The 275,188-nt window shown below is 45.0% G+C and overlaps 9 protein-coding genes and 1 long non-coding RNA gene across 21 annotated transcripts; 4 read left to right on the forward strand and 6 right to left on the reverse strand.

The window, feature by feature from the left end:
• Window positions 1-200: 200 nt before the first annotated feature.
• PPME1 (protein phosphatase methylesterase 1) lies at window positions 201-46,285 on the reverse strand. 2 transcript variants are annotated; one of them, XM_048839169.2, is made up of 14 exons: window positions 46,123-46,285; window positions 26,201-26,295; window positions 22,627-22,718; window positions 19,326-19,383; window positions 18,613-18,664; window positions 13,521-13,675; window positions 12,729-12,819; window positions 12,202-12,267; window positions 11,277-11,412; window positions 10,263-10,392; window positions 9,539-9,583; window positions 8,267-8,331; window positions 7,144-7,211; window positions 201-5,533 (listed from the first exon to the last, which is right to left on the reverse strand). In XM_048839169.2, the coding sequence occupies exons 1-14, from the start codon at window positions 46,218-46,220 to the stop codon at window positions 5,515-5,517; spliced, it is 1,170 nt and encodes a 389-aa protein (XP_048695126.1). In that variant the 5' UTR covers window positions 46,221-46,285; the 3' UTR covers window positions 201-5,514. The 2 variants fall into 2 exon arrangements, with proteins under 2 accessions (XP_048695126.1, XP_048695134.1); XM_048839177.2 differs by lacking the exon at window positions 12,202-12,267.
• Window positions 46,286-46,461: 176 nt separating this feature from the next.
• Window positions 46,462-138,866, forward strand: C2CD3 (C2 domain containing 3 centriole elongation regulator). 7 transcript variants are annotated; one of them, XM_048839255.2, is made up of 33 exons: window positions 46,462-46,673; window positions 52,493-52,762; window positions 55,419-55,576; window positions 55,933-56,147; window positions 56,880-57,115; window positions 58,753-58,885; window positions 59,718-59,846; window positions 61,948-62,092; window positions 62,481-62,659; window positions 63,230-63,454; window positions 69,674-69,786; window positions 70,433-70,551; window positions 71,615-71,737; window positions 73,157-73,624; window positions 74,691-74,842; window positions 76,542-76,785; window positions 79,757-79,940; window positions 81,138-81,321; window positions 83,438-83,610; window positions 88,221-88,344; window positions 89,640-89,908; window positions 91,207-91,296; window positions 92,417-93,037; window positions 94,375-94,701; window positions 100,988-101,126; window positions 102,773-102,837; window positions 106,972-107,177; window positions 107,925-108,055; window positions 109,128-109,292; window positions 109,900-110,117; window positions 112,115-113,180; window positions 115,415-115,523; window positions 137,735-138,866. In XM_048839255.2, exons 1-33 carry the CDS (start codon window positions 46,610-46,612, stop codon window positions 137,876-137,878), a joined length of 7,188 nt encoding a protein of 2,395 aa, XP_048695212.2. In that variant the 5' UTR covers window positions 46,462-46,609; the 3' UTR covers window positions 137,879-138,866. The 7 variants fall into 7 exon arrangements, with proteins under 7 accessions (XP_048695212.2, XP_074982071.1, XP_074982072.1 ...); XM_075125970.1 differs by having other exon boundaries at window positions 109,131-109,292; XM_075125971.1 differs by having other exon boundaries at window positions 109,137-109,292.
• Window positions 138,867-149,862: 10,996 nt separating this feature from the next.
• On the forward strand, window positions 149,863-158,296 carry LOC125631943 (putative mitochondrial transporter UCP3). The gene is made up of 6 exons (XM_048839450.2): window positions 149,863-149,988; window positions 151,423-151,633; window positions 152,592-152,789; window positions 154,189-154,290; window positions 155,190-155,370; window positions 157,206-158,296. The coding sequence occupies exons 1-6, from the start codon at window positions 149,863-149,865 to the stop codon at window positions 157,318-157,320; spliced, it is 933 nt and encodes a 310-aa protein (XP_048695407.1). The 3' UTR covers window positions 157,321-158,296.
• On the reverse strand, window positions 149,984-157,211 carry LOC125631951 (uncharacterized). Of its 3 annotated transcripts, none has more exons than XR_007355111.2 (4): window positions 156,632-157,211; window positions 153,633-156,533; window positions 152,608-152,742; window positions 149,984-151,441 (listed from the first exon to the last, which is right to left on the reverse strand). It is a non-coding gene; the product is annotated as an uncharacterized LOC125631951 (long non-coding RNA). The 3 variants fall into 3 exon arrangements; XR_012667277.1 differs by having other exon boundaries at window positions 149,984-150,497; window positions 151,331-152,742; XR_012667276.1 differs by having other exon boundaries at window positions 149,984-152,742.
• Window positions 158,297-159,067: 771 nt separating the features above from the next.
• DNAJB13 (DnaJ heat shock protein family (Hsp40) member B13) lies at window positions 159,068-191,660 on the reverse strand. Of its 3 annotated transcripts, none has more exons than XM_048839373.2 (8): window positions 191,120-191,535; window positions 190,744-190,847; window positions 187,799-187,960; window positions 185,087-185,244; window positions 183,792-183,905; window positions 182,223-182,336; window positions 179,236-179,312; window positions 159,068-160,750 (listed from the first exon to the last, which is right to left on the reverse strand). In XM_048839373.2, the coding sequence occupies exons 1-8, from the start codon at window positions 191,251-191,253 to the stop codon at window positions 160,744-160,746; spliced, it is 870 nt and encodes a 289-aa protein (XP_048695330.1). In that variant the 5' UTR covers window positions 191,254-191,535; the 3' UTR covers window positions 159,068-160,743. The 3 variants fall into 3 exon arrangements, with proteins under 3 accessions (XP_048695330.1, XP_048695321.1, XP_048695312.1); XM_048839364.2 differs by lacking the exons at window positions 159,068-160,750; window positions 191,120-191,535 and adding exons at window positions 177,935-178,264; window positions 191,542-191,660; XM_048839355.2 differs by lacking the exon at window positions 159,068-160,750 and adding an exon at window positions 177,935-178,264.
• LOC142070974 (uncharacterized) lies at window positions 162,229-167,965 on the reverse strand. The gene is made up of 3 exons (XM_075125065.1): window positions 167,686-167,965; window positions 164,019-165,007; window positions 162,229-162,245 (listed from the first exon to the last, which is right to left on the reverse strand). The coding sequence occupies exons 1-3, from the start codon at window positions 167,805-167,807 to the stop codon at window positions 162,229-162,231; spliced, it is 1,128 nt and encodes a 375-aa protein (XP_074981166.1). The 5' UTR covers window positions 167,808-167,965.
• Window positions 167,064-176,377, forward strand: LOC125631919 (dicarboxylate carrier UCP2). The gene is made up of 8 exons (XM_048839401.2): window positions 167,064-167,173; window positions 168,061-168,215; window positions 170,210-170,446; window positions 171,547-171,754; window positions 172,598-172,792; window positions 173,109-173,210; window positions 174,008-174,188; window positions 175,231-176,377. The coding sequence occupies exons 3-8, from the start codon at window positions 170,321-170,323 to the stop codon at window positions 175,343-175,345; spliced, it is 927 nt and encodes a 308-aa protein (XP_048695358.2). The 5' UTR covers window positions 167,064-167,173; window positions 168,061-168,215; window positions 170,210-170,320; the 3' UTR covers window positions 175,346-176,377.
• A 1,607-nt stretch (window positions 191,661-193,267) lies between the features above and the next one.
• On the reverse strand, window positions 193,268-220,276 carry PAAF1 (proteasomal ATPase associated factor 1). Its single transcript, XM_048839436.2, has 12 exons — window positions 220,179-220,276; window positions 219,850-219,890; window positions 216,979-217,082; window positions 215,544-215,633; window positions 209,283-209,381; window positions 208,111-208,261; window positions 206,227-206,421; window positions 203,325-203,416; window positions 200,602-200,717; window positions 198,280-198,362; window positions 196,974-197,056; window positions 193,268-193,786 (listed from the first exon to the last, which is right to left on the reverse strand). Exons 1-12 carry the CDS (start codon window positions 220,223-220,225, stop codon window positions 193,709-193,711), a joined length of 1,179 nt encoding a protein of 392 aa, XP_048695393.2. The 5' UTR covers window positions 220,226-220,276; the 3' UTR covers window positions 193,268-193,708.
• A 25-nt stretch (window positions 220,277-220,301) lies between these two features.
• Window positions 220,302-223,345, forward strand: COA4 (cytochrome c oxidase assembly factor 4 homolog). Its single transcript, XM_048839424.2, has 2 exons — window positions 220,302-220,384; window positions 222,804-223,345. The coding sequence occupies exon 2, from the start codon at window positions 222,814-222,816 to the stop codon at window positions 223,066-223,068; it is 255 nt and encodes an 84-aa protein (XP_048695381.1). The 5' UTR covers window positions 220,302-220,384; window positions 222,804-222,813; the 3' UTR covers window positions 223,069-223,345.
• Window positions 223,346-232,061: 8,716 nt separating this feature from the next.
• MRPL48 (mitochondrial ribosomal protein L48) lies at window positions 232,062-249,454 on the reverse strand. The gene is made up of 8 exons (XM_048839411.1): window positions 249,370-249,454; window positions 246,668-246,720; window positions 245,407-245,444; window positions 241,872-241,957; window positions 240,941-241,113; window positions 236,830-236,932; window positions 235,674-235,763; window positions 232,062-232,329 (listed from the first exon to the last, which is right to left on the reverse strand). The coding sequence occupies exons 1-8, from the start codon at window positions 249,388-249,390 to the stop codon at window positions 232,255-232,257; spliced, it is 639 nt and encodes a 212-aa protein (XP_048695368.1). The 5' UTR covers window positions 249,391-249,454; the 3' UTR covers window positions 232,062-232,254.
• Window positions 249,455-275,188: the final 25,734 nt, after the last annotated feature.

The following is a 275,188-nucleotide window of genomic DNA, read 5'->3' on the forward strand; positions in this document are numbered from 1 at the left end:
CCCAGTTCTTCCACAGACTCATTCAGGGACCACATGTGAGTCGCTCAACTTCTGTGCCTCCCTTTCCCCTTCCTGTAAAATGGGGTTAACTCTTCCCAACCTGAACTCAGTACTGTCTATAATGTTCTCAAGACCCTCAGAGAGACGGCGCAATGCAAGTGCATAGGGTGTTGAGAGAGACACAAGCCAACACACCACAGTACAGGTAACTTAACAGCCAGAGAGCCACATTTATTACTTTCAGATGTTTCTATACAGATGGGGATAACCAATCAGGGGAGTGGAAGAAAAGCACAAATTATGTGGAGAATTATTTCTCCGTTGATACATCCCTGTCACATTGGATCATGGATAGAGAAGGAAACTCAGAACATTTACAAACACAAGAGACTTCCATGAGTTACTAGAAAATAACTAAGTCTGACAAGTAATGAGAGTGATTTGAAGGCAGACAAGACACACATCCATCCTCTTTAGGCAGTTAAAGAAAAGAAGCAAACATACCACAAGTGAATGGAAACAAGGGAGGTTTTTAAATGGAGGCTTTTCACAATGCTTTATTGTTTGTACACAAGAGTAATGGGACACTGAACAGGATACAAACAGAATGAAGCTCATACAAACTATAGGACACAGAGGACATTCAGGAACTTCTCAGGAAGTTAGCAGATAGACACTGCCATTTTTTAAAAGGAAAAAGGTAAACGATAAGAGGTCACAAAGCTCTCCCCCCTCGCCCCCCCCAGCTAGAACTGAATGTAGCTTTATTAGCTCCCAAGTCTGAGCTCCAATGGCTATACACCCAATAAGGCTTGTTCCAAATAGTCAAAAGGCCAAGCACCTACCACCCTCCTGCAGGCTCATACAGGCTTGCAGGCCTGGGTGCTAGACGTGCAGTGTAAACCATCCGGAGGAACAATGAACAAACCAGACCAGGGCAGACCATACAGCCAGGAGAAAGAGGCAGACGTGTGCACAGTCGAGGGACAACGGGCAGCACAAACTGGCAATTGCTGCTCATCAGCAGGGCACCAGGCTTTGGGACTATACCAGGGCCAAAAAAATCATTTAAAGGGGCAGTACCGTACCTAACGCACTCATGGTAGGTTTGTGAAGTGAGATTTATTTCGGCCTTATGTGAGGATCTACGGCCAGATTTTCAGGGGCTCAGTTCCCACTGAGAACAGTGTTTGCAGCTGGATGCTGAACATTCGTGAAAATCTGGCCTCTGGAGCTTTACACTATTTTTAAGTGAACCTAAAAGTGGCAATGGAGCAGAGCGAAGCTCTCTGTGCTGGATGGCCCCACTAGTCAGCGCAAACACTTGTTACTTCCTTTTCCACCATGCACCTGCTCTGTGAAATCCACACAGAACTTCCCTGGTTCAGTGACGATAGCCCTGAACGTGAGATCACAAACACCACTGTCCCACTGCAACTCATCCAAGCCACAGCCGTTGTGATGTCACAGGATGATGCATTCCCAGAACGTCTTCATTGAACCAGAAAGTACCAAGTCACAACGTAGGTTTGTACTGAATTTCTGCCGAGCACAGCACAATCATCTGGCTGGCCTGGAGACGGAAGCTATCTAGTCCCCGAATGGATATGGCATATGGAGTAATGCAAGCGCAAGTCTCCCCCCTGCCCTTGAGCGATCTTTAGGAGGCAAGAGGGTAGGTCATTCTGCAATGCCCCAGTTCAAGTCTTAGCCCAGTACTGACACATTATCAACAAGGGAGCCAACTTGCTATGTGATTCAGAGAAGTTTTTTAAGAACAGGTGCAAGACCACAAACGTTTCACAGCCAGCAGACAGGAACTTTGTCACCACTACTATTGGCTCCATTGGGCAATTGAGTAGGGTCTGTGCTCCCACCACTGAGCTATCCACTTATTCCCCTGTTTTTTACCCAGCTGGTGTATTCCGATAAACACGACTAGCTTCAGGGATTCTACTCCTCAATTCTAATGACAGGTCACAACGTTAATGTAATGCTGTAGGGTTTGGGATTTTTACTGGAGGGGTCTTATTATTCAGAACAGTTGCTTCCATTTAGGGTGGACAAAATATTTAGTTGGCTTTGGTCTAATCTCCAGCCCACTGCGGTTTTGAAAGTGTGTGAGACAAGGCCAGGTTGAGAGGAAAAGGAAAAAAGACAAGCCTTAAAAGAAAATCCAGCTCCAGACAACAGCCCAAGTCAGCAAGCGTGTTAATGTAAAGAGACAGCCCTTTGATTTTCAGCTGCACACTCCTCCAGACTACAGTGTTCCCTAACACCAGACTAGTGTAACTTCCATTAAGATAGAAGTATGTGTAAATGAGCAGCATGCAGCTCTATTCCCAGGAACAAAGCAGGGCTGCACATTCCTGGAATACCAGAGAGGTTTGGGTTTTTAACAAACAAACCTTCTGTGGTCCTCAAGGCTCCTATATTTGGTTCAGATAACCCTGGGCTTTTAGCAAGACTACTCCTGCATTAAGTCCGATTTAAAAAACCCCCAACCTTAAATAAACCAGACTCTCAAATAAACAAATTGTGTCTTGTGTTAGTTAAGACAAGATTTTTTCCATGGTTAAAGGCTCCACTGATCCTTAATCTAATGCAACCTGAACAGAGGCAAGAGAGATCTCTAAATAGTTAAGGATGCAATATAGAAATGGTACCCCTTTTCATTAATGTCCCCTTCCTCCCCTGTAATGTTTTCCTTTTACACAGGGGCATTAAAAATGTCACTAAGAAAATGCTGCAGGTGTGTTAGACTCACAAAGGTTGATGTAGTTCAACCAAAGTAGTCACCCCTGCACACAATTTTCTCCCCTGCCCTTTGAATCTGCTTTCCACAAACCTAAAGCTAGTTGGATCCTTGCAAAGAACATCCATTCTCTGCTACAAGCCAGGACTTGGAGAGCTTGGCGTAAAACATAGCCACACCAGAAGAGGTTGTGAAATATTTATTTTTCATAAAACAAGGTCATAGTTGCCAAGGTGTAACAACCAAAAAACATTTCCAGGGAGCCAATGGCACAGTGCATGGAAATGTAGCCCCTCACCCCCCTTGTGGTGTGATAGCAAAGGCTGAAATAGAAGGTATTTTACTCTTTGTGGGGCCATCTGATAAACCAGTTCCCTTCTCTAGAAAGGGAGAGGACAGCAGAAGAGGTGAACATGGGGCGTTATCTAATGTAGTAACCCACAAGAGATTTAAGCACATGACAGAATTTGACTAAGTAGACTATTCACATGCTTGAAATTAAACGAGGGCCTTGGTTAACGCTGCATTACCACTGCTTTGGTTCCCGCCCCTACAAACAGTTTGACAACCAGAGTAATCTGAAAAGGGTCAAGAACCTTGCAAGACTGCCAAGATATGCAGTGGGGGAAGTGGAGTTTTTTGTTGGGTTTTCCAATTATAAACTGACTTTTCAATTATCGGAAGCCATGAAACTAATCAGCAGACAAACTGGAATGGACTTAGTCCAGGGTCCGTATTGGTCAATGAGCAGAATCACATGGTGAAGCAATGCCAGGTTGTGACTGATAGGGAGGGCTATACAAGGAGCCAAAAGTCGCTTGTTTAGTACCTCAGCATCAGTTGCCTAAGTGTCGCATTGGACACAGAACTCACCTGGAATTGCAAATTCTCATTTCTAATCCAGCGGTTTCAGACTCTGGTGGTGGTGGGGGTGAAATATGCAGCCAGGCCACAGCTGAAAAGTCCACCACTGAGGGCTTGTCTACACAACCGCGCGGGGTCGATCTAAGATACACAACTTCAGCTACGGGAATAATGTCACTGAAGTCGACGTACTTAAATCTACTTCCTGCGGTGTCTTCACTGCGGTAAGTCGATGGCTGACGCTCTCCCATCAACTCCGCTTGCACTTTTCGTTCTGGTAGAGTACCAGAGTCAACGGGAGAGTGCTCAGCCGTCGATTTATCACGTCTAGACTAGATGCGATAAATCGACCCTCGCTGGATCGATCGCAGTCCGCCAATCCGGTGGGTAGTGTAGACAAGCCCTTAGTGTGTGTGTGAATCAGATAGAAGAGAACAATAGTTCTCCCTCATGGTAAACATTATGCTTGATAGGACTTTACCTGCTATTTGTGCCATTTCCCCCTCATCCCTACCAGCACAGCACAAACGTAAAGGATTTACTAGGACTGTCATAGGATACACCCGCCACCATTACATCTCCAAGACCAGGCGAGTAAGAGAGCTAGGCTTCAACTAGCAGAGTCACATCATCACTTGGCATGAAACGGTCAAAGAATAAAGCCTCATTTTTATTAGTTCAAGAACATCAGGATATTGTTGCAAATAGCTCCAAGTGCAACTGTTCTATTGCTCCCGTGGGGGATTTCATAGGAGGTGAAAAGGATCTAACAAATTATCCCGGGCTGGCCTGTGCCCTGAAGAAACTCTCTCTCATAGTAACTGCATTAATAAAAGACCTGAACATGATCAGTGCTAAACATCGAATACAGAACAGTGACTTTCCCACAATACACTGAGCAGGGCCTCACATGGCAAGCATGGCAAGCAACTGCTTAGGCCAGGGTCAGACTGCTGGTGGGATTTCCCCCCAAGTCCCTATCTCTACCTACTGCTGGCTAGCTCAGCATTCCATCCACTGCCCGGTCTGTCTACTTGCCTCCTAAAAACTGCCTGAGGTGCCAATCTCCACTCACTTGTGTGCGGTGACAAGAGGTGCAGAACCAGGTAGGCAGAAACTCCACAAGCAGAGAATGGCCACTGGCCTGTTTCTGACAGATCATGATGTTACTGGTGATATTGTGGTTTCCCCTTTAAATGTAGAGCCCCAGGCCACTGAGTGCCTGCCATAGAGTGAAGTGCTGAGGCCGGAGACCCAGGAGTGAACTTGTCAAGGAAGCAGCAGGACCCCGCACAGGAGCTCATGGTCCCATTTTCCCAGTCCTGCCCTAAGTGGAACTGGAAGGGAAGGTAATTCATAGTGCAGTCGGTTCTCTCCCCCACAATTTACAGGCCCTAAAAATCATGCAGCCGGCCCTGGGGAGACGAAAAACTCAAAAGAAGCCGGTTCCTCAGGCTTAAAAAAAAAAAAAAAAAAGCAAAAGCTCTTGTGGGGCCTTTCCCATATAGTTCCACGAAGAAATCCTGACGCCTTCAGATTTGCTGCAATGCCCCTTGGGGAATCCGATCTGCCTGAAGTCCCTTAGTGATTGTGTCCAACAAAGCCTGAGGATTCGCAGAGATAAGAGAGATGTTCTACTACTCGGGGTTTCAGGTTGTCTTTCCTTGCGGCAGCGGAGAGGAGCCCATGTCCAAGAGACCGACGAGCTTCACAAGGACTCCGATACGAGCTGTCTGCCGGCAAGGAAATTCCTAGAAACCAGCTCTACAGGACTGATCTCCTGCCAATTTCTTGTCATTGCTGAACTGGATAGATGAGAAGGATATGGATACATCACAGTGGCCTCTGGTGCAGTTTATTTACAATGGAAATCAGTGCTGGAGAACATCAGGATATTAACAAGCAGGAAACACACTGGCAGGGGAGAGAAGAATATCACCGTACATTAAATCTCAATGATCCTCCGTAAAATTCAAATCCACACCACCCAAGGTAACTCGCTAATGCTAATGAAGCTGAAACTTAAAGGATCTAAAATGTAGGTTAAGTCTTCATGGGCAATATCCCCGTTAGGTGCATGCAGGTAGAATAGCAATTATAGATACACAGCTCTCACTATTACTAGTTTTATCCTGCTCTCTATGGCTTAAAGCAGCAGCCTGCAGTAGGTATAACAAACTGCCCATCCCTCAGATGCACCTCTCTTGAAGCTGCTGTCAAGTACAACCAGGATAGCAGCATCAGCAAGCTAATGCCTTATAATCCTCAGCAATAACTTGCCAAAGCCTGCTACAGGCTTAGACGCAGCCTAATGTTGCCCTGGCAACTTCTCCCGCTTCCACTGCTTTAAAACATACCCAACACCCTGTACCCTTTCCTCAGGCTTCCGATTCATATTGTTAATCGTTCTACACTCCTCCCGCCTTTCACCCTGAAGAGCATGGGATGGGTTCACCCGCTCATCGATACCACTTCCCCTAAAAACACAGTCACTTCAGGGATGGAACATGATAACTTTTGTGGCCTCGTAACTCTGAACCAAAGTTTTTCTTCATTAAATCTTCAGGAGGAATTTTGGGACAGAGGAATTATTGCCCATGGCATGTGGGTTAACCTGCCTTTTCTTACAGATCTGTAATGACAGGTGGCCAGAACAACACTGTTTCCCACCTCGTCTGAATGTTGTCCCTTCCGCAGCTCAATGCCCCCTCCCAACAGGTCAGTATTGCCGGTTGTAAATATGATTAGGAGATACTGGGAGTCAACATGCAGCAGCCTGCAGAGTTCATTCACCTTCAGTGTTTCTTCTACGCTATCTCGGCTCATCAACCGCACTGCCAGGAGAGGAGCTTTGGCTCCTGAAGTTCATTATGATGGGAGACTACTTTAGATATTGTGGGTGACACAGCCGTGAGATTTGAGAAGCAAAGTATGCAGCTTTAAGCTTTAAATGTATGTTCTTGCTAATGTTTCTTAGCAGGAGGAAACATGCTGGAAATTGCATTTTTCCATGACAGAGATCCAGATTACAAGAACAGCCATAGTGATTCTTAGAAATTGGAAGATCTTCTCCACCACATTATGCAGGTCATTCTTGGGTCCTAAACTATTTACAGTGACTGGGTCTGTTTAACAAAATTCAATGCAATTGCTAGTTTTGCCCCATCAGGGATAAGGATTTCCACCACAAAGAAATAAATCAGCCAGGTCAGGCCCACATCTTCTCCTCCCTCCAAGTCTGAGTGTTTTATTATCACAATTAGTAAGTTCAAATATGAGACGTTTAGAGACGGTGACAGCTTTACATACTGAACATGAAACACAATACTGCCTGTGATCTAGGCTGCATACTGACATGCTGCTTTTAATGTTACATTAAAGCTCCAAGTTGATCCTTACTTCCCTTTCCACCCAACCACTTGTTATACTCATCTCTCCCCACCCTGGATGCACACAAGGAATGCAAGGCTTCCCGCAGGGGTCAGGAAGAGAATCATGCAGCCCGAGGACTCAGAGATCCTTACCACTGAAATCCACCAATTGGTTCTGTAAACCGGTGACGGATCAAGAAAGTTGCAACAGCTTCAGCAACCTGAAGGGAGGTAGGGGGGAAGGAATCAGAGTTTAAAGGGACACAGTCAACTTGAAGCCTGGTCAGTTTCAAAATTTAAAGTAGTTCAAAGTACTACATCTTCCTCCCATTATTTTAAACTGTTCCCCCACCCTCCCACCTCTGTATGAAACATCTCACAAAGGGGATAAATGTCTATATACTACCAAGGACCCAGTGAAACCAACCATGCATCAAGTGCACAACTGAAAAAAAAAATGTTTTTTTCACCATCTTCTTCAATTACAGTAATTTAGGCATGTACTATAGTAGGTAAAAAAAGACAATTGTGATTTAAGTTGGTGTCCCTTTAAGGATTAGCTCAGAGCAGCAAATTACTTGTATCACGCTTTACAAATAACTTTTCTTCCAAACATCTCATGAAGATAGGTAAAAATATCCCCATTTTACAAGGGTGAGGCACAGAGTGGTTAAGTGACTCAAAGCCACACAAACAGTCAATAGTAGAGCCGAGATAAGAACTCCGACGTTCATTTCCAGACGTGCTCCACCATTCTATTTACTGGCACACTAGCGTGAGTGAAATACTAAAGTGTCACTGTTTGTCAGTACATAAACTGCTTCAATAATGTTTATACGACGTTTTCTAAATTTTAAACTACTTAGTTTTAATAAGACATTATCCCTCTACGAAAGCAGCCACCTGCACTGAAGACTGGAGGGGGAAGGGAAAAGCTGAGGTAACCCAAGAGAAGTTAAGGATGGAAAATCCCATGCTGCATTTTAAGTACTGTATCATTGAGTCAGTTATACACCACCATTGGCCCTCGACACAGGTAAAGCTGTAACGCAGGTGGGACCTGTCTCCCCACAAGCAGACTAAAGTCTTGGCCAGTCAGGCTCTCAAGGCAGCTTCACGGATATGATTTAGTCCCATCTGCTCCATCAGTAACCAGGTCTCCTTATAGGTGTGGTGCACGTAAGGCCTATGAGGTTTGCCCTCGGTTTTGTATTAGCGATGGACCCATTTTGCATGTAACTCGTAAACGGACTGCTACCAAAGCTTTGCGGCTCACCTTGTCTGGAGCATCTTCGTGGACTGCATGGCCACACTGAGGGAGGACTTGCATCTGGAACTTTCCTGCAGACCAAACAGTCATTGCAGCTACTTTTAGAGTGAACGTATCCCTCCCTGGCAATGACTCAGGCATGTGTTACATGCAACCGCAGAAGCCAACCCCTATAAAGGCTAAAGGCAGGGACCGAACTTAAGGTGCAAAAATATTCTGCGCTTTTATGGGCATTTCTACTAGAGATCTCAAACTCTTTACAAGTTAGCCCCACTGTCGTATCTAGCAGATGAGGACTCAAGAAGCTATGTTTGACTCCAGATGTCAAACAGCAGCATATGGAGAACACAAAGCTTCTGCAGGAGGCAAGAACTTGCCTTCTTACTTGTGCAGGAGCTCTGAATTAACTACAACCATGTTCACTCATTATCTTCTTAATCCTTAATCCCCAAGAGCTTTGTATTAAATGCTATCCCATCTTTGTGACATGAATGTAGCTGTCAAACCTACCACACCAGGACCTTTAGCCAATCATCCATTTTCCCTTCCAATATCCAATTTCCAAAGAAAACAGTGATGGGGATTGGACGGGGAAAGATGCTAATGTAACTGTCAAGCATTATTAGAGGTGGTTGTTGTCCTGGGACCAGCACGGCTACATTACACAGACAAGGGGTGAGGGAATATTGTTTATTGGACCAACTTCTGTTGGAGAGAGACAAGCTTTCGTGCTTATACAGAACTCTTCTTCAGGTCATAAGCTCGGAAGCTGGTCCAGTAAAAGATATTACCTCCCCTGCCATGTCTCTCAAGCATTAGTAGAAGTCTGCCAGCACCAGAAAGAGAGATTGTTTCAGGTGGCACCAGGTGGTGCAATTAGGCACAATGGGATGGAATTAAAAGAAAACAGACTGAAAATCAGGAAAAGCTTCCTAATGGCAAAACTGAAAATCACAGAATGATCCCCACAAGACATGACAAAGCCCCATCACTTGAATATTTAATACCAGACTGAACAAAAGCAATATCACAGCACTGCATCAGCACCAGGGTGATTGGCAAGATCTAATAACTCCTCTAGCTTCCATTAGAGAGAATCATAGACAAGGGATCACACTGTTACTCTGGGGATTAACTACATTCTTTAATGCTGGTTTGTCTCAATACAGATTGCCCTGGCCAGGACCATTTCAGCCTTCTTCTCCAGCTCTCTTTCACTCTCTGCAACATAAACTATCCCCTGAAAGAGCATTATAGCTAGCAGTATTAAATATTTACCTTGCATCTGTCCAATTGTTAGATCTTTATCCAGCCTGTCAACACCTGGAATAAAGCAAACGGATGTGTTGGGGAGAAGCCAGGGAGAGAGCATCTAGTCAGGTCCTGCTAAGACTTTGCAAAAGATGTTTGGTGTGAAAAAATGGAATAGAAACAGCATCTCGACACTCACTAGACTGTTTCCCTGCTGCACATTAGGAGCATACAGCGACAGGAGAGGATCTGTCAAAAACTTGAAGGAACATTCATCCATCCATCTTCCCAGACATCTTTAAATGGCACTCAACTATGGGACACTCAGTGTTCCCTATCACAGGGGACTGGAGGGTGATAGGGATTGGTTTTGGAATACTGATCCTTTCACCTTCAGGTCACGAGTTCAAATCCAGCCCAGGACTGCAGTAATTAAGTGATTACTCCCGTGGGTTGGCTTGGGTCTCAATCCTGTTCCTAGCAGAACATTAGCTCAATTCTACAACTGCAACACCTGCCAGACAGCTGAGGCATAGTATCACAATACGCATATCTAATCCCACAATTCCCATGTGCATGTTGCAGAGAGACTAAAATGACTTGCCCAGTCTCTCAAAGTACATAGAAGGGCCAGGATAGAATCCAGACCAGTATCTTAGCCACAGTTTTTCCCTTCCCTCCTCTAAAACACAGGCTGAATGTAATCAAAGTGAATGACAGCTCGAACTAAGGAGAAAAAGGAAACACCTACCCGCTAAAAGCAGCAGCTTTGGAGTAGAACAACTGAGGAAGAGGTTCGATAAGCCCCTGAACCACCCCTCCCAGTACTTTTCGGTTTTCGACAGTTCGATTCGCCATGTATACAGATGTTCTTTCTTCGTCTACAGGGGAGACAAAGAGCTCAGCATTAGTATTCAACTGAAACGAGCGTAGAATGAACCTCAGCAAAGCGCCACTTGGAAGACAAAGTAAAAGCACAGAGTCAAATGCGGATGCGACTAACGTCAGTTTGCCCCCCATGTGTTGCCCTAACTAGGCAACCTTGCTCACAAAGACCGGATCACCCTCTTAACCCTGAACGTGCTCGCTCCATGTCACAGTAAGTTAACGGGGCTGCACATGCTGTACCTGGGGCGTTGAGCAAGAGAGGCCTTCCATTTCCAGACTGTCAATCTGCCCTCTTTCACCGGAACTAAAAATTCACGCAGAAAGACACCTGGACCTTTTCTTCCATGAAGCCTGGGCAAGACACAGTTTTGCAGCACCATGCACGAATAGCTTTACATGTGGGAATAAGACTGTTAGGTCACGTGGTCTACACCACGCAGCAGAAACCGATGAGCCTTTATATGATGAAATAGAGTCAGGACCCAGCACATAGTGACTTACTGGACAAGAAAGTAGTTCCTTTCTAGACCATGTACAATGGCCACATTCATGAACATGAACAAAAACACTTTCAAGTGGTAACTCACAATGTAGCCAGCAGTCCGAGACCAAGGCCCAAACTCAGACCTGGAGCAAGCAATGAGGTCGCAGGAGTTACTCCTGTTTACACTGAGGCCCTGAATGAGAGCTGAACAATTGCTCACTGCTCCTTCTTTGGAGAACTTTTACATGTCCCATAGGCACCTAGCTCCATGGAAGCATCTCCTTTGCTGGCTGCATGGTTGCCTTCTTGCTCCCTATAGATCGCCAGATACCCTAGAGAGGAAGAGGCTAGTGAAGACATTAGTTCCAGCAGAACACAGTGAAAACTCCCCACCTCTGTATCATCTTCCTTCTTCCTTTTGTTAACAGATCCTCTTCCTTCATAGTCTTCTTCCTCTTCCTCCTCCTCCTCCTCAATAATCCCTTCTACTATAGCTTTAGGGACCTCAGGACTAGCAGCATCTTCACACCTGGTAAAATAGGACTGGAAATTGATTCCTTTTCCATTGTGAAAAGCAACATCTTAACGATTCTAGGAGAGACCACCTGCACCTAAAGGATAGAATTGGCTTTCTCAGAGAGACTGGCTGATCTGAGGCTCTAGCACATCAAGGAGAAAGAAAGGAAGTGTCCAGGTCAAATGAGCAAAATTAGTTTTTTTTATGACAATACTGGAATATAAACAATAGAAACACCTGATGCTGCTGGCAAGCATCATGTGTTGTATAGGATTACAGTGCAATACACAGATTACTTTCATCACCACTCAACTCCACCACCTTTGGAGTGTAATGGACAGCTATTTAACAATGCACAGCAGCAGGAGGACAGCAAGTGAAAAATACCATATTCAGTTGAATTGTCAGGAGGAATTTAGGGGCCAAATTTCTGAAGGCACATCCAGCTAGTCTACTGGTGTGAGCAAATCTTTGCATGGGCCATTGCACACCCATTGTTTTGCACTCTATCATTTGCATGTACAAATGGCTTTTGCACAGTAAAAAAAGTATCCTTGATGGGTAATTACATTCTACCCTAGTGAAATTTTGACTGACATTCCTAACCATAGGAACGTGGATGGTTGTAAATGGTTTAGTACTACTTTCCTGACCCTCTGTGGTCAGCCTTGGCAGGTAAGTTCAAGGAGGACCGGATATCTGCTAGAAGATGGATTTGATTTTTTTTTAAAGTACACTTATGCTCTGTTACCGATTTGGGATCTTAAAACATTTAAGAGGGTTTTAGAAAACAAAACCTACTGTTTGATTTGGCCAACCATAGAAACTCTGGCTGATTCGAGATTTCTTATCTGTCCACTTTTTAAACTAGGAAAAAAAAAAGGGAAAAGGGGGAATCAAAATGGTCAAACATCAAGGGTCAATTGCATACGTTAATCTAGTATCATTCAATATTTAATAGGTCCAGTAATAATAGGAGCACTCCCAAGTTCACCCTGTGAGCACTCATCTCGAATACAGAGATGTGGCATACAAACACTGGAGTTCCCAGCATGCTATGATTATCGAGATGTTTATATGGCTCTCACATCACTGTGATCAAGCATCTCATAAACATTAATGACTATCTTCACAATGCCCTTGCAGGGCAGTGAAGTATAATGCCCACTCTGAAGATGGGAGAATTGCATTGGTAGTCAGAAACAGAACTCAGGCCTCTGGTGCGCCAATCCAATGCCTTAACCACAAGACCATCCTTCTTCCAAGATCAATTGCAGAATTAACAGTACAATGAAGATTTTTGAAGAGTATACAAACTTGCACATTACCTCCACTCAATTGCATTCTCAATTGACTTGAACGTTTTGGGACGACCCCGTAAGAAATTCTGCATGCTGTTCAACGCGTCCATGGCTGTGCCTAAAAACAAACGTTTTGACTTAAATGAACCCAACATCTGACAACATCCTTGCAACAGTTCTCAAAGGTCTTGGCATATGACAGTGTGAACTATGTGAAGGAGAGAACTGAGGCAAATTTCATGATATAAGTTAAGTTGATTAACAGAGTTATAGTCATGAACTATACACAGCTGCTCCAAACCAGCTTTCACACAGTTTTTCCAAAAAAACTGGTTTCCAGGTCTGCAACTCTAAGTTCTTTGCTTCCGGCATCCACGTTAACAGCTCTTACAGGTATTCTATCATTACAATAAATCTATCAGCAAAACCTCCGGTAGCTGTAACAGTATCAGGGCTTGTATAGTTTTGTACACTGCTGCCATTAGAGGGTGAACAGGTCTGATATTTTAGGCAGAGAGCAGTGGTGACACTATATGGTTCAGTAAGACACTCCCCAGCAATCGTGGTCCTCGTTATAAGAATGGGTGGTGCACAGCAATCATGATAAACAAAATCAAATGGAAAATTCCAAAACAAAAGGCTAAGGTGATGCTAACTATACCATACAATAGCTGGCATAAGAGAAGAGAAAGCTTCATACGGTTAACACAACTGAGAAAGACCTCCCAGGCCCAACAAAGTTAATAGGGAAGGAGAGAGGAAGACAGAACATAACAGATGATACTGTCCAAGGAGATAACAAAAACAACAACAACTTACCTTCCACGACATCAATCATGCAAAGACCCAATAAACTGGGTACCAAATTGGATGCTGCTGTGTGCACTGCAATAGCCCCACCCATACTGTGCCCAATCAGCATGATTGGAGGTGGGAGGTCCCCGTACATAGCTTCAACCACGTTTCCAACATCTCTGGCAAAGGAAGAGAGACAGAAGGTTGGCATTCTTTCCCAATGTGTTTCTGAAGCAGATTTGTAAAAACACACCAGCAGGGGAATTGAAAAATTCAATATGAAAAACTTACGCTGAACCCTCTGCTTTTATTTCCTACTCTTCCCTAATACGGAGTTTCTTTGCACATTTGCCTTTTAAGTTAGATCATCTGCCCCAATGGTAATAGATATGGAAGTCTAGTCTCTTATCAATGGCCAGGGATTCATGAAAGCCCTCAAAGCACATGCTTAACATTAAACAAGTGCTTTCCTGAATCAGGGATATAAGGATGTAATTCCCATTTCTGTTAACAGGAGATGCTGTCTAAAGTGGGAGACTAGACCACCCCGCCCCAGGTCTGTGGAGCACAAAACAAACTACAGGCGAGGTGAGGAAACTAATCAATTCTCCTGCTTTCTCAGCCCTAATCATTGAGAACCTAAACAAACACCAGCCACCAGGATTGCAAGAGGTTGGGCATATAGAACAGAAGCAAAACGTGTTCTCTCTCTCTCTGTGGAAGATAAGCTCTTTGGGGCAGGGACCCTATGAACCAGTATGAAGCCAAAGTACCAAGCATATTGTTCTTATAACACTTGTCACTGCAGTATCTGAGCACCTTTTGGAAAGAGTATAGTAAATAGTTTAAGGGACACAAATAAAAAAATGCATACAGGCTTTCTTGGCTGTAACAAAAATTTTGAAGGAGAAGGTAGTTAAGGACACTGAAGTCAATGGTAAATGGGACAAAATACAACATGGTTTTACAAAAGGTAGATCGTGCCAAACCAACCTGATCTCCTTCTTTGAGAAAGTAACAGATTTTTTAGACAAAGGAAACGCAGTGGATCTAATTTACCTAGATTTTAGTAAGGCATTTGATACCGTGCCATATGGGGAATTATTAGTTAAATTGGATAAGATGGGGATCAATAGGAAAATTGAAAGGTGGATAAGGAATTGGTTAAAGGGGAGACTACAATGGGTCCTACTGAAAGGTGAACTGTCAGGCTGGAGGGAGGTTACCAGTGGAGTTCCTCAAGGATCGGTTTTGGGACCAATCTTATTTAATCTTTTTATTACTGACCTTGGCACAAAAAGTGGGAGTGTGCTAATAAAGTCTGCGGATGATACAAAGCTGGGAGGTATTGCCAATTTAGAGAAGGACAGGGATATCCTCCTACAGGAGGATCTGGATGACCTTGTAAACTGGACTAATAGCAATAGGATGAAATTTAATAGTGAGAAGTGTAAGGTTATGCATTTAGGGATTAAGAACAAGAATTTTAGTTATAAGCTGGGGACGCATCAATTAGAAGTAACGGAGGAGGAAAAGGACCTTGGAGTATTGGTTGATCATAGGATGACTAGGAGCCGCCAATGATATGGCCGTGAAAAAAGCTAATGCGGTCTTGGGATGCATCAGGAGAGGTATTTCCAGTAGGGATAAGGAGGTTTTAGTACCGTTATACAAGGCACTGGTGAGACCTCACCCGGAATACTGTGTGCAGTTCTGGTCTCCCATGTTTAAGAAGGATGAATTCAAACTGGAACAGGTACAGAGAAGGGCTACTAGGATGATTCGAGGAATGGAAAACTTGTCTTATGAAAGGAGACTCAAAGAGCTTGGCTTGTTTAGCCTAACTAAAAGAAGGTTGAGGGGAGATATGATTGCTCTCTATAAATATATCAGAGGGATAAATACCGGAGAGGGAGAGGAATTATTTAAGCTCAGTACCAATGTGGACACAAGAACAAATGGATATAAACTGGCCACTAGGAAATTTAGACTTGAAATTAGACGAAGGTTTTTAAGCATCAGAGGAGTGAAGTTTTGGAATAGCCTTCCAAGGGAAGCAGTGGGGGCAAAAGATCTATCTGGTTTTAAGATTAAACTCGATAAGTTTATGGAGGAGATGGTATGATGGGATAACATAGTTTTGGTAATTAAATATTCATAAATAGGCCCAGTGGCCTGTGATAGGCTATTAGATGGGGTGAGATCCGAGTTACTACAGAAAATTCTTTCCTGGGTATCTGGCTGATGAATCTTGCCCATATGCTCAGGGTTTAACTGACTGCCATATTTGGGGTCGGGAAGGAATTTTCCTCCAGGGCAGATTGGAAGAGGCCCTGGAGGTTTTTCGCCTTCCTCTGTAGCATGGGGCACAGGTCACTTGCTGGAGGATTCTCTGCTCCTTGAAGTCTTTAAACTACGATTTGAGGACTTCAATAGCACAGATATAGGTGTGAGGTTTTTTTTGTAGGAGTGGTGGGTGAAATTCTGTGGCCTGCGTTGTGCAGGAGGTCAGACTAGATGATCATAATGGTCCCTTCTGACCTAAATATCTATGAATCTATGAATTCACCATATGTATTGGGAATGGGTGACAGGGGATGATAATTATCTGTTCTGTTCATTTCCTTTGGGGCACAGGGGGAAGACAGGATACTGGACTAGATGGACCTTTGGTCCGACCCAGTATGGCCATTCTTATGTTCTTATGTGTTAGGAACACAAAGAGCATTGTGCCTAGTGCATGACAGTCACAAAGCAAGTCTGACTAGCTTGTTTTCTCTGTTCAAGCCGAGAGACTAGAAAAGCAAGCACATATAGCATCAGTGATGAAGAATAATTTAAGGTATTAACAGGTAAAAAAAAATTACTTAAATATCTGATTTTTTTTTTGTTAACTATTTCCTTTGAAAATGCAGGAGGATTTAAAAATCTGAAAAGTTAGTGACAGTTTAAAACTCCAGTTTAAAGACAAATTGGAAATAGCTTTCAAATCTATCATTAGGAGGGTAGGAAGGTTTAAAATGAAAGGCTGCCTATTTGTTTGGTCCCATATTAGAGCTGCTCGAGATCTGAAAAACGATCATTGCATATGGCAGCTCCTCAGGACACCAACACGCACATCAGGAGCTGACAGGATGTGAGAAACAGCAATAAGGTACACAGTAAGTCAAAATCTATTTCACAGATGGCCTCCCTGGAACAAACCAAGCAGGTCTGTTAGTATGAAGGACTATAACCTTCAGGAGAATCTCTCTGCACTAAATGTGGGCATTATATAGTATTTCTAGTGGAAGGTAATTGCTTCTCTCACAGCTTGTCACAAAAGAAGGGTTTGCATTCAGAAGCAGGTCACCGCAATTTGATTAAGCAGCTCTCACCATGACTGAAAGTCTCATTCTGTACAGGACATGTTTTCTCGATGTAGTGGTTCCAAACTGGGCATGAGTCACACTTCACCTTCACCAAAGGGTGAAGGATAGGTATAGAAAAGGAATCTTTCAAGGGAAAGAAAGCTGACCCACATCAGGATGGATAAGAGTGTTATTTGAAATACAGGCTGAAATAAAAATGGAAAGGGGGTTTCCCTGTATTTATGCCCTGCACGGTGCACCCAGATACTACAATGAGTAGAGTAATACAAGAACCAGACCCTGAGCTGGTGTAAATCAGTGTGGCTTCAGTGGAACTACACCCATTTACACCAGCTTTCCATCTGACCCTAATCGTGTGTATTGTGACCTCTTCCAGGAACAATGAATAAAGGAGAATATGAATAACTGTCTCTTCCTGACAAAATTGGTAAAGCTATTGGGCAGAGAGGAAAGTTGAGAAGACAGGGTTGGAGGCAAAACAGAAGATCAGGAGAAGCAAGGGTGGAATGAAGGAAGTCTATATGCTTGCTGTTCTTTTCTCAGAGGCATTTAAAAGCAACAAAATGAGTCCACGGGAAGGCCAAGGCTGGGGGCTAGGGCTTAGAACAGACAATCATGGGAGTGGGAAGCACAGGCTGAAGTGCAGTGGAGAAGGTGGAGCTGGGGATGGAGACAGTCACAGGGGAGTAAGATTGGTGTGGGAGCTGCTGTGCAAGTGGAGAAATCACGCTCACTTCTGTCTTTACAAACATCAAATACTAAGAAATAGTGTAAATGCCACATTTAGGATGAAAAATTAAATTATTCCCCCCCCCAAAAAACCATGACATTCCAGAAGATCAGTGCATTCCTGCAGCGTTAAATCTCTCACAGTGCAGAACATGATAGTACAGTAACAAATAGCTCTCCATCAAAATTTGCATTTAACAGAGAAAAATGTAAAGAATACCACACTACATGTGAACAAAAGTGGCTGAGTGAACACTGCAGTAAAAACTCAAATTCAGCAGTTAGCTTTGATGTTACATTAATTTTTTTATGGAAAGAGTTGGAGAATTTTTTTAAAAGCTTAATTGCAGATGGCTTTTAACTGAGGGAGTTCTTTAAAAAAAAAAAAAAGACTAAAAAGGGGAGAAAAATTCTGATGTGGGTCCACAGCATTACAAACTTTAAATGTTCATAACTTTTAAATCACAAAGGGGAATTTCCTCACCAGATTTACCTTTCACTGAGATCTACAGAACAAATCAGGTCTGAAATATCTAGCTTCGACTGTTGGAGTTATGATTTCAACTTGCGCCTAATCTGATGTTGCTCAAACTTTCCAAACAGGAAGGAAAGTTATGATGAACTAAGGGCAGGTCTTCAGTACCTGCCAGATAGTGATCGATCAATCGCGTCTAGACGAGACACGATAAATCGATCCCCGAACACGCTCCCCGTCGACTCCGGAACTCCAGCTCGCAAGAGGCGGAAGCGGAGTTGACGGGGGAGCGGCAGCGGTCGACTCGCCGCCATCTTCACAGCCAGGTAAGTCGACCTAAGATACACCAACTTCAACTACACTGAAAAGCGGAACTCAGCTTAAGTTCTAGTGCCCCCTTACATGACTGGCATGTATGATGTCTTCATAGAAGGAAAACTGAAGGTGGGTAAAAAGTTGATAAGAATGAAAGAACAAAGAATTGAGAAGATAAGGATTTGGGAAAGTCTGAAATGGCTAAAGAGATTGTAAACTTCCATACTTTGACATAGTTTCTGCGGACAGATCTTCAGGATTCCTAACTTTTGTTTCACCTGCAAAGCAAAAAACAGGACACATCAATTCAAAAAAGACACTATTAAAGCAGATTAAAAATCTTCAGAATCCTCAGGATTTAAATAGGAGCAACTATAAGCCCAGATAATAGTTTTTCTGTATATATTTACTCGATAATCACAACTGTGTTTGCATCATCTCATCACCGTCATCTTAGATAATTAAAACTACAAAGATTCGTAAAAATGCTTGGCACTTTATTACGTTGTAGTTCAGAGGTGGGAAACTATGCCCAAATAAAGGTCATATATTGGCAATTTAAGACTGCGGATCATCCCTAGGTTCCTACGAAATGGACTACCTACACAGTCATCTTTTACATGGTCGTTGGGCTCACCAGGACTATTGATCCCAGTATGTATGGGGAATCAAGGTGGAGCATCATATGCAGGCATGTGGAATCTCTATTTCTATATAACAGCATACACTAGCTTTATTGTGGAATTACATGGGCCACATTCTTTTCATCCCTACCTTAGTTATAATGTAGCAATGCTTTGATTATTTCATAGGTAGTCTATAAACTCAGTTTTTTGATGGCGTAATTCAGTTAAATCTAATTTAAACACAAATGTAAAAAATAACTAGTAAATTGAAATATACTGGAACATGAATTTGATTGTAAGTCTAATTACTTACCATGACTTCTGAGATCTAAAGCCACAGTCCTACACTGAATCCTGTTAATGATTGCAGACTGCAAGAGGAGACAAAGATATACAGTTTGAAAACTGCCAAACCTCATTTAAGAAAGGGGATCACAATATTATATGAATCAATGCAACAGAAGCAAAAGCCAAGATGGTGTGTCAAAAAGAAACTCACTTGTCAGTGACCGTGCTGAAGCAAGATTGGACATGGGGCACAGAGTAGCCATGAAATCAAAGTTGAAGCAAGAATCTTTAGTATAAGTGATCTTTAATTACTAAATAAAAAAGCACCACCCTTTTCACCATCAGTCAACTGATTACCAAGGATATTCCCCCTACCCCCCACTACATTCCATATCTCAGACAAATGAGTATTCAAATTTCTTAGGATAAAAGTTTCAATCTCTACAACACCTCTGAAAACTGAAGTGCAGCAATACCATTATACACATGGAAGTGATACGTTCCCTTCCAAGCCCCCACATGTTCCAAAATTAGCGCTGCCTCCACAGTAGGCAAGAAGATATAGCAGCTGCTTTACAGCATAGACTCCATTCGCTCTCAAAGAACGGAATTTTACAGTAACACTGAAATATACCAAACGGAGTGTTCTTGTCCTCCTCTGGGTTACTAACAAATTATGATACTTTTTAAAGTAACACCAGGCTGCAATAAGATCACGTCTCATTATTTGTTCCTGCCATCTAAATTTACATAAGTTATTTCACGCACCATGGTGATTAAGTGGCATTCTGTGCTGAATAAAAGGCTTCAAAAATAGGATTGTGTGTTGTGAAATCAATCGCTGAAATCGTGTCCCAGTGGTAGTGGTGAAATCTGTTAAAAGGCTCTTAACAGAAGGAAGAGCAAGAGAGCACCATTCACTTGATAGGCACAGACTGACAGTTACACTGACCCGATGTTTCAGAACTTACTATATTCAAGTCCAGGGAAAATACACGGCTGGACCAAGGGACTAAAGACAGTATCTCATAACCAGTAGGGCTAGAAATGAATGCTTTATACCATTCATATATGAGAATCCCTTTCTGTCATTGATGTAGAACATTCATTTCTGACCCAGCATGTCATGAGATATTGGCCATTAAAACGGTGTCTTTCCGATTACTTTTTCCAATGGGTTTCCTTTTCCCAATTCTAAAATAATTGTGGCAGCCACAATCTAGAGAACAACTACAGCCAGAAACGATTTTAGACCATTTAAAAATCAACTTGAAACCCCGGTTTGCCAATGGTAAAAAACGAAGCATTAATTTAACGAGCAGTTTGTGAGGTCATCTGCTAAAAAATCACAATGTAAGAGAGTAATCTGAATGATGTGATAGTAAGGGAAGTTCTCTCATGACCTTGACTTACCAGAACAGAACTGCTTTGGTGAGACAAGAACAAATACATCCATGACCATTACGTTTACCAATAAGTTGTTAGACCAATGAGCAGAGAGAGAAAGATAGGTAGATTCTGCTTGTAGTAATTTTATTTAGTCTTTACCCATACAATTATTTTTAAATCCCCCCCCCCCATCATCCTAAACAGTTAACATATGAGCAAACTTTCATTAAAAAAAATATATACAGGGAACAAGTGGATACTGACAGCAGAATGGAATGGACTAACTGTCTTTGTAGTTTTCTCCAGGTACAGTTTTTGTGAGTCTAGGGCAAAGTCAAATGACATGCATACTATACACTATTTAACTGCCAAGTCCAGAAACTGCATAGATAATTGTCATACTAGAAGTTACAATGGTTTAACTCTGGAGTTTCTTCTACTGAATTTAGTGGGGTAATTCCAGATTTGCTGTGCATCATGGTGTAACAGATAGTAGTATTTAAACCGATCAGAAGTAGAATTTTAGAAAGGATGGAAGGTTTCAGAGTAGCAGCCATGTTAGTCTGTATTCACAACGGAAAAAAAAAAAAAAAAAAAGGAGTACTTGTGGCACCTTAGAGACTAACAAATTTATTTGGGCATAAGCTTTTGTGGGTAAAAAACCCCCACTTCTTCAGATGCATGGATTTCACTCCATGCACCTTAATCCACGAAAGCTTATGCCCAAATAAATCTGTTAGTCTTTAAGGTGCCACCGGACTCCTCGTTGTTTTTATAGAATTCAATGAGAAAGTGCTGATTTGAAAAAACACTTGCCCCACATTGGAGGTCAAACTTCAGTTGACAAGATGTGGGTCAACTCAGCCTATACATGCAAAAGAACTAACCTAGCCTGTCAAATCATCGTGAGGCACCTTGACCCAATACCCCACATCTCAGAATTTTAACACCCCACCTCTTAACTGATGACTATAACATGATTCATGGCGAGGTGTACAACCTCTGTTTTATTCAGTGGCGATCATCTTGGGACTCTGAAATGCTTGCAAGCTGTTCATTCCCATTAGTTGTGTGGGCCTTTATTCATAGTGTCTAGAGTGTCACTTTGTACCGGCCTAACTGCACGAGGACCAATATCACGGTGAAAACTGCATGTGACTGGCGTGTATCTGATCTGTTTAAGGTTTTTATAAAGTTCACAGATACTTCACTAAAAGTTGCCCTAGAAAAACCTTAGACAGACTAGATCGAGAGACGGAGAGAGACCCACCTACCGGACCCAAGGTCTACAATTAGAGTGGCTGGGTTAAAGGTCAGGGTCCCAAGTACAGCCACACACGCTGCTACTGGTTGGGTTTATAACCTGTAGGCTTTATATATATAAAAAATTTGTTGGAAGGGAAAGAGTTAAGCCATGAAACTTGCTCGCACTGACACAACATCAGGTTGGGTTTCAGTGATTCTCAAGCATTAAGGCTTTCTGAATTAGCATTCAACCTGGTCATAATGTGGCTTCATCATTGCCACACCAGTACTGTCAAGGTAAAAAGTAAGATAGCTTAAAACTTATTCCTCTCCATTAAAGGTTGTCAATATCATCTTCCGGTTATCTGTGGGAAGTCAATCTGGGGAAAAAAGGTTGGTTTAATTGTGACGAGCAAGATCCTGGCATCTCAGATTAAAACAGGTCAGAGGCATGGAGACTGCTGTTGCTTTGATGAAGCTCCACATCCTAATTGTTGGCAGATGCTCGGCCTTTGATGCGTTTTGTTCATAAAATATATTTACTGCTTGTGATAAAGAGTCCAAATGCATTAGTTAGACAGGCAGATTAAAAGGACCTTTCTGAATTATCTATCCCATGCTTAGCAGGGCTTCATATTTTCATGTCATTCATAGATGGAAGACGCAACATTTGTGTATATCAATTTACTTACATTGAACACAGCCCAGGAAAGAGCAGAATGGCCTCCGCCATGCAACAGAAGTAAGACAGGGCCCTCCGATCCACTTTTATAAATTCGAAAAGTGTATGAACAGTTAAGGACAATGTTTCTTAATTACCTGAAACAAACTACCGAGTTAGACCATTAACAGCACATACAAGGTTGCCACCACTTTATTATTACTCACGGACATAAGAAAGCCCCAATTCTGCCCTCGGTTCAACTTCAATAGGTTTGTACAGAATGATGGCCACTGATGAGGAGGAGGAAGGTGATGGTGATGAGGAAGATAATTGCTAACATTTCAGGTTCAACAAGGGATGGTGTGAGTATATGGATGTTCAGATGTACATTCTGTGTTATCGTCATCTACCTGGCTGGGTTAGAATGTTTGCTAAATGTATTAATAAACTACTGTAAATACAGAAGGGTTCCTACAGTGCGAGTGTTGCAACTGTGCACGTCAGGGTTCACAACTGAACAGTAATTTTAATACTGGGCCTGATCTTGGGACAAGAACCTGTCACATCTCAGAGTGATAACTGAGAATTCTTAAGTAACCAGATTAATACATAATCTATAGCTCAAGCTACAAGTAGGGGCAAAGTTTAGCCCATGCTATCCACCTACCTTCACTGCCTACCTCCCTATCATCCCATACTCTATTATATTCCTTACCTCCTCATCACACCCCCTCTTCTCCATGAAAATAGTAACTGTACGTAATGTGTATCAAAGAAAGCAAATCAACAGGAAAAAATGAAGTTAAAAGCTTGGAATGCTCAGGATACTGTTGGGGACCACAAACTGGCATTTTGTCTACTACACTCTCCCATCACTTGTCAGAGGAAACAGACAAACCTATACATGTCACTCTGGGCAATAAAACTACCCTTGTGAATCCATGAGTTAGTATAGTGTCTTCGTTAAGGTAGCTGATGTCTCCCTACAGCCTATCTGCATATGCTGGAAAGCCAGCTAAAAAGGCAGCAATCACGAGAGCAGCGGTTTTCAACCTGTGGTCTGCGGACCCCAGGGGGTCCCACAGACTACTTCTAAGAATTTCCAAAGGGATCCACACCTCCATTCAAAATTGTGTAGGGGTCTGCAAATGGAAAAAAAAAAAAAAAAGGTTAAAACCCACCGATCTCGAGGTAGTGTGCGCCAGGGATAGGACACTGGACTGGGAGTCAGGAGCTCTGGGCTCTAATACCCAGCTCTGCCCCAGATTGATTGGACAAGTCACTTCACTAGAGCTGGCTAAAATACAAAGTTTCTGTTTCAAGAGAAATCCTGACATTTTGAAAAAGTTTTTTGGGGGCGATTGGAACAAAAAGTAGAAATAAAAAATGAAATGGAGCAGCCAGCAGCACCTGACTCCCAGGGACCTTCCAGAGAGTAGGGAGCTAGAATCTGACAGCCCTGGCTCCTGGCTGCATGGCAGGGAGCCTGACAACCATGAGAGCTCCAGTTTGAGAGGCTCCCAGACTCCCGGCTGCTGAGGAGTTGGGGAGATTACCACTGGAATGTTCCAATTTCAATGAATTGGCATATTCTGTCAAAAAATTTCCAGCCAGCTCTACATTTCACCTCTGCTCTTTTCCCTTCTACCCTTTGAATGTCTCATCTATTTAGAACGCCACCTGCAGGCCAGGGACTGCGTTTACTATGTTTTTGTGCTCTGCCTAGTGTAACAGGGCTCCAATTTTGGTTAGGGGCTGTAGGTGCTACTGTAATACAAATAAGTCAGTAGGAACTCTGAAACCTGGGAGAGCTGCCTAATCTATGCAGAACATGATTCAAGAGAAAACAATGGACAGTAGTGACAAATGAAGTAAGTAAGGAATATTACTCAGGTTGCTTCCATAGTGACTTTAATCACCCTGGATTTGTGCTGGAAATGGCCCACACATTGTAAGGAGAGTGATCACTTTAGATAAGCTATTACCAGCAGGAGAGTGGGGTGAGGGGAAAGAAAACCTTTTGAAGTGATAAACACCCATTTTTTCACGGTCTGTGTGTATAAAAACATCATCACTGCATTTTCCACTTTTATGCATCCGATGAAGTGAGCTGTAGCTCACAAAAGCTTATGCTCAAATAAATTGGTTAGTCTCTAAGGTGCCACAAGTACTCCTTTTCTTTTAATCATCTAATGCACCACACACACTTCCGGACCTATAGAAATAATGGCTCTTGGCTTTGGATTGTAATTTGGCTTCCTATCAGCCTGGAAAGGATTTACTTTTCCTGTCTCACTTCGCAGTTGAGACCTGTTTAAGTTATACTAATTTGTACAAAGTCTAACCTATAGAAATGCTACTTTGCAGGTCTCCAGCACGTCTTATTCAAGGATCTCAAAGCACTTTATGAACAATAAGTAAGGTTCACAAGAGTCCTGACCGGCAGGTGTTGTTCCCATTTTATAAATGGGGAACCTGGGGTAGAGAGAGAAATAGCTTGGCTAAGGTCATTCAGCGCATCTGTGGCAGAGCCAGGTAAAGAACTCAGAGCTCCTTATTCCTGTGCATTAGCCTTCTTTTTGTTCCCCTTGCTCCTGAAAGTGAATGGTCCAAGGGATTTCCTTGGCAGTTGGACAGAGTCATCACTTGGCTCCCAATGGACAACCAGAGTGGGCAGAGTAAGAGAAGGCACTCAGGAAATGTACTGTTTCAGAGCAGCTCTCAGGCAGTCTCTACTGGCAAGGTTTTTCAGAATCCTGGGCAGAATTTAAAGGTGTCTTCGTTCCAGGAGAAGAATGAGGTAGCACCAGAGAAGCTCTCAACCTAGCTACGGATCTCCTCTCTATGGAAAGTAAGTTCCTCCCCCATTCCCAATTAGCATGCAGCCAGTGGTACATTGCTAAAGGGCATCACTCATCCACAGGCTGAATGAACATGGTGAAGCATAAGAGGAGTTAAGCATCTTTTATGGAAGAGAGAGGTTTTCCCCTGGTGAATTTGGTGCTAGTGAAACAGTGTCTCCAGATGCCTGGCTCGCTCTCATCCCAGTACAGATACATAGTGTAAACCTCTCCCACACAGCTGTGCCAATGCACCTCAATCCTGACCTGCACCTCATCGTGTCATCCTTGTCCTTGGACTCAACAGAATGATGATTGTACTAAAAACTGCAAGGTTCTTGTGCGATGTTGACAAACCCGCACTAGAAGAGTGGCCATCCCAGGAACTTGAACTAACCCGACAGTCAACTCACTGTGTGTGCGTGTATTAGAATTTGATCTCACATCTTCAGAGGAGAAAGGCTAGAGCATTAACACTATTACTTAGGTCCCATGGACACTGTTTTGAATGACCAAACATTAACTGAGGCGAGAAAGCAATACCAAGAAGCCAACTTTTCTAGATATTTTCCTTCTGCAACCTAATTGTTGGCACACAGATGTTGCCTGGGGCAGTAGCATTGATTAGCACAAAGGAAAAGATGGGTAATAGAGGGAACAATTAAAAAATGTAAAAGAATCCCTGATAACCTCCAAGATACACAACCCCACCAGTCACTCGAGATCAGGAAGAATTCAGTCTGGGAATAAAATAAAAGGATATATCCTTGCCATTTTCGTTTTCAACCACAACATCTTCCATAGATTCAAAGTACTGGCTCCAAGGGACTGGGGAAAAGTCTCGTTTCCTTCCAGGACTGCAAAACAAAATGTTTGCAAGAGTATAAGTATTTTATAATGCTTCACTTCGAAATTGCCATAAGCTGATGAAACTGCATGTTTTAACAATATACATGTCACAGCAACACTAGACAGAGGGTTAGGATAGAAAGTGAAGGATACTTTGCCTGTAGTTCCCTCATACAGTATTAACAGTTTTATAGTTATTAGCCAATCACATTTACCTCCCATTAGGTTTCTTTGAGGCAAATCAGAGAGAAACAAAGGACAGAAACAGGGGAAGCTGTGAAGGTGAGAATGCTTTCCCACTAAGTGATACTGAACAAGACTTCTTAGGATAATGAAAAGGTTACTACAGAGAGGTCAGAGTCTATCCTTGATCTTTGTGCAAAGTTCCACTAACATCAGGAGTTCCACTTTGATCGAGAGTAGCATACAGTCCTAATTTTATGCTTCAGGCCAAGGACCATAATTAAAAATGGAATTTGGCCATCTACAAAAACCATCTTGATGCTTTTGGCTTGAACAGTAAAGAGTCAGCCACTTAGCAAGGGTGGTCTTTAATCTAGCATGGCATCTAAATCAGCGGTTCTCAAACTTTTGTATTGGTGACCCCCTTCAAATAAGCCTCTGAGTGCAACCCCCACCCCCTTATAAATTAAAAAAAAACACTTTTTAATATATTTAACACCATTATAAATGCTGGATGCAAAGCAGGGTTTGGGGTGGTGGCTGACAGCTCGTGACCCCCCCCCATGTAATAACCTCTCACCCCCCTGAGGGGTCCCAACCCCCAGCTTGAGAACCCCGATCTAAATAAAAATATTCTACATCTGATAAATCAGCGTTTGTGAGGATATCAGAATTGTGCCAACAACAGTCTCCTCTTGTTATACAGTGTAGTTAGTACCAATGAAGATAATCTAGAAAGAGGATGCAAATTTCACTGTGGCTGACAAGATAGTGCAGAAACTATGGAATGAAAAGTTAAATATAGTGAGGTATATGGGGATTTACCGATTTAATGCCTATTAACATTAATGGGAATAGAACAGCTAAATCCCAGGCTGGAAGTTTACACAAGACATAGGCGCTGGAGCACCCACAGGGAAAAATTTGTGGGTGCTCTGCATCCACTGGCAGCCAAGCTCCTCTTACCCCCCGCTTGGCAGCATTAGCATGTTCCGGGGGGAGGCGGGGTGGAGTTGGGGCTGGGGGGAGGGGGGCCGAGCACTTACTGGAAAAAGAGGGAAAGTCAGGGCCTATGACACAAGAGAGAGTTTTAATAAAAAAAAATTCTCTGGAATCTATTATAAATCACATAAAACAAACATGTACGTACACAGGTCGAATATCTAAATGCTGTATGTACTGCAGCATTACCAAAAGTTATACTGAAGTAAAATATGATTAACTCCACAAGAGCCAGCAAATTCAGAGTCTATGTTTCCACTTATATATTGTCCTGCTGAGCGTTTGGACTGTGAGAATTTGATCAGCGTGTTAGTAAGTGCTCTCCCAACTGCTTCTTTGCCTGTTATTGGAGTGTTATCACAGGAGCAGCATGGATGAAACTAATAGTGAGATAAAAATCAAGCTGTCAACATCTTGCCTAGATTGTTTAGGCAAAGAGATATTACAGGGGCACTCTGTACTAATGGAAAATACCAAAACTTTATTTTTCAAATAATTGGTTTCCCCTGGTTGACAAATAGAACATTCCATAATACAACATACCATTAGGAAGGATATTACTCTAAAAGTGTTCCTCAACCTTTTCAGATTATTCGAAGTAAAAAAAAAAAAAAATCTTCATGACTCACATAAAAGAATAAAAAAAATATACGGAAGAGTATCAATGCTAAGCCAATATAATTAGTGTGTGTTTCGAGAGGCTGAAAGAATATTTGACGTTGAAGGGCAAGGGAATGTCGAAGCAAGTTTTTGTTTTAGATTTTAATAGAGTTTTAAATGTCTTGCAAGCCCCTGGATTACCTTTTGTGAATCCCCTGGAGGTCAAGACCCACTGCTTGAGAAACTCAGTTCTAGCTTCACCAAAAAATTGAACGGCCAACTGAGTGATCCAGTTGGCTGAATATTCCTAGATATTTAATAGCACACATGGGAGAAATATAGCCCAGAAAACAGATGGTTTCACAATTAGATATCTGCAATCATTGCGAAAGTACTCCATGAAAGAGCATTGTACTGTGTAACCGGCACTACGTATACCTGAGGGGAGCGGTCATCGGTACAGGGAACAAGAAAGGGTCTCTTCATGCTAACACTATTGGCTTAGAAAGCTATTCTCTAACAGTGGACTAAGAACAGAAGGCCAGACATCAATGGCTGGATTGAACAGATTCAGATGATGTATACAGGAAATCGGCTGTTCCATCAGGTCCATAGAGACCTTACGTATTATTAAAGTGCCAGTCAACTTTGTAAGTAACTGACTCCTTTGGTGGTTTTCTCTATGGCGAGGGAGATAAGGCATGTTAGCAAGGCACTGTGTACTGCTGATGCCTCTGTGGAATCCTCTCTGTCGCTAGAAAAGACTTGATCACTTGGGCTATTCAGCATTATATTCACACCAAAACATTAAATACGAAATGCTGCCATCTCTCTGGAGCATTCAGCACATAGCACTCAAGAGGCAAAGGTGCTGGGAGGCACTACAGCTCCCTTCTAATGTATGCATTTTCGCTCCTGTCCACCATGCACAGTCATAGAATCCTAGAATATCAGGGTTGGAAGGGACCCCAGAAGGTCATCTAGTCCAACCCCCTGCTCGAAGCAGGACCAATTCCCAGTTAAATCATCCCAGCCAGGGCTTTGTCAAGCCTGACCTTAAAAACCTCTAAAGGAGGAGATTCTACCACCTCCCTAGGTAACGCATTCCAGTGTTTCACCACCCTCTTAGTGAAAAAGTTTTTCCTAATATCCAACCTAAACCTCCCCCACTGCAGCTTGAGACCATTACTCCTCGTTCTGTCATCTGCTACCATTGAGAACAGTCTAGAGCCATCCTCTTTGGAACCCCCTTTCAGGTAGTTGAAAGCAGCTATCAAATCCCCCCTCATTCTTCTCTTCTGCAGGCTAAACAATCCCAGCTCCCTCAGCCTCTCCTCATAACTCATGTGTTCCAGTCCCCTAATCATTTTTGTTGCCCTTCGCTGGACTCTCTCCCATTTATCCACATCCTTCTTGAAGTGTGGGGCCCAAAACTGGACACAGTACTCCAGATGAGGCCTCACCAATGTCGAATAGAGGGGAACGATCACATCCCTCGATCTGCTCACTATGCCCCTACTTATACATCCCAAAATGCCATTGGCCTTCTTGGCAACAAGGGCACACTGCTGACTCATATCCAGCTTCTCATCCACTGTCACCCCTAGGTCCTTTTCCGCAGAACTGCTGCCTAGCCATTCGGTCCCTAGTCTGTAGCTGTGCATTGGGTTCTTCCGTCCTAAGTGCAGGACCCTGCACTTATCCTTATTGAACCTCATCAGATTTCTTTTGGCCCAATCCTCCAATTTGTCTAGGTCCTTCTGTATCCTATCCCTCCCCTCCAGCGTATCTACCACTCCTCCCAGTTTAGTATCATCCACAAATTTGCTGAGAGTGCAATCCACACCATCCTCCAGATCATTTATGAAGATATTGAACAAAACCGGCCCCAGGACCGACCCTTGGGGCACTCCACTTGATACCGGCTGCCAACTAGATATGGAGCCATTGATCACTACCCGTTGAGCCCGACAATCTAGCCAGCTTTCTACCCACCTTATAGTGCATTCTTCCAGCCCATACTTCCTTAACTTGCTGACAAGAATACTGTGGGAGACAGTGTCAAAAGCTTTGCTAAAGTCAAGAAACAATACATCCACTGCTTTCCCTTCATCCACAGAACCAGTAATCTCATCATAAAAGGCGATTAGATTAGTCAGGCATGACCTTCCCTTGGTGAATCCATGCTGGCTGTTCCTGATCACTTTCCTCTCATGCAAGTGCTTCAGGATTGATTCTTTGAGGACCTGCTCCATGATTTTTCCAGGGACTGAGGTGAGGCTGACTGGCCTGTAGTTCCCAGGATCCTCCTTCTTCCCTTTTTTAAAGATTGGCACTACATTAGCCTTTTTCCAGTCATCTGGGACTTCCCCCGTTTGCCACGAGTTTTCAAAGATAATGGCCAATGGCTCTGCAATCACAGCCGCCAATTCCTTCAGCACTCTCGGATGCAACTCGTCCGGCCCCATGGACTTGTGCACGTCCAGCTTTTCTAAATAGTCCCTAACCACCTCTATCTCCACAGAGTCCCTTTTGCTGCCCACTCAATAATGGCTCTCAGTTGGTGCAACTTTATGTGGCCAGTTGGTGACTTCCTACTCAGCACTGAACAGCCCCGGAGACTGAAGCCTGAACACAGGCAATAAAGCAAAGCTTGCTCTTTTGCAATACTGCACTTTTTCAAAATGTGAATATTGTCCTTTATTCCCTAGAGGGAATAACACAATATTAGAGCAAGCAGACTTACTTCCCCCCCTTATAACAAGGATCTAGCCTCCAGCCCTGCTTATTGACAGGTATATCACTAGGAATAGCAAGCAGCAAGAACTAGCAATTGCACTGAGTAAGAACTACACTTTGTGACCTGAAATTGGTAACAATACACTCTGAGGTGCCGAGCTGCTACTCAAAATGCAGCCTATTCTGAGTATCCGCAAAAAGAAAAGGAGTACTTGTGGCACCTTAGAGACTAACCAATTTATTTGAGCATGAGCTTTCGTGAGCTACAGCTCACTTCATCAGATGTATACCGCTGTAAAAGAGACACTGCGGGAACGTTACACAGCACAGTAATGCCCAGTTTACAAATCTGAAGAGGATTCCCCCCCCCTCCAACTGCCATAACAGAAAACTCAACCACGAAACTAGAAATCCAGCTGAGCTCAAGGCCTTCCTCGGTCTCTCTCACCCTTACATCACCACTACGAATAAGAGAACCTAGAAAGGAAATTTTGCTGACAATTCTGTTGATTATGCATAAGACAAAAATCTCTCTCTCAGCGTTAAACTCATTCAACAGGACCAACAAGGCTTTGCTTTCGCAAAGACAAAAGCAGCAGAGAGGAGGAGTACCAGACGACCATTTTTAACTGTCTTTTTTCCCCCGCTTCTATTCTGGGAAGGGTAATCAGCAGAGAACATTAACAACAGGGCTTGAAACATCCACTTCCCACATTTAGAAGGAAATCTTCCCTGGTGAATGTGGGACATTTCTACACAATTTTAACTTTTTTTTTGGTTTTGTTTTTTAAATGAAAAAGACCTGGAGAGGCAACTTGAGGTTTTGTAAAAATAAAATCTATTTTTCATTCTATTTCTAGATGTATTTCTCTGGGTTTCCAGGCTTCAGTATTATTTGCTGTCAAGCGTCAATCAAGAGAGGATACAATCACACACCTATTTTTACGATAATGAGAAATCCTGTTATCTCAGCTTCCTCTCATTTTCTGAATGTGGAAAACGAGATTTGAATGCTGATGTTGAGGATCCAGCTGGCTGAATGAAGCAGAGAGGCGCACACCACACATCTGTGGATAACTGCTCAGCCCAACCTGTAAAAAAGTCAGGTGAGCCCATAAAGATCTCCATTCATCCAAGGAAGAAAGACTATCCTTTTTGGGGACTCTACACCAAGGGCATGTCTAAACGATGAGTTAGTGCACGGCAAGGTAGGGTGCAAATCTACAGTTCATAGCATGCAGGAGTGCTAGCTAACTCAGTCTAGGTGTACCCTGCTGCTATGTGCTAAAAGTTCCCTGGTGCTTTGAAAGAAAATTCTGCAAAAGCAATAAGCAGACAAGGACCCGCTGGTCTCAGTGCATATCAGCACTAATGACATTGCTTTATGGGATACTTGACAGATTATAGATGACTTTAGGGAACTCTGAAGGAGAAGAATGGCTAAGTGATCATCACAGAAACCCTTCTTGTCTCACAAGCGAAAGATAACAGAAGGCAGAAGATTTTGGAAGTGAATTGCTGCCTAGGTAAGTGGCATAAGGTGGTTTGGATTTTGTGGAACATTGGTCTACTTTCTGTACAGTTTGTCTGGCTTCCATCTCAGTGGAAGGGGAACCAATCTTCTAGAGGGTTTAAAGCTCTGACTGGTCTAGCCAAGAACAAAAGAGGGTGAAAAGAGGGAACAAATGAGCATTCATTTAGCACAAAATCATTATGATGTGAACAAAAGCAATAAGATACAAAAGGATGTGATGAAAATTAATTATTTACTTGCTTATACACCAATAATAGGAGCCTGGCTAACAAACAGAAGGAATTGGAAGTTCATAGTAATGAGTATAAATCAAAAGCTAGGAACTGTAGAAAACTGATAAGGAAAGCAAAAAAGGACAAGGAGAAATCTATGGTCACCAAGATTAAGCAGAATAAGAGTTTTTTAAAGTACATTAGGAACAAAAGGAATCCTACAATGATATTGGTCTGTTACTAGATGGAAATTACACCATTGTCAATAATGCAAAAAAGACAGAAGCGTTCAATAAAAGTGTCTGTTCTATATTTGGAAAAAAGTCCAATGATGTATTCATATCGTATGATTAGGAGGATGGAAAAACATTCAATTTCAACAGTAACTAAGAAAGATGTCAAACAGCAGCTACTAAAGCTAGACATTTTTAAACCAGGAAGTCTGGATAACTTGCATTCAAGAGTTTTAAAAGAAATGGCCACGGAGCTCTCTGGACCATTAATGTTGATTTTCTATAAGTCTTGGAACACTTGGGAAGTTCCAGAAGACTGGAAGAAAGGTAATGTTATGCCAATACTTCAAAAGGATAAACAAGGTGAGGTGGGTAATATAAGTCTGCCAGCCAGCCATCAATCCAGGGCAAAATAATGGAACAGCCGTCATGGAACTCTTAAAGAATTACAGGAGGATAGTATAATGAATGTCAATCAACATGGGTTTATGGAAAATAAAGTTAGCTTGACAAGATCTGATATCAAAGGGATGGTTAAGGGGTGATAGTCTATAAGTATCTACACAACATCAATTTGATAATAGAGAGTTCGGCTCGTCAATCTAGCAGACAATGGCATAAGAAGATTCAGCGACTGGAAATGGAAGCTAGATGAATTCAGTCTAGAAACCTGGGGGTTTGTGAAATGTTACAGGGGGTTCTCAGGGAAAAATTCCCTAATGGTGGACAGAGCTGTCCCTAGGGTCCCCAGGCAGCACGGGGCCAGCAGCCCAGAGCCCCTGGACTTCCAAGAGCTACGCAGATCAAAGCAAGCATATCTACCACACTGGGGAGATTTAAACTTCAAGACTTCTCATAAGAGACGGAAAGGGAGGTGGATATTTTTTGCTGCTTTTAAAATTAAATAGGCAGCTAGTTTTGTTTTTAAAATTATTACGAAGAACAAGTTTAAGCTTTGTTGTAACATGCATGGTTTGCCTGGACTGTTCAAGACCTGAATGCTGGCGTAGGAGGAACTCTTGGAGTTGGCTTCTTAAATACCTATATGCTGTTTCACATCTGATACTCCTTGATGAAACATAAGAGCCTTGTCTTATAACAGGCTTATTCAAAGTGATACAAGCTACGAATGTGAGATCTTGGAAGAGCATTGCTGTTTTCATAATGTAATAAAAATACTGTAATGATCAAATTAGTAATAAATAGTATGTAATAAGCATGTCATAAAAACAAATTTTATATTTCCAAGATCACTGCTTTTATAATTTATACTCAGGTAAAGGAGAAACGTCCCCGGAAATATTTATTTTTAGGAGGGGGTTTGCAAGACTTGACATTTTAGTGAAAGGGGTTCACAGGTTGTTAAAGTTTGGGAACCATTGGTCTAGCATTAAGGCACAAATGTTTAACAGTTCAGATAATTAACCACTGGAATAATTTTACCAAAGGTTGTGGTGGATTCTCCATGACTGGAAATTTTAAACATCGGGACTGAATGTTTTTTCTAAAAGATCTGCTCTCGTTCAAATTAATTCAGAGAAGTCCTCTGGTGTGCATTATACTGCAGATCAGACTAGATGATCAGAATAGTCCCTTTTGGCCTTATATCTACAAATACATATTCCGGATAAATCATTGATTCTTGACTAGTAAGACGATTTTATGAAGTTGACTTTATATTTGTGGGAGTTTTTTACATGCCAAGAACTCCTAAATGGTTTTTGATAAATCTTAGCTAAAAAATGGTTGGTGGTTTTTTTTTTGCCGTCTCTATGGCATTTTCTACTGTGCACTTTCTTTGGCTGGATTGGATATTTTTGGTCAATAGAGAATCCTGTGTGTGACTGCTGCTATCAGTCCTTTTAAATAATATTTATAACTGTAGGATTTAATAAAAATTTTAAAAAGAGACATCTCTAACAATTATGGTAGCAAAGAAAACCCTTCTGGAGTGACCTGATGCAGTCCCATCTCCTGGAATCTGCAGACAAAAAGCACCACCCTCTGTCCAGCTACTATGAGCTTTCTCAAGCAGGGCCAGGTTGCAATTTACAAAAAACTCGAGTCAGTTTCATGCCTGCTATTTACAACCTATAAATAACACTGAAACAGCCCAATTTTCACAGTGTCTGCTTGGGAAAACTGGTGGTGGTGTCTCTAGCCTCTTCGCCAGAAGCTGAGAATGGGCGACAAGGGATGGATCACTTGATGATTACCCTGTTCTGTTCATTTCCTCTGAATCACCTGGCATTGGCCACTGTTGGAAGACAGGATACTGCGCTAGATGGATCTTTGGTCTGACCCGATATGGCTGCTCTTATATTCTGAACTATGAGCAGGGAGAACTGGAGCTTTTCATGAGGAAAAGAGGATCAAAGAAACCAAGGTCAGGAGGAAGGGATAGCGATACTTCCTTCCCAACCCCAAACCTGCTGCAGGCAGCAATCAGAAGACAGTGCAATTTAAGCTAGCAAAAGAGAAAGTTCCTTCTTCCTTCCTTCCTTCTAACAATCAAGGGAGGTGGGCCTTCAGATTTTTCCAGATGCCTATTAACCAGAGGCTAATATGAAAGACTGAACATCTGAGCAGGACCCAGGGATAACAGTATGTTAGGAAACCTATTACTTTGACTTTAGGACTGGGCTCTTCGCCAGGAAGTTGCCCTGCATCTCACTGGAGGGGGTCACCTCATCTTTTGCAACTGCCTCTGACTAGGTGAGCTTTTTAAAATGTTAACTTTAGATAGAGAGTTTTCCAAGGGAAGTAGTGGAAGCCCCACCGTTTGAGACATTTAAAATGTGATGGGACAACATATTCTAGCAATCGTATATTAGCAGGGGGAATGGGACAGAAAAGAGTAGATGTCCTAGGAGTTAATAGGTCCTTCCATCTCTAACGAAGATATATATCTGCAGCTTACTTACTTTTATTAAAAAAAAAGATTTGTTAAAACAATATTATAGCAGGATTAAGATCTGACACTGGGCTCTCTTACTAGGAGTGAGAAGAAGTATGAAATTTTTCACAAGATGGCTGGGGCCTGCAGAAGGCTGAAAAATATCTTATTTCAAGCGAACACTTGTGTATTACACAGGAGGAAGATGTATCGGCGAGATGGAGCAAACAAGCAAATATTTTACAAAATGGACTGCACAAAAGCAATGGAGAACATGCAGCAGAGAATTAATCTCCACTGGTCTCTGAAGGATTATACTAGATAGAATCCAATACGTCTTTTCCTTCTCTATTTTCCTTAGTGACATATCAAGCAGGCATCCAAAAATCAGATGCAAGCCCAACAACAGCTGTGATTTTGCACCTTTTCATGTTGAAACAGAATTTTTCTGGCCAAATAGTTAAACTGTGATGGAGAATAACTAATTACTGCTTTTTAACATGCCCAACAAACTAAAACAGTAAATAAAAATGGATCCAATGTAATAACATCTGTAGATTGATCTGAGAACTTAAACAATAAACGAAGCCAACTAACACACGCTATGAATTAAATCAGAATCAAAGAACTAGTTCTGGGCACTTTCGACAGCTAATTTTAACCTACTGTGTGGCTTATCCTCGCCATTGTATAATGAACATGTGCACGTACCACGAGTGAAGCAGCAGACATAACAGGAGTTACTTCTATTCCTACGCAATACTCCATTCCCCAGCAAGAAGCATCCACCTCCTTTTTGACAAATCCTAGGATACATGTTAAAAGGAACACAGTGTGCTAGTCAAATATGCACCACCTACAGTCAAATCCTGTTGTGACAAAAGATGATAAATGGTCCTGGAAATAGTTGGATTCAGTTAATAAAAAGCATGTGACAAATCCTTGTTTTCAGTATTAAACTTGCTATGAAATAACGGATCTGAGTATTCAGTGAATACTTAAAATACAAATAGTGGTGGGGAGGAGGTTAACTAGAACAAGGGGTCTGTCTCTGGAAGGAGCTAGTTAGCAGAAAGATGCAGTGCACTCTAAGATGTGAAAAAAATCAAATGTACATCTTGTAGCTGTGTTAAAGCCAGCCAGCACTATGTTGCAGCAGCCATTTTAACCTTTCAGTACTCAGGTTATTATTTAAAATACTAATACTAGCATTATTCATAAATTAAAGTACAGATCAAAGATTCATTTCATTCCTGCTACCTGGCTGTGCTCATTTGTAGTCTCACAGGGCCAAATACTGTTCTTATGACACTGCTGTAAATTTGGAGTAACTCCACCGACACCTGCTGAGTTGTTAGATTTACACTTCCGTCGCACAGCAGAATTCAGCCTCATGTGGCATCACATGTGGATACAGCACCATGGTTTTCCTTTCCCTACCACTCTGAATATCATGTGCTAGGCAACACGAGGGTGCCATCATGCTGGAACACAGCATAGCAATACAAGCAAACCTATTTCCTGACTGTTCTCTTAGTCTCCCTGAATTCAGATACACTGTAACATCACATTACACACAACCCACTGAGACGCCTCATAAAAAGGCTTTACTGTCCTCCTTGCCTAAGAAATCATCCGTACAAATGGCAGCAACAACTCCTTTCCATGTTGGATAACGTCAGAGGAAGATGTTACGAAGAAAGCACCCGACCACTATTTAAAGGGCGGCTGATTTAGAAATCTCAGTTCCCTTGTAAATCATTTTTCTATTTGCTTGGAGTGATCCAAGTCACTCCACTTCTACCTCCCATGATCTGCTCAGACTGGGTGACTAATGATAGACAAGTCAGCACTCCCTCGTCAAAGGTCTAGTGGGAGCAATCCAGAGGGGTTACTGGGAGGAAATTGGTCTGCTAACACAGGGACAGGCAAACTTTTTGGCCTGAGGGCCACATTGGGTTTCGGAAATTGTATGGAGGGCCGGTTAGGGGAGGCTGTGCCCCTGCCCCATCCAACCCCCCCGTTCCCTGACAGTCCCCCCAGGACCCCTGCCCCATCCAACCCCCCCTGTTCCCTGTCCACCCCCGACTGCCCCCACCACTCCATCCAAGCCCCCCTCCTTGCTGACTGCCACACCCCCCCCCCGGAACCCCTGCCCCTATCCAATCCCCCCCGCCCTCTGACAGCCCTGACCCCATCCACACCCCTGCCCCCTGACCACCACCCCGAATGCCCCTGCCCTCTATCCAACCCCCCCCCGCCCCCTTACTGCACAGCAGAGCACCTGTGGCTGACGGCACTACAGCCTCGCTGCCCAGAGCATTGCGCCGGTGTAGTGTAGTAAATTGTAGCACATTCCTACATGGAGCAGTTTAATACACTACACCGGCAGCATGGCGCAGAGGCTACGGGGGAGAGGGACAGCGCGGGAGGAGATGGGGGCTAGCCTCCCGGGTCGGCACTCAGGGGCCCGGCAGGAGGGTTCTGCGGGCCGGATGTGGCCCACGGGCTGTAGTTTGCCCACCTCTGTGCTAACATTTTAAGCTACTAAGTCTAATCAGATTCCATTGGGCCTATTCCCAAGTCTGAAAAAATTAAACCCAACTCTTCTCCAGGTGAACAGATGCATGAACATGATGGAAGAAGATATATCAACTTAGAATTTAAAAAAAAACAAAAAACAAAAAACAACAAAAAAAACCACATTCCTGTCTATTTTTTGTTTCAAGTAATATCTAAGATGATTATAAACAAAACATTAGAGAAAAATGTTTCTTTAGATTTACTTTGCACATCTGACAGCACTTTCTTTATGCAGTTTAGTTGTTGCCATGTCGGCCACAGGATATTAGAGAGACGAGATGGGTGAGGTAGTATAATAGAATCATAGAAATATAGGGCTGGAAGGAACCTCAAGAGGTCATCAAATCCAGCCCCTTGCACTGACGCATATTTTTATTTATAGTCAGTTTTACTATTTCCCTGTGTGGTCAGTCGTTTTCTCCTTGTTTGTGCGGGCCTTTCACACAGCAACAGGAGACAGAAAAACACAACAGCAAATTGTGACTGTGAAATCTTAAAAACTGGCAGGGGGTGTTGGTAACTCTACACATTTTACAACTTCAAAATGTTTACTGTTCCACTAGCCAGAGCATATACAGAGGAGATTTGAAAGCTCTTTGAAGATGGGAAGAAGTGCTAAGCAGTATTATTACTAAGAAGCACTCCATCTATATTATCTAACTGCAAAACTTAACCAGGAACAAACAGCAAGTATTTTCAATCCATCTGAAATTACTAGATATATTCATTGCAATTTTGATCTCTGTTAATCTGTGATGAATGAAGTGAAGCAAGAAACACTAACAAAGCCAACATGACATCAACTAGAGGATAAGAAGCGACCAGAACTTACTAGGCTTTCATTTTGTGTATTGTTCCAAGTCAAAAATTTTTAAAAAGGGTCAGTAAGTTGGGTATTTAGGAATCTGTTGTACTGATGTAAAGGATACATCACACAATGTACCAGTATTTTGCAAAAGAGCTCAAGGAAATTGTTATCAAAAGAAATTGTAGCCACTTTGGTCTGTGGGCTGAAAGGTCCCATGACATCAAGTATATATCACCCCATGTAAGAAGGAAAATGTTTCTGAATATTATGTTCATTAAAAAGAAACATTTTGGAGCCACCTGCCTTCAGGAACCACATGACAGAAGTGGACACTGACAGCACAACAGACCAACATAGGATTGCAAATTGATTTCCATCCTGCTTTTGACAGACTTAACTCCAGAAAAATATTGGTGTATAAATATTTTACTTAAATACTAAAGTAGGATAACAGCACTAACTACACACTTTTCTATGAGTATCTCAGAGCGACTACTTAACATTTGTTTATAGTGCCATAGGTGTGCACAGTGCTTTAACTGAAATAATTAAGACAGGTTCCCTGCCAAAGTGGTTACAGTACGTGGACTCAATACAAGGTCCTGTATAGGACAAGACTCCAAGTTATATTTAATGTAAATACAAGAAGAGATGATGGACAAGAAATGGGAAGGTTTACATAAAATAAGGCTGAAAGATCATTTTTGTGAAGTGTGTATGTTAGGGTGGGTTTTTTTAAAAAGCAAATTACCATAATTAATCTAAATAAAAGGTTGATGTGGGAATGGGTTTAAGTGTTATAAACATTAATTCTCAAAACATCCCTATGAAGTAGGTAAGCAGCTCTGTTTTATAGATGGGAAACTGGTGGTTAAGGGACTTGCTCAAAAGTCTTACAACTCCGTGGAATGTCCGAGCATAGAACGCAGCAATCCTGACCACGAGCTAGGAGAGACAGAGCTCTCAAAGCCAGGTGCACTCTCCAGACAGATATCCTCCTCTGATAAGTCACTCAGTTCTACTCATTTTATTAAAACCTCTTGTCAAAATGATTTCACAGCAGATACATACAAACTCTTCTCTGATAGGTGGACTGCATTTTCAGACTTTTGTTTAGTTAAGTTGTGGCAGTTTTTAATTTACTCCACAGTGCTTCTGTGCTGCAGTAGAACATTTGATACAAAGACATATTGCTCAATGGCCTAAGACCGCCGCAGTAACTAAACAAAATGTACCATAGATTTTTTTCATTATCTCATTTCTACTTCTGTGAAAAGTAGAAGGTAATTCTTAACTCTGATATTCCTTGCTTTAGGTCCAAAGCCATGTCATTAAACACTTCAACGCAATTCAGTTTTTAAAAGAATTATGAAAAAATATTAATAAGGAGTATAGCTTATTGTTTATTTGAAACTTTTAAAACAAAGTAACTAAGATCTAGAGAAAGTTTTATTGCACATCATTCATTTATATCAAATGGAATAAGTTGAAAGTTACAGAGCCATTTAGAACTATGTGAAAAGTTTCTGCAGAGGTAAAAATAAAAAACAAAAATACTAATTTTCAAGAAGTAACAAACTATCCACTTAAACATTCCCTCCACCCGCAGATGCCAAAAGAATTTGGTTAATATCACAGAGGAGCAGCTTACAAAATTAAATTTTGTAAGTTATCTGATCTCATGCTTCAGGGTAAAGCTGATTTCCTGTACTCGTCTGATAAGATATTTCATCCAATAAATGGCATTGAACCTCACAGAATCAGGCCTTGGACATTGTACCTATGCCCTCAACTCACACTGAAGTCTACGCAATTTGATGATGCTAGCACAGAGGTGGGCAAACTATGGCGCGCAGGCCACATCCGGCCAGCGGCACTCTCCTGCCCGACCCCTGAACTCCTGGCCCAGGAGGCTAGACCCCGGCACCTCCCCTGCAGCCTCAGCTCACTGTGCCGCCGTGTGCCAGCAATGCCCCTTTGCCTTGTATATTGGTCAAACTGGACAGTCTCTACGTAAAAGAATACATGGACACAAATCAGATGTCAAGAATTAGAACATTCATAAACCAGTCGGAGAACACTTCAATTTCCCTGGTCACGCGATTTCAGACATGAAAGTTGCGATATTACAACAGAAAAACTTCAGAAACAGACTCCAAAGAGAGATTGCTGAATTGGAATGAATTTACATATTGGATACAATTAACCTGGGCTTGAAAAGAGACTGGGAATGGTTGATTCATTATAAAAAGTAACCTATTTCCCCATGTTTATCCACCCCCTCTCCCCCCACTGTTCCTCAGACTTTCTTGTTAAACCCTGGATTTGTGCTGGAAATGGCCCACCTTGATTATCATACACATTGTAAGGAGAGTGATCACTTTAGATAAGCTATTACCAGCAGGAGAGTGGGGTGGGGGGAAAGAAAACCTTTTGTAGTGATAAACACCCATTTTTTCATGGTCTGTGTGTATAAAAACATCTTCTGTATTTTCCACAGTATGCATCCAATGAAGTGAGCTGTAGCTCACGAAAGCTTATGCTCAAATAAATTGGTTAGTCTTTAAGGTGCCACAAGTACTCCTGATCTCTTTCAGTGTGGCAAGTCTTACATTCCTAAAAACCAGTGGTTTTTCTCCAAATTTAACACTCTTGAGTTAGCAACAATTTTTTCCCCCCCGAGATGATACATGCCAGCTCCTGCAGAGAGGACATTTTTATAGCATAGTTTAAGCTTCTAAAAATATACAAGACTTTGGCAGAACTTTATAGGAGTGGCAATAGACCTCCTTCTAACAAGTTCCATTCAACAGTTATGCTGTTAAACTTTTTCAGACTAGTAAAAGTTGTTTCAATAGAAACAGCTAGTGCCCATCAGGGTGAAGGATCTTTCTGTTCATCTGACTAGCATATGAAAAGGGTAGAGAGTCGCACTACCTGTACTTTTGAACAGTCCATCACCACAATACCTAGGCTGCAGGATTAAGAATCACTACAAGTTACATCCAAAGTAGGATTAGATCCTTTGCACTCCCCTTGCTAACCACTATTTAACATCCTTTTAAAGAATGTAATGTTACCTTAAACATGGGACTAATAGCGAAATTCAAAAATACGGGTGCAGAAGCTGAAGTTATTGTGAGTGATCACTAAGAAATGGTTAGATCCAGGGTTGTCAGGACCTCTGTGTTATATTTATGACGGTCATTAACTCACTAGAAGACTATGGGCCTACCATTTAACTACTCTCTGCTATGGTTTCCCCATATGCAAAACTTGCGATAATGGTACTTTCCATCTGCATAAAGCATTGCCAGTTTTTTAGAGAAAAGATGGTAGAGAAGTACAAAACACTACTTCTCATACTCTGGGTTTCATTCTGTACCATCATTTTCTACCCGATTTTGTGCCATCATTTCAAATTCCAACTAAATTCATCCTTGGCCTAAGTGAAAGCAACATGCACCCTCTTTGGTTTGGAGGTGAATCTGAGCCAGTAATGTGCACACCCAAACATGTTACCTTTCCATAAGCCCTCTACTTTTCCATTAGTCTGTCACTGTTACCAGCACTGTCCTCCCCCGCGCCCAAACCTTGTCTCTGGCCCTTCATATCTGGGTCTTCACCAAATTCTGCTGCTTTACTTTACAACATCTCCACATACAGCCTGCGCAGTGGTGTGATTACTGCTAACCTCCCCTTCTCCAAATCTGCACAGCTATAATCTCTCCCCTCCAGGTCATCCAGAACCCCGCTGCCAAGACCACGTTCCTCTGTGACCGCTATAATCATCTCCTTACCTTGGACACCTCCTTTTCTACCATATAAAAATTCAAGCTGCTTCTCCTCACCTTCAAAACTGTCCTTAACTCCAGCCCATCGCCTCCCCCTCTGTCACTATGCTCCTGCCAAGCTGCTTTCCTGGCCATTTCCTTTCTTTCATCCCTCCTCCTACACCTGGAACAGCCTCACAATTAACATTGGCCAATCTTTCTCTCTCTCTCAGGGCACATCTACACTACAGCAGTACAGCTGCATCTCCATAGTGTAGACACTTCTTGTGTCGATGGAAGGTTTTTCCATTGATGTAGGTAAACCACCTCCTTAAGGAGCAGCAGCTAAGTTGACAGAAGAATTCTTCTGTCAACCTAACTGTATCTACCCTGGGAATTAGGTCAGCTTAGCCATAGGGCTCAGGGGGTGAATTTTTCACTCAGGACTGAGGTAGCCAGGATGCTCTAAATGTTAAGTGTTGACCAGGCCTTCGCTCTCAAATGATACACTTAGACTGGTTTATAAAGCTCACTACCTGTTTGCTCTGTGTTCTGCCATCCCAGACGGTACATTATCACTTCCCAGGAGCAAGGACTTACTCGCCTGGCTGAGTTCACCTACTGCTCAGTGTAGTAAGAGGAGGGCCTGAAACAAAAATTCTTGTATCAGAGGACCCGTCCAAGGCCTGAAGCCTGAACCAAAGTAAATCCTGAACCAAAGTACTTCCAGGTAGCGATAAGAAAAGCTGGGCTGTGAGCCAGAGGCAGGTCCCACTCACAGAAGTTGGCAAGAAAAGGTTGTTATAGGCAAGTGCACACACACATAAGTGCTAATGAGAGGAAATTGTGCCGAGACAGCGGCAAGACACTCCATCGACATAACAAGGAACAGGCAGGTGCATCTTAAAGACAGGGTCAAAAGGACAACATGATGGATAGATTCGTTTGAACTATGATGAATTATCTGTCCTGCAACGGTATAAAAGTAGGTCCCGGAGCGCATATCTTTAACCAGCCTAGGGGGCAGTGGAGTGTCCCGCCACTGACTGAGCTGTGTCCATTGCCAGGGAGCACAAATTCGTAGTATGCCCTGTCGAGTCTATAGGGAACTATTACTGTGCTTCGTTTGACAATAAACGTACCTTACTAGAGTCTGTGGTTTTTGGGGGTTCTCTCGGGGTCTGCTGAGTTAGCTACCTGCGCAGAGCTGGGGCAGCAAGCAGAGGGAACACGCACGCAGCCGACTGTTATCATCGAACAAGAGCGGAGCACCACACTGGTAGCTACCGACAACACCCAGCTTCACGTAGACTCCTGCTGTGTAATAATATTTAAGCTAAACTTGCACAGAGTTTGCACCGGTTAAAAGAGCATTTCTTCATTCACAAATACACACAGCTTCAGAGAAGAATCATAGTTGAAAACGAAGAGATGCCCTGAAATATTTATCTTCACCAGGCTCTGTTCATGAGAGAAGGATGTTGAGAGATCTTAATAATAAAGTGTATTCAATTAGACCAGTGAGTTAAAGGAAAAGGCAGCAGGTAGGCACCAGTTTCAAACTATGACTATTTCAAGTCATCATTGTCAGTTGGTTAGAAGGAACACTAGCTCCCACTTAGACAATGTGCATTAATTAATAGAATCTCTTTGAGTAGGAGTCAAATCAGCCATATGTCTATGTCTTGTCTATGCCAAGCTAAGGAGATGCTCTTTACCATACATAGGTGTTCATCTGTCTAGTTCTCTTCATATAGACAGACAGATGGTCTGACAAGTTAGGTCCAGACACATCTCATAAGCATTTGTGAACGCCCTGATTCAAAACTGAATTTGCAACAAAAACACACAAGAAACACCAAAATTATTAGCGTAAAGTAACCCTCCAGAGAAACTATTCAATCTGCTGAAATACATCTCAAATTAACATGTTAGAATTCCCATCCCATGCCTGAGGCCAATGTCCCAGATGTCCTCTCGCCCACAACCAGCACCCTTGCCTCTCCTGCCAATCCCCACCCACCCTGCAATGGGCACCTTCACCTCCTCTGCCAATCCCTACCACCACCACACAACCAGCACCCACGCCTCCTCTGCCAATCCCCCCACAGGATAAGTATAAAATTAAAGAATTAAAGTTAGCTTCAGTTTGGTTAAGTGTTTGTGTGTTGTAAAGAAGGCCCCAGCCAGCAAATTAAAGAAGGCTGTCAGAATAATAAGTAGGATTACTTGTAGTGCAGGAAGGATGTATGGTTTCAAACTTAACTAATAAAATAAAGAGCTACAGTAAGAAGACAAAGAAAAACTGTCTTAAAAGAAACAAGCTCAAAACTTCCCTCTGTTCTGCTGGGGAGGGGAGGGGAGGGATGGGATGGTGGGGAAAGGAGAAGATAACAAAGGCCTTAGGGAGGAGGCTGTAAATCTTAACTGGATTAAGATTGGAAATAAGGATGAATTGTCTTAAATTGGTTTTTAGCTGAAGTCAGTAATTGGTGATGACATCACTTGTTTGTTAAAGGGTATAAAAGTCAAGCCTTAAAAGGGTTCATTGGTCAGACAGGTTTTAGCACTTTGGAGCCGATCAATAGGTGTCTCAGCACCCCAGGGTTTAGCCCACTTGTAAATATCTCGATCAAATGCTTACAAATGTTTTGTTACTTACTTATTAGTTAGGCTTTTTAGGCATGTTTAGAGCAATGGTATAAATATCATTTGGCCCTTGGATTTAATAAAGGAATTTATGGTTAATTAGTGTTTCGTGGTTTCCCATATCAATATTAATAATTTCAATTACTATTGCCACCACCAACACCCCCGCCCCGCCCCGCCCCGGGCGCCCTCGCCTCCCCCGTCGATCCCCCCCACGCCTCGCAACGGGCGCCCTCGCCTCCCCCGTCCATCCCGCCCCGCCCCCCGCCCCGCAACGGGCGCCCTCGCCTCCCCCGTCGATCCCCCCCCCGCCCCGCAACGGGCGCCCTGGCCTCCCCCGTCGATCCCCCCCCCCGCCCCGCAACGGGCGCCCTCGCCTCCCCCGTCGATCCCCCCCCCCGCCCCGCCCCGCAACGGGCGCCCTCGCCTCCCCCGTCGATCCCCCCCCCCCCCGCCCCGCAACGGGCGCCCTCGCCTCCCCCGTCGATCCCCCCCCCGCCCCGCAACGGGCGCCCTCGCCTCCCCCGTCGATCCCCGCCCCGCCCCGCAACGGGCGCCCTGGCCCCCTCGGCCGATCCCCAACGTCCCCGCGGTAAAATGCCCGGCTCCCCTCCCCCACCTACCCCATGCGCATCTTGGAGCCGGACTGGCCGCCCCCGCCGGGCACGGCGGGCCTGGGGGGCAGGCGGCCCAGGTGCAGGTGCTTCTCCAGGGTCGACATGACGGGCAGAGGCCCAGACAGAACAGCAGGTACCGCCCCCGCCCAGCCAGCAGCACTGCACCCACCCCCCGCCGGAAGTACCCCCTGCCGCGCCACGCCGCGCTGCACCACGGGAAACAGAGTCCACCCCCACTCCTACTCACGGGCGGGGGAGCGCCTCCTCTGCCGGAAGCGTCTGCCCTCGCGCAGCCTCCCCTCGCCGGAAGCGGGGCCGCAGCGCCCCCTGGGAACTGTAGTTCATCTCGGCGGGCTGTGCGGGGCTCTCCCGGGGCTGGCTGACTCTCCCGCCGTGTCCCAGGGGGCCCCGCGGCGAGCTGAGGCGGCGGCGGCGGTTGCCGGGCAGCGGCGGTGGCTGAGAGCCGGGCCTGGCGCGGGGGAGCGGCGGAGGGATGAAGCAGAAGAGGCCGAAGGGCCCCGCTCCCAGGATGGGCGGCGGCGCCCGCAAGAGGCGAGGTGAGAGCCCCGGGGAGCGCCCAGCGGTACCCCGGGGGACAGGGCAGATACCCTGGCTGCGGGGGGGGGGTACCCGGGGGACAGGGCAGATACCCTGGCTGCGGGGGGGGGAGTACCCGGGGGACAGGGCAGATACCCTGGCTGCGGGCCGGGGGTGGCGGGAGTACCCGGGGGACAGGGCAGATACCCTGGCTGCGGGGGGGAGCGGGGCTTGGTACCCTGTAGATACCTGGGGCAGGGATCCGGTAGCAGTTGGTGGCAGTAGGGGCCCATAAGAGGCAGCAGGTCCTGTGATGGGCATCTGAAGGGGTGGGGTGGTAGCACCCTCCATAGCATGATTCGCACCCTAAGCACTGTGTGGGATTGGGGTCATGGGGTGGCAGTACCTTGGGCACCCTGTCGGGAGGTGGTAGTTGCCTGTGTTGGTGCTGTAAGTGTATGGTGCCTTTGGGGATTATAACGTGGTGTGTCGTGCCCTTGAGGTGCAACAGAGGGCTGGGAGCCCCGTATGGGTCTTGGTGATTACTTAAAGACACTTAGGGTATGTCTACACTACGATATTAGGTCGAATTTATAGAAGTCGGTTTTTTAGAAATCGTTTTTATATATTCGAGTGTGTGTCCCCCCACAGAAAATGCTCTAAGTGCATTAAGTGCATTAACTCGGCGGAGTGCTTCCACAGTACCGAGGCAAGCGTCGGCTTCCGGAGCGTTGCACTGTGGGAAGCTATCCCACAGTTCCCGCAGTCTCTGCCGCCCATTGGAATTCTGGGTTGAGGTCCCAATGCCTGATGGGGCTAAAACATTGTCGCGGGTGGTTCTGGGTATGTATCATCAGGCCCCTGTTCCCTCCCTCCCTCCGTGAAAGCAGCAGCAGACAATCGTTTCGTGCCTTTTTTCTTGAGTTACCTGTGCAGACGCCATACCACGGCAAGCATGGAGCCCGCTCAGGTAACCGTCACCGTATGTCTCCTGGGTGCTGGCAGACGTGGTACTGCATTGCTACACAGCAGTAGCAACCCCTTGCCTTGTGGCAGCAGACAGTACAATAGGACTGGCAGCTGTCATCGTCATGTCCGAGGTGCTCCTGGCCGCGTTGGCCAGGAGTGCCTGGCAGACATGGGTGCAGGGACTACATTAGAAGTGACTTGACCAGGTCATTCTCTTTAGTCCTGCAGTCAGTCCTATTGAACCATCTTATGGTGAGCAGGCAGGCAATACGGATTGCTAGTAGTCCTATTGTACCATCTTCTGCCGAGCAGCCATGAGATGTGGATGGCTTGCAGTCCTTCTGCACCATCTGGTGCCAGCCAAAGATGTAAAAGATAGAAGAAGTGGATCAAAACAAGAAATAGACCAGATTTGTTTTGTACTCATTTGCTTCCCCCCCTCCCCCCAGTCTAGGGGTCTCATTCCTCTAGGTCACACTGCAGTCACTCACAGAGAAGGTGCAGCGAGGTAAATCTAGCCATGTATCAATCAGAGGCCAGACCAACCTGCTTGTTCCGATAAGAACAATTACTTAGGTGCACCATTTCTTATTGGAACCCTCCATGAAGTCCTGCCTGAAATACTCCTTGATGTAATGCCACCCCCTTTGTTGATTTTAATTCCCTGTAAGCCATGTTGTCAGTCGCCCCTCCCTCCGTCAGAGCAACGGTAGACAATCGTTCCGCGCCTTTTTTCTGTGCAGACGCCATACCAAGGCAAGCATGGAGGCCGCTCAGCTCACTTTGGCAATTAGGAGCACATTAAACACCACACGCATTATCCAGCAGTATATCCAGCACCAGAAACTGGCAGAGCGATACCAGGCGAGGAGGCAACGTCAGCATGGTCACGTGAGTGATCAGGACATGAACACAGATTTCTCTGAAAACATGGGCCCTGCTAATGCATGCATCATGGTGCTAATGGGGCAGGTTCATGCGGTGGAACGCCGATTCTGGGCTCGGGAAACAAGCACAGACTGGTGGGACCACATAGTGTTGCAGGTCTGGGATGATTCCCAATGGCTGCGAAACTTTCGCATGTGTAAGGGCACTTTCATGGAACTTTGTGACTTGCTTTCCCCTGCCCTGAAGCGCATGAATACCAAGATGAGAGCAGCCTTCACAGTTGAGAAGCAAGTGGCGATAGCCCTGTGGAAGCTTGCAACGCCAGACAGCTACCGGTCAGTTGGGAATCAATTTGGAGTGGGCAAATCTACTGTGGGGGCTGCTGTGATGCAAGTAGCCCACGCAATCAAAGATCTGCTGATATCAAGGGTAGTGACCCTGGGAAATGTGCAGGTCATAGTGGATGGCTTTGCTGCAATGGGATTCCCTAACTGTGGTGGGGTCATAGATGGAACCCATATCCCTGTCTTGGCACCGGAGCACCGAGCCGGCAAGTACATAAACCGCAAGGGGTACTTTTCAATAGTGCTGCAAGCTCTGGTGGATCACAAGGGACTTTTCACCAACATCAACATGGGATGGCCGGGAAAGGTACATGACGCTCGCATCTTCAGGAATTCTGCTCTGTTTCAAAAGCTGCAGGAAGGGACTTTATTCCCAGACCAGAAAATAACTGTTGGGGATGTTGAAATGCGTATAGTTATCCTTGGGGACCCAGCCTACCCCTTAATGCCCTGGCTCATGAAGCTGTACACAGACAGCCTGGACAGTAGTCAGGAGCTCTTCAACTACAGGCTGAGCAAGTGCAGAATGGTGGTAGAATATGCATTTGGATGTTTAAAGGCGCGCTGGCGCAGTTTACTGACTCGCTTAGACCTCAGCGAAACCAATATTCCCACTGTTATTACTGCTTGCTGCGCGCTCCACAATATCTGTGAGAGTAAGGGGGAGATGTTTATGGCTCGGTGGGAGGTTGAGGCAAATCGCCTGGCTGCTGGTTACACGCAGCCAGACACCAGGGCAATTAGAAGAGCACAGGAGGCACAATACACATCAGAGAAGCTTTGAAAACCAGTTTCATGACTGGACAGGCTACGGTGTGAAAGTTCTGTTTGTTTCTCCTTGATGAAACCCCCCACCCCTTGGTTCACTCTACTTCCCTGTAAGCTAACCACCCGCCCCTCTTCCCTTCGATCACCGCGTGCAGAGGCAATAAAGTCATTGTTGCTTCACATTCATGCATTCTTTATTTATTCATCACACAAATAGGGGGATGACTACCAAGGTAGCCCAGGAGGGGTGGTGGAGGAGGGAAGGAAAATGCCACACAGCACTTTAAAAGTTTACAACTTTAAAATTTATTGAATGCCAGCCTTCTGTTTTTTGGGCAATCCTCCGTGGTGGAGTGGCTGGTTGGCCGAAGGCCCCCCTACTGCGTTCTTGGGCGTCTGGGTGAGGAGGCTATGGAACTTGGGGAGGAGGGTGGTTGGTTACACAGGGGCTGTAGCGGCAGTCTGTGCTCCAGCTGTCTTTACTGCAGCTCAACCATACACTGGAGCATATTGGTTTGATCCTCCAGCAGCCTGAGCATTGAATCCTGCCTCCTCTCATCACGCTGCTGCCACATTTGAGCTTCAGCCCTGTCTTCAGCCCGCCACTTACTCTCTTCAGCCCGACACCTCTCCTCCAGGTCATTTTGTGCTTTCCTGCACTCTGACATTATTTGCTTCCACGCATTCATCTGTGCTCTGTCAGTGTGGGAGGACAGCATGAACTCAGAGAACATTTCATCACGAGTGCGTTTTTTTTTTTCTTTCTAATCTTCACTGGCCTCTGCGAAGGAGAAGATCCTATGATCATTGAAACACATGCAGCTGGTGGAGAAAAAAAAGAGACAGCGGTATTTAAAAAGACACATTTTATAAAACAATGGTTACACTCTTTCAGGGTAAACCTTGCTCTTAACATTACATACACAGCACATGTGCTTTCGTTCCAAGGTCGCATTTTGCCTCCCCCCACCGCGTGGCTATCCCCTCAGCTCTCCCCGTGGCTAACAGCGGGGAACATTTCTGTTCAGCCACAGGCAAACAGCCCAGCAGGAACGGGCACCTCTGAGTGTCCCCTGAAGAAAAGCACCCTATTTCAACCAGGTGACCATGAATGATATCTCACTCTCCTGAGGATAACACAGAGAGATAAAGAACGGATGTTGTTTGAACGCCAGCAAACATACACTGCAATGCTTTGTTGTACAATGATTCCCGAGTACGTGCTACTGGCCTGGAGTGGTAAAATGTCCTACCATGGAGGATGCAATAAGGCTGCCCTCCCCAGAAACCTTTTGCAAAGGCTTTGGGAGTACATCCAGGAGAGCCGCAAATGCCAGGGCAAATGAATCCTTTCACATGCTTGCTTTTAAACCATGTATAGTATTTTAAAAGGTACACTCACCGGAGCTCCCTTCTCCGCCTGTCGGGTCCAGGAGGCAGCCTTGGGTGGGTTCGGGGGGTACTGGCTCCAGGTCCAGGGTGAGAAACAGTTCCTGGCTGTCGGGAAAACCGGTTTCTCCGCTTGCGTGCTGTGAGCTATCTACAACCTCATCATCATCATCATCTTCTTCGTCCCTAAAACCTGTTTCCATGTTGCCTCCATCTCCATTGAAGGAGTCAAACAACACGGCTGGGGTAGTGGTGGCTGAACCCCCTAAAATGGCATGCAGCTCATCATAGAAGCGGCACGTTTGGGGCTCTGACCTGGAGCGGTCGTTCGCCTCTCTGGTTTTCTGATAGGCTTGCCTCAGCTCCTTAAGTTTCATGCGGCACTGCTTCAGGTCCCTGTTATGGCCTCTGTCCTTCATGCCCTGGGAGATTTTGACAAAGGTTTTGGCATTTCGAAAACTGGAACAGAGTTCTGATAGCACGGATTCCTCTCCCCATACAGCGATCAGATCCCGTACCTCCCGTTCGGTCCATGCTGGAGCTCTTTTGCGATTCTGGGACTCCATCATGGTCACCTCTGCTGATGAGCTCTGCACGGTCACCTGCAGCTTGCCACGCTGGCCAAACAGGAAATGAGATTCAAAAGTTCGCGGTTCTTTTCCTGTCTACCTGGCCAGTGCATCTTAGTTGAGAGTGCTGTCCAGAGCGGTCACAATGGAGCACTCTGGGATAGCTCCCGAAGGCCAATGCCGTTGAATTGTGTCCACAGTACCCCAAATTCGACCCGGCAAGGCCGATTTAAGAGCTAATCCACTTGTCGGGGTGGAGTAAGGAAATCGATTTTAAGAGCCCTTTAAGTCGAAAAAAAGGGCTTCATCGTGTGGACGGGTGCAGGTTTACATCGATTTAATGCTGCTAAATTCGACCTAAAGTCCTAGTGTAGACCAGGGCTTAGGTAATAGGGAGTACCTTTATTGGAGCAACAGGTACCCTAAGGGCACGCTTGGGTCAAGACAGTCTCCATGCATACGGTGGGCACCCTGGTGATGCAGAAGGGATCTGGAGGATGTCATTCTATCATCCAGGGAGGTCATTCACTGAAGGATGGTGGGGGGCATTGCAGGGCAGTATTGAACAGACCAGTTGCAACAGCAGCACTTTCCGGCTTCATTGGCACTAATGGATGGCTTTGCACGGAACAATCGTAGTCTCAGTGGTGGTGTGAATGTTAATTGTTGCAACAAATTTTGTATGTGAACACCAGGTGTGTTACAGTCATGCCAAGAATCTGCAATGCACAAATGTTGTAGGCCATAATGTTCTAAATATCTATAGGGTAACCCTAAGTATAGCATAGAATGATAGACATATCTGCAGAATAAACACCAAGTATTTTTTTAACTCTGTAAAGTGATCTGCATCTCAAATATACTACTTACATTTATATTTTCGAGAAATAATACTGTGTTATATCTCCACAGGTGTCAGTGATATCTCCCCTTCTACAAGTTTACCACCTCTTGTTGAAGGCCAGTTGCGTTGTTTTCTCAAGTTAACAGTCAGTAAAATCTTATGGATGGTCTCTAAACCGCCTACTTCTGTTCTCATCCGGGTGAGGTGGTGGGGGGAGACATCAGATGGTACGCTGTTTAATCCCAGGAATACTTCACAGACTGAGCAAAAAGCAGTGAAAACCACCACCCGCTATGCAATTCGCTGTGGGCCAAAACAGTTTGCCTCATACCTGACAGGTACAACAGCTGTATCCTCTGTATTAATTTTGCAGTTGAAATTGTTTGTATATGGCAACTATTCAGTAGACTTTAGCAGGAATTGGGAAGTGCATTAATAAGTAATAAAACATAACTTAATTTTATTTTTACTGAATCTAAAAGATGGTTTTATGTAGTGTCTTATGTTTGATATTTCAAAGGGCATTGCATGTTTATAACCCTCAGGAGAATCATCAAAATAAAAAGCTATTCCATACTACTAGATGTTCTTAAATATACTTGTAGATTGATCATGGCAAAAGTATTCAAGAGACAGAGTGACAGCTCTGTGTCTCTGGCCAAAGAATTGTCACAATAAGCATCCTGTGTTTCTGCAGCTGAAATGTCATGAAGACAAAACGATCCCATCAAGTGCCTTTTAAAAAAACCAAAAACTTTAAGGCCCCAATCCTCCAGCAAGCTCTGTATCACCTTACACTTGTATGAACCTTTATTGGAGGATTGGGGTCTTAAGTAGTTTAAGTGCTTCTGTGCGATATTATTACTTGTAAGTATGTAACCCATATTTATAGTAATTTCTTAGCAGTATAACATTTCTCTACCTGTTACATGTCTTAGTAATAATACTCTTTATCTAGTGCTTTTCATCCCTAGAGCTCAGTGCTTTACAAAGGAGGCAAAGTATCATCTCTATTTTACAGATGGGGAAACTGATGCATACAGGGGAAAGTGACTTGCCTGTTGTCACCCATCAAACCAGAGCCAAGGATTAAACCCAGGTCCCCGGAATCCCTATCAAGTGCTCCATCCACTAGACCTCATTGTCTCGCATATAGTCCCCCTCTCCCTATTTTAATTATGCTTTTTTGTTTTGTTTTTTCGCATTTCATTCTGGTTTTTAATTTTGAAGTTTTAATTATATTTTAACTAGGGCTATCAAGTAATTAAAACATTCACAATTGTGTGATTAAATAAATGAATTGCCATTAATCATGTGATTAATCGTGCAGTTAATAATAGAATACCATTTATTTAAATATATTTGGATGCTTTCTACATTTTCACATATATTTAAATTATAACATAGAATACAGAGTGTACAGTGATCACTTTATATTTATTTTTTATTACAAATATTTTCACGGTAAAAAACAAAAGAAATAGTATTTTTCAGTTCACCTCAGACGCATACTGTAGTGCAATCTCTTTATCATGAAAGTTGAACTTACAAATGCAGAATTATGTACAAAAAAAACCTGCATTCAAAAATAAAACAATATAAAACTTTAGAACCTGCAAGTCCACTCAGTCCTACATGTTCAGCCAATCACTCAGACAAACAAGTTTGTTTACATTTGCAGAAGATAATGCTGATTACAAGGTCATCTGAAAGTGAGAGCAGGCATTCACAATATACTGTTGTAGCTGGTGTCGCAAGATATTTACGTGCTAGATGCACTAAAGATTCATATGTGCTTTCATGATTCCACAGGACATGCATGCACGCTGATGATGGTTCTGCTCGATAATGATCCAAAGCAGTGCAGACTAATTTGTGTTCATTTTCATCATCTGAGACAAATGCCACCAGCAGACAGTTGATTTTCTTTTTTGATGGTTCAGGTTCTATAGTTTCTGCATCGGAGTGTTGCTCTTTTAAGACTTCTGAAAGCATGCTCTGCCCCTTGTCCCTCTCTGATTTTGGAAGGCACTTCAGATTCTTAAACCTTGGGTCGAGTGCTGTAACTATCTTTAGAAATCTCACATTGGTACCTTCTTTGCGTTTTGTCAGATCTGCAGTGAAAGTGTTCTTAAAACGAACAACATGTGCTTGGTCATCATCCGAGACTGCTACAACGTGAAATATATGGCAGAATGCATGCAAAACAGAGTAGGAGACATACAATTGTCCCCTAAAGAATTCAGTCACAAATTTAATTAACGCATTATTTTTTTAACAAGCGTCATCAGCATGGAAGCATGTCCTCTGGAATAGTGGCCAAAGCATGAAGGGGCACACAAATATTTAGCATATCTGGCACATAAATACCTTGCAATGCCAGGTACAAAAGTGCCATGGGAATGCCTGTTCTCGCTTTCAGGTGACGTAAATAAGAAGCAGGCAGCATTATCTCCCGTAAATGTAAACAAACTTGTTTGTCTGAGCGATTGGCTGAACAAGAAGTAGGACTGAGTGAACTTGTAGACTCTAAAGTTTTATATTGTTTTGTTTTTGAGTGCAGTTATGTAACAAAAAATCTATATTTGTAAATTGCACTTTCATGATAAAGAGATTGCACTACTACGCTACTTGTAAAATACTATTTTTGTTTATCATTTTTACAGTGCAAATATTTGTAATCAAAGTAATAATATAAAGTGAGCACTGTACACTTTGTATTCTGTGTTGTAATTTAAATCAATATATTTGAAAATGTAGAAAAGCATCCAAAAATATTTAATAAATTTCAATTGGTATTCTGTTGTTTAGCCTTGCGATTAAAACTGCAATTAATTTTTTTAATCACGATTAATTTTTTTGAGTTAATCTCATGAGGTAAATGCGATTAATTGACAGCCCTAATTTTAACTGCAATATTGTTGTTGTTCACAAAGGGTTTTTTAATATGTTGTCTTATGCCAGATCTAAGTTAGCTGTTCCTGTCTCCTGTAGATATGGGTGTTCTTTTGTTGGAGGTAATGACCAAACCTGACCATCTTCCAATTGGTAGAGCTCAAATCAATGGACTATCACAACTATCTCCAAGCCACCCAATCAGTGGATTTTTCACTGTTATTTCACCAACATCTGAGAAATTAGGAGAACTGCAGGTAGTACTGAAATCTCTTTCTCCACAACTCACCTGAGCCAGCCAAGATTTTAAAAAATTGGTGCCTAGAATTAGACTTGTAAACCTATATTTAACCTTAAGTATTTGTTTTTGAAAGTCCTGCTTCTGGGCTATATTCCCTTGAAGAAACTGATTCCTTTGATTGAAAATGTGTAATGTGAACTAACTGCTTGTAAATATTCCAGAGATTAAGCTAGTATCTAACATAACTGTATCGAATACATAGCCTCTTGTACGGGAAATGCAGCATGCTATGTAATACGGAAAGAAAAACAACTGTAGAATGTTTGGCACATTTAATTAAAAAGCACATTCTTCTTACATTGTGTCTTTCAGGTATCTCTAGTCTTAGAGCCCTTGTCTGAAACCTATGACAGTAGCAGCTCCATCCCAACCACAGATGTGAGTTTAGACATTGCTGCTTCTGCTCAGGGAACCAGAGGAATGACTGAATCCAGCAAGACTCCGTTTCTTGCTCCTGCACAACTGCATGGACCACCTGGTATGGCTGGAAGAGAGTCTGTTAACAGTAGCAGGGCCGCTACTCCAAGGTAACTTTTTTTTTCCAGATAAAATAAAGGAATGTCTTTTCATTTCAAATGTTTTATTAAGCATCAGCAATGTGTTTATGACTAAGGCTGTAAGAAAATCATGGGCCGCAATTTTGTTGTGGAAATAGCAACTTTATAAAGCTTCCACAAATTCGAGTGGTGGTGTGCCCCATGCTCCAGGTCACACCGCCGCTCACTCAGATTTGGACCAACTGACCCTCCATCACACTTACCTTCAAGAGCAGAGCGGGAACACACGGCGTGTCTTTTGTACTGACCACCCCACAACCACAACTCTAACAAACCAGCTGCTATTTTTGAACCAAACAATCAAAACTTTTTTACAGCCTTATATATGACTCATGGATTAAGAAGTACATCCATGTGTAGTCTAAATCATGTTGTAATTAGGCATGTAAGAAAAGAATAAAGGGCCAGATCCTCACCTGATATAAATCTGCAAAGCCCCATTGACTTCATTGGAGCTATGTGGTTTACATAAGCTGAAGATGTGGCCCATAATGTTTTAATTATAATTTAAGTCAGCATATTTCATAGTTCGAATGTAAGAACGGAAGTCAGGATTTCCTCTATGCAGCCAAATACAAATATGTCATGTTTTTCTTTGAGGTGGGGGATACAGTACTCTGATTAAGGAATGTGCATAAGAGTTTGAGGAGCACTATATTTACAAATCAACTTTGGGTTTTACTAAACTTTCTTTTTAAATAGAGGAATAGACCACCTGCTCTTTCAAGAGAATTCTGAGAACATAAAGAACAGTTTCTCTGGGTCTCAGCATCGTCTGATTTTACCAGATGAAAATTTAAAAGTGAATCCTCCAAAGAAACAGGCATCATTTCCCAACAGTTCTGATCTTGAATTGCAAGCAGGAACACCTGTGGGGAGCCACAGTAATGCACATGTGCTGTCTTTGCACAACCCAACTACAAAAGACCTCCTTTCAGGTTTGTAAATATTTGCCATCAGGGTTTAGGTTTCATTTGAAACTGTACTCATTAAGCTCATTAATATTTCAGCTAGCTGACATGTGATACAAGTTGGTGCTCTTGTAAAACTGAAGGCTTCAGGATAAGTGTTTCTTATAATGTTCTAGAGACAGTATTTGGAACTTAAACTGACAGTCAAAACACTTTTTGTATTTAATATATAAAGATTTAATTTAGTGCTGGTCCTATTGGGATCCAGGAAGTGGGCGGGCGAAAGCCCACCCACTGCTAAAGGACCCCCCTCAGCCTAAGGGGAGGATCCACAGGACCTGGAAGCCAAGTGATTCTGGGGGACAACTAATGAAATAACAGGGACAGGAGTGTGGTCAAAGGGTAAAACGAAGGGAACCTGACGGGGACATCGAGCAGAGATCCCCAGACAGCGCCCACTGCTCCTTGAAGGCGTCAAGGGAGCCAGTGGACGCCGCCCAGAGGAACTCTGCCCAGATATGTGAACGGACAGAGGGTCGGAAATAGGCCCCACAGTCACAGGAGGCCCCGTTGGCCAACTTCCTCTCCCTGGTTTTATAGATGGCCACTTTAGCCAAGGCCAGGAGGAGGTTGACCAGATGGTCCCTTGACTGTGGGGCCATGGATAGGGAGTGCGTAGATAAGGAGGTGAGGGGAAAAGTGCAGCCAGAAACGTAACAGGATATCTGTGAGGAGCTGGAATAGAGGCTGCAGCCTGGCGCACTCCAGGTAAACATGCGCCAGGGTCTCCCTTGCGCTGCAGAAAGGGGCAGGTGTCTGGGACGGGGTAAACCGTGCCAAGTACACACCCATGCTCCTGGCCCTGTGAAGGAGCAGCCAACTGATATCCCCGGCGGGCTTCGGGACTGGTGGCAGGTGGCCTGATTATCCATAGAACAGGTATAGTATGGGCAGCAGCTGTACAAACTACCTCATCCTGTCCTACCTCATACTGCCTCATCTCTGACCTGGAGGAACAAGAAGGGAATATCAGTCTCCTAGCCTATTTAATCCTTGATTTTATCTGCTGAGATGGCTATTAAGAGTGCAAACTGTTAGTGGGATTTTTTCTATGCGATCAGCACTTGTTTGATAAGAATTGGACTTAGATCACTAACTTAGTTGCTACAGGCCACCAAATTAGCTGTCAGGCTTTAGTATTATTAGCTCACTGTCATCCTGAGCTGGATTTAGATGAGTAAATTAGCAATGGAAGCTTCCCATATCCTATTGCCAATTTTCTGAGCTGTCCATTGTATTTACTGAGAAATCTTGAAATTGGACTGCTAGTGAGGAACCTTTGGATGTCAAGCCAACCTTCCATGGGTTAATCTGGCTACCATACCTACCGTACCCTCTCTCCACCATCTGGTTCAGACTATCTAGCACAAGTGAGTTGTGCCTCATACTGCCCTGTGCTCAAGACTGAAGTAGGCTCCCTCTAACTCCCCGTTGTGTTATATGTTTTATGGTATATAGCAAGTTTAATCTCCAATATGTCAAGGGCTCTTTATAATGACAGACATTGATATAAAATTTACATCTGGCATATTTACTTTGTGTGCACATGGCTTTTCTGTTTTAAATTACATTTTAATTTTGAGTTTTTATTCTTTATTTTCCAGCTCTTCTGGATCAAGGCAATAAACTCCGCAATGCCATGGCTGTTTCTGCATTGAAATCCAGCCCAGATACTGACGTTGAGTTGAATGAAGTGCATCCTTCTGTAAAGAGAGACACTTTCAAAGCAACAGCAAAGTGAGCTTGAAGGAGGGAGTGTGTTTTACTTCCAAGCCATAAATTTCAAGGCATTATCATATTTTCCTATAATGATGTGATTTGTCTCACATCTTTCAGAATTCTTATTCAAACAGTTGTAAATAAGTGCCTGTATTTCACCTCACCAGTTGCAGTCCATATTGGTAATGACTTAACGTCAGTGCCATCTGAAGGTCATTCAGTGATCTGTCTGATATGAGTGAGTAGGTCTCTTCGTGATGTACAGGTATCTACAATTGGCAACCTTGCTGGTAGTTTAAGCAGAGTCAAAAGGTTACCTGAGTTTAGAGGCTGAGATACCCAGTCAGACCTAAAAGAGATACCACAGTTTGAAGCATGTTTGGTAGGGAGACAGTTTCCGCGCTGCTGCCTATGCTATATTTGATTTGTAAATAAGTAGAGGATTTCAGTCTCCCCAGGAATGTTGATCAGGCACCTTTCATGAGCACTTCAAAAAAATAAAAAGAGAAAGAATGAGAAAAAGCATAGAGAGCCTGCAGCTGCTATGTTTATATTGCAGGATTGGGCTGCACTTTTGGCACATTATAAACTTATACTTACAATTTTTGATCCAAAGTTGTAACTTTAAGTCAAATCTACCTAGTGTTGTACAACAGAATTTGTCCTTTTTGTACTTAGGGAGTTAAAATGCAAATAGAAACACACTGTATATAGGTTTTTATTTGTGCTAAATGAGAGAAAATCTGTTTATTTGATAGCTAAAATGAATAAAATCTGGAACAAACCAGAAACACTTATTATCCTTATTCCTCCTCCTGATCCCTCTTCACTGGAATAACTGGTCATCCAGGAGCCTTAAAACCTTGGACCCTGATGTTACATCCACTGCTGAAGATCCACTTCTCCTAGCATCTGAATACACAGTTCAAGAATTTGACTCCCATGCTGAAAAAAGAGCAATACAACTACTACTGGGCAGGTGAGTGCCATGGCAGGCATTGAGATGTTGTCGTAAACATTCCCAAAATGACCCAGTTATCTATTTCTTGTATTATATGGGATACTGGTTAAGTCAGTGCATCCTCTCCATCATTGCTGGAAATATTTTGGAGTACGGGGTTATCGGGTGGTGGTAAGAGAAAATATTTTACACTTGGAGTTTGTGCCCACTTTTGTGAGGGTTTTTTGTTCAAGCAATATAACTGATGTTGTTGGAAGACTAAGCACTGTTTCTAGTGCAAATTGATTTGTAGTTACTTATGTTTTGCCTGCAGAGATACTAGGCAAATGTTAGGCAAAAAATATACAATCTAGACTTTAAGCAAAATAGAGAATGGCACTAGTTATATTTACCCTTTGCCCAATTATTAATTTGCCTCTTCTCCACTCTTAATCCAAAGAGTTGCTTACGTTTTTATGTGGCTTTTAAGTGGCTTTTCAAGATAGTGTATATACACATGTACACAATATATATATATTTTTAAAACACCATCCTTAACTGTTGTTGAAACCTAAATTAACTTTTTTTTTTTAATTACTTTTCCCCATTTATAATTGCTTCCTTTTTGCATTTCATTCAGTTAAATAGTGAAGCCAAGTTAGGCCCTCATCCTGCAAAGATTTATATATTTTAGTACATTTAATAACTTAGAAGTTAAATTAAGTAAAAACTTAATAGACATGAGTGGTGCCATTGACTTCACTGGAGCTACTTGCACACACAAAGTTAAGAATGTGCTTAAATCTTTGCAGATTCAGAATCCTAATCAGTTTCCCTTTCTGGTTTTCTTGCCATTGTGTTCTTGTATTTTCCCACTTTGAGGGAAAGTTAAATTTTTTTTTTCATTTTTTTTTTTTTTGGTGCCAGCAAAATCAGTGAAAATCTGTCTTTTCACTTTTTTTGTAAACTCCCCTTCTTTTTATTTAACAGTCTAACGTATTGGAGGAATATCCAGATTTTAGATTGACGCTTGTGAATGGTACCATATTGACAGCCTTGGAAAATGCAGTTGTTGCTCTGTTCCAAAGCTAGGAGCACAAGAAGTGTTCCACTAATGTACCTTTACCCTGTTCCCAATGAACAATGTGAGAGTTGGCTCTCCATGCCCATGCAAATCTGGGTGTCTGAGTGCTATCCTGACGTTCAAATGTGGTGGTGAAGTTGTGTGCTGAAATTGAGAACTTCCTAATGGGAATTGGACTGACATTCACCAGCTCATCTCAGAAAAGGGGCAGGTTTAAAATACCACTTTGTGAAAACTTTTTAAAAAGTAGGTTATTAATAATGTTTTTTGGGGAAAAGGGATGCTTTTTAATTCAGGGCATTGGTAATGGGGTATGAAGCCTTTCACTTCTACAGTAAGTCACTAGCAGATATCCAGCCAGGTTGGTAGTAACTGAAAGTTGTTGTTATCTGGTAGCTATTCAGTGACTTATTCAACTTGCCACTCCTAAGTCCTGCCCCCTTTTGACAGTTTTAGAAGCAAGGCCAAAGACTCAAGGGCCAATGGAAAGCAGGCTACCCATTAATCCCTTTAGGACAGTGATACTCAGACCTCAATGGATCAAATTAGCGATCAACATTACCCAAAAGAGCCACAGTAGTGTCGATTCATTCTTTCATTTACAATTATTATATCTCACAGCAAAATTACTGACCAACTATTCTGTAATTGTTTAATAACATAGCAAATGCATCCTGATTAGTTAATAAGTTAGATTAGTTAATAATTAAATCATACAGTGTTTTAATATCATGAGCTGCAAAAAGCTGCAGGAGACACATTAAAGAGACGCTTGTGGCTCCCAAGCCTCAGCCTGCTTTAGGAGGCTTTAGGAGTTCTATTCAGATCAGGTTTGAGACACATTGTGAGGGAAGCTTGTTTTGTTTCTGCCTGTGCCATATCTCTTACCTGGACTCTTCATTACTGTCAAGCACTATCTTCACTGTTGCTAGTTTGAACATCACAACTAAGTTCAAATCTGGATATAAAGGTGGCTGTTCTATAAACAATGCCATTAGAATTTATATGAAACTGCTATATTAAGAGGGATATTTTTTCCTCCTCTTGTGTCCACAGTGCTGATTTATCCCCTGTGCATATCTGGGATGGGACAGGTTCCCCTCCAGAATCTCTCTCTGCAGGAAGTGAGGTGTATGACAGTGAGCTGAATGATCCTCACTATGATCAGAGTCTCCTGGAGAATTTGTTTTACACAGCTCATGTAAGTGGGGGACGAGGGGAAGATGCTTAGGCCACAGTGCTATAGTAAAAGAAAATCAAGACATCCGATGAGAAGGAAGATAGATGTCTTAGTATCTATAAGGCATTTTTGTAATGTAGCCTATAGAAGTTTGCCAATATATTAAAAATTACATTAAAAACTGATAAAAGAACATTATTAAGATGACAGTCAAGCACTCACATCGGGAAATGCCAGAACAAAGAATGCCCATGCAACGTTAATTCTGTCCCCTTGTGAGTATGCTTTTTGATAGTCTGATTACATTATCACATGCTATTTTTCCCACCCTCATTTATTGTGGCTGTTGTGTACCTTTTGTTGGCGTTGATAATAATAAATTTTTATTTTTTCTGATATCTCTTTTTAGAAGTCTGATACCAGTTTAAGTGACTTCCTCAGTGATGATGAGGATGTTATATCATCTAAAAAAATAATCAGGACAAAAAAGCTTGTGAAAGGTGACCACGAAAACCATCAGAGGTCACAAAAAACTTTGGATTCTAGCATCTGTGATCAGAAAGAAAAGGCAACAGAAATGAAACCCAGGTGAACAGTTCAGTTACAGACTCCTTTGTGCAGTAGCCGCCAATCATAAGTTGCCATTAGCAATAGTCATGCAGTGGTTCTCAATCCACGGCTTGTAGCAGAGCTCAGTTGGGAGGGTATCCTGTCTTATGCAGTTAGAATTGCATGGAAAGAAAACGTCTGCACTTTTCCTTCTTTACTGTAAGTAAATAACACATTTTAATTTAGAAGCCACCTTCATTATCTGCAACTTACATACTTTGACTGTAAAGGGTGAGTAAAAAACTTTTGTGATGAAAAGTGCAGTACAGTGAAAAAACAAATGTGCGTATTCACGTATTGTGAACCATGCATCCGATGAAGTGAGCTGTAGCTCACGAAAGCTTATGCTCAAATAAATTGGTTAGTCTCTAAGGTGCCAGAAGTACTCCTTTTCTTTTTGCAAATACAGACTAACACAGCTGTTACTCTGAAACCTGTCATTTAAAAAAAATAAAACAACCACCCTCTTGCCAGCCTACAGTTTTCCCTTAGGATTTTGCTGCAATGAATGTTTGTCTAAACTGGATTCTCTGCTTTAACCCTTTTCAGCTGTTCTCCTGCTAGACCGCTACCACTTTCTGAAGCTCCCACAGAATACACAGAGGAAGGTCAAGCCATAACCTTAAATGTGGATAGGCTGGCTTTGCTGGGTCGAATACACTTAGCCAGAGTCATAATTGAAAGCTTGAGAATTCCTCCTGAAAGCACCCAGACTACACCAGGCAAGAAAAGCTTTACAGGGAAACCACCAAGACCAGCATTAGCTAAAAAGCGGTAAGAAATTATTTTTAGGATTTTTTTTTCCGGAGTAGCAGCCGTGTTAGTCTGTATCAGCAAAAAGAACAGGAGTACTTGTGGCACCTTAGAGGCTAACAAATTTATTAGAGCATAAGCTTTCGTGAGCTACAGCTCACTTCATCGGATCCATAGAATGGAACGTATAGTAAGAGATAGATAGATAGATACAGATAAGTTAGAAGTTACCATACAAACTGTGAGAGGCTAATTAGTTAAGATGAGCTATTATCAGCAGGAAAAAAGACTTTTGTAGTGATGATGAAGATGGCCCATTTAGACAGTTGACAAGAAGGTGTGAGGACACTTAACTTAAGGAAATAGATTCAATATGTCACATCTAGATGTCAAGATGGCCCATCTAAACAGACTCCAATGAGAAACTGCTGAGCTTGAATTAATATGCAAACTAGATACCATTAACTTGGGTTTGAATAGAGATTGGGAGTGGCTGGGTCATTACACATATTAAATCTATTTCCTTAAGTTAAGTATCCTCGCACCTTTTTGTCAACTGTCTAAATGGCAGGTTTCAGAGCAGCAGCCTTGTTAGTCTGTATTCGCAAAAAGAAAAGGAGTACTTGTGGCACCTTAGAGACTAACAAATTTATTTGAGCATAAGCTTTTGTGAGCTACAGCTCACTTCATCGGATGCCATCTTGATTATCACTACAAAAGTTTTTTTTTTTCTTCTGCTAATAATAGCTCATCTTAACTAATTAGCCTCTCACAGTTTGTATGGTAACTTCTAACTTATCTCTGTGTGTGTGTGTACATAGTCTGATTATGTGTGTGTGTGTGTATATATATATATGTATATAATCACACTATATGTTCCATTCTATGCATCCAATGAAGTGAGCTGTAGCTCATGAAAGCTTATGTTCTAAGAAATTTGTTAATCTCTAAGGTGCCACAAGTACTCCTGTAATTTTTTTTTTGTATGCCTTTGTTTGATTTTGGAACCAGGGTTCTCTGAATGCTGGTGCTTTGTTCAATTGACCTTATCTCAACAGGGTCCTGAGGTTCTTTCCTCCTCCTCTCCTTGTCTTAAAAAGTAACACATCATAGACTTCTAAACAAAATACAGTGATAAAATACGCAGAGTGGTAGCCGTGTTGGTCCCAGGATATTAGAGAGACAAGGTGGTTGAGGAGTGCTGGGTACGATCAAAATAGCGCGTCACTCACCAATAGAAGTTGGTCAAATAAAAGGTATTACTGTGACGGGATCCCCCCAGGTTGTAGCCTGAGACTGTGGGACCGCTGTGCCCCCTTAACTCTCTCCAGCCTGGGCTGTCTCTCACAATGCCTTGCTAGTGACCAGCAGCAAGCCCCTCCAGGCGCTGTGATCACTCAGCACAACAGCATGTGGAGCCCCACACCCGGCTATATTGCATGAATGCTCCCAGAGCCACTCAGGAATCACACAGAAAGGCACCAGCCCAACCCCTCCTAGCTCCCGGCGCTGTACTTCAGGAATGTACCGTCTAATTTATTAATTGGTTTACCACTTCAACAACAGAAAGGGGATATACACCAGCCTTTGTCAAACCTGAGCAGATTTGCCATCACACTTCATACCAACTCACTGGTAAAGATAAACAGTTAAATGAATTTATGGACTATAAAAGATAGATTTTAAGTGATAGGCAAAAAGTCAGAGTTAGTTACCAAAAGAAATAAAATCTAAGCACGCAGTCTAAACTCTCCACCCTATTAGACTGGGCAGCAACTAGAAGCAGTTTTTCTCACCCCACTGGATATTGCAGTCAATAGTATACAGATTTCACCTTTGAAATCTGGTCCAGTCCCCCCAGTTGGAGTTTCAAGTCTTCAGCATCCTTGTTGCTTGCAGTGTAGGTGGGTGAAGGAGAAAGGCCGAGAATGTGTCCATTCTGTCTGTTATATACCCTCAGTTCATGTGCTTGGAAAACACAAGTCCAGGCATGTCTGGGGGTATTGCTGAGTCTCTCCAAGCAAGGTTGAGCAATTCCCCTGGTGTGGCCTCATGCAGATGAGTCATTGAATTGTAGCCCCCTTGCTGGACAATACACTGTTGATGGGTTGTTTCACACCCCGCCCGGGCATTGGTTACTTTCCTAGCTGTTGCCTCTGGGAAGCTAATAGCTGGCTGATACCCAAAAACATGCTGTAAGTTGGGGAATGTCTACACTGGCAGAGTTACAGTACTGGCAGTTACAGTGCCACTCAGAGAGCGCTGAAGGGAAACCGCTGTTGTGTGTTCACACTGTCAGCTGTCCTTGCAATAGCATGTTCACACTTGCGACACTTGCAGCGGTATTTGGAGCAAAGCACTTTGGACAGCTGTCCCACAGAGCATCTATTCCTCTTCTGCCGCTAAGAGTTGTGGGAAGGTGGAGGGGGTCACAGGGCATCCTGAGTCCTGTCTCAATGCCCCATGATGCATTTGTTCGCATCCCAGCAATCCCTGTGCTTCCGTCTGCATTTGGCGCCATCTTTCAACGGTTTGTGTGCTGCATGCTCTGCCCCTTCCATCTGCAGGGATAGATCTTGCACTGTTGATCATTATGCTGCTTGCTCTCCCTAACACGGGGTAGTGGAGTTATTCCTTAAACTACAAAGGCAAGAGGAGTGCGGCATAGATCTCGCCATGTGTACTAGCTACTACACAAGATTGCTTGTGGCATTCACGGAGGTGCTGACCGCAGTGGAATACCACTTTTGGGCTCGGGAAACAAGCACTGAGTGGTGGGATCACATCCTCGTGCATGTCTGGGATGTCAAGGAGTGGCTGCAGAACTTTCGGGTGAGGAAAGCCACATTCATGGAACTGTGTGAGGAGCTCACCCCAGCCATGCGGTGCAAGGACACAAGAATGAGAGCTGCCCTGTTGTTGCAGAAGCTTGTGGCTATTGCACTGTGGAAGCTGGCTACTCCAGACTGCTACCAATCGGTTGCTAACCAGTTCGGAGTGGGAAAGTCGACCGTTGGACTCATGTTGACAGAAGTGTGCAGGGCCATTAATTGCATCCTGCTCTGAAAGACCGTGACTCTGGGCAACGTGCGTGACAGTTTAGATGGCTTTGCACAAATGGTCTTCCCTAACTGCCGAGGGGCGATAGATGGCATGCATATTCCAATTCTGGCACCAGACAATCTAGCCACAGAGTACATTAATCGGAAGGGGTATTTCTCAATGGTTCTCCAGGAGCTTATGGATCACCGTAAGTGTTTCATGGACATTAACGCAAGCTGGTTCGGAAAGGTGCATGACGCATGCATCTGTCAGAACACTGACCTGTTCAGGAAGCTGCAAGCAGGGACTTTCTTCCCGGATCAAAAGATCACCGTAGGGGAAGTCAAAATGCTCATTGTGTATTGAGTGCAGTGGGTACTGGGAGTCTGCAGGGCTGGATTGTGACAGGGCAGGAGTGGAATGCCGCGGGTACAGACTGGAGTCAGGAGGTTGATAAGAGTGTGGTGGTGGTGTCTGGGGAGTGCATGGGAAAGAGTTTTGTGATAGCGGCTGCAGGGGAGGGCAGGCATGGAGCTGCTCGGTTTGCAGCGTTAGTAGCGCCTGGACCATCTCCGCTTGGCGCTCCATAAGATTTAAGAGCCGCTCTGTGGCTTCGTTCTGGTGTGCCGCGTTCTCCTTTCAGTCCTTCTTCTCACTGTCCCCTCACTCCCTCAATTCTTGTTTTTCAGCTGCGGAGTGCATAATGGCATCACGCAGAAAGTCCTCTAATTCTTTATGGCCGCTTTCTAAGTCTGTGCTGCCGTTCAGCCGGCGATAACAAAGAGGGAGGCTGGGCTCCCAAGTTCATATATGTGAAGGCAAAATGCAACATTTTACAGAAGCAGCATTGTTTGCAATACACAGACCACTGATTCAGTGATTAAAAACACAGCCACTTTTCACATACCTGTCACTAACTGGCTGATCCTAGGCAAGCACACATGAGCTAGAAGACCCCCAAAATGGTGAGTAATTGCAGTGGAGGGGAAATCAGTGTTCCAGGACCATACTGTACACTGGGCACGTGGCTCTTGGGAAGAGCCAGTGCTGTAGAGGGGGCCTTATAATCATTCCTGTCCCCACATTTTCCACAGACTGTGTTCATTATGGAAGATATTTTGCTGCTGAGGGTGAGCAGGGAATCAAGGGAGGGTCTTCTCCAAGACTGCGGCTTCTGCCCTGCGGCTTCTGCGGCTCGTCTGTGTGCAGCAATGTTGTCCTCCCCCTCCCCCCTTCCCCAGTGATGGCAGAGTGGCGTGGAGAAGTTACCCTTAATGGGGCAAGAAACAAAGCAGGTCTGCCAAAGAACCTGCGGCAGCAGATTGCCCAGTGTCTCCATGAGAGTTTCCTGGAGATCTCTAAAGCAGATTCCTGTGAAGTGAGGGAGTCAATCAACACCCTGTTCCGTTGCTCAGACTAGGCATGTGGTGTATGCACATCATACAGATACAAGTCTGGTTTCTGCAACCCTCCTGTCCCCAACAACTCGCTTCAGTGATTCCCAAAATCAAAGCCACTTACCAGGGGCCTCCTCTCCTGTTTGTGCTTCGCCAAGATCCGACAGCTGTGACTGGCTAGCCTCCTCTGTGGTAGAGAAGAGCTCCTGGCTGCATGCATCGCTGACCTCCGAGTCATCCTCTGCCTCTGCTCCCCCTCACATCCTCATCCAAGATTTCCTCCTCCTGGCTCGGTCCACTCTCGATTGGCATCGCGAGCCACCAAAGTATCTACAGTGGCTTTTGCAGTGAAGGTGGAGTCACCACCGAATATCGTGTCCGGCTCTTTGTAGAACCAGTAGCTTGTGGTCGCAGCACCGGAGCAGTGGTTTCCCTCCCGCCCCTTGTGTTAGGCGTTCCACAGCTCATTCCCTTTGACCCTGCACTGCAGCATATCCTGGTCATGGCCCCTTTCTGTCATGCATCGTGAAATCTGTCCGTAGGTATACTCATTCTTATGGCTGGAGCGCAGCTGGGAATGGACAGCCTCCTCTCCCCAAATGCTGATGAGGTCCAGCAGCTTGGCATTGCATAGAGCAGGCATGGGCACCTAGAAAGATGCACCAAGACCACTGCATGCGTCACTGAGCAAACAGGAAGGGGACTTTCAAAATTCCCAAGGAATTTAAGGGGTGGGGCTCACGGTTGCTCATCTGAGGGCAGGAAAGTAGAGTTAAAACCGATGACCAGAGAGGCGAGAACAGGCATTGTGGGACACCTCCCAGAGGCCAGTCGCAGCGCTGTAATCGACCAGGGTGTTTACACGGCCAGTGCAGAAAGCTCTACGGCTCTTGTCAGGGTGGTTGGTTGGTTGTTTTTTTTACAGCACTGCAACTGCACAGTTTCTGTGCATTAAGTGGCTTGGCAGTGTGTACACCTCGGGAGTTACAACGCAAAAACTTGCCAGCGTAGACAAGGCCTTAATAACAACCATACAACACAATTCTTATAACTTCACATACATTAACGATCTATATATATATATACAGGTAAATGACTTTCAGCAGATCATAACATTTTCCCTGATACTTTACAAGGCATGCTTTATATGTAATATCACAAATATGTACAAATGAGGAATATGGGGGGTTACAGGGTGCTCCCCCAAGGTACAAAACGTCTCAGTTACCTCACCCACCTTGTCTCATTGATAGACTTCAACAAGATCAAGATATTTTAAGGTCAGGTTGTGTATTTCTCTATGGTTTTGAGGAACTCTATGTGTGTATTGTGGGTGTTTGCGTCCTGGAAATGAAAGCAAGTTTGTGGAGAAGAAGAATCTCTGAGGGCATTTGGATAATCTGATGTTTGCAGGGTAAAGCATATGAATTGAGATTAGTCTGGGTAATAAAGTTGTCTTAATTGGTTATTTCCTTGATAGAAAATGCATTTAAGCAATCTTAACTCTAATTTAACAAATGTTGTTCTTGGATATTGTGTAAGTAACAATATTGCATTACGTTGAAGAATAAATTCTTTTTCATCTCTTTAGTTCTTTAACCGAGTCACAGTAGCAACAGCGCTCGGATAAAACGTGCAATAAAAAAAAAAGGTGGTCCCCTAATATTGAAGGACCTGTGAGCCCAATAACGTGGGCTTGTGGACACTGTGGCTGCAAAGTTTACTCCTGTTGTGTATGGCCTTATTAGGGGCACTACACCACTGTTAGCCTAGGATCTTTAATTCACTTTTTCATTTGTAGCACTTTCTTTGTTGAGTACCACTTTCCAGTGGGAGTCTCCAAAAATGGAACAGGACAGATTTCCCTAACAACAGAAGTGATTCGCATAGCTTCAAGTAAAATCACAGGTGAAGGTAAGACTTTTATTTTTTCTTAATCTTAATTGTATTGAATTCTACACTTTTTAGAAATTTATTAGCTCTTTCTGATATTTTATTATGCTTTGTGGAAGGAAGACCCAAAACATTCACTCGTGAACTTGCATAGGTTGCATCTGACCCAGGATAGGTGGTCGTGCATAGGACCACAGGGGCTTTGGAGATGAAATGCTCTCCTGCAGGGAGAAGGGATCTAAACATAATTGAGTTTAATATTAAAAATGAATGAATGAATAAATGAGATGGCAATAGCAGACTTGCCCCCAACGGAAAACTTTCTTAACGCACAGGTATGGCTGAGCATTTGTTACTCCTCCAAAAAGGTAAGGTAAGTTTCTGTTATAACAGAATTGAATAGCTAAAAACTCAAGATAGTCTATTTTAAGGTTCCAGCAAGAACCCTTGACTCTGATCCTCATACTCCATCCATCATAGCTGTCAAAAACAACAAGGAGTCTGGTGGCACCTTAAAGACTAACAGATTTATTTGGGCATAAGCTTTTGTGGGTAAAAAAAACACTTCTTCTTTAAGATGCCACCGGATTCCTTGTTGTTGTTGTGGATACAGACTAACACGGCTACCCCCTCATACTTGACTCATAGCTGTCAATCTTCCTTACAGTGGTGAAATTTCAACAGCGTTCTGTGTTCCCTATTCACTTTGGTGGAATGATGATAGAGCACTGGTGGAACTCTGATCTTGCTTTCAAAATCTACATGAGAAAAAGCACACAGAAAAAGGTACTTGCCACAAGTTAATCTGTGTAAGCAAAACTTTATGCGTTTGGGCACCCAAATACTTTGTACAATCTGATGTCCTTTGTACATTATCTACAGTGCTGTATTGGAATTGCTCTAATCTCAATCACAAGAGAAAGACAGACAAAATTGATGGCATCCAAATGGGCTGCTGCTTTAAAATATCTCAGTACTTATTACTTAAAAGGGGTTGAGGTATGTGCAGCTGCTTTTAGGGGAATAATATGGTGTTCATCTTGCTATCTCAGTTCAAGACTGAAAAGCCCAAATATGTTTCTCCTTCACCCTTCTCTAAAATCACAGTATTGCCGTTTAAGGAGTAGAGAGTGGATTTAAGCATTAACCATCAAACAGACATGAGTAATCCAGCATAACCCAGTGCTACTGCATGGAAGATGTATACATTAAGTTGAGTAGGCCTTTAAGAACACAGCAAGGTTGAAAGGGGGCATGGTTGGTTTCATTTTCCTGAAGGAGGGGCTCAGCTGCCAAAAGCTTGGAAAACACTAGAGTAACCTGTGCATTTGAAAAAAAATAAAATGTATATTCCTTTTGGATAAATGAGTACACGTAAGTAATCACATTCACGTAATCTGCTGCCTACAGAAAGTCAGGGAGTGGGTTTAACTCAGTTCAGATATTGTTATAATCGGCGATAACATTAAACATATCATTCTCCATTTGCCCTAATAATCGTTTTCTAATGGAAAATGATGAATAATTTATCTCCTTGGTAAGTGTAAAATCATATTCTATCCCTGGAATCTGGGATGCTTATCTTGCAGTGATCCAAAATTCTCACAGAAATTGAGATCTCCCCGTTACCATCATCCCGTGCTGATGCCTGGATGAGGAACTAATAGAAACCTTAGTTCTATACAAGCTGGGTTTGTATTAATATAACATTGAGACTTTGTGCTGAAAAGGAGAACAGTGGTGTGAAGGCTCCTTCAGAAGTTGTCACTTCACAATAACTCCCGGGTTTCTTCCTGATGAGAAAATCTTTCAGAAATCTTAGAAGTAATTTATTTTTTTCTGTCCTCAGCCGGTACTTATTGGCTCAGCAACTCTTACACTGCGGAAGGTTATTCAGTCTGAATTGCTCACTGTCAGCTGTGAACTACCTGTGGAGGAAGAGGGAGGTCAGATGCAGCTTGGACCTATTAAGGTAAATAAATTCCCATACAATGTTTGAGTTAAATCATCTTTTACGGTTATATTTTGGTGGCTGAATATCTTTTCTTTTCTTTTTTTTTTCTTAACTTTGATGCCACATCTTAAAGCTGGAGGTTTGTGGCTACAGTAGAGTAGAACCCTGATAAATATATTTTACAAAGGCTTTGGGGAGACACCTGTAACTGTCTTAAAATCAGGAGTTCTAATTGTCGTTCCGCTGAGTACAGTGTAGAACCATCCAGTTCAGGTGAAGGGGAGGGGGAGGAGGAGGAGGAGTAGTCTACCTGGGAATTTCAGCCCTGTAGAGTTGGGGAATCCCTGGGGAATGTAAGCAAAGGTTGGTTCAGTTACTTTTGTAGTCCACCAGAATGGCAAGTCTTTTCTATTATAACACTTGAAAAACCCACTGACCAGGGTGAGTGGGCAGATTCCTTTCTCCCAAGAGCAGGGGAAGCTATGGAGCAGAGTGGCCAGGGAACTGATCTACTTGCCACTCAGTAGCAGTGTAGAGATTGAGACCATTGTGTATGGGCTGAGTTAGTGAATGGAAGGATAAGCATGACTGTGTTGGTTACAGGGGAGAATGGAATGGGATAGTGTGAGAAAGGAGAAGAATGGAGGGTGGATGAGAAAGGAGGAATAGAATGGCGGGGGGAGGAATGCAGTGGATTGTGCAAATGACGGGAAAGAGAGGGAATGGAGCCTGAGGAGGGAGAGATTTGGAGACAAGTAAAATGAATGGGGAAATCAGTGGTGAAAGAGGAAGAGACCGAGAACAGGAGGAAAGGAAGGAGTGTAGAGGTGGCTTAAATGAAGGGGGAAAGAAATAAAGGGAAGGAAATATTACAAAACAGAAAAATTAAACTGGAATAGTCATTGAAAGATGAAGGAAAAGACAAAGAATACCGTAGCAGGAGAGGAAAAAATGAAGAGAAGAGATAGGAAGAGAGAAGGAAGTACAAATGAAAGGGAGGAATTCAATGCCAAAGTATTGTGATCAAATAATGCTATATAATGTGGACAAAAATAATATATAGACATGTCCAGAAAAAGTGCCCAATGAGAGGTAATATTTTTTCCCTTGGCTAGTTGGTATCAAGTACATTTTTCAAGCTGTATTATTGCATAAGTTTGAAATTGTACAGGTTTTCTTCATGGCTGGGCGGGGGGCGCGGGGGGCGTATTAGAGAGGCATCGTTTTATTTAGCAAATCTTTCTATAGGATTTCTTGCAGTAAGGGTTGAGATTCATGATCAACACATATCCATAAATGAGCTTTTAGGGTTCTGGAAGGAAAATTAATGCAGTTGTTAAACCAAGTATGCTATATATTTCTGACTTGATATTTCTGGGCCTGTTCTTCATAGAGGGCAGATATTCTGATTAAATATTTTCTCGTTATATAATGCAGGTATCATTGGAGCTAGCAGCTGATAACAAAGACTTTAGCATTGCCAATGCCAGGTCAGCTAGTACTGTCCAGCAAGCCCCAGTTTATGCCATCAGAAGTCCAGGGATTAAGTTACAAGAAGCTGACAGAAATGTTATACATGCAAAAAGCCCTCGACTTTTGAAAGAAAGCAACCAGGAAACCTCAAAGAGAACAGAAGTACCCAGCACAGGGGCGCTGCAGTCACCACCATCCATTCCATTGTCTGCATCCCGTAACTTGATGACAGAAATCAGTGCATCGGAAGAGGATGGATTATTATTGCATGTATTGTTAATGGTGCCCGATGGAAAGGATTTTATTGCTGGAAACTCTGGAATCCATGGTTCCTGTAATGTGTATTTAAACTGCAAACTGTTCAGCACAGAGGAGGCAACAAGATCTGCTGTCATGTGGGGCACAACACAACCTGCCTTTAGCTTTTCTCAGGCAAGTCACTCCTGTTATACTGTCTAAATTGCATATTCCTGTGAGGGCAAACTTTTTCCCAAGCCCAAGTTTTTATCTTAATACAAGCCATAAGGACTTCTCTGTCTATCTTTTTTTGATGTATTAAAGTGCTCTTATTACTACTTTGATCATACCACAAACCATGAAAAATGCAGGTCAGTGGCTCCTGGAATTGCCCGAACAAGACCTTTAAAATTCCAGAGGAAAGTAGACAGGGAAGCCCGAATATAATAAAGCAAGGCAAAGAAGGCAACTACTCTTTGCGGGAAGGGAAAGAGATGCTTAGAATGTTGTGTCCAATGCTGTATGGTTGGAGGGATGACTTTATTTCTTTATAACCTGTATTTTTTTATCTTCACATTAGTCATTAGTCAGCACACAAGCTAGTTAATGCAATGTTAAGGGGAAGAATACTCAGCCAGGAAATTCCAAAAGTTTTGACTTCTGTTGTTACACAAACTCATCCATGTTTCACATACTGTTGTATTTACATCATTTTGACTAAATTGTTATAGCAGAAATCCCTTTTTTGTTGTTGTTGTTTTTGTCTGTTGTTTTTTGTTTCGTTTTTCTTGGGGTTTTTTCTTTAAAAAATGTCAAATCTGTTTTCCCCAGTTTTATTGCAGGATTCATTGGGAGTCTTAGAGATGTGAATTGTGGGGGTCCTCAGGCCTTAATTGAAGGTGTTGTTCCACTGAAAGATGTATCAAAAACATATTTTTATCCCAAGTCACTTCACTGGTATTTATGATAAATAGGTGTTACTCCCCCCTGCCCCCCCCAATAAAAAAGTTTAAAACAATCTAAATAAAAATCTCTTGCCATCTCAATCACACTTTTTTTTGTATGGTATGTTTTCCAAATCTACCAAAACTGGGTAGACAAGCCTGAACTGAATTTTTTATTTGGGTCTCCAACTAATAGTACTCGGCAAATCTTCCTCTGTTAAAACAGAATACTCTGTATTTGACAAACAGCTTCCCCTTCTGTTTTAATACAGTTTGCTTCATTTACTAGTTGTGCAGTAAACTCTCTCCCATACTAGGTGATACCTATTTCATTGACTCCCAAACATCTGGAGAGACTCAAGAACAATGTAATGGTTATTGAAGCTTGGAACAAGATGCGAACCCCTGGATGCGACAGACTACTAGGACTGGTGAAGCTTCCTCTGCATCAGTTTTACATGTCATTCAAGTAAACAGGCTCTTGAACTTTTTGTTCTGTTTTTGACCAGAGTGTGGAGTATGTGCTGACCAGTGGCAGGGGAAAGAATGAGAATGTATGTCCTTATAGCAGCTTACAGCATGAGTCTGCTCTGCATTGCAGGATGCAAGAATTGAGGGCCAGACTCTAAAACACGTGTCCTTGGTCAGACTGGAAAGGCTTTGTCAACAGTGCAAAATGTCTGATCCAAATTATTGTTAACCTATATTCTCCATGGGAACTTTGCTAAAGTAGCATTGGCATTAAGTCCCTGATCCTGCAATCAGATCCTTGGAGGTGGATTCAGAAGTCTGTGCAGAGCCCACTTTAAAGGGGCCATACATGAGTTCAGGAGTCTGCCATAGCTGATAATTGCAAGGTCAGGCCCTAGATTTGTAACAAGAAAATCTACAAGACAAGCAACTGTGGTCCCACTGATGTTCACTAATGTGAAGTGTGTGACTTTCACTACTTTAAATCCACCATTTGCACAGCATTGTTGTGGTGCAGAAACGAGCCCATAGAAATGAAGACCGCTGCAGTGCTGTCCAACTAAACCAACTTAACTTATCTTGTTTGTAAGAAAATATATCTGTAGCAGATCAACTTGACCATTCTCAAATAGCAAGCCATGGCTTTCATGGTTATCATTAGTTACATTGGATTAGCATAGAAATTGGTATGTGCATTATAAACAGTATTCAGTGCCTTCCACTTGTTTCAATCTGTCCTTTCCCAAACTGTGACTGAAATAAGCAGGTGATCTTATCTGTAAGACTACCATGGAACTGTCAGTTTACATAGCACAGGTTAGTGCTTCTTACATAAAAATATTGTCTGAATAGCTCAACTTTTAGTTGTAATTGTCTCATTATCAGGTGGTCTTTCCTGAACGTTTCTTTTTTCCTCTTTTGTTCAGGATTTTGATTCCTTCCTTCCTTCCTTCCTTAATTTAATGGTAGCTTTTTTCAATCAATGCCTGCCTAAAGTGATTTAAAATTGATCAAAATAAAGGCCACAAAATATATTATTTTTAATTTAAGTTACTGGTTCATGACATTTCGGTCAAATTAAACAGAGGAGCAAATCCAGTTAGTGCCTCAGTTATGTGGAAGGTGCTTTATTATTCAATTCAGTGCACATTAGACACTGGGATTTATCAAGAAGTAAATACATGTTGCTATGTCTTCCGACTACTACCACTAAAGGCCTTGGTGTTTCTGTCCATTGTCACCCATCTTTTTGTTCTTTTTCAATGGTTTTTAACTAGTAAAATCATACACTCAATGGCTGTTTTTGTAGTCTAGTGGCAGTATGTTGTGCTCCCAAATGGGGATCTTTGGACAGATCCCTAGCTCTCATCGTTCATTTGCTGGGCTGGCAGTAGCTGAGAGCATTTACCTAATTTCCCAGAGACCACTACTCACTAGCTGGTGAAGGTAGTTTCTCCTATCCACCAGAAGGGGCATCAGTATGATGTGAAGTCCAAAGGTTGTGGGGGGGGGAAGCAGTGTCTCCTTATCTGTGATGGGTAATTGTAAGACCAAAGTTTTTTGATTTTTGTTGTTTGGTTTTTTTGAAGGGTAATAGATTGGCTTGTCTTGTTGCATTGAGGGCTTCAGGTGAAATGAGTTGTATAAACATGTGATACCCTAGTGGCTTGTTCTGATACCTGTTTTTTCATCTCCAGAGACCCCAAGATTTCTCGCCTGCTACTTCAAGCTCAGTATCCAGTGGTTGCAGTGGACAGCTATATGTCTGTGATGGATGTTTTTACAGGCAATAAAAACGGGAGCCTGAGGGTCATTCTAGCAATGGGTTCAGCTGATCAAATAGTGGCCCTGCAGAGACTAAAAAATGAAGAAGGAACTGTACCTCCCATCATGCTGCGGCCTCCCCACTCTCTGGATCCTCCCTCTGTGAGTCACTCAATGGTATGCTCCCATAACTGCTGTTTTAGCTTTTAGAGACTCATTACATAAGAACGGCCATACTGGGTCAGACCAAAGGTCCATCTAGCCCTGTCTTCCGACAGGGGCCAATCTCACCTTGTTCAGTTTATCTTTGATAAACTAGCGGTCCCTCATCTTTCTTTTTTGTCGGAGCCCATCTTACAGTAGATTGTCACGTTGTCACCCCTCATTCCAAACAATGGCACAATTGCTGTTATCTATACTCTACTTTTTTTTCCCTATCCTTTCCCTCCTCCCCTTTTTGTCTCCATTCCCTTTTATCCCATTCTCTTGTTTTTTTCCCTCTTTTTTTCTTTGTTTTAGTTTATTGTTACATAGATACATACATAGATATTAAGGTCAGAAGGAACCATTATGATCATCTAGTATGACCTCCTGCACAATGCAGGCCACAGAATCTCACCCACCCACTCCTGCAATAAACCTCTCACCTATGTCTGTGCTTATTGAAGTCCTCAAACCATGGTTTAAAAACTTCAAAGAGCAGAGAATCCTCCAGCTAGTGACCCATGCCCCACGCTACAGAGGAAGGTGAAAAACCTCCAGGGCCTCTTCCAATCTGCCCTGGAGGAAAATTCCTTCCCGACCCCAAATATGGCGATCAGCTGAACCTTGAGCATATGGGCAAGATTCACCAGCCAGATACCCAGGAAAGAATTCTCTGCAGTAAGTCAGATCCCACCCCATCTAACATCCCATCACAGACCATTGGGCCTATTTCCCATGAATATTTAAAGGTCAATTAATTGCCAAAATCATGTTATCCCATCATACCTTCTCCTCCATAAACTTATTGAGTTTAATCTTGAAGCCAGATAGGTCATTTGCCCCCGCTGCTTCCCTTGGAAGGCTATTCAAAAACTTCACTCCTCTGATGGTTAGAAACCTTCGTCTAATTTCAAGTCTAAACTTCCCGATTATATATTTTTATCCATTTGTTCTTGTGTCCACATTGGTACTAAGTTTAAATAATTCCTCTCCCTCTCCGGTATTTACCCCTCTGATATATTTATAGAGAGCAATCATATGACGAGATAACTGGCTCTGTGGATGAAGGGAAAGCAGTGGACGTGTTGTTCCTTGACTTTAGCAAAGCTTTTGACACGGTCTCCCACAGTATTCTTGCCAGCAAGTTAAAGAAGTATGGGCTGGATGAATGGACTATAACGTGAATAGAAAGCTGGCTAGATTGTCTGGCTCAACGGGTAGTTATCAATGGCTCCATGTCTAGCTGGCAGCCGGTATCAAGAGGAGTGCCACAGGGGTCAGTCCTGGGGCCGGTTTCATTCAATATCTTCATAAATGATCTGGAGGATGGTGTGGATTGCACTCTCAGCAAGTTTGCAGATGTCACTAAACTGGGAGGAGTGGTAGGTACACTGGAAGGTAGGGATAGGATACAGAGGGACCTAGACAAATTGGAGGATTGGGCCAAAAGAAATCTGATGAGGTTCAACAAGGACAAGTGCAGAGTCCTGCACTTAGGACAGAAGAATCCAATGCACCGCTACAGACTAGGGACTGAATGGCTAGGCAGCAGTTCTGCAGAAAAGGACCTAGGGGTTACAGTGGACGAGAAGATGGATATGAGTCAACAGTGTGCCCTTGTTTCCAAGAAGGCCAATGGCATTTTGGGATGTATAAGTAGGGGCATAGCGAGCAGATCGAGGGACGTGATCGTCCCCCTCTATTCGACATTGGTGAGGCCTCATCTGGAGTACTGTGTCCAGTTTTGAGCCCCACACTACAAGAAGGATGTGGAAAAATTGGAAAGAGTCCAGCGGAGGGCAACAAAAATGATTAGGGGTCTGGAACACATGACTTATGAGGAGAGGCTGAGGGAACTAGGGATGCTTAGCCTGCAGAAGAGAAGAATGAGGGGGGATTTGATAGCTGCTTTTAACTATCTGAAAGGGTGGATCCAAAGAGGATGGATCTAGACTATTCTCAGTGATAGCAGATGACAGGACAAGGAGTAATGGTCTCAAGTTGCAGTGGGGGAGGTTTAGGTTGGATATTAGGAAAAACTTTTTCACTAGGAGGGTGGTGAAACACTGGAATCGGTTACCTAGGGAGGTGGTGGAATCTCCTTCCATAGAAGTTTTTAAGGTCAGGCTTGACAAAGCCCTGGCTGGGATGATTTGGTCCTGCTCTGGGCAGGGGGTTGGACTAGATGGGCTCCAGAGGTCCCTTCCAACTCTGTTATTCTATGATTCTATGATCCATATCTCCCCTCAACCTTCTTTTAGTTAGGCTAAACAAGCCAAGCCCGCTCGCTACCAGAAAACCATATTTTTGTGTCCATTGGTGGTTCTCTAAGGCCTGGTCATGGACTCTTGCAGCTGAACTGTGTTCTGAGAGGAGACACATGCAACCTGGGCTGGTGAATTGCTATTTTGAGCCTGTAGCCCTCTATGTATGATGCTTTGTCCAGCTGTCTTATGGACCATGTGCCTCAGGAGCAGGGAGGGAAGGAGAACTTAAAGAAGCTGCCCATAACAGCATGAAATCAGAGCAGATCCAGGGTCATATAGCTTCCCCCCATACCAGTGCTGACCCTCTCCTACATCACCACTGCTTCCATCTAGATTAAAATTGTCTATATTGTCCATCATTTATAATGTCTAAGCCCTGATCCTCTGCACCATGTGCACCTAACACAAGTCTGGTATTCTCCCAGGGGACTCGCCCCGAGTTTGGGAAAGACTTGTATGAACAGTTAGAATTGGGAGGAAGGGGTGTTTCTCATTTTCTAAACAAAAGTTGCTGCCATGTTTTAAATGTTTATATAAATTATAGAGGAAATGACTTAATGCAATTTCAGTGTCAGGGTGATGAACCTCATCTTCTCATTCCTTTAGGAATGTAGCTCTTGTACTCTATCGCCAGAGGTGCTGCTCTTGTTCACAAAAATTCCCTTTATCTTATTTAGCAGTTGGAGAGAGAAGTGGAAGGACTGATGGAGCATGTATTTGAGATTCATGTGGAGAATGTTAAAGGGCTCACTCCCCTACAGTCCACAGTCTGGGGAGAGGCTGACTGTTATGTGCAGTACTATTTTCCAGTTCAGGAGCCTGACTCCAGTGTGTTACAAGGGACTGAATTATATGAAAACAGTAAGTTTGCTTTGGGATAGGACATTGTTTAAAGCATTGCTTTAGCTAAGTGTTGTTTATTTCTGTTCTAGCTCCCTAGGTACAGTGTCTGTATCTCTGTGCTTCCCTGATATGACTAGTGCTTTCTTTACACAGCAGAAAGCCAATGTACAGCTAGCTTTGGGTCAGTTCAACAAACTAAAAGCTGCACCCTTTGAGGTAGATGGTAAGACTCCCATTGATTTTCAATAAAAGGTATCGGGTCCTACGTCCGTTGATTTTAGCACCTTTCACCTAAAGATCCGAAAGCACTTTACAAATTTTGACCTCAATCCTGCAAAGATATAAGCATATGCTTAACTTTACACACTGTGAGTAATCCAGACTTCACGTGCATAAGACTTTGTAGGAAACAGTTCATAAGCTGACTTACTTACAGACTATATAGGTTTCAGAGTAACAGCCGTGTTAGTTTGTATTCGCAAAAAGAAAAGGAGTACTTGTGGCACCTTCGAGACTAACCAATTTATTTGAGCATAAGCTTTCGTGAGCTACAGCTCACTTCATCGGATGCATACTCATATGCATCGGATGCATACGCATCCGATGAAGTGAGCTGTAGCTCACGAAAGCTTATGCTCAAATAAATTGGTTAGTCTCGAAGGTGCCACAAGTACTCCTTTTCTTTAGACTATATAGGGCTTATTTCAGCTGCTGCAGAAGTGAAATCTGGCACTTGCTTTAACTGGAACACTATACAAAGTCTTAGGACTGAATGATATATGCAGTTGAAACTGCAGGGGAATTTTAAGTATAGATAATTCCTTAAGGGGAAATTGGGACAGGATACCTGGGTTAATCTCTCTTTTTCTTGCTAAAAGAGCCATGGGCTAATGCTTCTGGCAGTCAGAGGTTTAGGGTTATTAGTGCTTTGTACCTCTGATTTCTATCTCATCCAAAAGACAGCACTTCCTGCAGCACACTGAAGAACAATTGCTGTGGAATTAGTTCAGTGTTACTTTTGAATCACCAGCACTACATTCTGTAGCATCCAGGTGTTTCTTTTGAGAGTTCCATGGGGAGAGAGTTTGGACAATGAGCTTTTAAGCAAAGTCACATGAGGTTGTTTTCAGATTACAATCTGAGTGCTTGCCATCTCGTTCCTTGGATATATAAAGTTGGGATCAAATATTTAACTGGCTTTGTTTGACTTTGTAGGAATTAGGTTAAAGCCTTTCCGCTCAGCGACTACTTTGTGCATCCCTGATCCCATTTTTAATGATGAGCATCATCATTCCCTGTTGTTACCTGCTGATGTCCCAGTACAGAGGCTCCTGCTCAGTGCATTCTCTCCACAAGGATTAGCAGGAGGAGGAGGAATCCAGTTTGAAATCTGGTGCAGGTACAGAATAAAGATCCATTTCCTCACAGCTCAGAAAACAAACTAGAAGAGTGACAAACAGTGAAATTCTCTTGTCAAGCAGTAAGTTAGTGATGTCTCTATGGCGTATGCATTTTATTCCTCTGAAACCTGTTTACAGAGCGATTTTTTTATCTGATTTTTTTCCAGAGACACAGATCACCTGACTCTCTTTGACATCACTGGGAAATTTTACTTTTGCTTTATAACTAGTTTAATGATCTGTTCGTTGGGTTTAAATAATCCATGTGTCCATAGGTTCCATTTCTTAATAAAGTGGCAGTATGTGGTGTTTTATGCTGCTATTTTATTGTTTCTTTCCACTGTGAGCCACTGGTTTTTAGGAGAATATGGTGTTAATGTTTGCATATGGTGAGTTTTGTCTTCTGTATATCTCACAAGCTGTATGACCCTCTACTGCTCATCACAGTCTGAAGAAAATGCTTGGCTAATACATAAGCTTTGCTGCAGCAAACTTTCAGGTCTCTTGTGAGCCAACTGAATGTGTGTTAGAGCCAAGGACCCTTCACTGCAAGCATCCTGTGGCCTTTCTCCAAGTTTCGAATCTAGAAACTGTCAAGAAGAACCTATCAGCAGATCTCCACTGTTGGCGCAGTGCTCAGGCACAGAGACTGCTAGGCAGCTAGGTGCCAGACAGAATAGGTCTTTCTGTAATAAATCAGCACCTCAAGAATACATCCAGAAGCAGATGGGAAGCCAGCACAGAAGAACAGATATAATGTCCCTGTGAGAGTGTGGATTGCTAGCCACGCCAAAATTGTTATTTTCTCCCTCAGCTGAATTTTCAGTTGACAGGACCTAGCACAAGTGTAAAGGGAAGCACAAATTTTATAATAATTACCACTTCATCCAGCCTCATTCAGACACTCATACTTAGGGCCCTACCAAATTCGCGGCCATGAAAAACACATCACGGACAGTGAAGTCTGGTCTTTTGTGTGCTTTTACCCTATACTATACAGATTTCACAGGGGAGACCAGCATTTCTCAAATTGGTGGGCCTGACCCAAAAGGGAGTTGCAGGGGGATCACAAGGTTATTTTAAGGGGGTCACAGTATTGCCAACCTTACTTCTGCACTGCCTTCAGAGTTTAGGCAGCCGGAGAGCGGTGGCTCTTTGCTGGGTGCCCAGCCAGCAGCGGCGCAGAAGTAAGGGTGGCAATACCATACCATGCCATCCTTACATCTGTGCTGCGGCTGGCGGTGGCTCTGCCTTCAGAGCTGGGCTCCTGACCAGCAGCCGCCGCTCTCCAGCCGCCCAGCTCTGACAGCAGTGCCGCTGCCAGCAGCAGCGCAGAAGTAAGAGTAGCAGTACCGCAACCCCCCCCCAAAATAACCTTGCACCCCTCCTCCCCCACCCCCCCCACACCTCCTTTTTTGGTAAGGACCCCTACAATTACACCACCATGAAATTTCAGATTTAAATAGCTGAAATCCATGAAATTTATAATTTTTAAAATCCTATGACTGTGAAATTGACCGAAGTGGACCATGAATTTGGTAGGCCCTACTCATACTGAAAGCACAGTTAAGTGTGTGTATGTGGTTACCCTTCTCCTGATTTAATCATTATTCACTAAATGGAATGCATTGGCTTTAAAACTGTAATTCATAGCTGTAGAGCACAGTTAAGAACTGTCTAGTCATTATTTTCAAATCTTCTTTATTGTTGGTAAACCGGTGCTCCGAGAATAAACTTCATGGTATTGTTACTGATTTTTAAATCCTTTTTCATTGTCCTGCATCAGGCTCTCTTAGTAATTTACATACATTTTATTGTTTGGTCTATTTTGTGCTAGTCCCTTCCCTTGTTTTCTTTTAGATGCCAGTTTCTAGTTGCAGTATTGATAGGTGACCTTCTGTGCCTGTCACATCAATACAGCTGTAGAACGATCATCTCTGGAGTATTCAGACTATTCACCTTTTTGGAAAATTGCCGTTGTGTGGGTTTCTATAAATGTAGGAAAGTATCTCAAGATGTGTGAATTAAAGCTGACCAGTATTCAATCTTGAGAGCCAGTAATCACTACAGCTTGTCCAAAACGTCATGGTTGATGCATCTGTGTGTCTTCCGCAGGTACTATTATCCTAATGTTAGAGATCAGATGGTTGCAAAAGGGACCTTGCCGTTGTCTCGCCTGTGTGCCATGGTAACAATGCAACACCGCGAAGAAGTAGGGATACAGACCTTTACTCTTCCTTTAGTCCCAAGAACCGAATGCTCAGAAGAACTTCGTCCACGATCCTCAGGTAAGTGAAGACAGTCTTTTCTTTTAAAAAGTGAAGTGTGTGTATCCACTGCCAAGGAGAACAAAAGAAACTCACCTTGATTGAAGCCTAATAATAATCCAGCCTGTTGGTCCTACCAGTCCAAGATGTCAAAACTCACTGTTGGAAATCAATGATAAAACTTCCACTGACTTCAGTGGGTGTAGGGTTGGGCTTATATTGTATTTACTTACTAGAAAACTGTTTGAATGAGCCAGCCCCGGGCCTACCACGTCTCACTGCCACATGAGAGTCTCCAGTTTGGTCTCCCACTTCTCAGACCAGAAGGGAGGAGAGAATTGAAGCAACATGCTTAGCCTGTGGAGCAGGAAGGAGCCTGTCTACCCTGCAGAGGTTCTTCCAGATGATGCAAAAGTAGCACTGAAGAGACTTTTAGGGAAATCCTTTTAGGAATCTTCAGTCAGAACAAAAGTGGTTGTTGTGATGGGTTGCCCCCCCTTAGGATTCCACTTGATGTTCTGAGATACCACTGAGCCTGTCTATTATGCCAGCCTGGGTACCCTTTTTACCTGTCTTGCTGAGCCAAGCAATTCTATTACGCCTCCTCCAGCACACAGGCAGGGCCACACCAAACTGCAGAATGAAACACTGAGATAAGTTCTGTGAAGGCTCAGCTTAAGGGTCTTGCCCCCACACTCAGCTGTCCATCTCCCTTGGGGTGCAGACCCAAAGATTTATTGTGAAATCCGCCTCCTCCCTCAGTGTGGAGGAAGGTATGCACAGCCTCTTATCCCCCCCCCTTCAATTATGAATTATACACACAGGGTTATGTTATAAACAAGAAATAAGCTTATTAACTACTAAAGGTGAATTTTAAGTGAATATAAGAGATAACAGACAGAACAAAAACAACGTGGAGTCCGCTGGCACCTTAAAGGCTAACAGATTTATTTGGGCAAAAGATTTCGTGGGTAAAAAAGGGCTTTTTACCCATGAAAGCTTATGCCCAAATAAATCTGTTAGTCTTTAAGGTGCCACCAAACTCCTCATTGTTTTTGTGGATACAGACTAACACAGCTACCTGTCTGATACTAGACAGAACAAAGCAGATTACTGAGCAAATAAAACAGAATACTCAAGCTAAGCTCAATATACTTAAGAAACAGGTTACAAAATGTAATCTTGGTTTCAGAGTAACAGCCGTGTTAGTCTGTATTCGCAAAAAGAAAAGGAGGACTTGTGGCACCTTAGAGACTAACCAATTTATTTGAGCATGAGCTTTCGTGAGCTGTAGCTCACGAAATGATGAAGTGAGCTGTAGCTCACGAAAGCTCATGCTCAAATAAATTGGTTAGTCTCTAAGGTGCCACAAGTACTCCTTTTCTTTTTGCAAAATGTAATCTCTTATCCTAAATGTTATTTTAGACAAGTTGCAAAGTTTCTGTGGTTCCGAGTTCCAGTTATATTTCTCTTCAGACTGGATCCCTGTCTCAGTATGGACCCCTCGCCTTTAGCAGTCTTTCTTCTTGGGCAGACAGGCCATGGAGAAGGAGGAGTCCTGTTTGCCTTCTTCCCCACCCTTAAATAGGATTTACATAAGGCAGGAATCCTTTGTTTCCCAAACTTTTTTTTTTTTCCTCTCTCTGTCTCTCCCTCTCGCCCAGTGGGAAGTTACAAGAAGTCCCAGATAATGTTTAGTATCCGGTGACGAGACCACCTGACCTACCAGTGTCACAGTTACATCCCCGGACACTTCCCAGGAGGGAGAGAGATCTTCATGGTTTTGTTGTCCCTTCCTGATGGCTCATCAAATTTGATGGCCTGTCGTCTGGTGGGTGTCTTCCCAATACACACCCAGTTGTGATTGTTACACAGTCCGTATTCCTAGCATAGGTGTGCGCAGCACATTTCATTTAGGGTGTGCACCCAGGGAATTTTTTTTTTTAAAGGCGAACATTTATTGAATACTCAATCATAAAGGACATTATTTTTTTTCGTCAAACAAACTAAAGAAACTAAAACTTAACTAAACTTAATTTTTTTTTAAATTAACAACTAAACTTTACTTAAAAAATGAGACACAAAATACCAAATTTTTGCTGTAGTGATAACCAGGCATATACAAAGATACAGTCAATTTTCATGATCTTTATCTTTAACCAGATAATAAGCTAACCCAAATTGACCAAAACAGATTAAGGTTTCTTCATCTTCCTGTCCTAGAGAATGAGATGTCGCTCACCAGGTGTTATGGACTTAAATTCCTCAATCACATCTTGTAATTAACTGACGAAGCCAATTCTCGTTCAATGTACAAAATCATGAGTGAGTCGAGGCGCTGTTGGGACATTGTTTTTTACATATGCTAGTTTCAAAAAGGCTCTTTCACATGAACAGCTTGTCTGCTCCTTTTCTTATCTTAACAACGAACCGATCCATATTTTAAAAGGGGGTATCATACGATTGAATTAAAACGTAAAGCCACGGGCTTGTTATGCTATTTCAGTAGAGTACACGCGACAAAGATTACAAACCCTGTAGATGCTGCGCTGGGCACACCTGATGCGGTCGCTTATATAGGTCAAAGAATTTTCCAGAATAGTAGTCGGAGGGGAGAGGAGGGGAGGACCAATGGTAATGCAGTGCCGCAGTAGTGGGGATGCATGCGGCGAGCGAGCGCGGGCTTTCTATGTAGAGCGTATCATGTGATTAAATTAAAATGCAAAGCCACCTTTTTTTTTTTTTTTTTTTTTTTGAGACATTAAGGCAGGCATGGGCAAACTTTTTGGCCTGAGGGCCACATCAAGGTTCCAAAATTGTATGAAGGGCCAGGTAGGGAAGGCTGTGCTTCCCCAAACAGTTTGGCCCTGCCCCCATCTGACCCCCACCCACTTCCTGCCCCCCCGACTGCCCCCCTCAGAATCCCCGACCCATCCAGCTCCTTGTCCCCTGACCGCACCCCCCCCCAGATCCCCCCAACCACCACCCCAGGATGCCACCCCCTACCAACCCCCCCCCCGCTCCCTGTCCCATGACTGCCCCAACCCCTGTCCATCCCCGTGCCTCCTGACAGACCCCTGGAACTCCCACGATCTAACCCCCCATTCCCCGTCCCCTGACCGCCCCCCCCCGAACCTCTGCCCCATCCACCCCCGCTCCCTGTCCCCTGACTGTCTCTGGGGCTCCCTGCCCCTTATCCAAGCCCCCGTTACCATGCCGCTTACCCCCGCCTCCGCCTCTTCTGGAGCCTCGGCACGCTGCGTCCAGGAGCAGCCCTGGACAGCGCTGCAGCTGCATGGCTCCGGCAGGACCTGAGCTCCTGCCGTTTGGCCCACCAGAGCTCACAGCCCCACCCCCTTACCACACGGCTCCAGGCAGCAGGAGCTCAGGTCCCGCTGGAGCCGTGCCGCTGCAGCGCTGTCCAGGGCCACTCCTGGACGTGGCACACTGAGGCGGCGGGGGATGGGGGAAGGCGGGGCCGGGGGTGGGAGCCTACCTGGCCAGGAGCTCAGACAGGCCAGGCGGGAAGAGCTTGCCAACCCCTGCATTAGGGTGTGCCGGGGCACACCTCGTACACACGCCTATGATTCCTAGCTTTAGATACAGAAATGATACATGCATACAAATTGGATAATCACATTCAGTAAATTGTAACCTTTCCAATGATGTCTTACAAGACCCATCTTGCATAAAGTACATCTCAGTTATGTCATGTTCACATCATAAGAATATTTCCATAAAGAATATGGAGTGCAATGTCACAGTTGTGACATGGAGTCTGAGAGGAGTAAACCACAAGAATAAAGGAGAGGGATTCTTGGAGGGAGTGACCAAGGAGAAAAAAAACAGAGGGTTGCTGGTATGGCGGAGTGAGCTTCTTGCAGAACATATACTTGCATTGGCAAAAGGGAATCTGATAACTTTGAGAGTATTGTAGATGTTAAAATCTTCAGAGGATTTTATATTTCATTTTACTCCCATCCCCCTGTTTGTAAGCAACTGTCTGATATAATCACAACATCTTGGTATTATATAAGTAGTGGGGGAGGGATAGCTCAGTGGTTTGAGCATTGCCTTGCTAAACCCAGGGTTACGAGTTCAACCCTTGAGGGGACCATTTAGGGATCTGGGGCAAAAATTGGGGATTGGTACTGCTTTGAGCAGGGCTTGGACTAGATGATCTCCTGAGGTCCCTTCCAACCCTGATATTCTGTGATTCTAAGTGAGGACTGAATCATAACGAATTCACACAAAAGGGCAGAGTTAAGGTTGTGCAGCTGCAACCTTAACTTTCATTTTATAGATTCATACATTGGAAGGTCAGAAGGAGCCATTAGGATTATCTAGATGGACCTCCTGCATAACACAGGCCGTAGAATTTCATGCGGTAACTCCTGTATCAAGGCAATAACTGGTGGTTGAACTAAAGTGCATCTAGACATTCAATCCTGACTTATTTTCATTCTTAACTATGCAACAATAATGCTGCCTTTTCATAGATTTTTTGGTATGAAATTATTTACGTTAATAGAATAAATCTTGGTTAACCTTGGCTGTAATTTAAAAAAAAAAAATAGATGGATGTTTTTCTTTCTTTTCTTTTCTTTTCTTTTTTTTTTTTTTAAATCCAGGCTTGCTTGATGTGAGTGTGAGGTACAGACATTCACTAAAAACAGCAGTGGGAGTAATAGCTGCTCAAGCCATTTCTATTTCTGTACAAATACACAGAGCAGCTGGTTTGCAAGCAGCAGCCAGGTAATATCTAATTCTAAGACAAGATTTTCTCTTAACATAACTTTTGGGGGTGAGGGGGATAGCGTGCCATGGTGGTGGAACAAATTGTCACTTGTGAACCTTTCATCTGTGGAGATCTAGATTCAAATCTTGTTCAGTTCAGAAGTGAAGATAACTATGAAAAGAACATCAGTGGCTATTTTTGTCCACCAAATCACTGGAGAGTTTAGTACAGTTTGCTCAAGAGAGGCCTGGAACTGAAATAACAGGCAGTGGTGTAGTTCAAGACTTTGGTGCATTAGCAAAGCTGGGCTAGGGAGGAAGCTTGTACAATACCTGCCTATAACAGATGTGGCTCTAGCCATTCCTTTTGGCCCCTCATTTTACTGAGCAGAGCTAAATTCAGCCACGGTTTTTCCAGTATAAAAGACTTTGTATTAAAGGGAAAAGAGGTTGTGCCAATCTTTGTGCTTTGGATCCTCTTCTCGTTGATTGGGATTTTGCACGACGGCACATAAACTAAATTAATTAGTAAACTGAACATTCTTTTTTAAAGGAATGCTACTTTAAGAGAACTGAATTGCTTGAAGGTTAGTCTCAGCAGTCTTTGTGCATTATATAAGGAAGGGTTAAAACAGAGTAGTCAGCTCTTTAAGGACAAGAGTGGTTCCCAGCATTCCTGAGCAATGTCCTTTGGCCTGTTCTCTGAGCAGCACTGATGGGCTCCTCAATCAGGCCCTGATTCAAAGCCATTGGACAGACTCCCTTTGACTTCAGTGAGCTTTGGATCAGCTAATCAAAGTCTAAAAAGAGTTTTGGTCTTGCTCTTTGCTTCCTTCTGGAGCAGCTGCTCTGAGGAGTGTTCCTGCTGCCCCCTTTACAAAAGGGGATGTTCTGGTAGCGCTCGTGGACCTGATTTTAGGCACTGAGTACCCACATTCCTGCTGTAGTCACTGGTGTGAGCAATGGTAGGGGCACTAGTATAGACAGGCCACAGCAGTTTTGGCCGCCATTTCATTACTGATCATAGTAGGTTGAGATAAAAAAGAGCTGAAAATTATCAGCAGCCAGTCTACACTAGAATTCCTGCCTTTACTAGCACTGATGGAGCTGCTACAGTGCTAGATCAAGGCTGGGAGATTCCCAAAAAGTCTCTGTGTAAACAAGACCTGAGAGCACATATTGAATCCACTGTTTTGTTCTTATCGTTGTTCAGCTAGGGGTTAAAAACCCCTTCATTTTGGTGGCATACATATGTACTTCTAACTAGATTACCTGGTGCGTCTCCCTCTCTTTTTTTTCCTTATTACTTGAAGAGCTGTGGCCGAAAAGAACCCTTCACTTCAATCCAGTGCAGAAGTGGGAGTTAATGCCTATGTGTCTGTGCACCTCTCCTTCCTACCTGAGGGGGAGAAGCGTACCACCCGAGCTGTGGCTCGGACTTTCTGCCCGGAGTTTGATCACCACACTGAGTTCCCTTGTAACCTCGTCGTCCAGAGAAGCAGCGGAGAAGCATGTTGTCTGGGGGAGCTCTTGCAATCTGCACAGATAGTCTTCTGCATCTACCACCGGAGCATCAAGTCAGGTAAGCAAAACACAAATGAGTAGGAATCCTAGGTGGCTATTGGTAATGGTGTTATTGACATTAACTTCTCAGATATAGGACACACAGTGAATATTCACTGTGTAACTGAAGTTTAGGTAAATGTATTTATTCCACTTATACTTTGGCCAAGCCCTTGGGGCTACAGCTGGTTTTCAAGGGGATTTTCAGTGACCACAAGTGGTCGGGATGTCAATTTTACATCTCATCCAAAAGAAGGTAATAGAGTAGTGATGCTGCCTGCACTTACATAGCACCTTTCATATGAGGATTTCAGGACCCATTACAAAGGCACGTTAGCCTTGTTACCCGCATTTTATAGATGAGGAAACAAGAGAAGGAAATTAAGTGACTTGCTTAAAGTCCCGCAATGATATTACCCCCCCACACCTTGTCTCTCTAATATCCTGGGATCAACACAGCTACAACAACACCGCATTCCTCCTGAAACATCAGTATTATTTCCTGCAGCCCCCTGGGTTTCCCCTGGAGGTCTTCCACTGAACTAATGACATTGCCTGACCTTGCTTAGATTGAAATGTGATGAGATCACAGCCTGAAATGGTAACTTTTTGTAAAGAAGGTTACAGATTATTTCTAAAAGTGGAAGATATGTTTTGAAAGTGGTATTAAGTGTCATTGTTTACATCTTATTTAAACGGATTAATTGATTGTTTTCCTCCGGCTGCATTAAGGCACTAGTATCTCAAAAATAGCATGCAATTTTATGATGGCAACTTTTCCTGTTGTCTCCATAGACAGCGGAGACCTCTTCAAGCTTTTTATAGCATTATGTTGTAGAATATTCTAATAATACAATTTAATTAAAGATATCAGTCTTCAGTGATAGGCAAAAAAACTCAACTGTTGGCATGAGTAAGCTACTCAGTTACTCTGTGGACAGTACAATAGCTCTTTGATGCTTATTTTAGAGCACGTTGGTAGTGGAAGTACTCCTTAGACTGCTCCCAAAATGCGAGAGTGCTGGAGCACACATCCTATAAGTAGAGTGCACTACTTGTGGATTTCCAACAACTGTGGTTATTTACTCCACCGTTTTTCGCTCTGAGTTTGACCAAATGTGTGTTGTGCCTCCTTGGTGGACTTTCACATTTCTTGTTTTCATGGAGGGAAGTATATGCCAATGTTATGAACTTAGATCTCTTCTAACAAAATGATATAGCTCTCACTAGGAGATTAATGTTTTATGAATTACTTGTGCATGTTTTAAATCAACCCCAGCTTGATGTGTCTGGATATCTTTGATTTTGATTCTATAGCCACTGGTTCAATGAAAACTCAAACATCAGGAGACTACCTGCTTGGAACAGTCAGGGTGCCAACCAAAGACCTGTTGATCAAAAGATCAGGTAAAGTGGAAATGCCATATTACTGACATTATCAATATAAACAGTACTTCCGTAGTAACATACTGTATTGCTTATGTGGGTTACATGTTTTGCTTCCTATTTTCTGAAGCCAAAGTTCTCTCATAAGCATTAGGGTTTTTTTATTAGATTCCTTATTAAAATCACATTTAACTGAAGTTCATTGAAAATCATCTGCTGGGATATGCTATGATCTGCTGATCTGCTAGGAGGTAGCCCATGTGAAAATGAGATTCATTCTTGAAGTTGGGAATAGCTATTATATTAGACTATGAATATGTGTTGCACAGCTCTTTGGCTTCTTTCTCATCAGATGTGCACTATTAGCCCTTATTATCTAGAAGTATGCGCAGGACATAAGAAGAAAATGGAAAAATACACACCTACAGTGAACTGACCCAGTGAATATTAATTGTCTGAATTTTTTGGTGCAAGTGCTATGTATTAACAACTCTAGGGACTGAAAACTACACTGGCCTAAAATCTAGAACTTGCAATATTCAGTCAGGGATATGTGATATGCAACAGCTATAAACAAACGCTCATACAATGAGAAAACAACAGGTTGGATTCCCAGATTTCCATAGTGTAAAATGACCACTTCTGGCACTGACAGGTTGGAAACTATCAGGCCTTGAAATCAAGAGATTCTGATTATAATCTTGTTTATTTACACTGCAGTCTGAATATGATTTTAGCAACCACTTTCTCAAACCTTAAGAGTTTAAAAAACAATTGGTTTGTATATTCCATCTGGAAGTTAAGAATCCCAGCTTTATTGACTAGATCTTCATGAGATATTCACTTGTAAAACCATATCATTAATTAAGTGGAAAATAAAGTAAAATGGTAATCCGGATCATGTGATTTTTTTTATTTTATTGTTATTATTATTATTATTATTATTATTTTTAAGGCCGGATCATTTTTAACCTTGACAGGTGGCAAATACTTATATGAACCAAATGCTTTCAAGAGGAATAAACTTTTCCAAGTATTGGTTCTGGAACAGTGATCCGGAAGGGAAAAAATCCCTTTTTCTATTTGCATTTCTCAAAAATGAAATGATTGAGTCTGATTACTCTCTGTTGTTCTGTTGAAGGTATTACAGGATGGTACTCAGTAACCCTACCTGAGGATTTGGTGCTTTCTCATTGCACAAACATCATGGAAAACATAGTAGGAGGGCTGGAGCTTTCTATTACTTTTGCTCATCATGGTGACAGAGAACGAGTTGTGGAGGCTGCTAAGCTTTTAGGCTGGAATCATGAGGAAACCCATGAAGATAGTATGGATGATGATGACGAATGGCATCTGAGCAAAAATCCCGCCACTGTAACCATTTCTACCCCCAGAGTGTGGTTACCGGTGCATTGCATGCTACTTGCAGGCCAGACGCACATAAATAAAAGCACTTACTGCTATCTCCGATATAAATTGTACGATCAGGAAGCCATTTTGACTTTACTTCAGAGGCCAAAATTAACTGAAGATGAAAAACAAGTTACAGTGATGTTTAAGAAAACAAAAGAGATGGAACTTACAAGGAGCCAAGCACTGTTGTGGTACTTCAGAGAGGAGAAGCTAGAAATCCAAGTGTGGCGGGCTTATGGGAAAGAAAACAACGTTGAAAGACCACTTGATACAGATCGCCTTATTGGCTCTGCTTTTGTGGACCTTGCAGCACTTGGACAGAGGTCAAGGAGAACACTCACAGTCAGTGGTCAGTCTATAAAGAAAATTCTTACACTTCATTCCTCCTTTTATTCCATTTCCTTATGTACTTTTTAGCTGGTTTAACCTCATCCATATGTAGTTGTCTGAAGCAAACCAGTTGCAGCCTTGTTTTGTCCTTTCTATGTTGTTGGCTCATGTTGTTTTCTTGAAAAGATGAGCAAGGTTAAAACACTTACGTCAAAGTTCAAAGCTTAGTGAGTTATATTGGTGAAGAATTTGGTAATGATGGTCAATAAATGGGTGAAGAATTAGTGTTAGTGACTTGAGGAAGGATTCCTCATTAGAATCTGAATCACTGAACTAGTATTAATGATGATCAGGCACAATAGCACAGCAAAGGAGCCACTGGTTAGAGTTCACTCAAGAAACCTGTATTGTCTGCTAGTAGTTAAAGTAAAGGACTAGAAAATTGGAAAAACCCTTGGAGTTTTCTGTTCTATTCTGTTCTGGTTCTATATTTCATACATCACTATGATATCAATTCCAGGTCACCCACCAACTTGCAGTCTGATCTTCTAGACCAATGGTTCTCAACCAGGGGTCCAAGGCCCCCCGTGAGCAGGTTTCAGGGGGTCCTCCAAGCAGGGCCAGCGTTAGACTTGCTAGGGCCCAGGGCAGAAAGCCGAAGCCCCACTGCATGAGGCTGAAACCTGGGGCCCTGAGCCCCACCACCTGGGGCTGAAGCCAAAGCCTGAGCAACTTAGATTCGCAGGGACCCCTGTGGCATGGGCCCCAGGCAATTGCCCTGCTTGCTACCTCCTAATGTCAGCCCTGGCTTTCATATGCAGAAAACCAGTTGTTGTGGCACAGGTGGGCCGGGGAGTTTTTTTATCATGTTGCGGGGGGGGCCTCAGAAAGAAAGAGGTTGAGAACCCCTGTTCCAGACAAGTCATTTGATCCTCATTTGGCCAGGCTTGAACCTGGTGTGGTTAAAACTAGAAACTGCAGGTAAAAAACCCTCAGAATAAAAACTCTGCACAGGCTGTATCTGAATTTTGTTTCCTGGATACGGTCACAAAATCATGCCAAAGGCAGTGTTTCCAATTCACATATGAAGTTGAGAGAAAAGTGCAGTATATCTTAATTTCAGCTGTCCATGGGAAAATGAAAAATTAACTTTTCTAGAGTTGCCCATTGCTTTTTTCCTTTACAGACTGATGTTACTAACAACTCCTGGGGGATCTGTTTGTGTAGAGATGACATTACCAGATTTGAGATCCACCCCACAGATCTGAAAACAGACTTTTGTCTTCATGAAATATAACCGCTCTTTCCAAGATACTAAATTTTGTCTTTTCTTTGTTTGTAAATACCCTGTTACAGGTATCTATCCAGTGTTCAGGCGCAATGCTTCAAACCTGTCAGGAGCTGCTGTACGAGTTCACCTTACACTTGCTTCTACTCATGCTCATATTAATTCTGCTCATGGATTTGAGTGTGCTGAAGATGTCAGTAACAGTGAAGATGAAGGTACAGAGAAGGTTCCTGACACAGGCCAGCAAGTCTTGAAAAGCAACAATCACAAACTGAATTCCTCAAGCTCAGAAATCCCTGTTGTGAAACCATCTGAGGAGATTAACGCAAAGGATCTGGAAAACACATTTGCTGTCACTATCCTTGTGGAAAGAGCAATGCACTTAAGTTTAAAAGGTAAGAAATTTTCTTGTAAAATAGCTGACAGTATCTTTTAAAAGAACATATATTTTGCAGCAATTTTAAAAAAAGCAATTCCCAAGAGATTTTACAAAACTTAATATTAACAGGAATGTTTTCATTATGTTTTGAATTTCAATCAGAACAATTTTCATTTGGATTTAAATATTCCCCTGCAGAGCTGCAGCCCCATACCACTACATCATCATGTTAGTTCATGAGCATCAGAAAGTGAACCTGCCCATTCTATTTCTATTCTCCATGCACAATGGACATGGGCAAAATGTAAACGAGCAGCGTAATGTTAAAAAAATACACTTGTTGAAATGACTACTGAATTCTGGAGTCAGAGGCTCATCCGAATAGCAGCCTATTTGCCCATCCTTAATTCTAGGCAATGTTAATAGAAGACATTCTTTCAGACTAGCAATTTTCAGCTTATTCATTTCTGGAACTAAGCTAGTGACACAAAACTAGAAATCTGGGAACTGCCAGAATCTGTGGTGATAAGGGGTGATGTAAGAATCTATAAAGATTAGAATGAACTCACGGTAACCTTGAGCAAGTCATTTTGTGTCAGTTTTCCACTTTGTTAAATGAGAATGATATTTAGATGCCCAGTTACCATGATGATGAGCACCAATAATTACTTTTTAATATATCTTCCAATCTATTAATTCTGAACATATTTTAAAATATTCCATTTTAGTGAGATTATACTTAGCACTTGGTGTGCTCCTAAGGTGACACGTTTGCTGGCTTTTTAATTTTTTTTAAGCTGTCTGCTATTCCTGCCACCTGCAGTCAGTACTAAATGAAGGTCTTTTTGTTGAAAAAGAAGTGAATCAATCCCTTGAGATTTCCACATACATCCCAGTGCACCTTCACTCCTCCACATCTTGGCCCCTGTGTGTGTGCGCACATGCACACGCGCATGTGTGTGTTTAGCATTTAGCACAGTGGGCCCTTAATCCTGATTGGAGCCTTTAGGGTCTAGGCAATACCTGAATGCAAACAATAAATATTAATAATAAAAGCAATACTGCCAGGAAGGACTGTGCAGGAAGGCCCAGATTAGCTAAAGCTTTGAAGTTTTTCCTAGAAATGGTCCAGTTACAATCTACTGTGTAACAATGTAGATGAATAAATTTAAATGATTGCCCACCAGAGTTTACTGGCATGAGGTATTGCAAAAGCAAGAATAAAATGATGATTGACCAACCGTGCTTTAAGCACAAGTGCTGCTGGTACACTCGGAGTCCAACTTGTTTTTTTGAATGAACAATGATTCTATAATCTTCTGAAGGTCGTAGTCTGTGTGTGTGTTCAGGAACTTGATGCAATACTATTTGCTACTAAAAGGATTTTGGAACACAATAAACAATGTTTCTTTTGTGTGAGTTTTAAGATGGAATTGTTTGTGAATACCGAGAGAGATGCTCGCAAACGGAAAAGAGTTGGAGAAACTATTTTATGCCTGTTTCAGCAACAATATTTATCTTAATAAGGAAAAGTTCATTGTGATACTATAGATAACAAGGGTAGAATGAATGTTACTGTCTAGTACATTAAGGATGACATTTTTTTCTGGAACTTTAATGAAACATTGTCAACTTAATAGCTAGTCAGTTTCAAAAAATTAGCTAAACCTAGCTGCAGGTAGTAACCCTGTCTCTGAGCCTCCTGCCAATTTTTGTGGTTTTACAATCACATTTTCCCATTTTAATTAAAAATGGGGGAACCAGTTAAACTGACTATACATAAAGTGCTACCAAACACAAAGTAAACTGTAAAAAATAGTTTTTTTTCCTCTAACATCATTTTAGTTACAATAATATTGGCTGTCACTTGTAACAATAATAGCTCCTTGCAAGTTCAGCAGGAAAAATACATTCAACTTTTCTTCCAGTGGACTGAACTGAAACCCTTACCACAGGATTTCCAATGAAGGATCAGAAAGAGGGCTGTGTGAGAAGCATCTCATTAGGATCCACTGACTATCATGGTAACAACAAGGTAAGCAGCTACTGCACTATGCCCCTGATTTTAAATCACTTTCTTCACTTTAATAAAATCAGGGGCATAGTGCAGTAGCTGCTTACCTTGTTGTTACCATGATAGTCAGTGGATCCTAATGAGATGCTTCTCACAGAGCCTTCTTTCTGATCCTTCATTGGAAATCCTGTGGTAAGGGTTTCAGTTCAGTCCACTGGAAGAAAAGTTGAATGTATTTTTCCTGCTGAACTTGCCAGGAGCCCAAGTGCTGCATCTAATTTTTGTAAAATGCAGCAGGCTGCTTAAACCACCCTTATTTTTTTTATATGGAGTGCAGCCCACAGAGACACTCCAATAGCATACTGGAGGAAGTGATCAATAGCAACCTCTCTGGCTGATAGAGGAGTGGTATCTGGTTCCAGAGAGAGTCCTGTCCACCCCACCTCCTTGATTAAAGCCTCACCTACCAGACAATCACGTAGCTGTAATTCATCACCGGAACAGCTCCGCTGGCAATTAGACAGCACAGTGGTAAAAATACCAAAATTCTCTGTCTACTACAGCTGCTACCGCTGTTAGAACTACAGCATAGTGAATTATGGCTGCAAAGCTTTGCTAGTGTTGACACCATCTAAGAAGAAGAATTGCAAAACAGAGAGAAAATTGGGGGGTGGGAATCCTCTGTTGAAGGACCCTCCCAAAGGGCACAAATCAGGCCAGACTCATAGCTCCTCATTTTTCCAATATAATTCAGTGCAGATGGCCACAGAATATATAGCACCCAATGCTTTCTGAGGTACTTTATATTCCATGTCTTCCAGTTTTTGAAAGTGTCCAGATTCCTAGATATGACCTTGTGTTACTGTGAATGCACATTGTCTGCCAGGGGAGCCAAACTAGGTCAAGCCAATTAACTGATTACTTTATCTTTTTTCTCACAAGACTTCTCCCAGGTTTTTAGAAAACAAAAAATTGGGGGGAAGTGTTTGTGTTTCCAGTCCCGAACTATTTTTATACAAGTCATAATAATCGGCTTGTAACAAAAGCCTTGCAAAGCTTTCTCCTCTGCGTTGCAAAATGTATGGCGTCTGTGGTAGCTCAGCTTGTTATTAAGCCTCTGTCTGCACTTGTACTAAAAACAGTGTTTCCTAAAGCTTTTAGAATCCGATTTTACAACCACGGTACGGAAGGCTAGTCAGAGTCCATTATCTATGGCCTTGTGGTTAAGAAAAGGGACTGGGCCACAGGAGATCAGTTGTTCTTTGCTGTGGGGTGGACTGTTTCCTCGAGCAAATCACTTAGCTCAGGGGTTCTCAAGCTGCGGGACGTGACCCCGAGGGGTCATGGGGTTATTACATGTGGGGTCGTGAGCTGTCAGCCTCCACCCCCGAGCCTCGCTTCGCCTCCAGCATTTATAATAGTCTTAAATATAAAAAAATGTGTTTTCAATTTATGAGGGGGTCACGCTCAGAGGCTTGCTGTGTGAAAGGAGTCACCAATACAAAGGTTTGAGAGCCAGTGACTTAAGCCTTTTATGCACTACTTTTTTCCCCCTAAAATTTCCCACTGGTGCTGCTCCACCAGTGATAGGACCTGTGGGAGAACAAGTGCAGGTGAGGTGCCAGTGGCCACCAGTGCTCTAACCACCATATTCATCCCTGCTCAGAGAATGTCTAGATGACACTATGGCAAAAACCCAGAGGCTGCCAGCACCTTAGTAGGTCAAGAAGTCCCACGTATTGCTGCCATGGGAGCTGACTGGTGGTAGAAGTGGGGGGAAGGTTTCTTTTGGGGGGGCGAGTGTAGTGTAGACAGAGCTTATTTCTCTCTCTGCCTCAATTCTTTATCTATACGTGGGGTTAATACCTTACTGGGATGTTCTGAGCCTAAATCCCTGTTATGTAATGTTTGTGAGACATTACATAAAAAAACTTACTAACCCTTGGACATCTTTGGCACCTTGCATTTGTCTGTAAGTTGGTGCACATTTCCTTATTTCAAGCCTGACAGGAGATGGGTTCCTGTGTTGTAATCGTTCTAAATAGCTGTGCTTGGTACAGGAATGTATTCAGTCACCGATCAGTATGAGGGCCCTGCAGAGCCAACACAAATCTCATAGACTTCAAGGCCAGAAGAGACCATCATGATCATCTAGTCTGACCTCCCGATACACTGCAGGCCACAGAACCTCGCCCACCCACTCCTGCAATAGGCCCCCACACCTTCTGGCTGAGTTACTGAAGTCCTCAGATCTTGATTTAAAGAATCATAGAATATAAGGGTTGGAAGGGACCCCAGAAGGTCATCTAGTCCAACCCCCTGCTCGAAGCAGGACCAATTCCCAGTTAAATCATCCCAGCCAGGGCTTTGTCAAGCCTGACCTTAAAAACCTCTAAGGAAGGAGATTCTACCACCTCCCTAGGTAACGCATTCCAGTGTTTCACCACCCTCTTAGTGAAAAAGTTTTTCCTAATATCCAATCTAAACCTCCCCCACTGCAGCTTGAGACCATTACTCCTCGTTCTGTCATCTGCTACCATTGAGAACAGTCTAGAGCCATCCTCTTTGGAACCCCCTTTCAGGTAGTTGAAAGCAGCTATCAAATCCCCCCTCATTCTTCTCTTCTGCAGGCTAAACAATCCCAGCTCCCTCAGCCTCTCCTCATAACTCATGTGTTCCAGACCCCTAATCATTTTTGTTGCCCTTCGCTGGACTCTCTCCAATTTATCCACATCCTTCTTGTAGTGTGGGGCCCAAAACTGGACACAGTACTCCAGATGAGGCCTCACCAATGTCGAATAGAGGGGAACGATCACGTCCCTCGATCTGCTCGCTATGCCCCTACTTATACATCCCAAAATGCCATTGGCCTTCTTGGCAACAAGGGCACACTGCTGACTCATATCCAGCTTCTCGTCCACTGTCACCCCTAGGTCCTTTTCCGCAGAACTGCTGCCTAGCCATTCGGTCCCTAGTCTGTAGCTGTAGACTTCAAGTTACAGAGAATCCACCATTTACTCTAGTTCAAACCAGCAAGTGACCCATGCCACATGCTGCAGAGGAAGGCGAAAAAACCGCCAGGGTCTCTGCCAGTCTGACCTGGGGGAAAATTTCTTCCTGAACCCAAATATGGTGATCAACTACACCCTGAGCATGTGCAAGACCCACCAGCCAGACATCCGGGAAAGAGTTCTCTGTAGTCACAGCCCTCCCCCTCAGTCAATTGGAGATATTTGCAAACAGCAGTCATGAATGGGCCATATGCAGTTGTAGTCAATCTCATTGTGCCATCTTCTCCATAAACTTACCCAGCTCAGTCTTAAAACAAGTTAGGTTTTTTGCCCCCACTACTCCCTTGGAAGGCTGTTCCAATCTTCACTCCTCTAATGGGTAGAAAACTTTGTCTAATTTCAAGCCTAAACTTATCGATGGACAGTTTATACATTTGTTCTTCTGCCAACATTGGCCCTTAACTTAATTTAAATAACTCCTCTCCCTCTCTGGTATTTATCCCTTTGATGTATTTATAGAAAGCAATCATATCTCCTCTCAGCCTTCATTTAGTCAGGCTAAACAGACAAGCTCCTTAAGTCTCCTCTCGTACGGTAGGTTCTCCATTCTCTGATCATCCTGGCAGCCTTTCTCTGGACCTATTCCACATCTGGGAGAGTGAGTTAGGTTCTATTTTGGGTTGTGCATTATCCACAAAATTGCTGTCTAATTTCTAACTATGTGACCAGTTCTGCCCCTATTATACCTACAAAACCCTATTGATGAGAATGGTGTTGCTCAGGTGTAACTGAAAGCAAAATTTGTCAGGAGGAATTTGTAACACTGGTTACTGGTGAGATGAGCCAGAAATAACCCAGTTTGACTTTTGGATCCTGAAATACGTTTGCAAGGCAGATAATATTTATTTTAAAAAAACAAACAAACACCCTTAACTGGGCAAATTTTTATATGTAATCAACAATCACAGAACCCCAATGTCATTTTTAGAGTCACTTTCATAGTAAAGGTACACGCTAGTATTTTGCACTCCACTCATATCCTAACTGGAGCTAGTGAATGTCAGGAGCTTCCTGGGCTTGCTCTGCTACCCTAAGGAAACCACCAGCTGTCAGGCTGAGCTGGCCTTTGCCATGATGCACAGGTTTTATCTTTGTCACAAGGTGAAACCATTATTATCTGTAGCTAATAGGTTTGTTCTGTTGTAACACAATACTTAATTTTTTTATGAAATAATTAATCATCTGCCTTATTCTAACCACAATTCATTATATTTTAGGGAGTCCTCTCACTGAACGTGGAGTGACAGCACCCAGTAGCTATGTGACGTTTGCGGTTGCTGATGCAGATGCTCCAATAGCCACTGCAATAATAGAAAACGCTGAGTCACCAGTTTGGGACTTTCAGCGGCAAACAAGGTACGTAATGCCTTTCAGAGGCAGACACTTTCATAGCCATGGTGTCTGGCAGCCAGTGGCCAGACATTGAATGAATAGATGCACTTAGCAAAGTGGTCCTCCAGTAACTGGACCTGTTCTGTTATGATTCCTATGTGTTATTTTATCACCACTCACAGTTTTATGCAAGTCCCCTTGTGGTCTAGAAGCAGCAGCTTTAACCAAGTAAACAGAGAGAGGCTTTCTCCGGCCAAAGCAGTAGGAGCCTTGCTAAGCTTGTCACAGCTGAAAATCCGTGTTTGCATATCTTGCAGTAGCTCTAGTGCCTATAATGTCTGGATTGAGTTGTACGAGGGAAGGTATGGTCTGGGCTAAAACACAGGACCAGGAGTCAGACCTGTGCTGTATTTCTGGCTGTACCATAGACTTCTCAGGTGATATTAGGCAAGACATTTAACATCTCTGTGCTTCAGTTTCCTCACCTGTAAAATGGAGCTGATAACATTTTCTACCTCACAGGGCTGTCGTGAGGATTAATTCATTAATGTTAGCGAAGTTCTTTGCACTTTCATGTCTTTTTATTAAGTTTGTATGGTGTCCAGAACAATGGGGTCCTGGTCCATGGCTGGGGTTCTTGGTCCACAATACAATTAATAAATAACTTACACTAGTATGTCTGTGGTGGGGATCTCATGGTTTCTGCAAAGTTTTGCAGTCAGGTGTTTGAATTAAATCTAAAGCAGTTGCCATTAGGATTTTCTAAACTGAAAGGGACCAACCACTGTGAATCAGTAAATAAAATATCTTCCATTGTTGTATACAGTGGTGTTGTAACTGAGTTGGTCCCAAAATATTAGAGAGAGAAGGTGGGCGAGGTAATTTCTTGTATTGGACCAACTTCTGTTAGTGTGAGAGACAAGCTTTGGTGCTTACACAGAGCTCTCTGGATAAACTCATCTCTCTCTCCAACAGAAGTTGGTCCAATAAAAGACGTTATCTCTCCCACATTGTCTCTCAATAAATAAACTGTATTTAGCATGTTCGGCACTAACTTGTCAGTCATAGACTGCTTGGAAATTATACCAGTAACTGCACAGAGACAGGTTTGCTGGCTAGACAGTTGTTCTTATAATGCAGAGACCAATCATTCAGACACTGATAGCTGCAGTTACAAGTTTTATTCTCTAAGGTTGTTTGTGCTCAGAGCCAATCTTGAATACTAGAAATATGCCAAGTGACTTGAAAATGCTTTGGGGGAAGTAAAGGATTTTGTCTCATCACTATTTTGGAGAGGTGTTTTTTCAGAAATTAGGTTACAGTGTTTCAGGTGGCCATCTTAATCTTTATTAAAAGTTTGTTACTATAGTGCTTGATAGTATTTTCACTGTTATCTCTCTCTCCCTTTTTCCCTGCTGTTTTCACTACCCTAATTTAAAAATATTTTAGAATAAGAAAGGAAAAAAAAAGCAGAAAACAAACCTATGTAGTGGTAATTATGTACATTGCACTTTTAAGGACCTACACTGTTGTTTTTCCCCATTACTCAGATAATACTTTTCATAAGGTAGACAAAATGTTATTGAAATTCCAGAGACACTTTGCCTTGCTAGCTTCTGACAAATATTATTGTTCTGCATAACAGATTATGATGACTTTATTCTTAATAGGCTATCCAAAGAACTTCTGTTGGATCCACAACAAACCTTGGTGTTCAAAGTATGGCATAAAGCAGGTAAACCACCATGATGCAATGCAGAGAAGCCCCTGGTTCAGTGTATACAGTGGGTAATTTGGCTCCTTCCAACAGATGGAGATAGGAATTTCAACGACATTAGTGGCCTGTCCCTAGGAGAGGGCTATCCTAGCTAAGCAGTCCCCTTCATTTCCTGTCTTTCCAAAGTCCCTCCAACTGTGAGACGCTTTTAGCTAGTTTTAGTTAAGTTTAGGTTTAAAACCTTGCTTCTCACCAAGTTTAAATTGACAGGATTTTAGAAGTCAGATTTTCCTGGGGCGGGGAGATGGATTATTATTTCTCTTTTTCCTTCTATTTGTTCCTTCCAGAGTTAGCTGAAGAGTGTTCTGCAATGGCTTACAAACTCCAGTGTCTCTTGCGATCAGCAGAGGCAGGTATCATCCTTCTAATTTATGGCCTCAGTCCCGTTTCTCTCCAGAGCCTCATTTTTGGCTTTTTCGTGGGCCTTCCCCTAATCCTTTGGAAAGCATGTAGGGCCAGGTTCTTACAGCTCCCATATGTGCCAGGCTCATCTCATCAGCCTGAGAGCCTTTAACCCAGCAGCCCACAAATCCTTACAAGTCTAAGCAATTCTAACAGGAGATGTTTCTGTGATTCCCCTGGTTTACTTCTTACAGACATTATTTAAAATAGAATCTGATTTACAGATAAAGATTTCAGCTCTGTCAGAAGGTAAACTACTTTGATCCTCTGCCACAGCTACTCAGGGCTGGACTCCTTTGCCCATTATTACCAAAATGTAACCAAATACTTTTATAGCAGCATGAACATACTTTAAAAAATGACGTTATAGCCAATATTCGCATTTATTGGGACAGTTGGAAGCATTTGGCCGTAAGCCTTATGCCTAGCAACGTACCTATTCACACTTCCTGTTTGTTGTTACAATGGTAAAGGTACTCATTCGCCATATTACTGTTTGCTCATGTCATTGTTAAACTAGATCCTCCAATGTTTAATTGCTACAAAACAAATTTAAGTTAACAAAATATGCTGTGATGTTGGGGAGATAGCTGTATTTTATTATTTTTCTCTCCAGTGCTGATTTAAAGTACTAATTTTTAAAAATGTATTAAATTTTAGCTGGCTGATTTTTGCCAGAGAAACTTTTATTTTGAGTCTACAATAAGTGTATAAGTCTGATAGACTTTTGTCTTATTGTTAAAAAAAATCTCCATTAGCCATTGACACAATTTCTGCTAAAAGTTTTTTTCAAAATAAATAAATAAATAAATAACTTGAACTGCTGGAGTAACCCAAACAATGTTCTCTTTTGTGTTTGCTGGTAGGATTGTTTGTCTCTCTACCTGCTGACGTGCAGGAGAGAACAGACAAGTTATTGCAATCAACATAACAGTGTAACAATAATCACACACAGGCATTTTAAAAGCTTTTTGAAAAGGGAATATGAGTTGGTAAATAGAAACAAAAGAAATCCTAGAGGGAGGTCATGGAGCTACACAAATTGGTCTTAAGTTTTTTTTTTTCCCAACTCTCTCATTTTCCTTTACTCCCCTGTTTTTTTCAAAATGTGTTTACTTTTCCCTCCATCTGTTCAAGCTATCCATGTCTCTTGTATCACTAGCCTTTCTGGTGTCTCAGTTCATAAGTGTATAACCCTTCATGTAATAACAGAGGTGAAGTGAAGGCATTGTACCTGCCAAAGCGTGAGTTCGGGCCTTCAAGTTACTTTAAATTCTTACACTGATCTAAGTGCTGGTAATATCAACAACTGCAATAGCAACAGTGAGTTTTGGCAGCTAAGGAAAAGAGGGAAGAACTGGTTTTTAAATGCATTTGGGATTTTTCAAGTCTAAAAATGTCTCTAACTAATGATTAGACATCTTGAATGGCTTCTGGTACGTCTGTTTTAAAAATAATTTCAATGGGGCTCAAGTTAATGTGTATAGTTATTTGGTATTTCAAACCTATGCCTGCACCACTGCTCATTTCCTTATGTTTTTGGCTTCTGATTCCTTGGTGGCCTGCTGAAGTGTCCCACAGCATCATTCCAACTGTTCCTACCTGAAGTGAAGTAGAAATGCACAGACCTATGTCATAAATATAAAGGGAAGGGTAAACCCCTTTAAAATCCCTCCTGGCCAGAGGAAAAATCCTCTCACCTGTAAAGGGTTAAGAAGCTAAAGGTAACCTCGCTGGCACCTGACCAAAATGACCAATGAGGAGACAAGATACTTTCAAAAGCTGGGAGGAGGGAGAGAAACAAAGGGTCTGTGTCTCTGTATGCTGCTTTTGCCAGGGACAGAACAGGAATGGAGTCTTAGAACTTTTAGTAAGTAATCTAGCTAGGTATGTGTTAGATTATGATTTCTTTAAATGGCTGAGAAAAGAACTGTGCTGAATAGAATGACTATCCCTGTCTGTGTGTCTTTTTTGTAACTTAAGGATTTGCCTAGAGGGATTCTCTATGTTTTGAATCTAATTACCCTGTAAGGTATCTACCATCCTGATTTTACAGAGGTGATTCCTTTACTTCTATTAAAAGTCTTCTTGTAAGAAAACTGAATGCTTTTTCATTGTTCTAAGATCCAAGGGTTTGGGTCTGTGGTCACCTATGCAAATTGGTGAGGATTTTTACCAAACCTTTCCCAGGAAGTGGGGTGCAAGGGTTGGGAGGATTTTGGGGGGAAAGACCTGTCCAAACTACGTTTCCCAGTAAACCAAGTTAAAGTTTGGTGGTGGCAGTGGAAATTCCAAGGGCAAAGGGTAAAATTAATTTGTACCTTGGGGAAGTTTTAACCTAAGCTGGTAAAAGTCAGCTTAGGAGGTTTTCATGCAGGTCCCCACATCTGTACCCTAAAGTTCAGAGTGGGGGAGGAACCTTGACAGCCTACAACTCTCATATCACTAACCATCTATGTTACTTGCAGCCTTAATACACTTCTATGTAAACAAATCATTTATAGGTGTTTTGGAACTGTGGCATGCTGTGTGACACTGTTAGCCCACCACAGAGTGAAACCTGGGATGGAGTAGGAAAGCTGGACTTTCTTTTGGACTAAATCTGCAAGACCCTTGAGCCTCACCTAGACTTTCTGCCAGGCAGGGAAAGGGTTTGTGAGTGCGATAGCATTTATTACTTAATCCTTAGTGCATTGAGTCCTTCACTGTATCTGTTTTAATTTCTTTAACACTGCTGCTATTTTGAACAAGGGAAATATTTAATAGAATAATTAACGTGATGTTAAACTAGACAGAAGGAGAGAATTATTATAGTCTTCAGATGCCTCTCTGACTATTCCTCTTGGATGTGCCCCCTTCAACCCAAACTCAATCTCTCCAGAACTGAATCCCTGATTTTTGCCTGCCTTCTCTATCACTGTCACCAGCTCCACAGCTTTGATTTAATCTTGGCATCTCTCTTCTCCTCCCCCTTTATAACTGATTTCTTACTAGGTCCCATTACTCCTCATCACCATAGTCTGCCCTTTCCTCACTGTCCCCACCACTAAAACCACTTGTCTGGGCCTGGGTCACTTTCTTCTTGATTACTGTAACCTGCTTTATGACCACCCTGCTTATTTGCTCATTCTTGTGTTCTATCCAAAAGTCTACTTCTTTCCCTGACCACTCCAGTCACATCATTGCTTCCTCACACACCTTCCTTGTCCTTCTGTTTTTAAGAACATCATATTCAGGCTCCTTGTCCTCAACTTTAAGGCTTTATGTAATCTTACTACCACATATGTCTCTGACATTTCTCCCTCCATTCATCCCTATATTGTTGCTTTACAGCTTCCTTCTTTTCCTCCTTCACCATCTTGGTTTTATGTCAACACTCCTATTCTCTCCTACATTTGAAACCTTTTTCCTCTTCTTGTCCTGTCTCTTCCTTCAATCCCTCCTAAAAGCCCATTTCTTCCAGGTGCCATTTCTACTTTGTTCTCAGACTCCATAGTCCCCACTTCCTTTTTACCTGAACTTGTCCTTTGCCTTTTAGGTGTTCTCTACTTACTATATGCTTTTTGAGGTTTGCTCTGTAAAGCTGTGTAAAGTTTCAGGGTTGTGTAACTGATTGTTTTAAAACGTGCAAATGTTACGCTTGCACACCTTAGTTTTAACTGCATGATTTACAATCTTCTTTCCCCACAGATGTTGAACGAGTGATAGGATTTGCATCTGTAGATCTCTCGCCCCTTCTTTCTGGCTTCCAGTTAGTCTGTGGGTGGTACAATATTACAGACTTCAGTGGACAATGCAGAGGGCAGATTAAAGTAGCTATTTCCCCTCTGGAAAGTATAATTCATCTCAAAGAAGTAAGACAGGCAAGGATTCGGACCAGAGCACCAGGTTCTTCAGTATGTACTCCAGTTTCTTTCTATTCACAAGTCTGATTTAGTTCCTAATAACCAACAGTGAATTTTCTGGATTCACACAGTGAAAAGTTAACTGTACATACAGCAGATTGGCAGCATTGTGTAGTGGATTGAGCATGGCTTTACAAATGCTGGAAAGTCCTGAATTCTCAATTTTAAAAATTTATTTATATTACAATAAATTTACCTGGAGGCCAGAGCCCCATTATTGTAGGGGTTGTACAAACATATATCAGAGAAAATCCCTGCCCCACAGAGCTTGAAATTTAAGTGAAAAGACACACCTGTATGAAATTATTACATGTAACATATAAGATGACTATAAATTAAAAACATAATTTTTCTCTATTTTCAGTTTCTTTACCGGTATATTTGATAGCACTCTGCATGTAGTCAATTTACGGTTTCCCCTGCATAGTCGGTTAGTCAGTTTCTCCTATTGTTTGTGTGGAACTTTTCACACAGCAGCAGGGGAGAGAGTCATTTTTTTAACTCTGAAGGTATGATTGTAAAACCATAAAAAATGGCCGCAGGACTTGTTGGTGCTAGTACCTGTCTCACTTTTAACTAAAGTCTATAAAACAATCCAGATTTTAAGTTGGTTTGTCCCATTGGTCAGTCTTTGTAAAGTGCTTTGAAAATGTAAAGCAGTATATAAAGTTAAGTTTATGCTACTGGTTAGCTCAGTGAAGTCTCACATTTTATTTCTCCTTAATCTTGCTGTTGCAGATTCCTGCACACAGTCCTTTTTCATTCCAGGCAAGGGCCTTGTGTACTGCATTCCCCAGCTATGTTACAAGACACTCTGGACAGTTGTTTAATACTTCATCAAAGGATGTTGATTTTACTACTCAGGAGCGGTAAGAAAACTGATAAAAGAATATCTTTGGAATAAAATAATAGTAAAAGTAAATATTTATTGTTTCCAGAGTTTGAAAATTTTACCTGACACCTATCAGCCCAAATACGAAGTCTACTGACCAGGGTGAAATAGACCTGTGCCACGCCTCTTGCTCCAGATCCACGCCCCTGCAATTTAAAGGACCAAAACAGTTTTGTGCGGTACTTGCATTTAATTGTAAGACTGTCAATCAATTTTCTACGAAATATACTTTTGAGTGAATGTCCCAAGAGATGCCAATCTCCTAATGTCCTGATACCGATTCCTTACCACAACATCATGGTCTCTCCCCAAAGAGGCACCCAGCTGCTTCTTTCACTCCCTGTACCACTGCCAATACTGGCTGTTGTTTTCCTCTGCCCTACTTAGTGGGAAGTGGGGTAGGGATGTGTGTCTGTGACATCTCTGTGTATTTTGTCATACTTCTTTTCGTTGTCACCAAATAAGGGATGAAGAGGCATGCCCATATTGCACATCCCTGAGACCAGCTTTTATAGAAACCCTGCAGTAATTTCTGCTTACTCTTGCTAAAAACAGATGCTATGGGAACATCCCTTTTGTTCATAGCTGTTACTGGCAGTAACTGCAGCTCACAGTGAGTGACATGTAAGAAAGAGGATTAATTCATGGCTTGCTTGTTTAGAGTATGTGGAAGGCAATCCTTCTACATAGACCCTAGAAGCAGCCTGCCAGGCAAGGTTTTATTAGCTCTGTCTGTTGAAGTTTGCAAAGAGTACCAGCACCAGCATATAGTGGTCCATCTTCATCTGAACAACCGCTGGCACCTATGTCTGTGGGCACTTCTGTGTTAAAAAGGAGGATGCCTGCAATCTATTCTATCATGATGCAAATTAGGTGCAGTTCTCAGGCTTTTTGTGAATTACTAATGTCATTCTTGCCAAATTTTGCATGCTTTGGGCTTAATCCATTAATGTTTCTTTAATGATGCAGGGGGAGTATTTTTAACAGATGTTGGCAGATCTTTTCATAGATATGCTGGTGCATGTATATAAATATATACCCATTTTTAGCAGAATTAGTCCCACAGAAACATGGACACCTCGTCATGAAGAGCACATGCAAAATGTCCGCAGATTTCATGAGTCCTTGCAGCAGGTGGAAGGGAATGCACAAAGGGCTGGAAGATTAGATTCCCTGCCACATTCATCACGTACTTCACTTCTAACTGCTCTCAGGTAAAGCAAACCCATGGCTACCAGTGTGGTATATGGCTTTAGGTTCACAAAGTAAATCTTGAAATTTTGCAATTCTTACATCCTCTTTTCAAATAAACTAAAATTAATATAGTAATCTTATGAAACTGGGGGTTAGTGGTATAGTAGTGTAACTTAACAGCAATATTAAAACAAGACTGGAATAGTGAGGGTGGCTACAGGTTAGATTTGTCCCGCTTTGGCAGAGCTGTGAGAAGCCCCAGGACTGGATAGCAGCAGTGATTGCAAATTAAGACTGAATACTTAGCACTACCCATCTCTGTCATCCTGTAACTTAACTTACTCTATGTAACCAAAAGACCTCTCTGAGCTAAGACAGGAAAATGAACAAACCCTGTAAGCATTTTGATCTCTCACAAAATTCAAAGCATTAACTGATTTACATGAGGTTCCCTTTATTTTTTCCTGTTTGGATCAGAAAGAATCATTTCTAGGCTGGGATCTCATGGATTAAATTTTTGGCTGGATAATAGTTTTTTAGCCTAGTTCTAAACCTTAGGAAAACCAAGGTTAATTAGTCAGGTATTTATATATTATGAATCTTTATGTTCTCTTACATGGCTTACAGAAGCAACTTGACTGAGCTGGATGAGATTCAGAGATACTTCAGTCAGAAATTAACCAGCTCGTTCCCCGACAATGTCTATGGCAGCACATTAAAGAGAAATCTGGAACAGCAGGATGGGGATTGCCAAGAGTTTGGGACCAGAATGGTAGATCCTGATGGACACCATCTTCTGGAAAAATCTAGTCACTTGATCTCTCAAGTCAGCACTCTGATCAATGGTAAGAAGTTACCTTGTTTGGAATACTTTACAAAGAGCCATGGGCACTAGGTAATCCCTTGTTTTAAATCCCCTCTTTAAAGTAGCCCCAAAACTCCTGACACAGTTTTTCCCAATCTTTAATTTTAAGAAGACCAACCTCTAACAGACAACTAATTTGTGCAGGTCCCGGAGGCGATTGCTCCAGTTCTGTAGTGGTAGTGTTGGAATCTTACCTGACACGCCCATTAAGTAACATATATTTAAATATAACATTAGGAAGATGAGATTAAATAGTAGTTAGTGATTGGTTTCTGTCCTGTTAATTATATGCTTGCCTACCTAAATTTCCCTACATAATTTCACGTGCATCTGTTCTTCACTAGTAGTGCTGACAAATTTTGTGCCACATTTATCTACAGGAGCGGATATGTAGCAGTAGTGAATCAAGTGAAATATCTTTGCTTCCCATGGTGATTTTAAAGTCTCCATCTCCTCATTCCACCCTGCCCCTTAAACCACCTATCGACTTACTGCCCTTCCTTGGCACTAGCCTGTTTGCAGTTAATTTCATATTAGCCTAGTCGTCTGTGACCATTCTGATCCAGCTCCAGTACATTGTGATTAGCAAGTTGGCTGGGAATCCCAAGTGTCTGTTGTGCCTTTTTATAATAAAGTAGTGGATAGAAGAGAGACTGTCATCAGTATGAAGCAGGCTGTCTGCAGTATCTACCTCTGTCTGCCCTCTAGGATTTGTACTGTGCCACCATCTCCCATGGTACAGGACCATTCCTTCTGGTATACAGTATTAGCATCTTGATTCTGATGCCACTTATTCCTGTTCTCTAGACTTTGCCATCTTTGTCCTGCTCACCTCAGTGTACTATTTTCTTTGCTTCTCTTGCCCCCTCTCCTCCACATATCTATCTGAAACTCTCTTCTTACCCTTTTTCCCAGTGCCGCCACCCCCGCCACTTATTGCATCCTCTTTAAATCTTATTTTAAACCTGTTGTTTGTCTCCAAGAGCACTAATTTGACATTTACCTTGATGGTGAGTTCAGCTAAATGCCAATGGCCTAATTCCTGAAAGATTTTGATGAAATAAGGTACATCTGACTGGAAACTAGAAACTAAAAATAGATTTCCTTATTATTAAAATAAATCGTAAATGGCCAAGACATGGCTGTATCACAGGAGGCTATTTATATTTAGACTCCTAGGCCAATCAACCTTTCCTTTCCCCTGCTTCCTACCTTATATAGAGGACATATGCAACTCTTCATTTTTAATATTGAAATATATATATTTTGCAACTATTGCACTGTAACAAATCAGTGTTCTCTAGTGCCTTTCAGTTAGTATAAATACTTGACAATCATGTAAGTGGGTTCTCATATGATTTTTAATATAGAAATAGATAGAAGCATGCAGATTACCATCAGATATGCAAAACTAAAGAGTGTCAGTGAGAGCTATGTCCTCTAGCCCTGTTCCATAGGATTGTCGAAGCTACTGATAGAAAAAGTATCTAGTTCCCATCTCCTGTTTCTGTCCAATGTAGGATTGTTCCCTTGTTGCTGGTGGTTTTTGTCCAGACTGGTTTTAAATGTCCCAGCAATGGAGGCTGTTCAGTTTCTCTTGGGGGACTGTTCCACTAAAAGGCCTCAAAGTCAGTGAGTAAAAAAGTGTAGAAACTTTTCCTCATAGTCAACTTTTCTCTTCCTCAATTTCATCACAATACTTTTCATTATTCTGCCTTACACTACCCTAAACAAATTCCTTCCCCTTCTCAGTGTTTGCACCCTTCTGACATTTGTGAACTGTTATCAAGCACCATCCCCTTCCAGTTGTCCCCATTTTTATTTGACCCAAGCTTTACATATTTAGCTCCTTTAGTCGTTCACTGCATATGTGGTTATTCACAAGTAGTGCAGCTATAGCACTACTGTAGTTATAAAGAGTAACAGAGTTGAAGCCTTCATCTCTTGTATGTACTGATGCTGTTTACCATCAATCAGATTTGCAGACTATAACGAAAAATACCAAAGAATCTTCAAATGTGCTTCAAGACAATATCAGAAATTCAGGTACTAAACATGCCCTTCATGTTGCATCAGATCAAAAGGATGGAGCAGTGAGAACTGAAATGCACCAAGACCAATCAAGAATGGAATCGCCAAATGTCCACACAGATGCACCACCTGTATTCTCTCTTGAAAGGTCTGCATTTAGGAGAGGTATGCTCTATGAATTTCTAGACCAAGCAGTCACTGAAAATGAGCATCCTGTGTCATTGGACCACATCCAGACAGAGGGGGATACACATGTCATCCGGTCCAACAGCGATGAAGAGTATGAAGAGGATGTCATAGAACCAAGGACTCTGAATGAAATAACTACTGTAACTGACAAAACCAGTCCCTGGTCCAGCATTGTATCTGAAGGGGAGCAGGGCCCTGACAGACAGCCAATAGACTTGAGAAATGAGAACCAATACTCAGTGGCTACTGAATATTTACAAAAAGGAGAGAGTATAAGAAGTAGCTCTTTGTCCAGTATACCAGAGAACAGCCACCCAAGTATGCCCAGCACTGCTAGATCCTATGCTAGTCCCTATATTGAAGAGAATGCTGCATGTGTAATGAAAAAAGGCGTTGAAGGTCCAAATAGCGATACTGAAGCAACTGATTCAGAGAGGTTTCAGCCTGCACATTTACCCAAAATGCATCAAGCAAATGTTGGGTCATTAGAAAAAGAGAATGTCAATCACAATGGAGCAATTGAAGCCCAAGAAGCAGAACAAGACCAAGAGTTTCATGCAATATCTGGAGAACCATTGGATTTACCAGGCAGTGGAGATTTTGGTGTGGTCAAGACCATTGCTAGAGAAAGAAAGGAGGAAAGTAGTGAGTATTTAGATGCAGACTATCAAGGTGAGGAAGGAAATGAGTCTGATGAAGGGATGCATATTCAGAATTTATCTGCACAGTCAGAGTCTACAAGAAATAGCGGGAACTGCTCTGATGAGAGCCATGAGGACCTGCCTGAAGAGTCAGAAAAGTCTGTGAAATCTAGTATTGTGTTGTATCCTTTTTTGTCTTTTTCATCAAGTGCAGTTTGCATGCTAAGAAATAGTGAGTGGCTCTATTAGAACGTAATTGGTGATCACCACTATGACTGGGTTACATTTTCCTTTTAAACCTCTCTTTTTTTTTTTGCGGGGGGGGGGGGGGGGGTTGTAAAAGTATCTGCTGGTGTAAAACTTAACAGGCAAGGATTCAACCTAACCACAATTGTGTGTTTTACCAATTTTTATGTGTGAACTTTCAAGCTCTTGTTTCAGCCATTGTCTGGCAAAATGCTTCTTGTTTAAACTGTTCCATTTTTTCTGATTAATTTAAATTAATGTTAAAGCTGGATGGAAACTGATGGATCCCCGAACACTGGGATCCCATGTTGGTCTGTCACTTGTAAGCAAATTAGTGTTAGTTAACCAGAGGGTTAGTCCATTTTAATCAAAAACTTAATTTTCAATTACAGTTGGCAATTAATACATCAATTCCAATTCCACCCCTTCCTGCCCCCTTCCACCGGTATCTTCCCAAACACTACATGGAGCAAACTGGATGCAGCTTTCTTTAACTGGAAAATTGTGTCTTGAACAACTCTGTTGTGCATAGGTTTAGCAATAGTCCCCCAATTAAGGGTCATCTTACAAACTGCATGTGTTGTAATACTTGGGCACAATTGAATGGATTAGGGTCACTGTTTTAGTCCTAACTTGTATTACTTTTGGAATTGTCAAAATTATCAAATTTAGTTTTATTGAAGCCAGTACCACCTTGTGTTGTGATCCCAGGAGACTTCACAATTTGGACCTGGCCATTATTTGAATGGGAATACTTAGGGGCTGTAGGAAGTGGGGATTCAGTATGTAGCATTCTTCCCTCTTAAACCAGAATTGATGGCCCAGCAGCGTTATTAGGAAGCATTGTTCTGCTATCAGTCAAGTGATCTGTAATCGGGTTCCTGACCATTTGTGGCCATTAATTCCCATGACACTTTGTGCAGGGATTAGGCGTATTAATCACAGTGTCTCAATCGCATTTCAGTCTGGCTAATTACGTCCTGCCTACGTGCATTTTTCTGAACAGCTTGAACTGAAAGCTATTTTTCACTTCTTGCCAACAATTGTGTGATGTTGGTGTGCACTATTGCAGCTTGCCATGTTTCCTTTCTGCAGTTCTTCAGAAAAGGCAGCAGTTCTGCAGAAAAGGACCTAGGGCTTACAGTGGATGAGAAGCTGGATATGAGTCAACAGTGTGCCCTTGTTGCCAAGAAGGCTAACAACATTTTGGGCTGTATATGTAGGGGCATTGCCAGCAGATCTAGGGACGTGATCATTCCCCTCTATTTGGCATTGGTGAGGCCTCATCTGGAGTACTCTGTCCAGTTTTGGGCCCCACATTACAAAAAGGTTGTGGAAAAATTGGAAAGAGTCCAGTGGAGGGCAACAAAAATGATTAGAGGGCTGGAGCACATGACTTATGAGGAGAGACTGAGGGAACTGGGATTATTTAGTCTGCAGAAGAGAAGAATGAGGGGGGGATTTGATAGCTGTTTTCAACTACCTGAAAGGGGGTTCCAAAGAGGATGGATCTAGACTGTTCTCAGTGGTACCAGATGACAGAACGAGGAGTAATGGTCTCAAGTTGAAGTGTGGGAGGTTTAGGTTGGATATTAGGAAAAACTTTTTCATTAGGAGGATGGTGAAGCACTGGAATGGGTTACCTCGGGAGGTGGTGGAATCTCCTTCCTTAGAGGTTTTTAAGACCCGGCTTGACAAAGCCCTGGCTGGGATGATTTAATTGGGGATTGGTCCTGCTTTGAGCAGGGGGTTGGACTAGATGACCTCCTGAGGTCCCCACCAACCCTGATTGTATGATTCCATTTTAAAAGAGACTTAGATAACTTTATTGTTTTAATTAATTAAAGAGAATTGCCACATTTCTGTAATGGTCAAAGTAATACCTATATTTCACATATCACCTTTTGTAAAGCATGTTGGATTTTTCAGAATAAGGATCTACAGGAGTGTCATATTATGTTAATGTTCTGTACTCTGTGGAACTATGCAGCAGAGCTGAGTGATCTGAATTATCTAACGTTCAGAGATTAAAAATAAATAGGATTATTTAGAAAATCATGGATCCATTAAGAGCAGCTTTTGTGATGATGCTGAATCTAAATGCATAACTACAGAGTTTTCTATCATTGTAAAACACTGCAAAATGTTATTGCTTAACAGCTCTGTTCAGACCAGATCCTATTGTCCTTCCTAACTTTTTTCTTCCACCCCAACATTTGGAAGTCTCCATGAGAATGCTCAATATTTCTTCTTCTTGCCCATCTGCCACAGCTAATAAAGTAAGTATGGTGAACTCTTAATCTTTTACAGTCCTATCTAAATGACTGCCCTCCTCCCAGAGAAGATATTAAATGGAAGTTCCTTCCTCCTTCTTTGGCTTTCAGGTTTTACATAAGAGATCCCATAGCAGTTTTCAAAAAGGATAGGTGCGAACCTTGTTGTTCATGATGAACATTTCCCCTCTCAGTGAAACCAATTTCCAGTGTTCAAGGCTGTGTTAGTTATGGTATTCTAGCATATATCATAGCTGCTGTATTTGCCTATGTAGTCACTGGATCTGATTCTCCTGTCCCCTAGGGGCAAACCAGAAATAACTCCATTGAAGTTTGAGATCTGCAGGTGCTCAGCACTTCTTAAAATCAGACCATTCCTACTTATGTGTCTTAGTATGAATTTAGGTGCCTAACTTTAAATACCCAGCTCTGAAAATTGGGTGCTTTTGCTGTGTTTTCAAAATTCTATGCACAAAAACGTATTTGCTTGCGATGTTCTGCTTTGTTAGGGAATAGGGGCATTATAATTTTCAGAAATTTTTAGGGTGTCTTTTTTTTTTTTTTATGGGGACTAAATATTGTTTGCATCTCGCAGTGAACACAAGAAATCAGTGTTAGTTTCACTGGTGCAGATCTTGGTATTGCAACAGATGGGCTATTTGCTACCACTTCCAGCAGAAGTAATGTGGTCATTCCTCTCCCTTTGAAACCAATGCGGAACAGAACGTTTACGTAACAAGGAACATCTTGCTTAGCTAAACAGAACAAAAACAGGCAGAACCTAATGGCCCTGAAGTAATAAACTACCTGAAATTGGCAAACATGTTTACAGTATTGTCACTACACCTGGGATTGCTGATTTGAGTATTTATTTTTTCTGAATTTTGCTCTCCATGTATTAGCCTATTTTAGGAGTAAAATTTTCTTTACCAGTGTTACAAACATTGTTTCCCTGAAGTAATTAAAAAATCTCCTTCTCTGGAGCTTTCAGAAGTTTTTAGGGTCAGGTATCCTTTGATTTGACTTTCTATTTCTGTAATTAATGAATGACTTGAATGCAAGCTGTTTGCATTCAGCTAAGCACTCTTCTTACTCTCCAGAGTAACTCATTCCTGATCGTAATATAAATAAATATCAAAGAAGCCTCTCAGTTATAGGATGCTTCAAGGACTCAGACTTAGAGTTTGATTGTAATGAGCGGGCATGAATTTCCCCTTATTGTTTAACAAGATTACTTTTTGTGTTGTTTATGTATATTCTGGATGAAATCTGGAAGAATCTTAATGATATTCTGCTCAGAATCCATCCCCAAAACTCTCTTTCACTTAGCTTTCTGTTGCTAATCTCTGATTCAGTTTTCAGAGTAGCAGCCGTGTTAGTCTGTATCCGCAAAAAGAAAAGGAGTACTTGTGGCACCCTAGAGACTAACAAATTTATTTGAGCATAAGCTTTCATGAGCTACAGCTCACTTTATCGGATGCATTCAGTGGAAAATACAGTGGGGAGATTTATATACATAGAGAACATGAAACAATGGGTGTTACGATACACACTGTAATGAGAGTGATCCGGTAAGGTGAGCTATTACCAGCAGGAGAGTGGGGGTGGGGAACCTTTTGTAGTGATAATCAAGGTGGGCCATTTCCAGCAGTTGACAAGAACATCTGAGGAACAGTCGGGGTTGCGGGGGAGAATAAACATGGGGAAATAGTTTTACTTTGTGTAATGACCCATCCACTCCCAGTCTCTATTCAAGCCTAAGTTAATTGTATCCAATTTGCAAATTAATTCCAATTCAGCAGTCTCTCATTGGAGTCTGTTTTTGAACTTTTTTTCTTGAAGAATTGCAACTTTTAGGTCTGTAATCAAGTGACCAAAGAGATTGAAATGTTCTCTGACTGGTTTTTGAATGTTATAATTCTTGACATCTAATTTGTGTCCATTTATTCTTTTACGTAGAGACTGTCCAGTATGACCAATGTACGTGGCAGAGGGGCATTGCTGACACATATCACATTGGTAGATGTGCAGGTGAACGAGCCTCTGATAGTGTGGCTGATGTGATTAGGCCCTATGATGGTGTCCCCTGAATAGATATGTGGACACAGCTGGCAACCGGCTTTGTTGCAAGGATAGGTTCCTGGATTAGTGGTTCTGTTGTGTGGTTGCTGGTGAGTATTTGGTTCAGGTTGGGGGGCTGTCTGTAAGCAAGGACTGGCCTGTCTCCCAAGATCTGTGAGAGTGATGGGTCATCCTTCAGGATAGGTTGTAGATCTTTGATGATGCGTTGGAGAGGTTTTAGTTAGGGGCTGAAGGTAATGGCTAGTGGCGTTCTGTTATTTTCTTTGTTGGGCCTGTCCTGTAGTAGGTAACTTCTGGGTACTCTTCTGGCTCTGTCAATCTGTTTCTTCACTTCAGCAGGTGGGTATTGTAGTTGTAAGAATGCTTGATAGAGATCTTGTAAGTGTTTGTCTCTGTCTGAGGGGTTAGAGCAAATGCGGTTGTACCGAAGAGCTTGGCTGTGGACAATGGATTGTGTGGTGTGGTCTGGATGAAAGCTGGAGGCATGTAGGTAGGCATAGCGGTTGGTAGGTTTCTGGTATAGGGTGGTGTTTATGTGATTGCTTATTAGCACCGTAGTGTCCAGGAAGTGGATCTTTTCTGTGGACTGGTCCAGGCTGAGGTTGATGGTGGGATGGAAATTGAAGAACTGCTCTCTACTCAGCTGTTGCCCCTAACCCACTTCCTGTCCACATACACGATCTCACATCCCAGTTTGATGTTGCTTTAAACTCAGGCTGGCTGGTTCGGCTGGGGGTGCAGCTTTCACTCCTGTTGGTAACCCATCATTTTGCAGTAAGGACGTCGGCTAAATCATTTGAGTGCTGGTGGTTCTCTAGTGCCTTCCCACAAATCCCACGATGTGCCCAGATGGACAAACAAGTTCTCCCACAATTCACTGGGAAAGAATCAATGGTTAATGCTGAGCACCCCTGGGAAGTGCTGAATATCTGCAACACCAGTGCAAATCAGTGAGGGCTGAGGGGATTCCTGTCTTCACAGGATCAGACCCTTAGGCAGTAAATTCCTCAGGGGAACGCTCTTGGTGATTTACAAATACATAGAGAGAGATCCACAACTTTGGCTTCATAAATAATAAAATACTGTTTGAATCTCCTCTTTATCCAGCTACTAAATGAGTAGTTAAAGTTAGAACATAAAAACTCAAGCCTGAATGAGTCCTTTCAGCCACTACAGTTCTAGAAATGACTAATAATAATAAGGAAGGGTGTTAACCAAATAGTGTTGAATTAGTCATTTTTCTCACTTTAAACAAGGTTAATTCCAGGGGTATTTTATTATTAGCATTAACAGTAGTATTTCTTTATTACAGTAAGCTTGCAGGCCTCACCCGATTGTGCTATATACTATCTAAGCACTTAGTAACAGAAAGTCCCTGCCCCAGAGAGCTTACAATCTAAATGGACAAGACAGACAAAAGGGTTGCAGAAAAGAAGCATTGTACCCATTTTATAGATTGGGGATGGAGCCCAAGAGAAAGTGACTTGCAAAGGGGTCACACAGAAGGTCTGTGACGGAGCTGGGAATTGAACCCAGTTATCCTGAGTCCAGTGCCTTGACCACAAGATCATCCCTCTCCTTCCTCCACTGGAATTTAGCAAGGATGAAAACATAACTATAGGGTATGTAAACCAATGACAAAATTAGCTTCTGTAACAAGGAAGGATGTCAGTTTTACACCATAGGATATTGGTTGAAGTTTGTAAATAAAGAGGGAAAAAAAGGTTAGTATTTTTTTCAGATTTTCAAAGTTCTGACCCAGTCCTTCTCCCTAATGTTTACAAAAGCTTTGCCATTTACTACAGTGGGAGCAAATTTGGGCCCTTAAACATAAAAGGTCCTTTCAGTTAACAGTATAGGAATTACAGTGCAAGTTCAGAACCTGTGACCAGTATGGGTAAAACCAAACTTTTCTAAATGTAGATTGAATTCATATAAAGGTGAACTGCAGAGCTTGAAACAATGGGGTTTCTGCATTTTTGTGTGGTCTTGATTAGGATATTCGGAATGTCAGTTTTGAACTCTAGCTTTGTTTTAGGCTTTTTTCAGAATTCATCAAACTTCAGAGACACAAATATAAGCTGCAGGTGTGGCTTTCTACTGAATGGAGGCTGCAGCTCAGATTTCAGCCTGAAGCCTGGCATCACGGGCCAGGTGTCTGAATTTTGCTGAGCCATATAAAAAAATTAAAAAAACACTGAATTCAGATTTTCACCACATCAGGCTCCAGCTTCCAGTCTTCAAGGCCCTTCCCAAGTCTTCTCCTCCATGCTTCTCTGGTCTTCTCTTACCAGTTCATCCTCTGCCCCTCTGATCTACCAACAATGCCAGCTTTGACCCCCCATTTGTCAACTTCTGCATCTCCATGCCTTCTTCCACTCTGCCTCAACATAGTATGAACTGATCTATGTCATATGCTCTCCTTCAAATCCTTTCTCAAGACCATTTCTGATGACCTGCAAGTTGAGCAACAGCCAGTGTTGCCTGATATTTGTTTACTTTAAACATTTAACTACTTTTTAAATGACTCAGAACCATTAAGTTTTGCACATATCCAGTCTGCATAACCACACAAACATTTATTCTTGACTTCCCTTCCCTCCTTTTCTTTCTTGCATTCGCTTGCTCCATCTTCTCTTAAGTTGGATCAGAAACTCTTCCAGACAGGAATCATGCATTCCTATATGCTTTGGCAGCGTCTACCACCCTGTGGCTTTTTTGACACTGATGTGATAGAATAATAAAAAGTAAGGAGATTCCAGAATAGGATCTGAGCTATGAAATGCAAATTGAAGTTCTCTTCCTTTCATAGTTAACTGATCACCCCATCAGTATGAGGCCTTATTGAAAACATATTTTAAAAGCCGAACAGTTAAATAAGCTTTGTTATTTTTGCCTCCAAGAATGTCCCAACGGGATAGGTAATTTATACTGAAAGCAGGATTCTACCCAGAATATATCTTTTCCATTCATATTCTAAACCCATTTACCATCAAAGCAACACAGCCTCTTGTGTCTCTTGCCAAACCCTCAAGATATTATATTCCTATTCATGACAAGGATGGAACTCCTTAGCAATAATATAATCAGCCTTTCTTGCCTCTTATGATTATTCCTAGTTTAATGCTTCCATACCAATTACCACTTCCTGCCCCCAATTCTATACAACTAGGGACTTATTTTCCTATGCTCAAGATATTTAGAGAGCCTGGGCTAGGGGACTTATACTGTCAAAATTGTCATCATAGTGTATTGGAGAGAAATGTTGACATTCTTTCCCTTGTTGCCAAGGAAAGGATGCCCAGAAAGAAAGAGTAGAAAGGGTTGCTCTACAGTCCATGCAGATGATTGTAATCAATCTGAATTCAGAAGGCATAACACACACCAAGACTCATGGCTTCACGCAAACCTTCTACTGCACAGGCACCAAAAGTATGTGCAATGTCACTTTTCTGAACATGTAATTGTGCAGTCTAGAACTGTTTTCACACTTTTACTAATGCAAGAATAAAATCAGCTGCCAAACAAACTCACAGCACCAAGGTACATAATGTTTTCAAAGTTCTCTCTATTATCCAGACTTCTTTGACATTTAAACAGCCTGAGCCTCAAGATTTGAATAAAATATTCATAAGAGTGGTCACTTTACTGGTATCCCTGGCACACCGTCATTACATAATCCTGAGTTCGCCTGCAGTGTCCTGGAAAATCATGGTCATTTCTATAAAAGGAAAATCAAAGCATGATCTTTTTATACATGAGCCTCTTTCCTCTTACTGTTTTGCGGATTAAAGATGTACACTAATAAGGCTGTGCATCAGGTATTCACAGATCATGTGTGATTTTATTGGCTCAGAGACCTAGAAAGAGGAAACCAGAGCAGGTGTCAACCAACATTCAGGCCATGAACTGACCTGGCACAGGCAGTTTCTCTGGACAGGAATGGAGTAAACATAGCGTGGTTTCAAGTGCGTGCTCTGGAAACTATGCAGGAGGTTAAAATTGTTTTTATAGTGGAGTCACAATTTTTGATGTCAAAGGTGCATCATAAAAATGCCACATTGGTTCAGTATGCTTCACTAAGTTGCGTACTCGTTGCAAGGCACTAACGTATTTTAAACAGTAAATGTTTTTGTGCAGAGCTAGCTATAAAAGTAGATACCTTGTCTATATGCTTATCCCCAAAAGTACAATGAAGATTAACCACCATGCTTAACCTAATACTCAAATTTCTAGTATATTATGTGAGTTGAGAACATCTTTACTGTGCCCTTCATTTCTCAGGGTTTGAGTCAGATCTGCACATGTATAGCAACAAATATGGAACTTCCTCATCTCAGAAGATGCCATCTCTGCACCACAACTGTACCTATGGCAGGATGTGTGCCCTCCAAAAGGTGCATTAGTACAGATACATGTATCTGACACATCTCAAAAGGGGCATAGTATGACCTACCCAGCAGTAATTTACGTACATCTCTCTGATATTCACATATCAGTGGCATGTTTTACAAGCATAATATAGTCCATATACTCTCAGAAACACACAAGTTAATCACCACATAGCCCAATAGGGAATGGTCAGCCTACACATGATTTCTGTCATTCTTCAGCTCTGAGTTGTGTTCTCTTTTGGGCAATTTTCGTCTATTAATGACTTGTCCTAAATGTGACCTACGTGGCTCTGGGAAGAAGGATAAAGGAGTTTGAGGCGCAGGTGGTGTTCTCGTCCATCCTCCCTGTGGAAGAAAAAGGCCTGGGTAGGGACCGTCAAATCGTGGAAGTCAACGAATGGCTACACAGGTGGTGTCGGAGAGAAGGCTTTGGATTCTTTGACCATGGGATGGTGTTCCATGAAGAAGGAGTGCTGGGCAGAGACAGGCTCCATCTTACGAAGAGAGGGAAGAGCATCTTTGCGAGCAGGCTGGCTAACCTAGTGAGGAGGGCTTTAAACTAGGTTCACCAGGGGAAGGAGACCAAAGCCCTGAAGTAAGTGGGAAAGCGGGATACCGGGAGGAAGCACAGGCAGGAATGTCTGTGAGGGGAGAGCTCCTGCCTCATACTGAGAATGAGGGGTGATCAGCAGGTTATCTCAAGTGCTTATATACGAATGCACAAAGCCTTGGAAACAAGCAGGGAGAACTGGAGGTCCTGGTGATGTCAAGGAATTATGACCTGATTGGAATAACAGAGACTTGGTGGGATAACTCACATGACTGGAGTACTGTCATGGATGGTTATAAACTGTTCAGGAAGGACAGGCAGGGCAGAAAAGGTGGGGGAGTAGCACTGTATGTAAGGGAGCAGTATGACTGCTCAGAGCTCCGGTACGAAACTGCAGAAAAACCTGAGTGTCTCTGGATTAAGTTTAGAAGTGTGAGCAACAAGAGTGATGTAGTGGTGGGAGTCTGCTGTAGACCACCGGACCAGGGGGATGAGGTGGATGAGGCTTTCTTCCGGCAGCTCGCAGAAGCTACTAGATCGCACGCCCTGGTTCTCATGGGTGACTTTAATTTTCCTGATATCTGCTGGGAGAGCAATACAGCGGTGCACAGACAATCCAGGAAGTTTTTGGAAAGCATAGGGGACAATTTCCTGGTGCAAGTGCTAGAGGAGCCAACTAGGGGGGGAGCTTTTCTTGACCTGCTGCTCACAAACCGGGAAGAATTAGTAGGGGAAGCAAAAGTGTATGGGAATCTGGGAGGCAGTGACCATGAGTTGGTTGAGTTCAGGATCCTGACACAGGGAAGAAAGGTAAGCAGCAGGATACAGACCCTGGACTTCAGGAAAGCAGACTTCGACTCCCTCAGGGAATGGATGGGTAGGATCCCCTGGGGGACTAACATGAAGGAGAAAGGAGTCCAGGAGAGCTGGCTGTATTTCAAGGAATCCCTGTTGAGGTTACAGGGACAAACCATCCCGATGAGTCGAAAGAATAGTAAATATGGCAGGCGACCAGCTTGGCTTAACGGTGAAATCCTAGCGGATCTTAAACATAAAAAAGAAGCTTACAAGAAGTGGAAGGTTGGACATATGACCAGGGAAGAGTATAAAAATATTGCTCGGGCATGTAGGAATGAAATCAGGACGGCCAAATCGCACCTGGAGCTGCAGCTAGCGAGAGATGTCAAGAGTAACAAGAAGGGTTTCTTCAGGTATGTTGGCAACAAGAAGAAAGCCAAGGCAAGTGTGGGCCCCTTACTGAATGAGGGAGGCAACCTAGTGACAGAGGATGTGGAAAAAGCTAATGTACTCAATGCTTTTTTTGCCTCTGTCTTCACTAACAAGGTCAGCTCCCAGACCTCTGCGCTGGGCATCACAACATGGGGAATAGATGGCCAGCCCTCTGTGGAGAAAGAGATGGTTAGGGACTATTTAGAAAAGCTGGACTTGCACAAGTCCATGGGGCCGGACGAGTTGCATCCGAGAGTGCTAAAGGAATTGGCAGCTGTGATTGCAGAGCCATTGGCCATTATCTTTGAAAACTCGTGGCGAACAGGGGAAGTCCCAGATGACTGGGGAAAGGTTAATGTAGTGCCCATCTTTAAAAAAGGGAAGAAGGAGGATCCTGGGAACTACAGGCCAGTCAGCCTCACCTCAGTCCCTGGAAAAATCATGGAGCAGGTCCTCAAAGAATCAATCCTGAAGCACTTACATGAGAGGAAAGTGATCAGGAACAGTCAGCATGGATTCACCAAGGGAAGGTCATGCCTGACTAATCTAATCGCCTTCTATGATGAGATTACTGGTTCTGTGGATGAAGGGAAAGCAGTGGATGTATTGTTTCTTGACTTTAGCAAAGCTTTTGACACTGTCTCCCACAGTATTCTTATCAGCAAGTTAAAGAAGTATGGGCTGGATGAATGCACTATAAGGTGGGTAGAAAGTTGGCTAGCTTGTCGGGCTCAACGGGTAGTGATCAATGGCTCCATGTCTAGTTGGCAGCCAGTGTCAAGTGGGGGTCGGTCCTGGGGCCGGTTTTGTTCAATATCTTCATAAATGATCTGGAGGATGGTGTGGATTGCACTCTCAGCAAATTTGCGGATGATACTAAACTGGGAGGAGTGGTAGATACGCTGGAGGGCTGGGATAGGATACAGAGGGACCTAGACAAATTGGAGGATTGGGCCAAAAGAAATCTGATGAGGTTCAATAAGGATAAGTGCAGGGTCTTGCACTTAGGACGGAAGAATCCAATGCACAGCTACAGACTAGGGACCGAATGGCTAGGCAGCAGTTCTGCGGAAAAGGACCTAGGGGTGACAGAAGCTGGATATGAGTCAGCAGTGTGCCCTTGTTGCCAAGAAGGCCAATGGCATTTTGGGATGTATAAGTAGGGGCATAGCGAGCAGATCGAGGGACGTGATCGTTCCCCTCTATTCGACATTGGTGAGGCCTCATCTGGAGTACTGTGTCCAGTTTTGGGCCCCACACTACAAGAAGGATGTGGATAAATTGGAGAGAGTCCAGCGAAGGGCAACAAAAATGATTAGGGGTCTGGAACACATGACTTATGAGGAGAGGCTGAGGGAACTGGGATTGTTTAGTCTGCAGAAGAGAAGAATGAGGGGGGATTTGATAGCTGCTTTCAACTACCTGAGAGGTGTTTCCGGAGAGGATGGTTCTAGACTGTTCTCAGTGGTAGAAGAGGACAGGACAAGGAGTAATGGTCTCAAGTTGCAGTGGGGGAGGTTTAGGTTGGATATTAGGAAAAACTTTTTCACTAGGAGGTTGGTGAAACACTGGAATGCGTTGCCTAGGGAGGTGGTAGAATCTCCTTCCTTAGAAGTTTTTAAGGTCAGGCTTGACAAAGCCCTGGCTGGGATGATTTAATTGGGGATTTGTCCTGCTTTGAGCAGCGGGTTGGACTAGATGACCTCCTGAGGTCCCTTCCAACCCTGATATTCTATGATTCTATGACCAAGAATAGCAGTCTTTTGTGATGCGTAACAGCAGACCTGCCGCATCTTGTACTGTATTTTTCTGCTGAGGCAGCTTCCTCTCCTAGGTGATGACATGTCAGTTGAAACGGCTGTTTGTGACATGTCTTTCACTTCAGGACACACAGATGTTGCAAACCTAACAGTTACATGTTGGGCTACATGTTTGGATGCATGTGTCGGGCTCTCTGGAGTGATTTGTGCCCTGATACGTAACAGTCTGCCCTGAGGTTGGCACTCACATTCATGAGTGGTCTGCCAGCATAACAGGGTAACTTTTAAGGTCTATTTGCATGCAGAATAAGGTTTTTCCAGTGGTCTTTGGGTTACTTTTAAGCAAAAAAAAAAGTCTTTAAATAATTTTCTCTACACTCTAATAATTTAACAAAGAATTTAAAAAACTTGCTTCACTTTCTAAAAAGAAGTTACTTCGGGGCTAAGCTCTAACATGGAAAACTTCAGCCCCAAAGGAGAGTTTTTCAGAATGATTACAAACCTGTTTTCACATACTCAACAAAGTCCCCCTATAATTGTAACAATTGTCACTATCATAAAAGCTATAATAATGGAATGACTTTAGAATTTTGGGCACAGCTAGTGATTTCTGAGTCAGCCATTTCTGTCATGTCCAAGAAATGAACAGGTCTAAAAAGTATAAAGTCCATTGCATAATAGCAATGAAGCATTCCAGATAACGATTTCAAGATAATCATATCCTTTTATGCCTTTATAATATCACCCAAGGTTTACTATCCTGTCTTAGTGTGAGATCCTGCTCTCAGCAGAGTCAGTGGCAAAATTCCTTTTGGCTTTAGTGGGAGCAGGCTGTAGTTGTTGCTTAAGTACAAGATATGAGTTCGTATGTTTGAGATCACTAAACTGACCTGCGTCAGTTGTAATGTACTCACAAAAATGGCAAACGCAGCAGAAAGCTAAAAATCCTTTAACACCAAGTGGATGGAATTCTGTAGCCAGTCTCGATATATATTTTTTTAAGACCGAGCCTATATACCTGATGTTCTCTTTCAGCTACAGAACAGGTTCTAAAGCTGAGTAAGGGAATGCATTTCTAAAGGCCTTGCCATTTAGATCAACAGAGAATATGGACAAGAGTTAACATTTGTAGGGAGAACGATCATGAAAATCGTTGTTTTAATACAGTAATACTGTTTCATTGGAACTTGACATGGGGATGGGTTGATGGCTCACTGGGAATGCCACAGATGCTAAGAAGCAGGTTCAGCTCTGGGAGCAAATTGGAGTTAGCCTCACAGTGTCCTGCATTGGCCTCTGTTGATAAAGAGCTATTTGCCTGGAGACAAAGGTGTTAGTCTTTTGTTTTTGTTTTTTTTTAAGGATTTTGATTTTTTTAACAAGAAGCACAGATTTTAAAAAGGAAATTTTTTTTCCTTTGGGCTGCTGGAAAGCAGGTTTTCGGCTGAAAACAGTTAGGTTTTTTTTGTCTCTGCTTTGGGGCCAGAGCAGAGACAAAAGGGAATTGCATTTTGTGAGCTGGAGTTTTCTCTACCTAAAGGCAGGATAGTTAACCTCCTTCAGGGAGATTCACAAGTCTTCACAGACCTGAAGAAGTTTTTCTTTTCCTAAGAGCAACTAGAGGGGTTTTCTGTCTATTTGCCTGGAGACAAAGGTGTTAGGTTTTGTGTTGTTTTTTTTAAGGATTTTTCTGTAGGCTTACAATCACTATCACAGATCATAGGTATCCGGTTACAGCACAGCAAAATTTTACAAGCCAATTTTTTTGTTTGTTTTATTTCTAACTCTCGGTTGTAAAGTTAGTTAAAAACAGAGAGGCAAACATGACAGAAACCAAGACACAACACAAATTGGAGTTAACCAGACTGGAGGTAGCGAAAGAGGCAGAAAAAGCCCTAGAAGCTACTCACAGGAGAGCTATGGAGGCAAAGGACAAAGAAATAGAGGCAGCGAAAGAGGCAGAAAAAAATCAAGAGGCTGCCCACCTGAGAGCTATGGAGGTAGAAAAGAACCAAGAGGCTGCTCATAGGAGAGCTATGGAGGCAAGGGAAAAAGAACTGGAGGAAAAGGAAAAAGAGAGGAAGCATGCACTGGAGATGGCAAAGGCTCAGCAGAATAGCAATCCTTCTCCAGGTACCGCTTCACATCCCAGGCAATGATACCGAGGTCTTCTTAGAAAACTTCGAAAGGGCCTGCCTTGGGTACAGCATCTCTACAGACCAAGAATGGTAGAGCTGAGGCCGCAGCTCAGTGGACGCTTAGCTGAGGTGGCGGCTGAAATGCCTAAGGAACACATGAACAAGTATGAACCGTTTAAAACCAAGGAGAGAGTCAAAATGGGGCTAGCACCCGAGCATTCCCTTCGGCGGTTCAGAGCCCTAAGGTGGAAATCAGACGTGTCATTTACCCGACATGCCTACCACACTGTGAGACATTGGGATGCCTGGATATCAGGAGTGAGTGTTAAATCTCCAGAAGATTTGCCCTTTCTAATGCAAATGGAGCAGTTCTTAGAGGGTGTTCCTGAGGAAATAGAAAGATACATCCTAGATGGGAAGCCCAAAACTGTAATCGAGGCGGGGGAGATTGGAGCCAAATGGGTGGAGGTGGCAGAAAAGAAAAAAACTGGTCGCAGTTGGAGCGGATACCAGAAGGGACAACCTCAGACCACACCCTACTACCAGGGGCAGCCCAAGGCCCCAAGGAACCCTCCAGACACCTTATCGTTCCACCACACCGTTCTCCAGCAACCCACCTCGCCCCGGTGACCCGTCAGCTGGACGATGTTTTAAATGTAACGAGACGGGGCATGTGAAGGCCAACTGCCCCAAGAACCCCAACAGATTACAGTTCATTGTACCAGAATCACACCAGAGGTCCTCAGGCCCAGATACCTCCCAGATACCCTCGGAGCGAAGGGAAACTGTGAGTGTGGGCAGGAAGATGATCACTGCTTGGAGGGACACCGGAGCACAAGTGTCGGCTATCCATGCTTCCTTAGTGGACCCCAATTTAATCAACCCAGAGATCCAAGTGACTATTCAACCCTTCAAGTCAAACTCTTTCAATTTGCCTACAGCCAAGTTGCCTGTCCAGTACAAGGGCTGGTCAGGAACGTGGACTTTTGCAGTCTATGATGATTATCCCATCCCCATGCTGTTGGGGGAAGACTTGGCCAATCAGGTGAAGCTAGCAAAGAGGGTGGGAATGATCACCCGCAGCCAGGCTAAACAAGCCGTCACGCCTAGCTCTGTTCCGGAAACTTCTACCAGGACCCAGTCAGAGGTGATGGACCCGGACCCCAGGCCAATGTCTGCAACAGCAGTAGTGGATTCAGTCCCAGAGTCCCAGACAGAGCCAGTCCCAGAACCGGAGGAACAACTAGCACCAGAACCATTGCCAGCACTGAATCCAGTACTTGCAACCCCAACACCGGAGAGCCCCACCGAACCTGAACCAGCAGCAGCCGATAACCCTACACAAGAGGCTCAGCTGGAGCCTGAACCCCAACATAGTGCCCCAGCGGAGAGCGGTTCACAGTCAACGGAAACAGTCCCATCCCCTACATCGCTTCCAGAAGGACCAAGCATAGGTCCACAATCCAGTGAGGAACTGATGTCTCCAGCATCAAGGAAACAGTTTGAAACCGAACAGGAAGCAGATGAAAGCCTCCAGAGAGCTTGGACGGCGGCACAGAGCAACCCACCATCTCTCAGCTCTTCTAATTGATCCAGGTTTGTTGTCAAAAGAGGACTTTTATACAAGGAAACTCTTTCTGGTGGACACCAGAAAGACTGGCATCCTCAGAGACAGTTGGTAGTTCCAACTAAGTACCAGGTCCAGCTCTTGAGCTTAGCCCATGATCATCCTAGTCGCCATGCTGGGGTGAACAGGACCAAAGACCATTTGGGGAGGTCATTCCACTGGGAGGGAATGGGCAAGGATGTTTCTACCTATGTCCGGTCTTGTGAGGTATGCCAAAAAGTGGGAAAACCCCAAGACCAGGTCAAAGTCCCTCTTCAGCCACTCCCCATCATTGAAGTTCCACCAGTATTAACTGAGTTTTGCAGGGAGCTCAGCTGATTCCTCGTACTTGGGCACAGTGAGGTGAGGTCTTTGTGCAGGGAGGAGAAATGTTCCATTAAGTGGGGATGCAAGGACTTCTTGAACAGGCAGATTTTCACAGCCCCCTGCTGCCAGATCCCAGGTTACATGAAGGGAACATAGGATTTTTTGCCTTCTTCTACAACCTGGGGCACGAGTCACTTGCTGGGAACATCTGCATAGATCTCATTTAATCCGTTCCCTGCCACTGCAGGGTCTTCGGATATTGGTGTTCCTTGGTTCCTCCTGTTCTCTGCCTATGGCACACAATAGTTTGGTCTCTTGAGGGCTGCAATACTTGGGTATAATTCTGGTTGTCAGTTTTGGTGCAGAGATGCTGGGTGGTGTTTAGTGGCCTGTGATATGCAGGAGGTCAGACTAGATGATCTGGTAGTCCCTTCTGACATTAAACTTTATAACTCTGAGTTTCTGTACTGGATCAGAAATTCACAATTCAGCTAGTCCAGTATCTTGTCTCCAATGATGGCCAACACCAGATACTTCAGAAGAAGACTCCAGAAACCCTACAGCAGGCAAATGTGGGATAACATGTTCCCCATGAAGGTCTCTTCCTGTTCCCTAATAATTAGATTGGCTTAAGTACTGAAGCATGAGGTTTGACATCCCTTCCAAAATTTTTGTTAGCACTATTATAGCTCTGGATATTCTTGTTATTGATATAAATGTCCAGGCCTCCTTTGAATCTTGCTACATTCTTGGCCTCAACATCTAGTGGCAATGAGTTCCACAGTCTAATCACACATCATTTGAAACATCAGTTTTGAATTTGCCATCTTTCAGTTTCATTGAATGCAGTTTTTTTTCTTTTTGCTGAGAGAACAAAAGCTCCCAATCTACCTTCTCTATACTATTCATTATTCTGTAAACTCTGATCATATCCCCTCTTAATCTGGTTGCATTATTACCACCCTTTTTGCAGCTTTGGAGTTAATAAAAGGAATACATTGGGAAGCAGGCATGCTGGCTGAGGAGTTGCAGCATTTTAAGGGAGGGGAGATACCAAAGTAGAAAGGTAAATGCAATAGAAATAGAAGTTCTGTACATACCAGATCCACAGACAGCTCATGTTGAATTCATTATAAGAAGTGGAATGACAGAGTATTAAATGGGACTGTTACCATTCTGACACTTCTTAAAATAAATATAAATTAGAGACGATATAGGAACAAATGGGGTAAGATTTGAGAAGTTTTAAAGAGAAATATTCTCATGAAGCCTCTACTCAAATCTTACTTATTTGTTACCTATATCTCCGACCGCACAACATATTCAGAAATGTGGAATCATAGCCTTGGCTTGAAAATTCACTTGAAAAACCCATTGCCATTATTATAGTGTAAATCCACTTCTTCAATATTCTTACATTTAGTTCCTTTCATTCTTAAGGTTCCATAAGCACTTCAAAATGTAAAGTGATGTACAAACTATATATAAAAGATGATGGAACCCACCCCTGAAATGCAGGCACCTCTAGGTTAGAAACAGGCTAATTGTCAAACAGCCCACAGTAACATTACAATTTAGAACAGGAAGTGAACAATACTGCATCCACTTGAAGCTACAGAAGAAATTTAGGGAAGCACAGCATAGTTATCCAAGGTGGAATTTGGCCAGAACAGTAGGGTTAATACCCCAGATTGCCATGGGTTCTTTAATAATAGCTGAAGGACCTGTATGAACTGATCAAACTAATTTACATAGGAGTGGGGTAGGGTGACATCCTGACAAGCTATTTTTGAGAAAGATACTTAACACTTTTCAAATATGTAACTTTTGTGGTAAGACATTAATCTGGAGTCAGAGCAACAGCACCACTTATGCTTTCCGTTTTACGTTTTCAGGATAACTTGCTTACTAATCGTGTGCATAGGTCAAAAGAGTTAGCTCAGAGCCAGTTTGAACTGGTTACTGTTTCTCCAGCCAGTGTTAATGTTTCAGCTGTTTCACAGACACTTGGCAGGGGGAGGAGAGCGAGGCGAATAAGCTGCTGATTTGGTCTTTGAGCAACCTTGAGAGGGACATAGAGCAGACAGGAAGCTGTATATGGATGGTATTAGCAGAAATAATCTATCACCCCTTTGAATATTTGTTCTTCAGTATGTTTAAAGAGGACATCATTTGAAGGTTTTGCAGAGCTGTAGCATTATTACCTGACACTGGTCCCCTTCAGAGTAAATGTTCTGATCTGGTGCAACACAGTTGGGAAGCTGCAGTGTTATAACAAAGGCCCTGTATAAAGCACAATTTTCTTTCAGAAAATTAATGACAGTGTAAATGGCAAAGTATTGAATTTCATTGAGTTTGCATAGAATTAATTTTACAAGTAACAGTCAAAACAGAATGAAAATTCATTCTGTCCTTGAAATTGAGTAGGTATTTTCTATTAAAGACTTTGTAGACATTTTCCTTTTTTTTTTTTTTAAAGTGTTTAAAAGATCACAGTTTGGGGGCATTTTGACAATTTCCATGTCCTCCATGACATAGTGATTGGCACAAGGGTCTAGTATAACTTGGTAAATGTCTAATCTTTAAGTGCAATCATATTATAATTGAGTCTTGACACTTATCTTCAATAACACAAGAACTAAGGGGTCACCCAATGAAATTAATTGGCAGCAGGTTTAAAAGAAACATAAGGAAGTACTTCTTCAGAGAATGCACCATCAGCCTTTGGAAGTTGTTGCTAGGGGATATTGTGAAAGCCAAAAGTCTAACTGTGTCAAAAAAGAAGTAGATAAATTCCTGGAGGATAGGTCCATCAATGACTATTAGCCAAGATGGTCAGGGACACAACCCCATGTTCCGGGTGTTTCTAAAGCTTCTGCTTTCAGAAGCTGGAACTGGATGACAGAGGATGCATCACTCGATATTGCCCTGTTCTGTTAATTCCCACCGAATCATCTGGCATGAGCCACTCTTGGAAGATAGGATACTGGGCTAGATGGAGCATTGGTCTGACCCAGCATGGCCATTCTTATGTTCGCTGGTTGCAGTAAAATAATTCAGTTTGCGTTCACATAACAGCTTTTTTTTTTTTTAACCATACAACTAAAGAATGCATGAATGTGAAGCAACAATTACTTTATTGCCTCTGCAATCGGTGATTGAAGCAGGGAGGGGAGCGTGCTTAGCTTACAGGAAAATAGAATGAACTGGGCCGGGGGGAGGGGGAGGTCCATCAAGGAGAAACAAACAGAACTTTCACATCATAGCCTGGCCATTCCTGAAACTGGTTTTCAAAGCTTCTCTGATGTGCACCGCGCCCTCCTGTACTCTTCTAACAGCCCTGGTGTCTGGCGGCGCGTAATCAGCAGCCAGGCTATTTGCCTCAACCTGCCACCCCGCCATAAACGTCTCCCCCTTACTCTCACAGATATTATGGAGCGCACAGCAAGCAGGAATAACAATGGGAATATTGGTTTAGCTGAGTTTACCAAGTCAGTAAACTGCGCCAGCGCGCCTTTAAACGTCCAAATGCACATTCTACCACCATTCTGCACTTGCTCAGCCTAGTTGAACAGCCCCTGACTACTGTCCAGGGTGCCTGAGTATGGCTTCATGAGCCATGGCATTAAGGGGTAGGCTGGGTCCCCAAGGATAACTATAGGCATTTCAACATCCCCCAACGGTTATTTTCTGGTCTGGAAAGTAAGTCCCTTGCTGCAGCTGTTGAAACAGACCAGAGTTCCTGAAGATGCGAGCGTCATGTACCTTTCCCGGCCACCCCATGTGGATGTTGGTGAAACGTCCCTTGTGATCCACCAGTGCTTGCAGCACCATTGAAAGGTACCCCTTTCGGTTTATGTACTCGGCGGCTTGGTGCTCCGGTGCCAAGATAGGGATGTGGGTTCCGTCTATGGCCCCACCACAGTTAGGGAATCCCATTGCAGAAAAACCATCCACCATGATCTGCACATTTTCCAGAGTCACTACCCTTGATATCAGCAGCTCCGTGATAGCATTGCCTACTTGCATCACAGCAGCCCCCACAGTAGATTTGCCCACTCCAAATTGATTCCCAACTGACCGGTAGCTGTCTGACGTTGCAAGCTTCCACAGGGCTATTGCCACTCGCCTCTCAACTGTGAGGGCTGCTCTTATCTTGGTATTCTTGCGCTTCAGGGCAGGGGAAAGCAAGTCACAAAGTTCCATGAAAGTGCCCTTACACATGCGAAAGTTTCATAGCCGGTAGGAATTGTCCCAGACCCGCAACACTATGCAGTCCCACCACTCTGTGCTTGTTTCCCGGGCCCAGAATCGGCCTTCCACGCCATGAACCTGCCCAACTGACACCATGATGAGCACATTGAAGGGGCCTGTACTTCGTGAGAAGTCTGTGTCCATGTCCTCATCACTCTCGTCACCACGCTGCAGTCGCCGCTTCCTCACCTGGTTTCGCTTTTCTTGCAGGTTATGGTTCTGCATATCCTGCTGGATAACGCACATGGTCTTTATAATGCTCATAATTGCCACGGTGATCTGAGCGGGCTCCATGTTCCCAGTGCTATGGCGTCTGCGCTGGAAAAAGACGCAAAATGATTGTCTGCCGTTGCTCTGACAGAGGGTGTGGCGACTGACAGCATGGCTTACAGGGTTGGCTTACAGGGAATTAAAATCAACGAAGGGGGTGGCTTTGCATCAAGGAGAAGCAGAATGGCCCCCTCAAGGATAGAACTCAAAACTCGGGTTTAGCAGGCTGTTGAATTCACAGAGGGAAGGAGGAGAAAATGAACACAAAACAAATCTGGTCTATTTCTTGTTTTGGTCCACTTCATGTATCTTTATACATCTTGCTGGCAGCAGATGGTGCAGTACGACTTCTGGCCATCGTCATCTCCTGGGTGCTCATTAGAAGACAGTGCAGTAGGACTGCCGGCAGGACTGAATCGCCATGAGACGAAACTTAAAAGGGAAATGACCTGGCTGAGTCACTCCCATGTTTGCCCAGCCGCCCCTGACCGACCTCACCGAGGTCGGCTAAAAGAGCACCCTGGAGTACGGCGACGATGGCTACCAGTCATACTGCACTGTCCGCTGCCAAAAGGCAATGAGCTGCTGCTGTGTAGCAATGCAGTACCGCGTCTGCCAGCACCCAGGAGACATACAGTGAGTTGAGTGGGCTCCATGCTTGCTGTGGTATGGTGTCTGCACGGGTAACCCAGGAAAAAAGGTGCGAAACGATTGTCTGCCCTTGCTTTCATGGAGGGAGGGAGGGAAGGAAGGGAGTGCCTGACGATATGTACCCAGAACCACCTGCGACAATGTTTTTGTCCCATCAGGCATTGGGATTTCTACCCAGAATTTAAATGGGCGGTGGGAACTGTGGGATAGCTACCCACAGTGCAACGCTCTGGAAGTCGGCAGTTGCCTCGGTACTGTGGACCACTCTGCCAACTAAATGCCGACTAAATGCACTTAGAGCATTTGCGTGGAGACACACACAATCTACTGTATAAAAACGCTTTCTACAAAACCGACTTCTGTAAATTCGACTTAATTTCGTAGCGTAGACATAGCCTAAGTCTGCAAAACCTTCCTCAAGAGAAAGAGCCCAGCTATGTGGGTGAAAGGTCACAGGCTGGTCTGTGCTTAGAGTATGATAAGTCTATCTTCAACCAGAGTTAAGAGAAGTGCAGTTTATGCCAAGCTATGTGCTCCTAAAGCACTCAGTTTTACTTCCAATTCTTAATGTTCAATAGTGGACAAACTCTGATCTCTTAATATCTCTGTGGTTGCCAGAATTGGTCTAGTTCTGAACTTATTGGAGAGAGAAAGTTTCCCTAAGTCCCTCTGCTAGTGTTCAGCTTTTCGGTGTGTATAATGGGGCTGAGTGAAGGAGGAAGGCCCCAGAGGGGTCAATGTTAATCGTGTGTTTTAATGTATGCTGCTTTTTAAAATAATTTAAATGAATATGCATTTTATGTCTAAAGGGTTTCTTCAAACTTTGAGGGTCTCTGTTACTAGTCTAATTTTTGTGTGGAGAGGTCTGACTACAGGAAAGGAAGTATAGCAGGTGTGTCTAGGGATTATAATGCTAGTTTTTACAGTCTGGACCATCTGTCCTCACTCCACTGACTTCAGTAGCAGAGGGTTTGCATAGAGAGAGACCTGAACCCACAGATGTGCCATCCACAAACTTCTGAGAGTTAAAATCCATATCTGAATTTTGTAGCTCAGACTCTTATCTAGTTCTAGGCCCAAGCTTTGAGCTCCCAAAATATTTTGTTGGGGGAAATACTGCAGACCCTAAATCATTTTGGGCAGGAAGAAATAGGCTCTTCCATTGTGAAGTAATTTTCAAAAACTGGGTTAAGAAACAAATATGCCTTTGGCGGAGGGTCCTCCCTAACCCCACAGCAGTTAATTGCCAGATAGAGTTACCCTATGCTGACCTAAATGAACAGTTGCTGGTGCACAGAGATAAGCGGACATTTGGCAAGTGGAGATGCTGTATAAGCTGAAGATGTTTACAAAAAAACTATCCATTTGAGTTTTAACTATTTAAAATATGGGGGGACCATTGCTTCCCAAGTGAGAAAAGAATAAGATGGGTAAGGAGTTTTATTAGAGTGTTTCAGAGTAACAGCCGTGTTAGTCTATATTCGCAAAAAGAAAAGGAGGACTTGTGGCACCTTAGAGACTAACCAATTTATTTGAGCATAAGCTTTCGTGAGCTACAGCTCACTTCATCGGATGCATACTGTGGAAACTGCAGAAGACATTATATTTCATGGTCTCTGTGTATATAATGTCTTCTGCAGTTTCCACAGTGCTCACGAAAGCTTATGCTCAAATAAATTGGATAGTCTCTAAGGTGCCACAAGTACTCCTTTTCTTTTATTAGAATAATGGAGAGGACCAAGTGTAGCGCTTGGAGACCAACTATTGTAAGTGTAACATTCAGAGAGCAAATACTTTGAGAAGGGTTCAAGATCTGGAGAGGACACTTGTTCTTAGGATCCATGAGTGGACAGCTTGAATGCAGCTCACAGGTGGCATTAGTTCCAAAGGAGACATAGATGCTGGAACTAGGGGTGCTTCCGCATCCCTTGGCTTGAAGTGGTTTCCATTATATACAGAATTTATAGTTTGGTTCAATGGCTCTCAGCACCCCCACTATACGAATTGTTCCAGCAACCCTGAAAGGAGAACAAGTGGATTTTTGAGAATCCTAGAAATTAGAGATGGGAAAGACCTAATAAACCCCCATATAGTGGATCCTCCACCCACTTACAGGGTTGCTGTCCACCATAAAATCCTTGGTGTTTTGTTTTCTGACCAGTCGTCCACCACTACCTGGATGTGATACTAACACACACTAGAGCTAAGCCATCTTCCTAAAGAATCTAATAACTCAAGCCACTGAAGGGGGCCACTGACAGCTCACATTTGGCCCCCTATTGAGAAATCATAGAAATGTTTCCATTTCTTTTTAATCCCAATGTCTATAGCATTTTTAAAACAAATACATTCCCTTATCCACTCCTCAGATATGGTTTCCAACCCAGATAGTGCAGCACTGTGTTAATATGTGAGAACCGTAAAGTGACATTGACTAAACTGTGGAACATCGAGAAATGCAGAAAGTAAGCAAGCAACAGCAATAGAGAAAATATGACTATAATTTTAAAAAAATTTCAGATTTTGTAATCTAAGATGTTAGTAACAAAGGTTAGGAAATGTCTTTAAAATATATTTTTAACCTGGCAGTGTCCCTTTAAAGTTAATCGTTTTTGTGGGGGAGGGGAAAAGGGAGGCGTTAAAAGCTTTTTTAGAAGCTACAGGAAGATGGATAACTTGGGGGTCCTGTCCGCCATACTGAGCCATTATGCTTGTCGGTGTGTGGAATGTGAGGAAAATCATTTAAAGGAGAATGAGAGATCAATGGAAAATACAGCACGTCCAGTAGGTTTAGCCTCCATGGAAGCAAGAAGAGCAGGAAAGGTAATCTTTTTGGATTCCCAAGTATCAGCCATGCACTTCCCAGACACATTGCTGTGCTTCCTCATGATCAGTAAAGCATTTCAGTGTAAGCTCTAAGTGGTGTCTAATATTATGTCACTGTCTTTTCCTTAGACAGGAGATGGTGCCGCAGCTGGGGGAATTCCCTATCGAAGACAGAACCGTCACAAACCAAACCTGACATCAACTGATCTGCCAGAAGAAGAAACAAAAAGAATCGCCAGGATATTTTCTGCACAATTGTCCAAAAAAGAATAGCAGAAGTAACCAGAGTAGCTGTGTAGAGAGGAACTGCTTTAGTGCTCATGCTCTACATTTTGGGGAAACTATGACACTTTCAATAGGAGGGGGAGAGGAAATTACTTTAACTCTCCTGACTTCAAAAGAAAAATGTCATCCTACCCGCCCCCACCATGTTAGCACAGAACCACTCTCCTAAAAGAGAAGTAGATTCTACTCTCATTGATTTAATGTGTGTAATTGCCCCTCATTTAAATGGGAGTTAACTACCCATGTCAAACAGGGAATCTTAGATGCAGAATATCCTCTATTCCCCTGGGTCTGTTGGAAGTTGAGGGTGCTGTGCATCTTGCAAGATCAGATCACTGGAGTAAGGCACTGATAGACTTTAGTAACCTGAACAGTGTCATCTTATCTGTGGGAAATTCGTCTAATTACCCTTTTTTGCCTGCTAGTAATGGAACATCCAGTTGTTTGGGGACACTACTTTTTTCTTGACACACGGAGGGAAAGTTAGAAGCTGTTTCAGTTTTAAGAAAAATGAAATATCCATTTTTTTTTCCCTGAGAGAAACTGCATTAGAATCCTTTGCAACAAGACACACAATTGCAGTCTCCATGCAAATGTGCACAGACAATCCAGACTTGGGAAGCTACAGTCACTGTTTTGTATGCTAATGACCTTTTTAAAAAACATGTTGATTTGTAAGACAAATCTGTTGCCTTGAATACTGAAGTAAAGCTTATTTTTATACGGGTTGGGTAGATTGTAAGTAAAATGTACAGATACTGTAAAATAAATTATCTACGCAAGACTGTTTTGCTAGTAAGTATGGAATTTTGTGGACAAATTATTTTTCTTATTTTTATTAATTTATGTAGTCATTTCTAATTTTAAAAAAAATCACAAGTTTCAAGTGTCTCTGGATAACTGACCTAAACACAAACCATGCTAACTTATTTTGAATGATAAAGTTTGTTTCAATAAAATAAAACTTGTATTTTTATGCCTTTCTGCTGTTTAAGATGTTGTTTTAGAAATGTTATTGTTCACATGTTAAAAAGTTAGAGCCTGATCCTCCCAGTGGAGTCAGTGATAAAACGCCCATTGACTTCAGTGGTACAGGATTGTGCCTGTAAGCCCAGAACCTTAAAGACTCCTAAGTCCCATGGGCATTGAAATCAATGGAAGTTAGGTGCCTGAATACCTTTGAGGTTCTGGGCCTTAGTAACTTTGCTGGGAGAGGATTTTGTAAAAGTCATCTGTCTGTGGGAGCCTTTCCCTGAAAATGTTTAGCCCCAGGGTGTCTACAAGGAATGAGTCTGTGACCCTCAGAGTTCCCAGTGGACACATGTCCAGGTCTCCAAACTAATCTGAACTGCCACGAAGGACCCCCTTGTTGGCAGTCTCAGTAAGGAGGCTAAGGACTGAATGGGCCAAAAAGGCAGGAATCCCCTCTCCTCACCTCTAGCACTTTGTCTACACCAGGAAAAATCAGCTGTGTAATTCATCACTGTTTCAGGTCTCCAGGTTAGATAATAGGCCACGGCTCTATTGGGACTTAGTCCCTATTTCTGCAATCGCCAGCTAGCAACCAGTGGAACTGCACTACTGCAAACCTGCCGTGTTTTGCACTGGTGACACTTACCCATGTTACACACAGGGACGAGCTTTCCCCAGTCAAATGGTGTTTTTTCTTGTCTACAGCTGAGGTTTGCTCTGGTTTAGCCTAAGTGGTCATAGGTGCTGGAACTAGGGGCGCTGCCAAACCCCTTGGCTTAAAGTGGTTTCCGTTACATACAGGGTTTACAGTTTGGTTCAATGGCTCCCAGCACCCCCATTATAAAAATTGCTCCAGCACCCCCGTAAGTGGTCACTAGTGACCTGTGGCCTGTTTGCATTACTTCTTCCACTGGGGGATGGTTACAGGTGTAAAATGATTTTGGCCCATGCGGAGGCACCCTAGCAGGATGTGGTTTAGGCACAATGTGGAAGGGAGCTTGTAGGGAGCTGGCATTGCTGCTCCCCACATCGTACCTGTTCCCATGGAGAAATGTCAGGACATTTAATCTTCAACGCTAGCGCTTCTTATCAGCACTGAGTTCAATTCATAGAACCAGCACAGAGAGGAATTTACATGCCTATTTCACAGTGCATCAGGTTGGCCTTTCTACTCTGAGCCAACCTTGCCCTGGCCCTTTGTAAAATGAATTCCAAGTCCCAACCATTCCAATCCCCTGTCCTACACACACTTCCATTTTCCAGATTACCAGCCACAATGAATGGGTAGGAGGTCAAGAGGGAGCATAGCTGTGTAAATATCTGATACGCACAACCCTCTCCTCCTCCTCCTCCTCCATGACAGCAACAGCCATGCACCAGCTTCTTGCTCAGCTCCTGTAACACTGGGCAGCACCAGGAAAACCTGGCTACATTGTGCACAGAGATCTGAGCCTCTGCCTCCCATTCACGCAACATGCTTGGTGCAATTGTGTTTACATTTTTGGATGTCTTTGGTGCTGTTGTGGACACAGGTGAATAATCCAGATGGAGCATTGTGGAGTTCTGTAAACCAGTGACGTTCCTTACCCTGAACTAAATGTCCTGAACCTAGCAACTCAATAGCTGCTGGCTGGACAAATGTTGGCTGTGTGTGTCCTGAGAGGCTGCTAAATACCAGTTGGAACAGGAGCACCGTCACTGAGCAAAGGACCAGAGGAAGGTTGACAGTGTGTGCAAGGATGGCTGTGTTGCCGTAGCCACTGTTACAAACGTTCCTCCTCTTTATATCATCAGCTGTAACCTGTAGAGCAAGCAGTTCCTGTTGCTTGCCTGAGCTAAATGCACGGAAATACCTGCAGCAGGACCGAGCGCAGGAGGCAGCCGGTAATTGCTTGACGGCAGGTGCATGCATTACTCTTGGAGAGGCCGAGGGCTGCAGTGCGTGCAGCGTTTGTGAGGAAAAGCTCTGTGTGTGCTCATCAGGCTGAGACGGGGGCGTCAGGCACAAATGCGATCCAGTGTCTCTGCACTACAAAAGTAGACTAACCCCTATTAAATGTGAGCTGCAAAGGGGAATAAATGGGTTAATGCCCCTTGAGGGGTATAAAAAGAGCCAGAAAGTCCATTTCCCACCATACACACACAAGTGGGGGGGTTTCCCCTGCCAGTTTTTTTGGGGTGTTGAATCTTTAACAATGACGTCTTTTCTCCCTAATGCTTCTCCTGCATGTGAGAGGTAGGTGTTAACAGCATCGCTGCGTAAACGTTAAGCTGTCTGAATAAAAAGCGCTCCTCTCAATCAGGTTCCACTTGTGTGACATCTCTCTGGTTTCCTTGATGATTCTCCAGGGCTTGTCATTGTACTAAATCAGTGTGCATTGCTGAGGTGATACATGGCAGTGAGCTGTCTGCAGCAAAGCCACAGGAAGAGGCTGCTGCTCTCATTCACCTGAATGGAAGCCTGGGGCCAGCCTCCAGCGGCATGACCTTCTGTCCCAACTGGATTCTTGTTCTAACCCGCTCTGTTTGAATGGGCAGAGGGAGAGGAGTGTTGTTTTTCCTGGCCTAAATCCTCCCAGCACCAAGCCCTTGGCAGGTCAGAGACTAGCGAGGGTTCTCTTGTCCCTCCATCTTCTGCACTTGAACAGAGATTGGGCAGCGGGGACTTCTCACTGCCTGCCGCCCTTCCCCCAGCAGCGAAGAGGGCTCCCTCTCAAACCAGCTTCCTCCCCTGAGTAGTGACCAACAGAGCCCCAACCAGCAGAGCCCTTTCATTTTTCCCAAACAGAAGCTCGAGGGAGAATACACCACCAGGGCTGGAAATCTGCAGAGGAGCATGCTCTTATAGCCTGACAAACCCTCCCACCCCCCGCCCCTTCTGATTGGCACAGCTGGCCACGCATGGGGTCAGAGAGAACATTACATCATTGTGGTTCTTCCCCTGGAGTGAACCCAGGAGCTGAAATCTTCACATGCCCATGTGGGAAATAGCTCCCAAAGCAGCCTCCCATAAATAAACAGCAGGGTTAACCTAGGACTGGGACAGGTGGCCAGACTTTGACATGTGGGTTTCATGCTGCATGTCTGCATCATCACAGGCACAAGACTGCTAGTGCCCTTTCGCTGCCCTGGCCCACTGACAGTTTGGTCTTGCCATCTATTTCCTTTGCTGTCCCTGCCCCTGCTCCCCACTGGGGGGCAAAGTGGTCTGTCATGTCTGCTTTCTCTGGGGTTTGGCTCTTAGCTCCATCCTGTGATGGGTTGGGTCAGAGAAACCCCCTTGGGACTGCTACCTGATGTGCTGGGACTATTTCTGAGTCCATTTTCCTTGGCAGCTTGGGACTTCAGTACCTTACCTTGTTAAGCCAGACACACTAGCCTGCTACAAACACAGGCCCAGGTCCGAACCACATTCCCCCAAAAGCTGCAGGCTTAACTGAAAACAGCTTAAGAAGTGTTCCTGTCTCCACCACCCAGATGCCCAGCTCCTAATGGGATCCAAACCCAAATAAATCCATTTTATTCTGTATAAAGTTTATACAGGGTAAACTCATAAATTGTTCGCCTTCTATAACACTGATAGAGAGATATACACAGCTGTTTGCTCCCCCAGGAATTAATTAATTGCTCTGGGTTAATTAATAAGTAAAAAGTGATTTTATTAAATATTAAAAAGTAGGGTTTGAGTGGTTCCAAGTAATAACAGACAGAATGAAGTTACCATGCAAAATAAAATAAAATATGCAAGTCTAAGCCTAATACAGTAGGAAACTAAATGCAGGTAAATCTCACCCTCAGAGATGTTCCAATAAGCTTTACAGACTAGACTTCCTCCTAGTCTGGGTCCAGCAATCACTCATGCCCCTGTAGTTACTGTCCTTTGTTGCAGTTTCTTTCAGGCATCTCTTTGGGGTGGAGAGGTTACCTTTTGAGCCAGCTAGAGACAAAATGGAGGAATTTCCCAGGGCCTTATATAGTCTTTCTCTGGTGCAACATCACAGCCACAAGCAGGAGTCTCTAGCCACCTGGGCAAGTCACATGTCTATGAATGGTTTCAGAGTAACAGCCGTGTTAGTCTGTATTCGCAAAAAGAAAAGGAGTACTTGTGGCACCTTAGAGACTAACCAATTTATTTGAGCATAAGCTTTCGTGAGCTACAGCTCACTTCAGTTTGAATGTTCCCAGGAAAGCTCAGATGTGGATTGGAGTCTCTCAGTGTCCATTGTTAGTTAAGTACTCCCAATTACTTGAATAACCCCTTCATGCTATGTTAACCAAATTAGCCTTATGTGCTTCCTACAGCAAACACTTTTAATACAAGTATAGAGCCAATGCTCATAACTTCAAATATTAAAATGATACATGCATACAAATAGGATGAATATATTCAGTAGATCATAACCTTTGCAAAGATATGTTACATGGCATATCTAGCATAAAACATATTCCAGTTATGTCATATTTACACTCATAAGCATATTTTTATAAAGCATTATGGGGTGCAACATCACACATCCCTCAACCTCTTGCACCAATGAAAGGAGCAAACAGGTGCGTGACTGCCTGGTTAGCTGCTAACAACATCCTAAGAAATTAATTGTCACCTATGAGCTTCATCATTGTCCTTAAGCTACACCCCCAATTGGTGTGTTGCAGTGACAGCAGGGATGGGACCCAGGTCCTCCTCCTAAAGCTTAGGCCCCTACCACTTGACATAAAGGAGAATCTCCATTAGCAGTATATGGGCATTGACTCACAATTATGCAATTTTGATTCTCTCCAGTAATCACAGGTGGTGAATTTATTACCATTTCAGGAAAGAGGGAGAAATCAAATTCCACGTTATCTTCACCCTTGGATTTCCCAGTAAAATATCTGTTACTTTAGTATTTGTTATTGATCGTGCCCAGAGAGTGCTAGGTGCTGTACAGACATAAAAGAACTGTCCCTGCCCCAGAACATAGAGGCCATTTTTCTATTTAGAATACTATGTGTCTGTCTTCTGGACTGTAAGTTCTTGGGGCAGAGAGTGACTTTCCTTCTCATATTGTAGTGATGAGCAACATATAATAAATCCATCTGAGGGCAGTGGTACAGATGTACCCTAGCCCATGCGCCTAGAGCAACTTCCATCAAAGTGCTTTACAAACATCAGTGAATTTAGTCTCACACTGTGAGGTGGGCAAGTATTATTCTCCCGAATTTAAAAATGGGGAAACTGAGGCACAGATGGACAACCACAACTCACCCAACATCACATAGCAAGTCAGCAGCAGAGTCAGGATTAGAACTCAGCTCTCCTCATCCTCTCCTCTGTGCTTTAGGCACAAGACCACCTTTCCCCGTACTGTGTGCTCGCATGCCACATCAGCATCCACATGTGCTTCGGTTAATTTCACAACACGCATAGGGTAATAATAACAACACCTAGCTCTCATATAGCACTTTTCAGCAGCAGACCTCAAAGCATGTTCCCATTTTACAGATGTGGATACTGAGGCATGGGCAGCTGAGCTGCATTAGCATTACATGGAACGCTGGCTGGCCCCTGGGATGCAGTATTTATGTTCCTTTAAGTTACCTGCAGTGTTTTAGTTGGAAGCTCAAGTGTCCCCAGCTGTCCCCTCCCCAGGCCAGGAGAGCAGGTGACTGGTGTGAATGTTCACACTTATCCCTGTTGACACTTGTAGCCCTTTGCAGTTTCTCCCCCCTCCCTTGTGAGTTGGGGTCACTTGATCCATTGGATAGCACATCATCCGTAGGCTTCTTAGCTCACTTTACAGAAACAGCTTCTGCAAATAGCTGAAACAGTTGCTGGGGTGAGTCCTTGCTTAACTCCAGGCTCACTTGCTATAAAAGTATCTATTTTCATACAACTAGAGGCTACCCCAGCCCAGTCAGGCCGCTCTGGTTTCAAGCTGCAGACGGAGAGATGCAACGTAGACGTTCCAACTCAGGCTCCGAGCCAGCTGTCGTCACCAGAGAGTTAAATTCACAAGGGTTCACGTAAACCCAAACCCTCCAAGGTTTGCAAAGCCGAAACAGCTGCATTGTACGCTAGTTCCACCAGAGACTGTGTACTACCCTGCTTTACATAGGGACCTACGACTGGAAGGGGCCGCTTGGGCCACTGAGTCCAATCTCAGCTATTGCGGGCAATCCCATCATATCATCCAATTCATATACTGATCAAGTTCCATCTTAAAACTAGTTTGGTTGTTTGCCCCCTCCCTCCTGCTACTTTCGGGGGGGAATGGGGGGGCTGTTCCAGACCCTGATTCCTCTGATGGTTAGGAACCTTCTAATTGACAACCTCAATTTATTTGTGGCCAGTTTATCCCCATTTGTTCTTGTGCTAACATTATCCTTTAGCCTCAATAGCTCTTCTCCCTCCCTGGTGTTGCCCCCCCCCCCCCATGTATTTATAGAGAGCAATCAGTTCCCTGCTGAATCTTCAGGTTTGTCAGCATCAGAAGCTGTGCTGTTTGTCTACCTTGTGTGTTTCATTGACCTCAGGCAGAGAAATGAGGCAGGTCAGTTTCCCTTTGGTTGTTAGTTTCCCTTCCTGGGTTTCATGCACTACTACAAGGCTGCAATGTTTCTGCTGCAAAGATAGCAGCAGAAAGTTTAAACCAAAACAAAAATGTTTTATTGTTGTTTTTTTAATGGCATCAGATGTCTAATAATTTTAGGTTTGGCTAAAAACCTCACTTTTGGGGGCAAGAAGGGGTGGTTGGGCATTATACACAAAACCAGAATTTGTAGCCTAAAGAGTGTTGCTAACTCATGATTTTATCATGAATCTCACACTATTTAGTGTTTTCTTTAAAGCCCCAACTCCTGGAATCATGTGATTGTATGAAAACCTCAGCCATCATTTAAAAGAAAAGGCAATGTTCTAGCCCTGAGGCCTGCAGAGAGAACTTGGAAATGTGACACAAATGCATCCTAAAGGGTTGAAAACCAGAGGGAAAATAAAAACCACACCACGTTATTTTAGGTTTAAAAATCCTGAGATTTAAAACAATCTCATGATTTCTGGGGCCTCACTCGTGATTTTTGAATGCTTGAGGTTAACTGTGCTGCCGGACAGCAGGCACTTGTGACTCATTTTGGGCCCCAAATCTAGAGGTACAAAAACTAAAGTTGTGGATACGTTTTCCTGATATTTTTAAATGGCAGTGACATTGTATTCTGCTTAGCACAACGAGCTCGTGAGGTGCTCTCTGGCCAGGCAAAGACAAGGGGCCAAAGTCAGTAGTGATGCATAAGGGGGTATAAATTCGATCCATACACCCTGCCTATTCCGCTAACTCAGCTTCCCAATGGAGCTATTTACACTGAGTTGCTTGGATGTGTTCTTATATAGCCCACACCTTAGTGCCTGAGCACCTCACAGACAGTGACAAGCTTGTCTTCACAACACCGTTGCAAGGTGCGGTTACAGTAGACTGACACAGGCCGGGGAGCTGTGACTGCACCAGCCCAGGGCGAGTGCTGCTTACCCGCCCCTGAGAGCAAGGCGGAGCCATGCTTTGCTGCAAGGAAAGGGAAGTTATTATCCCCATTATACAGATAGGGGAAGTGAGGCACAGAGAGGCTAACGCCAAGAGCCACAAAGGTATTTAGGCTCCCAGTTCCCCTAATTTCAATGGAAAGAAGCCTAAATACCTTTGTGGGTCTGGACTGCAGTGACTTGCCCAAGGTCTCACACCACACACAGGCTGTGATGAAGCAGAATTGAATGCCAATTTTCTGAGGCCCAGCCCAGGATTTTCACCACAAAATCATCCTTGGGAAAGACCGTGTACGCTAGGCAGCCCACCTTAACACAACACGAGATGGCTGGGCAGCAAGTGAGTACATGAGCTTTTAAAAATATACCGTATATCTCTAATGTGCTGCTCTCTTCACTTGCTTGTGGCCCCTCCAGATCACTTTCCCCATCACGTCTCTCACTTTAGCCTTGCACTCGCACTCCAGGGCTACCACTGTTCCTGCCTCCCAGCGGTGGAGCGGCACTGTCCAGAACTAGTGTGACAGCCTGAGGCTTTCTGAAAAACACCAGGGTCTCATGACTTTTCTTCTCTGATCTATTTTAAACCTCGGGAGGGAGGCTGGTACTTGTGAACTTGCTGATGGTAAATGATCTCTGTCCTTATCCTTTGCCATTCAGCGAAGAGTGCAACCCACGAGGGATATATAAATCAGGAGCCAAGACACTCGGCTCACAGAGGATGGCAAGGAGCGGCGTGCACTCAGCCTGCTGCATCTCTAAGGTAAGGCTAAGCGTTCACAGTTGCTGTGGGTTATTATGAGTGGGTCGAACCCTGCAGGTCTTGCTCTGCGTCCTCATTCCTCACCCATTGCCACCAGGATCTATCTACCTAGGTGCGGGTGCTGCTCTCAGTCCCATTGGGGGGGAGGGATAGCTCAGTGGTTGGAGCATTGGCCTGCTAAACCCAGTGTTGTGAGTTCAATCCTTGAGGTGGGCCATTTAGGGATCTGGGGCAAAAATTGGGGATTGGTCCTGCTCTGAGCAGGGGTTGGACTAGATGACCTCCTGAGGTCCCTTCCAACCCTGATATTCTATGATTCTATGAGAGCGTTGCCTATGTGAAGGCTGACTAAATAAGTGCCCCCATTTACATCTCAGCAGCCCCACTGCAGAAAGGGCCGGCTCCAAAGCCCCCTGAAGGCAATGGAGATTTGAAGGAGCTTTTGACCAGGTCCTAAGAGTGACCGTGCAGGGCAGAGGCTGGTTTAGGGTTTGTGCTGTATGCAGCTCCCTTTCTGTCATCCCCAAACACCTCGTCCCTCCAAGCACCCAGGTGTGAGAAGCCTCATGCTGTCTGTCCCATTTGGAGTGAGTGCATCTCTGGCTTCGGCGACACCCGCATTAGTCTTCACATCTCACTGCTCCGGCCTGCCGCCGAGAGTCACCAATGCTGCATCTGCTTCCACCAGTGGGGAATCTGGAGCAGGATTTCTCTGGCTCTCCAGAGGGCTAAGAGCAAGAGTAGCTGCAGTAACCGGGTCAGATGAGGGTCTCATAGCCTGGGTGGTTATAAAAACAAGCTGGTACTGCTAGTGTGGATGGGGATCTGTTCTCACGAGCAGTCCCGTTGGCTTTGTAAGAACATAAGAGCAGCCACACGGGATCAGACCAATGGTCCACCTAGCTCAGCATCCAGTCTTCCAACTGTGGCCAATACCAGGTGCTTTAGCGGGAATGAACAGAACAGAGAAATTATTGAGTGATTCATCCTCTGCTGTCTAATCCCAGCCTCTGGCAGTCAGAGGCTTAGGGATACCCAAAGCATGGGATTACATCCCTGACCATCTTGGTTTATAGCCATTGACGGACCTATCCTCCAGGAACTTCTCTAATTCTTTTTAAAACCCCGTTGTACTTCTGGCCTTCACATCATCCCCGGGCAACAAGCGCCACAGGTTGACTGGGCATTGTGTGAAGTATTTCCTTATGTTTGTTTTAACCTGCTGCCTATTAATTTCATTGGGTAACCCCTCGTTCTTGTAATACATGAAGGGGTAAATAACACTCCTTATTTACTTTCTTCATGCCATTCTTCAATGAGCACCATAGGAAGGGAAAAGGATGGTCCAGAGCTTAGGACACTAGCTGTGGTTTGGGGAGACGTGGGTGCAATCCCCTGCTCTGCAACAGACTTCTTGTCTGATCTTGGGTATGTCACCTAGCCTCTCTGTGCCTCAGTTCCCTGTTAGCACGATGGGGTTAATAGCCCGGCCCTGCCTCGCCTCACAGGTATGTTGGGCTGTGAGGATAAATACAATCAAGATTGTGAGGTGCTCAGATACCATAGTGATGGGGGCCACAGACGTCCCTAAGCTCAATAGTATCTGGGACAGTAGTAACTTGTCCAAATCCATCCAGTGTGTAGGTAGCTGAGATAGAAAACTCCAAAGGATGCTCCCCCTATATGCAGAGTTAAGCGACGATCAGTCATTGTTGTTAAATAAATAAATGGGTGTAAAATATTTTCTCTCCTTATCCATCTATTATTATCCATTTGACTGAGATCCAGAGAGGCATTATATATATTTTGGGGCTGTAAATTAACTGCAGTTAACTCAAGCAATTAACTCAAAAGAAATTAACTTGATTAAAAAAATTAATGATGATTAAAAACATTCATCATGATTAATCAGTTTTAATCCCACTGTTAAATAATAATAGAATACCAACTTAAATTTTTGATAAATATTTTTGGTTGTTTTTCCACATTTTCAAATATATTGATTTCCGTTACAACACAGAATACAAAGGGTACAGTGCTCACTTTATATTATTTTTAATTACAAATATTTACACTGTAAAAAAGATAAACAAAAGAAATAATATTTTTCAGTTCACCTCATACCAGTACTGTAGTACAATCTCTGTATTGTGGAAGTGCAACTTACAAATGTAGGAATTTTCTTTGTTATATAACTGCACTCAAAAAAAAAAAGTCAAACTTCAGAGCCTACAAGTCCACCCAGTCCTACTTCTTGTTCAGCCAATTGCTAAGATACACAGGTTTGTTTACATTTGCAGGAGATAATGCTGCCCATGTCTTATTTACAATGTCACCTAAAAGTGAAAACAGATGTTCACATGGCACTTTTGTAGCTGGCATTGCAAAATATTTACGTGCCAGATACGCTAAACATTCGTACGCCCCTCATGCTTCGGCCACCATGCCATTCTGTACATTTTGTATTCTGCGTTGTAATTGGAATCAAGATATTTGAAAATGTAGAAAACATCCAAAAATATTTAAATAAATGGTATCCTATTATTGTTTAACAGGGCGATTAAAACTGCAATTAATCGTTTGACAGCCCTAATATATTTACAGCTTCATTCATATCTTCCAAGGAGAATATCACTGCTGGTCCATCACTTGCTGATTGAACGCTGCTTCCAGAGGAGCATCTATTTGCTGAACTGTGATTCCTGCTAACCCAGGGAAGCAATGGTCGGACTGAAGCCCACAGAAATCCCTCCAACTGCTACTGTAAAGTTCCTGGGTGCTGGGACAGCAGCATGCATAGCAGATCTCTGCACCTTCCCTCTGGACACTGCGAAAGTCAGACTGCAGGTAAACGTTCTTGTTGGTATTACTATAGTACAAGGATACTGGGACTCAGCTGTGTCAGGCACAATGTATAGATGCGTAGTGGGAGACAGTTCCTGCTCCAAAGAGACAACAGTCGAAATAGTCAAGACAAAGAGATTTGTTCTGAGTCATATAGCAGGTCAGCAGCAGAGCTGGGCACAGAATCGAGCGCTCCCAAGTCCCAATCCAAGTCCCAATCCTCTGACCCATGTGGTCTCTCAAATTGAGTGAAAGGCATTTTATATTAAATCATTGGACAAATCCAGCGCTTGCTGAGAAACAGACTAGGTCTTTTTTCCTCCCATCTGTTACCTTTAAGGGTCAATCCAATTCCCATTAAAAGTTAATGTAAAGACATCAGCGGGAGTTGGATCAGGCTCTAACATATCTGGTTTGATTTCAGATGATGTTTGTTGTGTACCCTGCAAATCTGTGGGTGCCTAGAGACGTCTCCGTAGTATTCTTCTCAGCAAGTCCAGGTTGTTTTTCTGCTGTAATGTGATTAACGGAAACCACGGATAACTTTTTTTACAGACATGACTTGACTATAGTTCTGAGTGAAATCCACCCCATGCAGAGGCCCCAGCACAAGAGCTAGGGACCACTTAAGAGAGCAGAACCTCAGCCGGGGTAGACTGTCACTTGGAAGTCAATGAGCCTGTGAGAGTTTACCCCAGCTGAGGATCTGCCCCAAGCCCTCAAAGTGGATCTGAAATGGTACCTAGGCCTTGTGTTGTCCCCCTGCACCAGGGTGAATTTCACCCTCTTTGCATTGATATTGGAGAACATTTTCTATCTGATCTCAAAGCACTTTACGAACATGAATTAATTTAGCCTCCCACCATCACTCTGGCATTCTGGCCAAATTCCATCATTGATAATTACATCTAGGCTACTTATGTGCTCCACCATTTTCAGCTGGATACGGTAGGCCTCTTCAGTTCCTGACTTGATTTGGCCTGTAACGTTGCTGTAGACTGATAAACAGCTGCCACACTCTACCCCAGAGGTGGCTGCATTTCAGTGGTGAGCAAAGAGATGACGACGGTATATCGCTTGCACAGTCCTTTTGCAAAGTGCTTTGGTATCCAGCTGGATGGAATCTGATGTGTAAATGTATGACAATTATAGCCTTGCAACTAGTTCACTGATCAAAAACGCAACTGCAGGTTGAATGCATATATAAATGACAATTTAATACCTTCCTAGCTCAGTACATGCCCCAAACTACCATGAACTGAGCTTACAGCTTATGAACTCTCCTAGCTAATGGGCCCATCTCTGCAAACCCTTACTCATGGATGACTTTACTTGAACTACTCACATGAATAAAGGTTTCAGGAGCAGGATCTAGCTGGCTGCACTAGAGGTGAATTGCCATCTGCTAATAATGATGTCTGTCTGTCCGTCTTGAAGATCCAGGGAGAGTCCAAGCCTACCAAGAGCATGAAGACCATCCACTATAAGGGTGTCTTTGGCACAATCACCACCATGGTGAAGACGGAAGGTCCCAAGAGCCTTTACAATGGCCTGGTGGCTGGGCTCCAGCGTCAGATGAGCTTTGCTTCCATTCGTATTGGGCTGTACGACTCCGTGAAACAATTCTACACCTCCACGGGATCGGAGAGTGAGTGTTGGCACCACATGCTTCCAGAGGCGGTGTTCTCAGCCTCTATTTCAGAACGTCGAGCCACATCCTCAGCTGGCGTGAATCAGCTCATGGAAGTCAATGAACTACATGAATGGAGCTACGCTGATTCACACCAGCTGAGGCTCTGGCCCATTGTCCTAGATGTTGCCACTTAAAAAAAAAAATTACAGGCAACCAGTCTTTAGAGTGAGCTGAATAACCTGAGATCCCAAATGACGAATGGGGTAAACATGCTACACGTAGGATCCCAGTCTCATCCAGGTCCTGCAGTGCCCTGAGCACAGCTAAACTAGATGTTTGAGCACTTGCTTTGGGGCATGATCAGACACCTCAATGTCTTCTTGACAGCCACTGCCCCGTCAAACAATGGCAGGCCCAAAAATCCAGGCCAGGTTTAAAGAGCGTGGTCCTTCCCATTTAAAAACTACATATTAGAACCAAATGTGTGACAAGCAGTTCCCTCCTTTTGGAGCCAGAGTCTGCAGCTGGATCAGCGTGGGGGCGGGAGGCCTAGGTCAGTGTTGTCAGAGTGCAAAGGGACGGTGTAGTGGGACAAGGTGAGCAGGGCCTTCTCTTACCCTACTCACAACCTCCTGATGGTTGCTATTTCCGGTGCTGCTCAGCACCTCTAAAAACCAGACCAGGAGAGTTTAAAGTTGGGCATCCAGAAAACTAAGGCCAACCCCCAAATTAGAGGCCACCTGAAAAGTTAGGCTAAGTGACTTCCCCAAGGCCATGCAGGGAGTCGGCCTTCGCCTATGGCCTCAGTGCTGGATAGAGGGAACGTGCTCGCGCCCAGTCCTAGCAAGGGGGATGAAAGGCACTCTGGTTTAGTGGGGAGGCTGAGAAAAACTCAGCTCTGTGCGTTGCTACTTAGCTGTCGATCCTAGAGACAAACCAGAGATTGCTACCCAGTTTATTCGCTCCCATTCAGATGCCGGTATTCTCACCCGGTTGCTGGCTGGCTGCACCACCGGAGCCATGGCAGTCACGTGTGCCCAGCCGACCGACGTGGTCAAGGTGCGATTCCAAGCCCAAGTGAGGCTGACGGAGGGAACCAAGAAATACAGCGGGACTGTGGATGCCTACAAAACCATCGCCAAGGAGGAAGGGGTCAGAGGCCTCTGGAAAGGTACAGGATTTATCTGTGTGGAGCGAGAGAGCCTCCCAGACCAATCGCCCGCTGGTGTAAAGCAGGGTGGCTCCACTGAGGTCAGTCTCTGGAAGTCAATGGAGCTGCGCCAAATTACACCAGTTAAGAATCTGGGCCCAGCGCCTCAAAAGTGTATAGGCCCCTAATTCCCATGGCCCTTAGTGAACAGAGCAAGCCCAGCTAACAGAATTCAGCTCTGGCCCCTCGGGTTCTGCAGATATCCCTGGAGGACAGGGCCAGCTGGTTTTAGAGTGGCCATGCGACAGCTCTGGCAGCAGGTCCATGTGACCAGACAGCATTCCCTTCCCTGCTTCCCAGATCTTCATTTCTGCTCCAGCACAGTGGGGAGGAGGCCTGCTCCTCTATCCTGGGGCTGGCTGCCCCTGTGCAGGTTAGGGCAGCCCTAAAAGGGCTTAAAATAGGACCTGAGTGGTACCTAACCCTCATCCTGGCTCGGCACAGGCTGGGACTTTCATGTATAATCCACTGTGTAGTATTTTTAAGGTGAGACAAGAGAGAGGGATGCATTTCCCAGACTGGCTCATCCCAGCATAAGCCACAATAAACACACTGACTATTAGACCCAAAAGGGCAGATCACAACCAATCACGGACCAGAGCAAACCAAACCAAAATGCCACCCCCCTCCCAAATGTGGGGGCTGGTTGGTCAGAAAAAGGAAATTGAGGTGCTCTATTCAGGCCCTGCTCACAACCCCCGACTCCACCCCGACCCCAGAATAGTGGGATGCTTCTGCCCAAATGATCAGAGATTAAATCATTAACAATGTTGACATAAAATCATCATTAGCGTCACCACTCACCTGCGATGGATGGGGGACACATCCCATCCAGGGCAAGGGTGAATGTCCTTTTTCCTCTTGCATCACAGAAGTAAGGTTCATGGCGAGCCCACAAACCTGCAATAAACAGGTTTGCCTCATCACTTACTCTCTCCCCATTTCCTTGTGTGCTCGAGATGGAATGGTGATCCAACTATCCGAGCCCAGCACTGAGTCAAGGGCTCTCAGGTTCCATTGCTTGCTCTGCCATTGAATTGCTGTGCAACTCTGGACTTCTCTCTCCCCAGCTGTATAATGGGGATAATGAGTCTTGGCCACTTTTGTAAAGTGCTTTGACCGCTGTGGATAAATAATGCCACGTAATGGCAAGTATTATTCTTATTATCCCTTAAAATCCTGGTATCATAGAACTCCTGTTACCTAGCAGAGCTCCTTTAGGCACAGGTGTAATAAACACGATTACTAATAATACAGTCATGGTCATCACCAGCCCTACTCTGCTTTCAGAAGAGCAGTGTGATCTCGTAGGGTCAGAGTCACTCTCTAAACCATTCATCCTTTGCGTCTTTTGCCTCAGGGACGTTACCCAACATCACCCGCAACGCCATCGTGAACTGCGGAGAGATGGTTACCTATGACCTCCTCAAGGAGATGCTGCTGAAATATCATCTAATGACAGGTGAGGAGGGGACCAAGGCCTTGAGTGAGTGAGGGTGTCCTTCCTTCTTCCTTTCCGTCTGGGGAGCCTGGTGGTTAGAGCTCTGTCTCACTGAGCCCTCTCCATTGCTTCTCCTTCCCTGATGGCCTTCCACAATGGGTCATCCTCATTCTGCAAAGAGGGCTGTAGCCAGCTACCAATGCTGCTTCAGACATCAGGTGGAGGTTTCAGCAGCATGGTGGTAAGGATGGTCTAGTACAGAGCACTAGACCTTAGAAGACATAAGACCTATTCGCAGCTCTGCCACAAACTCCCTGCATGACCTTGGGCAAGTCACTTAGGGCCAGATTTTCAAAGGGATTCAGGCACCTAGGGGTGCAGATGGGCAACTAGTTGGATTTCCAAAAACCCCCATTGGGAGTTAGGTGCCTACACGCTTTAGGCAATCCCACTACATGCCTAAATCCCTTTGGGAACCTGGCACTTAGGCCCATATTTTCAGAAGTACTCATTGATTTTACGTACTTCAGTTTGGGGGCATCCAGCTTGGGGCATCTTGGGCCTGATTTTCAGGGGTGCGGAGACCTCGCAGCTCTCATGGACTTCAGCTGGCATTACAACTGGCTCTGTAGCTTTGAAAATCAAGCCCAAAGAGTCTCAAGGTATGTGTCCCAAAGTTAGTAGCAAACCTCCCATGGCTCCGTTTCCCCCATGTGGGGAATGGAGATACTTACCACTCTCTCGGGGAGAGGATCAGTTTATTGATGTCTGTAAATTGAACTGAGGTCCTTGGGTGGCATGCACTCTAGCTGGGCATGGCACTGATGACTAATTGCAAGTGGCTCGTAAAGGCGAAATCATCCCGTTGGCAATGGAAAATTCCACTACCCCAAAACCCATTACCCATATTCCACCCCCAGACACTTTTCCTTGCCATTTCGTCGCTGCTTTCGGAGCTGGGTTCTGCGCCACTGTGGTGGCTTCTCCCGTCGACGTCGTGAAGACGAGATACATGAATTCCACCCCCGGCCAATACAGAAATGCCTTGAACTGTATGCTCACCATGGTGATCCTGGAAGGACCCACAGCATTTTACAAGGGGTAAGCGGCGCTTAAGCACTGAGACAGCTACAAATCTGTATCCAGGCCTGTACCATGCCTATAGCCTACTCAAGGAGCAGCGCAGGTGTTCCTGCAACAAGTCTACAGAGGAGACTGACAGTGACAGAGCACTGGGCTGAGAGTCAGGAGACCTGGGTTCTCGTCCTCGCTCTACTACAGCTCGTGTGACCGTGGGCAAGTCACTTTGGGCCAGTTTTTCCAAAGCAGCCTCTAATGGGTGGCTTGGTCCGTGGCCCCTCAGCCTGCGATTTTCAAAGGTGATAAGCAGCACAGGGCAGGGCAACTCCACCTCTAGTTCCCCTCAGTGATCCCGCAAGGGCCCGCTCAGAGGCTTCCGGCTCCCCTGGCTGTCCCCTCTCTTGGGTGGAGATGCATCTCTTTCCCTTCTGCCAGGCGGAGCTGTTCCCTGCCTTCACTGTGTTATTCCCAGCCTGCCCAAACAGGCCTGCTTGCTTTCTCTTCAGAGAAGCTTAACAGTGTGACGGCCCCGGTTATAGATATCCCACCGCTCTTTCTGTGCACGTCTATTTTATTCTTGAGGTAAAAGTACTACAGAGAAAACATTAAAAACAAGGGAAGAACCTGCACACATGCTAAGAAGCTCATCAGAGATCACCCCAGCCCTTGCATGGGCTCGGGCAGGAGCAGTCCTGCAACACCCCACCCATGGGGTTTCCTTGGAGTTTCAAGTTCATCACAGCTTTACCTCAGAAAAAGCGCCCAGTCGGCCCAACCCTCCCCAAAGGACTGGGGCCTCCGCTTGCTGAATCAGGAAGACGGCCCTGAGCCGGTTTGTAACAGGCTATTTATCCCCAAACCCTTCCTTTGTCTGTGGGTCCTGGGGAATCCCATCTGAACTCCACTTCCCTGGGGTAGCTCCAAACACCCAGCTGGAGGAATGACATTAGCATCCTCCTCCTCCTCGAGGAGCACCACACAGTGCCACAGACACCATTGCCTTTTTAACACAATGCCCCCAAAGGCGTTAACCCTCATCCAGTCTGCTATCCACTTATCTTCATTCCACAAGGTTGGTCCAGGACATTGTCAGTCTGTCCCATAAGCACCTGTTGGCTTCAGCTGGCTTGTGGTGGATGCTTAGTACCTTTGCAGAGCAGGCGTGAGGCTCTCACCATGGGCATCTGAAACACAAGACGCCCAGAAGCCTTTACAACATGGGAGCCTGGAGCTCTCTGCTCCTCCACTTCCCTGTGTGTAAAATGGGGAGAATTATACCTACCCAGCTCCGTAAAGTTCTTTGAGATCTGCAGCTGATGTGTGCAAGGGCCCAGATGCTCACAGGTATAGAGAGGCGCCTGACTTCCATTGACATCAGTGGGAGTTTGGTGCCTTTGCGAATCTGGGCCTAGACCAGGGCTAAGTATTACAGATTATTAGTCTGGTTTCATATTCTGCTGTGCTTGCGAAACACGGGAAAGAGTCGAGCCCACCTGACTCGGTCTCATTATTTACAGAGCACCATATGTGCGCAGAGCAACTGGTAAGGTGTCTCCAGCCAGGGGTGGGTGCCATGTCAGGTCAGGCAGGAATCAAGGCTACTGTTAAAGAATAGGAGTGGCAGGGGGAGCTGTCTGAAGGTGTGTGATGCCAAGCAGGAGAGAACAGAGGGGAACCCATGGATAGCAGGGATCATGAGGGAGCTAGTGGATGGGGGATCCACCAGCCAAGGGCAGGAAGAGATACAGCTTGTTGTTGGTTGCCAGGGGCATGGAGTACCCTGGCTGGGGATGAAGGGGAAATTCCTTAGCCTCTATGCTATTGGATCTCTTAATATCTATTGTCCCCTCCCTCAGGTTCATGCCCTCATTCCTGCGGCTGGGATCCTGGAACGTGGTGATGTTTGTGACCTACGAGCAGCTGAAACGCGCCATGATGCTGGCCCAGGAGACGTGGGCATCTCCATCCTAAGCCCCAGGGAGGTCTCTGGGATGAGACGACAGAGGACAGCATGGGGGCTCCCATGGATTCTCCTCTCCCAGGCAAAGCTTGCAGAGCTGGCTCTTGCTGCTGAACTTTGACTGGGACATACGCTCCCAGCCACTGAGGTGGGGGCATGCAGCTTTGGATGGACTGTCCGGAGACAGCTGGCTTTTCAAAACCCACTTGTCACAATTGGTGAGATGCCAACGTAAATTACGTTATTTAAACATGCCCAAGGGATGCACGATATTGAAGTGACAAAAAAGGACTCGAAAAAACAAAACCATCAATGAAGCCAAACTTTAGTAAAGCTTTCGATACGGCCTCTGAGCTCTTTGAACCATCTTGGATCCAGGTGCTGCCATGTGGACAGGAAACTGGAGCATAATCCAAGGGTGATGATAGAGGGCCAGGTACACTCTGACGGATGGGAGAGCAGTTTGATGGGGAAGCACAGGGGTCAGGATTAGGTTTAGTCTTATTAACTATCTTCAGAAGGAATAAACAGCTTTCATGAGTGATAGCAAATAGGGAGGAAATTGCCAATGTAGTTAAAGAAAGTGATCGGGGCTTAGCTTTTTACAGATTGGTGGGTTCTTTACCCAAGTGGGTTTTTCTGCTTAACTCTAGGCGCCACTTTTTCTCTGGACTTTTTATTTTCATGGCGCACGCGGCATGGTCCATGCTCTGCCCCCTGCCCAGCCTGATGACACAAACCCTGCCCCATGCTGCTCTCTAGCCCTGGCCCCCCACCAGTTGCGCTGGTTTTTAGAAAATTTTATGCTTATTTCTTTAAGTTTTCTGGCAAGCCACAAGATCAGAGCAATAACTCAAAGGAACTTAGAGACACTTGGGACATGGGAAGAAATAAATAGTCAAAAAATGTTCATCCAAACTTTTTGAAGAAATGGAAATTTTTGCAAAAAAAACAATTGTTTTTGTCAAAAAAAATTGTGGGTTTTATCAAAACAATAGTTTTTTGGGGGAAAAAACCTTAAAAATCTTCTAATGGAAATAGTCATTTCCTGACAGCTCTAGAAAGAAATACCCCAATGAGATTCAAGGTGGGTTCAATTCCTTGGTCTGCTGCGGATGCGGGGATAATTCTTCCTGAGCCTCACAGGGGTGTGGTGAGGTGCTCAGATGTTACTGTGCTGGGGGCCGGGAGCTGGATAACACCATCGAGGGGATGATTTGGTAAGGGTGGTCTGAGAGGAGTAGGTAATGGGGAGGGGATGAAATTAAACCAAGGAAAACGTAGGAGGAAAATCAGGAAAGGTTTCCTAACAGTGAGGGTCAAGATTGGCTCCCAAGTGGTGGAAGCCCCGTCCTTCAAGTTGTTTAAAGGTAGGCTTGGTCTACACGTAGAAATAGTGCTAGCCTAATTATATTGAATAGAGACAAGTTGTCAAGGTTCCTTCCCCACTCTGAACTCTAAGGTACAGATGTGAGGACCTGCATGAAAGACCCCCTCAGCTTATTCTTACTAGCTTAGGTTAAAAACTTCCCCAAGGTACAAACTTTGCCTTGTCCTTGAACAGTATGCTGCCACCACCAAGCGTTTTAAACAAAGAACAGGGGAAGAGCCCACTTGGAGACTTCTTCCCCCCAAAATATCCCCCCAAGCCCTACACCCCCTTTCCTGGGGAAGGCTTGATAATAATCCTCATCAATTGGTACAGGTGAACACAGACCCAAACCCTTGGATCTTAAGAACAATGAAAAATCAATCAGGTTCTTAAAAGATGAATTTTAATTAAAGAAAAGGTAAAAGAATCACCTCTGTAAAATCAGGATGGTAAATACCTTACAGGGTAATCAGATTCAAAACATAGAGAATCCCTCTAGGCAAAACCTAAAGTTACAAAAAGACACAAAATCAGGAATATACATTCCCTCCAGCACAGCTTATTTTACCAGCCATTAAACAAAAGGAAATCTAACGCATTTTCTAGCTAGATTACTTACTAACTTAACAGGAGTTGGCAGGCTTGCATTTCTGATCTGTTCCCGGCAAAAGCATCACACAGACAGACAGACAGACCCCCCGCTTTGAAAGTAACTTGTCTCCTCATTGGTCATTTTGGTCAGGTGCCAGCGAGGTTACCCTAGCTTCTTAACCCTTTACAGGTGAAGGGGTTTTGCCTCTGGCTAGGAGGGATTTTATAGCCCTGTGGACAGAAAGGTGGTTACCCTTCCCTTTATAGTTGTGACACAAGTCAACACCTGGAAGGCTTTACCGGCACAGGTATACCAGCGTACTAGATCAGCAAAGCGCTCTTAATGTGGAGGCAGCAAAATTATGCCTTGGCAGCGTAGCTTATTCCAGTGCCCCCAGCTCTCCTCCCAGCTAAATCACTGGCCAGCAAAAGCCCCACCGCAGATACAGTTTTACCAGCAAAAAAAGTCCTGTTGCTCGTATAGTTGATTTTCTTTGGAGAACAGGTATCAGGTGTACTGGGAAAAGAACTCTCTTGCTGGTCTACCGGCATAGCTCTACTGGCAAACCCTTTGCAATGTAGCCAAGGCCTTAGATTGGATTATTCACTGATTAATAGACTTTAGGGAACAAGCCCAGTGAAAGGACCAACCAGCTGGGACCTGCCAGGTCTTTTCCATCTCTGGTCTCTGTATGATTCAACCAGCCCAGCTGATGTGCCGGGAAGCAGAAGTGGGATAAATAATGCAAAAGAAACGCCTACCAAGACACAGGTAACTTTAGATCCTCTCTCCCTCCCACAGAGCCGACCGCCCACAGATGGATCTGCAGCAGGAAACCGGCCCGAGCTGCCTGCGGTGCATACTAGTCAGTGTTCTGGAGCTGCACTGAGAGGGAATTATTGGAGGAGTATTGCCCGCCTCACCTGGATCACTTGTGTCACAGGGGACAAGTGGCCATTAAACTGTGTCATGGTTATTGCTGCCTTGGAGCCATTGCTAATAAAAGGACTCAGACAGCCCCCAGGGGATCTCGTTGCAGGTCTTCTGTCTTTTCTTTGGCAGATTTAGTCCTTTCTCTCTTTTTCCGATCTGGCCCATGCTGAAAGGTCTGTGGTGCAAACCCAGAGGGGACAGCTGAGGGATCTAAGCATCGGGTTAGAAATACCTAGAATGATCCCAGTGCTTGAATCCGAGTGGGATCAGCTCACCCTGCATCTTTCTGAGCTGGACGAATGAGCCCCCGTGCTTCACCGAAAGCACTAATCTGAGACCAAAGCAACAGCATCGCTCTGGTCAATGAACGACAATGGCAACTACAGCAGGCAGGCCCCCACCCGAGCAGTGGAGTGGAATTTACCCCGGTCCAGGTGCAGAAACCTTGTGCTGAATTTCCCCTTCAGTGCTGAGCTCACAGGAGTGATTTGGGGAAGTCTCATCCAGCAGCACCGGCCCCTTTCCAGTTTCCTTGGTTCACATCCTAAAGGATCAACAAGGGACACACGGTCAGTCTTTTAAAAACACCCTTCACAGGTCACCTTTAACTGTCCCGGTGGAGCAGTTAATGGCATCCCAAATGATACAGGGCTTTGCAGAGCAGAATCACCAGCTTGAGCTACACCTAATAGCAACGCTAACTCAGAGCTTGCAGCCAGAGCAGGGCATCCCTGTGCAGTCAGTACAAGGTTTATGCAGCACTCATCTGGGATGGATGCACCCTCCAGGCCAAGTGGGATACATGCTGCATACCCTGCGGTGATTTGCTGCGCAGAGGTGAATTTCGCCCTCCGTGCACAGCTGCTCTGTAACCACAGCCCCATGCTCTTTGCAAGCACTGAAATTCATAACACATAAAGATTAGCCCAGCACAGCCCACTGGTGCAGACACAGCCTACCCAACGGGTGGAGTTTTTCTGTCGGTGATCTGTCGGTGCAGGAACACCACCTCCCACCATGACATTAGCTATGTCAACAGAAGCATTCTTCCATTGACATAGCTGCATCAACCCTGGGGGTTAGGTGGGCATCAGTCGGGGTGTTTTCTTCATACCCCTGACTGATGTAGCTCTGCTGATATAACTTTCAAGGGCAGACCAGGCCTTAGATCAGTGGCTCTCAACCTTTCCAGGGTACTGTACCCCTTTCAAGAGTCTGATTTGTCTTGCCTACCCTAAATTTCACCTTACTTAAAAATTACTTGCTTACACAAGCAGACATAAAAATACAGAAGTGTCACAGCCACACTGTTACTGAACGATTGCCGACTTTCGCATTTTTACCATATAATTATAAAATAAACCAATTGGAATATATTGTGCTTACATTTCAGTGTATCGTATATAAGTCATTGTATGAAATTTTACTTGGTACTGACTTCGCTAGTGCTTTTTATCTAGCATGTTCTAAAACTAGGCAAATACGTAGATGAGTTGATGTACCCCCTGGAAGACCTCTGAGTACCCCTGGTTGAGAACCACTACCTTAGATACTACAGTGACGGGCACAATAGAAAACTCTAAGACAGATACATCAACATTCAATTCTACTTCTAACTGGACTATGATTATAGCATTAAAGAATTAAGCCACACCAGAGTGTGTCTTTTATTGCTGCCCTCTTCTGCAGCGGTGGGAAGCAATATAACAGATAGCATCAAACCATTCAAAGAAGCATTGAGGAGTTAACAGATGTGATGGGATCTGGTCCCTTTTCCTTGTGGAGCAAAGTGATGCTTTTTAGAAGGTTTCTTCAAAATGTAGCAGTGGGGGGATATTTTGGCTAAAGCTAAGCAAAGCACTAGTGAGTCCCAGCTCATTTGTGGCGCTTTTCAGTGATCAGTCCCCAGATGTGAGCCTCTGGGTGTTGGAGCCAACCAGCCAATCAGAACACTAATTCTGAGGCAGAGGTTGGGTCAGAGACTTATACGTTGTCCAGCCCTTCTGGTTATAAAGGGAACCTTCAAATGCAACCACTGCCTTTTAGGGGATCAGGAAAGAGAATGAAACAGCACAAAGAAATGAGAACACTCCTTATGCAACCCAAAAGGCTGTTCATTGTCAAGCCTCAGACTTCATGAGCCCTTGTTCATCTTGACAATGCTGATCCATGGACCAGGAAACTCCAGCTCATTTTGTCCCATTATCGTGTCCTGATGGTGCAGTCGTTTGACAGGCTATTTCATAGGACTGATTGGAATATGCAAATGATTGAATATTCCTTTGAGGATTCAGGTAATTAAAACAATTGCTACTGTTCTTAACGACTGGGTGGAAAGGCCAATAGTCTCAAATTTGTGAATGCAGCTAAGGCACTCGAACTGATTAAAGAGTGTCCACACTGGCATGGATTTAACTGAATGAATGTAGAAACCAATTTAGTTAAACTGGCGCCATTTCTGGATGTAGAGCAGGGCGAGGCATCTAAAGTGAGGCACCCAAATCCATACTTAGGCATCTAAAAAAGCAACTAGGTGCTGAACGCATGCAGTTCATATTGTCTTCCACCTTTATGTCAGGGCTGATTTTGGTCCAAGCTCAATGAAAAGGTTCACAGATGTCCCAAAATCATTTTGTTTTTCAGGGATTGGTCTTAGCAGGGGTTGTTTCTGGTGATTAGAAAGATGCAGTTAGTTGAACATAAGCCTCCACTTCTTGCCTGTGTCTCATGTAACATGAGACAAATCATTTTAAATGGCTAACAGAATCTTACCTCCATTTTTCAGGCAATTCTGTAACAGCAATCCCCTGGAAACCGATCTTTCCCAGACCTCTTAAACAGGGAAAGTGCGTGAGCAAATAAATCCTCTCCACTTGGAAGATACCCGATTAGGACTGTGTTTTGACCAAGGGTTATTTGAGCCACAGAAGCTCAGCCAAAAGCACAGTCGAGAAATAAGAACAGCGTGGGTGCATTTTATAATTGAAGACACTGACGGAAAACAGAGAGATCTTATCCCATAAGGATGAATTGTATAGAAAGGAGGGTACATTTGGGAAGTCTCCATAGCATAGACTGCAAAAAGAAAAGGAGTACTTGTGGCACCTTAGAGACTAACCAATTTATTTGAGCATGAGCTTTCGTGAGCTACAGCTCACTTCATCAGATGTTTACCGTGGAAACTGCAGCAGACTTTATATACACACAGAGAATATGAAACAATACCTCCTCCCACCCCACTGTCCTGCTGGTAATAGCTTATCTAAAGTGATCAACAGGTGGGCCATTTCCAGCACAAATCCAGGTTTTCTCACCCTCCACCCCCCACACAAATTCACTCTCCTGCTGGTGCTAGCCCATCCAAAGTGACAACTCTTTACATAATCAAGTCGGGCTATTTCCTGCATAGATCAAGGTTTTCTCACATCCCCCCCACCCCCATACACACACAAACTCACTCTCCTGCTGGTAATAGCTCATCTAAACTGACCACTCTCCAGGTTTAAATCCAAGTTAAACCAGAACATCTGGGGGGGGGGGGGAGGGTAGGAAAAAACAAGAAGAAACAGGCTACCTTGCATAATGACTTAGCCACTCCCAGTCTCTATTTAAGCCTAAATTAATAGTATCCAATTTGCAAATGAATTCCAATTCAGCAGTTTCTCGCTGGAGTCTGGATTTGAAGTTTTTTTGTTTTAAGATAGCGACCTTCATGTCTGTGATTGCGTGACCAGAGAGATTGAAGTGTTCTCCGACTGGTTTATGAATGTTATAATTCTTGACATCTGATTTGTGTCCATTTATTCTTTTACGTAGAGACTGTCCAGTTTGACCAATGTACATGGCAGAGGGGCATTGCTGGCACATGATGGCATATATCACATTGGTGGATGTGCAGGTGAACGAGCCTCTGATAGTGTGGCTGATGTTATTAGGCCCTGTGATGGTGTCCCCTGAATAGATATGTGGGCACAATTGGCAACGGGCTTTGTTGCAAGGATAAGTTCCTGGGTTAGTGGTTCTGTTGTGTGGTATGTGGTTGTTGGTGAGTATTTGCTTCAGGTTGCGGGGCTGTCTGTAGGCAAGGACTGGCCTGTCTCCCAAGACTTGTGAGAGTGTTGGGTCATCCTTTAGGATAGGTTGTAGATCCTTAATAATGCGTTGGAGGGGTTTTAGTTGGGGGCTGAAGGTGACCGCTAGTGGCGTTCTGTTATTTTCTTTGTTAGGCCTGTCCTGTAGTAGGTAACTTCTGGGAACTCTTCTGGCTCTATCAATCTGTTTCTTTACTTCTGCAGGTGGGTATTGTAGTTGTAAGAAAGCTTGACAGAGATCTTGTAGGCGTTTGTCTCTGTCTGAGGGGTTGGAGCAAATGCGGTTGTATCGCAGAGCTTGGCTGTAGACGATGGATCGTGTGGTGTGGTCAGGGTGAAAGCTGGAGGCATGTAGGTAGGAATAGCGGTCAGTAGGTTTCCGGTATAGGGTGGTGTTTATGTGGCCATTGTTTATTAGCACTGTAGTGTCCAGGAAGTGGATCTCTTGTGTGGACTGGACCAGGCTGAGGTTGGTGGTGGGATGGAAATTGTTGAAATCGTGGTGGAATTCCTCAAGGGCTTCTTTTCCATGGGTCCAGATGATGAAGATGTCATCAATATAGCGCAAGTAGAGTAGACTATTAGTCATTTTTAGTCTTTTTGCCTCTGGTGCCTGTTTTACACACACAACTCTAGTTGACATTGGTTTATGGTGCCACGTTTGTATCAAGGAGACAATCCACAAGGAAACAGAAGTGTACTCTGAGGATCTGGAATAACAGTGGAAATATGAATTTAGAGGCTGCCGGCTACACAGTCCCTTATCTCCATTCTGTCCCCTCCCTTTTCATTTTGTTTGGGGTTCCAAGTGAATTCCACGTTCCTGACAAGTGCTGGGTCCCCTACTGAACAATAGACCAAGGGAAGCAGCAGTGCAAGCTTCACCTGCAGGAGCATCACCTCCCACCTCCACAGCTGACTTGGAAAGGACCATTTCCGGGTTTCAAAGGAGCATCTATCCCCCATGTCTGTTCAGCCTTTTGGTTAGTATCACCATCTGGCTGGGGCCTCCAGCTGAAGTTGTATAGTCCCGAGCACTGGAGGTTTTGAAGAATAGCTTGGACAAACACCTGTGAGGTCTAGGTTTACTTGGTCCTGTCTCATTACAAGGGACGGGACTAGCTGACCTCTCATGGTCCCTTGGGTTCTTTGTCCACTGCATAGGCCACTGAGTAGCCATCAGATGGTGGCAACTCAGTGGTGGGAGGGATAGCTCAGTGGTTTGAGCTTTGGCCTGCTAAACCCAGGGTTGTGAGTTCAATCCTTGAGGGGGCCATTTATGGATCTGGGGCAAAAATTGGGGATTGGTCCTGCTTTGAGCAGGGGGTTGGACTAGATGACCTCCTGAGGTCCCTTCCAACCCTGATAGTCTATGATTCTATGAACTTTGGGGGCCTACCAATCTACACCAAATCTGCACCAGTGCTGTAGAGCAAAAGACTTATTGTCCCACTAGCAGCCCCCTGAGCCAGCCAAGCCCCAGGGCAAAAAATTCCTGACCATTGTTTTATAGTTCTTTGCCGGATGTTTTCATTTTTGCTTGGTTGGTTGAACTCTCCCGCTGACTATGAGGAACCGAGAAAGAGAGAGAGGCCACACTCCATGTCAGGGTCAGTTAGTTTCTGACTTCAGCCGCAGCACTGGGGGGGCCAGGGGAGCAGCTGAGCAGGGCCTTTCCCTGCCAGGGACTTACTGCTTCCAGCTGGTTCACCTGTTCGCCTCAGGGACCGGTCGCCTTCTGCAACCTTTGATCGCCAACTCAGCTGTGCTGACAGATAACACTCGCCCCACCTCGCACCAGGGAGGGGCCATCAGCCTCCTAACCTTCATCAGCGCCCCTGCTGCTCCCAGCAAGGGGGGGGATCCCTTCCTAGCACTGCTCCCCCATTGGCTAGGGCAGTGGGTGGGGGTAACGCGAGGACAGGGAGTGGGGCGATCGGTGGGGTGGGGGTAACGCGAGGGCAGGGAGTGGGGCGATCGGTGGGGTGGGGGTAACGCGAGGGCAGGGAGTGGGGCGATCGGTGGGGTGGGGGTAACGCGAGGGCAGGGAGTGGGGCGATCGGTGGGGTGGGGGTAACGCGAGGGCAGGGAGTGGGGCGATCGGTGGGGTGGGGGTAACGCGAGGGCAGGGAGTGGGGCGATCGGTGGGGTGGGGGTAACGCGAGGGCAGGGAGTGGGGCGATCGGTGGGGGGGGGTAACGCGAGGGCAGGGAGTGGGGCGATCGGTGGGGGGGGGTAACGCGAGGGCAGGGAGTGGGGCGATCGGTGGGGGGGGGTAACGCGAGGGCAGGGAGTGGGGCGATCGGTGTGGGGGGGTAACGCGAGGGCAGGGAGTGGGGCGATCGGTGGGGTGGGGGTAACGCGAGGGCAGGGAGTGGGGCGATCGGTGGGGGGGGGTAACGCGAGGGCAGGGAGTGGGGCGATCGGTGGGGGGGGGTAACGCGAGGGCAGGGAGTGGGGCGATCGGTGGGGGGGGTAACGCGAGGGCAGGGAGTGGGGCGATCGGTGGGGTGGGGGTAACGCGAGGGCAGGGAGTGGGGCGATCGGTGGGGGGGGGTAACGCGAGGGCAGGGAGTGGGGCGATCGGTGGGGGGGGTAACGCGAGGGCAGGGAGTGGGGCGATCGGTGGGGGGGGGTAACGCGAGGGCAGGGAGTGGGGCGATCGGTGGGGGGGGGGTAACGCGAGGGCAGGGAGTGGGGCGATCGGTGGGGGGGGGGGGGTTTGCGCCAGCTCGGTCGGGTGCGGCCGCCGGGGCGGGGCGGGGCGGGGCGGGGCGGCTGATGCCGACTCCCGGGCGCTATAAAGCGGCAGCAACCGGCGTGTTCCTCCTTCTGCGACCGGTGCCGCTGCCCCCGTGTCTCTTCCTCGGACTCAGGTCAGTCCCCGCCCGGGGCGCCCCCCAGCCCGCCCGGGGCGCCGCAGACAGAGGCTCGGGCGCCTGGACGGAGCGGATCCCCCCTGGGAGCCGGCACCCTGGGTGGGCTCCGGCCCCTGCAGCGCTTCGCTGGCTCTGCCCGGGAGACCCGGGGGGCGGCGAGTTGCCCCGGGCCCCATTCGCTGTCGTGTCTTGCTGCGGGAGGGGCGCGGGGGGCTCCCCGCAGGGCGTTTTCTGGGGCGCAGCTGAACATCTGCAGCGCGCCGCCCCCGCCCGGAACCGGAGCGCCCCGCGGGGTTCCAGCCTCTGCCTGCGGGTAGGTGCTGGGGGGAGAGACTTCCCCGCGCGCCGAGAGGGTTTAGGAGCATCAAGACCCCTCGACCCTAAATCTCCCCGCACGCCTCCAGGGGACTAGCCCAAGTCCTGGCTCTCCAAGCAGGGCCATCTGCGGGAGACGACGCCCCCCACCCAGCGTGCCCAAGGATGGCCAGCTGTGGCTCGAAGTGACTGGCCTTGCGCTCGAAACCCCTGCTCCCACGGTAGAGACGAGCCAGGGGCTGAGCCGCAATCCCTGGTCCACACCGGGCACCAGACACGGGGCGGGCTTTCCTTGCTCTTGTCTTGGCTTTTTCATGCTGCCCGAAAAGCGCTTTCGGATCGCGGCCGGGCTCCGCTGCGTCTGACTCCGGGGGCCGCCCGAGCTGTAAACGCAGGTCGGTGTCTCCGCGCAGATCAACACGCGGCGGTTCCGCAGAGCGGCTGGACTGCGCTGCCTTTGCGCGTGGGCCGCAGTTCAGCTCCCGCTCCTGCGTCACTAGCCCATCTTGACTACGGGGAAAAACTCCGCCTGTAAAACGTACTTTGCTCCCATGTGTGCCCCCCTGCAGGCTAGGGAGTATGATTATCAGGTGTCTCGCTTCTAAACGACCGTCTATGGAAAACCAGGGGGATCAGATAGTCCTTGCAGTAAGCAAATTTGACGAGCGCGATACCTTCAGAGAACCCTGATCGAAGCGCAGTCGCCCTGAAATACTTGACTAAGGTAACGCTTCAATGTACCGGCTTCCCTAATGCTCTTCGGTTGCATCGATCAGGTTTGGCGGCGCTCTTGCCTCTGGGACTGAAGCCTGAGCATTAGTTTCATAAAACGAATTGGGCTAAGACCTAATTCTGGCTTGGTAGATCGGTGCTAGGTGCTGATCTGTTAAAGGGATCCTCTTCCAGGTGGGATTGTTAAATGGAGTCACCTGCTGAAATTAACTCCACAAAGAGCAGCCTAACCGGGTTTGAGGTTGGTGGTCTGATTGCAGTTGCTGATCACAAAATGAGGGCTGCATTACTGGTCTCTAAGTTGTTACACTGTAAATCTCTTTAATAGGTGAAGTCCATAAATCCAAAGTCTAATCTCCCGTGACTAGATGGCCGTATATGTGTCTAACTCTGAGAAATGGTCCTTCTGCAAGATCTTGGACCCCATGGTCTATCCTAGCTTGACCAGCAGCTGTGTTTCTAGAGCGACTTCAGAAGGCAGTAAAGCAGTGCCCTTCTCTCCCCCTTTTAACTGGTGGAAATATTCATTTAGGGCGGTAGTTACCCTGTTTAGGAGAGAGCTCTCCTAAGGAAACTCCTGCTGCATGGAGGGTGACTGGGTAACAGTCCTCCTTTCCTGTGGACAGGGTTACAATTGGGAACCCCACCCATGTAGGAAAATCTTAGTGAAGGCCAATGCAGATCCTGTCCACACTGGGACCAGAAATGGCCTACTCTAGCTACGACTGTGCTCAAGCGTGGTGGCTACTAGCAGGCTGTTACTGCCATGTGGCAACCACATCCTGGACAATGGCAGCTAGGTTTCTTGGCTAGTCACAGCCTAGCAACAAGTGCACCCAGTCAGATCTGAGCTCCATGCTCAGCTGATGCATGTTGTAGATACCCCCATCAGTCACTAGGACAACAGTCTTTCAGCTGACCAAAACAAGCCTTTAGAATCTAGCTGGGGATGGCGGGGTGGTGGTTAGTGACGTTACCCCCCAACTGGTGAAACACATCGCCTTCATCTCCAGCTTTCAGTGTGTGGGGGTTACCGGGCTTGACTTACACCAAATCCTGAATGGTGCCCTACCAGCACATCTGTCTCCTCTGCAGCTGGCTTTGCGCTGAGGCTGCACACCTCAGTCATGCATCCAGTGGCTTCATAAAAACCAAGTTGGAAGAACTCGCCTCCTGTTTTTTAAGGAACTAAAAATGTCATTACCGTTGAATGAAAACCTGACCAGACCGACCCAGAATGCAGGCTCGGTTAGTGATGAAATTGCCTGCTAATCCGCCTCAACTCCCTCAAACTTGTGGTGTTAAACACATGATGGTTGCCTAGTGACAACTTCCCTATTTGCAGCATTTCTAAAACTCCTGCTCCAAGTGGGGAAATGGACTGCTCAGGGCAGGTTTTGCATGGCCCAGATAATAAACACAAATGTACCAAATGCTGAGTACTACCTACTTCAGTACTGCCTAACCTCTAAGGAACAGTATTTGGTGAGGATCTGTGTGTCTCTCTCACCCCCAACCCAAGAGGTGGGAAATGCACACAGGATCGGTTAAATTTAGGTAGCCGGCTAGTCACCTATTTAAGCAGCAATGCCTTAACGCTTCTCCATGCCAGATATTTAAATGTATTTAATCCAAGTTTAGCATGGAAGCCAAATTGAGAAGGCAGTGTGGTCTAGTGGTTAGAGCAGGGAATGTATAGCCAGGTTTCCTGTGTCTCCTAGCCTCAGCTCTGCCATAGATTCTGACTCAATTTGCCCATCTGAAAAATGGGTGTTATGAATGGCAAAAGCCCCCTGCCTGCGGATAGAAGCATCTCTTCTTGGAATACATGGGCATTGCTTGTATCCCGTGATGGAGAACCAGATGCCAGGGATGGAGCGTTGCTTAATGTGTGTGGTGATCCTTGCCTGATGTAATGTAGAAAGCGGTAGGGTGTGGCCCAGATTTTAGAGCTCTGTTTATCGCTCTTGTTTCTGTCCCATCTAGACTGGGACAGAGTCCATTTGTCTTGCCCTTTGCTACATCGGAACGCAACTCGCTTCCTTTCCACTCCTCGTGCGCACTTGGCTTCTCCAGAGCAGCTCAGAAGCTTGCAAAATGGTTGGATTCAAGCCCACCGATGTCCCCCCGACAGCCATGGTGAAGTTCCTAGGGGCTGGGACAGCCGCATGCATAGCCGATCTGATCACCTTCCCCCTGGACACGGCGAAAGTCAGACTGCAGGTGAGAACTTCTGCAGGCGTGTGGACAGGGGTCTCGGGGTCCATGCTAAGCTCAGCATCCTTGTGGCTTGAGCTGCTGTTGTTGCATGATGCTGAGCAATGGCAGACGTGCCTTCGTATTTAATCTTCAATGACGTGCATTCTCCGCCAACCCCCAGCCGGTCCAGTGAGCGTGCGAGAGTGTGGGCCCAAACAATGATGCTGCCACCACTTTCCTTAGCTGGTACTTCCACAGTCGAATACACTTCAGTGTAGATCCCAGGCATCTCCTGGATTTTTCCTTTATTTCTTCCCATTGCTCCTAGTTACACCCCTTTGTACCGCACCCTCCTTGGTGTGTGTCCCTCTAACAATGGGTAGACTCACCCCGTCCACTCCCCACCCCTTAGCCATTGTATAGCTAAGCTGGGCATCTCTAGCCCTGCAGCCATGGGGCTGATCCTGCAAGGGGCTGACCACTTCTTGTGGAGCGCTGAGCGCACTCACGAACCCCGCTGCCAGGGAGTGGGGGGAGCAACACGCCTCTCCAAATGCAGCCCTTGGATTGGCAGAGGGGGAAACGGAAGCAGCTGTGATGCATCAAAAGCCTGCGCCAGCTTTCATGGACATCCGAGAGGTCCACGCAGCCCTTCCCTCGGCAGCTCTTCATGCAAACCTGGCTTGGGTCAGTGTGGCTCTGAGACTGGCTTTTACACTTGGCCCAGATTTGGGGTGATGGGGTTTTGTTCATAATTTAAGGCCAGCAATGGGGGTGTTGCTCCCCCAGACTTTTCAGAGTTCATTTAAATTTAACCCTCAGCCCCTTTGTATGGGGCACTGGAAATTGGCCCACACCCAGGGTGCTGGGACACAGCCCATTCTGGCTGTAAGCTTGTGCTACTGTCTGATGCTTTAGGCAGCTGGTGCCACCCTGACTCACAGCTCTTTGTTGTTAAAACACAAATTGGAAACAAAGGACCCGAAGGGGCGGTAAAGCCCCCAGTCTCCAGGATGGGAATCCAGATCACACTTCAACGCAGGCCACGCATGGGCTGGAGTAGTGAGTTGGGCCAGGACCCCAAATCACTGTCAAGCCTCTTCATCCCATTCTCTCCTGTACAGATCCAAGGAGAGACCAAGTCAGCAGCTAACACAAAAGCTGCTCGGTACAAAGGTGTCTTTGGCACCATTGCCACCATGGTGAAGACGGAGGGTCCCACGAGCCTGTACAATGGCCTGGTGGCTGGGCTCCAACGTCAGATGAGCTTCGCGTCTGTCCGTATCGGGCTGTACGACTCCGTGAAGCAGTTCTACACCAGGGGATCAGAGCGTGAGTGCCTGTTATGTGGGCCTTTGACCCCCTCTCGTGGCTGGAGTGGGTAAAGGTTTGCAGCTGCTATGGCTTCCAAGCTAATGGCCTGGGTCCTCTAGCTCACACAATAAAGGCTCATGCTCTTCCATCCAAAGGTCGCGGGTTCAGTCCCCGTGATGTGCCCTGGAGGGTCTCCCATGCATCCATTGCAGTGGGTTTAGCTGGGCTGAAATTAAATTTCTGTTGGGGTCAGGTGGCAGTTGGGACCTGACAAGATCCCCAAGAGAGGCCTGTGTATTTCCAGGCCCTGTGCTAGACAGCCAAAAATGGAGCCTTTTAGAGGCTCCACTGCGCACCTGGCTGCCTTTGGTGGCAGTAGCCGCCGCAACCCGAGGGTTTGGTGTGGATCTGACCTTCCCAGGGGAAGGCCAGCTTTGTGGTGCAGGCCCAGGGAAGTAGGAGGTTTGGGAGCCATTCTCTATGGCATTGGGGTGAGTCGGTTAATGGGGATAATACTCCATGCCCAAGGGGCTCCACTCCTGGGGGTAGAGCAGGCTAGCAAAGGCTGGAGAGGAAGCACTTCCCAGTGGTTAGAGGTCTAGCCTGGGCCGTGGGAGACCAGGGTTCAGTTCCTCCTTCTGCACCAGGCTCTGGTATCTACCTATGGGTAGATAACTGCCCTGCCCCACAGGGGTGCTGGGGGAGAGACACTAGATTGTGAGGGGCTCAGATACTAAAGCACTAAGTGGGGGCATGTGAGGACCCAGGACAGAGCTAAAACCCTGTAGAGTCCACAGCTCCCCTGTGTGAACCGACTTTCCTCTTTCTGGCTCTCACTCTGTTCCCTGCTCTCTTTGCTAGGTGTCAGCATCAGTAGCCGACTCCTGGCTGGATGTACCACTGGAGCGATGGCTGTGGCCATTGCCCAGCCAACGGACGTGGTGAAAGTGAGGTTCCAGGCCCAGGCCCGAGTGGAGGGTGGCAGGCGATACCAGGGGACGCTGGATGCCTATAAGACCATTGCCAAGGAGGAGGGACTCAAAGGGCTGTGGAAAGGTTGGTGCAGTTCCAGAACCCTGCATGGAGGGGCCAGGTCTAAAGCAACACTCGTTACATCTACACTGCCAAAAACCTGGGGCAGCAAGTCTCAGCCTGGGTCAACTGACAGGCTTGTGCTACAGGGCTAAAAATAACAGTGTAGACATCCTCTGGGTTTCGGCGCTTGAGCAGGAGCATTTACATGCCTGTTTTTAGCCTTGTTGCCAGAGTCAGGTGGCCTGGGCTCTGAGTCTTGCTGTCATTAGCTTCCGCTGTGTAGACATACCCAGAGCATCCATTTTGCTGACCACTTCTTTTTCTCCTTGTTCTACAGGAACTTCCCCCAACGTGGCCCGTAACGCGATTGTGACTTGCACAGAATTGGTGACCTATGACCTGATAAAGGACACGCTGCTCAAACACAGCCTCATGACCGGTGGGTGTCCGGCTTGCTAGTGCAGGATGCTGACCTTGTGTCTGATTATTGCCAGGCGCTGAGTGCTTTCAGTTCAGATGCCACAGGGCAGTGGGCAGGCTAACGGCCATCCAGGACTTGATACGTACAGACCCAATTCTGACCAAGAACATGGGCTCCTACTCCTAAAGTGAGATTGCAACAGTCCTAAGCGAGAGGTGGGAAGTCACGCCAGAGTAACCCCTGCTAACGCATTCCTGCCTGCACTGAGCAATCGCTGGAAGATCAGCTGGCTCTACTTGGGCACTGTAAATACTGCACCGATGGAATGACCCACCCATCTCCTATTGCCTTGGCCCAAAGAGGTGCCTGGCTTATTCCCCCCTGCACAGCCAGAATAGAGGGACTGCTGCTGGCTCTCAGAGGGTGGAGTGAGAAGAAATATTCCCAGGACACTAGGGGCTAGTGGAGCCAGTCCTTGGCTGTCATGCAGGGGGCAATGGCAGGTGGATCTAGGTAGCAGCAGATCCATTGGCTCTAGCCTGGCCTGTGTGACAGCCTGCTGGGAGATCCCATAGAGGTTTGCGCCTGATATGTAGGGATGCTGTCTCCTGGACAGACTCCCAGAAAGTCCTGCACCAGGAGGGAGGGGGTCAGGGTTCACACCCCCCAAGCATGGTTTGCTGCCTGGCTTGACAGTACATGTTGTCCCCTTGTGAGCACTCTGGCAACAGCGGTGCTAGATTAGCCCCTAAGCAGCTAAGAATCCGGTTACTGACCTGCATGCTCAGGGACCCATCCCCTCTCCTGTCTGGCAGATAACCTCCCGTGTCACTTCACCTCTGCCTTCGGGGCTGGCTTCTGCACCACGCTCGTTGCTTCCCCCGTTGATGTAGTGAAGACCAGATACATGAACTCTGCCCCCGGCCACTATGGAAGTGCCGTCAGCTGTGCCCTTACCATGCTGAGGAAGGAGGGGCCCACGGCTTTCTACAAGGGGTGAGTAGAGCTCCTACTGCTAGGATTCTCTACACCAGTGACCTCGCATGGTATGCCCAGCACAGTCCTAGCATCCCTGCACCTGCCACTGAAATGCAACCACCCCTGAGGTGGAGCCCCAGCAGCTGATCTGTGCATGGCAAAGCTCTGGACTGAGACAGCAAGCAAAAATACCCCAGGCGAAGGAAGCTGCAAGTGATGGGGAGGATTTTAAAACCTTGTGCTACAGAATGGCTCTGCTTGGAGGATCTGAAGCCCATGGCTTCAAGTGTGGGGCTCCCTGGCCCAGGCTAGCACATCAGGGCTGAACTGATACCCCCCAGGAGCACTGGGAGGGGGAAGGGAAGAGGATGGAGCCATCCTTGGATGGCTCCATGCCTAGCAGTGACCAGCCCTTCAGAGGTGGATCTGGACACCAGTGACTGAGTTGATGGGGCAGTTGTATTTTCAAAGGAAGGGCCCCTTCCTGATTGCAGATCTGTTCCTGTGTGGTCCAGGGGCAGCTCTGCTGATTCTGTAATGAATGAGTAAACTAGCAGTGTGAGCCCTGCAGCGCTGGCTGCCCTGTTCTCCTCACGCTTCATCAACAGAGCCCCAAGTTGGGCCACAAACACCTGGAGGCAAAGGGCTGCTACTGGTGTGACAGGGAATAACTCAGCCCTGCAGAGCCCTCCTTGCTGGTGAGGTATAAGGAGGGAAGGGTCCAGCTTGACTGATTCCAGGCTAGCTGTCAACACTGCAAACTCAGACCATCTTGCTTATAAACTGAACCTGTTTGACCTGAAAATTAAGATCTATGGAGCCCCATCCCCTGTTCTAGTCTGTTTGCTGCTGAACTGCACACATAGGTTAGACTGATCTGGCTGAATCCAGCTGTCCAGTTCCCTGCTGAAGCACTTTAACTCGCATCCACTTCACTCTCACTAGCTTATCTCCTCATGGGGCTGTCCCAGGTGCAGGGGAGTGAACCAAAGGCAAAGACATGGGGAAGTCTCAACCCACAGACCTAGCTGTGACTCTTCTCCCCTCTTGCTGGCTCTAGGTTCATGCCCTCGTTCCTGCGGCTGGGATCCTGGAACGTGGTGATGTTTGTGACCTACGAGCAGCTGAAACGCGCCATGATGGCTGCCCGCAGTTCCTGGGAGGCCCCTTTTTGAGCCTGTCATGGGTGCAGCTTACAGATGTGGCATGAGCCCTTGCTAGCACTGACTCTCCTGTCTGTGAACTGAGACTGGCTCTGGACTCTTCCAAGCTGCCTCCAGTCACTAATGTGTCAGCCTCTAGTCTCTGATCTCTGCTCCTCTTCTGGAACAAATCTGGGCCTGCAGGGAGGAGCCGTAGCTGTAGTCCCCTGGGAGTGGGAGCAGGAGCCTCTGCCCTAGTAGGGAATGTGACCCTTCAAATTGGGCTTTGTTTTTTAATGGCAAGTTTGCTTCTTCCAAATTAGAAGGGCAAATGTACATTTCCCCCCGCCCCCAGGGCCAAGACCTGATGGACCTAGGCTGATGAGACACTACAGCTCAGAGGGTAAGAGACCGGAATTGGAGTTAGCACCTGGGATGTGGCAAAGCCCTGGACCAGCAGTCTGGTAGCGGGCAGTAAAATCCCTCGATCAGGGAGTGAGATCCTTCCCTGATGGCAAGACAGGGAAACAATCTTCAGCTGGATCATTCCAAGGGCTAATCACTAGAGCCTATGTGTTCAGACTGGCAGGCCTGGCCTGAACATTAGGCTGCCTTACTCTGTATTTCATTGACTTGACTTTTCCGGCTGCAGAGCTCTGAACTCCCCTCAGCTCAGCAGAAGGGGCAGATTCTTGGTGCCTTTTGAAGACCAAGCCACTTATTTACATGCCTTAATATGGATTAGGGGACCTGACTTCTAAGCACCAACACCTTAAATGGCTGGCCTAGAGCTTTATGTAGCAGCTGTTCCAAGGTCTAGTCAAGGAGTAAGGATTCTAGTGCAGTGATGCTGGAAGTTGGAGGAGGGTGGGTCAGGCAGGTTGATGGGGATTTTTTTTTAAAGTCCTAGTAACTATTTATTTAATTTTAAGTGGAAAGAATGTTGGCCCCCAAGTTTCCTGCTGTTAACACTGTTCTGATGAGACAGCAGGTGTGTGGAGGAGCATCAATGACCTTGTGGTAGGGGTGAGTTCAGGTCTTAAAATAAAGCTGGAGTCAAACTCATAGCCTGCTCCTTGTGTGAACTTGCTTTGTGGGGGGAGATTGATCTGCTGCTTTTTGCTCATAATGCCTTGAACTGAAAGGGCCTTCACGCCTTGGCACTGGTTTGTGGCTGCAATGAGCTCTGGCTTTGGGTGCCTGATCAGAGCACTTCCTGAAATGGGGCCCCTTGAAGGTGGGCATCCATCTGGGCACCTTAACATCACCAACTGGTCTACTAAGCCCTCTTCACTACCAACCAGCCTAGCTCTCTGGGCCCAAAAGGAGGGTTACAATTTGGAAGGAGAGGATACTGGTTTTTTTTTCTTCTTGCTGACACTTCTCCTTCAGCCCTTAAGGATGATCCAATAGTGACAGGAGCTGAAGTCACGAACTAGATCCGAGCTAAGGCCCAGCTAGCTCTGTATCCTAGCTCCAACAGTGGCTAACATCAGATGGTTTAGAGGAAGGTTTAAAAACCACACGGTAGCAGATGTGCAATTCCACCCAACATCCTGCTCTCTACCAGTTAGAAACTGGCTTAAACATGAAGCACAAGGTTACATTTGGGAAGGGAGATTATGTTGCTATCATTGGTTATAGCATGTCCTGTATCAAGCAATCCAACCAAGTTCTTGGTCTCTGACTTCCTGTAGCAGTGAGTTCCACAGTTTAACTATGTCTGTGGAAACCTCATTTCTTCTGATCAGTTTTGACTTTGCCCCCTTTTGACTATCTCCTTTTGAGAGAGGCAGGAAGTTCCTGTGTCTACTGTTAGTAACCATCCCTTTAGCCCTACCCCTTTACCTGGCAGGGCCCAGGGCAAAGAAAGAGTGGGAGCTGCGTAGGGTAGGAAGGGGGGAGAGCAGTCTTTTGTTGCCACTAAGCAGAATTCCAAATGACTCAAAGGCCCCTGAGTATATGTCCCTTCCCCCTGCCCCTTCCAACTTTTGGCCTATGACCTAGCAAAACATTATTGCCTCCACTAAGCAGTATTACTTTCCCCTTCCAGCAGCAGTAACTGCTATTAAGTATCTGTGAGGAAGTGGAAACTCTCCCCTAACCATGTCTGCTTCATCTTCACCCCTATGAACAAGACCCCTAGCAGATCCCTGCTGATGGCCAAGAGCCACACAGGGGGAGGTGGGACAGAATGGAAACTAAGCAATGAGAAATCAGCCCCTTGCTTGGTGCTGGACAGAGGGAGGCAGTTGGTGAGGAGGATTTCCGGTGCTCGGGCCAGCACTAGGCACAGGGATGGGCAGTAGGGCTCCTGCCCCTTAGGTCAGAAGTCTCCCAGCCAGGGGAATGAAAGGCATTTCTTTCTCTACATGTGGCTGCATTTTGCACAAGGCTGGTCAATTACATTTTTCTAGCCTTTCATCCCCAAAGGCTTTCCCCATTGCCTCTGGCACTGCAGCCAACAGGGCAGCTCTGTGGCAGAGCACAGTGTTGCTACAAACTGCTGGAAGTGAGGAACATCAGCATCCAGCATAACTGCAGGGAGGAATGTAACAGGGCCAGGACAGCAGGGTTCCATGTTGAGCTTTAACCAGTACAGATCTCAGGTCGGTCAATAACCCCAGCTGATTCTTTTATTGCTCTTCACTGCAGTCATTACAGAGACTGTTTCAAAGACACCATGCAGTGGGGGAGCCATCTCTAACACCAATAACATACACCCAGTGACACAATCTGTACAAATAGCTAGAAAGCTTTATGCCCCTGGGTCCCATGGAGCTGAAGTCACAGCATGCTTAAGTCAGGAGTGCTTGTCTCAGGAGCTGCTTCTTGGCCGGCGTGAGCCTTTCAGGGAAGCGGATATCAAAATACATGACGAGATCCCCTTTGCGCGTGGGGTCACTAGGCAGAGGCATCCCTTCCCCAGGCACGATTTTGAAGTACTTGGGGCTGGAAGAGCAAAGGCCAGCATTATGCAGGAGGGTGCAGGGAGTAACCTTCCTAAGGCTGCAGTGAGAACACACCCAGCAGTGCCACCTGGAGTGCTCGGGAGGGATAATCTCATTAAGGAGCAAATTGTGTCTCTATGTGCAGCTCCCTCCGAGGGCAGGAGCTGGCTCTAACAAGCTTGCTGGGAGGGATGCACGGAGCTTGGAAAAACACAGGTAACAATTTCTGTAAGGTGCTGTTCTCTGAAAAATGATGCTAAAAATGGGCTTTGGGGCTCTCTCTTCCCTTTGTCTCAGTAACTCCTGATTGGATTTCCTCAGCTGTTTTTTCTAACGGCTGCCCTGGGATCTGAAAGGCCAGCTGGGTTCATTCTGGCTCAGGCATTGCAGTTGGTCAGAGAGAGTCTGCAAAGCTGAAGTCTGCCCTGAGTGACTCAGTGCAAGGGGTTTGTGCGGGTGCAGCGAGCTGCCTCCAGTGTTGGGGTCAGTGGGGGCAGAATTCAGCTCTGCAATCGGAACTGAGCTAACAGTCCTGTTCATGAGCTGGGTCTCCCTCCTGGAGCTGTGTGGGCGCCGCAGGCCTGGCAGGACTAAAAAACAGTAAGCCCCTGGGGGTGTCTGTGATGTAACTAGATCTTACTCTGCAGACACAGGAGAAGCAGAGCTGGGTAGTATGAAGAGGCCATTTTTACAGTCAGGCCAAGACTTTCAAAAGCGACTAGTGATTTGGAGTGCCCAATCTAAGACCTAAAGGGGCCTGATTCCCAGAGAGCACTGAGCCCCCACCCTCGGATGGTCTCAAGGTGCTTCCCTTTGAGCATCCCAAATCACTGTTGAAAAACTCGCCTTCCCTTGAGAGAGCAGACCCACGCTTTACTAAAAGCGCCACAAAACAGCCTTTCCAAACACTAGGCGAGCAGGGTAGTTTCCCTTGCTGATTGCATACGGGGCTATTTCTGCTTCGGCACTTACTGGACTATGTCATTGATGGGAATATTAAGCAGTCTGTCATCTAGGGTTCTCACATCCACTGTACAGCCAATCAAAGCCTGCAAAAGACAGAGCGAGGCACTGAGCGAAGATGTTCGTTGATTCTGTTATTCCAAATAACAGGCACAGGCTGAAGCAAATTGCGATCCATGGGAGCCTGGGTAAGGCTACTACAAAGGGGCCTTTACACCCTGAGCGTTCCTCCAGGCACAAGAGGATCATCCCAGCGTAGAGGGATCTTCTGAGTTCTGACTGCGCAGAGCCAGCGTACGGGCTCCTCTGCCACATGCACCCACATGTCCAACTGCCAACTAGGGGGTGTGCCCAGAGAAAAGTGGGGTGTGGCTGAGGCACTGCTGTAACCCCGGGTGGCCTCCAGCTATTTGTGCAGCCCCCAAGCTGATCTACATTACGCTGGGGGGGATCAGATCGAGCCACAACCCACCTAAAACTGAAGGGCTTAACACCACCTTTGCACACCCCGTCCCTCGAGTTGCACTGTGACGCCTCTGGGCCAGATCAGAGGATCTGGTGTGAAGAGTGGCAAAGTACCCGTGAGAGCTCATTCGTGTGAGCAATGGAGAGAGAAGCTGAAGGAATTTCGCAATCACTCGCCTTTGCTGAGGAAGGAGCTGAGAGTAGTGAGGCCATTGTCCTTAAAAGGCCTGGTGAGCAAAGAGAAATGCAATGCACGAAGGGACAAGCTTGTCCCAAAGGGTGCAGGGGCCAGAGCAAGCGTGGAACCCTTAAGAACAGAGCATTGTGACTTAACAATAATCCCTAGCTCTTCCACAGTGCTTTTCATCTGTAGCTCTCAAAGCGCTCGACAAAGGGAAGTGTTATTCTCCCCATTTTACAGACGGAAAACTGAGGCAGAGAGACGTGAAGTGACTTGCTCAAGATCACCCAACAAACCAGTGGCCGGGCTGGGAACAGAACCCAAAGCTCCTGAGTCCGGGTCCAGTGTTCTAGCCACTAGGCAACATTGCCACCCGTGTCATGAACGAACACCACGTTCAAGACTACCTAGCAGTGGATATTTGAAATAAGGAACTTTTTGGAAAAATTATAGTTAATGTCGGAGCTAACTCTAGCACCTGACACCCTGAGTGGAATTCTAGCTGCAAGGATCTGTTTCCTTATACAAACTGGATACTGGTTGGCAGTGCAGTAGAATTACAGTTGCTCCTTATGTTGTTGTTCTGGCTTGTTGCAGACTGACCAATCCATAGGCCATTGTAACTGGAGTTTTAAGAGCGCTGGGTAACATTATGACCAACACCACCACCAGTAATCATACTTTCAGCTGAGTTCAGGGTCACCCAAGACCATGCTTCAGGGACAATGGAAAGGGTCAGGAAGGAATTCTCCCTCCACCTACCACGTACGACATTGCAAAACTGGTGAGGTGCCCTGTTTCGGGTTGGTGTGGGCAGTGCCAATTCAGAAGCAAAAGGCATTAGCCATAAATAGATAATCAATTTGATGGTTAGCTCTTAGGACAGGGGTGCGCAAACTTTTTGGCCCGAGGGCCACATCGGGGTTGCAAACCTGTAGGGAAGGCTGTGCCTCTCCAAACAGCCTGGCCCCCACCCCCTATCCATGCCCTCCCAGTTCCCACCCCCTGACTGCCCCCCTCTGAACCTCCGACCCATCCAACCCCCCCGCTCCTTGTCCCCTGACCGCCCCCTCCTGGGACCCCACCCCCCCTATCCAACCCCCGACTCCCTGTCCCCTGACTGCCCCGACCCCTATCCACACCCCCACCCCCTGACAGCTCCCCTCCCGGGACTCCCACGCCTATCCAACCCCCCTGCTCCCCGTCCCCTGATCGCCCCCTACAGAATCTCCGCTCCATCCAACCGCCCCCTGCTACCTGTCCCCTGACTGCCCCCAAGACCCTGCCCCTTATACAACCCCCCACCCCTTACCATGCCGCTCAGAGCAGCAGGAGCTCGCAGCCTCGCTGACCGGCTGGAACCAGCCACACGCCGCGCTGCCTGGAAGGAGCAGCGGGCCAGAGCGCTGGGGGCGCAGCGAGTTGAGGCTGCGGGGGAAGGGGGACAACAGGGGAGGGGCCGGGGGCTAGCCTCCCCAGCCGGGAGCTCAAGGGCCGGGCAGGATGGTCCCGTGGGCCGGATATGGTTTGCCCACCTGTCTTAGGACAAGGACCAAGTCTTTGTTCTGAAAAGAGCCGAGCACACTTTGAGGCACTAAATAAATAAAAAATACTGGAGATGTTGAATTCTTGGGGCCTGGTTTTTATACAGTTGAGACGTGTGATTGCACATCTAACTGGCATGCACAGTTACCATGACGGGGTGTGTGCGTTCACACAGACACACACCAGGTAACTGTGTGCACAGAGGGATAAGTAGGTGCATTTGCAGGCATGATGGTCATATCTACAGATGCAAAATTCCATAGCTCAAACGCATGAAAATCAGGCCCACAGCTCTTCTGTTTTCAGCGGAATGAAGTCAGCCAATTCAAGAGCGGCTAATCCATAAATACTGAGGATTAAGATGATAAATAATAGGCAGCCTCCCAGCAGTCTGACTGGCTGGCCCAGACTCTGTTTGGTTCAATTATAAACTGGCAATTCCTTTCATCCCCAATGCAGTTTGTTGTCATGCTGCAAAACCTCGCTGCCTTATGGGAAGGTAAGAAAGGAGAAGACACCGTCCAACTCCACTGAAGTCAACGTGCATCTCTTCCTTTTCCTGCATGCAAGTTGGATCAGGCCCCAAGTGCACTAATCATAGAATATCAGGGTTGGTGGGGACCTCAGGAGGTCATCTAGTCCAAACCCTTGCTCAAAGCAGGACCAATCCCCAACTAAATCATCCCAGCCAGGGCTTTGCCAAGCTGGGCCTTAAAAACCTCTAAGGATGGAGGTTCCACCACCTCCCTAGGGAACCCATTTCAGTGCTTCACCACCCTCCTAGTGAAATAATCAACATCCTTACCTTCCCTAGGGGGATGGTGGCTACATAGAGCAGGTCATCATCCTCCCTTTTAAACCTTGGGTGGAGTTTCTCTCGTACAATGAAGATAATATCAGCTGGGATAATGTTCGGGCCCTAAAGTACAAGAAATAAACCAGGGAATGAGTCAGACCGCTTCAGCTATAGGAGAACTGGGCACTTCCCCGGTACTAGTTACATGAGAGATCACAAAAAGCAAAAAGCCAATTACTCGAGCCGCCAAAAGAACATTCTTGCACAGGCAACTTTAATTGTGCAATTGCCGAGCTACTGAGTGTTTAACATAAGAACGGCCATCTTGGGTCAGACCAACGGTCCATCTGGCCCAGTATCCTGTCTTCCCACAGTGGCCAATGCCAGGTGCCCCAGAGGGAATGAACAGAACAGGTAATCACCAAGTAATCCATCCCCTGTTATCCATGCCCAGCTTCTGGCAATCAGAGGCTAGGGACACTCAGAGCATGCGGTTGCATCCCTGATCATCTTGGCTAATAGCTTGATTTTGCAACCTTAAGAATGTTCTTTTAACGGAGCTTTTTGGGTGTAACTTTGGTACTGAGCACTGCTGCGTGCGCTCCCTCGGGGATAAAATTCACCCCTGTGCTGAGGGCCAGCACAAGCCACATGCTCGAGCTAAGTCCCACTTAAGCCCTCAAATAGGGTGTAAAGCAACGCCTCGGCCTGGTACTCGTCCTGTGCACAGGAGTGAATTTCACCTGACAATATTAACATTCTGCATATCTGGGGCCTGATTCTCAGTTACAGCTCTCTGATCCTGAGGGCTGATCTGCGCCAGCCCCAACCCCAGTGGGAGTGACAGCAGCCAAGAGACTGCTCTAATCTGTCCCACTGGCATGGCTCCCCTATCTCCTGTGCTGGGAGCAGGGGCCACCTCCATCAGCTGTTTGCCAGCGGTTTTAGTTCTGTGATTCTCCACTGCCAGCGGAATGCCTGGCTGGCTACGTACGATTGGATTCTGGGCCCTCGATACTGCCTGAGCAGAGCCCCGAGCTGGATCGCAGCGGAGAATCAGGCCCCTCATCTTCAAAGCACTCTACAAACATTAACTAGTTAATCCTCACAATGCCCTGCAGAGGAAGTGGAGGGTTATCATATGGGGAAACTGAGGCAGGGAAGTTATGTGATTTGCTCAATGCCATGGCAGGAGTCCCTGTCAGAGCTAAGACTTGTGCTCCTAAATCCCTTAGGCAATGTAGAAAATCTCCCCCTTAGCCTCGCTGTGCCTCATCTTAAAATATGCATCATTACTCAGGCACGTTTTGTGTGCCTTGTTGATTAGTGTCTGTCAAGCACTTTGAGATCTTCAGATGGAAGGCGCAACAGAAACACAAGATCCCATTACAGCAAACAATGAATGAGCCAGTCAGTACTGGTGAAATCTTGCCGGGCAACAGTCACTACAAGCCCAGCCTGGAGCGACTGTTCTGTCCCATGTGTGTGGTTTAAAGCACTGCCCAGCAACACTCCCATGGAGACATGGGATGGGGTGACAGGTCAGGTAAACCAAAGCCAATTGCAGGAGAAACTTACCTGGTCTCCTTCTTTTTGAAAGGTAATCCTGGTGCCCTGCTTCCACCCGGGCTGCACGTCGATTGTTAAGATCTTATCTCTGATGGTGGACGTGTGACCGTCTTCATTCATCACCTGGGGTTTGAAACGGATGAGTGGGGCAGTCGGGTTTGGTCTGTATCTAGGAGAGACACCTGGGCCTTTGATTGGCTAGGATGCCAGTGATACTGCACCAGCCTTGTGGGCAACTGCCTTTAGGAAACGAAATCAGTTCTGGCTTGAACTGCAGAGCTTTTGTGCCCAGGCAGCTCTGCAAACCATGGTTATTACAGGAGTGCCTAGGGACCAACCAAGATTGGGCCCCAAGACAAACAAAGGGTGGGGGAAAGGGGCAAAACACACAGAGGGAACAATGGGATGGAAAAATCAGGCCACCTGGAGACAAATGTGGCTCCCAGTTACCCCTGTTCTACCTCACTGGAGTCTGCCAGGGAGATTAATATTTGCATTTAATTTCCGTCTGACTTTAGTGGGATAGCCATGGGGTCACTGGCCCTATATATTTGGCTTAATGTTTGAGGATTGTATTTTCTTCATTTCAAGACAGTCTGATTGCCAGCACAGCCCACCAACCCCCTAGAGCCCTGTTGATGGCAGAGGCCACATAGCTAAGATCAAGGCAGGCAAAGAGACCCGAACCTGTTACGTTAACACTACAGAAGGCCAAGCTTTTCCTGCACCCTGCTCAATGCTGTGTAAAACAGTGTCAACTTTCAGCAGGGCCTCCTGTGCTCTGGCAGCGGGGTTGGGTCCCATGGCACCAGAGAGAGCACGGAAACTTTGGCTGTCAGGGTCCTGCCCGAACTTGTTGCTCTGTACAGCACACGTGAGCTGCTGCTGTGGCTGGCTATGAAAGAGAGGCCACCGCAGGAGCAAGAATGGATCCCTGGCTGCTCTCTGCACAGCCACAGGAGCACAGTTGCCATGGAGATGGAGTGGGGTTGGGGCCATGCACTTTCACGCCACCCTACTCTTCTCAACTGCCCTGCCCCACTGCCTGGAGCAGGTTACTCCCCACCTGTCCATTCCCCTATCGGCTGGGACTCGGGAGATGCTATCACAGAATATAGTGATCAGTCACATCTACTAATTTCAGTGAAACTTCCAGTGCCCTCCTAGTGAAACATACAACCCAGCCCAATGGGAAAGAACAGCTCTTCCACGACAGGCTCCCTTCGGGCAGCTGTCCCGCTCCAAACGCCACCGATTCAGGCTCACGTCTCACTACTCCTAATTCAGTCCCCCTCTTTCCTTACCCTGCGAGAAATCTTAATTTTCTTGGTGCATCCGTAGAACAGGTCCTCCAGTGACAGGTAGAGATCTCGCTCAATTGGCGGGTCCTGCTTCGCCACCCCTTTTCCCCGCAGCCCCCCGAATGCCATGTTCACCTCAGACCCATCTGGGGCAAAGAACTCTGTGCATATCAAAAAACAGAATCCCAGCTGTGCATATAAAATGATGGGGTCTAAATTAGCTGTTACCGCTCAAGAGAGAGCTCTAGGGGTCATCAGGCATAGCTCTTTGACAACGTCCACTCAATGTGCAGCAGCAGTCAAAAGAACGAACAGAACATTCGGATCAATTAGGAAAGGGATAGATAATAAAACAGTAAATATTGTAATGACACTATATAAATCCATGGTGCGTCCGCATCTTGACTTCTGCATGCAGTTCTGGTCGCCCCATCTCAAAAAAGATATATTCGAAAAGGAAAAGGGACAGAGAAGGGCAACAAAAATGATTAGGGGTATGGAACAGCTTTTATACAAGGACAGATTAAACAGGCTGGGACTGGTCAGCTTGGAAAAGAGATGATTAAAGGGGAATATGATAGAGGTCTATAAAATCATGACTGGTGTAGAGAAAGTGAATAAGGAAGTGTTATTTACCCCTTCTCATAACACCAGAACCATGGGTCACCCAATGAAATTAATAGGCAGCAGGTTTAAAACAAACTAAAGGAAGTATTTCTTTACGCAACGCACAGTCAACCTATAGAACTCTTTGCCAGAGGATGTTGTAAAGGCCAAGATTATAACTGGGTTCAAAAAAGAATTAGAGAAGTTCTTGGAGGATAAGTCCATCAGTGCCTATTAGCCAAGATGGTCACAGATGCAACCCCATGCTCTGGGTATCCCTAAGCCTCTGACTGCCAGAAGCTGGGACTGCATGACAGGGAATGGTGTCTTGATGATTGCCCTGTTCTGTTCATTCCCTTGGAAGCTCTGGCATTGGCCACTGTCGGACGACAGGATACTGGGCTAAATGGACCGCTGGTCTGACTCAGTATTGCCATTCTTATGTTCAATGACCCAGAAAAAGGTTAGATGCAATCACACCATCAGCTGAGAGTGGCATGAACTAGTGGCCTGAGCACAGGTCTGGGAGCCAGGCATTCCTAGTTCTAGTCCCAGCTCTGACTCTGACTCCCCTCTCTGTCCTTGGCAAGTCACTCAGGTCAGAGAAGTGTGCCAGTTTTTCAATGCCCAGCTTGAGACATGGGCCCAGTTCTTCCCCCTGCCCAGTTCTTGCTGATTTCAACTGCTGTTGTGGGTGCTCGGTGCCTCTGAAAATCAGGATCAAGATGGCTCACATCAGCCACCCAGCAAGTGAGACATTCCAAGACACTGACAGCTTTTGGCAATTTCCAAAAAGGCCTCCTTGTGCCTCAGTTTCCCCATTTGTAAAATGGGAGTGATCTCACCACTCTACCAGCTGGGATAACTTTGTGAATGTTTGCAAAATGTTCTGACCATGAAAAGCATGAATTATTATTTATTTATTACGTGTTTATTACCATGCTAAAGGAATTCCTGCTTTCCTCCAGGAATCCCTGAAGTTGTTGTCACTATCTTTGTTTGAAGGAGTTTTTTACTCCCCCTTTTTTTAACCAACATAAACGTAAAAAGTTTCCATTCTACCTCCCAAACTCTAAAATCAATAATTGGACTTTGCTCTCTTCTGGTGCCTTCCATCCAAGGACCGAAGACATTTATGAAGTAAGCCTCCCAACCCTGCTATGAGGTGGCACACTAATAATTATTAACCCCATTTTACAGACAGAGAAACTGAGCCATAAAGAAGTTAAGCAACTTGTCCAAGGCTGCCAAGTGAGTCAGTGGCAGACTAGGGAATAGAGCCTAGGTCACCTGACTGCCAGACATGTGCCGTGCCCCTAAGACCACCCTTCTTGTTTCCAACATGGTAGTTTGTTGCAAGTTCTTTGGGACCTGATCCTGTGATCTCCCCAAACAGAATGTAAATTCACTCCTGCAGACTTACAATATTAAGCCTTTAATTAGTTTGAAAACTTCACCGAGCGCCCAGATTGGGAAGAAACCTTTCAATCAGATTTTGTGAGTGTCCTGAGCTCCACTCAGAGCACAATGTGCTCCCAGATATCCAGGGACACGGGTCCAGAGTAACCTGGTGCTAGGAATGTCTCAGTGCTGATGGGTCCCAGTCTCTGGAGAAATAGACGAGGCAGGTTGTATCACTCTTCACCACCACCTAGTGGCTGACTGCAGCATGGCATAAAAATCTCAGTGAACGCTGCCTGCTCTTTGGGTCTCCAGGTTCTGGTGCAGTTGCCATTATTTGAGCCAGGGGATTTTCAAGAGGAGAAAGTGACGGGCTCAGGGGAAGACACTACAAGCCCAGCCTGGAGCGACTGTTCTGTCCCATGTGTGTGGTTTAAAGCACTGCCCAGCAACGCTCCCATGGAGACATGGGGTGGGGTGACAGGTCAGGTAAACCAAAGCCAATTGCAGGAGAAACAACCCTCAAACTGGGGTTCCAAGGGCTAATGGTGGCAAAGGCACAAAGGCAGGGTCTGGTTTTCAGGTGACTGTACAAAACTTTAATCTACTTCCTGCCAACCACAGGGCTGGTTCTGTTGAAGAGACTATGCTTGGGGCAATCACCATAAAAACAAAACAAGAAGCATCACAGGAAGGAATTATACCTACCAGCAAAGGGATTATCGCCTCCAAAGAACTCCTTGAAGACTTTATCAGCATTGCCGTGAAACACATAGCCAACAGACCAGGGATTTTCACTCCCAAATTCCAGGGGGATCCCACCTTTGAGACCCTCTTCTCCAAATTTATCATAGATGCCCCTCTTCACAGCTAAGGGAGAAAGAGGCATCAGTAGATGTGCATATGCTTTGATCATTTGTGTGTCAGATGAAAGTATATAGTTCTAAACCCAGGTCTTTGCTTGATCCTGGGATGTGTCACCCAAAGCTGTCATTAAGCATTCTCCTTGCCATAAGAAAATCTGAAGTAGCAGAAAGGATGCTACTGCATCAGTCTGGTAGCAACTATCTATAGGAGTCTCATACTTAGAAGCAATCTCAAAGGCTCACCCTTCCAGCTGGGGAGGGTTATACACTGAGTGATCCAGGGGAAGGTGGCTGATCCCCTCCTGTCCCTACCCAGCCAGTCATCCAATACACAGAATGGAAACCACAGAGAAGACTGTTACAAATCATTTTCCTAATAAGCTCATTAAGGTTTCCCACGACTCAGTTTCCACACAAGGATTCCTTTATTAGTCCCAAAAGCCACCTGGTGTTAATTACATCCAAAATACAAACTTAAGGATATATATGCCTATATTCTATATCCCAATGCCAATAGTTACAAGCACTGGTCAAAATGCTCACAACAAGATCGAGTACCTGGGAGGTACCTTGCCATCATAGCGTGACTCCAGAGGAAAAGCTCTGACAAAGAACCCCTCGAAAACTTTGCTTTTTTATACACTGTAATAAACAGGTAGTGTGGGACCTGAGCTAAGGACAGATAAAGCAGCTAGGGCTGAACAATGTCTTCTGCCCCAGTCAAGACAAGATTAATGACTGGGCCTCTTTCTTCAAGGTTTTCTTCTTATCTCATTGGGCCATATTTGTTTCTAACTACTAACAATTTTTAAATAATAAACTAAACAAACCAAATATATACAGCACCTGGTACCCAATTATCCAAGTTGTCTTTATTTCTGTGATCTCAACCCAAACTTTACATAAGAAGACACTGATATTTAAGAGTTACCACAAGTTTAACACAAATAATTTTTGTTTCTCTTCAACCCATCCTTTTACATGCTTCGGGCCTATCACTCATGCTAAAATCCAAACTCAATTTAACACCATAGTTTGCTTAGGCCTGATGTGGGCCTATATTCCCACAAAGACTACGATCTTCTCTATCTCCAGTCTTTACAGTCTAGAGAGACCCCAGAGAGATTACAAACATACAGCAACCCACAAGGAAGATGGAGGGGCGGGGTCATGGAAGGTCAGATTTAGATGTCTATAGGGGCAATCTGCCAACAAAAGCAGAGAGAAAGAGAACGACAACTTTCAGCCATTAGATTTTCTTGTGCCTGTGCATTGTGGTGGCTTCTCCTTCATTGTAAATTTTTAAATCAAGATTGGGTGTTGTTCTGAAACCTATGTCCAATTCAAACAGGAATTAATTCAAAGGAGTCCAAGGACTTGTGTTCTACAGAGGGTCTGACTAGACGATCAGAGTGGTCCCATCTGGTTTTTATAATCTAAGAATCTTATGCTATATTAAAGAGAAATATTTTCTTCACATGTAAGTACTTATAGATTAGTGGTTCTCAACCAGGGGTACACGTCCCCCTGGGGTACGCAGAGGTATTCCAAGGGGTACATCAACTCATCTAGATGTTTGCCTAGTTTTACCACAGGCTACATAAAAAGCACAGCGAAGTCAGTACAAACTAAAATTTCATATGGACAATGACATGTTTATACTGCTCTATATACTATACACTGAAATGTAAGTACAATATTTATATTCCAATTGGTTTATTTTATAATTATATGGTAAAAATGAGAAAGTCGGCAATTTTTCAGTAATAGTGTGCTGTGACACTTCTGTATTTTTATGTCTGATGTTGAGTACTATACTAAGCAAGTGGTTGTTAAGTGAGGTGAAACTTGGGGTACGCAAGACAAATCAGACTCTTGAAAGGGGTACAGTAGTCTGGAAAGGTTGAGAGACACTATTATACACCATGATCAAGTCATCTCTTAACCCTCTGATAAATCTAAACCGATTAAAATATATTTACTCTCACCGTAAGGCACATTTTTCAGACCTTGAATTGTTCTTATAGTTCTTTTCTGCACTCTCTCCAATTTTTCAACATGCTTTTTGAAGCGTGGACACCAGAACTGAAGGTGGTTTTTCAGGAATGGTCTCTCCAATGCTGTAAACAGAGGTAATATAACCTCCCTACTTCTACTTAATATTCCCCTGCTTATATATCCAAGGATCATGCTAGTTTTCTTGGCCGCAGCATTGCATTGGCTCCCTGCTCCTGCAATCTGACTGGCACAGGTCACCGTGACCCTTACACCCATGCTAGCGATGTCAGTGGGGCTCCAAACACACACAGACCTTCACCAGCCTGGATCAGACTGCATGAGCAGGGATCAGTGCTGCATGCAATAGATAAACAATTAAGTAACTGGTTTCAGAGTAGCAGCTGTGTTAGCCTGTATCCGCAAAAAGAAAAGGAGTACGTGTGGCACCTTCGAGACTAACCAATTTATTTGAGCATAAGCTTTCGTGAGCTACAGCTCACTTCATCGGATGCATCCGATGAAGTGAGCTGTAGCTCACGAATGCTTATGCTCAAATAAATTGATTAGTCTCGAAGATTCCACAAGTACTCCTTTTGTAATTAAGTAACTGATGTTAATAGCCAGACAGAGGATACACCAGCTAACCAGTATGGCAGCAAAGCAGATGATATGATGTGCCTAATGAAATCCCCCTGCAGAAAGTACACTCTGTACTTAAATATGACTTTCCAGACCTTACCCCTGAACTGCACAGTTTATCTGTGGGAAGAGAAACGTGTTCCTACTTACGATCACTTAACACTTCATAGGCTTCTGCGAGCTGCCTGAATTTATCCAGCGCCCAAGGTTCTTTATTTTTTAAAGGATGGTTCTTCAAGGCTAGTTTCCGGTAGCTGCAAAAGAGAAGCCAGGGAGGCCCAGCCCCACGGTGGGCGCAGTTAGATCCTGTTCTGACATGCAATCTGAAGCGCTTTTCAACTAAGTGCATTTGTCAGATGTTTAAGATCCCAAAACACCAGCGGAATGGATGTGTGGGATTGGGGCCCGACCCTGCCCTCCCGAGTTCCTCTCTTGCACATTGCAAGGTCTGGTTCCAAGGCTGGGTGTCTGCCCTGCTGTGGCTGAGGAAATCAGTAGCACCTAAACACAACTGGTAATGGCTCACCTTACCGGACCACTCTGGTTACAGGGTGTATGGTAACGCCCATTGTGGCATGTTCTCCGCGTATATAAATCTTCCCCACTGCATTTTCCGCTGCATGCATCCGATGAAGTGAGCTGTCGCTCAGGAAAGCTCATGCTCAGATAAATTGGTTAGTCTCCAGGGTGCCACCAGCCCTCCTGTTCCAGTTGCATGGCTCTGCGGCCTGCCCCTCAAAGCGCTGGACATTCAGAGGGCGTGGAGGGTGTGCCCGCCCTCTCGCCGCGCCACGCAAGGCACAGAGCCTACAAGGTCTGTGGGCATCTAATCCCCACGGGTTTCTAAGGGAGTTAGGCACCCCCCGAGGCCGACGGGCCCCCGGGGGAGCCGCGGCCGGGCCGGGGCACCCGTGACCCGGCGGGGCGCACCCCCCGACCCCCGCTCACGCTTGTTTGATGTCGGCGTCCGTGGCGCTGCGGCGGAGCTCCAGCACCGCGTAGTAATCCTGCCCCATGGCGCCCGGCCCGCTCGGCCCCGCTCGCCCGTTGCTATGGACGCCGCCGCGCGGGGCAGTGTGGGAGTTGTAGTTCTTTTCACCCACACACCACTTCCGGACTACACGTCCCTCCCCCCCCCCGGGGCCTGTGTTTAGGGGAGGGGGTAAGAGACACCGCCCTCACCCACAGCAGGCCTCTGCGCACCCCCACCCCCCCGAGCTCCTGGGGCAGCGGCCCAGCTGGCTCAGTATGGTTTGGGAGCCCCCCCAGAGAGACACTGCAGCCCCAGGGCCCCCATCCCCCCACCAGCTCGACCCCGCTCCTTTCCCCACCCTTTCCTCCACCCAGGGTTGCCACGGGTGGTTGGAGGGATTCCTGGAGGTTTCATCCCATGACAATTTTTAATTTAAAATGTATCTTGAATTCCTGGAGACTCCAGGCTAATCCTGGAGGGTTGGCAACCCTACCTCCGTCCTGCCCCACCTGCATGGGGCCTGCTTCTCTTGTCTCACTTCCCCTCTCCATTTCTTCTGCAGAGCCTTCACCCATGAGCCCTCCCAAACACCTGGCCTACTGAAGCGGATGTGTGAATGTCTGCGCTGTGGGGTATTCCTGGCATTAGGGAGGGCCGAGCGCACTTCCCCGTGTGCATTCATTTACCAACAATGCACAGCTCAGCACCCACTGTGCCATCATCCCCATTAGCAGTATTGGGGCATGATGGTATTTCATTTTCACAAATATCGGGAGGGAGGACAAAAGTCTTACAGGTGAACAGGGAACTGGTATGGATGGAGCCTTGCTGCATTCTGATAAGCCAGTCCTATATTCCTAAATGCTCCTTGACACCATGGCATGCACTGTGATAGTTATTTAAAAGTAAATGGTTACTTGTCTTCAGAGTACTTTACACACGTTAACTCAGCCATCACAAATTCTGCTGGGGCTGGTGGGTTTTATTAGCAGATTTTCAGGAGTAAAAGGTGGGAAAGTAGATTTTGTACATGGGCTAAATTCTTATGACAATTTTGATTGGCTAAAAGGTAGTTACGGATCACCCCCTTTTTACAGATGGGGAAACCAGGCATAGAGAGATTAAGTGATTTGCTCAAGGTCACATAGTGAGTCAGTGGCAGAGCTGAATTAGATCTCTGGAGTTCCTAAATCTTATCCCACTGTTCACTCTAATACCATGTGACAGCACAGGAATTTACAAACACACGCACACAAATTATGGGGGTAGATCAGAGTCCACAGGACTGAACCTTTGTCCCTTAGACTTAACATTTAGATGAAAATGACAGTCTGCCATTATTATTCGAATCCTATGGCAAAAAGATGCTTTTCACCATAAGAGCTATATAATTAAAATTCCACCAGTTTTTGTTAAATCAGTAATGTGGCCTTCACTACAATGGCTATAACTACAACTGGATATATTTTTAAACTGCACAAGAACATATGTATTTCATTCAAGTGGAGATCAAACTGAAATCTCAAATTTAGTCTGAGATCAAATCATGGCTGCTCACTAAATTCACAGAATAGTCACACTTTTTGTTGTAGAATAGTCACAAGAAAGATTATGAGGCATTGAATGTGACATGGACATATCAGAGTCGTTTTGCTTTTAAATTAACTGTCTTGAAAATACATAAACTTCTCTAGACAGAGGTGATCAAAAGTCAATCCCTTTATTTCAATCAATTCTGCAGTGTGGTCACCTCCCCATCTCTTGTCTCTCCAGCCCCAAGATCATAGTCTTGTTAGAAATACCAAAAATGTCCACTGCGAAATGCGAAAACAGTTCTGTAAATATATTTGCAGATACAAAGGGTCTTGCATTAACATCTTCTATAAGCGGCTTACTGGAAGAGAATGGTCTAAACTTTGGTTGTAATAAGCAGCACAAGATCAAGAATTCTATGTACAGCCTTGTTCTTAGATTTTATCACAACAATGTTCTCAAAGCTTATATATACACTTCATACATACTGTACAGTCCTAGAAAGGTAGCTTTGCTTTTATTGGGAAGTGCTACTTAGCCTAGGTTCCAAACCTAGCTAGACTTTAGCCTTGGTTCTTAGTTCATCTGTTTTCCACACACCGCAAGTGGTCAGATGTCAGAAAGCTGGTATCTCCTCACCATCCCATCTCTGCAACATGTATAGACTTGTTTCTCCCATGTCGCTACCTAGAAGAGGGAAATGAAAATATTATTTAAAAATAAAACCTCTTACATGAACATCGTCCTCATCTGCTTTTCCCACAAGTGCCTTAGTGCTTTCTCCTATGCAACCCTATATGAGTAGGGAAAAACTCCCATCCTCTTAAATCCATCCTTAAAACACACCTCTCCCAGGAGGCAGACAAATCACAATAACTGGCCACTGGCAAGGTGAAAGACCAGCCGCGCTTGACAACTCACAATAGAAACATATCCATATTAAGCTAGCTCATCTTAATTAATTAGCCTCTTACAGAGAAAATGAAAAAGTGGAGTATCTTCTTACTATATGTTCCATTCTATGCATCCGATGAAGTGGGCTGTAGCCCACAAAAGCTTATGCTCAAATAAATCTGGTATCTCTGTGTTAACAATTGGAAATCCTACTGGTACCGCCATGGATAGGGCAGTTTGCTACTGACAGAAGCTCATGTACTTCCCCAAATGCTATATTATAGTGGATTCTGAACTCAGCAAAAGCCTGAAGAGAAATGGGAACATTTGAAAATGCAGCAGTTTCCCTGAAGGAAAACTGGAGGAAAAGTGAAGAAGACACATCAGTAAATGGTGAGCGGTCCTGTTGAACAGCACTGTTGGGCATGTTTCCTGGTCCACTAGGTATGTCCATTTTTCTTCAGATTTGCAATTATAAAGATGACTTTGTAACAGCGCTTGGGGTCTACAATGTGACAGCTAAATGCTTTATAGTTATTCAGCAACGACTCTTAGAAACAAGTTTTTTTGGGGGGTTTTGAATTGTTTCAAAGATGATGGGCTTTTCTGTCAGATCTGAGAGAGAAGATGGATTTCTTTTGCTCACGGATCACCACCAGTTAAAAGTCTGCAGGCCAAACTCTGCCCTTGGGTATGCTGGCCTACGCTGCCTTCAGGGGGTATACTGTTGGAACAGATGGCAAGATATGACTTTGCAACAGGGCTGTCAATTAACTGCAGTTAACTCATGTAACTAGATCAAAAAAATTAATAGCGATTAAAAAAATTAATCGCAATTCATCGCAGTTTTAATCGCACTGTTAAACAACAGAATACCAACTGAAATTTATTAAATATTTTTGGAAGTTTTTATACATTTTCAAATATATTGATTTCAATTACAACACAGAATACAAAATGTACACTGCTTACTTTATATTATTTTTGATTATCATTTTTACAGTGCAAATATATGTAAACAAAAGAAACAATATTTTTCAATTCACCTCATACAAATACTGTAGTGCAATTTACAAATATAGATTTTCTTTGTTACATAACTGCACTCAAAAACAAAACAAAAAGCAAGACTTTAGAGTCTACAAGTCCACTCAGTCCTACTTCTCGTTCAGCCAATCATTAAGACAAACTAGTTTGTTTACATTTGCAGGCGATAACGCTCCCCTCTTCTTATTTACAATGTCACCAGAAAGTGAGAACAGGTTTTCGCATGGGACTTTTGTAGCCAGCAATGCAAGGTATTTATGTGCTACATATGCTAAACATTCATATGCCCCTTGATGCTTTGGCCGCCATTCCAGAGGACATGCTTCCATGCTGAAGACGCTCGCTAAAAAAATAATGCGTTAATTAAATTTGTGACTGAACTCCTTGCGGAAGAATTGTATGTCTCCGGCTCTATTTTACCTGCATTCTGCCATATATTTCATGTTGTAGCAGTCTCAGATGACGACTCAGCACATGTTGTTCATTTTAAGAACACTTTCGCTGCACATTTGACAAAATGCTAAGAGGGTACCAATGTGAGATTTCTAAAGATGGCTACAGCACTCAACCCAAGATTAAAGAATCTGAAGTGCCTTCCAAAATCTGAGAGGGATGAGATGTGGAGTATGCTTTCAAGAATCTTAAAAGAGCAACACTGTGATGCGGAAAATACAGAACCCAAACCACCAAAAAAGAAAATCAACCTTCTGCTGGTAGCATCTGACTCAGATGATGAAAATGAAAATGCATCCGTCTGCACTGCTTTGGATTGTTATCGAGAAGAACCCGTCATCAGCACGGACATGTCCTCTGACATGGTGGTTGAAGTATGAAGGACATATGAATCTTTAGGGCATCTGGCATGTAAATATCTTGCGACGATGGCTACAACAGTGCCATGCGAACACCTGTTCTCACTTTCAGGTGACACTCTGAACAAGAAGCAGGTAGCATTATCTCCTGAAAATGTAAACAAATTGTTTTTTCTCTGAGCGTTTGGCTGAACAAGAAAAAAGGACTGAGTGGATTTGTAGGCTCTAAAGTTTTACATTGTTTTATTTTTGAATGCAGGTTTTTTTTGTACATAATTCTACATTTGTAAGTTCAACTTTCATGATAAAGAGATTGCACTACACTATTCGTATGAGGTGAACTGAAAAATACTATTTCTTTTTTTCTTACAGTGCAAATATTTGTAGTCAAAAATAAATATAAAGTGAGCACTCTACACTTTGTATTCTGTGTTGTAATTGAAATCTACATTTTCAAATATATTGAAAAACAACCAAAATATTTAAATAAATGGTATTCTGTTATTAACACTGCGATTAATCGAGCAATTGATTTTTTTAATCGCTTGACAGCCATACTTTGCAACTGGAACCTGGTTACAAGGAGCGCTAAGCATCATCATCAACACTGTGGCTGTACGGAGCTAGATCCTAATCCAGTGCTCTCCCCCAGAGCTGTGTTGACTCAGCAGGGTTTATGGGAATAAAGAGTAGCAAAAACTTACTCTGATTTCTGAAATCAACAGATGTGATTCGGAATATGCGCAGTGGGCAGCTCAGCTGGGTAAGAACAGTGCCATTTTTACCGTCACTTTTCTAAATAGAATTGCCCTTTAAAATAAGGCTTGAATGCAGAGGCAGGAGCCCCTAAGTTCTAATCAGAGCTCTCTCTGACAATGCACAAGTTACTTAACCTCTCTGCCTCAGTTTCCCCATCTGAGAGAGGAGAAATTACGCTAGGAATTGTTTTTGTAAAGTGTTAAAACTATTCAAATAAAAAAGTAAATTTAAAAATTCACTTCTCAAAAAGGTGCCAGCTCTGCCGGTTGCCAAATCACCAGACAATGGCGGCCATGGCAGAGTGCCACCTTCATTCCCCCTCGCTGTTACTCAGGGCAATAGTGAGCAGACCTAGCCATTACCTTGTATACAGGGTCACAGTCTGCTTCTGTGAGGTCAATTACGTGATCAAGATCTTGCTGAATAATAAAGCAGGTTCCATCACCTAGAAAAAACAAAACAGGTAAGGAACACAGAACTGCTTGCAAGATAAGACAGTCTCACAACTACAAACGGACGCAGATTGGCATAATACAGGCACCATTTTGTATCAGAGCCCAATCGCTGCTTTAAATCATAAGACTGCAGAAGAACTGCACTTGTTACACAAAGCCAACAGAGTCCTTTGAATAGGGGTTGTGGGCTGCCAGTTTGGCCAGACAGACGCTCAGAAGATTGGGGTACTTCATGGAAGAGTCAGTTTTGGGAGACCACTGCGGAATGATGACAGAAGAACATGAGACGTTAGGAAGTTAATGAAACACTGATTAACACTGTTCCCATTGTGTCACTTGTCATCCATTTGCAGTGGATATGTTTTCAAAGGGTATGTCTACTCTTGAGCTGGAAGATTTAATTTCCAGCTCAAGCAGATATGTCCACGCTAGCTCTAATCGAGCTAGTGCGCTAAAAACAGAAGCCTAGCCATGGGGATGTGAACAGTGGTAGGGATTAGCCACCTGGTTATGATCCCACCGCTTGCACCCCTGCAGCTACACTCCTATTTCTAGTAAGCTAGTGCAGGTATATCTCCTCGAGCTGGAAATTACATCTCCAGCTCCTGCATAGACCAAAATGTCACTTGGACAGCCAGCTATCACCTTGCACCACAACCCAGGAATTCACAGAGAAAGCAGAGCTGCATGATCGCAGTGAGACGTTGGCTGATCATATGGAGGGATGTGAACATAACCAAGAGGAGAGATAAGAGCAACTCCAGCTAGCCCTTTGGAAGCTCCCCTCCAGCACCAGACTGGAAACAGGTCAAGAGGTTAAAAAAAAAAATAGATACGATCTAAAAGCTCTGGTCTTTGGTCAGAACATACTCATCACATCCTCTTAATTCACTGGAGGCCTGCTTCTGAACAGCCTGGTATAGTGATTTATACCTCTGCAAAGTGGGTGGGAAACGCTCCCAACTCAGAACAGTAGCATTACACACCCATTTTGCAGAACCGTAAGAGACTCCATGAAGAGCAAGGAAATGGAGAATCAGGTCCTTGTTTTATAAAGTGCCTTTCACAGTTCTTCTCCGCTTCAGAGGACCGCAAGCAGAAGCTGACGTGTCCACACACTGCAGAGCAATGTGCAGAAGCGTCTTACGAGGATGACGATTGAGGTAACCACATTGCAAAGTAAACACTGTTGCCTCAGGAACTCTTGTACTACCTTGGCTGGCAATAAATCCGTCTCTATAAGGGAGTAGACAAAGCACCGGTGCTCCCGATCTATGAATGATCTGAACTGGAGCCCTAGAAAAACCAGCAGAAACAAGGTCAAAGCATTATAATCAAAGACCACACTGTTGTACTGATTTAGATGGAATATATGGGCCAAAGGTGTTAACATAACCCAGTCACTGTTTAACATTAAATAGTGTTAAACAAGGCTTGGTATAGACCTCAGCCTTCTTAGTACCAGGGCAAACCCACCATTAAATATCCTTTTAACCTCTTATTAAAGATAAAGAAAAGGAAACACAGTCAACGCATTTGAAAGGTAAAATATTAAATAAGACTTTCATTTTAACAACATCCCTTGTTCCCCTTCTCTTTAGCTGGAGAGAGTTTGTAAAAGGAAAACTCCTTGTGTTTGACAGTCTCTTAGATTATATGAAAGATGGCAACAACTGTCCTTTGGGGAAAAGAGACGTTAGTTGAGATGGGCTAGAGGTGTTGTTGTTAAGCTCTGATCCCATTTCATCCCACGTGATGACTGCGATTCAGCTGGAGCTGATGGTGATTGTGATGTCATCTGGGTCCCTCTCTCTGCCTTGGTCTGGTCAGGACAGGACAGGACATCTCTCAAGGTTAGCATAACAAACACCCAGGGCCCCAGAAGATGGTGAGGGTGGCAGCCATGATGGTGAAGCTTGCTTCAGTACCCTGTTCTCTCATTTCCCCCAAAAAGTTTCTTTCTTCAAGGATCCAAAAAGGGAGTGGTGGGTAGAACAGACCAACCCCTCATTTTGTCTACCAATTAGGCCTAGTTTCTGACACACCAATTTTGGTTCATTAATTTGCAGACCCACATTTTCTTGTTCACAAACCCTGACTTACACAGTCCTTGAGTTATATCAGTAGGCTTTTTTGTTTGTGTGTCTGGTTTTCTTGCACCTATTTATAACATTCTTTACTAAAAATAAACTTGATCTATTTTTCACAGTTAATTCCCAAGCAGGCAAAAAGGTATAGGCCCAACTGTCAGAACAATGCCTATATGCAATATAATAAAGAACAAGGAAACAGAACAGAGCAAGAAAGTTATTTAAAGATTAAAGTCATTACAGTCACATGAATTATACAGAGTGAGATTGGAAAGCTGGTGTTAGTCACCATGGACAAAGATAGAGATGCATCCAATCTGCAAAGCTCAGTATTTTATCCTTCAGTGCATAGATCAGGGCAATGATTTCTCCAAAGGCAATTCCAGAAGATATAAAGGGATCTAAATACTAATTAGTTTGTAGGCATGCACCATGATTCCCTCCGTACAGAATTTAAAGAGATTATCCTTAATGAAATAGATGAAAGCTTGGAGATTTTCCAATAACAGAAAAGGAATTTTTCAGAAATTGAATGCTAAATTCTCGTGTCATCATCTGAAGGTACCATCTTGACAACCTCCCAAGTGGAATGTTCATTTGGCACGAATATAAACAAAGTTAATCATTGCATTGTACGTACGAGCTTGATGAAGAGCTTTCAGAAAAAGGAAACACTTGGCAGTGGGCAGATCAATTCAGAAATACTAAATTGGAACAGAGAATCATATTGCAAGCGGAATTCACCACTTATAAAGCATGTTATATCGAAGGCCTAAAGAATTAAGCTCATTGTCAGAGGCAGTGGGGGATGGGATTTCCGTCTGGTGGAAGGTGTTTTAAGCTGTACTGGTTGTAGAACAGCTGATAAAATGACGTGGTAGGAAAAAGTGCTGGTGCTTTGAACAGGTTTATATTTAACTCCTACATTATTGTGATTTTCAGTGCATGTCCAGAGCATCCAAAGCTTTGGATGGGCGCGCACACAGCATACAACCAAAATCTATACAAAGCAAGACAAATTCCATTCTTCAGCATCTCAGCAGTCTATATAAAATGAATCCATGTTGTAGTCTCAGTCCAGTTCCTAGTGGAAGAGAGTCTACAACAAAACCACCACAAACACAAGTGGCATCCTCATTGGTCATCTCTGTAGAGATGCCAAGGGCTGAATAGGCCAAAGAGACCAAGTTATTCTCTCACTTCTAGCAGGAGTCCCTTCAGATCAGGCCTGAAGCACAGAGGTAGGGCACTAAGAAAAAGACTGAACTGTAACTGACCCTGATACACCTGTTCTGTGGCTAAATTTAGGAGCCAGCATCCCAGGGATTCCTGCACTGCTGATGCTTGTGTTGTATCTGCTCTACAGTCACCATGGCTGTCAATTTAGCTCCTTTCACCAACGTTGAATTCAAGGCTTTAAACACTTCACCACACTTGCCACTCACTTTGTATTTCTCACATCCAGCTGATATATATTTCCATCCTGAGTCCCTGCTAGGAGATAGATGCTTGAGAGGAAGGTACAGCAGTTAAATGCATCAGATCCAACGAAGAGAAACACCTGGGAATGAAAGGAGAGAAGACTTTAAATATCAGTTTATTCACAGGTAGCATGAAAGACAAAACCCACCAGCTTTATTCTTAATAGGAGTCCCAGGGAAAAGGGAATGAGTGATTTATTTAGGAAGTTATGGATACGGTCACTTCCGTGAGTTATCACAGACAATTATACACGACCTGTCAGAGGCAACATGGGGCTAACAGCTCTTTGCTCCATCCCAAGACATCCAGAGGCAATAATGCAAAGAAAGCCTCCAGGAATGAGCCTGTCACACTAGCATTGGCAATATATATAGTTAACACTGCTGGGATTCCCCTGGAGAGATAAGGTAGCACATCATACAGAGACAGCAGGGACAATACTGGGCATATAATACCCTCCATGGTCTTCCTCCAGCCTTCATTGCAGGGCCTAGAAATCTCACTTCTCTCCCTGCCAATCTTGCAGCAACCTCCCTCTGTTTCAGGCACAACTGTGTTACAGTTGGTGGAAGAGTCTTCTCCAATGCAGCATTTGTCATCTCTCCATTACTTTTCCAAACTCAGATGTTCTCCCATGTCTCTACCTCTTCAGTCTCTGTCCTCTATTTAAACTCTATAAGAGGATTTAAATCTGGCCCATGTTTTGGAAGTGTGTGTACAGGAGATACTATACAAGAAAGGAACCTGTACTGTGTAAGGCAAATATCTGTCCCAATACCAGAGACTGTACTTGTATAAGATCATTGCTACCAGTCTTAACATTTGTGCAGAGGATCCACTGCCTCAATTTAGTCACTGGTGTGTAAGAGAACAAATATTTAAAGCCAAGTAAGATCATCAGACCTTATAAACCCATTCTTGATGCTTTATGGAGTACACTGGTATTTTAGCCCTTTGCTGCTTACATTAATCACTCTCTAGACAGAACTAGAGGAGTTGTCAAGGCAGCATTTGCTCTGTGGCAGCAGTACTTGGTTTATGGATATATTCTGACCACTGTTTAAACCCTTGGAAAGAAGAGTTAAATTTGGATTATAACTACTGAGTTCATTAAGGGAGATGCGGTCTGAGATTTGTTCACTCCATAGATGGAGCTATTATGAAGAAGTCTTGCACAGCTACTCCCAGTTGCTTCTCCACATGTCATTACTGGTATGTCTGGCTTTTGGCACAAGCATATTCTAGGCCCCCACCTTCTTGAGGCTCTATCATAGGCCCTGCTATGCCATTACTACACACTTCCCATTCCTATTCCAGTTTGGGCTGCTCCAAGCCTGTCTCGCAAGTGAGAGAGAATCCCAGGCTCCCAGCTGGTTAGACCAGACCACCCACAGTTGACAGGAAGGCAGAAGGTACTGGTTGGTAGACCACAGGTCTCCATCTGGTAAGATGGCACAAGTGCTCGATAAGGCAGCTCTAGTAAGGACATTTTGGGGAAGGTGGCGTTACTGTAAAAATGAGACCCACTACAAATTCGTTGTTGCTGACCAGAGAAGAAGCCATCGCTTGGAGTGATCTCATATAGATTGTATGGAGGGTGAGTCAGATCGAATACATTTTTCCAACGAATTTTTGAAAATAATGTAATCCTTTTATGAAGGATTTTTTTTTTTTATGAAATGTAAGAGATGGTTGCAAATTAACAAGATTATGCTAGGCTGATTTTACACTGGGCTTTCAAACGGAACAACAGTTTTTAGAAAGATTGTACCCATGTTTTTCTTTTTCTAGTATTACAATATAAAACCAAACATCACCATGCAGTTGAAAGGGGAGGCCTTAAAATCCAAGGGAAAATGTGTGTGGACATTAAGAATTCCAGGGTGCTTTTCGTAAAACTAGGGTTTGCCGTGGTGTCCTTGGCCAAAATTCCACCGCCGCTCCCCCCACCTCCCCTACTTATATACTGTGTCAGTGACACCCCCCCCAGAGAAGGCTGTATTTCAGTGGTGCTGTCTGCATAATTTGCAAAAAGAAAAGGAGAACTTGTGGCACCTTAGAGACTAACCAATTTATTTGAGCAATTGGTTAGTCTCTAAGGTGCCACAAGTTCTCCTTTTCTTTTTGCGAATACAGACTAACATGGCTGTTACTCTGAAACCTGTCATAATTTGCAAAGCATTTTGGGATTAGACACATGATAAAAAGACCATTTTGAACCTCTGGATTAAAATCTAGAACACAACATATGAAAGGGAGAAAATGCAAAGTTATAGCTCCTACCACACCTCTGCCCCTTTAGTGTTAAATTTATGTCTTAATTTACAGGTGTAATAGCCACATTTTCTGAATTTTGTAGTTAAAAATTGCAAACTTCTACTAGCAGTCTTTGCATTTAATTTCCTTTAGAAAAAGAAATAATTATACACTGAATGGAATTTGCTACATATCCTCATTTCAATGTGTAATCGCTGCATTGGTTTCAACGCATCACACTCCCGATATGCATGCTCCAATACTGAACTGGTGCATTGCACACCTGTATGTTATGAAGTCAGGAGAAAAAGTGTATTGCAAACAGACATTAAATGAGTTCCAGATGCTTGTTAACATTTCATCTTATAGGTCAAAAGGTGCTAAGAGGTTTTGAATGGACAGTAGTGAACACGTCTCATGAGATCCTTACCGGCTGCCTGCTCTGTAATCCCACACCTTGGAGCTTTTTGTCTTCCCGAGCCAACAGCAGGATTTTCCCTTCTGTCCCAATTTCACGTTCACCTGTTAAAATTCTAATTGTTATCATCATTGGCAGTGATGCAAGGCATCTTGGCAACAGAATTGGGGATGCTTATGCTGATGGTACCAAAATCTCTACCAGATGCTCATAGGACATACCTCTTTCTACATGGAAATCCAGCAGGTCCCTTTGAGGTTCAGACTAGGACTTGGTGTGGCAAAATGTCTGATGATTTTGGGGTGGGAAAGGGGAAGAAAACACCCTTTTAACTAGGGAGGGAAAGGCAAGGAGATTCATGTACCAACAGACAATATACTCATTTCCAGAGGCCTCAGTTATATAGAGCCTAATCTTACTCCTGCTGAAACCCACAACAAAGCTCCCTGTGGAGCAGAAGCATACCTCTAAACACCAAGAATGGCAGGGTGGACCAATAATCACACAAATCCTAGAGCCAATGGAACCTCCTGCTAATTTTAGCCAATACATACATGTTAGATGTAATATACACCACATTAAATGAGTATTATGCACTTGGTATGAATATAATACCCGTTATAGATATATAGATATTGTGACGAAGTTCCTCCTCTACCTTGGTGGGTCTTGCGCTTATTGGCGGATTTGCTCACCTTAGAGATTCACGGCAGCCCTCAGTTTGGCCGTTTTCGTGAACCCACAGTCCAGGTCAACTCCTCCTGTGTCTAACCAGGAGTTGGGAGGTTTGGGGGGAACCCGGGCCCTCCCTCTACTCTGGGTTCCAGCCCAGGGCCCTGTGGAATGCAGCTGTCTATAGAGTGCCTCCTGGAACAGCTGTGTGACAGCTACAACTCCCTGGGCTACTTCCCCATGGCCTCCTCCCAACACCTTCTTTATCCTCACCATAGGACCTTCCTCCTGGTGTCTGATAATGCTTGTACTCCTCAGTCCTCCAGCAGTACGTGTTCTCATTCTCAGCTACTAGTGCCTCTAGCTCCCAGCTCTTCACACACATGCCACAAACTGAAGTGAAGTCCTTTTTAAACTCAGGTGCCCTGATTAGCCAGCCTTAATTGATTCTAACAGCTTCTTGATTGGCTGCAGGTGTTCTAATCAGCCTGTCTGTCTTAATTGTTTTTAGAAAGTTCCTGATTGTTCTGGAACCTTCCCTGTTGCCTTACCCAGGGAAAAGGGACCTACTCAACCTGGAGCTAATATATCTGCCTTCTATCACTCTCCAGTAGCCAAGGAAACATCTATACATGCTCGTGCTCCACACCCTGCACGTCCTCACCCTTGCGTCCCGCCCTGATACAAAATGGTGGGACCTCCTGCCACTTCTGGAGGGTGAGGAGCCCCGGTGGGCCAGCCTATACTCCACCTTGGTCCCGAGGCCCATCGGGGATATCAGTTGGTGACTCCTTCATGGAGCGGTGAGCACGGGCGTATACTTGGCGCGGTTCACCCCATTCCAGACACCTACCCTTTTTGCGGCGTGAGGGAAACCCTGGCACACATATACTTGGAGTGTGCCAGGCTGCAGCCCCTATTCCAGCTCCTAACGAATATTTTGTTGCGCTTTTGGTTACACTTCTCCCCTTTTTATTTATGCGCTCCCTATCTGCGGCCCCACAAAGTCACGGGACCTCCTGGTCAACCTCCTCCTGGCCCTGGCTAAAATGGCCATCTATAAAACCAGGGTGAGGAGGTTGGCCAATGGAGTCTCCTGTGACTGTGGGGCCTATTTCCGATCCTCCATCCGTTCACGTATCCGGGCAGAGTTCTTCTGGGCGACGTCCACTGACTCCCTTGATGCCTTTGAGGAGCAGTGGGCGCTGCCCAGGGTTCTCTGCTCGGTGTCCCCATCCGGTTCCCTTCATTTGACCCTTTGACCACACTCCTGTCCCTGTTATTTCATTAGTTGTCCCCCGTAATCATTTGTGTCCAGGTCCTGTGGATCCCCCTCTTAAGCTCGGGGGGGGGGGGGGATCCTTTAGCAGTGGGCAGGTGAAGCACTTCCCGGATCCCAATAGGATCACTCTCCTGTAGCCATCTGGCTCGACCCTGTCACAATATGCACACACAAATAAATAAGTGTTGGGAAATTATGTTAACTAAATGTATTACACTCTCCCTATAGTTCCGTTCATCCATGTCAAAAATCCCACTGCACTTTGCAAAGCTGAAGTCAGCTCTGGCATTAAAAAATGGGAAACCTGTCAAAGCGAAGAGACATGAATGTTGTGTCCTAGCATAGGCTGGGATGCCACTCTACACCCAACTGATTTGGAGTGTAGTATCTAGAACAGAGATAAGAAAAGTATAGAACAAAACAACAACTGTTGTGAACTGATGGGCTGGATCTTAGTACAGACTTTTGTAACTTGTAAAATCATACTAGAAACACTACTAGCTGAAATGCCTGTCTTTGAAGCACAACTTCTGTGTAAACATAAAGGTCATACTGCGAGATAAGAATTCCTTCCCAGAAGGAGGATATGTATGTTTGCTTTTCATACTTTACTGCTTTGTCTTTAGACAATAAATTTGGCTAAGTTCAGTTATTTGGTCTCAGACATTTTTAATAATGAACTAGGAGTGTAGTCAAATAATTGGCTACACCTTTTAGTCTATATCATCCTCTGAAAAGGAACTGTATTCTTCAGCTTCTCTCAGGACTCCAGTGAGCAACCCTGATGGCCCGCTTCCCTTCCTCTTGAGAGTTTATGCTGTCAGAAGAGACCACTGAGGATGGAACTGCTGCCCTAGCGATGAAGGATTCCCCTCTATAACAGCAGTTACGTATTTTCCCTAGAGTCTGCACATGGTACATCTTTTTAAGGGAAAAAGAAAACCTCTCTATATTACTTACTAGGTGCTTTTTCAGGTGAGCCCAGATTTACTGTATTGTCAGCAACGCACAGAGCAATGCCATTCACAGGAGAACCACAATCTGCAACAACGCCTAGGCACGCAGATTTCCCACAATCCCAGAGGCGGGCAGTGCCATCTCTAGAACTGGAAATGACATTTCTTCCCCGATCCACAATGGCTGTGTCCAGGATACCTACACCAAAGCAAAGAAACTTCTCAGAAGGGTAGAAGTGAGGAAGTTACAGCAAGGTTGGAAAAAGCACCTATCTTGCTTTAAAAAGCTGGAAGGCAAACACCAGAATCTCACAGGCAGTAGGCCAGTTGGGTGAAATCCCACTGGAGTTACATCTGCTTACACCAGAACTGAATCTGGCCCCTGAGCTAGATAACCCCATCATGAATTTGGACAGGTCAGTGATACTTGTGTATTCCAGATACAGCAACATGGAAAGCATGTTTCTTACCAGCTGTTAACATTCCCTTACAATTTTATAAAAAGAAAAGGAGTACTTGTGGCACCTTAGAGACTAGCCAATTTATTTGAGCATAAGATTCCGTGAGCTACAGCTCACTTCATCGGATGCATAAAGTGGAAAATACAGTGAGGAGATTTATATACACACAGACCATGAAAAAATGGGTGTTTATCATACACATTGTAAGGAGAGTGATCACTTAAGATGAGCTATTACCAGCAGGACAGTGGGGTGGGGGGAGAGAAAACCTACTCTGAAACCTTACAATTTTATATCACTGTTGTTTCTAACATTTAAAGAGGTATATTTGAATAGTTACAAGGTTTAATTAACAGTCTGCATACAGAAGCAAAGTTCAAATGCCAGGGCGGTTTTTCAAACAAAAGTCAACTGCAACCAGACGAAACCAAATTTAATTATTCTAGCTGACTGCAGCTACTGAGACTCCTTGTGATCCAATTATGTATACAACGGATTAAGTCAATTTTGGAGACAACAGAAATCTGCTAGATTTCCTCTCATTGAAGTTCTACTACATTTCCTGTCAGATTAATTTACAACGTTGTTGCAATACATCCACAAAGCCTTTTACACATTTTAAAAATCTAAAAAAAGGTCAAGTGAAAATTACGCTAGGTTCACTGCAGAAGTCCAGAAAGATACTGCATTAATATTTTGCTCAACTATTTCGACAGATGCCACTTTGGCTATGTCTACACTACAGCTTGAGTCAGCCTAACTTAAGTCACTCGGAGGCGTGAATAAACCAGCCCTCTGAGTGACATAAGTACCAGTGTGCACAGCGCTATGTTGGAGGGAGAGCTTCTCCCACCCACATAGATACCATGGCTCACGGAGGTGGTTTTATTTTGCTATTCCTGTCCCCTGCCCTCTTGTCAGGTAATCACCCTCCCCTAAATTCAGCATGACACAACAGACTTCGTGCTCTGAGGCACAAACAGTGTCTTTACTTGTTTTATGAGGCACCTACAACATTGCTGGACATTTGAAAAATAACAGATCATCTGAAGCAACAGCGGTACAACCTTTATTATCTGAATGTCTTGATTAATGCTGAATAACCATTTATAATGGAAGGAATTTTCAGTGTAATCCATATAACCAGGGGATATCAGCCTATTCAGGACAGCAAGGAGTTCGACAGCCAACTGTACAGAGAAGGAATAAAATGCTACCCGACAGGAACAACTTCAGGTGTTTAGAATAGCAGCTGTTTTTGTCTGTGTTTTATATACAAATGCTGGGAGTCTGAAGAAGAGATTTGAAGCATCTAATGTTAACGCACAGCACGAAAATGTAATAGGCTGATGCTTGAACTTTAGCCCTCTGCTGTGATGTAATTATATAGGCAGCGAATTAAGCATTTTAAAGGCTAGTTTGTGTACCTCCTTTGTGACCTTTAAACGTTACTACACAGCTGGCATCTTCTGCTGACCAGATCTTTAGCTGGGCATCCATTCCCCCACTCAGAACCACAAGGCCCGACGGGAAAAACCTGCAACAATTCACATCATACACATGGCCTTCCAATAGTCTCTGGAAAAACAAAGAACTGCATGCTAGTTCCACTGTTATCACCCCGATGCCATCCTGTATGAAGTTATTCAGTACTAGAAAGCACACAGTGTTTTTACCTAAATCGTGGACATGGTCAAATCCCCCACGAACACAGCTAATCTTCTACAGTGGGATAAGTTCAAAAGCAGACAGTGAACAACTGCGCTGTAGCTACCATCACTTTTAACTATGCCTCCATGTTTTAATATTCGCAAAAAGAAAAGGAGTACTTGTGGCACCTTAGAGACTAACCAATTTATTTGAGCATAAGCTTTCGTGAGCTACAGCTCACTTCATCGGATGCATATCGTGGAAACTGCAGAAGACATTATATACACACAGAGACCATGAAACAATACCTCCTCCCGCCCCACTGTCCTGCTGGTAAAAGGTTATCTAAAGTGATCATCAAATTGGGCCATTTCCAGCACAAATCCAGGTTTTCTCACATGATTTTTGTCCTTAACTGTTGAGAAAACCTGGATTTGTGCTGGAAATGGCCCAACTTGATGATCACTTTAGATAACCTATTACCAGCAGGACAGTGGGGCGGGAGGAGGTATTGTTTCATGGTCTCTGTGTGTATATAATGTCTTCTGCAGTTTCCACGGTATGCATCCGATGAAGTGAGCTGTAGCTCACGAAAGCTCATGCTCAAATAAATTGGTTAGTCTCTAAGGTGCCACAAGTACTCCTTTTCTTTTTGCAAATACAGACTAACACGGCTGTTACTCTGAAACATGTTTTAATATTGGCACTCATCGCCAGAGCCTCTGAGCATCACTTCCCTTGGGAGATTATGCCACAGTCTATTAGATCTTTGACCTCAGAAGTGAAATTTACGCTAACGTCTCACTCAAAGGAGAACACCGTAACCACACTGGACCTCAGTGCACAGTCACTATTAGTTAGGAGCCAAAGCTAGGGCCGGGACACTATAATCTATGAACTTGAGACAAAGAAACGTATAAGAACCCAAAGATAGAGCCAAAGTTCTTACTCTTATTTCTCCATTAGCCGCCTGCCAGACTTTCATGGTTCCATCAGTGCTGGAAGAGACGCCAAGGCCCCCGCCACTGGAAATATCAATGCAGAGTATCTGTTTGGAAAGACAGCACCAAATAGTTTGAGCATTTTATGTGACCCTACGAACACATGCTTATTTTGCTCGCTCCCGCAAGGGAATTTTGCATTGAAGGAGACCTGCTAACCAAAGCATTCAGTAATAACACCTGTATAGAGATAGATATTGCAGATTTCACCATAGCACCTGAGCAATCATAGTCAATCACTTCACATGCATAACTGAACAATTCTGGTCTGATAATACTCTCCACATACAAAGCACCTTTCATTTGAGGACCTCAAGACCTTTTACAGACATTGGTCTCAGATGTTAGGAGGCACTCATCGAGAAATGTTAAGAATATGTTTAACAAGGTCTTGGCTTTCTCATTTAGTCTAACCAGAAAAAAGGGTTGTCTCCCTTTTGGGAGGGAAGGGGGCTTGACAGAAGGGAGTAGGTAGCTTAAATGAGTGTTTTCTGATTAAGTTGCATTATACAGACAGACATTCTGTGTCTCTCCCTCAAGGACAAGCTGCTGGTATGATCTGACCTGAACCCAGGCTTCAGACCTGTTGACTGACTGGATTATCTGACTTGATTCACCTCTATTTCTTACAATTTGGTGGCATTTACAAGCAGAGACTTTGCTAAATTTTTCCTCTGGCTCAGCTCAGAATTCTGCATGGGCAAGGAGATGGAGTGGATTTTGAAGGGCAGGTCAGCAGCATGTATAGATAGCAATAATTACATTTCAATTGGCAAGACCAAGTTTTTGGTTGCCCTGGGTTGAACAGAGGCCAGGATTTTTCTAGACTGTAGGCATAAGCCCCTTTTTGCAAATAAGAAACTGAAGTAATGAGGTTACGCAACTGGCTCAAAATAACAGTCAGTAGCAGAGCTTAGACTAGAACCCTGACCCAGACCTTTGCTCTCATTACTAGACAATATTCCCTTCCTTACACTATACGGTATCTAAGCATAGCCTCTTCTGCTTAACTCCCAGTGCCATGAAAGGGCATTGTGTTTGCGAGCATAGGAAAACAGATCCAAACCTGCAAAAGATCAGGTTTGAAATACTCAGACACCCAGCAGCCACAGCCTTAAATTCTAGTAGGGCTGACTTCATCCTCATTAAGTAGATAAACTGACTCCCACACAATTTACCACTTTTTGTGACAACAAACATTTGCCTTATATCCTTTCACAAATTTCTCTTTCCCTAAAATATTATGCATCACTGCTGTGATCTGGTAAATAGATTTCTTCTACTCTGAAGGGGGCTGCATTTTAGTTGTGGATGAAGTAATTTTGTAAGGCATTGTGTAATCATATCACTTCGCCCACTGATAAAGTACAGCTACTCCTGGGGTGGAATACGACAGCTGGGTAACAGATTGTATCAGTGAACAGTTAAGGACAAAACTGTAAGAATAGTCTTCAGCTGAAGGAAAACAGAACATAATTACTCAACCTGGAACTCTGATAGAGTAAGGCCTTCGCTCCAGCATCCCAGTAGAAAAGGATATGGGAACCCTTACTACTCACAAGTAGTCAGCACTCAGGTTTTATGTCTTATCTAAAAGAAAAGCTCATCTAGTGGCATCATACTGAGGCATCAGTTCGATACCAACTCAGAATGAAGAATGCCACCTAACGATTTGCCACCACATTTTCCCTGGTTTCCTATCCAAGCAATGACCAGCCCAAACTCTGTTTAGCTCATGAGCTCTGACAAGCAAGACCACAGCTAGGGGTGACATGGCTGCACACCAACAGTACTCCATTACCCATTTTAAAGAAAAAAGTGAATTTGTGGATTGCTTTTGTGTTTAAAACTACTTAAAACTCATAAGAGCTCTGCTGGCTGGGGCTATTCACTGAAAACACAAGTCAAATCAGACAATAATTTAGCACAATTTGATCACAGAAATGTAAGACGACAACAGAATAACTTCACAAACAATTCCAATCCTCTCAGCAGTAATACACTACCTCACAATGAAAGGATTAGAAATTGCAAAGCACTCTCAGCAGACACTAAAAGGCACAGTGTTAATGTTTGACTAATTCAGAAACTAACAAGGGATCAATAAGCAGGCTGAGGTAATGTGCGTTAACTCAGACCCAGATGCAGAGGTAGAAGTGATAACTGTAGCTTATAGTGTATCTGCTTGAAACTCACCTACCTAATAATAGACATTTACCGCAGTCTGTTTTCCAGATCCAGCAATCTGCAGCCCATCACCCTCATTCAGTAACATTCAAAGCACAGGTTTCAGAGAAACAGCCGTGTTAGTCTGTCTTCGCAAAAAGAAAAGGAGTACTTGTGGCACCTTAGAGACTAACCAATTTATTTGAGCATGAGCTTTTGTGAGCTACAGCTCACTTCATCGGATGCCTACAGACAGCCCTGCAACCTGAAGCAAATACTCACCAACAATCACATACCACACAACAGAACCACTAACCCAGGAACCTATCCTTGCAACAAAGCCCGTTGCCAACTGTGCCCACATATCTATTCAGGGGACACCATCACAGGGCCTAATAACATCAGCCACACTATCAGAGGCTCGTTCACCTGCACATCCACCAATGTGATATATGCCATCATGTGCCAGCAATGCCCCTCTGCCATTTACATTGGTCAAACTGGACAGTCTCTACGTAAAAGAATAAATGGACACAAATCAGATGTCAAGAATTATAACATTCATAAACCAGTCGGAGAACACTTCAATCTCTCTGGTCACGTAATCACAGACATGAAGGTCGCTATCTTACAACAAAAAAACTTCAAATCCAGACTCCAGCGAGAAACTGCTGAATTGGAATTCATTTGCAAATTGGATACTATTAATTTAGGCTTAAATAGAGACTGGGAGTGGCTAAGTCATTATGCGAGGTAGCCTATTTCCCCTTGTTTTTTCCTACCCCTCCCCCCCCCAGACGTTCTGGTTAAACTTGGATTTAAACTTGGAGAGTGGTCAGTTTGGATGAGCTATTGCCAGCAGGAGAGTGAGTTTGTGTGTGTTTCGGGGGGAGGGAGGGGGGGTTGTGAGAAAGCCTGGATTTGTGCTGGAAATGGCCCACCTTGATTACCATGCACATTGTAGGGAGAGTGGTCACTTTGGATAAGCTATTACCAGCAGGAGGGTGAGTTTGTGTATGTGGTTTTTGGAGGGGGGTGAGAGAACCTGGATTTGTGCAGGAAATGGCCTACCTTGATTATCATACACATTGTGAAGAGAGTGGTCACTTTGGATGGGCTATTACCAGCAGGAGAGTGAGTTTGGTTGGGGGGGGGGGCGGAGGGTGAGAAAACCTGGATTTGTGCTGGAAATGGCCCAACTTGATGATCACTTTAGATAAGCTATTACCAGCAGGACAGTGGGGTGGGAGGAGGTATTGTTTCATGATCTCTGTGTGTATATAATGTCTGCTGCAGTTTCCACTGTATGCATCCGATGAAGTGAGCTGTAGCTCACGAAAGCTCATGCTCAAATAAATTGGTTAGTCTCTAAGGTGCCACAAGTACTCCTTTTCTTTTTGCAAATACAGACTAACACGGCTGTTACTCTGAAACCTGTCTTAACACAACCTCACTTTCTTTTAATACTCCGTTGTAGAGATGTGAAAATGCTACTTTACCCAAACATACTGTGCATCAACATGTATTTTCACAAAGAGATGGAGAACATTTATTTTTCAGCTTCTACTATAGCATTTTCTATAGCACCTATTATCATAGTATCTAAGCACCTCACAAGTAAGTTAGATCTGTATAGCCAAGTCCCTCGCAGACTGTACAGGTTTCTGCTCTTCTACCTCCTGTGGCAGAACAGGTTTCATTTGGGATAGACGTTTTTTAGTTTCTTTGGGTAAGCTTTATGTAGAGTTAGAAAGTCAGCCAAATCAAAGGCTGATGTTCCCAGCCATGTGCTCCTTTCCAATGCCAAAATGAAAGTCCCAGATGAAATTCAGCTTTGCCATGTCACTTAAGAATGTGAGCAGCTCCCCAAAATAGAGACTGCAGAACAGAGAGGTGCAGGTACTATATGGGAGTAGAGGAGGGGGAGGAGCAAATTAAAAAGCAGAAATATCCCACAAAAATAAGAATTATGTTTAAATAAAGAACAAAGCTGGGGCAAGGAGATGGACTGGAAGCCCAGGAAAGTGAGGAGTCCTCTGTTTATCCACAGAGCAGACACAGTACAGGCAGCAGTAGTGTGACCTTACCCACACTGCCCTGCCCTCACGCCTCGCCCCGGAACTGGAGGGTACACTTTAAGGGGTGAAAGTAACTCATTATTCATAAACCATTCAACCCTAGCCTATCTGCTGAGTCTGCCAACAAGGGGATTAAGTACAGCTGTTACACCATGGGCACGAGAAAGGCCAAGTTCATTTTCTCTAGGACAAACAGCCACCAATTCAGCAGCTTTGCCACGACAAGCTTGGTCTGGCCTTGAATTAGAGACCTAGAGTTGAAGAGCTCCATACCATTACTAGCCCCCTAGCCCAGCCTGTCATGCTCTCTAGTGTTGTAATGATTTCTGCTGTAATTCACCCATCTTTTCCCTTTATGATGGAACCTGCTGGGGGACTGGAGTGAGCAGAGACTGGAGCTAAAGTGCAGGATAGAGGAAAACAGAGAAAACAAGAGCCAGCCAGAGGAGACTGTGGGAGAAGGGCATCCTTCCCACATTTTTGGCAGGTACTATGTCACCCTGTATGTTTGTACAGGACCTGTCACATTGGTCCCCTGTTCTCACTGGGGTCTCTGAGTGATACTAGAACATCAAATAAAGCATCTCAATCTCTCCTTTTACTGACACACAAAACAAGGCACCGAGGTGAAGTGACTTTCCCAATGGTCACACAGGAACTGTGGCCTAGTCAAAAACCAAATGCTTGTTGCCTGATTCAGTCTTGTCCTTTAACCACTAGACCATGCTGCATCCATGGGAAAGTAGGCCAAAAGTGATATTTTTGGAGCCCAGTTATTGAAGGAAGGGATATGGAGTAGCATGGTCACTGTGTAGGGTGAATGTAGTGCCATTGTTGTAGTTACTTCAGGAATCATTGCAGTAAATCCAGCGGCACTCTGCTGACCCACAGAACTGCTCCTGTCAAAGAGGTGAAGTATCCAGTTGTCAAAGAGCAATGCTTTCCTATTATTTATGATAGGTACTGTAGTTGTACTCAGAGACCGCTGTTAGGACCAGAGCCCCTTTGTGCGAAGCACTGTACAAACAAGCATACAGGAAGACATGGCCCCTGCCCTGATGACATTATTTGAGTTTTGTTGCATATTAATGTAATGTAACAATAGGGAAAGTGAAAATCTGATGGTTCTACGAAAGCGGCAAAGAGCCTTAGCACCTTATAGACTAACAGACGTATTGGAGTATAAGCTTTTCTTCAGATGCATGTAGTGGAAATTTCCAGAGGAAGGCATAAATAAATAAATATATGTATGCCTGCCTCTGGAAATTTCCACTACATGCATCTGAAGAAGTGGGTATTCACCCACGAAAGCTTATGCTCCAATATGTCTGTTAGTTTATAAGGTGCCACAGGACTCTTTGCAGCTTTCACAGATCCAGACTAACACGGCTACCCCTCTGATACTTGATGGTTCTACGTCACTGGAAAGTTCGTTTTTTCCTTCTTCATTATAACTGGCCAGTTCCTTGTAGCTGTCACAGTAGAATTGGATCTCGAGAAGGATTCCAGGGACCAAAGTTTCCAGAGATTTTTACCAAGAAAACCAAATGCCTCTCTGTATCATATGTGACTGCTTCATGTATTTTTTAGGGGTGTTGGATGGAATTTAACCACAATTAGATTAGATTTACAGGTGACCCAAAAAACAGCAAAATGCAACAGCACCCTATTCTTCCATGTAACTAAAGGGAATCTCTATTTTAAGCTGCCCAAAGGATTGCAGAATTTACTTTGGATTGTTTTCATACACCATCCCTTTAATGAACTGGAGAGACCAAGTTTAAAGCTAGAAAGTGGAAATACTAACTTAATTCCAACCTGATTAGAATAGTTTTTTGCTAAGTTTCTATGCAAAGGCATGTTTTACTCCATTTGCTTAACTGGTCTGCAACAATTACAGACAGACAAAGAATGTTATTAACATTCAGCTCTGTGTATCTCTAATCACTCAGCAAGATTACTTACGCTTTTTTGATGAATTCTGCAAAAGCTTGTGTATGGTGCCAAAAATTTTGTGGAAACATTTTCATGAGGGCAAGAAACAAGTATGCTTTTCTAAAGGAGGGGACGGAAAAAGATTACAATATTGTTAGAATTAATTGTACAGAACTATAACATTTACAGTCGTCTTACGTTCATGTACAGATGGAAAACAATCTTTACTATCCCTTTACCGCCTATCTGCTCATTTTACTGACTCAAAAACGTGCTTGTTCCCATTAGTATTGCAGAGGCAAGTCAGTTATAGGAGAACACGCCTGATGTGATCAATTTACCTCATCACTGCCTACTGCAGGGTTTCTTGCACCGTCCTCTGAAACAGCCAATACTGGCTACTGTTGGAGACAAAATATGGGGCTAGATGGACCACTGGCCCGAGCCAGTCTGACAACCACTATGACTTTTTGTTCTGCTTTATGCACCAGAAACATCAGCTGACTTCCAGTTGGAGGATTTTTGTCATCAATGACATAAAAAGCACATCTGGATTTTCAGATTCCTGGCTTAATCTGTGGAACTGGCGGACAAAAATATTTCTTGATTAGTAAAACCTAGTACATTTAGAATCTTGATCATGAAAGGTGTTGAGTATCCTCAACTAGCACCTCTCAATATTGGACATTGGATCTGGATCAGTGAAATAAGAGAAAGCCTCCAGATTTTGTTTTTATGCAGTTATGTATCTAACCAATCCATATTTACAGTAAAATTGCAGATAAAGCCATGTAGGTGGCTTTGCAAAGCAATTGCTGACATATGAAGATACAAAAGGCTCTGATTTAAGGACAGTCATGATTTGTGCATAAAGTGCAAGTGACTTCAGTCTATAGGAAAACCTGATGAATGACTCTTACTAAAGCTTGAAGTTGCATTTTCATCAAACGGTTTTCTTTCCATGCATGCTTCAAATACAGATTAATCTGACTGGAGGATAGCAGCAAGCACAGCCAGGGATCAAGATCCATCAAGCCACAGAAGATATATAATCCACAACCTGGTCACACACCACCAAACTTCAGTATATTTAGAGAGCATTCCTCATAGTAGTAGCTAAGTGCCAGTACACCTCAGTGGCCAAAGTACTTGGCCTTTCACTTTTAAGATCATATTTTAAGATTAAAGATTTTAAATGAAAAAAGTTTAATGGCCTCTTTTCATGTCTAGAAGATATTGGTCCAAAACCCACCACGTGCAACTAAATTCAAGTGGTGCAGTTACTATGTCTAATCAGGACAAATTGTTAAGCACTTTCTATGCGAAGGTTCAGATCATAAGGCAGTACATGGAACAGCACACTGTATGGCTGGCATCACAGTAGTGAATGACTGTAGCATTTTAATTTTGAGTAGCAGCTACTTGCTGACCCTTCAAACATACAAATACACTGAAATAAGAGTACCTTGGTTATTTCATTTACAACAAATCCTTCAGAGGCTGAGATCTCTGGAACCCCATCTGAGCCTACTCCCTGGCATGTCAGGCTGCCATACAAAGTAGGTTTCCCTGCAGTACAAAGACATATTAAAGATCAGAGAAAACGATGATTTAGCATTTTACACACTTCACATGTAACTATAATCCTGTATTTATTTTTGGCCTTCAGCAATTTCAGTGATACACAGGCAGCCTATTAAGATCCAAAATCTAATCTTCCTTTATGAGGTTGTTTTTTTTTTAATTAAACATTCAATCACTAAGTGAGATTCAATTTGGACAAAGGCACTGAACGTATCTGGGAGAAAATTCATGAACATGATTGATATGCCCTGTCTATCAGGCAGAGAGGAAGGTTTAGAATTCACGGATCATAACAGGCGAACAAGGAGGGTAAGAATGGGAGCTTTTGCTTAACTCAAATGGTCTGACGGGTTAGTAAAGAATAAATTTGACCAGACAAGCTTAAATGCTTTTTTGAATCACAAAGTTAGTAGATTAAAAGAATGCAGTAGATATATTTTAATTTAACTAAAGCAGTTGATAGTATGTCAGGAACACTTACTTGAAAAATTAATTCACTTTAGCTTAGATAGGAACCATGTCATATGGCCTGAAGTTTGCAGATGACATTAAACTAGAAGGAGCTGGACACAAGAGTAAACACTGACCTAACAAAAAGGGCCTGGACACAGGCAAAAAATAAAACACGATTCTGCTTGGAAAACTGGGGAAAACCCCACAAAACAGATAATGTTCAGAGATGCAAGAGTGAAGCCTGACAGCAAATAAGACAAGTGTGGCAACAAGGAGAAGGTTATGAGTTCAGGCTGCATACAAAGCAGCATCACATCATAGATTCATAGATATTTAGGCCAGAAGGGACCATTATGATCATCTAGTCTGACCTCCTGCACAATGCAGGCCACAGAATTTCACCCACCACTCCTAAAAAAGACCTCACACCTATATCTGTGCTATTGAAGTCCTCAAATTGTAGTTTGAAGACCTCAAGGAGCAGAGAATCCTCCAGCAAGTGACCCGTGCCCCATGCTACAGAGGAAGGCGAAAAACCTCCAGGGCCTTCCAATCTGCCCTGGAGGAAAATTCCTTCCCGACCCCAAATATGGCGATCAGCTAAACCCTGAGCATATGGGCAAGATTCATCAGCCAGATACTACAGAAAATTCTTTCCTGGGTAACTTGGATCTTACCCCATCTAAAAACCCATCACAGGCCATTGGGCCTATTTACCATGAACATTTAATTACCAAAACCATGTTATCCCATCATACCATCTCCTCCATAAACTTATCGAGTTTAATCTTAAAGCAAGATAGATCTTTTGCCCCCACTACTTTTCATATCACAAAAGGCAATAGCTGTTCTCTATAAAGACACAATGTGACCAAACCTGGAACACCATGATCAGTTCTGGGTATGTTCCAACTAAGATATTGACAAATTGGAGGGTGCTATGGAAGAGCAATATGAACATGGGGTGGGAGGGAGAAACATTCTTAAGGGTCCCATTCTAAAGTAAGTTCTTATATTACCCTCCTCTCACCGTCATAGCTGATCACTCTCCAGACTGCATGAAGTGAGACGTAACTAACACTTATTACATGTGATTCATTCTCTCTCACTTCCTTTCACCAGGAAAAGAAGCATGTGCAGTACAGGGCTGTGGTTTATTAGGACTTTTTACTTATAAATCATACATGCTGCTGTGTGTTTATGTTAGAGATGGCAGATCAAAGCAGCATACACGACATTTGAAATAGAAGGTGGGCAGGTTTGTAATAGTCCTTAGTTTCTGGGGGAGTTTATTCCACAATCTGAGACCAGCCCCTGGGAAAGCACAGTCCAGTACATAGATGAGCTTCACTCTTATGGTAGAAAGTTCCATTGTGTCAGAAAAGCAGAGTTGTTGACTACTCTCTTCATCCCTGAACTTTAGGCTTTTAGATATCCAAGGCCTAGACCTTGAAGATACGGACCAAGATCTTGTACTTGATCCCATATTCTATAGACAGAAAATGCAAAGAGTGGAGGACAGATGCAGTGGGCTTGCAGTTGCCCGTGTTGATGAGGAAGTGTCCTGAAGCCTTCTGTACTACCTGACGTTTTCTAAGAGTTGATGGCTTCGTGTCCAGGTATATTGCACTACTGTAGACCAGATGAGAGATGACAAAGGCATGTATAATGGAGGTCAAGTTATTGCCACTAGATAGCATTACTTGCGGATGCCGCTATGTGAGGTAAGCAATGAAGAGAAATCCAGGTACACACCTAAACTACAGGCTCAACTGACCAATTGTAAATTTGTACCTTGAATGAACCAAAAGGACTACACTATGGCTGCAAACTCTGATGTAACAGCGGTTTTCCCTCTCTAAGATTTATTCTTAAGAGCTCAGCAGAAACATGCTGTGGTTCACCCCAGCTCCAACTCCCTTGAAGGAGAGCAGGAGGGCTTCATGTGTGCATCCAGACACCCAGCTCTGAGTTTCTTGGGTCAGGACAGAACTCCAGGTGTTTATACAGTCTTCCTTTGGGGCCACTCTCCCGGAACACAAAACAAAGGGCAGGGCAAGAGGTGAAATCTGGCTGCAGAGAGCTTGGTGGGGGTGTCATTCCAGGATGGAGATCTCACCACCCACACATTCCCATTTTCCAGGTCAGGTAAAGTGCTTCACGGGGAGAAGACACACCCCTACATGGCCCCCCAGCTCCATGTATGATGCATCATGTTACGTGCAACACCCAGCTCAGAGCCAGGAAGTCTCTTCCAGTGGCAGGAGAGGGATGCTGAAGCCGGGGAGTCGCCACTCACCTGGGCTCCTGCAGCTCAGCCAGGCTTCACCTTCGTTCCTCCTGCAGAGAGGCACAAAGGGCCTGTTAGCTGCGGACAGGACCAGCAGCACCGGGGAGGGGACAGGGCAGCCAGGAGGCACATAGGGAGGATAAGGAGAGGGGGGCGGCTGTAGGGCGGCGGAACGGGGTGCCGCCCCCTGGACAGAAGGGCTCCGGCGTAGGAAGTGTCGCTGCCGGGGGTGAAGGGGGGGTCTCTGGGGCGGGGGAGAGTTGGGGGTCGCTCCCCGGGGGGGGGTCTCTGGGGAGGGTACCGCGGGAGTCATTCCGGGGGGAGGGGCCGGCTCCCACCTCAGCACCTGGTTCCAGTCACTCTGGATCCGCACGGTCGCCGCCATCTTCCCTCGGCACCGGAAACGCCGCCTCCTGACCCGGAAGCGCTGGGGGAGGCTCACCCAATAGGAACGCGTCTCCCCCCCCCGTCCCTCCCTACCGAATCCTTAAAGGGGCCGCGAGGCGGCGAAGGTGCCTGGTCCCGAGGCTGCTGCTGGGCTCAGGTCAGAGGCGGCTGCTCGCACCCCCCCCCCCCCCGCGCGTGTCCGTGACCCGGCCCGGGGGCTGCTGTGGGGGGCGCCGCTCTGGGCTGGCACAGGGGGCTCGGGCCTGTGCTGGGCGGGGCCGCCCCCGGGGGAGGGGAGCGGTGCCGGGGGGAGCCCTCAGTGCTGGCCGCGGGGGGCTGTGCTGGGGGCCCCTGGGTGCCGGGCCCGCCCCGGGGGTGTGGGGGGGAGCTGTCCTGAGGCCCCCTTGGTGGGGAGGGGGGGGAGCTGTCCTGAGGCCCCCTTGGTGGGGAGGGGGGGGAGCTGTCCTGAGGCCGCCTTGGTGGGGAGGGGGGGAGTTTTAAGCCGGGCTCTCCTGGTTCAGTTTCCACCTCGGCCAGCTGGGCTCTGGCTCCCCAAATCTCCCTCCCCTGGGATTTCAATCAGGCAGCAAATGAATCCTCCCTTTCGGCCCTAAGCTGCTGTGAGATGCCACCGTGCGCTGTTAACCAGTGGCCACGTCTCACCCCAGCCGTGGCCATGTGCGCCTCTGGGGTTCGGTGAGCCTGACTTCAGGACCGGGCAAACTGGTTGAAACTATAGTAAAGAACTAAACTGTCAGACATGCAGGGGAGCATAATTTGTTGGGGAAGAGTCAACATGGTTTTTGTAAAGGGAAATCATGTCTCACCAATCCACTCGAATTCTTTGAGGGGGTCAACAAGCATGCGGACAAAGGGGATCCAGTGGACATAGTGTACTTAGATTTTCAGAAAGCCTGTGCCAATGTTCCTCACCAAGGCTCTTAAGCAAAGTAAGCTGTGATGGGATAAGAGAGAAAGTGCTCTTGTGTGTATAAAAAGATCTTCTACACTTTCCACAGTATGCATCCGATGAAGTGAGCTGTAGCTCACAAAAGCTTATGCTCAAATAAATTGGTTAGTCTCTAAGGTGCCACAAGTACTCCTTTTCTTTTTGTGAATACAGACTAACACAACTGTTACTCTGAAACCTGGTTAAAAGATCGGAAACATAACCTCAGAGTGTAGACCAGCCCAAAGGGTAGGAATAAAGGGTCAGAATGGAGAGAGGTAAATAGTGGTGTCCCCCTGCAGGTCTGTACTGGTCCAGTCCTATTCAACATATTCATAAATGATCTGGGAAAAGGGGTAAACAGTGAAGGGGCAACATTTGCAGATGATACAAAACTACTCAAGATAGTTAGTTCCAGGCAGACTGCGAAGAGCTACAAAAGGATCTCTCAAAACTGGGTGACTGGGCAACAAAAATGGCAGATGAAATTCAAGTGTTGATAAATACAAAGTAATGCACACTGGAAAACATAATCCTAACTATACATATAAAATGATGGGGTCTAAATTATCTTTTACGGTTCAGGAAAGAGGTCTTGGAGTCATTGTGAATAGTTCTCTGAAAACATCCACACAGTGTGCAGTGGCAGTCAAAAAAGCGAACAGAATGTTGGGAATCATTAAGAAAGGGATAGATAAGACAAAATATCATACTGCCTCTATATAAATCCATGGTACGCCCACATCTTGAATACTGCATGCAGATGTGGTTGCCCCATGTCAAAAAGGATATATTGGAATTGAAAAAGGTTCAGAAAAGGGCAACAAAAATAATTAGGGGTATGGAATGGCTTCCATATGAGGAGAGATTAATAAGACTGGGACTTTTCAGCTTGAAAAAGAGATGACTAAGGGGGGGCATATTATTGAAGGTCTATAAAATCATAACTGGTGTGGAGAAAGTAAATAAGGAAGTGTTATTTACTACTTCTCAAAACACAAGAAGTAAGGGGTCACTAAATGAAATTAATAGCCACAGGTTTAAAACAAACAAAAGGAAGTATTTCTTCACACAATTCACAGTCAACCTGTGGAACTCTTTGCCGGAGGATGTTGTGAAGGCCAAGACTCTAAGAGGGTTCGAAAAAGAACTTGATAGTTCATGGAGGATAGGTCCATCAATGGATGCATCCGATGAAGTGAGCTGTAGCTCACGAAAGCTTATGCTCAAATAAATTTGTTAGTCTCTGAGGTGCCACAAGTCCTCCTTTTCTTTTTGCGGATACAGACTAACACGGCTGCTACTCTGAAATCTGTCATTAAATCTTTAATGTTTGTAAAATTCTTTGAGTTCCCTAGAAGATGCTATAGCAGGGCAAAATATTCACAAGGAGTATGGGAAGTCCCGCCAAGGTGGGGGTGGCAGTAGGTAATGCTGGGAACATGGATATGCAGAGTGAAGGCTGGGAGTACAGTATCTCCACTGGCTCTTCTCCCCTCCTACCCTATCATTTCTTGTTTGTGATTCCCCAGCAGCACAAGCCCTGTGACTGAGTTTTTGTGACAGAGTTTTCTAATGACATTTTCCTCCCCCCTCTGCTACTCTCCTCTGATCCGTTACTCCTTAGATCCAACAAGATGTCTGGTCCCAGCCCTCAAGGTCACAACTGGAGCCAGAAGTCCGAAGACGAGGAGGATCCCTTGGATCAAATGATCTTGCGCACTGGCTGTGCCACTTTCCATTATGCAGTGCAGGAGTGCATGGCCGAACACCAGGACTGGAGGCAGTGTCAGCAGCAGGTACAGGCCTTCAAGGACTGCATGAAGGAACATCAGAAGCAACGAACAGAGGAACTGCAGAAGAGGCAAAGGTTAGCCCAGGCCAAGAGCTGACAGAAAAGACTCAAGCTTGAAGCTCAAGGGATCCAAGAGTCCAACTCAGCCAGAGCATGGAGAATTTAACTCCTGAGAAATATCCTGCTGAATCAGAGGGATAAAACCTTTTCTCTCTTGGGACCTGGCACATGCATTAAGGGGACTGATCACAGTAATCAGGATGGGGGTGGCTTTGCTGATTATGTGTCACTGAATATTTTTTTACAGTGGAAATATCAGGTAAAAATTTATTTTAAATTTTCAGGTGAAAAAATAAATGGATTTATTGTTCCTACTTTGGGCAATCCTATCATTCCTGTTCTGTCTCATGTTGTTCTATAGCGCCCATCGCTGTAATACAGGAGCTGAGGATGATTTAACATTGTACCCAGGGCAGCCACTGGTACATTCTCCGTTCAATGCACTCACGCTATGTAAGAAATAAAAAAGGATTATTTGGGTGGCACTGCTTGTATAGGTTTAGTTCAACTAACCCCATGTTGACAGGCTGGGTAATTGCTGGGACATCAAATTTATACCAAATCTTTCAGGCTGACCGGTCCAAAGCATTTCACAAGCTGTATACCTACAGAAAGAAAAGGAGGACTTGTGGCGCCTTAGAGACTAATAAATTTATTTGAGCATGTTAGTCTCTTAGGTGCCACAAGTCCTCCTTTTCTTTTTGCAGATACAGACTAACACGGCTGCTACTCTGAAACCTGTATACCTACAGGACTCCCTTCACCCAGTCACCTCTAGGGTGGAGGATCAGCAAACGGACACACCCGGTGCTGCACACCCTTGCTAAGGCGGAATTTTGCCTAAGGCCTGGTCTATACTAAACAGTTAGGCTGACCCAGCTACGTTGCTCAGGAGTGCGAAAAATCCACACCCTTGAGCAATGTGGTAGAGCTGATCTAACCCCCAGTGTAGACAGTGTTGGTTGATGGAATGTTGGTTGATGGAAGAATTCTTCCATCCACCTCACTACTGCCTCTTGGTGAGGTGGATTGGGAGGGCAGGGGAGGGATAGCTCAGTGGGTTGAGCATTGGCCTGCTCAACCCAGAGTTGTTAGTTCAATCCTTGAGGGGGCCATTTAGGGATCTGGGGCAAAAATTGGGGATTGGTCCTGCTTTGAGCAGGGAGTTGGACTAGATGACCTCCTGAGGTCCCTTCCAAGCCTGATATTCTATGATTAACTACAAGAATGGGAGAACCCCTCCTGTCAGCACTGATAGCTGTGCTGCTATAGGGTTTAAAGTGTATACAAGCCCTGAGCCCATACACAATGTTCTGCTGTTGAAGATCCAATGGTACTTTCTATATCATCTGTGCAGAGCGCACACAGCTTTGGTTTGTAAACTGTCATCTGAAAAAAGAAAAGGAGTACTTGTGGCACCTTAGAGACTAAAAAATTTATTTGAGCATAAGCTTTCGTGAGCTACAGCTCACTTCATCGGATGCAAAACCTTATGCTCAAATAAATTGGTTAGTCTCTAAGGTGCCACAAATACTCCTTTTCTTTTTGCAAATACAGACTAACATGGCTGCTACTCTGAAACCAGTCATCTGAAAGGCTCTGCATAAACAAAGTGAGTTCTATGCATTTTACTGAGGATGAAGGGTAGAATCAAATGCACTGAGGTTTGAATCTGCTATTCCAAGGAGTTTGTGTACTGTGTACTACAAACATTAATTACATTTGAAGAACATGATTCAGGTTGCAAAGTCAAGCACTCAAAACGTTAGGAGACACCAGAATTAAGGTTGTCTGTGAAATCTTAATTCAGCCCCCTTGTGCATTGAATAACAGGGTGGCCTGTGCCTTGAAGGGCCTGGGGCCTGCCAACTCTGTTTCCTATTTCAGACCCAGTTGAGAAGGGGTCAGGTATCTTCTATAAAGGGCTGAGAGGGGTGAGCGAAAGGGAAACTCAGCAACTCTAGAGCCTGCAGAATGGAAGCTGGAAGGGCCTGATGACAGCAGTGGGGTCAGTGGGGAGCCGTGTGCATGCACTGGGGGGCAGGTGGAACAGAGACTAAGGCTTTAGAAAGCTCCTCTGGCTAGAAGGGGAGAGGATGGGGGGGCTGCTAGGATCAGGCACTAAACTCCTACAGCAGACTGGCCGGCCTTTGTGGACAGTGGGAAAGGAGGAAATTGAAGGGAGCAGCTGTCCCTAACCACACTCCTGCTGGAAGAGGCTGGCCAAGAGGGTTTAAATGCCTCACCCCTTTCCAGCCCAGTTGGGCTATAGGGGAGAGCTCTCCCGCTCCAGAGGAGGAATGGGGCTGGGGCATTGGGCACCTTCTCAGCCCCCTACACGAGGGGGAACTCAGGCTTCCTAATCCTCCTCTGGAGGCTCCATCCCTCACAAGGCCCAAACAGTCATGGCCAGTGAGAAGTGTGTGCACATCCGTGGTGGGAGAGCTGAAAATAAATGTCCCCTAAGATGCCTTTGCTGACGGAGAAGGGACAAAGGCACTTGTTCAGAGCGGGGTCCCTGGCAGCCTCCTCCAGGCCAGTCTTCTAATGTCATTGTACAGGGGCACACTTAGTGCTCAGGGCAGTCTGGAGCGAGCCAGGCCCCTGACAGCGCTGCAGACCCATCTGCTCTCTCTGTCAGCAGGTGCAATAGGAACAGCAGCAGCAGAAGTCTCCCCACCGGCCCCGCAACGTTCCTGCGGTGAGCCTCAGTTCAGAGTGGCCAGGGGCCTCACTCGGGCAGAGTCTGAACCGCTGATCTGGCCCCCTTTGTACCTTGAGGTGCAAACCCTGAGGCTGCAGTGTCACTGGCTGACCTACTCTTGCACCAGCGCTGCCCACTACTGTGCACTGACAGATTCAAAAGCTCCATGTCTGGGCCTGGTTTGTACTGACAATGGCGGTTGCTGTGGGGCAGGAATTGGCTTGGAGCCCTGTGGGCGGTGGGCAGCGACAGACCCTGGGAGAGGCCTGGCAGACCCAGCCACACTGGAGCTGTTGGGGGAAGTATATGCTGCAGCAGGAAGAGCCCTTACAAGGCTGCAGCGTGCCCCCTCCCACAGCCCAAGGAGGGATTCAGCCAGGAGTGCCCCATGCATTCAGCACAGTCAGCAGGGGGTGGAGGAACCATGGTGTCACTTACTTTATGTGCCCCGTTCTAGGTAACAACAGGGGAGGACTCCATGGTTATTAAACTAAATGGCTGTTTGTTACAGCAACTATTTACCAAGCTATTCCAGCCATGCGCACACAGACTGACTTCCTACAGCCTCCTAGGGTGGCCGCTCATGCATCCCCAGACTACTGGACATTGCAGTGCTCCTGGGAATGGTATGGGCCTGCAGGCATGGGCTGCCCCGCCCGGACCTGCATGACCCCACTCCTGCTGACGTGACCTGCGCTGCCCAGAGGACATCAATTTGAAAAGCAGTGAGGTCACGCCAGCGAGGGTGGAGTCTGGAGTGGCGCACTCTTCAACATGGCGTCCCCCATCCAATGCCAGACAAAATCACATCTATGACAGGGGGCACACCTTAGAAAAGCAGAACTGTCCCAGCTTAAAACTGGACGAATGGCCTGCCTAGTGCCTCCTCCAAACACCTCCGTCCTGCAACATGTGCTCTTCCTGCCACACTCCATGATGTCTGCTCCATCTTCCCAGTATTGCCAACTTCAAGAGATCACAAATCATGAGTCAGACCCCCCAAAATCATGAGATTGGCCCAAAAATCATGACTTTCTTTTTTAAAAAAAGATTAGATTGTGTTTTTTAGGTCCATCTCTTGATGTTTGAACTCTCCTTGCCAGTCCCCAGGGTGTGTGGATGTGACAATAGAGTTGCCCACTCTTCCACAGGTACTGTCTAAGGTGATTTCTGGCCCCTGCTGCAGGAGCTCTCACCCCCACATCTGCCCATCTCCTGCCCAGCGATTAATCCTATCCCCCAATCCCCCACCAGTTCTCTCCCCACCCCACTCCCCTCAGTTCAGCCCCCTACCCCATTGACCTCCGCCGGCCAGTTCACCCTCCCATCACTCACCCCATCAGCCCCCACCCTACTCACTTCAGCCTCCCTGTAGCCCTCCCAGCCTCACCTCTGTTCCTCTTAAGGTTCTTCACCCTCCCCAAGCCGGGGGGGCGGGGGGGGGCGTGCTCAGCAGTAGGCATCCATTTCCCAGGCTGAAGCCCTGGGGCAGATGACAGGATTTCTAAGTAAAATTAAGCCACACTTTTAGAATTCTCAAATGTCTGGGTTTTTTGTTTTTCCTTTTCTTTTCAGTTTATTCAACTGCTCATTTGAGGGTGGGCCCTCCCACTTCTCTCTCAGATGAAGTTTCTCTTCCCTGCTGGGTTGTAGCCACACGGTCTCTTTCCCCCACACTGGTTAGCTGGAGAGCCTTCTTTCTAATACGCAAATGAATTTTCATTGTCTTTCAAGTTTCAGAGTGCTACTTTGGAATTACCTGCCTGGTGGAGAAACCACATTCCTTTGTTTAGGGTGGGGTAATTCCTGTCTGACTGGAAACACATTTGTGCCAGGGCTGGAAAAAAATTTAAAAATCCTGACATTTGAGAGTTGAATCGCAAGATCATGAGCGAGGCTTCATTTTCCTCACAAATCGTGTCTTTCGTGATCTATTTGTGAGTTGGCATGTCTGTCTTTCCTTTAAATAAACCAGAGGTTTGGGCCAGAGGCCACTAGCACACAGAGCCTGTGCAGGAACAGGGCCTTTTCCACCAGCCCACTGCAGGCTCATAAATATGCTGGTCTTCGAACCCAGGTCCCATTGCCTCATTGTGTTCCTGCTAGGTGTATTGCTGCCTTCTTTCTGCTGGGTGGCTTCCTGGTGGTCTTCTGTATTGATGATACACCCCATAGCTTCTGACTCCCCTGCATCCAGCCGACTAATCAGCATACAGGGCCCCAGTTACAAAGGTGTGAAAAAGCAGGCTAATGAGGACAGAAGGCAGAAAGTTGGGGCCCAGATATAAACAATTATTCCATTCCCCTCCCCCATCTTTGTATAGCTCCCCCTGGTGGGGCACAGCATGGTAGCTATATGGGTGCTCTGTATAAAGCACTACTTCTTGGCCCACCTTCATTCATCCCTGAGCGCGTCACCTCCATGCTAAATCTACTGCTACGTGCCTGAACTGATTAAACCAGGGCTCGGATTTTAAAACTGAGGGGACTGACTCTCTTTATAAAGTAAGTGCTGGAGAATGGGGGTAATTTGCAACGAGACAAGATGTTTCCAGCCCCAGGTTGGCTCCAACACAGCAGAATGGTGGGGCCCAGTTGTAGACTGGTGAAAAACCAGGGTATAATCAGGAATGATGCACGATAGTCTAGCCCCAACACACACAACAGGTTATGGCACAGTTCTAAACCGTTCTGGGTGAAATCTTTGCCCTGCTAAGCCAATATGGGTTTTGCTGTTACTTTCAATGGAGCCAGAATTTCACCCTATTACTCCACTAACCCCTAAAATGCTATTGTGTGGATCCACAGGTAGGGCTTAGACTTGAAAGACATGGATGCAGGTAAGCAAACAGCACCTCTTTCCCAACCCCTCCTCACAAGAGCCATCCCTGAGAGGGTCAACTCTATCCTCTCTACTTAATCTACATCTAACATAGTGTTCGGATCCTTTCCCCCATGAAAGCAGAACTCAGATTTTAGAACTGGGACATTGGCTTTTCTCCTAATAGAACTAAAAGTGGGGTAAATTAAGCAGCAGGTGGGATGGTTCCAACTCAGAGTCAGCTCAAACTCAAAAACAAATGCTCACCTGGTAGAATATGGGGACTCAAGTCACGGAGCTGGAAAAACCAAGATAATGAGGAATAAAAAAGGACAGTCAGTGCCACTGTCAGTTCAATCCAAAATGTGTGTCAAATCACACAAGCCAAATGCTCTGCTGTTGGACCAATGCCCTCTGTATTCCTCAGGCCCAAACTAGGAACAAATCCAGCATCTGGAACTTAACAGAAATGCATTTTCCAGGCGGTGCTATCTACCTCCCTTTACTGATGTGGTTGGGGGGGAGGGAGGGAGAGAATTGGTTAAACAGAACAACAGATGAATGGAGTCTCTTGTTCTTCATCCCCTCTGCAAATACATGCATACTGGAGATACAGGGTTTCTCATAGGCCAAGGAAGAAAACATCTGTGGGAGCCCCCTGTTAAGGTACTGGCAGCTTGTCACAGCTCCTCAGTATTCCTGGGTGAGTGCAGAGCTGTGAGACTCCAACCTCCTGTCATAGCTTTTGTGTAATGCAGGCGTCAGGGCTTTTTGGACACAACTAGCTCGTTGGCTGCTGTATTACTTTAGTAAGTGAGGGCAGCAAGAGAGCGATCTGCCTGGTGCGAGGCCCGGGCAAATGCACAAAAACAAATCCCCCACTTTTCTAGTGGGTTTTAAGTCCAGATGTTCAAAAACAGGTGCCTAAATAAGGACTGAGGAACCTATATACCACGGCCTGATTTTTCAGAGAGTACGTCTCCACTGCAGCTGGAAGCGGGTTGGAGCTAGCGAGCTAAAAATAGCAGCGTGCATGCTGCGGCTCCAGCAACGGCTGGGGTAGCTGCCTGAGTCCAGGGCCGCTGGACCCCCGGGGTCTGAGCTCAGGTGGCTACCCTGCGCCTCCGTCTGTGCTGCCCGGCCACACTGCTATTTTTAGCCTGCTTGCTTGGGCGGCGGCAGCAGGAGCCCGCCTAGCCAGGCTGGGACACCGCTGCAGTGTGGACACTCTTAACCTGCCCAGCGCCCCAGCCGCTTCCGCGGCAGTTAATTGGCGCTACTGGCTGCTCAGCCCGTTTTAAAATCTGGCCACATATCAAGGGGTCTAAATAAGAGCACAGGAGCCGGACTCCAGGCATCTGATTTTGAAAATCTCAGCCTAAAAACCTGCAGATAAATCAGAAAAACAACTTGGATTTAACAAGAGCTTAACAGAACAGCACAGCAAGGGACAACGTTCTGAACTATTCCACCAGACTCACTCCCTCGTCCCCCAAACTCCTCAGCAGGCTGTCAGGAGACAACACATGCAGCCAACGAAACAGCAAGAAGCATTCTATCTGAATCAACTCTCATTGGCCGACTGTGCACTGAGGAGATTGGGAAAGCTACTTTTTCCACAGTCAACCTTTCTGTCGCTACTACACCCCATTTACAATTCAAGTCAAAAGGACAACCAGCAGGGACCTTAAAACCGGTCTTGGCAACAACTGCCATGTGAGAAAGCCCAGTTATATTTCTTATTGCTGGTTAAGAGGAGTATCAATATTTACCTCCAAGATCAACAGAGACCTGATTCTCCTCTCTTTTAACCAGTGTAAATATGGAGTAACTCCACTGTAGTAAGAGATTTACATTCTGCTAACCACTGAAACAGGAAGTCAGTGGGCCAAATTCTTTTGTCACTTACCTAGTCTGTAAGACATGTGCAGCCCCTGTGTAAAATGTTATGTGGTAAACCCAGGACAAACAGCTACAAAAAAGGGAGGGGTAGTAATTAGACCCAGGAAATTAAAAGGCCCCTCCCCCTCCACTGAGGATATAACAAGGGGGAAATAAGGTTCAGCTGGAAAAGGGGTTGCTAGGGAGCTAATTAGGTTCAGTTGGCTCCAACCCCTGGAGACCTTTTTAAACCCTCCCTGGCTGGAAGGAGAGGGGGAGGAGAGAAGCTGCCAGTAAGCTAAGGGCAGCAAGACACCGAACCCTTCAAGGAAGGGAGGCTACACTCCCCTGCCCCAGAGGGAAGGGAAAGAAAACAAACACAAGGGACTAATCAGGGAAAGGAATAACTGGACCTTGCCTAAGCTAGTGACTCCAAGGCAAAAAGGACTGAGTGGGCTGAGGAGAACAAGGTACTTTGCCACAGTTACCAATCAGAATTCTCCACTCTCACCCCTAGTTTTACACTGACTTTGCACAAGTGAAAGTGACTACAAAGCTCCAAGGCAGTGGAGAACCAGGTCCCAGCTATGTATTGTTACGTAGGTTCTGAATGTTTTTGGAAACTACAAAAAAAAAAAATCATATATGCCTGTTGTCAAGGGCAGATCCAGGGGAAAATTATTCTTCACCAGAGATGAAGAATAAGAGTCAGATACAAGCCCAGTCGAGTAATTTTCCTGTGTAATCTGATTGGTTGACAGTGGTCTAACAGTCACTGTTATTGGCCTTTGACGAGGTCATTTTCTGTTGCTGACTCATCTCGTGATTATTCAGCCACTTGTGAATCAGGATCTCTCGTTTGTGATTAGTACTTTCCACCCCTCACAGGGATGTGGAGGCTCCATCCAGGTTGGCAAAATGCTTTGAGAACCTCCCATGAAAGGGGCTATACAAGTGCAAGGAATTATTATAGCCTTCGCTGTAGGAAATTAACTAGACAACTGCGTTAAAACCAGTAGCATTTGGGGGTATATTCTGGATCAAATGTTACCGATAGTGTTTCTGGAACAGGATTAAATTGAGCATCACATCTGAAGTTTGGATGGGATTTTTCCCTACCGCCTGACAGTGACATTCACCTTTATCTGGCTCATTGAGAATAAACAGACACCTCCTCCACAGTGAGGGCAGCTGGTAACAGCCGAGGTCCATCACTGCCTCCCATCTTAGCTCTGTCTATCTTCCCTCGATCTGGGCCTGACTCAGCTCCCGCAGCAGTGTATGGAAAGAATCCTCATCACTGCCTCCCATCTTAGCTCTGTCTATCTTCCCTCGATCTGGGCCTGACTCAGCTCCCGCAGCAGTGTATGGAAAGAATCCTATTTCCCCCAGTAAGAACTAGAGCAGGACCTTTGGGCACAAGCCTGCAATTCTAGACCGCGGTGGGAATTTTGACTGAGAAAAGACTGCAGATTGGGCCCTCTATTTCTAAACCAATGTGTAGAAAAGGCACCCAAGGCAGAACAAACAAGAATGAGGGTGAAGGAATCAGACATGCGATCCAGCCTTTTCATCACCACATGGCTGCAAATCTCTCTACAAAAAAGCAGCAGTTGGTCAGATACACAATGGGTACATTTGATTTCATTAAAATAAGCTCCTGAACAGGGCAGTGGAAACATCTTCCAAGCAATAAACATATCAATAAGACCGTATTAAGAGTTGCCTTTGAAGGCTACCAGGAGCCAATTAAGGGATGCTATGGCTTCACAAAGATGGCTTTGAAATGGATTGGATAGTTTTAGCTGGACACTGGCTCAGCTCATTTGCGCCATCAGCTCTTCAAGTTCCGGTCGAGCCTTTAATCGAACCTTGAAGTCTGCCTCTGTATGCTGTGGGGAGGAGAAATGGAGGAAATAGGAATAAGTCTTGATCATGTTCCAAGGTAATAGCAAGACAATTATCTCCTGATATCGGCCGTGCCAATGTTCTGTACTATACCAAGGGCTTGGTGGTAAGTAAGTGTTCACAGTTCTACTGAGCCAAGCAGTGCTGGAACATTTTCATAGGAACGGCCATACTAGGTCAGACCAAAGGTCCATCTAGCCCAGTATTCTATCTTCCGACAGTGGCCAATGCCAGGTGCCCCAGAGGGAATCAACAGAACAAGTGATCAGTCCCCTGTCACCCATTCCCTGCTTCTGGCAAACAGAGGCTAGGGACACCATCCCTGCCCCTCCTGGCTAATAGCCATTGGTGGACCTATCCTCCATGAAAACAGAGCTTGACATGTGGCGCTATCATAACTCAGGAACTCAGTATGTTTTAATCTCTAAAATAATATTTTGAACTTGGGCTGTCAAGCGATTAAAAAAATTAATTGCACAATTAATTGTACTGTTAAAAATAATAGAATGCTATTTAAATATTTGGATGTTTTCTACATTTTCAAATAAATATATTTCAATTACAACACAGAATAAAAAGTGTACAGTGTTCACTTTATATGTTTATTACAAATATTTGCACTGTAAAAGCAAAAGAAATAGTATTTTTCAGTTCACCTCACACAAATACTGTAGTGCAATCTCTTTATCATGAAAGTGCAACTTATAAATGTAGAATTATGTACAAAAATATCTGCACTCAAAACCAAAACAAGGTAAAACTTTAGAGCCTACAAGTCCACTCAGTCCTACTTCAGCCAATTGCTCAAACAAGTTTATATTTACGGGAGATAATGCTGCCCGCTTCTTGTTTACAATGTCACCTGAAAGTGAAAACAGGCATTTGCATGGCACTGTTATAGCTGGGGTCACAAGATATTTACATGCCAGATGCGCTAAAGATTCATAAGTCCCTTCATGCGTCAACCACCATTCCAGAGGACATGCGTCCATGCTGACAACGGGTTCTGCTCAACAACGATCCAAAGCAGTGCGGACCCACAACTGAGTGGACTTGTAGGCTCTAAAGTTTTACACGGTTTTGTTTTTGTGTTGCAGTTACGTAACAAAAAATAAATCTACATTTTATAAATTGCACTTTCACGATAAAGAGTTTGCACTACAGTATTTGTATAAGGTGAATTAAAATATACTATTTCTTTTGTTTATCACTTTTACAGAGCAAATATTTGTAATCAAAACAATATAAAGTGAGCACTATACACTTTGTATTCTGTGTTGTAATTGAAATCACTATATTTGAAAATATAGAAAAACATCCAAAAATATTTAATAAATTTTAATTGGTATTCTATATTTTAGCAGTGCAATTAAAACTGATTAATCATGATTAATTTTTTTAATTGTGATTAACTTTGAGTTAATCACGTGAGTTAAGGGTGTTTAATCGACAGCTCTATTTTGAACTAATCTGTAGTATCTTTCATCCAAGGATTCCAAAGCACTTTACATCCATTCACAAATCAAGCATTACATCACTCCTCTAAGGCAGGCTCAGAATCAGTGTTTTACAGATGGGGATATGAAGTCAGAGAGAGGTTAAGAGACTCACCCAAGGACATAGTGAATCAGTGGCAGAGCCAGGAATAGAATTCAAGGGCTCTAATTCTCAGTACCTTGCCCTGAACCACACACTCTTCAGAATCCATTGCATAGTTGGGTATCAGTATTTGTTTGTGCAGCGAGTGACTCATACAGAACTGTGAGGGGAAGTCTTTCCGAGAGCCAAGAATTTATTTCTTCTACAAAATGTGTTATAAAAGGAATCTTAACAGGGACTTAACTGAAGCTGGTGACTGACTGTCTGATTCTCCACCCCCTTAAGATGGTCTAAATCAGGAGTAACTCCACTGAAGTCAATAGAGTCGCATGGGTGTAAGTGAAGACAATCAGCACACAAGTGCAGAAGTCTTGACTCAGTGAATAAGCAATACAGACACATACATAAACCCTAAATAGCACACACAGACTGGGGTAGCTTACACACTGCCCTGTGAAATGTATCCCTTCCCTAGGTTTCCACACCAACTACCTGTAGCTGTCCTGCTTGGTGAGTTACCTTCTGAGGTTTACAGATCATGAGCTAATGTGGATGCATAAATTAAGAGTAAACAAAACTGGACAAACCATTAAACATATGGAGATGGTTAAGTGCAGCTATCAATGCAAATTGTAGAAGTTCATTTTCAGAGACAGATATAGTTTATTTTATTGGAAGGAGGGGGAAATGGAAGATCTACCTATCTTAGGGCCTGATCCAAAGCTCACCAAAGCCCTTTGATTCAGTCCTTTACTTATTACTATAGTTCCCATCCTCTTAGTATCTACGCACTATTGTAGAGCTGCCATCTCTCCAGAACTTTACAAGACCATCCGGAGCTCCTCTCTTGTGGGTTACCAAAGGCTAATGTAGTCCACAGATGCAGAAAGCATCACTGACATTGCATATTTTTTGGTCCACAAAAACTACCTTGAGGAAACAGGGCCCCCCAGAGCTGATTTGCTTTTGTAATACAAGGACATACAATGTATAGAGGCTTGAGGGCTTAAATTTTCCTCACCCCACCCCGGTGCAGCAAAGTTTCTCTCTACCCAGAGCCCAGCCGAGGAGTGTGAACTCTGGCTCGCCTCAGTGCTCTGGTGAAACAGAATATAAGAATGAGCTTCTGCAGAAAGCAAACAAACCCCCTTCCCAGGAGGAAGTGTGATCTAATAGTTACAGGAGGGCACTTGGCTTCTGGGTTCCATTCCTAGTCTACCACCGACTCAACTCATTAATCTTTCATAAGTCAATTGTCAATCTGTTTCTTCACCTGTAAAAGAGGGACGGTATTTCCCTGCTCCATAAAGGACTTTGTGATCCTTGGATGAAAGGTGCAGTATAAGCACTGCGTAGTACTGAAAGGAAAGTATCCTACTCTGAACCCTGGGGATTTTCTCCAGGTGCAAAGCCATTTACAATCCACGCTCCTCATGGGTGGTAATGGGAGTTGGTTGGAAAGGTGTTGGTGGCAGGGAAGGCATGTCACAGGATACAGAAGTCCAAATGCTATCCAGGGCATTGGTCAACGAGCAGAGGAGACAGTGTCACGTAGGCCAACTGACCAAGTGGGGGTCTTAGTCTGAGGCGCGTTGGGCACCCACACATCAATGGGAGAGGCGGGTCTTCTCAGGATCAAGACCTTGTTCTGTGCTGTTGTGAGGCAGATTTCACCACATACATAGTAAACACTTTCTAAATGTGAACACGTCAGTAAACTTAAAGGTACCTCTTTCACCGACAGATGGACCCCTTCGGGCTGGTTACTCTGAATAACCTCCAAGAGTACAGGAGCAAACGTTGAACTCAAACCACTGATCTAAAAGAAGAAAGGAAATGCTGCACGAGAAAAGCCAAACACCGAGCGGACCTGTTACATTAATGGCACAGCAAAGGAGTCGATTTCAATGCAAGCCCAAGGTGGAGCCCAAACAAGACCCTTGCAGTCCAATCACTCCAGGCCAATGTACGTAACTTTAGTTTGCAGGTCATCTTCCATGCACACTGTAAACCAACATGTCCAGTTTTGACATGAACCACCCCACATTCCTGCCCACAGTATCCCCACCCTCTGTGCGAGAACCTCCACTGCAGCTGCTGCTGTCTGGAGCATGCATTTTGTATCTCTCCAGCTCACTGTTTTCCTGACTCAGTTGAAAATACATCTCCTGGCCCTTTCCTATACCACTTAACTTCTTTAACTCTGCTTCTGAGAAGCAGAAAGACTGATATACAGATGTATGCGTTGGCGTGTGCACGCACTGTAGGTACAGAGACACATTCATGCACAGCATAGTTTTTTTAATTCAGGTTAAATTGTTGCTAATGTCTGGATCCCTACCACAGAACCTGCCATGGAAAACTTGCGACATCAGTGTCAACTCTGAAAGTTCTCAGCATCAGCTCTGTGCCGTGGAAAACTTCTACCTTTTAAAGCTTCGAAAGTTTAACCCAGAAAAGGTTTAAGCACAAGTCTGAGTGTATGTAGCTATAAGATGAGGGGGAAAGCATCACTGAGGAAACAGATTCTAGTTTAAAAACTGCTAAGGGTCAATATAACCAGTGAGCTTAAAAAAATTATTACAAATCACTTCACAGTGATAGGAGCCAGTAAAGAGGCGTTTGGAAAAATATCTCGTTATGACTTTTCCATCCGTACTGTCGACCATTTAGTGTAAAAGAGATAGTACCTCTAAAAATTAGAGATGAGAGACAAGCTCTCCACTCTGCAAGCGGCTCACTGTGTGACTTTTAGTTAATTAATTTCTTCGTGCCTCAGTTTCCACATACAAGTGGTTAGAGAGTTAGTTCAGTGCTTTGAGATCTTCAGATGTAAAGTCCTATGCAAGAGCAGAGCTTCATTATAGGCAAACAAAATTTCATACCTGTACAACTCGCTGGTGGGTTGTAAGAACAGCATCTAGGTACAGCCTGGACCCTTGCTCCTGCACGACCATTACCTCCGTGGTTTTAGTGGGCATCGCATAGCTGTAGAAACAACAATTCAGCTATCAGCAATCGGGGAAATGTTGACAGCCCTTGGCAGGAATGAGTGAACTTTCAGCAGAAGAGAACATGGGATGAGATGAAGCATTCATGAGAAATTAACTATGCAAACAAGGAAGACTGCATTAGGGGCCGACACAAGCAGGGCTGTATAATCACTTGTGTGACAGGACAGAGATAAGTCTACAGCATTCCTGCTGCCCAGAAGCTCTTTTGGGCACAAATGCTAACACAAGAGGAGATAACTTTATTCAATGCCTTTGTTGCTGAAAGAGAGATTTAAAGCAAACATCTAGTACATAGTTACTGCGAATGAAAATTAAACCAGGTACATTAACTGACTTGTGTCTTTCACAATGGTTATTAAGAAGAGTAAGAAATGGCTGGTGTAACTTGCCAGTTAGAAAGACTTTATTTTCACCAAAATGGGCCTAGTATGTACAAAGGAGAGATACTTGGCCAAATTCTGTTCACATTTACATCAGTGTAAATCTACAGATTTCAGTGGTGTTACTCTGGATTTACAATGGTGCAAATGAGAACAGAATTTGGCCCACCGTGCGAACCGCTTGTACTGCAATTCAATTAGCGAGGAGGGATGATCTGGTGGTTAAAGGCACTGGACTCTCACTCAGGAGGTCTGGGTTCAATGGTCATGTCAGCCACAGACTTCCTGGGTGACCCTGACCAAATCATTTAATATCTCTGGCCTCACTCAAAGGTTGTTAATACTTCTTTTCTCCCCTACTTTGTCTGTACTATATGTACAGCCCCTAGCACAATGGGGTCTTGCCCTCAGTTGAGGCATGCAGGCATTACTGTAATACAAGTAACAATCTATTTAATAACCACAGCCTAGGGTATGAAGCAGTCATCTTGGTTGTGGGCTCTTCCTGTAACTATTCATAGGCGCCGAGCAGAAGGCATATTAATTTCCAAGCATCTGTGGGTCTTGTTCTTAAATGTTTAACAGGGGGTTGGAGGACTCGAGGGATTGGTGGTCCATAGAGTTTGCGGGCAGACGGGACCATAAGATCATCTAGTCTGATCTCAGTGGGATATCCAAATGAGATCCAAGAGCCTTTTAATTTAAGTCTCTGCCATTTGACAGCTGTTCACTGAATTATATGACATTTGTGAGTGGTCCCAGTTTGTCTAGAGCATCCACATTGCAGAAAGAGACCATCACAACTGGTCTACGCATGCAGGACTTTCAACTCCACGGCTGTTGATACAGCACCTCATACAAGAGTAGGGGTTCTCAAACTGGGGGTTGGGACCCCTCCAGGGGTCACGAGGTTATTACATGGGGGGTCATGAGCTATTAGCCCCCATCCCAGATCTCACTTTGCCTCCAGCATTTATAATGGTGTTAAATATATTAAAAAGTGTTTTTAATTTATAAGGGGGTATCGCACTGAGACACTTGCTACATGAAAGGGGTCACTGGTACAAAAGTTTGAGAACCACTGTACAAGAGTCTAAAAAAGTCAATTCACCTTCTTTACATTTTTAAATAGGGTTTAAACAGTGAGCATTACGCACCATGCATACATTAAACAGCATTCGGGCACAGATTCCCATATGTGCCAACATCCTTTCACAGTAGTTATGACAGGTCCCTTGGACAACATCATGAAGACCCCAAAGGAATCAGCACTTATCACAGGGGATGGTCATGGCTGCACACTTTTACAGATAAGCTTTGTGCATAACCCTCACTGAAGTGAAACAGATGGCATGGTTTCGTCCCACAATTATTGCTCTGCAAAGACACTGCAGGAGTCACACGCCCTGCCACATAATCCACAGAAGCATTCAGAACAGCACAGTTCGCTTCTCAGATCTAATATTGAAACCACGGTTATAAGAGACCCCCCCCACGCTACCTCGAGGAGAGCACCACGACTCTAACCTAGAAGAGAGGGGTGGGGTTAGTATGGATCTGACAAGAAAATACATTCAAAGAACATTTCCTTAATGAAACCCTCTCTGTAGATGCCCACTGTAGGACAGCAGGGAAATGGTTAATGTTGACATGTTAAATGTCATCATTAGCATCTAGAGTTAATATCGTATCGAGATGAACAGGAATAATTCACACATCATAGAGCTGTTGTTACAAGTGATCTGCAGACTCAGGCAGACAATGGTGCAGCAGGTCAGATCCTTCACATCTCCAATGTGAAACAAAGTGAAAGCGTAAATCCTGGCAACAATATTGGGGTCCCTGGAGAAGAGCTAGTCCAATTCTCCCCCCACATCTAGTTCAATCTCGTCTCTGCTATTTATAAACTGAAAAAGTGCAGTCCAGCCCCTTCACGAAAGCTGCCTTGTGACAAGCCTTTCCATGTCTTTGGAAAGCAAATTAAAATACAGACTTTGAAGGGTCTCTTGTCCTATTTTTAGGGAAATTATAGCTGTGGTGGAACAAAGAATTTGTAGGACAAAGCCCACAAGTCACTGTTCTGCCTGATCCAAGCTCCATGGTGCTACTGTAATTATCAGAGCTTTTAGAGGAGAAAAAGATCAAGACAGAGTGGGTGAAAAGTGACCTTGTCTCTAAATGTGGGGCAGTGAGGAGAGATCCATCCACGCAACAGATGTACGGGAACAAAATCTGACTCAAATCAGCAGAAGCTCTGTCTGCATTACATGCCCCATTTCTTTTCTGAGACACAGACAAAGTGAAATGTGTCAAGAGGAAAAGAATCCAGCGCAACTGACAGGGCATTTTAACACCTCACAACATGTGGAAAAGACACATGGAGTTCTAGGACTCTAATTAGATTTGTGGCACTTTTCATCTTCAAAGAACTCTACCCACGTCCAGCCATCCTCAAGACCTGTGAGGTAAGCAGGCATTAGTCAACACATTTTGCAGATGGAAAAGCTTGGGCAGAGAGGTGGCAAGTCCATGGAGTAGCCAGGATTAGAACTCAGAAATTCCCCTTTCCCATTCCTGTGCTCAGACCACAGGCTAATGCCCCTTTCTCCCACTGACTGAAAACTGAGAGCTAAATTCTTCCCTGTGATCTGCACAGCCAGTCTATTGATACCCATCCTGTGGCTTTTCCTACTTGAACAGAGCTCTCAGTGAGGTCAGTCAAGAGCCCATGGAGACTGAAAGAACAGAATAAATTCAAGAGAATCATCATACAGATCAGAGAGGAAAATTCAGACACACACAAATGTCACAGGGGTGGGAAAACTACTGCCCGTCAGGCATTTTAATCCTGCCCCTGAGCTCCCACCGGGGAGTGGGGTCTGGGGCTTGCCCCGTTCCGCACGTGCCGTGACTCTGCGTGGCTCCCAGAAGCAGCAGCATGTCCCCCCCTCCAGCTCCCATGTGTAGCGGCAGCCAGGGGGCTCCACACACTGCCCCTGCCCCAAGCGCCACCCCTGCAGCTCCCATTGGCCGGGAACCGCGGCCAATGGGAGCTGCAAGGGCAGCATCTGCAGATGGTACGCAGATACGCAGTACGCAGAGGTAAGCGCTGCCCGGAGCCTGCACCCCTGACCTCCTCCCACGCCCCAACCCCCTGGCTCAGCCCTGATCCCTCTCCCGCCATCCGAACCCTTGGTCCCAGCCCGGAGCACCTTCCTGCACACCAAACCTCTCACCCCCAGCCCCACCCAGAGCCTGCACCCCCAGCCAGAGCCTTCACCCCACTGCACCCCAACCCCCTGCCCCAGGGGGGAGCCCCCTCGTGCACCCTGAACTTATTTCTGGCCTCACCCCAGAGCCCACACCCCCAGCCAGAGTCCTCACTCCTTCCCACACCCCAACCCCAATTTCGTGAGCATTCATGGCCCGCCATATACTTTCCATATCCAGATGTGGCCCTCAGGCCAAAAAGTTTGCCCATCCCTGGTGTAACACCTTCACCTGCAAGGCTCTCATTTTTGTACTGTACCCCAGCAAGACCAAAGTACATATGGCATGTCATGTAAACACACAGAGATCACATGCAGGGGTGGCCTTTATACCTTTCGATCACTCTAATGGAGAATCGGTTGCAGAGTTTATGAACATATTGAGCAAAATGCTCCACCAGGCACATGTCGTACGCAGTCATCTGTATGTTCAGGTCTCCATATGCATGATCTGATCCAGCACTAATCTCCTTCATCCGTATCCTGTCCCTTTTCCTCTTTGAAAGCTATAAGAAAGTGAAATACCCTTCAGCATTCTTGGAAATGTCTAACTATACAAGATTCATGCCCAGTAGTGGTTAGAGCAGAGGACTGGTAGCCTGGAGTCTATACCCACCTCTAACGCTGATTTGCTGAATAATCTTAGGCAAGTCAAGGCTTCTCTGTGTTCATTTTCCCAGTTGTAAAATTCAGGATAACACCTAATTTACAGAAGTGTTCTGAGACTTAATTGGGATGACAGGCCCTCTAGAAGCACCACACTCGCCTGGACAATGTATGCTTAGCATGAAAAACTACTTCTTCCAGAAGGAACTAAGGAGTTGGAACAAACTGCTCCTATTTCAGCCTCTGCCTTCGAGGCACCTGTCTAGACGAATTATTGTTTCATTTATCCAGAAATGTCTTTTCCAATTCCAGGTAAAGGAAAAAGTTCAAAATGGACCAAGACTTTACTCACTAATATTCAGCAATGGCTTGTGATTGGTTTGGTTAAGTTCAACATAATTAATAGTTTCCATTAGCCGAACCATTTAGAGACTTAAATAAGGAAGTAATGAACGCAAGAAAATATTTGTGCAGTGCTTTGAATAGGATATTTCTCATTGTACAACAATCTCTGCTGGGAGAGGCAGCAGGAAAGCAGCATAATCTTCACTTGGATACTCAGAAGCCCACAGAATTAGCAGCACCAACATTTTAATTAGTCTGTAAATGTATCCGAATTGATTGAAAGTCAACACCGTCAGAGCACTGAAATGCCTACCTCCAGCGGAAGCAGGTGTCTGAACCTCCCAATGCCATGGGTAGGCTGGGACCTGTAGTGTCTGTTGCAGCTCAGCAACGTGCTGCCTTTAAAGAGGAAGACAGAACACATACATTTCAAGTTAAAGGTCAGACAACTCCTCTCCTGATAAAGCAGTAACAGTATGGAAGCTAGGAGTTCTCCAGGAATCTACTGAGGAGAGGTGGGGCTGGCAGGGGCAGAAACCTGGAAGAAGAGTCTTTCTGTCTGTAATGAGGTGTTTTAGAGCAGTGGTTCTCAACCTTTCCAGACTACTGTACCCCTTTCAGGAGTCTGATTTGTCTTGCGTACCCCAAGTTTCACCTCACTTAAAAACTACGTGCTTACAAAATCAGACCTAAAGACACAAAAGTGTCACAGCCACACTGTTACTGAACAATTGCTTACTCTCATTTTTATCATATAATTATAAAATAAATCAATTGGAATATAAATATTGTACTTACATTTCAGTGTATAGTATATAGAACAGTATAAACCAGTCATTGTATGAAATTTTAGTTTGCACTTGCTTTTTATGTAGCCTGTTGTAAAACTAGGTAAATACCTAGATGAGTTGCTGTAAACGCAATATTGCTATTTATATTATAACAAATATATATTATATAAATAATATTTCAAGCGTATGCATACCCCTGGTTGAGAACCACTGCTTTAGAGTGGCCAGAGGTGGGCAAGATGCTTCACACAGAAGACATGTCCCTGCCCTAGTCTACACTGTAGGTTACTCAGGGTTAGTCATGTACCCAACACACCACAGTGGTTCAGTTAAGTATTGGGGGAGGAGTAAATATTTGTTGCACATAAGGAAGGTTGGGGGGCATGTCCCATTGTCTCTTGTCAAGTTCTCAGGTGAGATATAAATGAGGCAAGGGTAGTGACTTGGCAGACCACAATAGACTGGGAGAAAGGGAAGGGATCCCTAACAGGAGGACATTCAAGGAGTTCAGCATGGAAAGGGCTGGAGCATGATGGTAGTGGTGAAACTGTGATGGATCCAGGTTCCCAGTTATCCTTAAATCCAGTCCTGCTTCAAATATTCATGTATCCAAAGAAAAGACAAGCCCTTGTTTGTTCTCATTACTCTGGGGCAAAGTGCTGTCCCTACAGCCTTAACTTTAATAAGGGCACCCCAGAGTCAGGCGATTTTTTAGACTGAAACACAATACCTTGAACAAGCAGGGTTCAAGAACACACTAGACCCTGTCTACACTTCAAGACCAAACTGTGTTTTAATCACGTCAGAGGACTGCTGTGTTGTAACAGAATCCACCAGCACAGTAGATACTGAAGTGTAGATGGAAACTTAAATTGGGTTTAAAACTGGTTCCACTAAGAGTTCCTGACCCAGTGTAGGCAGGGAGTATTGGGCTAGACCAGAGGTCTCAAACACACGGCCCGCCAGCTCCCTGAGGAGCTTTGGGGGAGGTACCTGGAGGCGCAGCCAGGGCAACACACAGACCCCTGTGCCCCCCCAGGTCCCGGCCGCTTCCTGGAGCGGCGCAGGGGTAAGGCAAGCGGACAGGGAGGGAGCCTGCCCTGCCCCCGGTGCGTGCCGGGCTGGACCCGCCCCCCCCCGAACCTCTCCTGCAGCCAAACCCCTTGCCCTGAGCCCCCTGCTGCACCCCGACCCCCTGCCCTGAGCTCCCTGACACACCCTGCCCCCCTCCTGCCCCCCTCCTGCCCCCCCTGGGGACAGGGAGGGGGCGGAGTTGGGGTGGGGATTTTGGGGAAGAGGTTGGAATGGGGGCAGGGAAGGGGTGGGAAGAGGCGGGGCAGGGCGGGGCCTCATGGAAGCGGTGGAGTGGGGGCGGGGCTGGGGCGGTCAGTGGTGCAGCCTTCGGGCTGATGTACTAGTCCTCATGTGGCCCTCGTGGTCATTTGAGTTTGAGACCCCTGGGCTAGATTCACAAAAGGACTTAGGGGACTGACTGTCACGTTAGGCACCTAAATCTCAGAATGAGGCCCCACTGGGATTCACAAAAAAACCTTCAGCTGCTGACAAACACTGTGGGGTAAATTCGCCCGGCACCTACGTTTTTGCAGTAAAAGTTCTGTGGGCATCTACAGTTCAGCTTCTGAGCATGTGCACTGCAGCCCCACTCCAGGCATCCAGACACCTAAGCCCCAAAGCGATGCACAATCTGGAGGAAGGACCGGTGTTCCTCCCCCTAACTACTCGCCCGTGGGACCCGATCAGGTAATGTCCAGAGCTTACCTACTGGATCAGGTGCCTGTAGGCAAGCTTACATCAAATGGCTGCCGGGGGAAGGCAGGAAAGGGGAGAACAGGAGGAAGAAGATTCCTTCATAACTTTTAGCCCAGTGGTTAGGACACTCGCCTGGGATGTAGGAGACCCCCCATTCAACTTCCCCCTCCACCTGATGAGGAAAAGGGATCTGAACAGGGATCTGCCACCTCTCAGGTGAGTCCCTTAGCCACTGGTCTATTGGATATTCTGATATAGGGCTCCCTCACCCTCTTTGTTTGAAGTTGTTCCTCTGGCAATAAATACTGAAAAAATTATTGGGACAGAGAGAGAGAGCAAGCACAAGCATGAGAATAACTTCCTAGCCTGGTGGCTGGAGCACTCACTTGGGAAGTGGGAGACAGAGTCCAGTCCCCCTGCTCCAATAAAATTTTAAATTATTTACCCACAGTGGGACAGCTTCAACAGGAGAGCCCCATATCAGAACATCCCATAGCCCAATGGCGAGGGCACTCAGCTAAGTAGCAGATCCCTGTTCAAATCCCTTCTCATCAGGCAGAGGGCGGAATTGAACCAGGAGTCTCTCACATCCCAGGTGATAACCTAACCACTGGGCTAAAAGTTATGAGGGAGGTCCTCCTCCTCTCCCCTCCTCCATCCAGCTTGTTCCAAAAATGGGGCAGACACCTAACCCAAAGAGAAGGTTTGCAGATAAGAATCCCAAGCAGGGGACGGTACCTCCCTGCAGTCTGGATTTAGGTTCAGGAAGAGGGGCAGGGCTTAGAACACACCACTCTCCTTGGCATCTCCCATTGGCTATCTTAGGCAGAGAGCGACCTAGTGTGCTGGCTTCTGTGAATCCCACTCCGAGGCACCTTCCCCCACATTCATTGTACAAAAAGCTGAGATGCCACACTAAACTCTGTGAATCCCAGAGATTTTCTAGGCATCTAAAAGTTAAGTGTGGTGACACTACATTTCTTTGTGAATACAGCCCATAGTCTCTAGCACATGTTTCTCCACAACATAAAGTCAGTCTGACTAGGACTCTCTGCTTAGCAGAGTCCTAGGAATGGAACAAGAGGAGGATTTTCAGTCAGATCAAAGGTGTGACTGAATGCTGGCCCAGTGCCCACCTGAATTATTTATTATAACACCATCAATCAGCTCAAATTTGGTTTAAAGAATTAAACAACAAGGTGACATGAGGGCTCAAGTGTGAATATTCGTTTCAGGTACAAGAAGGTTTTTAGTGTATTGTATTCAAAATCTACAGCGAGTTCTTACCTACAGCACAGGTGGGGCTCTCTCTGGCTGCTGTTACTCTAAAGGAAAAGCCAGGATGAAAGTTAAAAGCTATTGTTGTTTCATTTATAAAAGTACTGTATAGATTTTCAGTCTCTAAATGGAAAGTCATTATTCCTGAGTGACAGGTATTACAGGCAGAGAGTGTGGAAAATGGATTATATCTTTACAGAACTGCAGCCCTCGTTCCTGCATTATCTGCGCACCTCATACCCATTAATGGAGGTTACCCTCACACCACCACGTTGGGTAGGGTAGCATTATCCCCACAGGACAGATTAATTGGCACAGGACAGATTAAATAACTTGCCCAAGGTCACACGGACCTAGGGCAAGTCTGGGGTTGAGCTGGGAATCAACACCAGGTATCCCAAGTCACAATTCACTAGACCCAGAGTGTCAAACTCATTTGAGGGAAAGAGAGCCAGATTCCATGTTTCTTTCATTATGTTGGGAGCTAGGGTGGGAATTCAGGATGGCATACTCTGCTTGATCCCCATTGGAGACTCCTCTGATGTCAGTGGGAGGAGCACACAAAGATAGAGGAGACATAGCTTTTACATAGTAACTAAAACATTTATCTATCCTTGTTTTCTTTCTCTGCAGCAACTCCCAATTCCCACCCCTCGAGGACTTCACTCCCACCCCTCCAATCTTTCCATCTGCTACAGTGATCCATTAATGCTGACATTACAACACCATCAGTGGGCTTTAGAGATGATACACTGATCAAATTAATAAGGAGTAGGTCACCCCGACTCATTTTTTCAGTTCTCTGCAAATTCAGACAGACATCATGACATTGGTTTACACCCCCATTCTCATTACATTTGGAAGATTATGGCTGCAGCCATGATGTCTAGAACTTTCATTTTAAAAACAAAGTTTAAATTCCGCACAGTATGAGTATGGCATGTGAGCCACAAATACATCATGCACACCTGATCTGGTCCATGGGTTTTGAGTTTTGACACCCATGCACTAGATCATTCTTCCTACACTGATGGTGCAAGGAACCATCTCTTCTACAGATCCTGCTATTCCATCAGCTTCCAGATGTCATATGAAACATTCCTTTCACTATATCTCAATGTTTTACCTTTCTCTGATATTATTTTTCAACTGTATAGTGATTTATTTTTTATATATGTACAAGTTTTCCGGGCCAGTTTGTAAAAGAGACAGGATTTTAAAATGTTATCTTGAATCTTACATTTACTCGGTCAGATTTCAGAATCCTTACCTGCTAAGAGCAAATGCCTGTTTTAGAAACATTTCCTTCCCCAGGCATAGAACCTACAACAAACCAACATTGTTAGAACACAAACAAACATGTAAGAAAAGCATGAAGATTTTCAAAGCAGTCAGTTGTTAGCTTATTCATCTTGGAATGCATCTTCCCTAACAAAATTAAATAAATTCATAATGTACCAATGAACTTCCCAACCAGTTGTCACGTGCCTAAAGCAAAGCATCACTTCTCAGTACACTGCCACAACACAAAAGGGCACAGAATAACAGGAAGACAGATTACTGTAATTTCTCTTTCATACACTCGATCACTTGTACATGTGTATTCCAGTAACTTGATATTAAGGGACCCACTACTGACCAAATTCACCCCTTGTGTCACTCCACTGACTTCAACTTAAACTAACTATATTAATTACCTTCCCATTTACTCCAGCAGTATCTGGTTTGGTAAAGATACAATTCCTCTTCTCTGCGATAATATCTAGCGTCCACCCAAAATATCTGACACAATTTATGATAGGAGGAAAAATATCAAAAGAAAGACAAGACAGACTAAAGTGTTCTAAATATCCATCAAGAGCTCAGTATTTAAGCCTCGTCTACACTAGACATTTTCGGAATATCTCCAAACGGCTCCTCTGGTTATAGCCACATTTGGAGTGGTAGCATGGACAAGGCACTAACTTTTACCATACCTTCTCTAGTGTAGGGGAAGACCACACGGTGGTAAGGCTGGTGACCAACTCACCCTACTGCTCACACTGTTTGCCATTGCTAACACTGGGGGATTTGCACTGGTTTTAGTGCACCACTTGGGATATTTCCATAGAATTGTCAATGTAGACACATCTTCAGATCCCTCCATTTTACAGATGAAGAAACTGAGGCACAGAGAGAATAAGTGACTTCCTGAGGTCACACAGAACAGAACCAAGTTCTCCTGACTCCCACTATCCTGCTCTAAATACTGAACAATAGTGCTTTCTGATACAAAATGCACTATTGGAAACAATCTCCCACTGGCCTTTGAGGAAAGAAGGGGTGGCCAAATCATGACCCACAGAGTTCAATAGTGCAGCCCACAGGTCCTTGCATGGTCTCTCCTGATGCAAGCAGAGGATTTGTAATTGGCACAGGAACATGGGACTTTCCATATGAAGGAGAAGGGTGACTATATTCAACTCCTTTTCATAATAAATGAGGCCTGGCCTACACCCAAAACTTAGGTTGACTTTACGGTGCTCAGGGGTGTGAAAATTTCACAGCCAAGAGACATAGTTAAACCAATCTAAGCCCTGGTATAGACACTGCTTTGTCAATGGCAATACTATACCGTCAACTTAGCTACCACCTCTCAGGGAGGTGGATTTATTACAGCAATGGAAAAACCTCTTCCATCACCATAACAAGTGCCTATGCTACTGTGCCGCACTAGCACTTGTTGTGTAGGCATCGGCTAAGAGTCTCCCATGTTAAGAAAGATTAATTCAGTCTGGAAAAGCTGCAGAGAAGGGCTACTAGGATGATCAGAGAAATGGAGAACCTACCTTATGAGAAAAAAGAAAAGGAGTACTTGTGGCACCTTAGAGACTAACAAATTTACGAAAGTTTATGCTCAAATAAATTTGTTAGTCTCTAGGGTGCCACAAGTACTCCTTTTCTTTTTGCGAATACAGACTAACGTGGCTGCTACTCTGAAACCTACCTTATGAGAGGAGACTTAAGGAGTTTGTCTCATTTAGCCTAACCAAACAAAGGAGGAGAGAAGATATGATTGCTCTCTATAAATACATCACAAAGATAAACACCAGGGAAGGAGAGGAATTATTTAAGTGCCGGTGTTGACAAAAGAACAATGGATTTTAACTGGCTCTCAATAAGTTTAGGCTTGAAATTAGGCAAAGGTTTCTAACCATCAGAGGAGAGAAAAATCTGGAACAGCCTTGCAAGGGAAGCAGTGGGGAAAAAAAACCCAACCGGCTTCAAGACTGAGCTTGATCAGTTTATGGAGGGGATGGTATGATGAGACTGCCTACCCTGGCATACGGCCCATCTGCAACTGCTATCAGCAAACATCTCTAACAGCTAGAGATGGGACACTGGAGTGGGAGGGCTCTGAGTCACGACAGAGAATTATTTCCCAGGTGTCTGGCCGGCAGGTTTCGTTCACATGCTCCTGGTCTAACTGACCGCACAACACTCGGGGCTGGGAAGGAATTTTCTTCCAGCTCAGCGTGGCGGAGACCCCGGGGGCGGGTTCCCTCTGCGCTGTGGGGCACGGGCCACTGGCTAGACTGAATCTGAGCAAGTGGTGGGTTTTCCGTCCTTTGAATCATGATTTGAGGCTGTTTTAGTAACTCAGTCAGAGGCTGGGGGTCTCTAGCGGGGGGGTTTCTGTGGAGGCAGACGAACACGGCTACCCCGCGGCTGCAGGGCTGGGCTAGCGAGGCGCTGGGGGCTCCCAGGTGCAGGAGGCCGGACCAGGCGATCCCGGCGGACTCGCTGGCCGTACCTCCAGGAGCGCCGCGCTTGGGCTCCCCATCACTTACCAGCAAACCCGGCAGCGGGGCGGCTGCTGGCGGAGTGGCCAGGACCGGGGCTAATGACCCCTCACGGCCCGCCGCCGCCGCCAATACCTCCCCCGCCCCTGGGAAACGCCCGCCCCGGCGCCCTCCTGCCCCGCGCCCATACCTTCCCCAGCGCCGCGCGCATCCCCGCCCGCCGCCCGGCCGGAAGAGCGGGGGCGCGCCCGGCAGGCAAACGCGTCCCCCGCGCTCCCGGTCCGGCAGCGCGTGCATCCCCCTACGCTTCCTGAGTCTCACACCTGCAGTTCCGCAGCAACTCGGTTCCCCCGTCTCCGCCCCGGGCCGCAGGGAGGATACCGACCTCCAGGTGGCCTGAGCCGGGCAGGGCTTGGTCAGGCCAGCCTGGACCCCGGGCGGCTCTTGCTCTGGGCCGGGCTGGTTCCCTTGCAGGAGGCACGCAGGGAGGTGGTGTGCCACAGCAGCCTGCAGTGCCCGGGGTGCAGAGCCCTGCCTGCACCCCCCCCCCCCCCACGGGCCTGCACACAAGGACAGCCTGGGGCGGGACACGTCTGGCCCTAGACTCGCTGGGGAGAGGCGGGTATTTTAATACCTCAGTGTTGGAGCGTGTCCAATTATTTCCTCTGCACAATATTAGGTGGAGGAAAAATTCCATCATTGAGGTATTAGCCGGGGGCTTCAGAGAAGCCGGAACAGGTTCAGGTCCCTGCTTCCCCTCCCTCCCCCCGGCCCGACTTCCTGTGTGGAGGGGTGTTTTGAGGATAAATGCATTACCCATGGGGAAGTGCTCACATACTGAGGTGTCAGGGTCCACATGGCTACCTAAGACAGGGGGGGCAACCTGGGGCTCCGGAGCCACAAGCGGCTCTTTAGTAGTTAATATGCGGCTCCTCGTACAGGCACCGACTCCGGGGCTGGAGCTACAAGCGCCAACTTTCCAATGTGCTGGGGGGTGCTCACTGCTCAACCCTTGGCTCTGCCACAGGCCCTGCCCCCATTCCACCCCTTCCCACTCCCTCCCCTAAGCCTGCTGTGCCCTCGCTCCTCCCCCTCCCCGAGCTTCCTGCACGCCACAAAACAGCTGATCAGGAGCTGTGGCAAGGTGCTGATCAGTAGGGCTGCTGGTGGTCGGGAGGTGCCGGGGCGGGGGGATCTGAGGGGGGGCTGCTGACGTATTACTGTGGCTCTTTGGCAATGTACATTGGTAAATTCTGGCTCCTTCTCAGGTTCAGGTTGCCACCCCTGACCTAAGAGATGCATATATGTCCATGTTTCCCTATATCCATGTATCTATGTCTGCATGTGTCCACACTCATGTGCATGTGTTGTGTTGGCAAGTCCTTTAAACAACATGTGGGTTTTCTATACCCACTCATATATGTTCTGGTCTTTTAAGGTGTTATTAACATCTGTTTTGTTAATTTATTATTGTGATCATTAGAACTGCTGATGCAGCTCCCACAGTCCTTTATCATAATTATTATTTTTTGTCTCTCCCTCCCCTGCTTTTTGCAAGGTCGCCAGCAGCCAAGGAATAGTGCTAAGCTCAAGCATAAAAGTGCTAAATAAGCAGGATCAGTTGCGGAGGAAAACTGATTAAAATCATGCAATTCCTCTGCAGTCAGCCTTGCTTATAAAGCACATCATCAGCTGTGTTGCATTTTCAATTTCATGTTTTTTCCCCCTGCAGCACTGGAACCCCTAATGCAACAGCCTTATCCTAGTCTAGTGCATAAGAACCAGAAAGTGACCTCTTGAATTTTGACAATCTTCTAATGTTGTTAATTGAAAGATGAACAGGGTATAGACGAGGTGATGTAACAAGTCCATCCAACTTTAATGGTTCTATGAATAATGTGTTATATTAGTAACACATATAGAAGGAAATTAATACCAGCCCTGCCAAGTAGCTCACATTTGGTACATAGTAGATGGGAGGAAGCAGTAGACGTGATATATCTTGATTTTAATAAGGCTTTCGACACAGTCCCACATGACATCTCATAAGCAAACTGGGGAAGTGTGGGCTAGATTAAACTATTATAAGGTGGGTGTGACTTGCTTCCCCTGGGGTGCCACCTGGAACTGGGGTACCACTGAGTCCTCTGACCCACCAGCCTGGGCTCCCTCTCACACTGTGCTGCTGTGACAAGTTGCAAAGTCCTCCAAGCTTGCACTTTCACCAGCATTCACACAGGTACGGACACACCCAGCTGGCAGTCACATGCAGTCTCTCTAACCACCAACCTAGGATCTCAAAGCAGTACCGTTCCGCCCTGGTCAAACCTGCCCTAGTTTAACACCCGGTCTGCCTCTCCCACAATGTGAAGAGGGCCATGCACACTTGTAGTAATCAAGCTGAGATTTTCCCCAGACACCTTAGTCCAGTGTTTCTCAAACTTTTGTATTGGTGACCCCTTTCACACAGCAAACCTATGAGTGCGACCCCCCCCCACCCTGATAAGTTAAAAATACTTTTTTTGTATTTAACACTATTATAAATGCTGGAGGCAAAGCGGGGCTTGGGGGTGGAGGCTGACAGCTCACGGCCCCCATGTAATTATCTTGTGAGCCCTCTGAGGAGGCACGACCCCCAGTTTGAGAACCCCTGCCTTCTCAATGCACACTGGTTTGGATTAAAACATAAAATAAGTGTATTAACTACAAAAGGATAGATTTTAAATTATTATAAGTGATAGCAAACGGATCAAAGCAGATTACCTAGTAAATAAACAAAACACACAAGCTAAGCTTAATACACTAGATAGGTAGGATATGAATTAGCAAATTCTCACCCTGAGTGATAAACAGGCTGGCAGATTCTTAAGGCATAAACTACCTTTGCTTTGCAACTTGGGTTTCCCAGGTTTTCATACACAGGCTAGCAATCCATTAGCCTGGGACCATCATGTCCCCCGGTTCAGTCTTTATTCCTCAGGTGTTTCCAGGTGTGTTGTTGTAGGGAGAGTGAGGTACCATCATGATGTCATTTTCCCCCTTTTATATATTCTTCCCACTTGCTGGAAAGCTCTTTTACTGTGACCTGGGTCAGACAGTTCCCAGGATGTAGTGCTATCTCTGAGAGGTTTCTATTATACACAGTTCCTGGAGTAATCCTTGTTCTTGTGTGCATTTCCTCAATAAGCCATTAACATTGTTTGGCCTTTTTATTGTTGTACCTGAAAGGCTGCTTGTGGGGGTTTTCACAACATGTTTCAGTAACACATACACAGCCAAACTTCATAACTTCACATACAGTGATAGCACATACAATCCAACAAGATATTAATGTCTTAACAGATCAAGACTTTTAGAATGATACTTCACAAAGCATACTTTATGCAAAACATATCCTAATTACATGACAGTGGTGAATATTGAGTTGCCAGGGTGTCACAGTGGGTCCAAGACTGGTTAAAAGATCATATTGAAAAAGTTGTTATCAATGGTCCACTGTCAACCTGGGAGACCATATCTAGTGGGGTCCTGCTGGGGTCTGTTCTGCATTCTGGCTATGCAGCAGTACTGCAGAAAAGATTTTTGGGGTTAGAGTGAATCATAAATTGCATATGAGCCACCAATGTGATGCAGCTGTGAAAAAGGCTAATGTTATGGGGTGTATTAACAAGAGTGTTATATGTAAGACATGGGAGGTAATTGTCCCACCGTAATCGGCCCTGGGGAGGTCTTATCTGGAGTACTGTGTCCAGTTCTGGCCCCCACACTTTAGGAAAGACGTGGCTAAATTGGAGAGAGTCCAGAGGAGAGCAACAAAAATTATCAAAGATTTAGAAAACCTGACCTATGAAGAAAGCATAAGCAACTGGATATCTTTAGTCTTGAGAAAAGAGGATTGAGAGGGGACCTGATAGTTTTCAAATATGTTAAGGGTTGTTATGAAGAGGATGCTAACCAATTGTTCTCCATGTCCACTGAAGGTAGGAGAAGTAGTAATGGGCTCAATCTGCAGCAAGGGAGATTTGACTTAGATATTAGAAAAAACTTTCTAAACTATAAGGGTAGCTAAGCACTGGAACAGACTTCCAAAGGAGGTTGTAGAAACCCCGTCATTGGAGGTTTTTAAGAACAAGTTGGACAAACACCTGTCAGGGATTGTCTAAGTTTATCTGGTCCTGCCTCAGCACAGGGAGGTGGACTAGATGACCCCTCAAGACCCTTCCAGTCCTACATTCTATAATTTCTTCAAAAACTATACATCACTTGCATGCTAAGAAGAAGAACTTGCACATCTATATGTAACAGCACTATTGGGTGACTACTGCGTTAACAATACTTTGTATACCCCGGTTATCTGAGGATATCAAAGCCCTTTACAGGCATTCATGAATTAGCCCTCCCAGCCCCCATGAGGTATGTAAGTAATGAAACTCCCACTTTACGGGTAAGGAAACTGAAGCACCAAGGGTCTGATTCTATCCTTGCATAGTCATTTACATGGTCCAAGGGGAATGCAATATGGCTGCAAAATGTTACCATTTTGAGCTACAAGCATTCTACACCCACTTTACCCAGAGGTAAATGACTATGCAAGGTGTTAAGGCAGTGGACAGTCAGGCTATTCACACAGAAAGTTGGCTTGGGCATAGAACCCCAATCTTGCACCTGATTCTGGTATAAATCAGGAGTTACTCCACCGAGAGCAATGGATTTATACCAGTGTGATATAAGTGAGAGGAGAATCAGACCCTTTTATCTACCTGTATCTATAACCTATTATCTAGATCTGTAACCCTAATCTATAAACACACTAAGAACCCCCGCAGTTGCTTCCCCCCTCCTTCCTTTCCTCCCTATGACGGGAGGAGTGTTATGGGCCACTTCACTTTGAATGGTCCCTTGAAATGTGTGTTAACTACTTATGCTAGACAATCTGTTCCACCTTGTATTTAGCTGTGACACTCAGAGGGCAGGTCTATACTTGAAATGCTGCATTGGCACAGGTGCGTCACTGTAGCGCTTAGTGAAGATGCTCCTAAGCTGATGGGAGAACCCGTCGACATAGTGCTGTCCACCGAAGGAGTTGGGTTGGTAAAACCAAACAGAGGTTGGTCCACTAAAAGATATTACCTCACCCACTTTGTCTCTCTATCTACCTACCTATCAATCTTAGTCTTTCTAAGGGGCCTGCTACCTGTATCTTGCCACAGCCTCAAGTCAATCCATCCTCTCTTTTCAGATGATTAAAACCTGTCTCTTGTTAGGAGAAAGTCATCAGCAACAGCATCTGGAGCTCGTGGCTATTCTGAGCCAGCACTTTATAGTAATTATTTTTCCCAAGTAACTTTACCAGCCTTGGGCACTTGCTGTCATATTTAATAGGATTTCTCTTTGTTCCCTAGGGAGAGTGGGGTCACCTGCAGACTGTCTCGGTCTCCTGGCCGTGTGTGGATGCTCCCACCTATGGCTGGACTAGATTGTCACACCACCAAGCACCATAAGTTATGAAACAGCCATCATGTGTACATGGTCATAGAGAACAGCAGTATGGTGCAGGGATAGGGCACTGGACTGGAGGTCAGGGGCCCAACCAGTTCTGCTGCTGACCTGCAGTGTGATAGTGGACAAGTCACTTCGCTTCCTGATACCCCCCACCCTTGGTCTGTCTTGTCTATTTAGACTAATCTCTTCAGGGCAGGGACTGCCTCTCGTGGTCTTTGTACAGTACCCAGCCCCATGGGATCCTGATCTCTGTCAGAGCCTACTGAGTGTAGACACTACAGTAATACAACTAAGTAATAGTAACATGCCCCACTGAGCTCAGCTTTCTTTATGCTCTCCAATGAAAAGCAGGGTCCGGGGACACTGGCTAGCCTTGTGAACATCTGGATTGGGTTCATGAGGTTCTAGAGAGTGGCTGAGATGGATATGCCTCCTCCCCTGGTTCAGGAATTGAGGGAGGAATTGATCTGCAGATAGCTTTGTCCTCACTGAGCCTCAAGATTTGGTAGAAAGCTTGCAAAGCAGTTACTCCCCCATGGCATGAATGTGTGGGTGCCTTTTCCTGCCGCTGGAATGAACTGACTGTAGTCAGAAATGCTACCAACGTCTGGATTTCTCTTCTTCATTATCAGATTAATTGATTTGTATAGGTACTTTTAAAAAACTTTGTTCTCCACTGTCTGGTCTGGCCTTGGATATAAGCAGCCACCGGGAACACTGTGGTCCTGGCCTAATTCAGGAACTCACCACCAGGCCCCATTTCTCCTATCCAACAGCAGATTTTGAGAGGTAAGAAACTTGTGGTCCAATCCCTTTTACTGGGACCAAAGGGGGAGAGAAAGTTTATCACTCACAGTCCCATACTCTAACCACTAGGTATATTCTAAAGAGGAGAACATTGTCTAATGGTTACAGCCCAGGACTGGGAAGCTGAGGAGCTGGGTTTCATTCCTGGCTCTGCCAGTGATGTACTGTGAGGCCTTAAGCAAGTCACTTAAGTCCAGATCCTCAAAGGTGTTTAGCCTCCTACCGTCCATTGATTTCAATGGGACCAGGCACCTAAATACCTGTGAGGATGTGGCCCTGAATCTCTCTTCGCGTCAGCTGAGCTATCCACAAGATCCATATAATATTGTCCTACTGACAGGGCAATTGCTAAGCTTGTCCATTAATGACTGTAAGAAGCTTTGAGATGCTCAGTGAGGTATTGCTACAGAAGTGCCAAGGATTATCCTAAAAGTTTCTAGTCTGTTTTGTTTTATAGGAAAAAAAGGGGATGGGGGAGAATATAGGAAGGCCAATACCTCTGAGGACGTTACTCAGATTTTCTGTGGAAAGGTTTCTCTACAAAAGCAGGTTATTGGATCCGGCTTGTAGCTACAATCTGAAGTTTCTCAACATTGTTTCCATACTTTATTTTGAAGCCTCAGTTCCCATTAGGAAAAAAAATCACCCTGGAACAATTCTGTGAAACAGAACCAGTGTTTAACATGGAATTGTTTGGCAGGGACCCCAAAGTGTCTTCTATCTGTCTGGCCTGCTGAATCCACCGACTTGGGAGTCTAGCACAGGACTAGGACACAGGAGAACTGGGCTCTATGCCCTGCTCAGTCACTAACTCTGGGCCTCAGTTTCCCCATCTGTAAAATGGGGATAATGATACTGAACCACTTGTAAATTGCTTTGAGATCGAGGGATAAAAAGCCCAAGGTATGTATTATTTCCTTTCAGGAAGATGACTTTCCATACTTAACCTCATGGAGCCAACCATACCATCTTAGTCATTCCACTTCTGCAATTCCCCCCAAAAGTAACTAGGAAGCTAAAATTCTTTAGACTGAAAGGAAAATCTCTGAATGATTTTCTTCACCTGTACCAACGTGAAACCAGCCAGGGGGCCAGTGATACTTAATACTTCTGAAATGTGGTGGCAAGTCATTTATAACATTAACTAATCACAGCGTCCCAGGCTGTTCTCCCAATTGGCAGGTGGGGAAATGGCGACAGAACTGTTAAGCAACTTAACAAAAGCTACAGAGCAAGTCAGTGTCAAAACCGGGATTAGATCTCGGGAATCCCAGCCTTCTACTCACATCAGGCTAGTACATCACATCCCGCTCTCTTTCTGCATTGCTAGCGAACTGACTCCCAACTCCCCAGCATTGTGCTGGGAGCACCAGGCCGCTGGAGGTGTCCTTTGTCAAATGAGACAAACTCGAGGCCCTGACCTATTGTGATTAACGAAGATTTTTGCCAGAATGAGGTTATGAGCCCTAGTGTCCTGGCCAGATTCCAATCAGAATCATTACAGTCCGCCTCCAGCCTGCAGTTTCATTTGGAGGCTGTATTTTTTCACTTCCTACTTAAAACTTTTGGGCAGTGTTGCTGTTAAGCAGATGCTGCGTTCCACCTCAGAGGTGGCCGCATTACAGTGTTGGGCAAAGTGATTCCTCCACCCTCTGAATAGGTTGGGCAGTCAGTAAAGTTTGTTAGGCGTTTTTACATCCAGGTGGAGGAAGCTCATCGAATTGGGAAGAAGATTTTCAAAATGTGCACTGGAACTGATGTTTGGTAGCATTAGAATTGCCATGAGTTTTGTGTAATGTACTGGATGTGTTGTGCTATTATTACAGGCAGGACTGGGATCTGGGTAAAAAAATTCCACCCCAGAGATTGGGGGGAGCAGATGAGTCTGTTCAGAAGATGACCAGCAAGGCTAGTCCGAGGAGCCCAACTGGCCCTTTGGCTAACAACTACAGCAATGAAGTACATTTGGATAACCCATACCCACTCAGTGTAGCGATCTCTGTAGGGTGACCAGACAGCAGGTGTGAAAAATCGGGATGGGGGTGGGAGGTAATAGGAGGCTATATAAGAAAAAGATCCCAAAATCAGGACTGTCCCTGTAAAATCGGGACACCTGGTCACCCTAGGTCTGTCCTCCTCAAGTGGTGGTCGGGCCTATTGCAGCTTTGGCTATCAGAGATGGGTCTTTTAAATTCAGGCAGTAGTGCCTTCTATGCTTTGTGATCCAAAGGTCCCTGGTTGAGCCTCACTGCCGGTGACCCACCCAGGGGCCATAGCATTACGTTGACGTGGCGGCTTTCATCTCACAGGATCCCCAGTTGTTTCAAAGGACTATAGAGCTTGACTCAGCAGGCTGCTGAGAGCCTCTTGCAAGGTCCCGAGGCCCTCAACTCCCTTGTCTTAAAGTCAGTGGGAGCTGAGGGCTTGCAGGCCCTCTTAGATACTAAAGTGATAGGCACCTCGGAAATGCCACAGAGACACAGACACAAGATGCTTAGTGCCTTGCAGGATTGGGCCTTACATACACACAGGAATCACTTCGTCAGCCGGTGAAATGCAGCGGCCTCTGGGGTGGATTTTAGCTGGAATGTTCTCTGACAGCACACAGCAATGCTACACCCCAGGAAACAAAGAACATTTTCCAATTGAAGCTGCCCTAGGAGTGTAAGGATATAGAATGGGAGTACTTGTGGCACCTTAGAGACTAACCAATTTATTTGAGCATAAGCTTTCGTGAGCTACAGCTCACTTCATCGGATGCATCCGATGAAGTGAGCAAAAGCTTATGCTCAAATAAATTGGTTAGTCTCTAAGGTGCCACAAGTACTCCTTTTCTTTTTGTGAATACAGACTAACACGGCTGTTACCCTGAAACCTAAGGATATAGAATGTAATTTACTCCTTTGGAATTTGGGCAGGATACTTGGACTAACTATTAGGACATGGGCAAGCATGCCTAGTGGTTAGGAGCAGGAATCAGTAGCCAGGAATCAGAGTCAGAGCTAAGGGTCAGAGTCCAGGGTTGGAACCAGGTTACTCAGAGTGAGGCGAGGCGAGCCGAGGCAAGTGGGTCCAAGGCTAGGATGAGCAGATGCAAATGCTCTGAGCAGCCAGCAGGCTGCTTCTGCTGCTGGTCTTAAGCACAGGTCAAGCTGATCCCCAGCTGAGGCAGCTCAATTTAGGCCCAGCTGCGTTCATCAGGTTAAGCTAGCAGGTAAGCAGGGTAGCTGTGGGTCCTTCCCTTACTCCTGACACTAACACCCCTCTCCTGTGTGATGTTTGGTTTTGTCCAGCGACAGACCCATTATTCAATAGAAACCCTGTAGTTCAGCGTTTCCCAAACTGTGTTCTGCACGATGTGACTAGGTGTTCCATGAACAATTCGTAATTAAAAAAAAGGGGTCTTGCACTTGATTTTTGTACTACTTTATACGCACTTTCCAGTTAGAAATTGTTAGTTCAAGTTATTTTAAATTTCGTTTTATAAAATAAAATATATTTGAGCATAAATAACAGAATTTTTTATTTGAAAACCAAACAACTACCAAATAATATTATAAGTGTTCCATAAATATATACCAGGTGTACCGTGGCCAAAAAAGTTCGGGAAACGTTGCTGTAGTTTATTGCTTGGCTGGCATCAAAGGAGATGAACAAACTCGCTATTCTTTATGGCTTGTCTGGGATGACTTTGGCAGCAACAATTTTTAGTCCACCTTTTAATGTTCTCTGTATGTGTGTATATATAATCTTCTTACTATATGTTCCATTCTATGCACATGAAAGCTTATGCTCAAATAAATTTGTTAGTCTCTAAGGTGCCACAAGTACTTCTGTTCTTTTAATGTAGCTAACAGGAAATACTATAAAAAATCTAGTATACAACAGCATTTGCTCCAACACCTCAGACAGAGACAAACACCTACAAGATCTCTATCAAGCATTCTTACAACTACAATACCCACCTGCGGAAGTGAAGAAACAGACTGACAGAGCCAGAAGAGTTCCCAGAAGTCACCTACTACAGGACAGGCCTAACAAAGAAATTAACAGAACGCCACTAGCCGTCACCTTCAGCCCCCAACTAAAACCCCTCCAACGCATTATTAAGGATCTACAACCTATCCTGAAGGATGACCCAACACTCTCACAAATCCTGGGAGACAGGCCAGTCCTTGCCTACAGACAGCCCCCCAACCTGAAGCAAATACTCACCACCAACCACATACCACACAACAGAACCACTAACCCAGGAACCTATCCTTGCAACAAAGCCCGCTGCCAACTGTGCCCACATATCTATTCAGGGGACACCATCACAGGGCCTAATAACATCAGCCACACTATCAGAGGCTCGTTCACCTGCACATCCACCAATGTGATATACGCCATCATGTGCCAGCAATGCCCCTCTGCCATGTACATTGGTCAAACTGGACAGTCTCTACGTAAAAGAATAAATGGACACAAATCAGATGTCAAGAATTATAACATTCATAAACCAGTCGGAGAACACTTCAATCTCTCTGGTCACGCGATTACAGACATGAAAGTTGCAATATTACAACAAAAAAACTTCAAATCCAGACTCCAGCGAGAAACTGTTGAATTGGAGTTCATTTGCAAATTGGATACAATTAACTTAGGCTTGTATAGAGTGGGAGTGGCTAAGTCATTATGCAAGGTGACATATTTCCCCTTGTTTTTTCCTAACCCCCGCCCCGCCCCTCAGAAGTTCTTGTTAAAGCCTGGATTTGTGCTGGAAATGGCCCACCTTGATTATCATACACATTGTAAGGAGAAAAGGAGTACTTGTGGCACCTTAGAGACTAACCAATTTATTTGAGCATGAGCTTTCGTGAGCTACAGCTGACACGGCTGTTACTCTGAAACCTGTCATTGTAAGGAGAGTGGTCACTTTAGATAAGCTATTACCAGCAGGAGAGTGGGTTTGTGTGGGGGGTGGGGTGAGAAAACCTGGATTTGGGCTGGAAATGGCCCAACTTGATTATCATTCACATTGTAAGGAGAGTGATCACTTTAGATAAGCTATTGCCAGCAGGAGAGTGGGGTGGGGGGAGGTATTTTTTCATGCTTTGTGTGTATAAAAGATCTTCTACACTTTCCACAGTATGCATCCGATGAAGTGAGCTGTAGCTCACGAAAGCTCATGCTCAAATAAATTGGTTAGTCTCTAAGGCGCCACAAGTACTCCTTTTCTTTTTGCGAATACAGACTAACACGGCTGTTACTCTGAAACCTATAAAAAAATCTAGGATTTCATGGCTGCCTGTCGCAGAGCTGCAGCTTGTGAATATTTCGAATTTCACAGTAACAGCAAGAGAACCCAGATCCTCAGCCTCCAGAAAGCGGACTCCTACCATGTTAGCTAAAGGAGACTCTTTAGTAGCTGTTTGCAGTATAGGGGCTATGACAAACAATTCTGATTCCATCCAGTGGAGCGTAATGACACACACACAGTTTATATCTCTGGGGGCAGGGAGAGAGACAATGCTTCTCTGCACAACACCAATTCTGCCATGGAGACAGACTGAACTAACAATATTTTCAAAAGTCTATTCTATATCTGCAACAGTCACTCAAGCCTTGACAGCACAGAGCTGCTCATCATCTACAGTTCCCATTAAAGTCATCTTTGAACGTCAGGCCCTGAACCAATGACATCTTTAAAGCCACACAGGATTTGGACAAGAACATGAAATGATTTTAATGATTTACCATTAAGCAAGTCATAATACAGGGATGCTGATCTCCAGGCTCTTTCTATAATCTAAACCACAATGACATTTTCCAAGCTATCTTTGTAACTGGCAGAACTGTTATGCAGGGTCCCATTTCTAGGCAGAAAGATGAGCCAGTTCTATTTAAGCACTTTTAAAAAATCCTTATTTTACAGAATGCCCAGAAATTATTTTGTCAGGAGTTGGATGCTGTTGCTTTCCTATCTGCAGCCTGCATTTGCAATATTAAGACATTAGATCACTTCATATAAAAATAATGTGGAAAGAGATCTTGGAGTCATTGTGGATAGTTCTCTGAAAACATCCACTCACACTGCAGCGGCAGTCAAAAAAACGAACAGAATGTTGGGAATCATTAAGAAAGGGATAGATAATAAGACAGAGAATATCATATTGCTTCTCTATAAATCCATGGTACGCCCACATCTTGAACATGCAGATGTGGTTGCCCCATCTCAAAAAAGATATATTGGACTTGGAAAAGGTTCAGAGAAGGGCAACAAAAATGATTAGGGGTATGGAACAGCTGCCATATGAGGTGAGATTAATAAGACTGGAACTTTTCAGCTTGGAAAAGAGACGACTAAGGGGGGATATGATAGAGGTCTATAAAATCATGACTGATGTGGAGAAAGTAAATAAGTAAGTGTTATTTACTCCTTCTCATAACACAAGAACTAGGGGTCACCAAATGAAATTAATAGGCAGCAGGTTTAAAACAAACAAAAGGAAGTATTTTTTCACACAACGCACAGTCAACTTGTGGAACTCCTTGCCAGAGGATGTTGTGAAGGCCAAGAGTATAACAGGGTTAAAAAAAAAAACTGGATAAATTCGAAGGTTAGTTCCATCAGTGGCTATTAGCCAGGATGGGCAGGGATGGTGTCCCTAGCCTCTGTTTGCCAGAAGCTGGGAATGGGCAACAGGGGATGGATCACTTGATGATTACCTGTTCTGTTCATTCCCTCTGGGGCACCTGGTATTGGCCACTCTCAGAAGATTGGATACTAGGCTAGATGGACCCTTGGTCTGATCCAATCTGGCCGTTCTTATGTGATGCAGCACCAGGATTAAGTTGCTGTGACATGAAGTTAGACGGACTGCTTCATTTCTTCCAACCCAGTGTTGGTCCAAAAGCAGCCTGCAGGTCAAAGGCAGCCCTGACACAGAGATGCAGCCTGCGGAGACGACAAATCCCTTCATTCAAAGCTCCCTCTGGATTCAGTGGAGGCTGCTGGTCTGGAGCTGGACTAACTGGGCAGCACTGACCTGTTGTCTCTCTGCACCATCAGGACCAAGCCAGACCACTGCCGTTTGCAAGGGGTTGTCCCGGGGTGCGGGGAGGGGTCCTGTTCACATGGAAACGGAGCACCCACATGCTAGGACAAAAATAATAACAATAATACAGCTGGCGGCAGCAGCTGTCTCCACAGGCGGCTTGGCTCCAGACCTCTGTGACCCAGGAGGTCAGGCTAGAAGCTCACAGGGGTGCCTTCGCGCCTAACAAGCCACGAATCTAAGACAGACGGAGGGCCTGGCCCCTGCTCCCTTTTAGGCCAGGGCAGCCCTGGGCACAGGGGCTGGAACTAGGGGTGGCTGCAGGGGTTTCCATCACATACAGGGTTCACAGCTCCCTTCAGTGGCTCTCAGCACCCCTGGCCCAAGCAGCCCCTGGGGTGGCCCTGGCATCAGTGACTCAGCGGCCCCGGGGCTGGCTGCTGCCTGGGGGGGGACGCTCTGCAGCCGGAGGCCTCGCCCCCCTCCCCCAGGGGAGTTCAACCCCCGCGTGCTGACGGTGGCGCCGCCGGGAGCAAAGATCAGGCCGGGGCAGAACTAGACGGGAAACGTGGCAGCCGCTGCACAGCGCAACCACACTCCCCAGGCAGCAGAGGCACCCTAACCTGGCAGCTTTCCACGGCCCCCCACGCCCCGCTCTCGCCCTGATTGGCCCAAGCACCGTCCTCAGTCATTGGACGGTTGCAGCGTCAGTCAAGCCCAGCCGGGCCGGAGGAGGCCGCCCCAGCCGCCGGCTCCGGGCTGGGCTGGCCCGCCCGGGCGGCCATGTTGAGTGTGGCCAAGGCCCCCGCGGGGGCGGGGGAGGCTGGGATGACACGGTGCGCGTGGCCGATCCCAGCCGCCTGCTGACTCAGGGCCGGGCTGGAGCGGCCCATGGGAGCGGCAGCCGGGCAGCTCCTGGTGCCCCTAAGGGAGGAATTGGGGTCACCACCCAGCCTCCGTTCTCCATTGTGGGGATGCCCCTCAGTAACCAGAGGCCAGGGACCCCCACCACCACTCTGCCCCTCCTCTGGGACTAGGGTGACCAGATGTCCCGATTTTATAGGGATGGCCCCGATATTTGGGGCTTTTTTTTTTATATGGGCTCCTATTACCCCCCCCCCACCCCCGTCCCGATTTTTCACACTTGCTGTCTGGTCACCCTAACTGGGACCCTATTATTTGTAGCACCATAATGCCAAGGGGCCCCCGCACCATGGGCCGGGACCCCGCAGGGCTAGGTGCTGTACAAACCAGACCCACAGAGGCAGTCCCTTCCCCAGAGAGCTGCCACGTCCAGTGATCTGTCGATCCCACCTCCCCAACCGCTGGGTGTGACCCGGCGGCACACAGTCCTGGCATGGCAGGACGGGCGTGTCCAAGGCGAGGTGATTTACGTCAGCACGTTGCCTCAGGATGTGATAAGTGACGCATGAGGGGTATACACTGGCCAGGAGTAAATCCAAGCTGGAAGTTAGAAGAGAAGTGAGGCTCTGGAGCTGCCTCCCTGTAGGAGCAATTGCGGGTAAACAATCAAACTGCAGTAATTACAAGATGGCGCTTGGTAGGCTAATGAACAGGATTTTAGGGAGGGGGTTGCTGGCAGTAGCAAGGACTGGTAGGGTTGCCAGGCATCCAGATTTCGAATGGAACGCCCAGCCGAAAAGGAACCCTGGCGGCTCCAGTCAGCACTGCCGACCAGGCCATTAAAAGTCTGGTCAGCGGCGCAGCGGGGGGCTCCCTGTCTGCCCTAGCTCTGCCCGGCTCCTAGAAGCGCTGCTGGGACCCCGCACCTCAAACCCCCTTCTGAAACCCCAACCCCCGCCACAGCCCAGAGTTCCCTTCCACACCCAAACTCTCCTGGAGCCCGCACTCTGCCCCCCCAACCCCGTGCCCCAGCCCTGAGCCCCCTCCTGCACCCCAAACCCCTCATTTCCGGCTCCACCCCAGAGCCCGCACCCCCAGCCAGAGCCTTACTCCCCCCCACACCCCAACCTCCTGTCCCAGCCCTGAGCCCCCTCCTGCACCCCAAACCCCTCATCCCCAGTCCCACCCCAGAGTCTGCACCCCCGCAGCCAGAGTCCTCACTCACCCCTCCAAACCCCAATCCTCTACCCCCGGCCCGGAGCCCTCTCCTGCATCCTGAATCCCTCATTTCTGGCCCCACCTGGAGCTTACACCCCCAGCCCAGAGCCCATACCCGCCCCCTCCCCCCCACTCCAGCCTGTAGCCCTCTCCCACACCCCAAACCCCTCAGCCCCAGCCCCAGCCCAGAGCTCGCACTGCCAGTCGGAGCCCTCATCTCCCCTCTCACACCCCAACCCCCTGCCCCAGTCCAATGAAAGTGAGCAAGGGTGGGAGAGAGCGAACGACCAAGGGATGGGGGACAGAGCAAGAGGGGCTGGGCCTCAAAAAAGGGGCAGGGAAGGGATGTTTCGTTTTGTGCAATTAGAAAGTTGGCAACCCTAGGGACTGGACTTGGTGACCCAAGAGGTCCCTGCCAATCCTATGATGTGCTGAGAGGCAGTGACTGACCCACACGTGTGTCCCATCAGATACAGTCAGATGGCTGGCAGCCATCAGCAGCTACATATTGTGATGCCAGCTGGTTACACTGTGACTGGTGTTGCCATCTTTTAACATATGGCTCTATCACAGTGTCATAACAGTGTAGAGTTATCACCTGTTGATCATGAGCGAAATCAAGGGGATTTTTGAGTGCTCTGCAGAACCACGTCCATAGGGGCAAATCTTCTGCCCAGTGCATCGCCCAATTTATACCCAGGCCTTATCTACATTAGAGAGGTAGATGATGATGCTAAGTTCCATTAGTTTCCCTTGACTGATCCCAGTGAACCATGTGTCCCCATTCACAAGTGTGCCAGCCATTGATCAGTTGTGCCAAGTAATGCAAGACTCACCCCAATTCTGACAGGTTCCCCTCCTCCTAGATGGCAGGCTTTTGAGAAGTCAGGACCATTGTCTTTCTCATGCCTTTTAATAGTCTTCCTTAGATGTTGAGAAGCTATTGCTGTTCCCAGAGTGTCCAAATCAGGGGGTGCTGCAGGAGTGAGTGAGTTCAGGACAAAATGAAACACAACAGTCATGAAAGCTGTTCTCTTTCCAGTGTTGGTGGATGGGGTGGAAGCTCTGCTGGAGGTGACCTCCCTCTGGGCTGCACCTTGTCCTCACATTCCCTGCCCTCTTCTGGATGCTGCTGCACAAGGTGTCCTCCCCTGCAGCATTCAGCTCCTCACTGTGTAGTGGTGGGCACTCTGCAGCCTTGTCTGCCTTATGGTGCATCAGAGCCACAGCAGTTTGCCTGCCAAGGGAGCCTCCAGTGGTACAGAGGCAGAGGCAGGATTTGCCCCTGAATAAATAACCATGGAACTCCTAGCCATTACCAGATCAGTCATTCTCACCCGGACATGTGGCCTAATGTGTGTGGCCTCTTTATTAAATGGAGGGTGGGGGGAGGGGATAAGCCTCTTAGCATGATGCTACTTGCTACTTCCAACCCCTGCAAAGGGATACGTTGCCATTATTTCTAGAGATTTTACCCACTAAGTTAGCTGAACTAAACTCTTCTTTCAATTATAATCCATCTGACAGTATTATAATATACCTCTAACAACTAGATTTGTACTTGTGAGCTCTTTGGATACAATCCTGCTCCTGTGAAGGTCAATTTCTGACAATGGCTTAAGTAAAAAGCAACCAAAGAGGGCACTTTTATGACCCAACAACATGAACATTTAGTGTTTTAGTGGGAGATGCTGCAGCCTCTATTTCAGGTTCCCAGTCAACCCTTAAAGTGAAGTTCTAGTCTGAAAAAGGACAGGGAATATGTCACCTTCTTTCTCAACGGACCATATCCCTGGGTGTACTAAGTGCATTTGCTAACTTTAGTTACTAATAAGAGTTCTGCAGATTAAATTAAACTCTGAATGGATCTGCACCCTCCCACTCCCCTTGATGTTGGTGGGTTTGCAACTGTAAACCACATTAGTGCATGGGGGAATCTTTGTCTCTCTCTAATGGATGGACCCTGTAAGAGGTTATAGCTGATTGGAGCACAGGCCAAAATGTTCAAGAGTGGCCATTCATTGTTGAGGTCTCACTTTTTGAATGCCCAGCTTGAAACACATCACCCTCCTGAACACACCATCCTGGGCAGTCACCCACTGTGCCCACCCTGCCTGAACTGATCCATAAGGCTGCTACCCTGCCAGTCCTTTTGAGAGCCACCTCTACTAGGGTGCCATAAAAAAACAGCCAGCATATGATGTTTGGGCTGAGATGCAGTTGGGGAAGTCTATAATTTCCTTATTGATTTGTCTCATTACAAACCAAAATAAAAGCCAGCGAACACACAAATACATGTGCATAAAACAGTATAGCTTTGCCAGCATTGTTCTCTCCCTTCAAATGTCATTGGATTAGGGGTTATTGAAAGTCAATTGAAGTCAATGGAAAGACTCCAATTGACTTAAAGGGGTTTGGGTCAGGCTCCTATGTGTTGAAAGCTCTTTGGGGCAGGCAATGGATCTTCCTATTTATTTGTAGAGTACCCAGCACAATGGGATGCTGATCCTTATCAAGACCCTTGGGCACAACAATCAATCAATCAATCGTTATTAATAAAAAAAACACACTGGTCCCAGTTCTCCCAATACAAGACACAAAACTTGCTCTGAAGTGAATGGAAGCTACAGGGATCCAATGAGTGAAGAATCAGGGTCAATATCAGCAAATAAGCAAATTAAAAATAAAGAAAATCTGTTCACTTAAAATGACGTTAAATCCATTAAAAACAGTCTTTTAGCTGCCCGGATTCTCCAGCCCCCATCAGAGCAGTAAAGTACACAAGACAAATGTCATTAAGATATTGCACAAGCAGGGAGAGATGGAGGCACTCCACCAGTGCCAAGTACAAAGGAAAATGAGAACACTGGCTCCTGTCCTATTAAAACTTATTTAAGATTAATCTCTTTAATAAAGTTCCATTTCCCCCTCAGTTCACTAGCAGCTCAAGGCCTGAAAGAGCCCCTCAGAGAGGTAGTTAGTCACGTCAGGGGCATACGATTCAAATAATCAGAAATAGGATGAGGATCTACAGTCTTCAGAATATCTTCTAATACTGCTCGTAAATGATGGGCTTTGGTAGTGGTGAGATCTGACTGAGAAAACGCTCAGAGCGGAAAGGTTCATTGTACCCTTCTCGCTCATCAAGCATGTGACAGGAAAGAGAGGAAACAGAATGAGGAAGCTCAAACAAGATTCACAATTGCTGCTGACCCACTTGAAGGGGGGGAAAACAGTGTCTGCCCAGGAGTCAGACACCTGACCACGCAGACAACCCGAGTGATTTACAAACTCAGTGGGTCTAGTCGTGGGCACAGGAAGAGACAGGATTTTTTTCTATGTTGCTAGTCAAAGAGCAAGTGAAGTGTTTTTGGATGATGTCCCTTTAAGAGGAGAAAGGATGGGATGCTGGGCTCATACAGTTCTGGGGCACCTGAAAGCAGTGGCAGGGAGGAGGCAGCTGAAGAGGGGATGACCTTTGGGGATGGGTAGTTGAGAAGCGGCCGGTGGATAAGAGAATTGGGAGGGGCTGGCTGGGAATGTGAGTTGGCTCCTGGATTGGGAGTGGTGGCTCAGAATGACCGTTGGGAATGATGGTGGCAGTTGGGAGTTAGGAATGCCAGTCTGTTTGGTGTATGTATTATTTAAGTGCTCCCATCAACAGTCTTCTCTGGGGGCATGAATAGAGTTCTTTAAAAAGAATACTAAAAAAAAAAGTCACACCACACACTGATTGCAATATTTGTTGAGCCATGTCAACTCGATTAAGGCCAGGTCTACACTACAAACGTACATCAGCAAAGTTACATCTCTCAGGGGCGTGAGCGACGTCGTTATACTGACCTACCCCCTGGTGTAGATGTAACCCACTCACCTCCTGGGTGTGGTGTTCTGTCCCCTCTAGTGGCACCGAGACTACTTTGAGATCAAAGAGTCTGCTACAGCCTTAGCTAACGGCCACGTGGCTTGAAGCTCATGTATTTAGCTCCAGCGGTCCCAGGTTCGATCCCGCCCTCCAACGACCGGGGTCTGTCAGTGTTTACATAGATAGCGCAACAGGAAAGCCTCTCCCATCGATATCGCTGCTGCCTGTCGGGGAGATGTATTAAGATGCTCTCCCATTGGCATAGTTGTGTCTTCACTACAATGCTGCAGGTACAGCTATGCAGTACTGTTCGTGTGGACAAGCCCTTAGAGAGATTTTCTCAAAAATGGGTACACCTCAGACATAAAAGCTGTAGTGCCTAAAAGTGCTCTCAGATTTTGGGTGCCACATGTGCCCGATGGCCAGCTCGAGACTCCTCATGAGCAGAGATGCTGAGGGCTCACTTTTCTAGCTGACACCAGTAGGAGGTACAGTTGCTTGGCACCCTTGAAAAATCAAGCTCAAGCTGTCTCATGTTGGGCCCCCAAAGCTGGAGGTACCTCAAACTGGTGGACAATTTCAACAGGTTTCAGAGTAGCAGCCGTGTTAGTCTGTATTTGCAAAAAGAACAGGAGGACTTGTGGCACCTTAGAGACTAACCAATTTATTTGAGCATAAGTTTTCCTGAGCTACAGCTCACTTCCTCCCAGCCTAAACCCCAACCAACCAAAACAGGACATTCATAACAGCTAAAAAAATAAACCAAACACCCCACCCCACGCAGAATTTTGGCCCCCACAAGGGAGAAGTGCCAGGGATTCCATGAAGTCTACCAGGGACTCTGCTATTACTATTGATTTTCCAGGGGAGGGGCTAAGAGACGATGCTGATGGGCAGCAGTCCAAGAACAAACGAACTCTGCTCAGAAAGGTAAATGATGTCCTGGGCCCGTCTCGCCGCACTGAAAGGCATGAAGGGCTTGCATACCTTCTTCGGTCTTTGTTTCTATGGAAAAAGAGTTTCTTTCCACTGCTGTCGAATCACATTGTATTTTGTCAATGGCAATTGAGGTAAGTAGGTTCAGGGGAAGCACTGAGCCATTGCAGCCAGATGCTGTGGGCCTCTGTAGAGAAGCAGGGATTTGGCATCATCCATCTTGAGCGATACTGAGATCAGGCACCCTGCGAGCTCTCCAGGAAGTCTTGTGCCGTCCCCACCGCTGCAGGAAGAGGTTGGAGGCTGCAGTGGTGCAAAGAGGCTCTAGCCTCTCCTCCACTGGGAGGCCTGCAGCTGGTGATGCTGGCTTGCAAGGAGGCATGACCAAACAGAGGCAGGGGACGTGCTGATTCAGGGCAGTCCCGCAGCAGCTTCTGCTACCGAGAATCCTATGGAGCCCCCAGTGGAACTTAAAGTTGCCCCCACAGTTGCAGTGAAAAGCTACCTTTTGGCACAATCTGTATCCTCCAGCACTCGGAAAAGCAAATCCAGCCCTCAGGTTCTAATACAGCCATTATATAAACAGGCATGTCAGTTGGTCAGGAAATGTGACTTCAAGGTCATGTAACTTGTGCCGTAGTGGGGCCGGCTGCCTCCAGAGTACCCCCCTGTGGCAGAAGTCACATCAATCTGTGGTGCCCTGCTACCAATGTCCCCCCTCAGCAGGGCCTCTTAATAACTCACAGTTCACAGTCCATTACAACATTTCTTCAGTGCCATTTAATGAGTCCTTACACACTGGCCCTCCAAACGCCAGTTCGGTCACTCTCTCCTCTTCTTCTCAGAGAAGTGAGTCTCCATAAGTGTCTCTCCAGCTTTACCTGGCTGAAGCTCAGCTATCTGGTTCCAGCTGCCAGGCCCAAACCCTTATCTCAATCAATCTCAAACTATACATGTAAAATGATGGGGTCTAAATTAGCTGTTACCACTCGAGAGAGATCTTGGAGTCATTGTGGATAGTTCTCTGAAAACATCCACTCACACTGCAGCGGCAGTCAAAAAAGCAAACAGAACGTTGGGAATTATTAAGGAAGGGATAGATAATAAGACAGAAAATATCATGTTGCCTCTATATAAATCCATGGCACATCCACATCTTGAATATTGAGTGTAGATGTGGTTGCCCCATCTCAAAAAAGATATATTGGACTTGGAAAAGGTTCAGAAAAGGGCAACAAAAATGATCCGGGGCATGGAACAGCTTCCATATGAGGAGGGATTAATAAAATTGGGACTTTTGAGCTTGGAAAAGAGACGACTAAGTGGGGATATGATAGAGGTCCATAAAATCATGACTGGTGTGGAGAAAGTAAATCAGAAAGTGTTATTTACTCCTTCTCATAACACTTGAACTAGGGGGTCACCAAATGAAATGAATAGACAGGAGGTTTAAAACAAACAAAAGGAAGTATTTCTTCACACAACGCACAGTAAACCTGTGGAACTCTTTGCCAGAGGATGTTGTGAAGATCAAGACTATGACAGGGTTCAAAAAAGAACTAGATAAATTAATGGTAGATAGGTCCATCAATGGCTATTAGCCAGGATGGGCAGGGATGGTGTCCCTAGCCTCTGTTTGCCAGAAGCTGCGAATGGGCGACGGGATGGATCACTTGATGATTACTTGTTTTATTCATTCCCTCTGGGGCACCTGGCACTGGCCACTGTCAGAAGCCCTTAGAGTCTGACACACTGGCTTTCCTGTTGCACTATCTATGTAACACTGACAGACCCCGGTCGTTGGAGGGCGGGATCGAACCTGGGACCTCTGGAGATAAATACAGGATACGGCTCTAGATGCACCTTTGGTCTGACCCAGTATGGTCGTTCTTTTGTTCTTATGTCTCTAGCAGGAGCCCGCAGCTCACTGCAGCTCTTCTTCCTCACCGATCTCTTCATCTCAGGGCCTTCCCAGCAGGAGCCTTCCACGCTCTCCACTGACTACCATTTCTTGAGCTTCCTTACAGCATCCTGCTGCTCTGTCTTGGGCACTCCCCCGCTCTCTCCCAGGCAAGCCTCATTCTCTAATCAGGGCTGACTAGCCACCCCTTATGTGCACCAGTCTGGCATTTACTAGGTGTGCAACACAAGCATAAATCATACCCCCCTTATTGGCATTCTGTGAAAACCAAATGCAGCCCTAACATAAGGGGATGCAGTTAATGGAAGTTAATGGAAATTGCGTCTGCCTTTGCCAGGCCTTTGTTTGCTGCCTGGGGATTTGCAGGAGGTGCAGAAGTAAGTTAAAATAGGGGGACTGCTTTATATTACACCCTCCTGCCAATTGTTTCCCGCCAACATCCCATTATCCTCCCTCTCAGCATGTAAATCACACTCATTTTGCACACTCCCTGAATTCCCAGGAAGTCACACTTACGCCCACCTACACCTGTTGGCAATTTACTCCTGACGTGTAACTTACATCAGTTTATGTTACTGCTCAATTTCTGGAGGAGATTTGTGGGATTTGCATTTACTGACTACAGGCTGAGTGTGACTGAATTTGCTCCTGATTCTAATCTAGATGACAAGGGCCCAATTCTGCCCTTACATTTGTGGATATAATAATAATAATTAACAAGCAATAGGAATAATACCTAGCTTTTATTGACTGTTTTTCATTAGTAGTGTCATTATCCCATTTTTCAGATGAGGCACAAAGAGGGGCAATGGTTTGCCCAAGGTCACCCAGCTGGCCAGTGACAGAGCCAGGAATAGAAGGAAGGTATTTTGAGTCCCAGTCTAGTGCTCTATCCAGGCCATACTGTGAATGCCATTGATTTTGCTGGGACTTTTGCCTGTGTTTCTGAGGGCAAGTTTGTTATTTCCAGCCTTCGCTGATCATTTTCTGCCACGTTTGTGCACTGCTGGTGCTCAGTAAATAAGGGATAGTAATGAAAGTGGTACATTTTCTCAGGCTAAATAAATCCACCATGGTAGATCACAGCTTCAAAGAAAGCCACTTGTTTGATAGACTCTGGCTGACCAAGGGTTGCAAGCATTAATGGATAAGGAAGATATAAACCTTTGCAGGGGGTGCAAAAAAATGGATCCTGATTTTTGGCCCTGCTTTGCATCACCCACCAGCATGAAACAGCCATACAGCTGTTTTACATGGCCCCTGGAGAATTCCCCATGGATGGGGACATCCTTGGATGGCTTGGTGGCCTTCACCGCATCTAGCATAGGGATGTGGCCAGGGAAAAGAGAGCATGGCCCAGTGGTCTCTATTCTCTGGCTGTTGGAATGGCCCCTTGCTCTAATTTAGGCAGGGACCAACTCTGTGGCTGGATCAAGGGAACACAAAGGTCGCTGAAAGCCACATTTGTGCATACCCTTGCTGATCTGCACCAAGTACAGCTTGTCCTTCTGGACTATACACCCTGCATCCTTCAAAGGATCGGTTTGGCTGGCAGTCTGGAAAATTCTAATTCCCTCCAGGGTTAAAAGAAAGACGGAAGGACAAGATTTTAAATGTCTTGTTAAAACAGATTGCACTGAAGCCAAAATGGGTGAGATTTTGCAGGTCTGGAGCTGGAGCTTGGGGAGGGGAGGATGGCAGAGGAAAAAGCTGTATGAGAAGACAGCGCTGCAAATGCCTTATCTTTACCAGGAGCAGCAGCAGCTATCTAAAGCCAAAGCAGCAGTGACAGATTGTTTTGTAAGAATCTGGAGCTAGTCAAAGTAATTATAGTTCCAAAGTCCAGATCCACCTCGATGGCTATTTCTGAGAGTACAATACAAATGAACACCTTTCAGGAGAAAAAAGTATACCCACTGCTCGGTTTGAGTGCCATCGGGAATTTGTTTTTAACAGCAGGAGTTTTGATAGGCTGTACCTTTTTCTTTAGGTTTCCTGGGGGGGGGAGAGGCGGAAGGGGGGCTGCCAAGCTGTGACAATGTGAGAGATTTAAATCATTCATGACTCAGTTTGTTAAATGGCTCATGGAGACACGTTGCCAGTGCTTTCATCATCAGCGGGATGAGAGACAACGAATGCCAGCGAGCCTCCAATAGGCAGATAGGAGTGTGAAATTGCTGCTGCAGCTTTTTGGGTGCAAGAGGAAGAGGAGGCTTGAAGAGCTGGGGTTCCCTTGTAGCATAAAGGGGGAGGGGGATCATTTGGCTTCATCATTGTCAGAGAAAAAAAGTGTGTTCGAAGCACAGGAGTGGGAGCCAGGAACTCCTGGATCCTAATCCACCAAGCTCTCACACTGAGTCACTGAGGCCACGACTGCACTACAAACTTTGGTTTATGCAAATTACATTGCCATACAGCTGCCAAAGCTTGTGTATCGACCAGGCACACACATACTTGACTGCTTGCATCGGGGCTGCACGTGGTCACCAGGAGTGCTTGTGCTGATGCAAATTGCGGTGCGCCATGGGTAGGTATCCCAGTGTGCCATATGCTACCATCTGGTGCAAGGCCTTTTGGGAAATTTTTGCAATGTGTTGTGGAATAGAAATGGCTCTCCCAGGGATCTGTGAGATCTAAGGGTCAAGTTCCCAGAATGCACCTTTCTCCATCCCATAATGCCATCCGTATCCCATCATTTCACACCTCTTTTTAAAAATCCCACAAACCTGTGTGGCACTTTTCAGTGTCCGCCATCCCTGACAGAAGCACGGAGCCTGCAGAGCTCCGTGCTATTGTGACTAATGTTGCAAATACGGGACTCACAATTCTTCTGTATTTGCAGATCCACAGGAAGTATTGCAGTAATGGGGGTCATGATGATTTCTTGGAGGACAGTTTGCTGAGGGATACAGCGAAAAGCTATTCCAGGTTGTTGGTGACATTCCCTGAGCAGCTGCAGATGGTGGAGGAGTGCCACATCTGGGCCTGACAAGCAAGCACTGACAGGTGGGATCGCATCGTAATGCAGGTGTGGGACAACAAGCAGTGGCTACAGAACTTTTGGATGCAAAAGGCCACATTCCTGGATATGTGTGCCACGCTTGCTCACCCCAACACTTCACGACAGGGACACCAGAATGAGAGCTGCATTGACAGAAACAAATGGCAATCGCACTCTGGAACCTTGCAACACCAGATTGCTACTGGTTAGTGAGAAATTATTTTGGAGTTGGGAAATCCACAGTGTTGGCTGTTGTCATCCACTTGTGCCAGGACATTAATTGTCACCTGCTGATTCTCTGCAATGTGTAGGACATAGTGGATGGATTTGCAGCAATGGGGCCCTGTTGCATATCCCTATTTTGGCAGCACGTATATACCTGTTCTGATACTAGGGCACCTTGCCACAAAGTACATCAACAGAAAGAGCTACTTTTCTATGGTGGATCAACAGGGATACTTCATTGACATCAGTGTGGGCTGGTCCGGGAAGGCGCATGATGCTCACATCTTTAAGAACCCAGGACTGCTCAGAAAGATGCAAGTAGGAACATTCTTTCCCGACCAGTGGATTACCATTGGCAATGTAGAAATGCCAAGTGATTCTGGGGGACCCAGAGTATCCTTTGCTCCCCGGTTCATGAAGCCGTACATTGGCTACCTTGACAGTACCAATGAAAGCTTCAGCAGGTGCAGAATGACTGTTGAATGTGCTTTTGGTAGGTTGAAGGGACACTGGTGGTATTTACTCACTAGATTGGATCTCAGTGAGCAAAATATCCCAATGGTTAGAGCCACCAGTTGTGTCAGGGAAGAAAGGTTGAGCTGGGAAATAAAGGAGATAAAAGTGACCCAA

This window comes from Caretta caretta, chromosome 1, assembly GCF_965140235.1.
Source record: "Caretta caretta isolate rCarCar2 chromosome 1, rCarCar1.hap1, whole genome shotgun sequence".
NCBI classification, from domain to species: Eukaryota; Metazoa; Chordata; order Testudines; family Cheloniidae; genus Caretta; species Caretta caretta.

Bases quoted from the DNA above. Each gene is read 5' to 3' on its own strand.
- LOC142070974 (XM_075125065.1), bottom strand. From the start codon at position 167,807: ATGAAAAAGCCAAGACAAGAGCAAGGAAAGCCCGCCCCGTGTCTGGTG. The intron at 165,008-167,685 runs GCCAGTCACTTC...CTGTTATTCCAG, and splicing joins GCAGGGGTTTCGAGCGCAAG to ATCCTCAGAGTACACTTCTG.
- PAAF1 (XM_048839436.2), bottom strand. From the start codon at position 220,225: ATGGCGGCGACCGTGCGGATCCAGAGTGACTGGAACCAGGTGCTGAG. The intron at 203,417-206,226 runs GTAAGTAATATA...GAATTTTAACAG, and splicing joins CTCACCTGAAAAAGCACCTA to GTGAACGTGAAATTGGGACA. The intron at 193,787-196,973 runs GTAATGGCTAGG...TCCCTCTTCTAG, and splicing joins ACTGTGACCCTGTATACAAG to GTAGCGACATGGGAGAAACA.
- PPME1 (XM_048839169.2), bottom strand. From the start codon at position 46,220: ATGTCGACCCTGGAGAAGCACCTGCACCTGGGCCGCCTGCCCCCCAGG. The intron at 22,719-26,200 runs TATCCTTTTATT...ACTGTTCATACA, and splicing joins AAACGAAAATGGCAAGGATA to CTTTTCGAATTTATAAAAGT. The intron at 19,384-22,626 runs GTAAGTAAATTG...CTCCTCTTGCAG, and splicing joins TTTCCTGGGCTGTGTTCAAT to TCTGCAATCATTAACAGGAT.
- C2CD3 (XM_048839255.2), top strand. From the start codon at position 46,610: ATGAAGCAGAAGAGGCCGAAGGGCCCCGCTCCCAGGATGGGCGGCGGC. The intron at 46,674-52,492 runs GTGAGAGCCCCG...ATATCTCCACAG, and splicing joins CGGCGCCCGCAAGAGGCGAG to GTGTCAGTGATATCTCCCCT. The intron at 110,118-112,114 runs GTAAGAAGTTAC...ACCATCAATCAG, and splicing joins AGTCAGCACTCTGATCAATG to ATTTGCAGACTATAACGAAA.
- COA4 (XM_048839424.2), top strand. From the start codon at position 222,814: ATGTCTGGTCCCAGCCCTCAAGGTCACAACTGGAGCCAGAAGTCCGAA.
- LOC125631943 (XM_048839450.2), top strand. From the start codon at position 149,863: ATGGTCGGACTGAAGCCCACAGAAATCCCTCCAACTGCTACTGTAAAG. The intron at 151,634-152,591 runs GTGAGTGTTGGC...GCTCCCATTCAG, and splicing joins CACCTCCACGGGATCGGAGA to ATGCCGGTATTCTCACCCGG. The intron at 154,291-155,189 runs GTGAGGAGGGGA...TTCCACCCCCAG, and splicing joins GAAATATCATCTAATGACAG to ACACTTTTCCTTGCCATTTC.
- LOC125631919 (XM_048839401.2), top strand. From the start codon at position 170,321: ATGGTTGGATTCAAGCCCACCGATGTCCCCCCGACAGCCATGGTGAAG. The intron at 170,447-171,546 runs GTGAGAACTTCT...TCTCCTGTACAG, and splicing joins CGGCGAAAGTCAGACTGCAG to ATCCAAGGAGAGACCAAGTC. The intron at 174,189-175,230 runs GTGAGTAGAGCT...TGCTGGCTCTAG, and splicing joins CCCACGGCTTTCTACAAGGG to GTTCATGCCCTCGTTCCTGC.
- DNAJB13 (XM_048839355.2), bottom strand. From the start codon at position 191,253: ATGAGCTTTCCTGAGCGACAGCTCACTTCATCGGATGCATGCAGCGGA. The intron at 185,245-187,798 runs GTAGGTATAATT...TGATATGCACAG, and splicing joins AGGCGATAATCCCTTTGCTG to AGTTCTTTGCCCCAGATGGG. The intron at 178,265-179,235 runs GTAAGTGCCGAA...TTGCTCTTCCAG, and splicing joins CCCATCAATGACATAGTCCA to CCCCAAGTACTTCAAAATCG.
- MRPL48 (XM_048839411.1), bottom strand. From the start codon at position 249,390: ATGCGCGCGGCGCTGGGGAAG. The intron at 245,445-246,667 runs GTAAGGATTCTG...CTTTTCCTTTAG, and splicing joins CAGGCATTTGCTCTTAGCAG to AGTAACAGCAGCCAGAGAGA. The intron at 232,330-235,673 runs GTACCTTTAAGT...TCCTCCCCACAG, and splicing joins TCCATCTGTCGGTGAAAGAG to CATACAGAGGCAGACTTCAA.